At 39.8% G+C, this 288,358-nt stretch overlaps 1 protein-coding gene and 2 pseudogenes across 3 annotated transcripts; 1 reads left to right on the forward strand and 2 right to left on the reverse strand.

Moving 5' to 3' along the window:
- Window positions 1–19,047: 19,047 nt before the first annotated feature.
- Window positions 19,048–172,250, reverse strand: NPSR1 (neuropeptide S receptor 1). Of its 3 annotated transcripts, XM_057733068.1 has the most exons (10): window positions 172,107–172,250; window positions 141,287–141,419; window positions 68,018–68,121; window positions 59,704–59,797; window positions 47,481–47,682; window positions 38,132–38,208; window positions 25,642–25,728; window positions 20,208–20,384; window positions 19,418–19,422; window positions 19,315–19,371 (listed from the first exon to the last, which is right to left on the reverse strand). In XM_057733068.1, exons 1-10 carry the CDS (start codon window positions 172,248–172,250, stop codon window positions 19,315–19,317), a joined length of 1,080 nt encoding a protein of 359 aa, XP_057589051.1. The 3 variants fall into 3 exon arrangements, with proteins under 3 accessions (XP_057589050.1, XP_057589052.1, XP_057589051.1); XM_057733067.1 differs by lacking the exons at window positions 19,315–19,371; window positions 19,418–19,422 and adding an exon at window positions 19,048–19,138 and having other exon boundaries at window positions 20,204–20,384; XM_057733069.1 differs by lacking the exons at window positions 19,315–19,371; window positions 19,418–19,422; window positions 59,704–59,797; window positions 68,018–68,121 and adding an exon at window positions 19,048–19,138 and having other exon boundaries at window positions 20,204–20,384.
- On the reverse strand, window positions 40,692–40,775 carry LOC130852732 (U6 spliceosomal RNA; annotated as a pseudogene).
- A 75,656-nt stretch (window positions 172,251–247,906) lies between the features above and the next one.
- LOC130851864 (purine nucleoside phosphorylase-like) lies at window positions 247,907–248,752 on the forward strand (annotated as a pseudogene).
- Window positions 248,753–288,358: the final 39,606 nt, after the last annotated feature.

Raw genomic sequence — 288,358 nt, forward strand, 5'->3', positions numbered from 1 at the left:
CATCAATGAGCTTGCTCTCATGAGGTTGTAAGTAAACTTCATGATACTAAAAATAAAACTTATTCTTATACATCAGTTAAAATATACTTGTCTTTAAGAAACCCCATCTCAAGCTGGTTTAAACGAGGACTTTATTATCTCAGGTTACAGGAAGTTCTGAGGTGGGTGGACTTCAGGCACAGCTGATTTGGTGGCCCAGTGATGGCATTGAAGACCTAGGTCTGACTGTCTGCTCAGACCCCCTGGGCACTGACGGTGTCCTCAGTGCCAGCAGCCACGTTGAAGCGTCACTGCCAGACCTTTCAATACTCAGAGTATCTCTTCCTGTGGCTGCCCCTGAAGAGCAAGGGAACCTTCCCAGCAGCATACCCCTCTCAAAAAATTCTTCCCTTCACACCCCCCGAGTCCGAATTGAAAAAGGGAAGGGAAGAATCTTGGTAACTTTTTGCCAATAACAAACGTTGTCACTCCTCCTAAGGAAGGAAAGCTCTTTCGGGCAGGTGAACATGTGAGGCTCACATTCCAGGGATTTTCCTAACCGCCCTCAATAATTTATTTGTTGGGTCTTTTCTGCCATGTTTTCTGATATTATTGGAATCTGGTTTAAGTGGCCAGCACTCTCTGGACCTGCAGGAGGAGAAGGTGGGCAGCGAAGGATCAAGCATTAGCCATTATGAAGGAGGCTGTACCCCCTGTTGCCCTGGCAGTTATCAAGGACCAGGAAACAGCTTCAGCACCCTGACCAGGGCTGCATGGTTGGGAAAATGGACCCTAGCCCTGGGCTTCTGGTCCCAGGATTTTGGAGGTAGGCTCAGTGCCACAGAAGTGTTCCTTCAAAGTATTTAGCACAGTTCTAATTATGTATTTTTTGATGATTAATTGATAAATATCTTTCCCCCTACTATTCTGTAAGCTCTCCAAGACTAAGGAACGCGCCACCTATTTTGCTCAGTTTTGTACCTTCAGCACCCAGAACAGCATCTGGAACACACGGAGGTTCACCACTATTGCTTGAATCAGTGAATCTAGTGGAAAGGGTATCAGTTTTGAGATCAAACCAATGAGGGTTCAGTGCCTACCCAAGGAGGACATCTCAGCTTCCAGCTTTGCCCAGAGCCACTTAACTTCTCTGAGCCTCCAAATCTCCATCTGTAAAATGAAAAGAACACTACCTATCCTTTAGGAAAGCTTAACACACATTAGTGTATCTCTCATTTTTCACTCCCCTGACCCCAAACACCCCACCAGACTGTTTCTTTATGAGTCAAATGGGGACCAAATGCTTATCTCATAGAATGGCTATGGAAATAAAATAAAATAAAATGTGTGAAAGTGCTTTGTAAAAGTTGGTGCTAAAATTACAAGGATCATCATTTAAAGAGGCAGATAGAAGAGCCCTAAAGTCTCTGTCTACCTCACAAGATTGTCCAAAATACACAAAACTTCTTACCCTGCAATTGATTTTGATCTATGTCATTTAAAGACCTCAGTGGCATTTTTGAGGGTTGATTATGCAAAGCTGTATTGACTATATTTTAAAAAAATTTTGTATTCTTGATACTCTGGCATTTGGGGCCTTGATCTTGGAGAGACTGCCCCTCCCAGGGCCAGTTAATTCCTAAAAATAGCAAATGACTTCCCCAAAAGTGCACCTGTGACATACAAACCAACCAACCCCGAGCTCCCACCTACATCATCTCCTTTATCAAACTCACACACAGGCCAGTATTCCTCAGCCCTTAATCACCCCAGAGCCAGGTGCCAGACACCAGAGACCACCACACAGCCCAGAGTCTGCTGATATCCTTCCAACTTTTCCATTCTAAGCTTACTTATTGTACCTACCCTGCCTGGCCCATCCCTTCTGGGGCAAACCCCAATGAAGGCTCTGGGCCATACTCTCCTCTCTCACCTCTTCTGCCTCCTTACCTACCCTGGTGCTTCCCATGTGGCCCTGCATGGCATGGCATGGTGTCCCTCTTGTTTCTAGGGATCTGTGAGTATAAATTTCTTCTTCTGTAACAGTCTTGTCTCTATCATACCTGGGTGAAGCAAACCTGGGTACATTTTAGCACAGAAACAGATCCCAAGACTGAATGTTCCAGGTGGAGGTGGGTGGAAGGGTGTGCATGTATTGGAGGGAGGGTAAAAAAGGACCCCCTTCTCGTCCTCTGAGAGGACACCTAGTGGCAGAGGCTGTGTGGACAGTGGCCTCAGACCCTGAGAAGAGTTCATGAGTTTCATGTTGATGCAGAGAAGACTGTCTGTACTGCTCAGAAATAAGTGAAAAGAATATTATTTAATACCCTGAAGACATAACTGGAATCAAATTTGCAGGAATTTCCAGGAAAGGGGTCAGAAAAGAAAACATTTTGTTGAGCATCTACATTGTGCTCTGTGTCAGGGACACAACAACCTCCCAAAGAAGGTACTATCTAGCCTCTTGTTACAAACGGGGAAACTGGGACATGGAAGTCCGTTGCCCAGCTTGTAAGTGGTGAGGCTGGGACTGGGGCACAGGTGTGTTGCTGACCCCACCCGCCTGTTGTCTCTAGACCTGAGTGACTGTTGTCAGACACGCACACAGGGACAAGGGAGCTTGAGGTCACCCCTGTCCTTTGGGCAGTGGGGGTGGAGAGCAGGAGTAAAGAAGAGAAAGTAATAAAGAAGAGAAAACCCTATCATCCTACAACCCAGATATTTATGTATCTATATATCTAATGTGTGTATGTATTTACAAAATTGGAGGTATCCTGTCTATTATATACTACAAAGCACACACACACACACACACAATTAGAGTTACACTATAATATTGGCATTTAGCTACCTTTTGTTAGCAGCATTTTGAATACTTGGATGGTAGTATTATTTTGCTTAAATCTGTACCTTTCAAGTTTGGCTGTACTTCATAATAGCCTGAGGAGCTTAAACCTTTTTGTAAACTCCTGGGCTCTTTCCCACCTGTTATTGTTTCAGAATTTCTAGGTTTGATTGCTGCATTTTCACAAGCCTCACTGGTGGTTCTGACACAGACCAGCCCGCTGTGACCCATTTTCAGAACCACTGGTGTCCGTGTGCCGTCATGAGCAGTCAGACGAGGCAGAGGGCCCAGGACCACCTGCAGCACACAGTGAGAGCAGAGGAGCCAGGAAGGCCCCGCTGGCCGAATTTCTGGCTTTCTCCTTGAGGGCATCACACAGTCAGCCTCCTGGGGCTGACATGGAAGAGAGGACTCTGGGAAAGAGGAGCGGTTTATCAAAATGAAAAAGGGCCAGGGTCTTCCTATGTGTAACCTCATTTTGGTAACTCCTCACATGACATATAGGCTACTTGCCACCCTGTTTCTCACCTTCCAGCTAATACCACCACAGAAGTCCTTCCCCCATCCCCTTTTTTTATGTGAGCATCTCTGATCATTTCTTTCATCCTCTTTAACTCTTTCCTGAGGGCTGGCCCCTGCTGCTGTGTCTAGGTGTCTGCTGAGGGTACAGTGGCATCGTGGCCAACTCCAGCTGAGCAGCTTCCTCACAGCCTCACAGATGCCCCTCAGATGTCTGCTCTAATCCTGCCCCTGTGAGCTGAGCAAGTCTCTAAGCCCTTGTGAGTAAACACATGGTCCCAGACCTGCAACAGTAATCTCACCTGGAAGCTTGTTAGAAACAAAGAATCTCAGGCTGAATCCAAACCTGCATTTTCACAAGATCACAAGGGATTCCCACACACTGAAGGCCTGTTCTAAGGGGTTACATCTTCCAAAGAGCATAGCTGCTTCCGGTGCCCTACACTCAGGGGCCTGATTTGAGGGATGAGATCAGAGGCTGCAAGTCCAGGCAAGCCACTGAGAGGCCCAGGAAGAGTCCTGACCCTGCAGCTCCATCGCTGGATTGGCCCAGAGATCCCCAAGTTTTAGGTCAGGAATCAAGCCATTCTCCAAGAGGGTGTCAAGCCTCCGCACCTCCTGGAGGCCTTCAGCTGTGCCAGCTCGTGTTCTTGGTGACACCTGGCTGCTATTGTGAGTGGAGAATAAGGACCAGCAGGGACAGTGGCACTGCAAACACTGACTGAAGAGGCGAGGCTCCTATCTGTATTTGGAATGGCAGGCCAGATTCTGTGCGGGGGAAAAAACACAGTGGCTCTTTATTCACTGGCTGTTACAGGATTTCAATGGCAAGACCCAGCCAGATAGGCTCTGGGAATGATTAAGAGAAAAAATGCAAGGCATTGTGTGCACACCACACCTAGTCCAGCCCTGAAAGCACTATTGTAACAGCCTTTGTTCACACAGCCCCTTGCCTGGGCCCCACCACCCTCCCTGGAAATACTGTAGGCCTTGGAGATGCCAAGGTCTATTCAGCGCTTCTCAAGAAAATGCAGGCGAAGCTGCAGCAAGCTCTACTGGAGTCTTGGGAGAGTGAGTGGGGAGGGGGAGATGAAGGGGCAAAGGACAGGTGGACAGAAGGTGACAGTGAGGGTTGGTTAGGTCGTAGACCACAGTGGATCATGGAAGAGATGTTGGTAGCCGGATCAGTAAATGTTGTACTGGGACTTTGAGGAGAAGAGAGAAAGAAGAGGGGCAGATGTGGGCAGGGAAACGTCACCACTGGCTCACACCATGAGACAGGATGTCAGAAAGCCCAAGTGCAAGGCCACTTAGGGCTACGCGGCTTGGGCATTTTGGTGCCCTTTTTGACTCTCATTTTCCTCATGTGCAAAGCGCAGATACTGACATCTGCTTTATAGGGGGATGTGACAAAGAAATTAAATGAAATAGAGCATGAGAAAGTATCTAGCATGCTTGGCATAAGAATCGTGAGTTCTAGTTTGGAAAGATGTTGCTTCCTGTTGCCTGTCAACTAACACACACCACCACCCCCATCCCTGCCAGTTTCACCCTCTAAGAAAGGTTCAAGTTGTGATTCCCAAAAGCAGTGTGGGGGGAGGGGGCGAGGCAAGTGTGGTGGCAGTTAGAAGACTATGGCAATTATCCTCGCGGTAGTTAATTATGGTCTGAGCTAAGGCAGGGCGTCTGGGAATGGAGAAAAGGCAGCGATTTTAAACAGGATCTGATGTCATGAAATTTGCATTTTAGAATAATCACTTTCAAGCACTCTGGAAACACACGGGCCTATGTTTTCTTCCCTTGAATTGTTTTATTGTTTTACTTGAATTATTTTATTGTCCAACCCCTGTTTCACTGATTCTCCCCTTCACCTGGTAATGAAGGACAATTCCTTCCTCGCAGGTTCCAGAGAGGGTTGTTCAGGAATAGTTCTGTCTGCTGCCATACTGTGTCAGCCCTGTCTTGCAGGGTGGCGAGATGGGCAGTCTTCTTTCTGTGGTCATTATGGGACTCGCTTCCTCAGAACCCTGGCCCTAAATGCTATAGAGAGTGAGCTTTCCTGAGAGGTCTTTCCCATTCCTCACGACAGGGTGGTCTCAACTCCACCTGGAGCCACTGCATCCTCCAAGCAGGCTTGGTGTTGCAGCCGGGGCCCCTCCTCATGCTGGCCGCCCCTACCCAGGCCTTTGGCAATGAGACGACTGGCGGTACCTCTTTCCCCATCTGTATTCTATTTTGACAGAGGGGGACAAAGCAGCCCTGATAGGTTTAAACTGGAGTTGCTAAGGTGGCAAACACAGTGATGGAAACCACAGGACTCCCAAGTTGCCTCTCTCCTCTGAAGAACCAGGCCTGTCTTCCTGGGCTGTGCTGGGCACCCAGCTCTTCCCTTTAGTGGGGATTCACACTCTCTCATGCCAAGAGCAGGCTCACCCTCACCCACCTCCTAGACAAGTGCAGATGCTGCTGTGTCCCAGAGGTGGGCCTGCTAGGTTTTACACTGGGTGCCTGGTGCAGCTCTATGTTCAGATCTCTTTCCCTTCCTTTGATTTGGGGGATTACTCTCTACTGAGGGGCCTTCAGCTCTCAGGGTTGCTGGTCAGGGATGCTGAAATTCCCTGTCTCAATGTTCTGCCCAGCTGGGTCAGAGCTACTCAGAGACAACAGGCCAGGCAGGCATAAGGGAGTGCTCGTGTGCTGGCTGGGGGTTGCTGAAGGGAGGTGCTGAGGGGCACTCTGCCTTGTCTCTCTCCAGCTTTCTAGTGCAGGATGATAAGGGGTTCCCCAGACTGCCGCTCACTTTACTTTGGGCATACCCCCTGAAACCTGCCTTTCTCCCGCTCACTTCTTGCTCTTTAACAAAGCAAATTCACCAGAGTTTTCTTCTGTTCCTTTCTGTCTCCCCTGCACAGCTAACTCCCTGCTGTAGGAAAACCTGTCCTGGGTCAGTGCTTCCAGGAACTTGGTGGGTATGTCAGTCAGGGTGACCTAAGTGCTGCAAGAAACAACTTCCAGAAATTTTTTAGCTTCACCCTTTTCTAAGTCCTCAGAGTTCTTTCCATTCAGCTTGCTGATGGAGTTGGGGGGAGCGTGAGAAGTATTTATGGGAAGATTTTATGGGTCATGCTAAAAGGCAGTGCATAACTTGTCTCACAGTCCATTGGCTACAATTCATATGGCCAAAGATACCTATAAGAGAGGCTGAGAAATGTCTAGTGCAGCTGTGCCCAGGAGAGGGTGCATACAGACATCACTGAGCGGTGGCTGTATGTGCCACATGGGAAAGCCTCACTCTGGAGTTCACTGTAAGCAGGCTCTCTTGCCTGCAAGTACGAGCCATATTTGTTAGTAATAAGGGTGCTGTTTCAATCTTCCTTCTGCCATCCTTTGTTTCATTTTATATTCTGTTCAAAGCTCTCATGGGGAAGAGAGAGGCTATTTTTGGACCCCTCAACTCCAACATTTGGTGCAGGTCCTTGGAACACTGAGAGATAAAACATAGGAGTTGAATAACAAATTGGGAGGGAATGGGACTCTAATTTTCTTCAAACTTTAAATCGCAAGGGGAAGAGAATATGATTTTGGACCTTAAATCCTTTGGACTTTAATATCTTTGGACTTGAACTTAATCATTGACTTCAATCATTGAAATTTAATTTCTCCCCAGAAAATTCATGATGAGAAGGGGTTGATATTCAAACTTGGAACATCTTGCAATTGGTATTTTATTGGTGGAGTATCTGAATGTCATTTAATTTTTTTGTAGAACATATAATGATTTATATTTAGAGTGCCATTATAATTTATCACCCAGACTAGGATCGTTTTGAGAGAGAAAGGAGGTTCTATTAATAATTATGCTGGGACAACAGGCATAAACCTATACTGTTTGGGTTGAACCGGGCTGTACGGTCACTCTAGCTACATCAGACAGTGTGGAAGGACATCATTAAGAAAGAGAAATGGAATAGGGAATTAATTTCTAGCAATGTAGAGATTTAATTAATGGAGATATTCTGACTCATGTAAGAACCCTCTGGGAATCAGTTCTGACTTGTCTACCAGTGGTCCCAGGAGGATCCACAAAGGAGCTGTACCAGTCAGGGGACGTCCAAGGGAAAGAGGAACCACAGTAGATACTTTGGATAGAAGGGCTCAGTGCAGGGAATTGGGTATATAGGTGCTGGAGAGCTGAAATAGCAAAGAAGAAGGGTTACAAAGAGATTAATAACAGCAGAAAGCAGCCACCATCCCTAAGACCGGGGGAACAAAAGGAAAGAGGTGGAGTTACCCTAAGAGTTCAGAGGAGGGCACCCAGGGCGGATGCTGGGATCCCTGGGGCAAGCTCCATGCACTTGAGGAGAGCGATGGTCTGAATCCTGCTAGTAACTCTGAGGAGATGATGATGCTGACGATTGGAATACAGGAAAGAAGCCCACCGCACTCCCCAAATTGTGTTCTTTTTAACAATATCCTGCCCACCTCCCTTTGGCAGAGCTTATGTAACAAGAAACAACTGTCAAAGGAATTGGGAAATGTGGTTTGCAGAGTCCCAGCCCAGCTTCAGCGTCAAGAGGGGAGTGGAGGGTGGGCTTGGAGCTAAGAAACAGTAGTGACATAACAGGCCCAGATGCTGTGGATGGCATTGGGGGAGTGTCTGATGAAAGAGGAGAAGAAAGGTCTTGATAGAACTTCTGACCGCCTCATCTGAGGATTGCCACACCCCTGGTTGACCATAGGCTACATAGTTAAGCACAAATAGGTTGAAAACAAACAATTGGGGAAAGTCGATGGTGGATGATGCTCTTCACTTCTGATGTTTCCTTTCATGTGGAGATGTCACATTTTCAACTTTCATGTGCTCTTCAATCGCCCAAAGGTGAAGGAATGGCCTTATCTGTGTCATGAATTCGGAGAGAATAAAACTGGGCTTGCTCAGCTCAGCCTTCCTCCTCTCTCGAGTGCAGGCTGCTTGCAGGTTGCTGATGTTCTCCTCTGCCCCTTCATCTGTAAATCTTACTAGTTGACTAATATTTATCAACACCTACTGTATCCCAGGCACTATTCTGGTCCTGGGGATACAGTGGTGAATAAAACAGACAAAGATCCTTGTTTCACAGGAGAAGCAGGCAATAAGCAATAAGTAAGTACATTATATAGTGTATTGGGAGGTGATAAATGTTGGTGCAAAGGAAAACACAGAATGGTGAAGGAGATCAGGATTGCAGGGTTGACAGCTGCAGTATTAAAGAATGTGGTCTGGGCAGGCTCACTTAGCAAGTGCATTTGAGCAAATGAGGAGAGCCATTTGTCTGCCCACACTCAGAACCCTGTAAACACCGCAGCTTTTGAGGTGAATATTGACCATTCTGTTTCTCAGTCCAAGCACCACTTGTCCCCAGTCCTGGACATGCCCCGAGTATCTTGTTTGAGTAGGACTATGGGCTATGGGTCCCAGCAGAGACAGGTTTAATCACTAGGTTTACCAGTTGAGGTGCTGCCTTGGAGCAAAGCCTCAGTCATAATTGCCTATAATTAGTGCTTTACCCAGCTTTGCAAACAGATGCATATGGTCCGTTAGCCTACTCTCCTCACCCTGCCTCAGCTTTGCAGCCAAGACAGCAGTATTAAAGCAATAGCTATTGCTATTGGCAAACCAATGTGCACACTGTTTTTCTTTAAGACAGCAGTCCTCAAAGTGTGGTCCAGATCCTGGTGGGTGGAGAAAACCTTTCAGGGAGGGTCTGTGAGATCAAAACTATTTTCATAGTAGCACTAGAATGTTTTTTGCCTTTTTCATTTTCATTCTCTCATGTGTACAGTGGAATTTTCCAGAGGTTATATGGCATGGAATAGCACAACAGATTGCGTGCAAAAGCAGATTAAAATACTCCTTTTTTCCCTAACCACATATTTGTGTGAAGCCTGATTTTCTTTATATATTTCTATCAAAACAACATATTGCCACAGATTGAATGCAGAAGATCTGAAAATCCAGCTGTCTTCTATTAAGCCAAACTTGAAGAGATTTGCAAAAAGTTAAAACAAGTCGCTCTTTTGCTAAATTTTTTTTAAAGGGGGAAGTACAGTTACATTCCATATAGAAGATATTTATGCTAATATGTAATGAGTTTATTATCATTATTAATAAGTAAATATTAAACATTTTCTCACTTTTAATTTTTAATGCAGCAAATATCTGTGGGTATAATCCACATAAATAGGCATAAAGGGGTCCTGAGACCAAAAAGTTTAAGAAAGGCTGCTCTCAACGGCTTCAATGTGATACCACATTTGCATGTTGTTACAGCCCTGCAAAACATCCCTTCAGAGGCATCCTTCCTTGTTCCCAGACATCACGTAAACTCATGGCCACACTTCCCCGTTTGACTTTCTTTTGGGTATCTACCAGCATGCAGAACTACTTTATACTAAGGTCTATCTTCTTGGGGGATGGGGTGCAGTATTTAGTCCAGAGTGAAGAGAAGCAGTTAGAGTTGCCCTGGGTTACCTAACAGATATCTGGAGAATTGCAAGGTGATAAAGTTGGACTCTTAGAAGAACATTTGTCCTTAGATTGACGGGCAACTGGACAGAGGTAAGCAAAGGTGGCCCACACACTTTCTGGCCATGAGGAACTTGGGCTCTAATGACCCGACATGCTTTTGTATGCTGGCTCCTAAGTACTCGCCCATTGAAGAGCTGCACCAGAACCCCCTGCACCAGAATCATCGGAGTTGCTTGCTGTCCATACAGATTTACAGGCTCTGCCCAGAAACCAGTGACTCAGAATGGTGTTGGGGATCTCAAAATCTGTACTTTTTTCTAACCCCTTGGGTGATTCTGTGATGCAGCAGGTTTTGGGGCCATTTGATGAGCCTTCTTAAACCATGTCAAATCATTATGGAGATGAGTTGCATGCTTTTGGCCCCAAATATTTCTCCTTGCTGCCTCCCATAGGCCCAAAGCACCTCCTTTTTGGTGATTAGTTCTATGGGGATAGGGCAGCACCACCCCAAATGCCCCCTATTTACATGAACTCCATCTGGGAGTGACATAGCAGGTAATTATCTACCTGGTATACATGAGGAATGAGAAGGGGCAGAAAGGATGGGGACTAGGAGGAGACGACTCTTTGGAAGGACATGGAGGTGGGAGGCCAGGAGTGAAAAATTCAGGACTCCAGGACCCCTCAATAGGCAACAAGAGAACAGAAGCTAGATATTGATTTCTGCTGAACTGACGCCCAAGGCTCTGTGGAGGAGCCAAGATATTTCTGCAGATTTTGAAAAATGTTGGCATCAGTATTCCTATTACTGGATGCTAATGATACATGTTGGCTTGGAATGCAGAGAAGGAACCCAGAAGGATCTTTCAGCCATCAAATCTCTGCTGTTTCTTACATGTAACTGAGACCCAACTGACCACCTCCCTGTTTCCAATCTGGCTCCCCTCTCTGCACCACTTCCAGAATAATGGTCCTAAAAGCTTTTTTAAAATGCAGCTTTAGAAATTCTTTTTATTGTGAAATATAACACACATTCTTAGAAAGGCACAAATCATAAATATATAGCTTAATGAATACTTAGAAAGTGAACACCCAGAGCAAGCAATAGAACCCTGCCAACCCTTCTTCTGCAGGCCCCTTCCTAAGTACAGCTCTCTCCCTCCCCGCAAAGGTGCCCCAGTCTTGGCTTTTATAAAAAGTGATTTCCTTGTTTCACTTTAGAATTTTATCATCTATGGGTGCATCCCCAAATACAATAGTATAATTTGGCTGTTTTTGAATTTTACCTAGACGAAATCCTATAGTTCTTTTGGTGTCTATCTTCTGTACTTTTATATTATGTTTTCGAAGATTTTTTCATGTTGTGGCAAGCGGCTGTGGTGGGGATTTGTTTGGTAATTTTTTGCTGCTGTAAAGTATTCTATTGTGTGAAATATACCATTATCTATTTATCTGTTGTAATGGTGGGCATTTGTTTTGCCTCCAATTGGGGTTCTTATGATCAATGCTATTATGAATATTCTTTCACATATACCAAGACATACATAATTACATTCTTCTGTAGTATCTTTACTCAGGAATGGAATTTCAAGGTTACAGGGTATATGCATCCTTAATTTTTATTAGTTAAAGGCTAGAATGGTGGTCCTAATTATTTGCCCACAGGAACAGAATGAGAATTTCTGATGCTTCACATCCTCACCAACAGTTGATATTGTTAAAGTTTACAATTTTTGTCAATCTGGGGTACATTTAGTATCTCATTGTGGTTTAATTTGCTTTTCCCTGACTTTTAATGAGATTTAACACTTTTTTATGTGTTTATTGGCCATTTGGAAAATCTCTTTTCTGAAGTCGAGGCTTACCCATTTTTCTATTTGTCTTCTATTGTCTTTCCTTACTGATTTGTATATGTTTTTACATAGTCTAAATACTAGATCTTGGTCATTTGCAAATATCATTTCCCATTCTGTAGCTTGCCTTTTCACCCTTTTTATGATGTCTTTAGTGAACAGAGTTTCTAATTTTAGGTAATCAAATTTATCAATCTTTTCCTTTAAAAGCAGCAGTTTTTGTGTTTTGTTTAAAGAGCTCGTTCCCTATTCAGAGATCTTAAAGTTCTTCTCCCACATTATTTCTTCAAGGTATTTTGTCTCATGCAGTTAGATCCATAATCCACCTGGAACCACTTTTGCATATAATCCACCAAACTTTCATTTTCAGCTTTTCCCATGTAAACGCACAATTGTCCTCATATCATGTATTGAAAGGAACACCCTTTTCCCATTCCTCTGCAATGCTACCTCTGAAATAAATCAAGTTTTTCTATATGTGGGCATCTTTTTCTGGACTCTTTTTCTGTTGCATTTGTTAATTTGTCTACTCTGACACAGTACCACAACATTTATTATTAAGGCTTTGTGATAAGTTTTGGTATCTGGTCAATCAACAATTCCCATTTTTTTCTTCTTAGTCAGAGTGTCTTGGCTGATTTTGGCCCTCTGCATTTCTGTATAAATTTCAGCGGCACCTTGTAAAGTTCTATAAAATTCCTGCTGGAGCTCTCATTGTCATTGTATTAATTTTATGGGTTGATTGGAGAAGAATGGATGCTTTTATGATATTCAATCCTTCAAGCAATAATCATGATGTATTTATTTCTATATTTAATTAATTCTTCTTTAATACCTCTCAGTAGTATGATTTCTCCATAGGGATTTACACACCATTTATGAATTTATTCCTAGGAACTTCATCTTTTAAGGATATTGTAAATAATAATTGAAAAAATAATTTCTTATTTGTTGCTGTTGTGTGGAAATGATATAGATTTTTGTATATTTATTTTGTATTCTGCAACCTTACTAAACCTTCTGAGTACTTCTAGTAATTTATCTCATTTAGAGTTATAATAGAATTAACAATTCTAACAACTGTATATTATTTTGATAATCCACTATACATTTATATCAATAATACTGATTTTTATTATACATTACCGATTCTTACACCTTTTATCTTCTTACTTCTTTAGCTTGCTTCACTACATTGGCTAGGACCTCAATACAATATTGAATAAAAGTGATGCTGCTAGCTTTCTTCACTCATTCATTCTTTATTTCAAAGGGACCACCTCGAAGTTTCATCATCAGGTTTTTTGGTACATAGCCTTTAGAGTTAGGAATTTCTTTTTATTTCAAGTTTTTGAAAATCTTTTATCATGCCTGAATGCCCAATACTTTTATCAAACATTTTCCTGTATCTATTACACTGATATTTAAAAAAAAAAAATCTTGTAATCTATTAGTGTAATGAGTTATTTGAGTGATTTTCTAATATTAAGCCAACTTTGCATTCCTGAAATGAATACAACTTGGTCACATGTTTTAGTCTTTTATATTTTGCTGCATTTGGTTTGCTAACATTTTATTTGGAACTTTTGTTTTTATTTTCATGGCAAAAGTTCGCTTGTAATTTTCCTTTTGGTAATATCTTTGTAGAGGTTTGGCATTAAGGCTTTTTTAGTCTCATAAATAATTTTAAAAGTCACTCTTTTTATAGTCTCCTGAAGAGTGTATAAGATTGGAGTTACTTTGTACTTAAATGGTGGTAGAACTCACCAATGAAGGCATATTCTTTCTTTAGTAGTTATGATACTACTCGTATTTTCTGTTTCTTCTTATGTCAATTATAGTAAGTTGTCCCATTCATTTATATTTTCAGTTTGTTTTAGTATAAGCTTGATCACAGTATGTTTTTTATCTCTTTATTGACTTTAGGACCTACAGTGATATCCTTAAAATAAATGATACTGCTTATTTGTGCCTTCTCTCTTCTTTTTTCCTTTGCCAGTCTCACAGAGCTTTATTAATTTTATTATTTTTTCAAAAAACAGAATTTTATCTTTTGAGCTTTTAAAATTATGTTTTCTTTCTTTCTTCCCTCCCTCCCTCCCTCCCTTCTTCCTTCCATCCTTACCTCCCTCCCTCCCTCCTTTCTTTCTTTCTTTCTTTCTTTCTTTCTTTCTTTTTCTTTCTTTCTTTCTTTCTTTCTTTCTTTCTTTCTCTTTCTTTCTTTCTTTCTTTCTTTCTTTCTTTCTTTCTTTCTTTCTTTCTTTCTTTCTTTCTTCCTTCCTTCCTTCCTTCCTTCCTTCCTTCCTTCCTTCCTTCCTTCCTTTCTTTCTTTCTTTCTTTCTTTCTTTCTTTCTTTCTTTCTTTCTTTCTTTCTTTCTTTCTTTCTTTCTTTCTGCCATGCTGTGTGCAGCTTGCCGGATCTTAGTTCCCAGACAAGGGATTGAACCCACACCCTTGGCAATGAAAGCTCGGAGTCCTAACCACTGGACCACCAGAGAATTCCCATATGTTTCTTTTCTATTTCATTATTCCTATTTCATTTCATTTTACTCCTACTCTTATTATTTTCTTCCTTATATTTCCTTTGGGTTTATTTTGGTGAATTTTCCTAACCTCATGAAATAGATGATTTATTCATTGACTTAAAGGAAAAGAAGAAAAATTCTTCTTTTTAGTGTTAGTTTGTCTGTATCCCACACATCTGATATAATCTCATTATCATTCATACAATTGTTTTCTACTTTCCATGTATTTTCTTCATGGACCATAAGTTATTAAGAAATATATTTTCTAATTTCCAAACATATGGTAATTTTCTAGTTATACTCTTGCTCTTGTGTTCCAGCATAATTGGATTGTGAGCAGAGAAACCAGGCTATATGAGCTCAATATTTTGAAAGTTTTGAAGTTTGTTTTATGGCCTGGCACATGGTCAACTTTTATAACTGCTTCACATGTTCTTGAAGAGACTGTTTACTCTGGGGTGGTAAGATAAAGTGCCCTACCTGTGTTACTCATATTGTTCCAATTATGCAGGTCATTCCTTACTGCTTCAATTACTGGAAATAAGTGTGATAAAATTCCCTACTATGGGTGTGGATTTGTCTATTTGTTTTGTAGTTTTGGCAACTTTTTAAAATACGTAGTTGTAAATGCACATGAAATGCCATGTTGTAAATGCACAGAAATTTAGAATTGTTATATCATCTTACTGAACTAAAATATTTATCACTTGAAATGTCCCTGTTTAACCCTACTAATGCTTTTGGCCTTAAAGCTTATTTAGTCTTTTTTTTTTTTTTTAATTTAATTTTATTTTTTTGGGGGTACACCAGGTTCAATCAACTGTTTTTATACACATATCCCCATATTCCCTCCCTTCCTTGACGCCCCCCTCCTCGAGTCCCCCCCACCCTCCCTGCCCCAGTTCTCTAAGGCATCTTCCATCCTCGAGTTGGACTCCCTTTGTTATACAACAACTTCCCACTGACTATTTTACAGTTGGTAGTATATATATGTCTGTGCTACTCTCTGAGAAGAAGCGAGAGAGAAAAGCTTATTTAGTCTTTATTAAGATAGTCTCATCAGCTTTCTTTTAGTACTGTTTCCATGGAATGCCTTTGTCCATTCCTTTACTTTCAAACTTTCTGTGTCCTTGTGTTTTAGGCATGTCTTTTGCAAACAATGATAGTTCTTTTTTAAAAGTCTACTCTGACAATCTTTGCCTATTAACTAGAACATTTAATCTGCTTACATTGTTACAGTTACTGATATATTTGGTTTAAAAAATCCACCATTTTCCTATGTGCTTTCTATCTTTCCCAGTTGTTCATGTTCCTATTCTCTCTTTTCTTGCCTTATTTTGGACTACTTGACTGATTTTATCATTTGTTTCTCTTCTCTTTTAGTTTCAAAGGTATGTACTTCTTTATTTCTATTATTTTAGTGATTACAACATGCATACTTGAAGTTAAAACATTCATTCTTGGTGTATCAATGTCTAATGGTAATCTATATTCTACTCTTATTCCAGCTAATTCAAGGACTTTAAGCAATTTAACTACCTTTAGTTTCCTCTAGACTTACACTATTGTGTGTATGAATACGAATTATGAGTCACCTCTTTGGGACCTCTCAGGGGGTCCCTGAGCAGTCTGAAAACCATGAGACTACATGGCCCAAGCCTCCACCCACCTTTGCATTCTATACGTATGGGATTGCACTTTCAAAATATTAACTGAACAAGCCCTGTTGAGGATAATACATTCTTAAAATGCAACTGCAGAGAAATGAGGCATGTGTTTTTCAGTTTTCTAAAAGTGAGAAGGTTGGCCCCTAAACAGGACCTTCTCCTTTCAATCAGGTGCCAGTTGAAAAGCTTCAGGAAACACTGTAGATCTGCATATACAGTGAGGTATATTCAGATGATGATAAAAGAGCTGTAGTTGCCAGCAGGCCCATAGCTCACCTAAGAAGATTCTGGAAGAGCAGAACTACTTTATTTCCTGCTAAAAATATTTTTATTTTCCTGTTTACCCTGCAGACCCAGGCTTGTGGTCCCTTTCGACACTGTGACTGCAGAAGGAAGAGGCAAAGTTCTTTCTGTATATGGAAGTACAGAGCTGTCCAAATGAAATGAGGAAGCAAGTTTAAGCTGCATGTTTCTTTGGTTGAGAAGGGATACTTTTTTCCTCACCATTAATCACAAATTAAAGCCATTAAAAAGGTATTACCAGTTTCTGGGGAAAAAAGGTGGGAGACGTGGTTTGGCAAAATTAAACTTCCATTAAATTATGCTCAGCACAAGCCCTGAAAGCAGAGAAGTTTTTACCATTCATATTTAATTTAGTTCAGTAAAGCAGAGACACTTATTTTCTCTAGCATGATATTAAATTCACCTATGCTTATTATCCTGAAATTTCACCTGTGCCCCTGCTGATTTCTCTGCCTCCACATGGGCGTCCAAGTCTACAAGCAGTGACATCACAACACTAAGCTGCTCACTTTCTTCAAGAGCTCAAACTGTATTTCCCAGTTAGGAAATGATGTTTCTCTGACTTCATGGTGATGGAGGGGGAGGTTACACCTTCTAAAGAGCAAATAACTCAGCTTTGGGTCGTACAGTCATTGGTTCCCTGGGGAAAGGATTCTGGAAGCTCTGACTCTCTGAATGTAATTTGTCATTACAATCTCAGAACCTGTGTCTCTAAAGAACCCACAAGACTCTCTGTTCCAGCCTTATTTTGTTCCCATCTTACAGATGAGACAGTTGATGCTCAGAGACATTAAATAATTTGTCCAAGGTCATAAGACTATGGAACAATTACCAGTGTTCCATAATGTTTAAATCATGTTTCCTCAAGCTCAGAAAATATGTGACAATGAGGATCGCAGAATCCACACCAATATGAAGCAAGTTTTGTTTTAATGGCAGCTTACCCTGCAGCAGCCTGTACCGTTATCTTACTGATCACTAGTCTTCACTGGGAATGGGACACACATCACCACAACAACTACAAAATCACATTCACAGTTTTTAAAGAGCACAAAGCCCCTCACTCGACTCTCTCCTTAACTTTCAGGGTCTATTGATGGATGAGGTAGGCATGTAATGTCTTTTGCAGACCAGAGCTTGACAGAGATTGAAAGCATCATCAAAAGAACTCAGACCTCTCATTTTGCCATTTAGGACAGCCGCCAGATTTTGCTCTGTTAATTGGCTCCCATGCAGGCAGTTACTTTAGCAACGATTCTGTGGGTCTTCTGTAGCACATCTTGATTTAAAGTGAAATGTCAAAAAGCACTTCTCAACCACTCAAAGCTTCCAGGGTTGACCATATTTAGCTGATTGGACAGAAAGGAAGGCAGCCTTCAAAACTGTTCTGTAGACATACAACTAGATTATTCAGTCTCCTCAAATTCAGAAAATAATTCTAGGAGAGATGGTGACTGAGTAGTCTGATTTCTGCCTAAGAGGTACTTTCCCTAAGGTCAGTTGGAGTTGAAAAGAAAGTTTATGGGAAAAATGCCACAGTGACCTTAAATGTGAAGTCTTTGGGTTGACACCATAATGAGGAATGGAGTGCTATTAAAATATATTGCAGATTTTAATAACTCCACTAGCTGGAGACCAAGAAAAAAAAAGATTTAAGCTCAGAATAATTCTGGGAAAGAGGATTTTGCTAAGGAGATTTTAATATCAAGAATGTATGTGAGGCTAAAAATAAGGAGCTCACGCGCATCCCAGAGCCGTGGGTGGGGAAGTATATATAATCAAATTAAATTATTCCACTTCCACTTATGGAAAAATCTGATGGTAAAAATTGACTAGGAAACATGTAGTCATATTTCACTTGGATTATGCTTGCATATACCAAACTCCAGACTTGTCAAAATAAGCCCCACCAGTGCTTCCCAGCCAAAGTGTTCGATAGACAATGGCTGTGACATGCAAACATGATGAGGACCTTACAGAAACATCATGCCTGGAAAAGCCACAGGAATTCAGTTCCCAACTAAAGAGAGAGAAGTGTCTCGGGGGGTATGAGGAATGGAGTCCAGAGCGACCTAAATGTAGAATGCAAAGGGAAGAGCCCTCAGAGAGTTGAAAACACATGTGTGAGACCCAGGTCCCAACTCTCAGAGCTTGGATGTCAGGGACTCATGACTTTTTGCACTGTTTCTTTTCCTACCAGAGAAAGTACCCCTCAATTTCAACCTTGCTCTGGAGGGCCAACATTTGTGTTCTCTCTGCAAATCATTTGTTGATACAATGGGACTGTGAGTTTGGCTACTGCCAACACATCCATCTGCCAACCAAGGCCATCTGCAGAGGAGCCGCAAAGCATCAATGCCTGAAAATGAATTTGTTGGCATTTCAAGGACAAGCATCTCTTTGGCTATAACTACTGAAACTTCAATCCAAAAATGGGAGGAAAATGTAGGCCCAGGTAAGCCTTTTATTTACTCCTTAAATTGTAATTATAAGACACATGTACAACCGTGCTTCTTTAGTCCCCTCTGCTTGCTCAAGCCTGGGCCCTGGGCTGGTGATGTCTCTGTCCATTGATTCTGGTGCTGACCAGTGGGAAGTACAGCTAGGAGTGGTGGGGAAAGAAGGGGCATCTTTCCTGGCTGGTGTGAATAGTTTGTGACTTCATATTGGTCAATACTTGCTGATGCAGGTGACACACATGTTTAGGATATTTGCCTTGTGCATCCCTCAAATGATGGAAAGTGCAGGGTGGAAAAGTTGGCTCAGGCTTTGTACATATGCCCAATGTGCTGATGGGGACCCAGGAGAGCTGATGGGGCTCAGCCTACCAGTACCACTGCCCCAGGGTCTACATGAATTCCGGCTTGGACAGAACCTGCATCTCATGCCCCTCAGTTCTCTTCCGACATGTCATTCTGGAATCCCGTGATCTTTGCTCCCTAGAGAAAGAACAGAGCAGAGAGGGAAAATAAGCTGACCTGATTAAAAGGGAAGTAGGAATGTTAAGAGCTAACAGTTATGGAGAATGTATTAAGAAGCAGACATTGTGCTAAACACTTATATGTAATACCCTTCACCTTCCTTCTTCACCACTCACAGCCCTCCTTCCTACTGGTCAGCACCAGAACCCAAAGGACAGAGACATGGCCAAGAGGTAGGCATAGCTATTAGCCTCTTTTTACATGTGAGGAAATTGAGGTTTATGGAAGTTAAATAACTTTGCCTAGGTCATGTGTAGCTATGAATCAGCAATGACAGCATCAAATTCAAGCCTGAAACCATTCTACAGTTCTATCATGGAGACAAGAGGAAAGGGCAGGGGAAGGGGGAGATGGATGAGAGGCCAGAAGCAAGGGGAGCAGGGGAAGGTCGCCATCCAGTACTTATCAGTGATTTCTAGGATTGAGAAATGCTGCCATCCATAATTCTAGAAGGACTTCAAAGATCTTTTCAATTGATGGAAGAGAGAACCAATGGATGGCATCAAACCCAAGCCTGAAACCATTCTACGATTCTATATCCTATGGATTTTTCCACCCAGTCCCTGTAGCTTGTTCAGTAAAACAGCTGAAAAACAGCAGACTGAGTAGTTGTGGGAGGGATCTAATTTCAGCTCTGCAACTGATTATTCATATAATCTCAATAATGTCACTTAACCTTGTGAGCCTTAATTTGTTTATCTGTAAAATGATAATAATTCTTTGTGTCTTGCTATCACCAAGGCATTGTATTGAGGCAACTCATGTGGAGAAGCTGTGAACTAACGAAAGGGATCTTCCATATGTGACCCAATTAGGATGGTTGCTATAGGAGGTGATGTGGTACAGGAGAAAGCATGAGCCATGGCTGAGGCCTGGATTTGAATTTGTCATACTAGTGGAACCTTTTTGATCCTTCAGTGTCTCATCTATAATCTGCCAGGGAGCTCTGGCAGAAGGAAGACACAAATTGAAGGTGAATGCAGTGGCATCTGCATGCTTGACCCAGGCAGGAATGCCCCTTACCCACAGGGGAAGCAGATGGAGCTGCTGAAAACACAGTAGATGAGGGGGTTGACGGCACTATTCAAAGCTGGCAGGTTCTGAATGATCACAGAGGCATAGAAACGCTCCTTTGTGTTTGGCAGGAGGCTGAAATTGTCCAAAATGTCGAAGAGGAAGTACGGACTCCAACAGCAGATGAAGGCTAGGGAGAAGAGAGCCATTAGCACCACAGCGCCCCATAGCCCGAGGGGCCTTCTGCATTGGCCCTGACTAGAGCTTCAACTAGGAGGTTCCTTAGCACCTGGGACTTCTCAGAAGTATTTTGAACAGTTGTGTGCATGAACATTAATTCATGTTTACTTAAACACACACACATCCACACCTACTTACGTTGCATCCCACAGATGCATCTCTAAACTTGAGTAAATTTGCTGGAGCTTCTCAATCTGTAAAAGGAAGGTCTGATTTGACCACTATAGTGACTATTGAAAGGCTGAGAACTGTTCAAATGGCCTTAGCCTCTCATTCTACACAATGTGAAAGAAAACCCAGCAAATTCCTTTGGAGACACTATGGGAAAAGACAAAACAGGGAGCACTTTGCCCAGATAGGGACTCCTGGTCTGGGGTATGGTGAAGGGAAGGGGTGGCACCTAATGTTTCAAAACACAGACTGGCTAAGTCACAAGATTCTCAATTTTCTTTTCCAAGTCAGCTGCTCCAGAAAACACCCACCGTATACCCCTTTCCACATCAACTGGTATGTATAAGACTCTGATTCGATTCAAATCCTCAGAGGAAGGAGATGAGAAAAGGAGATTCTGGGTGTGATGGCCAGTTTTAAGTGTCACCTTGACTGGGACATGGGGTGATCAGATATGTGGTTAAACATTATTTATGGTTACTTCTGTGAGAGTGTTTCTGGATGAGATTAACGTTTAAATTTGTAGACTAAGAAAAGCAGGTTGTTCTCCCCAGAGTGAGCAGGTATCATTCTATCCACTGAAGGCTTAATACAATAAAAATGCTCAGTGAGAGAAAAATGCTGTCTGCTTGACTGTCTTCTAACTAAGATGTTGATCTTCTTTTGCCGTCACACTTTGACTCAGACTGAAACCATACCATCGACTCTCCTGGGTCTATAGGTCTGGGGACTTCTTAGCTCCACAAGCATGTGAGGCAATTGCTTATAATTAATCTCTTTACATATATATCTGTCTTTTATTTCTCTGGAGAACCCAGATTAATACTACAGAGATAAACCTTCTTGGGGTTGACTGGACACACACATGTGCTCTCCTACTTTCTTGCCACATCCTCTCCACCCTCCTTCTCCCCATTTCTCACCCACCGATTTTTCCTTAGAGAAGTCAGGCTTCCTTCACCATCTGCTGCAGGAACCAACTTTCCTCTATAACTCTATTTATTTAAAAATTTATTTTACTGAAGTTTAGTTGATTTACAATGTTGTGTTAATTTCTGCTATACAGCAAAGTGATTCATATATATATATGTATATATACACATATTCTCTTTCATATTCTTTTCCATTAGTGTTTATCACAAGATACTGAATAAAGTTTCCTGTGCTATACAGTAGGACCTTGTTGTTTACCCATCCTATATATAATAGTTTACATCTGCTAATCTCAAACTCCCAATCCATCCCTCCCTCAATGGCCCCCCCACCCCCATAACTCTTTGACTGACACATACTCTTTTCCCCAGACCTTGGCAATCTATTAAAAGGGAGCAATTCAAACACAAAGACCACTAAACATTCTGAGCTCAGGTGGTGAAGTCTGGCATTGGCTCAGAATAGTGGTCTGGGGCATGGAGGGGCAAAGCTTCTGTTTGAGGGAATTTTGAAAATTCACATTTACATATTTGTGCGTGTTGGGGGAGGGTTCTGGTTTTCCTAGGGATACCAGACCTCCTGCACGATGCAGGCAATCTCACCCATGTCCCTTACATCCTTCAAATGCCCATTTGGACATTTCTGTAGCAGAAACCCTGTTTATAATGACTCTGGTCTAGAAACCTAACTCTTTTATATATGAACACAATATTTTAAATAAATACTGTGTTTTCCAGAAGTGTATATCCCTTGAAAATAGAGGAAAAATTACTTTGTTTAATTTGGAACTTTAGCAGGATTTGTTCACCTGCTGGGAAAATAAAGTCACTGACAGCAATGCTGTTTTATTTTTTATGTCTTCATGAAAACACACCTGCACTGGTTTTCATTTGTAGCTATTATTACTTCATTATTCTTCTAGTGTGGCTGTGCCAAAATATTTATATATTGAAATCTGTACTATTTTATTATAAATTATTTTCTTTCTATTCCTCCTTTATATTATTGTATATTGATCTCATTAGAATTATGTTAGGTAGATAGTTTTATGTATACATTTCATTTCAGGATGGCAAAAGGACATGACCAAATATTTGTTATAGGAAGGGGCATTTTGGTCTGATTGGGCTGTTGACACTGGCTGACCTCTTTGTGGACATCCCTGCTCTCTGACTAAAGGGAGCCCGGTGCCTGGGCATACGGTTCCCGATTACAAAAGGCTGTATTGGCGCTGAAACACATGTGTAAGATATGTTTCCTGGCTCAACATCCAGGGAATGTGTATCTGTGCTTCTGATTGTCTGGGAAGGCAAGATAATCTTTGATTTACTTTAGAAGCTTCTGGGAAAGGGTTTTAAGCCCTGGTGGGTGGTATATGCTCTGTCCCCAGGTCTGCCTGCAGTGTTGTTTTGTGACTGTGTTCTGCTGGCTGAGTCACACTGCATGTGGTCTGTTGGCATTTTGCAGTTACGTTTTAGAGAGGTAAGATGAACTGTTCTGGTGATTTGATGTACTAGCAGAGCTAACATGAGCCTCATGCTCCCAGAGCTCCCAAGAGCCGCAAGAGGGATAGGGAACAGGGTAGTATTTGAGCTCAATAAAAAGGAAACGGCACAAATCACTTTCCTTCTTGCATATCCTCGTTCATTCATTCAACCGATATTAATTAAACACCTAGTGTGCATGGACCCTATAAGGCCTTGGTGATAATAATGCAAGGAACACAAAAGCAAAAGTCATTGCTCTCATGGCTTTCTTATACCAGCAGGGGAGACAGACAATAAGCAGATCAATATATATCCTATACTGTCAGGAAGAAGTAGAAACATGAAGAAAAATAAGGTAGGATAAAGACTACAGGAGAGCTGTTTAAGACTTGGAAAGGAGGCCTTTCTGAAGAGGTGATATTGTTGGAAAACAAGATGACATGTGAGACTCAGCCATGCCACCATCTGAAGGCAGAGCATTTCAAGTGGGGGAAATAGTGCAACGTATGAACAAGTTGACATTTTGAAGAAATAGCAAGAAAACCTGTGTCACTGTCACAGAATATACAAGGGGGAGAGCAAGGGAATGGGGCTGAACACTTGGCAGGAGACAGATCACACAAGCCATGTAAGACATGGGAAGTAGTAGGACCTTATTCCAATATAATGGGAAGCCATAGGTGGGTTTGCAGGGTAGTGATAGTGTCCGATTTACATTTTTAAAAAAGATCACATTGGCTGCTTTGCAAAGAAGGAATAAGAGAAGATCAGTTGCAGCGTTCCAGGGAGAAGTTGGTGGCAACCTAGACCAAGGAAATAATTGTATAGATGCTGAGAAATGGTTGGATTTGAGATCTCTTTCCTAGATAAAGCCTCTAGGCCTTAAAGATGGACTAGCTATGTGGGGTAGGAGAGAAATAGAATAATGACAGACAGATGACCCTTAGGTTTTTAGTATGGACACTGGGTGAAATGTGATGTCATTTACCGAATTGGGGACAACAGGAGGAAGAGTTACCTTGCAGGAGGTAGGAGAGCATGCCGAGACTTCTGGTTTTTCATATTGAGTATGATAAGCTTATTAGAAATACAAATAGAGATCTCAAGTAGAAATCATAGGTATAATTTCCAAGCAAAGGAAGTGTTCCAAAGAAGGACTAATCAAATTTTGCTTAGAAGTCAAGTAAGGTAAAGATTGAAAATTGACATTTGACATTTTGTTGGTTGTAGTGACCTTGATAAGAATACTTTTACTGGAGTAATAGGAAAGAAAGCTAATAGAAATAGGCTCCAAAGAATGAGAGGTGAAAAGTGGAGGAGTTCTGCTAGAAAAGAGAGTATTAAAGAGGGTTTGTTACTGGAGAGTTTATCGAGGGAGCTATTATAGTATACTTGTGTGCATATGATCCAGTCATGGGGGACTTCTGTGGGGGAGAGGAGATGACTGGAGAAGCAAAGTACTTGAGTTGGCGGAAAGGAATGGGACATAGGGCTTGAGTGAGCATTTTGGATTTAGAAAGAAGCAGAGGCAGTTTATCCATAAGAGAAAAGACAGAGCACATGATAAAGATGCAGGTAGGTCTATGGATGTGAAGGCATGAGAATGAGGAGGTTCTGTTCTGATAGAGGATTTTCTTAGTGAAATAAGGATCAAGACCATTAACTGAGAGAGTGGAAGGAGAGGAATTTTGAAGGTTTGAGAATAACAAAGAACATACACCAATCTGACATACATTAGGTGCTCTAGAAATACTTTTTTTTTATTCTGAGATGAGGTGACTTTATTGTTCTTAAGAGTAGAGAGGGGGCTTCCTAGGTGGCGCAGTGGTTGGGAATCAGCCTGCCAATGCAGGGGACATGGGTTCGATCCCTGCTCCGGGAAGATCCCACATGCTGCGGAGCAGCTAAGCCCGTGTGCCACAACTATTGAGCCCATGTGCTGCACCTACTGAAGCCCACGTGTCTAGAGCCCGTGCTCCACAGCAGGAGAGGCCGCGGCAGTGAGGAGCCCATGCACCACAATGAAGGGTAGCCCCCGCTCACCGCAACTGAAGAAAGCCCGTGCACAGCAAAAAAAGACCCAACACGGCGAATAAAATTAATTAATTAAAAAAAAAAAGAGTAGAGAGAAAGGAAAAGGAAAGGGAAGATAACAGGAGGGTGGAGAGAAGATAAGGCATCCATTAGGGAAGAATTTATGGTGACCTTGAGATTAAATATCCAGAAGAAATGGAATGCTACTTCTGTCTTCCTCTGGTTGATGAACTTCAGCCCTGGGGAGAGTATGCCTTCAGGAAAGCAACTGGGTACACTAGGTGATAGTGGGCATCAGCTCCAGCTAGTCGTGTCCTAATTATACTTCCTCCACATTATCCGCCCCGTGGCTGTGTGGGACAACACTATTCATAAAGAGAGGGATGAGAAACCAAATGTTGGCCCTTGAAGGAGCCACAGGTGGACCGATAAGCTCCACATATTCTTCTCTAATCGGACAAAGGTAGAAGTGCCCGTAGACAAATGTTTTACTTGTGCATGCTGTCTATCACCAGGGCCTAGGACATATTTGCTTTTGGAATGTCCACAAAGTTCTGCAACACGAGGTGGGACGCTGCTTACCGAGAATGATGACGATGCTATACTTGATGGCCTTGATTTTTGCCTTTGAGATGAGCCCTCGGTTGTAACTGGTGCACAGCTTTCCATCTACATATACAACAGGAGAATGGTAAAATGAAGTGCTGCTCCTGCCAATAGGAACATTGCAGGTTAAACCCACAGCTTCAATCAGACAGATATCCTTCGTACCTATGCCCAGGAGGAGCCCCCTTGGACATTTTCAGAATAAAGATGGCGCTGGGCTGGGAGCTGGAAACTGCTCATTTTGGAGCATAATATAAAATACAAATGCATTGAGACATCCAGACTCTCTCAAGTGGCTTGGCTGTATGCCCTGAATCAACTGAAGCTGGAATTAGCCATGGGACCACAGGGGGCGATGCTGAGACACCTGTCTGGTCCCTTCAGCAACCTAGGGCAAAGCCATCTTCCTAGAATCATTACCCCAGACTAATTGACTCATCTAACTCAGAAACTCCACCCTCAACGAAAGCTCAAGCCAGAGATATAATAAAAACCTGTTCTAAATAGGAGTCTGGTTATAACTTTAATCCTATGTGGTTGTTGTTTGGTAGTAAACATGTGAGGGTTAAATATAAGCATCCACTTGAATGTAAGCTTGATGGAGACAGAGACTTTGTTTTCTTTGTTTCTGTATCCTCTAAACTTAGTGAACGATTAATAAATATTTGTTGAACGAATTAATATGAACCTCTCTCTAGTCAAGAGGTAGTGGTAAAACAACTATTGATTAGGATGGGCAGAATTCAGTGCAATAGTTTTTAGTAGAAGGAGTAGTTAGATGGCAAATTTGGGGGTAAAGATGTTGGACACAGGGTGCCTTAATGCTGTGGGAGAGTTTTTACTGTCAGGGGTTCTACCAGCCCATATGGTGCCTTTGTGAAAACTGGGAAAAGGTGCCCTCCCTCTGGATATATGCAGACCTACCCCAGAGCATACCCTCAATGAGGGAGACATGGACAGAATGCTAGCCACACACCCTCAGCTGGGTGCCACTGATTAAGGCTCAAGGGACACAACCCTAGTGGCGGCCCGGGTTGGAGGCCCACCCAGGATGCCTAAGTCACACGAGGCAGGGCAGTTATACCCTAGAGGCCAGCTACTGTGCTTGCTGGTCCTCACTACATGGTTCAGATTTCCCATTTGAAATGTATTTAAATCCTCAGGGAAACTGGTATGAAATTTACCTTTGCCCTATTTATTCTACCCCTTCTGCAATCCAATCCAGCCCAACTCACCAAGCAGAGCACATCTGCTAAGAGATAAGGACTGAACAAAATAGGCTAAAATAGAGTGCCTCTTCTCTGGGAACTTTCAGTCCAGCTGGAAATATCACACACTCTGCACAAGGCTGGGTGAGATGAGAGAGACGAATACCAAAAACCAACTATGAACGAAGAAGGGGGCCATCCCCCTACCGTGATGCAGAGGAGGCCACGTGTCAGAGGCAGAGATTCCCAAAGCAGAGCTGGGAGTGGGGGAGTGGGATTGCGAAAGACGGGTGAAGCAGAGGAAACGTCCTCAGCCAAGACTCGGAAACAAGAACATGTAGGAAGCGTTTGGACCTTGGTGAGTCATCTCTCTTGGCTGGAGACTGAAAGGATGTTGGATTTGAAAGTGTGGAGAAGAACTGAGGCCAAAGTGGGAAGACCTTGACTGTCGTCCTGAGGAGTTTGGGCTGAATTTCTTTTCTTTTCCTTTTGTTTTTAATTAATTAATTTATTGGCTGCGTTGAGTCTTCATTGCTGTGCGCAGGCTTTCTCTAGTTGCGGCAAGTGGGGGCTACTCATTGCGGTGGCTTCTCTTGTTGCAGAGCGTGGGCACTAGGTGCGTGGGCTTCCGTAGTTGCAGTACATGGGCTCAATAGTTGTGACACACGGGCTCTAAAGCGCAGGCTCAGTAGTTGTGGCACACGGGCTTAGTTGGTCCGCAGTATGTGGGATCTTCCTGCAGCAAGGATCGAACCGGTGTCCCCTGCATTGGCAGGCGGATTCTTAACCACTGCACCGCCAGGGAAGTCCTGGGCTGAATTTCTGAGGCAGCCGCAGGCCATTGAAGCTTCTGAGTGTTTTCACAGTGGGAACGCTTATTCGTTGAAGAGGACAAACTGTTAGCAGGAATAAGGGGAATAAGGGGCTTTTTATGTGCAATGAACTGAAATGCTAATTATAATTGATTTTTATTTCTTAATGTCTACCCTGGAAGGCCACTCTTAGGCACTTACTAGGGCCTTCAAATTATTCTGTGTATTTCATAGAACCACAAAACTTCAGTGGTGTAAGCAAGCAAATGCTTCAGAAACGTTTGCAGCAGTGGTTCTCAAGTGGGGGCAATATTGCCCCTTGGGTTATATTTGGAAATATCTGGACACATTTTTGATTGTCACAATGGTTGGGGGTGGGTGCTACAGGTATCTGGTGGGCGGAGGCCAGGAATGCTGCTGAATATCCTTCAATGCACAGAATAGCACCCATGAAAGAGAACTATCTAGTTCAAAACACTAATCGTGCCAAGGTTGAAAAGTCCTGATTTCCAAGATGGCATCTTGGGAAGGATACAAACTTCAGGGTCAAACCTGAATACACTCTCTGGCTCCACAATTTACTAGCTGTGTCACCTTATGCAAATTGCCTACTGTTCCCAGCCTCAGTTTCCCACTTTCAAAAATGGAACATAAAACACCAAACTCAGAGTTATTTTGAGGATTAAAAGAAAATAATGTATTCAAGATGCCAAGCCTCACGTTGAGAATGTCAATTCCCTGTTGAGTTGGGATGAATGAGGTTTTAACAGTATTTCAGGAGGTATGAGCTGCCTTTATGGAAGTGAACAGAAAGTATTACTACATATATTTAGACAGACTATTATACAATGTTATTTGTATATAGGAATTATATACATCAAATAATTATCAGGGTGGGATTATAGCCATGGGAGGCAAATAAAAAAGACAGCAGATCAAATCGTATCTCCGTTTCAAAGTATCTCCGTTTGCTGGAGTAACAGCTGGCTCCTAAACAGTATGGCTCTGAAGTCTTAGTTGGTTTTTCAGAAAACTCAGGAATGACATTTGGGCTCTGAAATCTGCTTAAAATGGAAACTTGCAGTATTTTCCACAGGGCAACTGGGTGACAATATAATCAACTCCTGCCCTTCGATCTCCCAATGAGATCAGTGAAAATCATCTTTAATCTGACCACTCTGGGAAATGCAAAGCCTCCAGCTTCGAAAGATGGCTCTTCAAAGTGAGTGGAGCTACAAAATTCCAGTAATTCTCCTTTATTGGGAGATAAAAGGATTATTTCTACTCAGGCCTTGGGGCTGAGCTGGAGTGAAAAGCAGTTAAATTTAGCTGTCACTGTGCCTTAATAGGGAGGTGGCCTAGAGGCGGTGGGTCAATTAGATTCAGGACTGGAAGCAGCATGCTGCCTTAGCTCCAGGATGCATCCCTAGTGGGGGCCCACGCTGGAGATTTAGTCTCCAAGTGGCCAGTTCCTGCTCCTTACCTTCCCCATGCTTCATGCCCCTTGCAGAGTCACTGGGAACTGATTTTTCTTGTGGGCTGAGCCCCTGAAGGGGGAGCAATTGGTATCTAGGGATTTTTAAGTGAAGCAGAATTTATTCCTGGCGGGCAGGTGGGGCAGGGGGTGCAGGGGTGGGGAGCATTCGTGGACCTATAGTGAGTCCAGGTGATTTGTTTGTTATCAAGGAAGTCTATCTGGTAATAGTTTAAAAGAAATACTTTTTTCATATGTTGGGAAATTTATGTACTTCAGGTGAATCTTAAAAATTAAACATTTTAACAGTCATTCCTGGTTTATAAAATTTTTAAACTTAAAATTCATTTTCAATCTATGATCATTGATGTCTCCTTTATCTGCGAATATAACCTGAATGTTAACTATTTTTTAGTGTGTTGTGTCTCATCTGCTTAGCTCTAGGACTTTGGCTACTTCCTTTCTTTGTGGTTTTGTTTTCGTTTTTTAACAGGAGGTCATAGCTAGATGTGAGGAGGTATGACCTAACTCACCTAACTCAACCTTTTCTGTTCCTTAGCTCCGCAAGTCAGGCAGAACCAGAAACCCTGACAGACCTAAAATAATTGTGGCAGAGACAGGTTAGCTATCTACCAAATCCTTTTCTTTGTCCCTAGAGCACACAGAGAGACTACATTTCCCAGCATCCCTTTCAGCAGGGGGTAGTCATGTGATTAAGTTCTGCCTATAGGAACATGAGGAGAATCCATGTGTACCATTCCTATGCCTGGCTCAGATAACTGCCCCCTGGGTAATTCTTCACTCTCTCTTCCCCGCTCCCCAGCCTGCTGGGTGCTTATGCAAAGTGATACCTTAGCAGCCATCTGTTAAGAGTGGTAGAATCTCCATCTGCTTGAGTTTTTCTGTGTGTCCTTCCCTTCCCTGTATGTCCTTTACTGTCAATTGGACTTTAATTGAACAAGAAATAAACTTCTATTTTGTTCAGGCTACTGTATTTGGGGTTCTCTGGCATAGCTGCTAGTGTTTCTTTAAAACAGAGATTGGTGCTTCACATGCAGTGCTATCATAACAGAAACCTAAAACATGTGGCATTGGCCTAGTGGCAGGCAACAGGTAGCAAGGAAACCGGTTGGGAAAGCTGGGACACTAGAGATGCATTGGATAGAATTGTTACATATGATACCGGGGAAGGCAGATTGTGTGCCTGCAGAGATTGGACCCCCAGGGAGGGTAAAAGGGTGGTGTAGAGTTAGGACTCTCCAGAGAAACAGAAGAGAATCAATAGGAGATATATATATATATATATGTGTGTGTATAAATTTATTATAGAAATTGACTCATGCAATTATGCAGGCTGAGAAGTCCCATAATCTGCTGTCTATAAGCTGGAATACCAGGAAAGCTGGTGGTATAATTCAGCCCAAATCCAAAGGCATGAAAACCAGGGGAGATGACGGTATAAATCTAAGTCCAAATACTAGAGAATCAGGCAACCAACAGTGTAAATCTTGGTCCTAGTCTGAAGTCCCAAGACCCAGAAATGCTGATGTGTGAGAGCAGGGCAAGATGGATGTCCTAGCTCAAGCAAATTTGCCCTTCCTTTGCCTTTTTACTCTATTCAAGCCTGCAGTGGGTTGGATGATTCTCACTGGCATTGGTGAGGATGATCTTTTTTACTTAGTCTACAGATTCAAATGCTTCCAGGAATGCTCTCCAGACATACCTAGAAATAATGTTTTACCAGCTATCTGGCTAGCGCAATCAAGTTGACACAAAAAATTAACTATCACAGTTGGTAAACAGAATGTTAATAGTGTGTTGAATGCCACGAGCTGTGTTTAGCCAAGTATTAGAAAAAAGAGATGAACTCAGACAAGAGTTGGTTGGTTTATGAACAAAAATAAAAGGAAGTTAAAGAAAGTCCTGAAATTTGGGGTCTTGTAGAGTTGCCAGGGTCAACTGCTTCCAGCCCCTCTTAGCACCAGCTACATACTTTGCGTGGCCCGGTACAGAATGAAAATGCCAACAGAGTGTTAAAACAATGTGTGTACCTTCTGAGTGTGCAGGTGTTGTACCAGTGAAGCCTGTACTCAAATTCAGTTATAACAGTGAGGAGTTTAAACTAGCAATGACCCATTAAGAATCATTCTTGAGGAGAAGGTCAGACTAAGGACGTGGCCTCCCATCTGTTGTTTCAGATGGCCTCAAGCTAGGAGAAAGGGACTGGATGAGGAAGCAAGTCAGACCTGAAATTTACTTTCAGGAAAACTTTTTGGATATGATTGCCAGCATATGAAACTGACTGGAAGCAAATAAATCAGAAGCCTACTCAGTTTTTTAGGAGTGATGTTGCCAGATAAACCATGAGGTTTATAGCTTTGTTAATACTTAGAAATATCCGACTTTAAAATTTTTACCAGTCCTGTGACTGGCAAATCGTATCTAAATTGAAGTTTAAATGTTCACTTTCCTGATTTATCAGTGAGGTTGAGAATCTTATTTCTGGCCATTTCTCTTTTCCCTCCTGTGAAATGCCTGTTTGTGTCTTGCTCCTTTTTATTCTATTTATCTTTTTAAAAAAATATGTTTGTATTGATTTTTAGTAGTTCTTCATACATTCTGGATACTAATCTTTTCCCAGATTATATGTTGCAAATAGCTTCTCGCACTTTTTTGGCTTGACTTTTAAATATAAACAGAGTCAAATTTATTTCTCATTTTTTTGTTTAATGTATCTTGTATCTTGTTTAAGAATTCCTTTTTTATTCCAATGTCAAAAAGATAACACTACATTTTCTATAAAAATTTTTTAGTCTTACATTTCACACTTGTCTATAATTTCCCTAGAATTTAATTTTGCCTAAGAATTGAGGTAAAGTTCCAATTTCATTTTGTTTCCTGTGATCTTCTGACATGTATCAAGTTCTCATATATGTGTAGGTCTACTTGGGAGCTGTTTTATTTTCCATTTTTCTATTGAATTGTGTCAGTACCACACTCTATTAATCACTCTGACTTTGTGATAAATCAATATTTGGTACTCTACTACCTTGTTCTACTTTTCCAGAACTGTGTTCTTGGCTTTTCTTGGCTCTTCAGATTTCCATGAATGTTTTTAAATTGGCTTGTCAAGCTCAATAAAATGTCGCATTTCAATTTTGATTGGAACTGCATTAATCTGTAGATCATCTTTATGGTACTGAATCTTACTATCCACGAACATGCTATAATCTTCCTTTATTTATATATTTATATATTTTTTTTCATAAAGTTCTGTCTTCTGCTGAAGGTAGTTGTTTGCAGAGAAGCCATTTTACTCTCATGTATTGATGAAGAAAGTTACTTAATGGGCTTAAAGTTCATTTAGTTAGAAGGGAAGCGTACTCTAATCCAGTTCCTAATCCGAAGCTTTTTTCTTCACCTCGTTCTGCCCCATTTAATTGGAAACATGTTCTTTGAATACAGCATGGATCATGTCACATCTTCCAAGTCACAATGTCCAGACCCAGTTATATCCAGATATGTCACACTTTGTCTATTTCATGGGTGCACCTCCCCTATATCCTGCTCCCATGCAATAAATGTTCTGTTTCGTAGGAGTAAACACCTCTGGGTATCAAAAGCAAGCTCGTTTATGAAAGATAACCTGCAGGATTGAAAACCTTATATTCTCAACCTCTTGCCTTCCAAGCACTTGTTTTGAGGAAAGTCTGTAGATCGTTTATTAAATAGTTCTTTCTTTTCCTTTCTGTCAGCCTTTAAGGGGGAGAAAATAGACATACTTGCCAGAAAGAAGAGTGATTCTTAAACTTGAATTTTGCAGCCCGTGTTTACAAAGTGAGCTTCTGTTCACACTAATCATTGGTTATGTCCCCTTGTTGATGAGCAATAATCCTGGGGTACTAACACCACTGGAGATCTTATTTACCAGCCAACTCCAGAGCTACTTGGCTGTAATGACAGAGAAAACCAAGTGAGTTCTGCTTATGAATAAGATAGAGTATACAAGCTTTTGAGACTACCATCTGCTCCTCATTCCAGAAGGCCGTCAGTGATGCTGATATAAAGATATAGAAAACTAAAAATAGGTGTGATGGACATATAAACTTGTATCAAAGAATAAAAACTGACTGTAGCCATTTCTACCTTTGGGGAGGAGTAATGGCATACGGTATGTCAGCAGGAAAATGGATTTCTATGTGGCTTTGTAATATCTCAGGGACTGGAGATGGGGGAACCCAAGAGTGTAGGGACTGGAAAATCGAGTAGCAGGGAGATATGGGGGACTCTGGAGAGACACAGGGGCCCAACCACAGTGGTGAAAGGCCTGCTGAGTAAAACGGGGTGGGATATACCCTGGGTAGGGGAGCAGCTGACAGAGTGTGGAAACTTTTCATCACCTCAAACCTAAGGAAAATAAGGTGAAGTCCATGGTTCATTGGACCAGGAGCAGAGAGAACAGAAGAGCTGTTGGAGGTGAGACAGTGGGGTGAGAGCTCAGAGGGACAGGGAGAAAGGACACCAGTCTCCTGGAAGTGGCAGAAATCACAGGACAAGGGTTTAAACCAATCTGATTTAAATCTGAAGGAACAGGAAGACCTCAGCCTACGTAAACAAAATTAGGTCACCTTTTAGATTTTTAAATACATCAAAACAAAACAATCTGGGAGAAGACTCTGGAATAGCGCTCTGAAGGCGGAGCACGGCAGGGAGGCTGGTGAATGACAGCCATGCCAACAATCCTGAGTTTGGGTTTTTTAATTAAAAAAAGGTGGGTTTTTTGTTTTTTGTTTTGTTTTGTTTTGTTTTGAATTTTGAGCTCTTTTTTCAGTCATTCACCACCTTCCTTTCTGTAATGTCCTTCCTTCTGAGAGGTTGCCTGATGTAAAGGAGAAAACACAGGCTTTCTAGCCAATCATAGATGCATTTGAATCCTGTTGTGTCATGTGCTACCTATGAAAACAAACAAATTGCTTGACCTTCAAGCCTGTCTTCCATTTGTAAAAGATAGATGATAATACAACCTTGCAGGGTTCTGTAAGGGTTCAGGGAGGTAAAGTATGGAAAGCACCCAGCAGTGGCTGACAGTAGCTGCTCTGTCTGTCCCTCTGTCTTATCAGTCCGTGTTGACAGACTGAACAAGCAAATAGATGGTGACCAGATCATAGAACTCTGACCCACACTCTGCAGCAACCAGCCCAGGAAACCAACCCATTATCTACAGTAACCAGACTAGGAAGCCAACCTACTGTGTGCAAGTCAGACTTGTAGGAAGCCAGACCACTGTCTCTATCCCACAGTCCAGTAAACCACATAAGAATATCTGTAACAGTCTACTCCAAATAGCCAAGAATTGATTAAAGACTGACAGCTTCTTTAATTTTTGTCCATATTTTCTACTTAAAAGCAACCCAAGAAAGCCAAATATGCACCCCTAACCCATCACACAGGGTGCCATGCTTCTAGTCAGCGCATTTACAGCTTCCCCATGCTGACAGCCACCAATCAGGGCTTACCGGAGGCTTTCCCACTCTGCTGCCTGCTTTTGTATTTCTGCCAAAAGACATGTGATAGTGGCTGACTCCCTTGCTATAGTAAGCTTTGAAAAAATAGCCTTTGTCTATTCACACTTGGTGGGTCTTTGTTTATTTCTACTGAATCTCTTTTTCTTTTTCCCTGACTCTTCCCCTGTTATGGACTAAATGTTTGTGTCCCCACAAAATTCATAGATTGAAGCCCTAACCCCCAGTGAGATGGTATTTGGAGATGGGGCCTTTGAGAATAGAGTTAGATGAGATCATGAGAGCAGGAACCTTATGATGGGATTAGTGCCCTCAAAAGAAGAGACATTAGAAAGATTTCTCTGTCTCTCTCCTCCCTGCCACGTAAGGAGATAGCAAGAAGGCAGCAGCGTCCATCTGCAATCCAAGAAGAGAGCTGTTACCAGGGCCAGAAATGACTGGTACCTTAATCTCGGGTTTCAAATCTCTAGAAATGTGATAAATTAAATTTGTTGTTTAAGCCACTCACTGTGGTGTATTGTTATGGCAGCCTGAGCATACTAAACACATCCTCCTTTTCCCTGTGTTCTCCTCCAGCTCAAAGCTCTGGACCTTCCAAAACCCTTCGGCCCCACTACACTTGACATGTTCACCATCACACTAGGGTCATGCGCTCTGCTAAGTGACAACTCACTTGAAAATCTCCCCAGGCAGTGCAATGATATATCTATATATCTATACAGATATGTATAATTTAAAAATTAATATGATTTCCATTTGTAATTTGTAAGATGACAATTTTTACAAAATAAATATATACATACAGTCTCAGCATTAGACCTCTCAGGATCCAAGTGTGAAGTTTACACAGAGAAGTGCATTGAAAATGTACTGTTTTTTCTGGGTACTGAGTTAATGATTAAAAAAATGAATATCTAGAATATATACAGCTAGCATAATAATGGCTATTTATCCAGGTTAAATAGCTACTGGGTTAGTGTTTTATATTATACAATTTCTGTAATTTTAGAAATTTTAACAGCCAGATAAACAAAAAAGAGAAGAAAATAAAAATTAACTGAGATTCTGCCACTCAGCGATAATCACTATAACATGTATTTGTTCTCTCTGACATTTTTTATGTATCTGTCCAGCTGTCATCTATCTGTACATGCTCTTATATATTCTATTGTGTATTATATATTCACACATTTATAAACGTGATACCATACTACTTTTGCCTTCTTAATCTAATACACTGTAGACATCTTTCTATGGCAATAAGTATATTATACAATAATTTTTAGGGCTGTAGTATTTCACTGTATGGCTATCTAATTAATGTACTTAATCCCTCATTGTCAGGTGTTCAGATCTTTTTCAATTTTTCCTGATTATAAACAATAATCTTTATATTTTCTTTTCTTTCCCTTTCTCTCTCTTTTATTTAAACCTTTAATCAGTAGTTAATTTTTTTAGCATATGGGGTAGCAATCGTGTATTTGTTTATTTATTTTTCTACCTATCTATTTCCAAATAGTTGGTTAGTCTTCTCAACAATACTAATTAATCTCTATTTTCCTATCCGTTTGAATTATTTCATCATACTCTAAATTCCTTAGGTTTCCTTTAGAGTTTCTGTCCTGTTCTATTCTCCCATTAATGTAATTCTATGATTATTCCACAACTATCATATTTAGTATATTTATTTGATATCTGATATAGGAAGGATGCCTTCATCCATCTTTTTTTTCTGACAAATATTCTGACCTTTGACCAGCGCCAGCCACCCACAATGAATAAAATGAATGTATTTGTGTTTATCCCCTCTGATCACTCTTGTTCTTCTAGAAAAACTAGAGCTCAAATTCTAGACCAGTGTGAGGGAGGCACCAGGATCTGTGCTGAGCCACAAGCTGAATGATAGATTCTTCATGGGTGGAGAATTTCCCAGCAGCCCTTGTGCACCTCTGGGTGATACTCATCACTCAGTGTGGAAGTCAGCTGCCTGTGGCTGTGTCTCCTACTAGACCAGAGGCCGTCAAACACAGATCCACATTAAGATCACCCACAGAGCTTTTCCAAAGTAATGATGCCCAGATGCCACCCAAGATAAAGTAAATTAGAATCTCTCAGGCAGCAGGTTCTGGGTACTGGTACATTTGAAAAGCTCCCTGGGCAACACTCGTGTGCAGCCACGGCTGAGACCTAGTGCACGAGACTGTAGGCTTCCTATAGTCAAGTAGCATGCAATTTACTCCTTTGACATTCTTGGTCCTTTGTACCACTCCTGACACGTGTTGGAACGCAGCAGAATTGAACTGAATTCAGATGAAGACACCAAGACTTATACATCTCTACTAATTCTCCTGGGGAGAGGGATACAGATTATTAGTGCCCAACAGTGAATCCTCTTGACTTTCTCTCAGTTACACTAAAAGTAGCTTCAATGTGGAGGAAAATAAGCTCTGTCTTGGTCCAGTAAAGGTAATAGCTGAAAATCCGAAAAGAGGAAGACTTAGAGAGAATCTAGTCTGCCCCTTCATTTTAATCCCTTGCAGTCCAGAGAGGTCAAATGACTTTGCAAGGTGGCACAGCTCTTAGTGGCACATCTGGAACAGAACCAAGCTCTTCTTATTCCAGGGATTGCTATTATACCTTGCTGCCCTTGTGTGAGCGTATGTGGGTGAGTATATATATGTGTGTGCATATGGGCGTGTGTGTGAGAGAGAGACTGGGTGTGTCAATGTGTGCATTTGTGTGTGTGCATGAAATGGGAGGAAGTGTGGAAGCTCCATGGGAACAGAGCTGGTCCCCTCCTTCAGAACTAGTCGCATTATAGTAACTAGACACCCAGGAGCCCATTCTCCTTTCTTTCGGGCAGAGTGGTTTGCTGTGTTCTCTCCAGCTTGTGCTTAGAGGCCCAGCAATGTCTGCCTGGGAAGTAGGGTGGGCCTCCAGGTCTCAGCACCTATTGTGTACATGGTGCTTGGCATTAAGGTTTGCTGAAATGGGATTTGGGGAAGGGTTGTAGCTGGCAGTCTCAGGCTTGTTCTGGTGTGTGGTGGTGCGCTGGGACGGTGGGGAAGGCATGGACAGTGTTTGACTGTCCTGGGGTTCAGGACTGTTCTGTGGATAGATGGCAGTTTTCTTGTAAATTTAAGCCAAGCAGAAATGTCTGTCCTCATGTTTTGCTTAATGAGTGGCTTCCTCCCTGCACAGTCCTCTCTTTTCATCCCAGAGTCCTCCAGCGTGGCTCTCTGCCAGACCTGCCAGACTAGGGTGCCCCTCAGATCCTGGATCAAAGGCTCCTTCGAGGGACAGCCTTTGGGAGTCTGACTTGTCAGCTGGGCCCTGATATAACAGAGCAGGCTTGTTATAACCAGAAAACCCAAGCTCATATTTGCTAGAGGAAACCTTCTGCAGAAGCAAAATTAGCTAAGAATTGGGTAATGCAGATGAGAGACTTACCTGAGCAGTTGGAAATCACCGTCTCGTGGGCTTTGCTTTTGACCCAAATAGTTCTGATCACAATGGCATAGATGATGCTGCAGAAAGGACCAAAGATACTATTAAAATGACTGGTGGGTCCCTACTGTGAAGACCATTCCCAGTTCCCGGCGTGTGAGGCGTAGAGGCAGGGGTCTCTCAGCCACGGTCTGCCCCCTGTGGGCAGAATCATAGCAGATAGCAGCTACTTCTTTTTTTAAGCCAGGAGGCTTGGACCTGGTGACGTTAAGTGATTTCTCCAAGATAACTCAGGTGGTCAGAGGTACAGCTAAGACTGGAATCCAAACACAGGGGTTTGGGGTCAGAAAGATTTAGATTTGTAACCAGCTGGTTATATGACCTTGACTTTCGGCAGGCTCCATGATTCCTGCCTCGGATGTTCACATCACTGTGTCATCCTCTCCCCCTTGAGTGTGGCCAGACCTGTGACTTGCTTCGGATCAACACGTTGGGGTGAAAGTGATGGGGTGTCTGTGATTACCTAAGTGTGTAGCACCTGTGCTGCTAGTGTCTCTCTGCGTTGCTAGCTTTGAAGAAGCAAGCTGCTGTGAGCCCTACAGCCTCAGGAAATCAGTTCTGCCAGGAGCCCAGGGGAGCTTGGAGGAAGATCCTTGATGACACCCCAGCCCTGGCAGACTTCTTGATGGCTGCCTTGCCTAAGAAGAGGACCTAGTTAAACCATGTCTAGACTCCTGACCCACAGAAACTGTGAGATAATAAGTACATGTTTTAAGTCATCAGGTTCATGACAATATATTACCCAATACAAAACTAACACACTGCATGAAATAGGTATGTTTGTGTCCTCCTCCTCCCCCAATTTATATGTTGAAGTCCTAATGCCCAATGCCATGGTATAAGGAGGTGGGGCCTTTGGGAGGTGCTTAGATCATAAGGAGGATGGAGTCCTCATGAATGGGATTAGTGCCCTTATAAGAGGAGGTTCCACAGAACTTTCTTGACCCTTCTGCCATGTGAGGCTACAAGGAGAAGTCTGCAACCTGGAAGAGAGCCCTCACCCAACTATACTGGAATCTCAGACTTCCAGCCTCCAGAACTGTGAGAAGTACATTTCTGTTGTTTAGAAATCACCTACTATGTGGTTTTTTGTTATAGCAGCTTGAACCCACTAAGAGACTGGGCCTCAGTTGAGACTGTCAAATTGAGTTAACAATACAAACCTCTTAAGAGTTTTTTAGGGGTCAAATGTGACAACATTTGAAGTGTTATGCACAGGGCTTGAAAATTAGCAGAGGCTCAATAAATGTCATTTTCTTTCCCCTCTTTCTTCCCTATTTTTCACATAATATCACACCTACTTTTACATGATATAAGCTGCACATAAAAGGAAAAAAGGGGTTAATGACTCAAAAGCATTAGCAAATTTTGTATTCTTTGTTCCCTTTAATACATATAAACATTTATACCTTTAATTAGTTATTTGACATTTCTAATATGTTAAGAATCTTGACTAAAAACTTTGGGACAAAGCACTACTTCATTTTAAAACTGCACTAACTTCCCTCTTGAGAATCACTTGGTGAAAAAAAAAAATCAGAGTTCTAGTTCACAGTAGCTGACAAAGCACTAATTGCTTTAATGATCTTTAGAATATAACTTAATTAATGACTGTGATAAAAAACCCTCCTTATTGCTTCTCCCCTGCTCAGAGAACCCCTCTGTTTCCAGGAGAGCTTGGAGCTTTCTCACTCCTTCTCCTATACCAGCCCAGGGACTTTTCCGGAAATTGTTTGTCTACATTAAAAAAAAAATGGGAAAGAAAATTGCTAGTGAGTCTATTCTTTACCCTAAGCTGAATATTCATTAGAGCAGGGAAACTTTTTCCCAGGTAAATGAAATAGGGGGAAAAGTTACAGCCACCATCAAACATTAATTGTGTACTACAATTGCAACCCCAGTACTTAATTGATCAATAATTCAAATATTTATTGACCACCAACCATATACACAATGGAAAATTCAGAAGATTATATGTGTTAGGGGTTTGGGCCTTAGTCACCCCCACCTGGTCTCCTTAGGATCAACCAGGCAAGTGGAAAGCCAGGACCAGCTTTACTGTTTGCCAGGAAAACTAATAAGTAAGATGCCTCTTTAGTTTATTCCCCCAATCCAGCCACTTCTCAGGGTTTAACAGTCATGCATCACAGAGAAGTCTGAATACATTCATTTCCTTCTTCTTGCTGATTTCTTTCATCTAATTAATCAGCATGGTCTATGGATTGTCCCTTCAAAATATCTCCATCATCTGTACCTTCTTCTCCATTCCTGCTCTTCAGCATCACTTCAGACCCTTACAATCTCTTTTTGTTTAATATTGATATTTTGATGATTTTTTTATTGTGGTAAAATAAACATGACATAAAATTTACCATTTTATCCCATTTTTAAGTGTATAGTTTGGTGGCATTAAGTATATTCACATTGTTGTGCAACTATCACCATCATCCATCCCCAGAACATTCTCACCTTCCCCAACTAAAACTCTGTACCCATTAAACACAGAAGTATGCATGACTTCACAAATTAATGTGTCATCTTTACGCAGGGGCCATACTAATCTTCTCTGTATTGTTCTAGATCCTAAGTCTTCTATTTCTCCGTATGTTACTTTGTTGTGAAACCTTTCTGAGCTGTCTCTGTCCCTCAGTAAAAAGTATCTCCCCCTTCCTTGGGGCTTCCGTGAAACAGAGCTGAGGAATAGCATCTCCATTCTTTTGGGTCAGCTTCTTCCATGTCTTTTATTTATCTCCACTTTCTCAGCAGGTGTAGCTTTTCTTCAGGTTTCTTAGAAATTTGAAAACCTAAGGGTCACTAAGATTGAGTAAAGTATCCCTTCCCTGCAACTGGCTGGTTTATTTCTTGATTTTATGGAAGGCTATCCAAACACGGACCGGTTTTCCTTCATTGCCTTCATGAAGGCAGCTCCTGGCAGTGGGAGAGTGCAAGAGTCCAAGCCAGAGGAAGACCTTTCAAGTGGCGTTAAGTATTTAAGAGCATGCGATGCCTGAGGCCATTTCCTGAGTCTTGCTTCTGGACTGTGTATGAGGAGTGTCAGGAAATAGAAAGTTCTCTCTGTCCTCAAGACAGATGGAGAGCATTCCCCTCAGACCAAGTGACCCTTTCATGACCCCTGCAGGACTCAGCACAGGCCCGGGGACTTGGTGGATGCTCATCACAGTCTTGGAGCCACAGGCACCATCTCTGCCTCCACCTTTGCCTCATTTTGGGACCCAAGGATGATGTCCAATTGTGCTCTGCAGATCTCATTAGAGGCCAAGCAGGGGGAGCCGATGCTTCACTGGGCATGGTCCTTTTTACTCTTCTCCTAGCAGGGGCTTAAGGATGCTCCCTGACCAAAACTTCATTAATTAGTTTCACTAGTAGTAATGCTACGAAGATAAAATATAGGGGATACAAGAAATGTAATAGAAGGCTTGGTTTATTCTGGGGGTCGGGGAAGCCTTCCCAGAGGAGGTAAAGTTTCTTCTTAGTTCTGAAGGATAAAATGGTTTTTTAAATGCAAAAGAGGATGATGGGTCAGGCAGTAGGGACAACATGTGCAGTCTCTGAGACAGGAGGGAGCATGCGCATTTGAGGAACTTAGAGAAGGCCCGTTTGGCTGAAGCATGGTGAGTAAGGCAGCTTGTGTGGACTAAGATAAGGATGGAGACTGAGGCAAGGACCAGATCACACGTGGCCTTGAGTGCAGGGTTAGAGGTCTTGCACCTTATCCTGAAACAATGGAAATCCACTGACTGGCTCTAAACAGGAAAATGAAATGATTAATTAACATCTTTTTTCAAAGATCAAACATTGTTCAGTATGTATAATTTGTTTTTATACATATTTATATGCTGGTATATGAATTGAACAGTTCTGGAAGAGTATGTAAGAAATTCTTAACAGTTTTACCTCTGAGGAAGGGGACAGGGCAGAAGTGGAAGGAAGATTCTTATTTTTTGTTTCATATTCTGTTTGCTTAGAATGGGGAAATCTTTCCAAAAGCTCTTCAGAAGATGCTCCCTCACATTTCATTGGCTAGAATTGGATCACGAGGCCATTCCTGAACCATTTACATGCCAAGGGGAAGGGCTGCCTTGAGTGGCTTAGCATGGAAAGAATGTGAGAAATTCAAACACAAGCATCTACTGTAACCTGGCAGGCTACTGAAAATGGCTTTTTCAAAAGACCTAACTCTTGCCACCCCTCTGGTAACAATATATAGGATGTCACTTCCTTCACTGATGCAGTGGGTCATCCAACCTTGGCCTTGGACCTCATGCCATGGAGAGTGCTGGCTAGGACCTTGAACCCTTTTACCCACCATGACCTTGTCATCCACAGAACTGTGCTGACCTCAGCATGGGGCATTCCCACAGTCTGATCCCCTTTCCCCAAGCAAAATAAATGTATTTTTTTTCATATAACATAAATCAATGCTCCATGACAAACGTGCTTTTTTCCACGTATTCCTTTGCAATTGTCAGCTATGGATCTTTTATGCCTCTACCTTTTTACAAAGGACAGGAGAACGAGAAATCAATTAGGTAGCAAGAAAATAACCATAGCTAAAGTAAAGCAATTACACCAGGGCTAAAAAACCTTCCCCAGCAACAGTTAGACAGTTGTGTCAAGTAGATTTTGAAATAATAGGAGTTGTGTTGACCCAGAAAAACAATATATTGCCTTTATTGTCAGTCACTATGGTTTCAAGTCCTGGGAGCCTAATTTAATTAATGATCAAACAGCCAAATCTTTATTCGTACACGGCTCTTATGAGAGTTTGCCACTGACAATGCAACTCCTTCCTTCCTCTATTTTCCTCCTTCTATGCCTTTCTTCCTCTCTCTCTTCTTTACTTTCTCCCTTTCTTCCTTCCTTTGACATGTATTTATGGAGTATCTATCATATGCCAGAAACTGATCTAGGTACTAAATAACCAGAAATTTGCAAAGTAGGTGTGTGTGTCTGTGTGTGAGAGATGGAATGACATGACACGTCTGTCTGATTGACAGACAAAGTTCATCAGTAAGGTCTGCATTGTTTATTTAATCCAACATTTATGAAGTGTCCATTGTGTGCTGGGTTTGGAGTCAAGAGATTAAGAGACAACAGTCCATGTACTCAAGAGATGTACCCACATAGACAGGCGATGACACTCCTATGAAGACTTAATGGCAACATGGACAAGCTGAGGTGGGATGTGGCCTAGGATTGTCAGGGACAGCTCCGTGTAGGGTTGGTATTTGAAATGAGATAGAAAGAATGAGAATCATTTTGCTTGGACTCTGGAGGAGTGTTCAAGTGTAAGGAATGATGTGCACAAAGGCCCAGGGGTGGGAGGAGTGTGGGGAGTCCTGGAAATAAGAGATGGCTTGTTCTGGCTGGAGATGTGGCCGCAAGGAGAATGTGTGAGTAGCTTCCCTAGGAATAGCCACGGAATCTGAAAACGGCAAGCGATCTTGTCTTAGCAGATATTTAATGTATATAAAGCTATAGTAATTAAAACAATGTGGTATTAGTGGCAGAAAAACCACTAACTTAATTATTTGTGTGTTCTCTCCTTTTCTTAGTTACGTCAGTCGCTACTAACTGGAAACAAAATGAAAGCATATTCAAAGCGAAGAAACAAGTGACAAACTAGGGAAATTTTTGCAACGTATTAAAAAAGATGTTATTATATAAAGAATTCTCTAAAGATAGAGAATAGAGAAAATAAAAACAAAGTGGAAAGAATAGAAAGCTCAGAAACAATGAGCGTTTATAATATAAATATGCATATGATAAAATTACCATTTCATAGCTTAGAGGAAAGATAAATCATTCAGTAAGTGATGTTGGGACAAATAACCCAGCATTAAAAAGAAAATTTAACTTAGATCTCCAGTTCATATGACATAAAAATCAAATCAAACATCAAAATCGAACCAAAAGCATTTTTAAGGTATTTTTAACATGCTCCCAGCACTGAAGTTATTTTCAATTAATTAAAATAATAAATCATTAAAAAGTGAAATTAGATAAGTTTGTGAAAGGGACACTTTCCTAAGAAAGAAAAGAAATGGAAAAAATGTAAAGAAAATTGTGAGTAGATGTGAGTGCATTAAAATGTAAAATGTTTACATATTACAGAAAAGCCATATACATTGCATTCATATTTTCAAATGCATTTATATAAAGTTTTGCAAAGTGCTTTCCTATGATTCTTTTTTAAAATCTAGTTATTTGACTTTCTAATTTAGATATTCATGATTTCTCTCCTTTTCTTGATTATGTCAGTCATTAACTGAAAGCAAAATAAAGTCACATTCAAAATGAAAAGGCAAAGTAGGGACAAACTAGAGAAATTCCTAATCATATAAAAACAGGAAAAGTTTTTATATAAAGAATATCTCTAAAGAGAGAATAGAGAAAATAAAATAAAATGGAGAAAAATGGGTAAAAGAATACAAATAGGTAATTTACTCAAAAAACAAAAATAATAATGAACATATAAAATGTGTTCAACCTCATTTGTGATGAAAGAAATGCAAATTAAAACAACAATAATACATATGTATTTTTTGCCTATCAATTTGGTAAGAATATACATGTGTATTTGTACATATATCGGTATAGAAATGTATCATGCATGAGGGACAATAAAGCCTGAAGCATGGTTAATAAAGTGAGTGAATACCTTCTTTTGTCTACTCAATCTTGGAATTAAGAATTTAACCTTATCTGAAAGAGTGCTAGCAACAGACTCAAGCTCAGGGTGCCGCAGTGTGGTTAAGAAAAAAAGAAAACAAAAACAATGAAAAAGAGCTGAGCTTTTGCTCTGAGAGAAATGAAATTATAGCAACTTATCCCTCAAACTAGCTGGAAAACAAATTCCTCACAAATATCCATCCGGGCCTGGTCTTGGTTTAAGAAGTGGGGTTTTGCTGTGCCACTTCCCCCAGAGAGAAGCTCTCTCTCCCGCAGAAGCCTGACCGTGGGAGAAGAAGAGGGAAGATAATGACTGATAGGTAGAAAACGCCACAGGGAAACTCAAGGATGGACAGAGCAAGGTCACTCTGAATTTTCATGGGTTCTGCCCAGCTGGAAGCAAGGAGCAAGGAGCAGTATTTACTGACAAGGGCTGAGTGAAACGGGCGTTTGAAATCCCCTTTAACCATTAAATTAGACTTGGCGTTTTCCAAGGACACTACAAAAATGCACAAGTTGTGCTGCAAGCAAGTCGGAGGAAAAGGAGATGCAGCTTGAATTAATGGGGGAAATTTCAGACAGTGAAAGCCCCGCGAGAGGGATCTGGCCAGACAGCACGTTGTGAGCCTGTGGTTCACAGCTGCCTCTGCCCTGCTGAGCAGGGGTTTTGACTGACTTCAGGAATTGATAGGAAATCAATCAGGAGAGAAGCAGGGACATTCGCTGCCACTGAAATCGATGTGTCAGTTGCCTGTGATGGCATGAGTTGCTTCCTTCCAAATAACTTTCTTACTGCTGCAACTGGCCTCTTTCCTCTTCCGTGTGATTCTGTTAATGTGGCTGTTGCTTACCTTTCATTGATTGTCTAGATAACCTTCATCTTCCCTTCAGGTTTCCTCCCAGATTCAGCTTGGTAGAGAGGAGAGCAGTAAGTTGAAATACAGTATAGATGTTAACTTGTAGATTCAGCAGAGATGACTGGACAATATCCAATCTCAGCAAGGCTGCGGGGCTGACTGTGGGAATCACTCTGCTCCTGTCCAGCTCCACCTCTGATGGAGAGCAAGTCATTTTGCTTCTTTCAGCCCTAAGTCTACTCGTGAAAAGTTTAGGGGCTGGGCTACGTGATGGATAACATTTTTCCAGCTTTAGTATCTTATGAGACTAAAGATGAACAAAGAGCAAGAACAAGTGATTCCTATAATGTCAGAAAACACTTGAAAAATACCCAAGTACTTAATCCAAGAAATGCATATTGAAACAATGAGATACTTTTTTAAACCTCTGTGATCAGCAAAGATTTAATAAAGAAATGATACCACCTTCCTCTGGGTCAGGGGAAGAAAAAATCAGAGCTCTTGTTTGCTGTTGGCAGGAATACATATTTTTTTAATAGGGCAGTTTATGAATACACATCAAAAGTCTTAAAATGAGCATCATCTGTGACCTAGCAATTCCATTAGAATGAGTCCTGAGGAAATAATCAGAGACTCATGAATAATTTTAAGTACAAAGATTTTTTTTTTTAACACAGCACTGCTTATACTACTGAAACCCAAAGGCTGATCTTCCTTTGCACAGGACGAATTATGCAACACTGGATGGCAGGCTTGGGGACACTCAAAATGTGCAGGGTCAGCAAGGCCCATGTACATACTCAACACGCCAGGTATCTCCCTGCAATTCCCGATCCCATCCACCCATGCAGAGCCACCCTTTCAGAGATGATCCTGCCATGTGACCAAGTGAGACCCTGCATTGTCTGGGTGGTTGTGGTCTCCTCTGCTGAATGACTGTCTTTGGCCCACCATTGCCTGCAGCACAAAGGGAGCATCTTATGGCTTGCTTCCTAAGGCCCTTCACACTTCACAATTGAGCCTCACACCATCCACAAAGAGCTTGTTGCCAAATTCTTTTCCATCGGCACTGCCTGCCTGCCTGTCCTTTCCTGTCACCATAGGCACTCTGACCCCCGGTCACCAGGGAACCTGCTTTCTCTCCACCTTCCCCTTCTCCTATCGAAGCCTTCTCTCCTTCAAAGGATGCTTCCAAGAAGTGTTCGCTGCCATTATTTGAACTCATTGCATACAGGCCCTAACATATTTTTGTGTGTACTGTGCTTTTTGTTCAGTTTTGTTTCAAGTTTGTCTATCTTTTCGATTATAGTATAAGACCTCTGAAACTGGTACTAGGTCCTGTATTTGAAAGGTTGCGTGATATAGGAGAAAGAACAAGGTATGAAATCAGACAAATCTGTGTAATGTTGGGTAAGTTACTCAACCTCTCTGAGGTTGAGCTTTATCATTTACAAGATGGGGATAATAGTTATTTCATAGAGTCGTAGTGTGGTTGATGGGATCATTGTCAGCCACTTAGCACAATGCCTGCCCCATAGCACATACTCAGAAAATGTTAGCTCCCTCCTCCTTATTCCACTTTGGACGAGCTGAGCTTAGCACATAGTAGCTTTAGATAAAATCTTGTCACCTAGCCAGTTCCCCAAAGGACACTAGGAGTGATGAGTGACCTGTAAGGGAGGAGAGCATCAGTTGGTGAACTGGGAAAACCCCTGTGTGGGTCTGGCCTGCTGGCCTCTTACCTGATGATTGTCAGGGGGATGAAGTACACCAGGAAGGCCACGATGGTCATGTATGGGGTCCAGTAGGAGTCATCAGGCCACAGGGCCCAGCACTGCACTTCACCATTGGAGAGTTTCCTTTTCCCAAATATGATAAGGGTGGGAATGGAGAACAGGAAAGAGAGGCTCCAGGCAATCACGATGAGGACCTTGGCCTGCTTTTCTGTTCAAAGAAAAGAGAGGGATGCCTGGGCATCTGGAAACATCCTTTGGGAGCACACTTGGCATCTAGTGTGGAAAAATATCATGGTGGAAGAGGGATTCTGGAACTCTCAGAGCCTCAGTTTCCTCATGCATAAAATGGGGATAACAGGACCTGCATCTAGGGCTGATCCAAAGATTAAAAAGAGAATGCTTACACAGAAGCTAGCACACTGCCTGACATAAGGCATTTCTCCGTCTCTTCTTCTTCCCTGATTTACCTGCTTAACTTGAGATGCTGATGCATCCGTTCCTACAGGACTACGGAACTCAGTTCGTACCATGTACATTTGACAGGTTGCTGTGTGAATGCCTGTCTCCGATATCTTGCCCATCCTCAAAGGCAGGGATGGGACCTTTGGTCTGTCTGTCATCCTTCTCTCATACCTAGCACTGTGAAGCACTGTGACAGGGTTTGAAAGCTTTTTGCAAATGTTAAGTAGCTTTCTTTTATTTGAAGGAACAAGGGAGGAATTGTAAGGCAGAGAAAGAAGACTGGACTTGGTTCTAGAGGGCAGGGTTCATTCAAACCACGTCCCGAGGCCTGGTAGCTATAACCCTACACACTAGGTTTGGGTTCTTTCAGATGTGATGTTTTGACCTTGGGCAAACCACTCAGTCTCACCCTGAGTTCTTCTCTAAAGTAGGATAAAAAAAAATACACACTCTGCTCACCTAAACATTCCATGATGGGGCCAGAGAGAGACAATTAATATCCATGAGAGTGCATTTTGAAAACAGTTGTTATGATGTGATGCTTTCTGTTAAGCTGTTGTTGAAGCTTTTTATCTTCATCCCTATCGTAGCTGTGCTGTGTGTGCTGACTGGTCCTGGTGGCCCTCCTTCATCCCAGGACAGGAGACCTCCCCCCACCTCCCAACTTTCAAATTGGAAAGCAGGTACATATCTCTGGATAGGGAGGGAAATGTAGAGTCGGGTGGTATCATAAAGAGATGTGTAGGGTGTGGTCAAGTAACTATAAGAAGTGAGAACAATTCTAGAAGAAACTATGGACTCTATTAGAATCTTGAATCCCAAATATTTGGGAGAATAATATCTGGGGTTCTGTTCTTGCTGAATTGTTGCTCTGAAAAGAGGTATTAGAAAGGTTTAGAAAACAGATATTACTGGCACAATGAACAAGCAGGAATCTTGGGGCAGAATTATAATACAGTCTTTTCAGGTCTTTGCATCGTCCTGTACAAGTATCCAGTGAGCCAGTGGGGTGGGAGCTCTCCTGCTCCTGTTTGGAAACTCAGGAAAGCCCCTTGATGTCAGTGATAATCAGGTGGTTAAAAAGCCCCTGCAGTCATTTTAAGTGATAAACAGTGCTTCAATATGGTAATGAACTTGAAAATTAACAAGTGGCACAGCAAAGGAAACTATAAGCAAGATGAAAAGACAGCTCTCAGAATGAGAGAAAATATTTGCAAACGAATCAACAGACAAAGGATTAATCTCCAAAATATATCAACAGTTCATCCAGCTTAATAGCAAAAAAACAAACAACCCAATCAAAAAATGGGCAGAAGACCTAAATAGGCATTTCTCCAAAGGAGACGTACGGATGGCCAAGAGGCACATGAAAAGCTGCTCAACATCACTCATTATTAGAGAAATGCAAATCAAAACTACAATGAGGTATCACCTCACACCAGTTAGAATGGGCATCATCAGAAAATCGACAAACAGTAAATGCTGGAGAGGGTGTGGAGAAAACGGAATGCTCTTGCATTGCTGGTGGGAATGTAAATTGATACAGCCACTTTGGAGAACAGTATGGAGGATGCTTGCAAAACTAAAAATGGAGTTACCATATGACCCAGTAATCCCACTGCTGGGCATATACCCAGAGAACACCATCATTCAAAAAGACACATGCACTCCAATGTTCATTGCATCACTATTTACAATAGCCAGGACGTGGAAGCAACCTAAATGTCCATCAACAGATGAATGCTTAAAGAAGATGTGGTACATACATACAATGGAATATTACTCAGCTGTAAAAAGGAATGAAACTGGGACAGTTGTAGAGACATGGGTGGACCTAGAGACTGTCATACCGAGTGAAGTGAGTCAGAAAGAGAAAAACAAGTATCGTATATTAACACATATATGTGAACTATAGAAAAATGGTACAAATCAACTGGTTTGCAAGGCAGAAATAGGGATACAGATGTAGAGAACAAACATATGGATACCAAGTGGAGAAAGCAGGGAGTGTTGGGGGGGGAATGAATTGGGAGATTAGAATTGCCATATATACATTACTAATAAGAAAAAAAATACCAAATTGTACACTCTAAATATATGCAGTTTATTGTCTGCTAACTGTATCTCAATAAAAGTTCTTAAAAAAATAAAGAAAATTAATAAGTGGAATCCCAGGTAGCAATAAAGATTCAAAATTCCTAAGATGATTTCAAGTTAAGTCCTTTCTCCTCAGGTGGGCCTGCATCAGGTAAGAACCTGAAATCTGGGAAGGGGGCCCAGCCCTCTGCTTGCTTTTCTCTTCTGTTGTTCCTGCACCTCCTCCAGGTTGCCAACAAGTTGGGGCCTCTCTAAGCTGGGGTGCAGGGAGCAAGGAGTGGAGGGGGGCAGGAGAGTTCTTACTTGCCTGGCAGTGTCACGTGATGACTCATGCTTTTTTGCCTGGCTGCTGTTTAAAGCTGATGCTTCACCTCCTGAGGAACTTTACTGGGTTCTTTGGAAACTCCTTTTCAGTGCTCACTTGCCTGACTTGGTCGAGCTCTTTCCACTGGCTGGCTGCTCCCATTCCCCCTTGGTAACCTCCAGCCTCTTTCCTTTTCATGTTCTGGTAGAGGTACAGGAAGCCTAGGTACCTCAGGTTGAGGTCAGGTGACAGCCAGAAACTTCCAGACCTGTCCTGGAGCAGGCCGACAAAATAAACCCTCCAGGAGCTAGTGTGTGAAGTGCAATTTAAAAAACACTGATAAAATAACTTTTTTTCCCATGGTTGCACTAATTTCCAATTTATCAATAGCCTATTATTAAGTATTTAAATTACTTCCAATTATTTTTCATTATAAATAATTCATATGCATCTTTTTGCACTGCTCTGGCTATTTCCTGAGCATAAACTCTTGGAAACTGAAGATTTGGGCAAATATTGCTAGATTTCCCCCAAAATGTCTATAATTTATGGCTCCCACTGGACGGGTGCAGAAGTGCCCATTTCCTTATACTCTCCCAACGCTGAGGATTCTTCCTCTTAGTCTTGTTATCTGGTTGGTAAGATTTCCTATCTAAACCTTTAATCTGGCTGTTCTTCAATTGGTACTCAAAAAGAGCGTTTCTATATATTGTTCATTTATTTCTGTTTCTTTGTTTCTTAATAATCTTTTCATGTCCTTTACCCGCTTTTTCAATTGTTGTGATCTCATTTCTTTGCCAGAGTTCTTCATAAGAAGGATATTGGCCCTTTGCCCATCATATACAAACATTTCCTATTTGCCACTTTGCTTTTTAAATATGTTTACAATGTATACTATTTGTATAAATAATTTAAAATTTTTATACAGTAAAAACTATCTTTATTCCCTCATTGTTTCTGCTTTTGGTGTTATTCCTAGAAAGATATTTTCCTCACTAAAATGATGAAAGTTTCACCCGTACCCATACCCTCTCACGTTGAAAATTTTTACTTTTTTTTTTTAAAACTCTTTATTGGAATATATTTGCTTTACACTCTTGTACCCGTCTGTGAGGTACACCAAAGTGAATCAACTGCATCTACACACATATCCCCATATCCCCTCCCTCCCACGACTCCCCCCCACCCTCCCCGTCCTGGCCCTCCAAAGCATCTCCCATGAAGTTGATCTCCTTTTGTTATACAGCAACTTCCCACTAGCTATCTATTTTACAGCTGGTAGTGTAAATATGTCTATGCTACTCTCTCACCTCGTCCCAACATCCCCCTTGCCCCTCACCCCAGCCCCATGTCCTCCAGTCCATTCTCTACTTCTGTATCTCCACTCTTGCCTGTCACTGGTTTCATCAGTACCATTTCTTCAGATTCCATATATATGTGTTAGCATACAGTATTTGTTTTTCTCTTTCTGGCTTACTTCACTCTGTATGACAGATCCTAGGTCTATCCACCTCATGACATACAGATCAATTTCATTCCTTTTTATGGCTGAATAATATTCCATTGTATATATGTGCCACATCTTCTTTATCCATTCATCTGTTAATGGGCATCTAGGTTGCTTCCATATCCTGGCTATTGTAAATAGTGCTGCAGTGAACATTATGCTACTTGTTTCTTTTTGGATCATGGTTTTCTCTGGGTATATGCCCAGTAGTGGGATTATTGGATCATATGGTAGTTCTATTTGCAGTTTTTTAAGGACCCTCCAAACTGTCTTCCATAGTGGCTGCACCAACTTACAGTCCCACCAACAGTGCAGGAGACTTCCCTTTTTTCCACACCCACTCCAACATATATTGTCTCTAGATTTTTTGATGATGGCCATTCTGACCGGTGTGAGGTGATACCTCATTGTGGCTTTGACCTGCATTTCTCTAATAATTAGTGATGTTGAGCATCATGTGTTTGTTGGCCTTCTGTATGTCTTCTTTGGAGAAATGTCTATTTAGGTCTTCTGCCCATTTGTGGATTGGGTTATTTGCTTTTTTGGTATGAAGCTGTATGAGCTGCTTGTATATTTTGGAGATTAATCCTTTGTCTGTTGCTTCGTTGGCAAGTATTTTCTCCCATTCTGAGGGTTGTCTTCTTGTCTTGTTTATGGATTCTTTCGCTGTGCAAAAGCTTTTAAGTTTCATAAGGTCCCATTTGTTTATTCTTGATTTTATTTCCATGATTCTAGGAGGTGGGTCAAAAAGGAGCTTGCTTTCATGGATGTCATAGAGTGTTCTGCCTATATTTTCCTCTAGGAGTTTTATAGTGTCTGGCCTTACATGTAGGTCTTTAATCCATTTTGAGTTTAATTTTGTGTATGGTGTGAGAAAGTGTTCTAATTTCATTCTTTTACATGTTGCTGTCCAATTTTCCCAGCACCACTTATTGAAAAGGCTGTCTTTTTTCCATTGTATATTCTTGCCTTCTTTGTTAAAGATAAGCTGCCCATATGTGCTTGGGTTTATCTCTGTGTTCTCTATTCTGTTCCATTGATCTAATGGTGAGAGTGGACACCCCTGTCTTGTTCCTGACTTTAGAGGGAATGCTTTCAGTTTTTCACCATTTAGAATGATGTTGGCTCTTGGTTTGTCAAATATGGCTTTTATTATGTTGAGGTAATTTCCTTCTATGCCCATTTTCTGGAGAGTTTTTATCATAAATGGGTGTTGAATTTTGTCAAAAGCTTTTTCTGCGTCTATTGAGATTATTGTATGGTTTTTATCTTTCAATTTGTTAATATGGTGTATCACATTGATTGATTTGCATATATTGAAGAATCCTTGCATTCCAGGGATAAACCCCACTTGATCATGGTGTATGATCTTTTTAATGTGCTGTTGGATTCTGTTAGCTAGTATTTTGTTGAGGATTTTTGCATCTGTATTCATCAGGGTTATTGGCCTGTAATTTTCTTTTTTTGTGACATCTTTGCCTGGTTTTGGTATCAGGGTGATGGTGCCCTTGTAGAATGAGTTTGGGAGTGTTCCTCCTGCTATATTTTGGAAGAGTTTGAGAAGGATAGGTGTTAGCTCTTCTCTAAATGTTTGATAGAATTCTCCTGTGAAGCCATCTGGCCCTGGGCTTTTGTTTGTTGGGAGATTTTAAATCACAGTTTCAATTTCCGTACTTGTGATTGGCCTGTTCATATGTTCTATTTCTTCGTGGTTCAGTCTTGGAAGATTGTGCTTTTCTAAGAATTTATCCATTTCTTCCAAGTTATCCAATTTATTGGCATACAGTTGCTTGTAGTAGTCTCTCATGATCTTTTGTATTTCTGCACTGTCTGTTGTTACTTCTCCTTTTTCATTTCTAATTCTGTTGATTTGCATCTTCTCCCTTTTTTTCCTGATAAGTTTGGCTAATGGTTTATCAATTTTGTTTATCTTCTCAAAGAACCAGCTTTTAGTTTTATTGATCTTTGCTATTGTTTCCTTCCTTCTTTTTCATTTATTTCTGATCTGATCTTTATGATTTCTTTCCTTCTGCTCACTTTGGGGTTTTTTGGTTCTTCTTTCTCTAGTTGTTTTAGGTGTAAGGTTAGGTTGTTTACTTTATATTTTTCTTGTTTCTTGAGGTAGGACTGTATTGCTATAAACTTCCCTCTTAGGACTGCTTTTGCTGTATCCCATAAGTTTTGGGTCGTTGTGTTTTCATGGTCATTTGTTTCTAGGTATTTTTTGATTTCCTCTTTGATTTCTTTAGTGATTTCCTGGTTGTTTAATAGCATATTGTTTAGTCTCCATGTGGTTGTATTTTTTGCAGTTTTTTTCCTGTAATTGATATCTAGTCTCATGGCATTGTGGTCAGAGAAAATGCTTGATACAATTTCAATTTTTTTGAATTTACCAAGGCTTGATTTGTGACCCAAGATGTGATCTATCCTGGAGAATGTTCTGTGTGCACTTGAGAAGAAAGTGTATTCTGTCATTTTTGGATGGAATGTCCTATAAATATCAATTAAGTCGAGATGGTCTAATGTGTCATTTAAAGCTTGTGTGTCTTTGTTTATTTTCTGTTTGGATGATCTGTCCATTGTTGTAAATGGGGTGTTAAAGTCTCCTACTATTATTGTGTACTGTCAATGTCTCCTTTTATGGCTGTTAGCATTTGCCTTATATATTGAGGTGCTCCTATGTTGGGTGCGTAGATATTTACAATTGTTATATCTTCTTCTTGGATGGATCCCTTGATCATTAGGTAGTGTCCTTCATTGTCTCTTGTAATAGTCTTTACTTTAAAGTCTAGTTTGTCTGTTATGAGTATTGCTACTCCAGCTTTCTTTTGGCTTCTATTTGCATGGAAAATCTTTTTCCATCCCTTTACTTTCAGTCTATATGTGTCCCTTGGTCTGAAGTGGGTTTCTTGTAGACAGCATATAGAAGGGTCTTGTTTTTGTATCCATTCAACCAGTCTGTGTCTTTTGGTTGGAGCATTTAATCCATTTACATTTAAGGTGATTATTGACATGTACATTCCTATTACCATTTTCTTAATTGTTTTGGGTTTGTTTTTGTAGCTCTTTTCCTTCTCTTGTGTTTCCTGCTTAGAAAAGTTCCTTTAGTAATTGTTGTAAGGCTGGTTTGGTGGTGCTGAATTCTCTTAACTTTTGCTTGTCTGGAAAGCTTTTGATTTCTCCATCAAATCTGAATGAGATTCTTGCTGGGTAGAGTATTCTTGGCTGTAGGTTTTTCTCTCTCAGGACTTTCAGTATATCCTGCCACTCCCTTCTGGCCTGCAGAGTTTCTGTAGAAAGATCAGCTATTATCCTTATGGGTTTTCCCTTATATGTTATTTGCTGCTTTTCTCTTGGTGCTTTTAATATTTTTTCTTTGTGTTTAATTTTCATTAGTTTGATTAATATGTGCCTTGGTGTGTTTCTCCTTGGGCTTATTCTGTATGGGACTCTCTGTGCTTCTTGGACTTGATTAATTATTTCCTTTTCCATGTTGGGGAAGTTTTCCACTATAACCTCTTCAAATATTTTCTCAGACCCTTTCTTTTTTAGTTCTTCTGGGATGCCTATGATTCAAATGTTGGTGCACTTTATGTTATCACCAAGGTCTCTGAGACTGTCTTCCATTCTTTTTATTCTTTTTTCTTTTTCATGCTCTGTGGCAGTTATTTCCCCTATTCTATCTTCTAACTCACCTATTCGTTCTTCTGCCTCAGTTATTCTGCTGTTTATACCATCTAGAGTATTTTTAATTTTGGTTATTTTGTTATCTAGTACTGTTTGTTTGCTCTTTAGTTCTTCTGATTCCTTTTTAACTGTTTCTTGTAGATTTTGGATCATCTTTACTATCATAACTCTGAATTCTTTTTCAGGCAATTTTCCTATTTCCTCTTCATTTATTTGGTCTTGTGTATTTTTACCTTGTTCCTTCATCTGTGGCATATTTTTTTGTCATCTCATTTTCCCCCCACTTTGGATGGGCAGGATTGTGTTCCTGCTGGGTCTTGGTTTTAAGCTGAGAACCTCTGGGAGACCTCACGGTAAAGGATATTTCCTGGGAACTGGGTTTCCCTGTTAGTCCAATGTTTTGGCCTCAGAGCTCCCACCTCAGGAACGCAGGCCTGACACTGGGCTTGTGTATCAAGATCCCACAAGCAGTTGCTGCAGTGTGCCTGCGGTCTGCTTGGGCCTCAGGTCCCCCGCTGGCCTCTGGTAATTGGTCTATTTGTGGAGAGAGGCGATCTCTGCATCTTCCCACGCCGCCATCTTGACTCTGCCCTGAAAATTTTTACTTTTTCAATCCAATTGGAATTCACTTTGTAATTAGCTGTTACAGGTAGTGATCTAATTTTTCAAACTGGCTAGACAGCTATTCTAACATTGTACGCTGACAAATTCACTTGTAACTACCTAAATTTTGTATTATATTTTTTTTTACTGTTGAAAAGTAGTTTTAAAAAATTTTTATTGGAGTACAGTTGATTTACAATGTTGTGTTAGTTTCAGGTGTACAGCCAAGTGAATCAGTTATACATATAGTAGTGTGTATCTGGCACTCTATATCTCTCTTCATTATTGGTTGATGTTTTCCTAATTATCCTCACATTTATTTTTCCTAAAGAGCTTTAAAACTGCCAGCTTCTGTGGAGTTGCTGACAAGGAAACTACCACTTTATTAAAAAGCAGCAAAACATCAGTAAAATCCTCCCATTCCCCCATTTCTGTTCTCCTTCCTTTGGTTTTACTGCCATGCCACACACTTGTTCAGCCACAAGACAGTCCCTCCTGGCTTCCACTGGCTCCGTTCTCCCTGCTGCTCTGTGCAGAATCTTTTTCTTGCCTTCTCTCAGCTCAGTCACACCACCCCCCAACCCTGCCCTTCACAGCTGCCCTTACAGTCCAATGAGCTGGAGCACCAAGATGACTCTAGCGTAGGGTTCCCTGGACCCTCTCATACCCTTTTCCACTGATTATTTCACCCCATAACCATGAGGATCTTTTCAACTTCCTGCAAGACCATGCAGCTTTCCTAGGAGGCTTGGCATCCATGTTAATGTTTAATCTGCTCCCCGTGTGTACTGGGAATTCCTTGAAGTTTCTGGTCTTTGGATGGCATCTTTCCTTGGCTCCCATCCCAGCTACAGATCTCCTCCTATTTGTATGCTTCTTCAATGACTTCAGTTGGGATGGAGCAGAGGAAGGGAAAATGGCTAATTTCTGTTTCCAAGCTTGAATCTTTCCCGGAAGCTATTAGAGATGATTACTTTCCAAGTGTCCTACATGAAGCCTCTATTAATTTTATAGTGAGGAAATAAATTGCTTTACATCTTTTAAAGAACACTATAATTTTCGTTGCTGTCTTTCCTGTAATTTAGGACACGATTCATAGTATTGCGCAGTCTCCAAGAACCAGTCATATTTCCTGTAAGCTAAACAGTTGATTTATTTTTTATATAATGAATATGGTGAGACATGTAACTGACCATGTTTCCCTCTTGGCTGTGGATCCAAAACCTCTCCCTCCAACAAATGTCCTGGGACACCCCTCACACGTTTTATTATACTTATGTTCCCTTTACTCCTATTTCTTCACCTTGAAATACTCTGGCATAGGTGTCTTTTTGTACACCATATGTAATCCTTCCTAGAGCCTGCTGGACGTAAGCAAGTAGATGGATGAATAAGTGTATCACACTTTTGCATACATATATCATACATATCTCCCACTTACCCTCATCCCCTCCCCCGCCTTCTCCTCTGCTGTAATCACTAGAGCATGACAGTGTCCAGAAAGCTTGGTGCGGGTTGCACACCTCACACACACACACACACACACACAACCTACAAAAAGCCTAAGAAACAGGTATAAATTCTATCTTAAAATTACTTTCAAGTGCACACAAAACATTGATATGTTTCTGGTGTAAAAATTACCTAATGGCATGTAAGTCCCTGTGGTCTTTAAGGAGAGTCCAACTCCCATCCCCAGAGATGTGCGTGTTTGCAGGCAACTGTTTATTATTCTGAGACCCTCCCCCCATTTTTTTTTTGCATTCTCTCCAGCTCGTCTCTCTCTCTGTATCTGCATATCTCTGTATCTGTGTTGTTTTGAGTTTTTTCTTTACATTAATGTTATCATACTCCATGTATGATTGTATGTTGTTTTATCACTCAAAATATGATGTAGATACTTTCATGTTGATGCACATTACTCTCCATGGCTCTACCACCTCCTCACTGAGAGACAGGATATGTGGTAGTTGAGGGCACCTGAGCTGAATCCAGACCATCTGGGTTGAAATCCTGCCCCTGCACCTACAAACTGTGTGACCTTGGGCAAACTACTTTAACTGTGAATGGTAATTGCCCAGACTAAAGATACAGAGCTGTTGTGAGGATTAAAGTATTTAACATATGTAAAGAACTTAGAATTATGAACAGCACATAGTATGCAGTCAAAGAACCTAAGCCACTGAAGCTTCTACATATGATGCTAGCCATTCCTCCACTGAGGGACACCAAGGTTAGCATTGAATTGCTGCTATTCTAAGCAATGCTACAACACACGCCTAGGCACGCACACATGTGAGTGGTGTCCAGAGAAGATACCAAGGAGTAGAATTTCTATCTCAAAAGGCTGCACAGTTTATATTTTAATTAGATATTATTAAGTTGCCATTCAAAGCATCTGTGTCCATACTGCCTGATGTATTTAATAGTATCTGATGACATTAATTCTACTTATTCTAAAGTTCTGCTTGCTCTATTAATTTTGCATCCTTACCTGTAAATTCTGCAGAGTAGTATTTTAAACATGTTAGCTATTTTCCAGTTCGGCTTTTGTCACATTTTTTTGTGATATTTGATTGCACCTCATTTTTGTAAACAAGATTTCATATTCGGTTCTTTATTTTATGAGTTTCACAACCTACTTGGGAAAAAGTGTAGTATGTTGGCTTCTTATTTGCTTTTGGGGGCCAGAGAGGTAGGTGGGCTCTTCCTGCAGGTAGAGTAATGGACAGTTAGTCCCATGACTAGGTACCCACCGTCCTTCCAAGGTGTTGTTGCTTCCCAGGACCCTACTCTGTCTCTCCAAATCCAGTATCCCCACTACTTGGAACAGAGACCTCCATCCCTACTGTGCGTCTGGGAAGGGGGAGGGCAGTGGGAAGGGAGATGTGCTGTGATGAAACGTCCTCATTGCACTCCCAGAATCATCCTGCTAGTTTCCTTGAGTCCTTCTTGCTCTGGGCATTTGCAGGATCTATTCAGGAAGACCTGTGCCGCGTTGCTGCAGCAGCATCTGTGGGTATCGTGGCTTGTGTGGTTTCAGCCTTCCCTCTGACCCATCTGCTTCCTCTTTCAGGGATTCTTCACTGTATCTGGATCAAAGAGGGTTTTCCTTGTTTCCATTATAATTATCAATTAAAAACATCATTCCAATTATTTCTGTGGTTTTGTGGGGAGGAGGGCAAAGTGCTTGCTTCTGGAAGACAAGCAAGTTGAAGTGGGAGTGTTTATTTCTTTGGATAGGTATGTGTGTTGACACTGCTCTAAAACAAACAAACAAACAAATAAAAAAAACCCCAACAAACTGGAGGCATCTGCATCAAGGTAAATGGTCACAAAGTGGGCCCAGCAAAACACCTTTCCTAGTGGCTCTTGGACATCCGTAGGAACCATCAGCATTTTCCCAGGCACCTGAGCTTTCCTTTCTACATCCTTTTGGACAGTTAGACTCATGAAGTAGGGGAGGAAGTGGAAGAGGAGAAGATAGGGGGAGGAAAAGAACAATTACTAAGAGGATAATACTAGGGAAAACCCTCACCCAAGGATAGTACTTGGCTGAGCCAGCTCACCTCCTTGCAGGAACTTCATGGGGTAGACGATGGCATGGTATCTGTCTATACTGAGGGACACCAGGACATAGGTAGAGGCGTAGAGCAGCACAACCTGAAAACAGAAATGAGAGGGGGTGAGTGGGTTCATAGAGGCGAGGAAATGCACATGGTGGAAAGAAGAATGTTTTGTGCTACTTAGAAACCTGGGCCCTGAACCAAGGGGTGGATGGGGTTTGGGGTACAGACAAGCATGACTGACTCCCCACGTCAGGAGGAAGTTTGCTATCCTTGGTGCTGGGATTTGCGCTGCTGGCTGTGACAGGTGAGAGTGCTTCCAGCTCTTACTTGCTCACTCATTCGCTTGGCTTCTTGGAGACTCTGCATTTCTCCAAGGATCTGTCCCTCTTGACTTTTGCATGGTACATTTGTTTGTAATTGACTTTTAAAGCTAAACTAATTTTCTCTGCCACAGTTGACATTCCAGAATAATTAGAAACAAACATTCATTTGCCTTTTATCAGTGTGAGTTGTTGAGGGATGATAGAAGGGATCTGGCTTCACAGAGCCCATGTGCTGTTTTGAATCATTTATCACCATCTGTGCTGACACTCTCAGAGCTTCCCCTTCCTTGTCCACTTCTCCAACAGAGCTGTTCACTAGGGTCAGCCCTTGGGTCTCCTCTTCTGCCTTCCCACCCTCTCTTTTATTAAACTTACCCATGCCCTTTAATTATTCTGTGTACAGTGATATTTGCATACTTTGCGGAGAAGGAAATTGGGATGTAAGAGGTTAATATCTCTTCTGTGAAGAGCATACTCAGAATGTAATTTAATGAAATATCCCTGAAAGGATGATCAGAATGGAAAATTTTCAAATAACTTTGAGCAACATGTCTACCAAGAGTCTAGCCATGTCACTGCTTTGTAACCTTTGGGTCAAATTCAGAGTGGGTAGAAAAGTAACTCAAAGATTGAAGTCTAAGGGTGAGTGCCTGAATTTCTTCTAAGATGAAATAGAAATAACATGACTTTGGTAGTAACTTTTGTCTGAATTTGTACCATTTTGTTCATTCCCTTGCTCAGACAAATGACAATCAACTGCACCGTTGTTCTTTATGATTTTTATTTCTATAACACTACCACAAATGCATCCCAGCATCAGTGTTGTAGAAGGTGCTGTAGGGAGGGCGTTCTGAAGACTGATCAGAGATTGAAGGCCCCCCTGAGGAATATAAGAAGAAATTCTTGTCTTGCTAAAAAGGTGATGAATGGTCAGAGAGAAAAATGATGGCCAAATTTTACAGCAACAACAAAAATAAGATGACTGTCTCCTTAGAGAAAACTGGGATTTCTATGTGGGATCCATGAATTCAGAATTGTTAAGGCTGGCCACACTCAGTTGAGGGGGTGGCATCAGAGAAGGATGGGAAAGAGTGTTCCCAAGGGCAGAACCCCAGGGGGTAGATTGTTTTTGTGTTTGTTTGTTTGTTTGCTTTGCTGTTTTTTTTTTCTTTAAGAACTTTTATTGAGATACAATTGACATACAATAAACTGCATATATTTAAAGTGTACAATTTGAGCTTTTTTTTCTTATTAGTAATGTATATATGGCAATCCCAGTCTCTCAATTCATCCCATTCTCCCCCACCCCTGCTCCCCGGCTTTCCCATGGGGTAGAATGTTGATGAGACTGTCATGAGAATCGAGGCATCTGCGGCTGTGTTGAGTGAGATGGCTCACACAGGGTCAGAATCTGGAGCAGGGGGAAAGATCACAACACAGTGCCCGGAGGGGCAGGCAAAGTTAATAAAAAGAGATTTGCTTTGAGGCACAGTCAAAAAGAATATTTAACTTCAGGAGTCTTCAAACATATAGGCAGGGTTTTTTAAAAAACGTTAAAGATTATTTAAAAGAAATGCACCTCAAATTGTCATGCCTCCTCTCCACAAAAGTAAACACCAGAAAACAGAGTAAAAATGTTCAGAGTTTTCAAAGAAAAATTATGATTCAAAAATTTGGTAAATATTTTTGTGCCAAGGCACAGAATAATTTTCTTAGTTATACAAGAAGAAGAAAAATACATCACCTATTCTTTCTGAAAAACTTTTTTTGAGGAAATATTTGTGCTGATTGAGAATTGTTTCAAGATTAAGAACTCAAGAAAGGGGATAGAATAATAACAGCTATGTAAGCAATGAATCAGAAAAACACAAAATGTTTATAAAATAACTGTATATAGTTACAAAATATTTCAGGGAAAATTCTCAGGAGTTAAGTGAGGGGAAAGAGTAGAAGAAAAGCCATCATGTTAAATTTCCATTTAGATGTTTTAGACATCTTTTTTGGTTTTTACTTTGATAGAGATGTATCTCACTTAAAAGTTAAAGATAAGTTATGATAGAGTAAAATAAAAATGGAGAAAAAATAACTTATTAGTATCCTGTGGTTACGGTAGCAAATTGCCACAAAGTTTGTGGCTTAAACCAGCAAAAATGTATTCTCTCACATTTCTGGAGAGCAGAAGTCAAAATCAGTTACACTGGGTCAAAATCAAGGTGTTGGCAGGGCTACCCGTCCTGCAGAGGCTCTAGGGAAGGATTCCTCCCCTGCCTTTTCCAGCTACAGGTGGCTGCCAGAATTCCTTGATTCGTGGTTACACCAATCCCATCTTTGAGTCTGTGGTTACAACGCCTCTTCTGTCTGTGTGTCAAGTCTTCCTCTGCCTCGCTCTTACAAGGATGTGTATGATTGCATTTGGACTCACTAGGATAATTTAGAATAGTCTCCCCATTTCAAAATCATTAACTTAATCACATCTGCAAAGTCCCTTTTTTTTTTTCCCCCATGTAAGGTAACATACATAGGTTTCATGAATTAGGATTGGAAATGTTTGGGGGGCCATTTTTCAGGGTACCACAATTAATAACCAAATAGAAAGGAAAAAAAGAAGTAAATTAAAAAATTAAAACAGAAAGATTAAAATGATATGATTGAAATAATACCAAACACTATTTGTCAAAATAAATATGAATGGCTTAAGCTCCTTCACTAAAACAAAGACTATTTACACAACTCTTCCCCAAATCCAGCTGTATACTATTTAGAAGAGAAGCTTCTAAAACCAAAAGATTATCAAAGTTTAAAAATACAGTGATGGCCAAATGTATATTGAGCAACTGAAAACTAAAAGAAGGCATTCATTACAATACTACTACCAGACAAATTCAAAGCAAATAGCCCTGCATGGAAAAAGGGATTATTTATATTATAATACATATAATACACAATGGCAATAGAATATTAATAAACCTAAATGTAACAAGTAGCATAACACTAAATATATATAACTAAAGTGTTCAAAGTTCTATGGAAGAAACCACCACAATAATACAAAGGTAGAAACAGTTAAACTCTAAGAATAATACACATTATTGTAAAATATCTACGTAATATTTCAAAAATTAGTCATAAACTAAACTACCAAGGGAAGAAAAACCCTCAATAGATTCCAAAAAGTGCAAGTTATACAATTCACATATTTATTTATTTTTCAAATTAATTTTTATTGGAGTATAGTTGCTTTACAATGTTGTGTTAGTGTCTACTGTACAGGAAAATGAATCAGCCATACATATACATATGTCCCCTCTTTTTTGGATTTCCTTCCCATGTAAGTCACCACAGTGCATTAAGTAGATTTCCCTGTGCTATGCAGTATGTTCTCATTAGCTGTCTATTTTATACACTATTCATACAAATCACATATTTAAAACAACCAACAAAAGCTGAAATTAATATCATGCTTTTTTTTTTAAATACCACTTGGAAATTTAACCACACTTATAATTAACTTGAGTCAAGAAGGAAATTAAAGTACAATTATAGTCAATTCATAAATGTCAACAATGAAAATTCTACACGTCAACAACATATGGGATACCATTTGGAGAACAGATGGCAGCTTGAGGACATATGTCTAAATTCTCACTACCCCACCCTCAATTCTGACAAAAATGACCTAGGAAATATGAAATTTAAAAAAAATATTGCAGAAAAGTGAGACTTAAATGCAGAAAACTTAAAAATTTTTATTTAGAAAAATGCCAGATTGGATTCATTTAAAGTAGAATCTCTGGACTGACTCTAAAAAAAAATCAGTATACTTTATTTTCTAGAACAATTTTAGTTTTACAGAAAAAATTGAACAGATAAGACAGAGAGTTCCCATGTTAGCTCCCCCTGCCCTTCCCCAGAATTTCTCCTCTTAATAACATCTTAATATGGTCAATTTTTTTATACTGATGATCCAATATTGATATATTATTATTAACTAAAAAGTCCATGGTTTATATTGAGATTCATTCTTTGTACTGTACAGTTCCATGGGTTTTGACAAATGCATAATGTCATTTATCCATTATTACAGTATCATGCAGAACAATTTCACTATCCCAAAAAATCCCTTGTGCTTTACTTGTTCAATCCCTTCAAATCCTTGGAAACCACTGATCTTTTTACTGTCTCCATTGTTTTGCCTTTTCAAATGTCATGTAGTTATAATCATACAAATGTAGCCTTTTTAGACTGGCTTCTTTCACTTAGCAATGTGCATTTAAGCTTCCTCCATGACTTTTCATGGCTTGATAGTTCATTTCGGTTTATTTTATTTATCCATTCAGCTTTTGAGGAGTATCTTGCTCTCATTTTCCGGGAATTATGAATAAAACTGCTATAAACATTCTTGTGTGGGCTTTCATGTGGATATAAGTTGTCAACTCAATTGTGTAAATACCTAGTAGCACAATTGCTAGATCGTATGGTAAGAGTATGTTCAATTTTATAAGAAACTGCCAAACTGTCTTCTAAAGATTACCATTTTGCATTCCCACAAGAAACGAATGAAACTTCCAGTAGCTACACATTCTCTGTACCATTTCATATTGTCAATTAAAAAAATTTTTTTAAGCCATCTAAAAGATGTGTAGTGGAATCTCGTTTTAATTTGTAATTCTCTAATGACATGTAATATTGAACTTCTTTCCATATGCTTGTTTGTCATCTGCATATCTTTTTTAAAATTAATTAATTAATTTATTGGATGCATTGGGTCTTTGTTGCTGCACACGGGCTTTCTCTAGTTGCGGCGAGCAGGGGTTACTCTTCATTGCCGTGCATCGGCTCCTCATTTTGGTGGCTTCTCTTGTTGCGGAGCATGGGCTCTAGGCGCATGGGCTTCAGTAGTTGCAGCACACGGGCTCAATAGTTGTGGCCACAGGCTTAGTTGCTCCATGGCATTTGGGATCTTCCTGGAGCAGGGATTGAACCCATGTCCCTTGCACTGGCAGGCAGATTCTTAACCACTGCACCACCTAGGAATTTCTCTGCATATCTTCTTTGGTGAAGCGTCTGTTCAGGTCTTTTGATCATTTTGAAGAGGGTTGTTTGTTTTCTTATTGTTGAGTTTTAAGATTTCTTTGTATGGTTTGGATATAAATTCTTTATCAAATATGTATTTTGCATATTTTCCCCTATTCTGTGCCTTGTTTTTTCAGTCTCTTGACAGTGTCTTTTGCAGAGAATAAATTTTACACTTTTATAAAACCTCAACTTTCAATTTTTTTCTCTCAAGGATTGTGCTTTTGATGTTGTATCTAAAAAAATCATTGATGTTTATAAATACAGCTCATTGACTTTGGTGTACCTTAAAAACTGGTACAAGAGTGTAGAGCAATTATATTCCAATACAGAGCTTTAAAAAAAAAAAAATCATTGAAAGACCCAAAGTCCCCTAGATTTTCTCCTGTGTTATCATTTAGCAGTTTCATAGTCCTACATATTTCATTCCACTCTGTGATCCATATTGAGTTAGTTTTTGTGAAAGGTGTAAAGTTTGTGGTTGGATTCTTATTTATTTATGTTTGCAAGTGGATGTCCACTGACTCCAGCAGCATTTTTTTTCTTTTCTTTTCTTTTTTTTTAGCTCTCTATTGGAACATAATTGCTTTACACTCTTGTACCAGCTTATGAGGTACACCAAAGTCAATCAGCTGTATTTATACACATATCCCCATATGCCCTCCCTCCTGCGACTCCCCCCCACCCTCCCCGTCCCGGCCCTCTAAGGCATCACCCATCATCTAGTTGATCTTCCTTTGTTATACAGCAACTTCCCACTGGCTATCTATTTTACAGTTGGTAGTATATATATGTCTATGCTACTCTCTCACTTCATCCCAGCTTCCCCTTTGCCCCGCCACTGCCCCAACCCCGTGTCCTATAGTCCATTCTCTGCATCTGCATCCTTATTCTTGTCCTGTCACTGGGTTCATCAGTACCATTTTTTTTTTTGAGATTCTGTTTATGTGAGTTAGCATACAATATTTGTTTTTCTCTTTCTGGCTTACTTCACTCTGTATGACAGACTCAAGGTCTATCCACTTCATTATATATAGCTCCATTTCATTCCTTTTTATGGCTGAGTAATATTCCATTGTATATATATGCCACATCTTCTTTATCCATTCATTTGTTGATGGGCCTTTAGGTTGCTTCCATGTCCTGGCTACTGTAAATAGTGCTGCAATGAACATTACAGTATGTGTTTCTTTTTGGATTAATGGTTTTCTCTGGGTATATGCCCAGTAGTGAGATTACTGGATCATATGGTAGTTCTATTTGTAGTTTTTTAAGGAACCTCCAAACTGTTTTCCATAGTGGCTGTACGAACTTACATTCCCACCAACAGTGCAGGAGAGTTCCCTTTTTTCCACACCGTCTCCAACATCTCTTGTTTCTAGATTTTTTGATGATGGCCATTCTCCAGCAGCATTTCTTAAACAGGCTATCCTTTCTCCTTGAATTGTCTTTGCTCCTTTGTCAAAGATCAGTTAGACTTTTTGTGTGTATCTGTTTCTGGGCTCTCTATTCTGTTTCATTGATCTATTTGTTGATTCTTTTCCAATATCATGCTATGTTGATTTCTGTATCTTTATAGTAATCCTTGAAATCAGATAGCATCAACCTTCCAACCATATTCTTCTTTTTCAATATTGTGTGGGCTATTCTGTATCTTTTGCCTTAAACTTTAGAGTTTGTCCATATCTATAAAATAACCTGGTGGTATTTTGATTGGGATTGCATTGAATTTATAAATCATATTGGGCAGAATTAACATCTTAACAATAGTGAGTCTTCCTATCTAAGAACATGGAATATCTATACATTTTAAGATACTGTTTGATTTTTTATCACAGTTTTTCCAGTTTTCTTCATATTGATCTTGCACATATTTTGTTAGATTTATACCTAAGTATTTCATAATGTTGGTGCTAACATAAATGGTACTGTGTTTTGAATCTTAGCTTCAAATTTATTGCTGGTATATGAAAAAACAACTGGCTTTTGTGTATTAACCTTGTATTCTGCAACCTTGCTATTTTTCACTTAATTGTCTACATAGACAAACTTGTCATCTGTGAACAAAGATGTTTTTATTTCATCTTTCCCAATCTTTGTACCTTTTATTTCTTTTTCTTGTCCTTTTGAATTAGTTGGAACTTCAAGTATGATGCTGAATCGGAGTGTTGAGAGGAGACTTCCTTGCCTTGTTTCCAATCTTAAGAGGAAAGCTTCTATTCTATTAAGTATGAGGTTAATGTTTGTTATCAAGTTGAGGAAGTTTCTCTCTATGCATAATTTTTGGAGAGTTTTTATCATGAGTAGGTATTAAATTTTCTCAAATGCTTTTTCTGTATCTATTGATATGATCATATAATGTTTTATTACCTTTTGATGTTATGAATTACATCAATTGAGTTTTGAATATTGAACCAGCCTTGCATACCTGGAATAACTTCCCCTTGGTCATGGTGTGTGAGGAAATAATGAGACTTCTGCAGTCTGGAAGAAGGCCCTCACCTGACCGTGCTGGCACACTGATCTTGGACTTCCAGCCTCCAGGACTGTGAGAAATAAATGGTTGTTGTTTATAAGCCACCTACTCTGTGGTATTTTTGTTATAGCAGCCTGAATGGACTAAGACAGCCAAAGTATGTCAAAAGGAATAGTAACCCAGAAATTTTACCTAATGCTTGAAATATAAATGTTTATGTTCTTATTATTGCTTGGTTACATTTTTATACATGTATTATTTTTAACAACCAAAAAAAAAACCATTAAAAAAATCTTACAAATTTTGCTTGTCCTTTTAACTAGGAAGTTGCAAGCAGTTTTTTGCATTGGAATGCAGGGTTTTGTATTATTTTCCTTATGAAGTAGCCAAGAACTAATTATGGTGTCAGTTTGTCTCATCACATTTGGAAGGTGCTACATACCTGCAAATAGCGGACCACTCGGCAAACCAGATCAGGTGCCATGAAGTCTCCAGTGAATCTCCAGATGATATCTGTCAAGATGTTAACCAGTCCTGTGAAAGAGTCTAAGAAAAACACACAAGTGGTTGAATTCAGTCTCTTTCAGATTTGCAGCTATGCTGCAGTAGAAATGAATTCCTGGGGAGATTTTTTCTTTTTCTGATTTGTTAGGTGGCCATTGAGGAAATGTAAGGCAAGGCAGGAGTTACTTGACTTTATTATTAGAGGCTGCACCACTCAGGTGTAGCCACCTAGGGAAGATTTTTGTAATGACTGAAGAGGAATTGTTTTAATCACAGAGTTGACATTTTAAGTCACGAGTTTTAAAAGTGTTTAGACCTGCACTAAAACAGGACTGTGTGAGGATCAATAAAGGACAAAATTGATAAAAGGTAAATATTTATTCTTATGAAGTCCCTCAAAATTTCTCTTCCTGCATCCATCATTTTACAACTTGCACCTCTTGTTACCTCCCTACATCCAGTTATGACCCACTTCCCCAGATTCCTCCGCTTTCTCCTTCTTTCTCCTTTCAAATCCACCTTTGGAAAAAGTCAACTGCATGATCTATCAATTTAATTGACTTCATTGGTTAAACTACAGAGGAATTGAAGCCAAGATCTGAGAACAAGACTAGAGACTTTGTGCTCAGTTCTATAGTTACAGACATAAAGTTGTACGGATGTCTCCAGAAGCTATGATAAAATATGTTTATGTCTAGAAGTTCCTTCTCCCCCCACCCCACCCTCATGACAGATAGCTTTAGCTGATCATGTGATCCAGAATCCTTCTCAAAACAGTGCTTCAGGGATTCTCTGCTGATTGATGGATAGGACAGGAACTTAAGGCTGATTCATCAACTTAGGGCCACTCTCTTGGGTCATGGGATATAATACTCTGTCAAGGACCTCAGAGGTAGGAGGGTAAGTCTTCCCTTTGGAGATCTTCACCATTTATAACATAAAGTCTGATTCTCTAGTTTAGCATCAAAGCCTTCCACCATCTAGTCTTGCCTGCCTCTTGCCAAGTCCCCAACTGGCATTTTTGTATTGAACACCAGTGTTCTGCCTGTCTCTTCCTTGTTGTTTCTCTATAGGTAATGACAATTAGAAGCATTGGCAAGCACATGGGAACTGCCACAAAACTGTCCAGAAAATTGGAGGGGGAACCTCACTGCAGCTCTGGGTAGTCAGAGAAGTTCTCACTGAGAGGGTCAGATGAGAGCAGGGTCTTCAGAGTTGCGGGGTTGTGATTTGACCAAATAGGAATTTCATGGAGCTTTTCCCGTCAGGAATGGACTCAGTGAATGAGTGGAATGGACATTGGAGTTTCTTGGATATACTCTTTCAGTTTACTTATTCCTTAATTTAAAAATAATGAGAAAAAAACCCCCAAGTTTATGTTTCCCCTGATCTAAGTAGGTGTATGAACAAGTATAATGTACTCCAGGAAAAAAAAAAGAACTTTTCCCCCTGGAGCTCAATCTTAAATAAGCCCATCTCTGGGAGGAGACTATCAATGGACTGTGCCACTGCATTTGTTATTTGCTATTAAGCAAATGCTGCTCTATCTGATCAGTAAAAAGCTATTTTGTTGCCTAAGTAATTGAGGACATTGCAAATAAACCTTTCCTAAATGGTAATTTACAGGACCTTGGGAACAAAGTGTACATCTAAAGGCTTAATCACCTCCACGTATTCCTCTTGCTTTTTAAAATTTCTTCCATGAACGATTCTAGGAAACTGTTACACTCAGAAAAGCCAGAACCGGCTCACAGCAGGCTTTAGTGTTCCTTTGACAGGTTCTTGCAAACGTGAACGTGGGTTCCCAGTCAGAGCCTGAATATAGGTGGAGTGGGGAGAAGTCAAAATGAGGTGACACCTGAGCTGAACCCTGAAAGGTCAGTAAGGATAGGTCAGGGGAAAAGGGAGGGAAGGACCTTGATCTGGCACAGATAACAGCACAAATAAAGTTATGGAGGTGAGACAAAGTGAGATGAGAAACTAAATGGCTTGTGCATATGAAACAACATCAACTTGTTAAAGCCTAAAATAAGTGCTTGAAAGTGGCAAGAAATGGGCCTGGAGAGACAAGAATCCAGGGATTTTAGGGTCTTATTTGCCAGTTAAAGGAGCTTTCGTTTTTTCATATACTGAGGGAACAATTAACTATTTATGTATTCAGACATACGTTTTAAATAGATTTCTTTAGTTACTGTGTGGTCTCTGGGGGGGGGGGGGAGGGGAGGGGGAGATCAGTTTGGTAGGTCCAATACTGGAATTACCATTTAGATTTGTTAGTGAACTATGCAGAAGTTCAACCTGTCAAGAAAGTTCAAGATCACTGGTACCCAGTGTATGTTAAGTTGTAGTAAAAATATAGAGAAAGATGCAGATTTGACATGTATTTTATAAGGTAAAATAGGGAGGATTTGGTGACTATTAGGTGTTTTAAAGGTGAGGTAGAGGGAGAAGTCGGCAATGTATGGAGGTCCTGGCTTGTGCACCCCTAGTAGATGGTGGTGCCTCCTGCAAATACAGGAGGAGAAGCTCATTCTATTTGGGTTGCTTCCAGGTTTCAGCTATTCAAAATAAAGCTGCTATGAACATTCCTGTATAAGATTTTGTGTGAACATAAGTTTTCATTTCCTTAGGGTAAATGCCCAGGAGGAGACTTTGGGGCAATAGGGTAAGCATGGCCTTTCATAAGAAACTGCTCAACAGTTTTCCAGAGTTGCTGCACCACCGTGATCCTCACCATAAAAAGTATGAGAGATGCAGTGCTTCTGCGTCCTTGCCAGTGCTTGGGATTGTCAGCATGTTTTCTCTCAGTCATTTGACTGTGTGCGTAATGGCCTCTCATTATGGCTTCTGTGTGCATTTCCCTAATGGTTAATGATGTTGTTGCTATGGTCATCCTCAGCCGCTACAGCCTTCAAATTCCTCTTTGGATGCTCTTTTAGGGCAGGAGTTTTGGTGCTGAAGGGTTTTAATGCTGCACTCTTGGCTTTCATACGCGTCTGTATTCCTGTAGCGCTGTTACAGCTTACGGCTCAGTGCTTGCTAAGCTTGTCCTGGCTCAGCTTCGGTCCTGTGCACCTGGACCCTGGGGCTGGGACAGTCTCAGTGTTCCAATCCTCTCTCCCACTTAATCAAAATCCTACCTTGTATCTGTGGTGGGTCTTGTGTGGGAGAGATTTTTAGTCTCTTCCCCTAGTGGCAGGAGACGTCTAATGGTACTGATAGAGTATCCTGGGCCAGCTGCCTTACACCTCCATCCCCAAGAATTGAGGAGTTTTTATTGTTTCTGTGCCTTTCCCTGTGCTCTGGGGGCAACAGTATTTGGTCCCACAGTGGCCTATGGTTTTTGTTGAGAGAAGTGACTGGCAGGAGGGCAGTATTTCATGCCTTTCCTGCAGGCATAGCCTAAACCTTCCTGTATACCTGCACACTGTCTCTGTAACAACTCCTCAGCTCTGCCACTGTGGTGTGGAAGCAGCTATAGGCACTCCTCTAACTGAGTAGACATGGCTGTGTCCCAGTAAAACTTTATTTATAAAAATGGGCTTTGGGCTGAAATTGGCCTGTGGGCTGTAGTTTGCAACCCCTGGTCTACAGGATAAATTCCAAATGCCCTATTGTGACTTTTGGATCCTTCCTGCCTCTCTCTTCAGTCTGATCTTTTCTCATCCTATCCTAAATTCATACTTCAAGAGAAACCCTTTCTACCAGCACATTAATAGTGATATCTAGTTAGTTGGTCAAAACACTGGTTAAAGAAAGGAAGCACACCCACACTCCCATCTTAAAATATCTTAACATAAAACATTCATGGACATTTATTTGTCTTTCCTTTAACATAGGGCTGAGACTTTGATTTGATATTATGCATCATCCTTTTCTGTGTGCATAAAGTACCTCCATACTGCATTTTTTATGATTTCCAGTTCTGGTTTCTTTAGATGAGAGTGAGAACTTGAGATATCAGCAAAGCAATTGGAGCCAGAATCTCATTGTAAGAATTTTTTTTGCAATCCTCCCTCATTCTTTTATAGTTCCATTCCCCGGGCTTCATTTGATTGCAGCTTCTTTTAGTGACTCAGTAAAAATAAAAAAGTCAAGTCTTTTCAAAGTATCCAACAATTTTTACAGAAACAACAGCTCTTCAATGTGTTTATGTTAATCATATAATTTCAGTAATGAGTACACCTGGCACAAACTGATTGGGAACAAACCCCTGTGATTCATATACCCCCAGAGGTGGAAGCAGGAATGGACAGGCTTATCAGTGTCCATCCATCTTGCCATAGGTGCTAGTTTGCAGAAAGAGCGGAAGTGTTGGTTAATCCAGTGAGGCACTTAAGATGTAGTCGAGAGAGCATCTACCGGGAAGACTTTACTGTTCCTTGACCATCCCCAGCTGTTCCCTCTGCCAGCTCCTTTCTTTATGTTGGTCTCTTAACTTGGGAGGTTCTTTGTTCACGTCTACCTGAGGGATATCTCCTAACTTTTTTAGGTTTAGTTCAAGGTTACCTTCTTTGTGATGCCCTTTCTTTTCTCCTTCCTGAAGCCTACTGAGATCGGCTGATTCCCTCTTCTGTGCTTCTCCCTACCCTACTCTCGAAGTAGCTGTAACACATTCACACTTAAAAAATTTCTTTCTAATTCCACTATACTGTAGGAGGAAAGAGATTTTTTTTATTCACGTTCACGTCTCTGGACCCTAACATTGTCTTATTATGTGGTAAGAGCTTGGTAACTTTCCATTAAGTGAATGATTGCATTATTACTGCTGTTGCTTGATCGGCTGGCTGCAGCAGAGGTGGTGCCACATTAACTGTCTCCTCCAATGTCGATTAAGATAATGATTACAGAATCCAGATGGTGGAAGGAGGAGCATGGTTGGAAATTTTGGTCCCTCAGCAAATTTCTAAAAGAGCTCTCTCGATTCTAAGGTCTCTGTTAGATTGCAAGACCACAGTGACTATGCCTTACTCATGTTTATAGTCTCATCCCTTTTTTTATAGTGTCTTGCAAGATATTCAGTGCTTGCTACGTAAAGAAGGAAGTGTTGGCTTATAAAACAGATTTGCAAGCATCTTGAAAATGCGAGGTCGCCAGTGTAGGATTCACTCTGCATAGAGAGCAAGCTGAAGCTCCATTTCTTAGATTTCTACTTCCTTTGAGTTGATGTTTGAACGTTCCCAGGCAGAGCAGAACTATAGGAATAATGAACACCTAGCAAGATGAGTAACTCTTTATCTTGGCAAGTCAGAAGTACATGAACATTTGTTGCACTGGACGGGGGGCAATTGAATACAAACATAATTTTTATCACATTGACATTTCTGGTAATGTAAGATCCTTTTAGCTCCAACTGTGGGTTACGAGTGAGAGGTGCTCTGGTTTTACTGTAGGGACACTCTGGGTACAATTTCAACTGTGAATCTCCAGGGTTTACGATGCATCTAGCTCAGTTCAGTGTCTTTAGTGTTGTTTGTTTTGTTTATAAAGCAAGAGAGGTGATAACAGCTTGTTTGCTTGCAGTTGCACAAGAAACTATTTTTGGTATTACTAAGGATCCCACTCTCTCCCATTTTTCTTTTTTAACAACCATATGCTTGAGGACACTCTAAATGAAACAAGATTTCAAGACCTTATGTGAAAGTTTAATGCTAGAACTTGCATTGCCCAAACTGATGTCAGGTGCTTAACTGCCAAATAAAATTAATTCTCAAAAAAGTAAGTTCTTGTGTCTCTAAGTTTTGGGCTCATTTTACAATACTAATATGATTCTGGCACTGTGCCCTTTGCCAAGATTAAGTACTAGCTGAGCTTAATGGCCTAAACTGTCAACTCCCCAGCTCTTTATTATTCCTGGGAAAGTGGCCTGCACCTCAGTCATTACTGCTCAATTAGGTAAATAATCATCACATCCATTCTCATTAGAGCACTCTCTTCATGGAAAGCTTTGTTCCTGAGATTTTTCAATTAGTCTTAAGAAGTCATAAAATACCACAAATGTCTTCCTTTCTCCATTGGTCCACAAAACAAATAAAAATCATGTGTCTAATTAAAGAAACCCAAGTCCTCCTAAAACCTATTCCCTTTGCTTCTGTTGTGTTCAGAAGCCAAGAATTTCATTGAATGAGGCCAACTGGCCAGCCTGGGTCATTGATCATTGCTGAGGGGTAAAGAAGTCTTACACTTGTATGTGCAAACATCAGGTTCAGCAAGAGCAAATGTTTCCTTGAGATGAGGGAAAATAAGGCACTGAGTCACTGCTATTTCTCCTCTTCACTCCACTTTAAAGGGAAATTTCTTGAGGCAAGGTCATGTGCAATCATCATTGCACAACATGGGACTCAAATGGACTCGGTATAAATATAAGAAATGGGCAACTTGTTTCCTCTTTTAGTGAGATTGTGTTTTCCTAGTAAGAGGAATTGACACAAGTGACCTGGGATGTTTAGAAATCTAAGTGTAGGGGGTGGGTAGTTTCATTTGTAGTTATCCAAGTTCTTTGAATGTCTTTTTTTCCTTTGCGCTCTTGCCCAAGGACAGCTGAATTGTAGCAGGTTGGGATGGAAGCAGTCAATTGTAACAAGAAATACTTGGTTCTTATCTCATCCTGCTGCAACCAGGTATAAAGTTTGTACACAGGGACATGAGGCAGACATGGAGATACACTGCTCAGATCCCTCTTTCAGGAAAGAACTTGCTGTCCAGCTGCAAGGAGTGTGGGTCACTGGCATCCTCCAGCTGTTAGATTCTCAAGGTTTGCCTCGGCTTTCTAGTTGAGATCATCTTATTATTAATCCAAGCTCTGCCAATGCTTGAGATGCAGGTAGAAGGGTCTAGTCATTTCCATGCAACATGGGGAAATTTTAATGAGCTGGCAGAATTTGTTAGGTTGCCATCATGCTTTGATGGGTTCTTATGACCAATCCTGTTTCTTTCCTTTTCTTGTCATAGGTGTTACTTCCCCCCAAACCTTTGCATGCCTAATTCTATTCTAACATCTGTTTCCCAAAGAATCCATCTTGCAACAGGTGGTAAGGCAGGAAGGGACACAAGATCATTCATTGTCTTGGGGTGGTCTCTATGGCTGCCCTTTTACATAACCTAAGATTTTAGCAAATATCCTATTTTGCTGACCTTACCCAGGATTGTACTGTGCACTTCTCTGTCATCAAGGGCTTTGTAGTTAATATGCATTGTTTAAAAATCATAGAGGACCAGGAAGCCTCTATGCTCTGTTAATCCCCAAACAATGAAAACCTTTGCTGATATACACCTGACACCCATGAGACTAATTACCCATTCATAAATCTTAAGTTGGGAGTGTACATCCTGTTTCCAAGCACCTACCCCCATATGCTAGGTTAACTATAAAATTGTACCATTGACCCCTCATCCGTGTGGAGTGCAGTTGTGAATGCTTCCGGATCATTGTCTGCCCAAGCACGATCCCACCCTGTGAGGAAGTCACTCTATAATAAACTGACCCATTGAGTATATGGAGCTGCCTGCCTTGTTTTTCAGTCCCAAGATGCCTTCTTAGTTCAATGAGCGCTTCTTATTCCCTCTTTCCTGCAACAGTCTTCATGCTTTCGGCTCCTATCAAAGGTCTGTGAGAATCACTGATTCACTTACTGTAAAGATGTTGTTGAGAACATTTTACTGAAGTCTTATCAAAGTCCTGTATATAAGACTCCACAGAATCACTGTTTGTGACTAGGGAACATCTTGTGGTACATTTCCCTCGAGGCTGGAAGGAATCACATCTGAGGAGTTTTTGCCCTTAGTTTTGACTACTGGGATGCACAGAATGAAATATGCTCAGCCTCAGTAACCTTGTAGTACCTCAAAGCTTAAATCTGTTTTCGATTTTGTTGTCTCTGTAGTTATAGTATAATATTTTCCATGACGCTCGTATTTTATTTTGTATTTTTCATTTTATTGGCTATGTCTTACATGCTATAGGCAGTGGAGGAAGCACGGGTCCTGGAGCGTGACTGCAGGGATTTGAGTACTGGTTCTGTCACATAGTAGCTGTGCCATCTTGGGCATGTTACTGAGCATGCTGAATGTTAGGTTCTTGGTAAAAATATGATAATAAGAGTACCTGATTTATAGGGCTATTGTGAAGGTTAAATAGCAGGTAAAGTGCTTGGTAAAATGCTTGGCATAAACCCTGACTGGTGTTGATGCAATGAATTGGGCTGAGAGACTAGATGGAGCACTGCAGGGACTGGAAATGAAAGGGGCTTCACCATAAGTTCTGAGCTCCTAACCAGTTTGCTGGAAGATAAGTTTTCTGAAAAGTATTGATAAATAAGACGTTTAGGCTCTGTTTAAATGAGATGAACAGTAAAGACTGGCTGTTTTATCTGCTATAAGGCATGGTCGTTAATTTATTACATTTGGCATCCACTCAGAAAAGGGTAGTGATTACGTTAACTGAGTGCCTGACAAGGTGAATAGAACCAAGCCAATACTCGAGGGAACAGAACTCAAAAAAGACAAGCTGTGATGAGTGGTTCAGGGATTGGATAGCTGTTTGTTAGTAGGGATGCTTTTTGTGGGGCTGTGCTTTGCTAGACTAGACTGCTGTCTGCATTGCATGAAATTTTGCATCCCTGGACTCTGATCACTCCAAATCCCCCACCACTTCCAACTGCCTCAGGACTGCTTCCATCTGAGAACCACCGACATATGAAAGGATATTTGGGCTTAGACTGAAGATATAAGCTGGTATCCCGAGAAAATTCCTGTAGCCCTTTCACTCAAGTGTATCCTGGTCTACATGGCTCCTTGGAGATGGCTGATTCCAGGCCTGGGGCTGGGAAGAATACAAGATGAGCTTGGAAATAAAGACATGCCCAAAGAATGTTGAGAAACATTTCAGAAGGAACTGGAACTGTGTTGTAGAGCTCTCTTTAGCCAAACTGGTAATCTAAACATTAAAATAAATAATGTGAGTAACAAATTACAACTTATTGACTAAAATAGGAAACCGTGAGCCCATATGGATATAAGTAAATAAATAGGGGGAAAAGGGAAAGCTCTTTCTTACAGTAGAAAGCCAGCTAATAAATATGGAAACAATGATTGGATTAAAATACCATCATTTGGAAACCTTCACAGGCAAGGTTCAGGCAAGAATCTACCCTGGATGCTAAGAGTTTTAAGTAAAAGTTTGAGGAATAACAGGATAGTTATGAAATCTTAAAATACTTGATAATTGCAAAGGGTAAAGTGGTATCTTTACATTGGAGAAATCTGACAATAGCATCACCAATAACGAGGCAAACAGACATTCTGTGCCTCCTGTTATTATATACTGAGAGGAATACAGCACTGTTTCTGTGGGATATCTCTTGAGCATGTATAAATCGTTTCTAATAGGTGGAAACATCACATAAATCCAAACTGAGGGATATTCCACAAAATACCTAACCTGTACTATTTAACTAACCTGTGCTATTTATGTTGATGTCATAAAACACACACACACACACACACACACACACACATACACACACACACACAAAGGCTGAGGAAACATTGCAGAGTAAAGAAGACTAAAGATACATGACAACTGAATATAATACATGGTCTAAGATTTTCTTTTGCCTTTTTTTGGGACAATTGGTGAAATTTAAGGCAGTTTGTAGATTGCATAGTTGTACATATTTAAATGGATGGATGGGTGGATGGATAGATAGATGGATGGATGGATGGACCAATACAGAGGTAGGTAGGTAAGTAAGATAGATAGATAGATAGATAGATAGATAGATAGATAGATAGATAGATGATAGATAGATGGAATGATAAAGCAAATGTGGAACATGTTAACATTTGAGGATTATGAGGACAGGGTACATGGGGACATTTTGTACTATTCTTGAAGATTTTCTATAATCCTGAAATCATGTCAAAATAAGAAGCTAACAATGCAAAGTGTTCTGGTTGGGAGGACACGTGATATGTTGCTCAGCTTCTGGGGCAGAGCCTGCAGGATGCAGCAGCTGTGAACCCTGAACAATACAGCAGATATGGTAACATGCTGAGCCAAGAGTGCTGTCCTATTAGGAGGTGAGTTTGATAATTGTTTGCTAAATTTCTTCTCATTTAGACTAGTATGGTCCTTCCTGGCAGGCTCCTATGCAATGGAAGTGTTCATTACTTGCTCAGAGAAAGATTTGCAGGCAGGCTGATATCTGTTCTTAGGGCCCATGGGACACTGCAACTTCATCCTCTTTGGTGGGAGCGCAGTCTACGGCCCAGAAATATAGATGCTATTAGAAAGCAAATATGCAATCACAACAGCTAACGCATAGAATGCTTACCACGTGCTGGACGTTGCTCTAGGCCCTTTATATATGAGAATTAATTTAATCCTCCTTGCAATCCTATGAAGTAGATGCTGTGATTATAACTCTCATTTTACAGATGAAGAAACTGAGGCACAGAGAGGATAAGTAACTGGCTCAACTATTAGTATGTGGAGGAGCCAGAATTCAAAACCAGGCAGAAGGTCCAGAGTCCAGGGTCTCCGCTCCCCACTCTACTGTTCTGCCTGTTGAGGGACTCTGAGCAATGGAACTGCTCTGTCCAGATTGTTCTTACAAAGCAAGCTGAGCTGTCCACGATCAGAGTTACTCAAAGAGTCGGAGCTGCTGCATAATATATTGGGACAGAAGGGAGAGATCTGTGTTGAATGGGAAATGGAGCCAAAGCTCGAGGTGACATTAGAGGTAGGAGCAAGCAGGCGGAGGAGACCAACAGAACCATTGTGCGGGGCCAGAGGAAAGCTGGATGATTTTGGCCAAGGTGGAGTCACTTGAATAGCAGAGTGAGAGGAGGCTGTGCCCAGCCTCGTGGGTGATTGACTAAGGCAGAAACTGAGGAACAAGAGAGCTGGTGGGGCTGTGGAATTAGTAGTCATACCCAGGACATTTTGGACTTGTTTCTCTGGAAAGGGCTTGTTGGTTCCAGTGTGTCTTATGAGGCCTTGGCCTCATCTTTCTAGGTGACACCTTTCCCAAGAAATAGCTCTCTGAGTCTGATCCTTGTCTTTAAGCAGGATGGGGACGCGTATTGGCAGACTACCCTTGGGCCAGGCATTGTGCTGGGCAATTCACAGATGTCTTCTTATTTCACGCAGTGTTCTGTGTGAATGTATCTGAGCCAGACTCTCTACATTGCACATAAATAGAATTAGTGACCATTCAGAGTGTGCATTCAACTTTGATTCAGTGAAATTTGGAGTATAAATTGGACTTTTATGCACTTCTAATTGAATATGATAATTCTAATTAGATGAAACGATTCACTCTAAAGGGACAGATACTCAAAAAAAAAAAAAAATCACAGCATCTTAGAAGAAGCAGAAACAGTATCATTGAACCAACATAGAGACTTCTGCATATGATGAGGTTGAACCTCAATAAACAGTGAAGGCCAGGTCAGGCAAAATTATGTACATAATCTCTTTCCAACACCATAGCTGTCCAACAAAAGACAATAATATAATCTCTGCTTCTTGTGGTCATTATGAGGCACATGTCTCCATGCCAGCCACAGAGGAGGACCTGAATGCATGGTACCCGCTCTGCTTATTCCCCCAAAAGAGAAAGGAGGCTAGGATAATTTAAGTAATGTTTTGAAAGCCACAGAAATAATAAATGGTAGAGCCAGGATTCAGACCCAGATCTCTAGACTCTGCCACCTATTTTTGTAGTTGTCAGACTAAGAATTTTTTTTCAAGAATTTTGAAAACATTTTTTTTCTACTCAGTAATTTCAAATCAAGGATTCTCTAATAAAAGTGATAAAATGTAAAGACTTACATCTATCTTAGACTAAGAATCTTTAAAAATGTTTTAATTTTTGAAAACAAGAGAAGAAAAATATTTTTGTGTCACATGAAAATTACATGAAATTCAAATTTCAATATCCACAGGTAAAGTCCTGCTGGAACACAGCCGTGCCCATTCAGTCACATATTGTCCGTTCCTGCTTTCATGCTACAAGGGCAGAGTTGGGTGGTTGAGACAGGGACCACACGGCCCCCAAAGCGTAAAATGTTTACTATCTGGCTCTTAACAGAAAAAGCTGGCTGACTTCTGCTCTAGAAACTAAGACTCCTGATCTTTCCATTACGCCCAAGTGCTAATGGATCCAGATTGCTTGTGACTTTGCCAAATCTCCTGGCATTCTTGGGAAATTATTAAGTTGCTATGCAGGTTGCACTGAAGTCCTTACATTGGAGAGGTTTGAAGGTACCAGATGGGAACAGATTCCTTTCTTTCATCTTAGCAAAAATCCAATCTCACTCTCTTTGATGTTCAAAAGGATTTGATTAATTAGGACATGAAATGGGGAAAAGAACAATCCATGCTGTTGGGCTGAGCAGAGCGGGCATTTGGAGCCTCCATGTTTCAGCTCCTCCTCCTCACTTCTGACCGGCTCCCTGGATGCCCTGCCCTGTCTAATGGAAACTGCGCACCAGGGGTTGAAGCACAACCTTTAGAGTCAGAGACCCATGTTTGAAATGTGTTTGAGCTCCACTTGCTAACTATGACTCTGGGCAAGTAATTTAAACCCCCTCAGCCTCAGTTTCCATAGGTTGAAAATGAGAGTATCTATAGCTCAGGTAATTTGGAGGATCAAATGAGAAAATAAAAAGGTTTTTTGTTTGTTTTGCAAATAATTGGTTCAGTAGGCATTCAGTAAATATTAGCTATTGTTATTAATTTTTCTGCTTATTTGTCAGCAGGGAAGGAGCAAAGTCTCTGATCCGAGTTAAAATGCCCTAGAAGGTGTTTTTAAAACATGTTTTCTGTGTGTGTGTGTGTTTTAAGTAATGCAAGCACACTCTACAAAATTCAAGAAGTACAAATAATAAAAAATAAATGTCTAACGAAAAAATGTGTCTGAGATGTTCAAGGTAGAAATAGTCATAATAGCTCTTAACTGGAAATTACCCAAACGCCCATGATGAGTAGAATGGAGAAATCGATTGTGGTATATTTATACTATGGAAAGTCATTCGATAGAGTGAATGGTCTATAACTACAGGCAACAGCGATGACAAATCTCTTGAACAAATGCTGAGCAACAGAAGCCACACAGACAGCAAAGCACACATCTAGATTCCATCTAGATAAGGTTCAGAACCCAGTGAAATCTCACCTTTGCCTCAGCGATTACCCTGGGTGGAGGTGAAGGGTGATGATGGGAAGCGGAGGCGAGGAGGTTTGGAGGGCATCTAGTAATGCTCTGTTTCTTGATTTGGATGTTGTTCACACAGATGTGTTCAGTTTGTGAAAATTCATCAGCTGATTCTTGTAAATGCTTGCATGGGATTAGACTTTGTATTTTGATAAAATAATAAAATCTAAAATTGAAAAGCACCCTCCTCCTGCTCTTGATTCCTAGTCACTCAGTCCTCTCCTCAGAAGCAGCCACTGTTACCATCAAACAGAATATCCGGAGCCAGTCACCAAGGATATGAGAACCTGTCTGCCTGCATATAATGTGTGCATTATTATTGTTACTATTATTAATCATTCTTGAGAGCAAGTTTTTGTTTTATTTTATAAGGACTATTTTTTAGAGCGGTTTTAGGATTGCAGCAAAATCAAATGGAAGTACAGAAAGTTCTCATATACCTTTTGCCCCAAAGCCTCCCTCACTCCCCACCCCACACAAGAGTGGTGCATTTGTTGCAAGAGATGAACTACAATGACACATTATAATCATCCAAAGTCTGTAGTTTATGTTAGGGTTCACTCCTGGTTTTGTACATCCTAGAGGTTTGGACAAAAGTATAATAATATGTATCCATCATTATAGTATCCTTCACTGCCCTGAAAAATCCTCTTTCTGAGAGCAAGTTTTGATGTAGCTAGCCCTATGCCCAGTCAACAACCTGCTGCAAAGGGGACAGTAGATTTCAGGAGAAGGTCAGGTAGAGCAGAGATGAGAAGGGGTCCCAATGCTGGATGACCCTCTTGGGCCTGGCAAGATTTCGACAAATGTTCATTGAACTGTCAGAGGGAATTTAGGGGCTTCAAGATGGCTGGGCCTTCTTTCTAGTGTTGCGCTGGGCTCCAGATCCTATGCCTTCTTTGTGTTTACAACTCTAGGTATCCTGTTAGGGAGTCCTGCTCCCCAGGCCTCCTGTTCATGATGAACATTCAACCCGGTTTGTGAGTCAGAATAACACCCCTCTTCTCTGTGGAACAATGTTCCTCATTCTAAGCTGGCAATGTCTGACAATAGGGTGGGATATTTGAAACCAGGACTACCATGAATCATCTGGGAAGATATTCTTGCATTTCTGGTCTTTTATTCTGTCTTACCCTTCTAGCTGATAGCTTGTCTCCTATACTGTTGGCAGCATCAACAACTCCAAATGTTATTCATCCTCTAAGGCCCAATGCAAGCTCCGCCCACTCCACAAAGTTCCCACCATGTTTCCCTGGAGGTCCCTGATCTTCATCACTTCCTTTAGCACTTATTTACATAATCATCAGTCTATAATTATTGATTTCTGTCTACGAGGCTTCAGATGCCATGCCATATGCTGGGAATTCAGGAAAGAAATCTCTATTTCTGTCTTCTTTCCTCAACTTGCTCACATTCTAGTGTCTAAGGGAGGCATGTAAGTAAGATATCAAAGAGTATTGCATGATATCTGTAGAAAAGATGTGGTAATTGATTAAATCTGCTAGAGGAGGAACCAGGAGGACAATACAAGCCTCACAGAGGTGCCCCTTGAGTTTTGCACCTTGAGGAATGAGCCAGACTTTTCTAGACAGATCAGAGCCAGAGAAGAGCACTCAGGTAGTGAGAGCAGCACGTGTGAAGGTGTGGAAGTATGAAGAACACACTGTCACTCACCATTTAATATGTCTATGTCATTTAATTTACTAGTCTTTTCAACCAGATTGTGAGAGACTCATGGATAAGACTCATAATTTAGGCTTTTCTATCCCCAAGTCTCCCAAACACCTAGTAAAATTCTGGATACTAAAATTAGATAGACACAAGAGTAAGGGCAGACACAGGAAGAGTCTTCTCAAAAGATTTAACTGAAGACCTGAATTTTAAATATTCAACAGATCTCCATTTTTAGAATGTGAACTTCTCATCAGATTTGGAATATAAAGGAAAGCTTCTAAGGAGATAAAATTGAAGCTTAATTGGAGCAGTTATTTCAACCAGGGCCAAACTGTGGTGAGCAGTTGGTGTCCTCACTTTCTGCCCTATTCAACACCCTGCCCTGGGGTCCCTGGGGCTTGACTTTCAGGTAGTCAGGAGAATAGAAATTATTTTGAGTGTAATTGGGCCTTGCCTGTGACACAGTCACTATCTGAATCCATCATTTGCCACTGAATTTCTCTGTGACCTTGGGCAACTTACTTAGACATCTTGGGTCTCGGTTTCTACATTATAAAATTGAAGTAAGTATACTTACTTCGTCAAGATAAAATGTCCTGAGCATTTGAAACATAATAAGCTCTCAATAATGTAAGCTTTCCTTCCTTTCTTCTCCTCACTTCCTTTTCTACCCTCTTCCCTTTTTCGTTGGCATGTTTAGGAAGAAACTTTGAAGAAGAGAGAGCCTAGGAGACAGAGAATGAGGAGATTCTGAGCAGCTGATGGAGATCTGGGGAGAGGTAAATGGATGGATCCAGAGGAAATTTAAGACATTTTGCTGTGTTTCATGCAATTTACCACCACAGATAAATGCCACTGCCTCTGAGAGGTTTCCTTAAGACTGAAGTTGGAGGTTTCTTTGGTCACAATATCAGGCTGACTGGCCACTGGACGGCTCAGCTTTATTGGGGTTGTACACATGGCAGAGAAAGGATAGAGTATTATTTACAGTATCTGGAAAAAGAGAAGATTCAAGGTCACACTCTTGACTTCAGTGTGTGCCTGTCACACCTTCCCTTAAGGATTGTCACCTGGGAGGAGCAGTAGACTTTGGGCTAATTTAGGGCTGGATTCGGGGTCTTTCCTCAGTATTATCTTGGAACTTCCAAGTAGATTGCCTTAGGGGGAGGTTATTACCCCAGATCCTCAGTCCATTTGTCAGGAATTCAGGCACTGAGAGGAGATGGATGTGCCTGTGTCTATGATTCTGTAATGACTCACTAGAATCCTTCCCTGTGTCACCCACCCTACTCCCAGGCAGGAGATTCCCAACACTGCCCTTAGCCTTCTCCCTCCTGCTTCCGCCCCCACCTCAGCTCACCAAAACCAAAGAGCTCTCAGTTGTAAACAAATCAAACTGACAAACTAATTCTTGGGAGCTAATGGCTAAAGGCACTTAATTGTCTCAACAGCATTTTCATTTTAATGCGGGCATCAAACCTCAGCCTAGGAGGGACTCTCTAATGGAGGGATTCCAGGCGGTGTGGAATGCAGAGAGGAACAGAATGGGCTGGCAGCTTGCCCAAGGTCACACAGCAAGGTGGTGGCAGAACTATGAGTAAAACCTAGCTGCCTTGACTTCCAATCTCACACTGATAGAAGCTGCCTCTTGTTTGGTCACACTAGGGACTCCCTGCCCCATTCTCGAGCTGTGTCAGTGACTGTGGCCCAGCCTTAGTGTGCAGAGGCTGTGATGAGAGCCTAAACCATCCACCTGCACTGCCAGAACCCCACAGGAAGAATAGTAGCTTTGAGGAGGCTTGATCAATATATATTATGCAAATCCCTAGGGCAATAACATTCCCTTCCATTACCAAGCTAACCGTCCCCGTCAAGAGCCTGCCTGCATTCTGACAGTTTTATTTTTCCTGGTTTGTTAGCCTGAAATCAGGGTCTGACTGATGTCCCTTTGAAGCATAAAAGGTACATGACTGGCAGAGGCCCAGCTCTTTTTTCTCTGAATTAGAGGCCCTTGCTCCATGAGCTGGCAAGAGCCCCAGCTCTGTGCACATCAATTATGTTCTCTGACTGAGAGCCTTGCTGAGCAGAACCAGGCAGTAAACATTCCTGGATCCATGATGAGCCTCATTTGTGATGTGGTCCCCGTAGAAAAAAATCAGCGTGGCAGCGGTACCCAGATCCCTTCCCTCCATCTCTCTTCATCTCCTCCCACCTGACCCTCAGCTAAGGGATCCTGGAATCTGAGCATTCATTACACTTCAGTTTGTAGTTGTACAAGAAAAATAACATTCTTCATCTTCTAAAAATGAAATTAATTGCTACTATGAACTCTTACTCTGCTGGATGTCAAAACTTCATTGCAGTCAATTAAGTGTTTACCCTTCTCTTGTCTCTGTAGTCCTCTTAAACTTCTAGAAAGCTTATTCAGTATCAAGTTGTGTGTGTGTGTGTGTGTGTGTGTGGTGGGCTCTGGTCCATGGTGTCATTCCTTGTCTTCACTGACATTGACACAGATGATGTCCCCAACTCCATCTTGCATTTGGTTGTCAGTAGATCAAAGTAGTGCCTCCCTTTTGCCAACGGCAGGACCTCTTTAAGTCACCAGCTCTCTCTGCTTTTGGTTGCTCAGAATACATTGTTTGTCCCCACAACAGAACGCAGGGTGCAGACACCATATTTGGCTGTTTCAGGCTCTCTGCCTGGATCCCCACATATACATTTCTTCTCACTTACAATGCTACATGGAGGCGGAATCCAGTGCCTCACTCATTCCCTGGACAGTCTCTTGAGAAAGTAGGTAGAGTGAGTCACAGATCTTGCTCTTGAGTTTCTCAAACTTGTATCTCCCCTTTCGTATACTCCTCAACGTCTGTCCTATGGTGGCTCAGGACTCAAGATCTCCCTCCCAGGGATGCCCTGATGTTGAGGCTGCTGTTTCCTGCATGTGCTCTCTTCGCCCTTTCCCGTTCTTAGATCTGGGTAGCCTGGCTTTTCATTTTTTCTCTTCCAAATCACTTGAAACTCAAAAGTCAAGAAGTAGACTATTTTGTTTTCATGTTTCTTTAATAAACCTTCAGTGTAGCAGTAAAAACCTCATGATATAGCTGTCCAAATGGAGGATTATATAGTGATAGAAACTCTAAAGAGGAGAGGGGGAAAACACATTGGTTAAGAAGCAAAAACATTATATAGCTATATAATGTATTTTTTAATTGCTTGCAGTCTGTCTCAACCAGAGTTCCAGAGGAGATGATTGGGGCTTTCATTTTCTCAATGTTCCCAGCATTTGCACCTTCCTAAAAGTGCCAAGGGCAATTCCTAAAGGTAATTCTCGATGCATAGGAGAGAAAGAATTCATTTAAATCAATCGATGCTTTAGGGAGGTGATTCTCAGTGAGATCTGAGGACCTCTAAGGGTCCCTGAGACCCTCAATCTATCAGGTCAAAACTATTTTGATAATAATACTAAGACTTTGCCTTTTTTACACTCATCTCTCGTGAGTGTACTATGACCTTTGAAAAATTCCACTGTGCGAACGCGAACATCTGTGTACACACAGAAGTCAAGTGTTCAGATTTCATATATTGGAAATATCAGAAAAATAATATTATATAGCGTGTAAAAATATATTAAAAGAAATAAAGCAGCAGATTATAAATTTGATGATATTAAAAAGTGACTCTGACCAGGTATTTTAAAACAAGAACAAAATAAAACTTTTAGAAATGACAAAAAATTATGTAATAATTAAAATTAGTATCTCAATAAACATGATAAATAGAAGATTGAAACAGATGAAAAAAGAATCAGCAAGCTTGAAGAGAGGTCTGAAGAAATCACATTGAAGGCAATAGAGAAAGACAAAGAGGCAGATGAAAGAAAAGTTAAGAGACCTAGTGAATTGAATGTGAACAGCTAATAAAAATCTCATTGGAGTTCCAGGAGGAGATGATAAAGAGAATGGAAAAGAGGCATTATTCAAAAAGATAGTGCCTAGGAATTTTATACAATCAAAGAAGGATATCAGTCTCAGGTGCAGGAAACCTGAAAAAGTCCCACTTTTAAATATATCATACTATTTTCAATGTTACAGCTTTTGGAAGAGGAGATGGTTTCACAGAGATAATGGATGTTGTTTTGAATCACAAACCAAATGGAGTGTTTATCACGAACAGAACACTTGGGGATCAGTGCTTCTTCATGGGACACCTAGAGTTTCAAACACAAAGAGGTCATGGGGATATTTTATCGACTCCAAGGCAAAAACTAGCGAGAAGTCCTGGCTATTTAATTCACTTGATGCCAGATAAAGGATCAGGGCTTCTTCCCATCTCCTCTGCTTTCCCTGTTCCTCTTATCCTGAAATCTATCCCCCACCTCTTGGGAGCCAGGTGGTCAAATCGAACACAGGGCTAGACACATGAGTACTTGTGCTCGGGAAAACAGAAAAAGGAAACACCTAAAACATAAAAACCACAAAATGTTAAAATAAAAAATGACATATCAGGCAAATATTAACTAAAAGAAAGATGCTATAGCTACATCAATATAAAATAAAATCCTTAAAGTTAAGAGCATTACTAAAGACAAAGAGAGTTACTGAATAGTGATTGAAAGTTCAATTCACCAGGAAGATGTATCAATTCTAAACCTTTTAGCACAAGTAGAGTAAAAATTTAATAAAACTACAGGGAGAAATAAACAAATATACCACCATAACTGCAGATTTTAGCAGCCTCTTTTAGTTATTTATAGATCAAGTAGATAAAAAAATCACTAAGGATAGAGGAAATTTGAACCACACAGGAAACAACCTTGACCTGATGTGAATAATTAATAAGACTTAAATCTGGAGAACACACACTGTCAAAGGCACACGGCACATTACAAACATGTTATGCACTATACCATATGTCAAATTTCATCCAATGTCAAAAAAATCTAAAACATAGAAGAAATTAAGCTAGAAAATAATAACAAAGACAAGCCTGGTACTTTTGAACATTAAAGTTCTAAATAACAATTTGTTGAAATTGTCAAGAAAGAAATCATAATAGAAATGATAGATTAATTAATTGTAATGAGACAGGAATGAAAATAATATCTATCAGAGCTTGTGAGATAAGATTAAAGCATTTTTGACAAATACTTATGGTACCTAAATGCCTATAATAGAAAAGAAGAAAGTGTGAAGACACCTTATCTAATTATCTAATTTAGAAAAGGTGGGGGTGGTGTTACTGAAGATGACAGAGTAAGGAACTCCAGGGCTCCACCATTTCAGCAACTGATGCTCTGGTGAAAACTGTCAGGATCAGCTTCCACAGAACTCTAGAATATATTGGGTTGGCCAAAAAGTTAGTTCAGGTTTTTCCATAACATCTTACAGAAAAACTCCAACGGACTTTTTGGCCAACCCAATTGTAAACAACTTACAACAACCAGGAGAAAACCTAGTGAAGAAAGAAGTCGGTGCATTGTAGTAAGAGAGTGCTACAAAGTTGTAACTTGCTCACTTGCTGTCCTCCACTCCCCAGGTCAGCCGTGGGGACCAAGGCACTGCACACCTGGTGCAGGTTGCTAGTGTCACAGGGAACAATACAAACCTTATTCTCAAAGTGCTGTGGTGGTTTGTTTTGACCTGTCTGTCTGCTGCTAAGGGACTCCTCTGTATGGTGGAGAAGAATCTAGGAACCACATTTTCTAGATTCTCCTTTCCGATGTGGTTCCATGTTAGAGTTTTCAATGCGAGGTTTGAAAAGGGAAAGTGAAGAGAGGCCGTTATTGTCAGTAGCCATAGAAGGCAGATGTATGAGCAACTTAAGGCTTATAGCTTCTCAGGCTTCTGAAAGAGCCTGCTTTGCTTCTGCAGTTGAGACAGTTGATGGGAGCTTTGCCATAGACCTTGAGAAATGCAGCAGTTCTCCAAAGAACATTTAAGAACCACAAGCTTTGGGGGTATTTCTTTGATCTTCTGGCTTCAGTCTTCTTGATCTTCACTCTTCTCCCTCTGCTCACACTTAGGAAAGCACCGATTTACCTACTCAATCCCTTGATTCCTATAATAATTAGAGTAACTCTGATTTCCAAACCAAATCTTGACTGCTATAGATAAGAAAGAATCCAAATGAAATAGATTTGCGGAGAGAAGATCAGGAATTACTTTTGGGCATGAATTGTTTGAGACATCTTTTTGCAGCTATGTGTAGTAGGGTTGCGTGTTTAAGTCCAGAGTTCAGGAGCAAGGTCCAGTCTGGAGATATAAATGGGAGAGTTGTTGGCATATAGATGGTATGGAAAGTCATGCCGCTGTGTGAGGTCATTAAGGAAGTGGGTGTGTCTAGGGGAAAGATTTGTGGACCAAGTTCTGGGGCACCCAACACTGAGAGATCAGGTAGAAGACGAGGAACAAGGAAAGGAGACAGGGTAGGAGGGACCAATGGGTGAGTGAAGACCCAGCAGGGTATAGTGTTCTAGAAGGCAAGTTTGGAAAGTTTTTCAGGGAGGAGGGAGTGATCAACTGTGTCAAATTCTGCTGACAGGTCAATCAAGATGATTGAGAACTGAACATCTGTTATGCTTACCAAAAATATGGAACCTACAAAAAAGTAGAAAGCTGGAAGAGAAGAAGGATCATACACTGTATCATCACTGAAAACAACAATTACTTACGTTCATTTTTCTATGTAAGCCTTTACTTTTTTGTATAGCTGGAGTTTGTTGTACATATATAATTTTCTCTCTTACTTTTCACTTATTTAGATTTTTTCTATATTATTACAAATTTATTACTAAAATCATTTCTAATGGTACACTGTATTCTTTGAGTGTATGTACCATATATTATTTAACTGTTCTTTCAGTGTTGGACATTTAAGTTGTTTACGATTTTCTACTTTATAAATAGCTCTGCAAAATTTCTTTGTGAAAAGCTTTATCAGCAGTTTTATACGACTTCCTCAGGCAGATTATCAAAACCATAACCACTATTTCAAAGAAACTGAACATTTTTAAAGCTCTGTTTTAGGCTTTTGGAAATTAACTCATTAAGCATTACTTTTCACAAGCCCCATTTCTTTTTCTCTGGATCTGGAGTTGTGAGCTCTCACTTTTTCAGCTTTTATATTCCAATAATCACTCCGTTTATCTTTCAGAGAAAGAAGGAAGGCTAGCATGGGGTTTGTAGGGACCATATGTGTGGGACTCAAATATGTATTCATTTATTCATTCATTCACTTATCAAAGTCGGCAAAAAAGAGGAGAGGAACAGGGCTCTGGAATAAGAAACAAGAAGGATGGCTTGCCATTCATGGCACAACAGGTTGGCCTTCGTTTTAGCTTTGAAACTGCCAGGGTAGTCTTTTCTCTGTAACTTCCAGGGCCTCCCCATGAAGCACAACCATTTCTGTGTCCACATGTGGCTATGCATGGAGACTGGGGAGGAACACAGTAAGCCATGGATTGATTATTCCTGTGAATCACCCAACCATGGTGAGGTTCAGGGAAATGGAAAATCGGAGACTCACTGAGGTTTTACTGGTCATGTGTTGGTTTTGCTTACCCCATATATATTTCTTCTCCTGATGACTGTATCTCAATTATCTTTCCCCAAGAAGGTCTTAATCCACATGATTTAGGTGGTGTTGGCTCCTTGCCCTCCACCTAGTATGGACTCACGACACAATCAGAGTTCTCTACTCCATTGTCATAGTGATTGTTTACTAGCATTAAGGATAATGTAAGACAAATGCTGCTGGGGTTCCTTGTGGAGTGATCCTGCCTGAGAGAAACACCTTCTCAGAGAAAAATACAACAATTAAATGAGAGAACAAGCAAGAGACAAACAGGTAAGTCCGGTAGGAGATGACAGATTTGCAGGTGGACATGGGTTTTCAAGAAGACTGAAATCTAAGAATTGCTATGAAAATTTATATCCATATAGATCAATTTGCTGAGAAACACTGTCCTCTGATGAGCTACTCCATCTCAGTCTTAAAGAAAAGAAACGATAAATCTAATTTCAGATAGGAGCAAAATCTTCATAATGAGATGTTGCTATTTCAACATCCAGATTGCCCTTGAGAACAAGCATCGATAGTCAAGCCATATTTTTCTTGTAACTGTTGAAAGAATATAATTTTCCTGACATTAGCTAAGAATTATTTTTCAAATTATATAAGCTTTCCTTGCTCAGTGACACTCCAAAGTTGTAGATTTTTAGGGCAAGTTAGGTTTTGAAGAGACTACACGTTGCAGTGTATTCAAAGCTTGAAGTATATTCAAAAAGTTCTCCATATTTTCCATCTTAATAAGTTCCACCTGATTCTCCAAGCTGTCCAAGACCTATACTATGAAGTTGGAGAATTCCTGTTCCTCCATTTCCATCAGTCAGCCATCATGAAGGTCTATCTCCTAAATGTTTTTTGAGTATCTCACATCAGTTGCTCAGAGCACCATTCTCAGTTCTCATCATCTTGCATTGGAATCATCTGGGGAACTTAAAAATATAGTGATGCCCAGAGGTCACCCCCAGAGATTCTGATGTATTTGACCTGGAAGGATATTCAGGAATCTGTGGTTTCCAAAGTTCCACAGCTGACTCAAATATCCAACCAGGGTTGAGGACCAGAATTTGAGGTCATTAACATCTTTTTAGGACAATGAAAATAGTCTCCTAAGCTGTCACCTTGACTCCTCCAGTTTGATTTCTTACCAATCTGTCCTCCACCAATCTGTCTGTCCATTTCCAGGGGAATCTTTCAGTGAAATTGGTTTCCAGGGGAACCAATCTGATTCCATCACTTCTATGGTTATGAGCCTTCCGACTCTAACCCCTATGCATGGCTTGACACTCAACCTCATGGTCGGATTCCCACCTCCCATCTCTTCAATATCATCTCCTGTGACTTTCCCATCCCAGTTTGTTCTATAGCGGTAGCAAAGTAGTCTTTGATATTCCAAGAGAGAAATGTCTCAAGACAGATAATATCACATAATTTTATTGAATGTCACATAATTTCTTTCTATACAATGCAGTAAATTATAGCTGAAAAATTTGTGACTTCCATGACTCTACAAATGTAGGACTAAGCTAATTTGAATAGCAATTACAGTATATTCTGTCATGAAAATAATCTCCACACAATATTGCATTACATGTCTGTAGTAACACTAACCAAGGATGACTAATGATGTTACTTATTCCTGTAGAATCCACATTTGTACAGAGGTGTGATTAAGGAGCCCTCTCCTCACAAAGGCCTATTATCCACATTCTGCAAAGAAAACAATTTTTTTAAATTTCCAACCAATGTTTATTTTTCAGCATGTACTATTCAAAGCCTTAATGGTACTTTTGCTGTGTGTGTGTTCTGGTACAGTCAAACACCTACTTATACTCTAAGTTAACCACCATTTTATCATTCATTTATTTTATCTCTAACTAGATGAGCAGTTTTTGAACTGGGTGATCATTAAAACAGTCTTATGAATCACCTGTACCTTCTAAATGTTGCACTTGTTATCATTCAAACTTTAACAGATACATGAGTTAATATTTCTCTTCTTTGTCATTTATCCAGAACTTTTCTTTTCTGTCCAAGAACGGTTAATCTCTCCCTCTTTATGGCCACCTGACATTGGCAGTTAGCACAAAAGAAGTAGTTTTGAGGCTACTTTTCACAAAATAACATCCTTGTATTATAACTGTGCATGTGTATGTGCTGTTAAATACACAAAAAGACATCTAATAGGGATGTGACTGCTGCGCAGTTTAACCTCGGGCACAGGTTTAATGATGTTCTGCGCACTACCCTTAAAGCATGAAGAGTCAAATCCAGCCTCAGTGAATTTAAAATCAGTGAAATGTCATGGACCTCTGATATGGACACCAGAATAGTCCAAAAGTGACCCTAAGATTCTGTTATGGATAGACAGAATAGTCCAAAAGCAACCTGGGAATTCTCAGCAAGTTGCCTAGATGATGAGTCAGTGGGTCTTCTCCAGGTGAAGAGGTGGGGCTGCACCTGAACTCAACTCCCATTAGTCTCAAGCTGGCGGCTGCCTTTCCTCAACAATTGCAGTAAACAACTGACCTCTATACCAGACTGCCTAGTGCTCAAGTGGTCCTTTTTCTGCTGTCACCACGCCCTTCCCCACACTGATAAACTTGCTCTATCCCTTGATAAATAAGAAAGGTGACCAACTGGGGAAGCTGGGTCCCTCCCCTGGAAGGTACACTCTAGCCTGTCCCAGCACTCCCCAGGTAAGACATTAGAGAAATGTGCTCTTTGTACTAACCTCGCTTTGCAAGTTTTATCAAAAACTCTGTCTTTTACCCGTAACCAGTGAGGTGAACTCCGACATGAGCCCTATTACCTAATAGACATTCAGTGTCAGGTGTGAATTCTGGAAACTGAGAATTCAAAGTATTACTGTGCCCCATGCCATCCTGTTCCCTTCTCCTTCTTGCACATTCTATTCTGCCTACAATCCATTGCTCCACTGGGTACCTGGAAAACCTCTGCTGGGACTTCAAGATTCATCTGTGCAGAATTAACTCTCGTCCCCTAACCTTCATCTAAAGCAGAGAAAAACATCACCCTCTCCTCTGTGCTACCAAAGCTGCAACAGACCAAGGCAGTTCTCAGTATTGGGGAATTATTTTCCATGACTGGCCCACCCTGGGAGCTAGGGATTTACCCCAACTATTAATATTTATTTTTTTACATACAATTACTTTTTTATTGCATAAATAATATGTAATGATGAGAAATTAAAAGCATCAAAAAGCAAACTATGACCCATAGATAAACACTTTCTAGAATTCTGTTGATACGTTTTCAGATTTTATTTAATAGAAATGGCCTGATGCAGTACCAATTTCTTGAAACCTACTTTCTTTTCTTAATAGGCAGACATGGCAGGTCTTAGTAGTCTTCCTTAATAATTTCTACCCTGTGTCACTCAGAAAAATTCTTCCCCACCCTAATTATTGAATATTTTTCCTAAAAACAATTTCATGTTTATGTTGGAATTTTAAACCTATTTGATGCTTATCTTAGTATGGCTTCCTCCTTTCTGCCTTTCCTCTCTTCATTCCTCCAGCAAATGTTTTTTAACTACCCATTCTGTACAGACACTCAATTTTTTGGCACTGAGGAAACATCAATGTACAAAGATGACACAGTTCCTATCTTCATAGAGTTAACATTTTAATGAGAAAAAAACAGATAAACACAAAAACCAAATAATATGGATTATAATGGCACAGAGGGATAAGTTCTATAACAAAATATCAAGCGGGGTATTGATATTGAATAGGATGGGAGTATGTTATATAGGTAAGCCAAAGATGGTCTCTGTATATTAGCTCCTAGGTTGCTTGTTTTTTCATTTCAGGCTGAGATCCACTAGCTCAAAAGCCCACTGGCACCAAACTCAAGTTTTTACATGCAATTATTTTAAATATAGCCCAAATAAACAGATTTTCAGTCATGGACAGCCTGCCTGCTTTGCATACTCTGAAAAACTGTGCCCAACATCTGTTAGCTTTATAGCCATAGCTGCAGCCATAGGCTATAAAGACCTCAAGCAGATGCTGTCAACTTTGGAACTCCGTTGACCTAGACTCCCTGCTGTGCTGCTGAATGACATCACCTAGACACATAAACTCCTCTTCGATCTCATTCCTGCCTTACCTTCTTAACTTCTGAACAGTGACCCCTGCACCATAGCCACTCGACAGTCTGTGGCTGTGAGAGATTTCCTCACATGCAAATTTGTCAAAGCAGCACCTAAATATAGCTTGTGCGTGCTCATGGCACCTCATGGTCGCATCTTTTTCATTGATCAACTCCCAAACCCTTCAAACCCTCTGTGAAGTGCTACTTTAGTTAGGAAGACCAAGGAAGACCTCCGTGTGGAGAGAACATTGAGCAGAGACCAGGAATAGCTTTGGATGAAGACTTCAAGTCAGAGGGCAGAGCCGGCACAGAGGGCTGCAGGTAGCACAGAGTTAAGTACATGTAGGAAAGCAGGAGCGCCAGTCTGCTGGAGCACACATCTTGTTCTGTTTATTCAAAGATCTTCCTTTCCTCCTATTCATTTCAAAAGCATTTTTCTTTATTTCCTAAAGTCCTGTGTATATCTGATTTGTTTCTGGCCTTTCATTCTGTTCCTTGACTTCTGAATCTTAAGCCAACGTGGCTTTGTTTCAAGATGAGCTGTTACATTTTACTTCTTGTTTTCCTTGTTATAAATTTCTTGGAAAATATCAAGAATATGTGTTTCCAGATGTGCTTTAAAAGGGTATCTGCTAGTTTTTTTTCACATTTTAAAGCTCTTTATTGGAATATAATTGCTTTACACTGTTGTGCCAGGTTTTGCTGTACAACAAAGTGAATATCTGTATTTATACATATATCCCCATATCCCTTCCCTCCTGCGGTTCCCTCCCACCCTCCCTATCCCATCCCTCAGAGTCATCGCCCATCATCAAGTTTATCTTCCCATTTTATGCAGATGTTTCTCACTAGCTATCTCTTTTACATTTGGTAATGTATATACGTCAATACTACTCTCTCACTTCATCACAGCTTACCCTTCGCCCCCTGCCCCATGTCCTCAAGTCCATTCTCTACAACTGCATCTCTATTCTTGCCCTGTCACTGGGTTCATCAGGACCAGTTTTTTAGATTCCATATATATGAGTTAGCATACAGTATTTGTTTTTCTCTTACTGGCTCACTTTGCTCTGTATGACAGACTCTAAGTCCATCCATCTCATTACAAATAACTCAATTTCATTCCTTTTTATGGCTGAGTAATATTCCATTGTCTATACGTGCCACATCTTCTTTATCCATTCATCTGTTGATGGGCATTTAGGTTGCTTCCATGTCCTGGCTATTGTAAATAGTGCTGCAGTGAACATTATGGTAGATGTTTCTTTTTGGATTATGGTTTTCTCAGGGTAGGTGCTCAGTAGTGAGATTGCTGGATCATATGGTAGTTCTATTTTTAGTTTTTTAAGGAACCTCCATACTGTTTTCCATAGTGGCTGTACCAGCTTATATTCCCACCAACAGTGCATGAGGGTTCCCTTTTCTCTGCACCCTCTCCAGCATTTATTGTTTCTAGATTTTTTGATGATGGCCATTCTGACCAGAATGAGGTGTTACTTCATTGTGGCTTTGACTTGCATTTCTTGAATGATTAGTGATGTCAAGCATCTTTTCATGTGTTTGTTAGCCATCTGCATGTCTTCTTTGGAGAAATGTCTATTTAGGTCTTCTGCTCATTTTTGGATTTGGTTATTTGCTTTTTTGGTATTAAGCTGCATGTGCTCCTTGTATATTTTGGAGATTAATCCTTTGTCTGTTGCTTCATTGGCGAATATTTTCTCCCATTCTGAGGGCTGTCTTCTTGTCTCGTTTATGGTTTCTTTTGCTGTGCAAAAGCTTTTAAGTTTCATTAGGTCCCATTTGTTTATTTTTTATTTTATTTCCATTATTCTAGGAGGTAGGTCACAAAGGATCTTGCTTTGATGAATGTCATAGAGTGTTCTGCCTATGTTTTCCTCTAAGAGTTTTATAGTGTCTGGCCTTATATTTAGGTCTTTAATCCATTTTGAGTTTATTTTGTGTATGGTGTTAGGAACTATTCTAATTTCACTCTTTTACATGTAGATGTCCAGTTTTCCCGGCACCACTTATTGAAGAGGCTGTCTTTTCCATTGTATATTCTTGCCTCCTTTGTCAAAGATAAAGTGCCCATATGTGCGTGGGTTTATCTCTGGGCTCTCTATTCTCTTCCGTTGATCTATATTTATGTTTCTGTGCCAGTGCCATACTGTCTTGATTACTGTAGCATTGTAGTATAGTTTGAAGTCAGGGAGCCTGATTCTTCCAGCTCCATCTTTCCTTCTCAAGATTGCTTTGGCTATTTGGGGTCTTTTGCATTTCCATACAAAGTGTAAAATTTCTTGTTCTAGTTCTGTGAAAAATGCCATTGGTAATTTGATTGGGATTGCATTGAATCTGTAAATTGCTTTGGGTAGTATAGTCATTTTCACAATGTTGATTCTTCCAATCCAAGAACATGGTATGTCCCTCCATCTGTTTGTATCATCTTTGATTTCTTTCATCAGTGTCTTATAGTTTTCTGCATACAGATCTTTTGCCTCCTTAGGCAGGTTTATTTCTAGGTATTTTATTCTTTTTGTTGCAATGGTAAATGGGACTGTTTCCTTAATTTCTCTTTCTGATCTTTTGTTGTTAGTGTATAGGAATACAAGAGATTTCTATGCATTAATTTTACATCCTGCTACTTTACTGAATTATTGATTAGTGCTAGCAGTTTTCTGGAAGCTTCTTTAGGGTTTTCTATGTATAATATCATGTCATGTGCAAAGAGTTACAATTTTACTTCTTTTCCAATTTGGATTCTTTTATTTGTTTTTCTTCTCTGATTGCTGTGGCTAACACTTCTAAAACTATGTTGGATAATAGTGGTGAGAGTGGGCACCCTTGTCTTGTTCCTTTTCTTGGAGGGAATGCTTTCAGTTTTTCACCATTTAGAATGATGTTGGCTGTTGGTTTCTCATATATGGCTTTTATTATGTGGAGGTAACTTCCTTCTATGCCCATTTTCTAGAGAGTATTTATCATAAATGGATGTTGAACATTGTCAAAAACTTTTTCTGCATCTATTGAGATAATCATATGGTTTTTATCCTTCAGTTTACTAATATGATGTATCACATTGATTCATTTGTGTATATTGAAGAATCCTTGCATTCCAGAGATAAACCCCACTTGATCATGGTGTATGATCTTTTTAATGTGCTGTTGGATTCTGTTAGGTAGTATTTTGTTGAGGATTTTTTGCATCTATATTTATCAATGATATTGGCCTGTAATTTTCTTTTTTTTGACATCTTTGTCTAGTTTTGGTATCAGGGTGATGGTGGCCTCATAGAATGAGTTTGGGAGTGTTCCTCCTTCTGCTATATTTTGGAAGAGTTTGAGAAGGATAGGTGTTAGCTCTCTTTAAATGTTTGGTAGAATTCACCTGTGAAGCCATGTGGCCCTGGGCTTTTGTTGTTGGGAGACTTTTAATCACATATCAATTTCAGTGCTTGTGATTGGCCTGTTCATATTTTCTATTTCTTCCTGGTTCAGTCTTGGAAGATTGTACTTGTTAAAGAATTTATCCATTTCTTGCAGGTTATCCATTTATTGGCATATAGTTGCTTGTAGTAGTCTCTCATGATCTTTTGTATTTCTGAGGTGTCTGTTGTTACTTCTCCTTTTTAATTTCTAATTCTGTTGATTTGCGACTTCTCCCTTTTTTTCCTGATGAGTCTGGCTAATGGTTTATCGATTTTGCTTATCTTCTCAAAGAACCAGCTTTAAGTTTTATTGATCTTTGCTATTGTTTCCTTCCTTTCTTTTTCATTTATTTCTGCTCTGATCTTTATGATTTCTTTCCTTCTGCTTACTTTGTGGTTTTTTTGTTCTTCTTTCTCTAATTGTTTTAGGTGTAAGGTTAGGTTGTTTATTCGATAATTTTCTTGTTTCTTGAGGTAGGACTGTATTGCTATAAACTTCCCTCTTAGAACTGCTTTTGCTGCATCCCATAGGTTTTGGGTCATTGTGTTTTCATTGTCATTTGTTTCTATGTATTTGTTGATTTCCTCTTTGTTTACTGCAGGGACTTCTTGGTTGTTTAATAGTGTATTGTTTAGCCTCTGTGTGTTTATATTTTTTACAGTTTTTTTCCTGTAATTGATATCTAATATCATGGCATTGTTGTTGGAGAATATGCTTGATATGTTTCCAATTTTCTTGAATTTACTGAGGCTTGATTTGTGCCCCAAGATGTGATCTATCCTGGAGAATGTTCCATGTGCACTTGAGAAGAAAGTGTATTCTGTAGTTTTTGGATAGAATGGCCTATAAATATCAATTAAGTCAAGATGGTCTAATGTCTCATTTAGAGCTTGTGTGTCCTTATTTATTTTCTGTTTGGATGATCTGTCCATTGTTGTAAGCGGGGTGTTCAAGTCTCCTACTATTATTGTTAGTGTCAATTTCCCCTTTTATGGCTGTTAGCATTTGCCTTATGTATTGAGGTGCTCCTATGTTGGGTGCATAGATATCTTCTTCTTGGATTGATCCCTTGATCATTATGTAGTGTCCTTCCTTGTCTTTTGTAATAGTCTTTACTTTAAGGTCTAATTTGTCTGATATGAGTATTGCTACTCCAGCTTTCTTTTGGCTTCCATTTGTATGGAAAATCTTTTTCCATCTCCTTACTTTCAGTCTGTATGTGTCCCTAAGTCTGAAGTGGGTTTCTTGTAGACAGCATACAGAAGGGTCTTGTTTTCTTATCCATTCAGTCAGTCTGTTTCTTTTGGTTGGAGCATTTAATCCATTTACATTTAAGGTGATTATTGACATGTACATTCCTATTACCATTTTCTTAATTGTTTTGGCTGTGTTTTTGCAATTATTTTCTTTCTCTTGTGTTTATTGCATAGAGGAGTTCCTTTAGCAGTTGTTGTAAGGCTGGTTTGATGGTGCTGAATTCTCTTAACTTTTGCTTGTCTGTAAAGCTTTTGATCTCTCCCTCAAATCTGAATGAGATTCTTGCTGGGTAGAGTATTCTTGGCTGTAGGTTTCTCTCTTTCAGGACTTTCAGTATATCCTGCCACTCCCTTCTGGCCTGCAGAGTTTCTGCAGAGAGATGAGCTGTTATCCTTATGGGTTTTCCCTTATATGTTATTTGTTGCTTTTTTCTTGGTGCTTTTAATATTTTTTCTTTGTGTTTAATTTTCATTAGTTTGATTAATATGTGCCTCAGTGTGTTTCTCCTTGGGTTTATTTTGTATGGGACTCTCTGCACTTCTTAGACTTTGTTTACTATTTCCTTTCCCATGTGGGGGAAGTTTTCCACCATAATCTCCTCAAATATTTTATCAGGCGCTTTCTTTTTTTCTTCTTCTTCTGGGACCCCTATCATTTGAATGTTGGTATGCTTAATCCCCAAGGTGTCTGAGACTGTCTTCTATTCTTTTTATTCTTTTTTCTTTTTCCTACTCTGTGGCGGATATTTCCACCATTCTATCTTTCAACTCACTTGTTTGTTCTTCTGCCTCAGTTATTCTGCTGTTTTTACCATCTAGGGTATTTTAAATTTCACTTATTGTGTTGTTCATTACTGTTTGTTTGTGCTATAGTTCTTCTAGGTCCTTATTATATGTTTCTTATATTTTCTCTATTTTGTTTTCAAGATTTTGGATCATCTGTAATATTATTACTCTGAATTCTTTTTCAGTCAGTTTGCCAATTTCTTCCTCATTTATTTGGTCTTATGGGTTTTTATCTTGCTCCTTTGCCTGCAAGGTGTTTCTTTGTTTTCTCATTTTGTCTAATTTATAGTATTTCCTGTCACCTTTCCCTACGTTGCCTAGTAGTAATTCCTCTTGTCTCTGTTCTGTTTGTCTTGAGGTATCAAGCACTGGAGCTTGCTGGTCTTTGGTTAGATCTGGAGCTTGGTGTTGAGAATGAGAACTCTGCGGGAGCACTTGCTGATTAATATTCCTTGGGGTCAGGAGTTCTCTGATGGTCCAACATCCTGGACTCCACTCTGCTGTCTCAGGGGCCCAGGTTTGACCCCTGGCTGGGGCACCAAGACCCTGGAAGCGGCACAGCACAGAGAAACAGGAGGTAGAATGAGAGCAAAGAAAAACAAAGGAAGAAAAAAGGGAAGAAGGGGAAAGGACAGACAGATCCCCAAGACTGGTGGTAAAAGAAGCTCTAGTCAGTCAAAATCACACGAGGAGATGTGCACACTTGCACTTGCAAAAAGAGAAGAGGAAAAGAAACCAAAGAGAAGAGAAAAAGAGAGAGCAAAGAAAAGAAAGGAGGGAGGACTTATACCAATTACAAACAAATCCACATACAAATATATACAGTGTAAAGAATTATCTAACAAATACCTAAAACCAGAAACAAGACAAACATACCAAGAAGTCCTCCAATACTTCTAGGTGGGGGTCTCACCTGCTGTGGAGAACTCAGACTGTGATCTGGTATTAGTTCTGTGTGTTTTTATCCCCACAGTCCCCAGTTGCCCCCTAAGTCTACAGTCTCTATTGTAGAAACACTCGTCTATTCAGGTGATCCACAGATGCCGGGTCTCTCAAGCCTATTGTGGGTATTAAATCTGCTCCTCCTGCAGCTGTTTCCCTTTCTCTTCTTTGGTCCTGTAGTCCTTGGGGATCATTTTTGGTTTTGGCCCCTTCTTTGCGTGTGGGTTGCTCTCAGGAGTCAGTTCCCTGCCCAGGCAAGAGGGGGCGAAACAGGGTGATTGGGGCTCACTTGCAACTTTAGGTCGGGGGGGAGAGAGGGATATGGCAGTCTAATTGAAATCTGCGGGGGACTGCTTGTAACAGCAGAGGTCAGTGTGAGCCTGGGGTGTGCTGTGTGTTCTCCCAGGAAAGCTGGTTCTGAACGTGGTGACCTTCACCTGCAGCCAGGGGGGTGTGGCCAATGACTTGCCTTACACACAGGACCCTTGGCGGCAGTGGGTGGACAGGCAGCAGGGTAGGGACGTGGGGCGGCGGGAAGGCGGGCGGGTGTTCTCAGGGGCGCGGTGGCGAGTGTGGTGGGTGGGTGGTGGGCCCGGGCGGTGGGCAGGCTTTTTGATCCAGCAGTCACGGTCGCGCCGCTTGGCAGCCTGTGAGTTCGCAGAGAGGGGTGTTCCTCCCAAGCACTCTGAAACAAAGGTCCCCGCTCTCTCTTTCTGGCCCAGGATTTTCTCCAAGCTCCCTCCTAGCTTGCTGGCGCACCTGCGCCGCAGGCTGTTCTCATGCAGCCAGCCTCAGCTCTCTCCCTGGTGTCTGTTCTCCGAAGCCGAAGCCTTGGCGCCGGGCCCCCACCGCCACCGTGGGTGAGCAGGTTAGCTTCTCTGGCTGGGGAGCACTGCCTGACGCCTCCGTGCGGGGATCTCTCTGCTCTGCCCTCGGCACACCTGCCGTTGCTCTCTCTTCTGGGGGCTCCGAGGCTCCCCCGTCCTTCCCCACCAGTGAGGGGGCTCCCCAGTGTGTCGGAGCCTTCCCCCGCTCACAGGTCCCTCCCAAAGGGGCCGGTCTCCTCAGGATCCCCTTGTCTCGTTTTTTCCTTTCTTTCCTTTGTGCTACCCAATTACTTGGAAATTCTCTTGCCTTTTTGGTGGTGTGAGGTCTCCTGCCAGCATGTGGAAGGTATTCTGTAGGAGCTACTCCACAAGTAGATGTATTTTTGATGTATTTGTGGGCAGGGAGGTGATCTCCACGTCCTACTCCTCTGCCATCTTTTTCGAGCTCCTATCTGCTAGTTTTAAAATTAAAAATCCAATTGAAGTCTTCATCTGAATTGCATGGGAACTATAATTTTAATTGCAGTCTTTATAATGTAGGGTTTTCTGACCAGAAACAGTGAATGGATTTTCAATTAATAAAATAAAAAAATGTCTCTAAGTTAACTTCTATTGATATAATTTTCTTCATGTAAGTCACTACATTTATTTTAAAGTGTATTCATATGCATTTTGTGCTATGGCTGCTAATGAAAATTCGATCTTTGGTTTTTTATTATATTTTCTAATAGGTTATTACTAGTATATAGAAAAGCTAGTTGCTTTTTATATTTATTGGTTTTATAATCAACTACTTTAATTAAATCTCTTATTAGAAGCAATGGGTTTTCCAAACAATCTTGTGTTTCCTTTTAAAGTAGTCTCATCATTTGCAAACTGATAATTTCATTCATTTTTTTCACTGACACCATTTATTCTGTTGTCTTCTTATTGGATGGCATTAGCTACATTCTTTAGAGAGTTTCCTTTTGAACTACAGAAACTTTGTGTTCATTGATTCTTCTATCAGAGGTTGTTCTATTTTTTCAAGATGTTTAAATCTTGTTAAGTTCAGGGATATAGCTCTTTAACTGGGATTGAACATACTTTGACTCTTTTATTCACAAGGAGATGGAAATTTTAGGACACAAAGAGGCAAATAGAGATCAGTCAATGTGTTTTTCTCCTCCTCTTTTCCCTCTCAAGTGGAAGTCTCCAGAGATCACTGCACTGCCACAACTCCAGGGCAGGTAGAATGCTTGCTTAGCCTGGACCCTGGGGCTGACAAGGCCCTTTGGGAGAGGATGATATGCTCAGGAGGATTTTACTCAGATCTGAGCCTCCAAAGGAGGAAATAGGTGATGGTTCTTGCAAAGGATAGGTGGGAGGGGTTAAGACACCCTGATTAATAACCTTAGGTCAGAAACTGTGGGCACACTATGAAATCGAATCTAACTTTCATTTTTCTCTTGGAAGGCAGAGGAGCAAGTTTCTCTATCTCCTTAATAGAAATATAAAAAGCAAGCAAAAATGCTTTCTAAGCAAGGAGACTGTAATGAGAAATTTTACGTTCTCTCTCTGCTGCTATTTGCAGCTTATCTGAGAAGTGGCCCACAGAGATCGTGGTCAGTCACCACAGTCTTCAGGCCAATGGGCTTCCTGTGAGAAAAACAGTGGATGTAGTTGTCAGGGGTCTCAAGCCCAGCAGAGGGATTTTTCCTGAGGGTTTTCCATAACATTAAATTTGGAGGTGAGAGTATTTCTTCAGAGATGGTGTCACTCTTGTTCAGATACTTGGATGGTTTCTGAAAAAACCTTAGGTGAGCAGCCAAGAGTTGGGGGAGAATTTTCTCCAGTTCCATTTGGCCAGATGGAAGTCCAATTATTTTTAGAGACTAAGGCCAGAGCACTAGCTCCACCTAGAGCTTTTGAACTTTGTCAGGGGCTGAGGCACTGCCCCATCTCTCTATTTAGCATCACCACCCCGGATAAGAACGGGCTCTGCCAGAAGGCACCCACTCCCACCCTCCTCAGCTCAGCCCAGCCTGCCTTTGGCATGCCTCCCGCACCCAGTATAGATTGGGGGACACCATGATCCAAAGTTCTGTTACTGGGCCTGGCGCATTTCTCCTATAACTGATGCCTGGATACTTTTTATTTCCAGCTCTTGGTTTCTGAGTTCTGGGATCGAAAACAGATTCTTGATGGGTATGCCTTCCGCTTACTACAAAGGAGTTTTTTGTGTTTCTCCCCACAAGCTGCTCTGAATCTGGTAAGAAAGTCTCAATTTTTTTTTTCCACATGGGTAGCACTCTTTCCTATCATCAAGGATAGATATATATACACACACACACACTTCCCCCTATATTTTTGTTATATTATTTCAATAACAACGCTTTGGGGGAGGGCAACAAAATCCACATAGGCTCAATTAGCCAAGTTGCAATGGCTCTTAATAGTGTGGTGGGGTGCTCCCATGCATTTATAAACAACTCTCAGATCAAGACATTATAAAAATAACAATGATTTGTGAGATCCACTGACCCTGTATTCAAATAAGATCTGTGTTCTATTCCTTTATGTCATGCATTCAGTCATCCATTCAGTCCCTTGCTTATTTGTTTATTCACTGAGTCATCTAATAGTTTTACTGAGTGCTGTAGTCAGCACTTGAACAAGATATTGTGGTGGTGGTTATACAAATCTACACATGTGGCAAAACGGCACAGAACTATACACACACGTTTTGCCTATGTCAGCTTCTTGATTTTGATATTGTATCAGAGTTATGCAAAATATTACACAAACACCTTTGGGGAAACTAGATAAAAGTTATGAGGACTGTGTTCTACTATTTTTGTAACTTCCTTTGAGTTCATTATTATTTCAAAATAAATTTTTAAAAAGATAACAGGATGAACATGATTCTTGCCCCCTTGGAGATCATTCTTTATAAATGAATTATAAAACGCTGAGTGTGTTGAAGATTATCATCCACCTCTTTTTATAAAAAATAGATTTAATTTTTAGAGCAGTTTTAGGTCACAACAAAATGGAGAGAAAGGTACAGAGTTCCCACATACCCCCTGCCCCCTGACATGCACAACGTCCGCCACCATCAACATCCCCCACAGAGCGGTGCATTTGTCACAATCAATGAACCTACATTGACATACTATTCTCATCTAAAGTCCATGGTTTACATTATGGTTCCCTCTTGATCTGCATTCTATGGGTTTTGATAAACGTATATAATAACATGTATCTACCATCGTAGCACCATACGGAACAATTTCACTGCCCTAAAAATCCTCTGCACTCTGCCTATTCATCCCTCCTTCTCGCCTAACCCCTGGCAGCCACTGATCTTTTTACTCTTTCCAGTTCAGTTTTAGAATAGAGTAGTTTTAGAATAGTTTTATCTTTTCCAAAATGTCATATACTTGAATTCATACAATATGTAGCCTTTTCAAATTGGCTTCTTTCACTCAGTAATATGCATTTAAGTTTACTTCGTGTCTTTTTGTGGCTTGATAGCTCATTTCTTTTTAGCACTGAATAATATTCCATTGTATAGATGTTCCACAGTTTATTTATTCATTCACCTACTGAGGGACATCTTGGTTGCTTTCAAGTTTTGGCAATTGTGAATAAAACCTTTATAAAAATCCAAGTGCAGGTTTTTATGCGGACATAAATTTTCAGCTCCTTTGGGTGAATATCAAGGAGTGTGAATCTTGGATTGTGTAGTAAGACTATGTTTAGTTTTGTAAGAAACTACCACACTGTCATCAAAAGTAGCTGTACCATTTTGCAGTCCTACCAGCAATGAATGAGAGTTCCTGTTATTCCACATCCTCACTAGCATTTGATATTGTCTGTGTTCTGGATTTTGGCCATCCTAATAGGTGTGTAGCAGTATTTCACTGTTGTTTTAACTTGCAGTTCCATGATGACATATGTGGAGTATTTTTTCATATGATTATTTGCCATCTGTATATCTTCCTATGGTGTCTATTCAGCTCTTTTGCACATTTTTTAAGTCGGGTTGTTTGCTTTCTTACTGTTGAGTTTTAAGAGTTCTTTGTATATTTTGGTTAATAGTCTTTTATCAAATGTGCCTTTTGCAAATATTTTCTCCCAGTCTGTGGCTTGTCTTCACATTCTCTTGACCCACTTCCTTTTCATTGACAAGCTGGTGACAACAGTTAGCTGGCACAGTGCACTAAATAATCTCTCCACTGGGTTTTGCCCACATTCTGGGGATGCTGCTGTTCTCTTGACTTCATGAGTGGTTCTGTGTGCAGGTTCTGGTTAGGAGCACAGGCTTTGGGATGTTATCCTGGGCTGAACCTGGCTCTACTGTCCATGAGGTGTGCAGCCTCCATAAATTACTTAATCTCTCTGTCCTCAGTACCCTCAGTCGCAAATGGAAATCAAACCAACACTTATCCTAGGGTGGCTGTCAGGACACAATGAGCCAATTCCAGCAGTGGATTTGGCACAGTTGATGGGACATGGCAAATTCTCCAAAAGTGTTATTATGGGTGTTATGACGTGTATTGTGATGTCTTTTTTTTGGCGTAGTGTCTTAATTACTAAGTTTTACCCTTAGAAGTACGTTCTCTGTTTGGAATATGAGTGATTTCAGGAATGGTTATGAAAGTTGTGTCTCTAGTCACCTTGATGACAGTCAGCAGTCTACTGTTGTAAGCGCTCTGTTCTTTGTGCTGAGAAGGGTTTTAGAGGTCCCCTCCCTTTTTTGTTCCTTTTTAAAGTGGAACTTAAATGGATTATTAATTTGGGTAGCTTGATAACATGTGTTGTGTGTTACCATTAGGCATTCCTCTCACCTAACCCCATGGGCAACAGACATATGGGGATGTGTGCTTAATTAGTTCTGTCCAATAAAATGAGGGCTTCAGTGCATATTCTATTACTAAGTTTTCATATAATACACTGTAATAATAATTACTTCCATTTATTAATTACCTACAGTAATCCTGACACTGTGCTAAGCACTTTGCATATATACATTATCTCATTAATTTACATATATCATTATCACACCCACTTGATAAATGGGAAAATTGAGACTTAGTTAATTGACTTGCTACCTTCACCCAATTGATGATACAGAAAGCTGGGATTTGACTCTGGACCCTATGATGCCATGTTCCTAACCACTATGTACATATCACCACCAAATAACCTACCTGAGATTCTCAAAACATTGTTCCAAAACCACTTGGGTAAGGAAAACTTTGAGAGGGTGGTTTAAAGAAATCCGGCTTCTGGGGTCTCCCCTCTCCCAGACCCATTGAATCAGGTGTCTGCTTTCTCTCCCTTTCTAACATATCTGATCCCCACAAATGTTTTACACTTATCAGAAGAAAGAAAACTTCCAGATCCTGGGAGGAGAGAACAGATGTCAGGAAGTAAAATTGTGTGGGCTTATTGGTAGAACTAAATGAGTTTATATCCAGCTATGAACAAAGGCTGCCAAATTCTAAAGGAAAACTTACATAATATGTTTTCTTTCTCCAGAGTTCCCAGGTTTGTTTTTCTGAATCTGTTTCTGTGGCAATGTGGCTATACTGTTTTAGAGGTTTTCCTTTATGGTAGTGATGCCTTTTCCTCAGATCTAGTTATAGAAAGTGGTGAAAAGAAGTCAACATTAATTATCCTTTCCGAGAAACCAGCCAATAACTCAGGTTTGGATGACTTTGAGGGTACAGGTCAAGTGACTATTTAATAGGTCTTTATTGATAACAGCATATTCTTTAAAATAAAAGCCTAACGCTTCAGTGTGGGAGGTAGATGGGTTTGGTTCAATCAAATGGACAGATTTTCTCTCTGACATCTGTAGAAATTGTTACCTTCTTCATGTCGACTTTTATAAAGATAAAACGAGATAGGTTTGTAATAGGATCTGGCAAAATAAGAAATATTCATGTTATTTCATTATGACTATCATTATTATTGTTATAAATTATCAGTGGTGAGAAATGTTGAATAGATCAAGTAAAAAACAAATTTTTTTGATAAAGGACTTCAATGAAGATTTGGAATGGAAATCCCATTGACCTATTTCCACTTCAAATGTCTGCTAAAGATAGATAATTACAGGCCAGTTTATTTTGTGCCATTTAGAAATTTGTGCCTCCTTCACCCTGCATATAAAAGGATGCTTTGTTCAAATCCTCAGGCACTTGGAGTCTCCAGGGAGACCCTGTCAGTGTGATGGATCTTCATGTTCTGACAGGAGCTCGCATCTACAGAATGGTATTTGGATCAGGTCCTTGGGGGAAAGGACCCTTCATTACCAATGAAGGTCACAGTGATTATTACTGGGAAATGGGACATCGTTCTGTTATTGTAAGTCATTGGGGTCAAATGAAAATTTCCTGGAAATAGTAACTGTGCTGTGCTTGGCTGGCCCAGGATTCCCAGGAGTTCTCCATTCAGGTGTAAATGAGGCACTCAGCAGAGAATAACCCTTTTCTGCAAAGCAGTCTTGGGCAGCCTTTCTGGAGACTGCTACCGCCAAGATGGATGAATTCACTTTGACATAATGTGCTCAGAGTTTCCAGGGGGAATTGTGCTTTCCTCTCCTTTTGAAAATGTTAATTCAACTTCAGTGGGTGTGCTTGCAATTTGGCTGGGAAAGGCCACTGTAAGACAGGTCAGATAATGGGACACACACTTCTGGCTGAAATGGCCTTCCCTTCTTCTCCATCTGACTGACTCTTCCTTATTTGAAACCCCAAGGAAGCATGATTTCTTACTGCTCTGTAATTATCTGCAGCCTTACTCCCATATCTAACCAAGCTCCAGCCTCATCAGTTCTTGTCTTGGGAATCACTTGAGTCTGCTCACTCCTGCCCGTTCCCACTGCCACTGTCTGGCTTCTGGCTGCCATCAGCTTGCACCTGATTTGCTTCAGTCACCTTGTCTCTTATACTAGCCCTGCAATCCTGTCTGTAGAGACAGGTAGCCTTCAGGGTAGCCTTGAAAATCTAATTATGTCACAGCCTTATTAAAAACTCTTAATGCACCTTGCAGAAAAACTGGAAGAGCCAGATGAAACAAGCAAGCTAGGATAAAACAGACAGTAACAAGCATGCAAAATCTTGCCCTCTAGATACAACTAGTAACATTTAACTGCAGAAATTTCTAGAATTTATTTTCTATTTACATGCATATATTTTTTTCAAAAGTAGAATTATACTGTAAATATTGGGTTTTAACTTGCCTTTTTTTTTTTTTTTAAACATGACAACATAATATAAACAAATAGAACAGGGGATCTCCGGAGAAAGAGAACTAGGCTTGGCTTTCTTGACATAAGATAAGCCATTTTTGGCCTAAGTCATTCTGTGATCTAAGCCTGGCCACAATGCTTGCCCTTGAACAGGTCTCAGTAATTAATGATCTTAAGGGAACAAAAGAACAAACAACTATTATCAGGCAAAAGAAATAGCAATAACAAAGATAATATACCAGTTGTTAAAGATTCCCAGTTATGTTTCAATAGTGAAGATTAGCCTGAAGCACTCAACCACCAGCTCAACTGGAACCTAAGGGATGATGATGTCGACCTTTTCTAACCTCGTGACTTTAATCAACTAAAACTTGGACTCAGTGGACCACCCAAGCTCCTTCATGAATATGCATGTACCCTTAGCTTAAAACTTCTCCAGTTTTGCTGTTGAGGAGACACTGCTTTGGGAAAAAGTCTGGTGTTCTCCTTATTTTCTGCAAGTAATAATAAATCCTTCCTTCTCCCAGTCTTTGGGTTGGTTTTGTTTTTTGGCTTGACACCTACCAAAAGGGGAACCCATTTTTTTGGGTAACAATATCACAGCTTGTTATCCTATAAATGGGCTTTATCCACATTGTTCTATTTTATTTCATCATAGGTAAAATTGTTGTTTATATATCCAATGCCACCACTGTTTTATTCTTATTCTATTTTTTTTTCACTTTGTAACTAACATTGTAAATTATATCCTTGTTTAGAAACCATGATACCATCCTTAAATAATGCCTTGGGGGAATTTTTCTACTCATAGAATTGTTGTGCTAAGGGTGTGTACACTTATCTATATCCTTTTTCTAGTATAATATTTGATACATGTTTTCAGTTTACAACCACATGTACCAATTATTTATGATTATCTGTATTTTAATAATTCTAGGACTTGCATACATGACTTCTTCAATTTTAGGCCTTTAATTCTGCTCCAACTCTCTGCTAGTTGTATAATACCTCTACATAAATTTTTAAATATTCAATACTAATGCCATGGTTTTTACACCACTATAAAGCCAAGCAGGAACCTATGGGGCCATCTCAGGTACGAAAGCCCCTTGTGTCCCCCATTTCTTATTTGTAGAAAAAAAAACTTTAGTCTCCTAGACCTTCTCTGAGTTCCAAAGACAAGGCCCAACCAATTACTAATTAGGGAAGTGGGGGAACACAGAAACAAAGGAAAAGCAGTCAGTCAAGAAACAACAGTTATATGATACAAGAGTCCTAGTTCCTCCTCAGGGGGTATACATAACAATCTGACATGTGTCTTTAAGTTGTTCTGCAGGAATGAAGACCTGCCCCATCCAGGTGGAGGATGGTGGTATACGCCAGACCGGTTGGAACCAGAAGCTTGATGATTAAGATTCCTGAAACATCACCCTGTTACCTCACTACCATCCAATCAGAAGATGGTCCATGAGCTGATCATGCTCCTGTGATCCCCTCCACTAACACTGTCTTTAAAAACCCTTGCCTGAGAGCCATGGGGAGTTTGGGTCTTTTGAGCACGAGCTGCTCATTCTCCTTGCTGGGCACCTGTGGTAAATGCTGTACTTCTCTCCACCACAACCTGGTGTCAGTAGATTGGCTTGGCTGTGAGGCAGGCAAGTGGATCCGAGTTTGGTTTGGTAACGACTCTATACCTGCATTTGTCATTTTGTTACATTTGTACATGAAAGGTAGCTTGGCAGCCTGTGAAATCCCTGAGACCCCAAACTGCCCCTTAAGATGATGGAGGTCTTCTTCTAATGATCTTAGATTTGGTTTACCCCTGTGGGTATTGTAAGTAAACAATTTTGTTCTGCCTAAATCTTTGAGGACTTTTCCTTTGATCTTTATAATTGCAGTGCCTGGCACATAAAATAAGTATTTGTTGAGCGAATGGATAAAAATGCTTTGCTAAGATGTGACTAGATGATGGTGGACGTGGGGATACCCCAAGTATATTTTCAGTTATTGTGCCTAAAAATTATGAGCTCTTGGAATCTGCTTCATTAGCCTCTCTCTCCCTCCTTTTGCAAGCTCAGGAAAGATGTCTTATGTTACAGGTTTGATTCTGCTTTTCTCTCATTTTTCCTTGTTTCTCTTCCAGGAACACTCTTTGCTGACTTTCATTCCTATTTCCTCTTACTTTGTTTTGACTTCCGTATCCTTTCTGTTGGCACTCTGGAAAGGCTTCTCAAACCTGCCCTTGCAGTAACTGATGGGATTTTCTGCAGTGGGAATTGGCTGTTTTGGTTGTCCTTGCCTCAAGCGTTGTTTTGGTGGTTCCTTTCCCCACCATGGCGCCTTTCATACCATCCTCTTCCTGTCCTCTCCCTGCTGTTTTGCTTACAACGCTAGTCCTCTTTATGCCTTCTTACATCTTTGCATGGCACTAAAACGTTTCCTTGAAATATCTTTTTTTCTAATCATTGAGGTATATTTGTTTAGAGATGTTTTTTCCTCTGAGCCTCCCAGATGTTACTTCTTTCTCTTGATATAAATTATGCTGCTATCGTTCCGAATTATTTGATGAATTTCTTCTTTTTCTCAAAAAATAACCAGATTTCTCTTCAGATTTGCTGCTTAGAAGCAGATATGGTAAATGAATGACTCTTATTCCTGCTCTCTGTTCAGCATATGGTGAACCAGTAATAAACACACTTTATTGCATCAGGAGGCCAGGTCAAGGTGCACAAAACAGCTCCAGGCCAACTCCCAAGTTTCTAATGGGTCTTTATCCAAGGGAAGCTGTCCCTCTCTTTCAGTTGCCTGATTCTTTAGGAGTCTTAATTATGGTAGTTAGGTGTATACGCACACCTCACACATACACACCACACACATACCACATCTACATACATGCATACATCAAATGCATACCCCCCCCACACACATGCACACACTGCATATTCACATATGCATTCAGAACACTCAGTACATCACACACACACACACACACACACACCCACCCCACACCACACATTATACATACTACATGCGCACACATGCGTACACATATATATAACACACCCTACACCACACATGCCACACACACCACACCACACCACACGACACACAACCACACAACTCCCACCCACTCCCAACATGGCCCGTTATCAGGGGACTTCTCTCTGCTCATACATCCATTGTGTGATGTAGGACTATATATTGCGTTATATCCTGAGTCTGCTCCTAACATCCTGACCAGTTTTCCCCTGGGACTTGTATTCTTTCTAGAAAGTAGTTAATGGGGTAAAGAGTCCAATCCTCTGCTTGCCTCAGAGCTTGGCAGCATCTAAGGATGAGCTTCTCCTCGTCGGGTGGGTCAGATCAGGCTGCAGACAATGCCTCGTTCTCACATTTGTTGACAGTCTGTGTTTTGTGTGGCTCAGAGGGCTCTGTGGCTTGGTGTTTCTCAACGCGGCTCCATCTGCTTTACAAGTAGTGTCTATTCCTCTCTGATTCTGACATTAGATTGTCTGTTGGTAATAGTTTTCAATTGTAATGAGAGTTTTCATTTTTTCCTATATTTTTAAAGTGAGAAAATGGGACAGGTTGTATTGAGGGCTGTTAGCCAGGCACAGCCTTGAGCTGGAAGTCCATCTAGATTTTTTGCATAAGAGAAGGAAAACAATCTGTCTGGCAGAAGTATGAGAATGTATTTGAAATTCTCATTAAAGAATCAGATATGAAATATACATTTATTTCATAAGGTGCCAGCTGTATGAAAAAATCCCTTTTTTATTTCCCGTAATATTTCTGAGACTTCTTAACAGTGCATAGAGGCAAAATATCATCACTATGCAGGGACAGTGGCTTATCGCTTTATTCTTAGGACAGATCTTTTCTAGGTCACCTGCTGCTTCAACAAAGCTCTGAACAGTCTAGCATGCTAACCATCTGACTCCAATCTCCTAAGTCTTGAGAGAGAAAATGGCTTTGCAGCAAATTATGCCCTGAGAGGTGCAGGGATGGGAGGGTATTTGCATACCCGGCACATGGGCTCTGAGGGCCTTTCTCCTCACTTTAGCCCTCTGACAGCCAGCGATGTTGCCATCCCATTTTCCACTCATTGCAGATCCCTCCCCCATGCAGTTATGAGGTACTGAGTACTCATTCAGTCCTGGCATAGTCACCATATGCCATGAGCTTTGGATAAACTTACAGAACAAACCGCACCCTCCATCATTCTCTGCTCTGTGCTGACCTTGGGTGCACACTCCAGGACTCCTTGGAATCTTCTTCTTAAATCTTAATTATGAAAAAGCTATTTCTGACCTTTTTTGGACCTTTGAGACTTCCATGAGGTATTCAGGAGCTAAGGAGTGGATAGTTTCAGAACAGCTCAATCACAGAAAACAATCCTCTAACACAGGGGTCTTCAGGTAGGGTCTAGGGACTCCTGGGGGGCTTTGAGAGCTTTTCTGGGAGGGGGGAAGTCTGCAAAGTCAAAACTATTTTTACAACAAGGCTAAGATGTTATTTGCTTTTTCACTCTCATTCTTTCATGTGGTGTTTTCCAGAGGCTACATGATATGCCTCTGATTCTCTGACACCAACTGGGTATCCACCAACCCAACTCAGTCCTGACACTGACTGTCAGAGCTGGTATTGACATTACAGGCTGCGAGTTCAGTCCCACAAGACTGCCCACTTCAGACATCTGCCACAAATGGGGGGCCTGGGTGACCCACACTTCTGCCTGGCTGACTGCAGATTTAGAAGTTCCCACAACCTTCCCTGCCCCATTTGATCATTCCTTAAAACAACTCACAAAACTCAAGAGAACCCTTTACTTATGTTCACCATAAGTTTTACATACTTACAGAAGTATTACAGACATACTACTCAGAAAACAGAAGAGGAGCACGGGGCGGCGTGGCGGGGTGCACACGTGGCTTCCGCACCCTCTTCAGGAACACCACCCTTCACCACTTTGATGTGTTCACCAACCAGGAAGGTTTGCAAACCCTGTTTAGGGGAGTTTATGGAGGTTTCATTACATTCATTACATTATATTAGATCACTGGTCATTGGTGATTGAACTCAGTCTCCTGTCCCTCCAGAAAGCAGGGGTGGAGCTGAAAGTTCCAACCCTCTAATTACAGGATTGGTTCCTCTGGGGACCAGCACCCATCCTGAAGCTATCTGGGGGCCTCCAAGAGTTACCTCATTAGTATAAATGCAGGGACAGTTGAAAGGGGCTTCTTAGGAATAACAAGAAGTGCTTCTCTCACCCCCTTAACTCAGGAAATTCCAGGGATTTTAGGAACTCTGAGCCAAGGATGGGACTAAGATCAAATATGTGTATTTCCTACTATACCACAAATGTAATATCATCGCTAACTGATGAAGAAATCAAGCAATCATTTTTTTTTTTTTTGTTTTGGGAAAAAATAGTTACTTTTCCTAATGTACTTTATTTCTGTTAATATTTTATTATTATTTAAAATAAATTAGTAAAAATATTTTTTAATTTCTCAGTTTTAATTTCCAAAATGGTAAATAATTCTAGAAATAAGTTAACCCACATAAACAAAAGTTCTTTGAAAGCCTCAATATTATTTTAAAGCATGTAAATTAAAAAATTTAAAACTTCTGCTCTAAAATATGATGCCCGAATAATTCCCAGCTAGATTTGCTCATCCAGTGAGTTTATTCCTATGTTTATACTCCCCCAAAGGGCCACAGTGGCACGTTTAGGGGATCCCAAATCCTTTAACTGAGTGGGAGGGTGAGCATTTGACATGTTTGTTGGCACTCAAAGTCCCCCAGGCAGGACATTCCTAATAAAAATGCCTTTGGTTCCAAAGCCCATACTTGCTGGTTGTGCACTCTGATTACTTCCTGTTTGCTGATGAATAGCTCCTTAGATTACCATTATACACTCTGCAATCCCAGGATTTGAAAGTAGTCTCTTCCTAGGGTGGGACCCTGAGTGCCCTACGAGGCCTCTGGGGGTACGTCTCATTTGGGGACATGGCCCATTCAGAGCAGCTCTGCTCCAAGTGGTACCTCCACAGTGATCATCTCTGGGGCTCCCAGGGCTCTCATTTGGATCTTTTTCCTTCTCAGCTACTTCTCAAACCCTCAGGCTTTTCATTCTCTCGCATTTCCTCCTTGTCTAACCTGCTTTCAGAAAAGAAATCTGAGAAGTTCATTTATACTGAGGTAAATGTGACTGATAAGTCTTGCTATATATCTTCTCCCTGGAATTTTTATATTTTAGCTAAATGAATGTGCCCTGCCTTATAAAATTATAGACATTAGAATGTGAGTGGTGGTAAAATGTTATTAGTCGTGGGGACTTTCTGATACCCCGTAAAGCACACCAAGAAGGGAATTGTCTGTCCTCTCTCCTTCTAAGAGAAACCCTCATTCACAGAGCAGCAGCTGCAGGGCGCTGTGTAATCTGCTCCTGAAAACCCCAGTCTAGGCGTGAAGCAGACAAGCACAGTGGCAAGTTGGAGACAGAGAAGGGAATTAGGACCCTCAAGCTGTGATGCCCTCATCCCAGAGCGAGACCCCACAGTGCAGTTCTGTGTTCCCAGGAATTGTGTGGCAGGTGTGGAGAGAGGAGAAGTGACCTGTCTTAGGCATTCAGTTGGGAAAAGGGGAGAGAGGGGCAGGTAGGGTTACCTTTTCAGCACTTTAAAGGATCCTGGTTAAATCATGTTATCTCACATTTATTTAGGACTCATGTATTAGACATGGTACTTAGCACTTTTCTCCCTGATCCAATATAATTCTCGTACTGACCTCAGGAAAGAGGAGCTACTTTCATCTCCATTTGACAGATGAAGAAATTGGAGCAGAAAGAAGTCAAGTAACCACCTTGTGACATCTCCCAATAGAAATCGTGTTCCTGAAACCTGCTGCCAGTATGGTGCTCTCCTGCTCTTCTCGGGTCAGGGTTAATGTAGGAGACAGCATTTTTGTGACAATGCTCAACTTTCCCAAGGTACCAGGGAAAGTGCCTAGAGGGGTGTGATGTTTGCCATCATTTTTATGTTGGTAAATACTATACATTGACTTGTTTCCTCTATAGTAGATGGATGATGATGTCTTTCATCTCACAGTTCAAGTAACAAGACTCTCCACTGATAGAATTTAGAGTACAGCCTTCATCTCAAGTACGTTCTCTGCTGAATGGGCACTGAAGCATGTCTTACCCATTTGTAAACAGACCTGAACAGCTCAATCCCGAGCACAATTTTTACCGTGTCCTGGTACCTAAACTCTGGAGGCCACCCACGTCATAACTCCTTCTCCAGGTTTTCTGTGCTTCCTTCTTTGAGTTTAACCAATACTATCTTCCTCATTTGGCCTGTGGCTTCACTCAACTTTCTTCTCTTGGAGGCACATCCTAGGATCGCTTCCACCAACGCCACACCACGCTGAACAACAAGTTTTCCCACCCCGGTGCTGCCCCCACCAGTGGCCCTCCCCTGTGGTGGCTCCAGCATCAGGGCACCCCTGGGGCTACCCAGTGAGTGCACCAAGTCTCTAGAGTAACAGAGTAGATGAGGTTCATGCTGCCTGCAGTAGCAGACAACCTCCAGAAGCAGAGTGATGCAGGCTGTTTTGCTCTAAAGACGCTGATGTGTCAACACAGCCTCCACACTCACTCCTGCAAGTGAAGAGAGAGACAGGGGCATCTTAAAGGGACTCTTTCATGGCTGCAGCCTGGAGGTGACATAATCACTTCTGCTCACATTTCATTGGCTTGAATGAATTACATAACCCCATCCAGAAGGGAAGAATTATTTCTGCCATGCATTTAATATAAGGTCACACAGACTATTCTGTAAGGCTGACTGACAATTCCTTGATAGAAGCTCCAGTCATATGATGGTTTTCAGACTCTCTTAAATGCTTCATTGCATGAGCTACTTTATAATCCACTTGTGCCGGATTGGCTGTCAAAAAGGGGATTTCCTTGGGAGAAGGAATCTCTGGACTCACATTCCTATGTGCTTATTCCAAGAGCAATGCTACCTTGGGACAGCATTTCCTTTATATGCTTGAGCTTCTTGATTTTACTAAATTAGATATTCTTTCTTTGCTGCCTTTCAAGCAGTCCGAATTATGAGGCTGTCACTGATCTCCGCTCTATTTTGAAGCATCAGCCGGGCAGAGAGGAACCTGTCACCACCCTGACAGCCAGGCTCCTCTCACTTGCTTCCTCACATCAGCTGCCCTCAATTAATCTTCCTCCAGACAGAGGAAGCACAATAGGACTTGTCATTTGTGTTAATCTGAGCACACATCTCCACTGTGAATCGTGCCAGCCTGGGGCTTCTGTTCAGAGATCACTGCTACTGGGCTCAGAAGGAATGTTTGTGATCCCAGTACAATTTCTTATGAACAAGCGTGTGGTCTTATGTCCTTCAAACTAATGGCACATCTTCATTCATTTGGCCCCTGGTCTCTGTGGCACTCCCTGATGCACAGCTAAAGTCACCGAGTCGCCCAGCTACCCATCCAGCCCCATCCAGCCCTGGCCACAGCTTTGCTTTTCTCCTGAGGCTTGTCAGGAACTGGTCTGGGTCTTGGATGGGGAACAACCGTGCTGTCCCCCACTTAGTCAGCCTTGGAGCTCATGGCCCAGGTAGGTGGCACCTACCTTCTCTCTGAGTTCACCTTCCAGGGGACCTATCACCTTTGGCAATTCTGGGGCAGTCCGGTGGGTGCTCTAATGTGTAGAGGTCCTTCTACGGGAGGAGTTTTATGACCACTTCTGAAGGGAGCCATTGGATTGTCTTATCCTGAATTCTTCTTTCTTTCTTTCTTTTCTCTTTTAAATTTATTCATTTATTTGGGTGCATCAGGTCTTAGTTGCAGCACAAGGGATCTATGTTTACAGCATGTGGGATCTTTAGTTGTGGCATGGGGACTCTTAGTTGTAGCATATGGGATCTAGTTCCCTGACCAGGGATCGAACCTGGGCCCCCTGCATTGGGAGTGTGGAGTCTTAGCCGCTGGACCACCAAGGAAGTCTCCTAAAACCATGTTTCTATTTGGCCATTTCGCTGGCATTTCCACAACCACAGCCAAGGACCGACACATTGCCCCATCCTAGCAGTGTGGTCACTAGTCTCTAAAAATCCGCTCTCCCCAGGAACCATGTTTCACGTCATTCACACCCTTGTGTGGTCACATCTTGAATCCTGGCTGGTGCTGTGGTTCATGCCTGACCAATGAAATGTGGCACAAGTGACACATCAAAGCCTGGGCCATGGGAATACTTTCAGGTTCTACCTGGTGCTCTTGGAACCCAGCTGCCACCCTCCAAGGAAGCTCTGGAGACACCCATGTGCAGAGGAGCTGAGGAAGCTGCCTGACCGTCCTTGCTAAGCTCCCAGTGGTCAGTCAGTGTCACCATGCCAGCCACGCCATTCAAGCCATTTCTAGCTGAGTCCCAGACATCATAGAGTCCACGTCACGGACCTTGCTGGGTCCCGCGTGATTTCCTGACCCTCAGAAACATGAGGGGCAATAAACTGATGTTTTAAGCCACTATCTTTTGGGATTATTTGTCACATAGCAATCAATTTTTATGTGAATGATGTCCCCCAGAGGTGTCCAGTGGACTTGGTGCCTGGTATGTGGTGCACGGTGGGTTGGAGATCCTATTTCTTGAGACTCTCATGTCTGGAGGGACCTGGCACAAGGCCTGGGACAAATGGTTGGCCTCCCCGCCAGTGGGGACATTTTCCATCTCCCAGTCACAGATGATGCCACTTCCCCAATTCCAGGCTCCATTCGGGGAGCCCAGTTCCACGCTCTAATCCTGAAGCCTTGACCTCTTCAGAGATGTGAAAACACAGCACCTAATACATCACATCTGAATTCCCACTATATTCTTCAGCTCCCATAGCCTTCCGGCCTAAGGATTTGCTCTTTATTTCTGGCACCTGGAGATTTCACTGTCTCCTTTATTAAGGTTTTAAAAATATGTGTTTTTTTCCTTCTAGAAGTTTTAATTTGAGGTGGCGGTGAAGGTGGGCTACCAAGGAGGAGTTCCGGAGGCTGCTCCATCTGATATTTTAACCTCATTACCTTATCGTTTCTCTAGACTGTTTTTGGGCTTTTGCCCCCTACAGCACAAGATTGTGCTAGCAAAACCATGAGGGTGCTAATAACCCTTTTAAAAGATGCAAATTCTTTCAGAAAAATGGTTTCTAGATGATTGAATTCATAATTGTATTCTATCGTTCCACTAGGATGACTCTGACAATTGAAATTCTATTTGCTGTGTGAACCAGTGATGCTTGTTACGGATCAGGGAGGTATCCTCCCTGCCCAGCCTGGTCTTTTTTTTAACAGCCACCAAAGAGCTGTGTCCTAAGATCATGACCACTCAGAATCCATCTCCACAGCAGACAACAGCTAATGGAGCCAGGCTGCTCGCTTGAATCTCCTAGATAATGTAGAGGGTTTTTTTCCCCCCCATTTATATTTTAATAAAACTAGCAGATGGGAATTCAAGGTGTTAACATTCATCAAGAGAATTAATATACTGAAATGTGGCCCTTTGACAGATGCTCAAATGAGTATAAGGCTATCAGGGCAAGTGAATAGAGGAAAAAATAATTACAGAAGGAAGGAAACTGGAAACAGAACTGAGATGATTACATAAGTCCTTTGAGAAATGAATAAAGGACCCTCAGAAGTAATTGTCTCCTTCTTATATCCGCATGCTGCATTCTGTCTTATACACTTAAACACATCTCCAGTTCAGTTGCACCTCAGCTCAAAGTCTTCAGTGATGACCCAGTGCCCGCGTTTATTACACTCCAGCTCCTAGAGTTGGTCTTGGGTCTCGGATGCTTCTGCAGTCTGGCCTCAACCTACTCCTAGAATGTGATTCTTAACCTTGAGTGTATTTTTAATCACTGGAGACATTTGTAAATTATGGGTGCCTTCTCACATAGACCAAACATTATAACGAACATGCATACTAATTATATCATTGTCTATATGCTATTATACCCGCCAACCAACTTCAGTGATGGAGTTGAATTTTAAAAAGATCATTTTGGCTACAGTGTGAAAAAAGACATTACAAAACAACAGCAGAAGAAAATATGGCAAGGAATGTACGTCAAAAAGTAGCATAGAGAAGTTGGAGAGTTTCAGATGGGTATTTGTGGCCTCAGACAATGAATTAAATTAATATTGCTTAAATATATACAATATGTTAGAACTCTGGTGGGTTCTGAGTGAAAGAGAAAGAGAATGTATAAAAATAATATGAAACAAAACATCCACCTTGACCTCAGGTGGTTCACAATGCAGTGGGAGAGATAATATAAACAGCAGCTATAACTGGGGTGGCGTAAAGAACTCCTTGTATAATGGGGGGAAAGAGATCAGATCACGTGGCGGATGTTTGTGGAATAATTAATAATAATACTGATGTGTGGGTCCCACCCCATAGGTGCTGATTTTATTGGTCAGCATAGGACCAGGCATCAGTACTTTTGCAAAGTCTCCATTGCCTGGAATGTTCAGCCCTTGCCACGGAGTGTGCTCTATGGTCTCATCCGTGCTTCGGGGCTGCTGTGGGGCAATGGAAGGGACACTCTTCCAAGACGCCTGGGCTCAAGTCTCAGATTTCCCAACAGTGAGAGCAGAAGACAAAAGCTAACATTTCTTGAGCAGGATCTGTGCTGGGTATTTCATGGGCATCTTCTTAGTGTTTCTCAGTGCTGGCTTCATATTAAAGTCATCTGAGAACTTTGAAAAACTACTAATGTCTTGGTTTGACCCCACATCAATTAAATCAAATCTTTGATATGAGTCTGGACATAATTTTCTTTTTTGTAACTGCTCTAACAGTTGATTATCTGCAGGATGTTGAGAACCACTAGCTTTGGAGTCCATGAGGTGATTCTAGTGCATGCATTTATAAACCTGCTCACTCCTAATGGGGTCTCTGTTCCCTAGCCAAGCAAGCCTGTTTGCCATATCCTGAAAACACCACTAGGAAGACCCGCAGGCCAAGGAGAGTGTCTCAATTATCCAATATCAGGCCAGATAAAAAGGTATTTTTCTTATTGGCTAAAGGACTTCTTTTCAAGCTTCTGATTAGTCTTTGAGGCTCTGATGTAGGAAGTACAAAAGGCATATTAGTCACTAATAATGGAATCTAGAAATAGGTAATTCACAGTGGATTTCTTTCTTTCCTCCCTCTGTTTTCTCTCCTCTCCCTGAAGGGAAGCCATTGTATATTTAGTTTAAGGATCTTGAGGAGAGGTCCAAAATAAGTGGGAAATAGTCCTACGGAAAGGACTTACTGAACATCTCAGGTTTGGTTAGAAAGTAGCCTTTCTAGGTATTCCATGTAGGAAAGCTTTTAGATACAGGGAATGAGACTTAAGAGGGCTCAGGGAAGCTTTGGGGTGAGTTCATAAAGTCAAAGAGCACTTGCAGATGTCCTTAGTTTGCCTGCGGCATCAAAGCAGGCGTTTTGCAGGAGCTCACCAGGAGTCTGCAAATTTCAAGACTCTTTGGAAGCACCAGGAAATCAGGTAGTCTCCAAGAACTTGTTTAGAAGTTGCTGCTGATAATCCCATGTTTGCCATCTGCTCATGTTCTGGCAGAACTGCCACAGGAGAAAGTGGCTTCCCCTTCTCAGCTATCTCTCAGATTTCATGTCTGTACCCCTCAGTGGCGGAAAGTGACCTGGAAGCAAATGCGAAAAACAATTTTGGGAAATGCAGCCTTCTCGCCTGTGATGCAAAGCAAAATCTGGAGAGAGGCAGTGATGATACGGAATTAACAACAGACAATCGGGCAAAATGAACTCAAGGTAAGTCAAGACAAGCTTATTTTGGGGAAGACTTTGGGGACAGGGGAAGAAGAGGTGAGAAAAATGTAAATGAGAAAAAGAAAGAAAGCTCAAGAAAAAATTTCTCTTAAAAGCAAGGTGTGTAGCCAGCAGGAAGGTGCCTCTGTGTGCTTGTCCCCCCAAGGCTCACAAAGTGACTTTCCTGTGGTAAATTTGCCAGGTCTGTGGTTTAGTCCTCAGCACAGCAGGTCCAGAAATTATGTTTTCAATCTGTAGCCACCTCCCCCAAGCCTCACAATTTCCAGATAACAATCTGTCTGAGAGACTTAAGTAGTCATCAGAAGGTGGTTTCGTGATCATATAACCAGAGCAAGGATTGGTGACTGGTCTTGGAGACCCCTTCAAACCCTCCTCGACCAGTGTGTGTTTAATATCTACACCCACACTAGACTTCTGCTCCACAGGGCTTGGCATACTGTTTAGCTCACCACTCAATTCCTGGCACTTAGCATAAGCCTGGTACATGGTAGATGCTTCATGAGCTTTGATTAGTTGAATGGATACATAATCATGGTGAGGCCTGATGACGTTTCCTTGATTCAAAGGACAGAACACTACGTTAGTGACCTGATTTAGTTAGTATATCTCTCGCTTGGCTGGTAATAGATACCTAGCTCCATAGTTTCCTTTCATTGAAAAATTTCAGATCGTCAGTCTCTTCAAATCTATACATCCATATGGATATATATGATATGATATGTGATATATAGACCTGTGTACAGATAATATATACCTGTGTATATAACGTGATATAATATAATGTATCTGTATGTATTATAAACTGTATCTCTGTGTATTATATATTTCTATATATATTATACATACAATTACATAAAGTTATAGATATATATTATATAATGTATATATCTAATGTATAGACACATATTATTACATATATTATCATATTGTGTATTTAGAGGATTGCATATCACTGAATAAGCTATAGCAAAATAACTATTTCAGTGGATCTAGAAGATTCTGCCTTTTACCACCATGGATTGGTTTTATAAATTTAACTATTAAAAGGAAATCTTCTTTCCCTCTATTTCAGGTCCAGGGCTTGGGGCTTTGTGAATGTCCATCAGGATTTCCTACATGCAGATGCCAAGAAGCTCTACTAAAGGCATGACCCTCACCTGCGCTCTTCCAGCACTACCTGGCCAGGTGTCTTCCAGAAGGCTCCATGTTCCCTTCTATAGCTTGCCTTCTCTGCACTGACTCTCTAAGTGGATTAGACCAAGCTCCTCAATGTCCCATTGATTAAGTGATTGATTGATGATTGATGGAGGAAGATCAAAACTTCAACACTGGATTGTTGAGCTAGGTCTGACTAATAATTTGCTGAGCAGCAGGTGGGGTAAAGATTGTTCTTGCCTGCTTCCCTGGCTTTGCTGTGCCCTTCATATGGAATATGGTGAGTTCCTCCTGCCACCCACTGTGTAATTCAGTTTAATTCTCTCTGCTTTTCTGGGAGTAGTTCATGGTATTCGAAGGAGCCTTCCTAAACAACTCTGTCCTACTTTGTTCTCTTTTATTCTAATCCACTCTGTACATTTGGCTATCCTAGTCATTTTAGTGCTAATTATATTCCATTATGCTTTTTCCTGAATTCCTTCAACTTTGTGTGTGATAATAAACTCTTGAGATAAAGGAACATGTCACATATTGGGGAGTGAGTGTGTGTGTGTGTTTGTGTGTGTGTGTGTGTGTGTGTATTCCCTCAAAGTGCTTAGCAGAGTCTTAGGACCTATAAATATTTTATATTCATTTTTCCTTTATTCATTCATTCCCTCAACAAATATTTATTGAATGACTACTCTGTGTCCAGGTCCTTTTCTAAGGTCTTATAGAATGAAAGTCCCTGCCCTATATTTTAAGGAGTGTAGGCAAACAATAAATAATAAACAATGCATATGAAAATTATAGTATGGTAGAATATAACAATTGCTATGCAAAAAAAAAAAAAAGGAAAAATAGAAGTGTGAAGGAAGTCTCAGGAATTCTTGGATCTAGGACTGGTGGATTGTATTCATTAGAAACCCACAAGAAACTGATACCTGAGCAAAGGTCTGAAGAACACGAGAGAGTGAGCCATGCAGACATCTGGGGAAAAAGCTCTCTAAGCTGAAGGTATGGCATGTGCAAAGATTCTGAGGCAGGATTGTGCCTGGCATGTTGGAAGAACAGCAAGGGGTCCTTTGGGCTGGAGCAGAGTGAATGAGAGAGAGAGCAGTAGAAGAAGTCAGAGAGGTAATGGAAAAGCCAGATCATGTAACCTTAAAGGCCTTTGTAAAGCTCTTTGGATTTTACTCCTGGTAAAACAGGGAGTCATAGGAGGGATGCGAGCAGAGGCATCGCCTGATCTGATTTTTATTTCAAAAGGACCTTTCAGATCGCCAAGTCAGGAGTATTTCAGAGACCAGAAAACCTCCTCTTTAAAGGGTCAGATAGTAAATATTTTAGGCTTTGTGGACCATATGATCTCTGTCAGATCCACCCATTTCTGTGCCATTTTAGCACATAGGTAGCCATAGACAGTATGTGGGCAAATGGGCCTATCCGTGCTGCAATAAAACTTTACTTACAAAAACAGGCAGCTGACAGAGTTTGACTTATGGACTATAGTTTACCACCCTTGGCACAGACTATAAGGAGGCAACTATAGAAGCAGGAAGACCTGTTAGGAGGCTATTGAAGTAATTTACGTAGGAGATGATGAGAGCTCAGAACTCAGTGGAAGCAATAGAGATGGCAAGAAATGGTTGAAATTTTTAAAGACAGATTACTTTCTGATGAATTGGATGTGTGGTGTGAGAAAAAGAGAGGAGTCTAGGATGACTTCTTGTTTGTTCTAAGCAACTGCAAAGATGTGCTGGCATCAGTTGAGGTGTGGAAAGCTGTGCATGAAGAAGGGCATTTTTAGATGTGTCAAGTAAGCGGTTGGCAACCAAAGTCAGAGCATCGGGAATTTGATTAGTGTAAAAAAGTATGCTACAAGGACACATTTTAAACTCAAGTGTTGATTGCTCGAATTTTGAGACAATGACCCAATTGTACAAAAAGCTGGGGAATTCAGAAGCATGCAATGATATTACTATGGAGGAAGAAGTTGGTCATAGATCATGTCCGGCCTTTGTTTGTATAACAATGACCACACTGTTACTGCCCAAGGAACAGTAAGCCAAAGAAAACTGAGTTAAAAGTCACTGAGAGTTGTAAAACTTCCATTAATTATTAAAATTAGGGACAGGCAACAATTCTTCATGTTAAAATTTTTTGGCAGAGTTCATTTAGAATGGAGCCAATAATTGCTGCACCAAGAACAGGGTTGCACAGGACAGGGTTGCACAAGACAAGGTTGCACAGGACAGAGTTGCATTGCCTGTCTGTATACTAGGTCACTCTACTCTGGGGATCCTCAAAGTGTGATCCCTTGAACAGGTGTTTGGTGGCTCTCAGGCCCCTTTAGAGGAAAATGACTGCCTGCAACTCTAGGTTCCTCATTCTTGCGTCCTCACTGTGGAGGGGCTATGGGGGAGGGCAAAAGGCACTTGAAAAATTTGCCAGGCCACTTACCCTCTCTGAGACTCGTTATCCTCATCTGGAAAATGGGAATATTTGTCTCACAAGGCTGGTATATGGTTGAAAGGGATGATATTTGTAAACATCCTGAAGGTTTGTGCTCACCACTCACCCTTCTATCTGAATATCAGGGAGACAAACACAATTGCAGTTCATTTGATCTATGTAAGTTCCCCTGAGTTGAACACAATAGGCTAACTTTATAACTTCATAAATTTTACTTTTCTTAGGCAGTGTTTTAATGTTTTTAATCTTCAAAGATATTCAGAAGGCTCCCAGCTCTCGGGCAGAGATATATTCTGCCCTGCTCTGGATTCCAGGCTTTTAACTGCCCAGTCCCGAAGCCCTGAGAAAAATCTTCCCCCGCCATCCTTTGAATAGAAGCTCCTAAAGATTAGGGACTCTGTCTTTTCCCCTCTACCATTGGTAATGAGGTTATCTCTCCAACATCTCCATTCTTCTTTAGTAAGAACCCAGCTTTTAGTTCAAATATCACATCCCAGCCAGTGTGCTTTGGGGAAAGCCGAATCCCTAGGAGTGGGGCGTTTGGTTTCAATCTGAGCTCATCATTAATTGCATATCTTGTTCACACTGATTAGTTCACATATGAGCATATAGCTCATGTTAGGTTGGTGAGGTGCATGTAGGGGTTTGCTAAGCACTGCTGGGAAGAGTGCCTTCCTACATTTCTAAGAAAGCTTCTAAAAGTCACAGACTCTCTTCGTGCATGTGGACAAAATTTCCCCAGGCATCATTAGTAAGCATCTGTTGTGGGTTCACTTGTGTCCTCCCCGACCCCAACAAAATGTATTTGTTGAAGTCCTAATTATCAGTACTGCAGACTAAGTATTTGGAGATAGGGCCTTTAAAAAGGTAATTAAGATAAAATGAAGTCATATGGATTGGACCTAATCCACCTGACTAGTGTCCTTATAAGGAGAGGAGATTGACTAGGACACAGACATTCACATGCTCTGAAAAAAGACCGTGTGAATGAAGTGTAAAAATTGTTAAACAGAAATCTCAATTAAAATAGAGCCAGGAAGGACTTCCTAGGTGGTGCAGTGGCAAAGAATCCACCTGCCAATGCAGGGGACACGGGTTCAAGCCCTGCTCTGGGAAGATTCCACATGCCACGGAGCAACTAAGCCCGTGCGCCACAACTATTGAGCCTGTGCTCTAGAGCCTGTGAGCCACAACTACTGAGCCCATGTGCCACAACTATTGAAGCCCATGCACCTAGGGCCCATGCTCCACAACAAGAGAAGCCACTACAATGAGGAGCCCCGCGCATCACAATGAAGAGTAGCCCCCGCTCGCAGCAACTAGAGAAAGCCCGTGTGCAGCAATGAAGACCCAACGCAGCCAATTAATAAATAAAATAAATTAAAAAATTTATAAAAAAAAATAGAGCCAGAAAGTCAGAAGGGGGAGCGCTCATAGCCTATGAAGACAGCCAAGCCCAACAGGAAGAAGAAAGACCTCCTCTTCTTGCCTGGCAAGAGCTCAGCCAATGAGAGACTGCACAAATCAGCCAATGAAAAGCCACTATCCTTTGAAAGCTCAAGTCCTCCAACGGATCTTTTGTTTCCCGTATCCCTCCCAACTTCCCTTTCCCCTCTTTAAAAGAGTTCTCTCCTCCTTCCTGTGGGAGGGCTTGCATGTGGCTTGCCATACATGCACACCCCAAATGGCAATTCTTTGCTTATCCTGACCCCCCTCGCCCTTTTTTTTTTCTGGAGAAATAACTGGCAGTCTATTTATTTTAGGTCAACAGAAGACAAAAGAAGATGGTCACCAATTCAAGAAGAGAGGCCTCAGAAGAAACCAAACTTGCCAACATCTTCATCCTGAACCTCTAGCCTTCAGAACTGTGAGAAAAAAATCCACCCTGTCTGTGGTATTTGTTATGGCAGCCCTAGCAAATGAATACAGCATCCTATAACAAGGATGAGGAACAAGGCTGAGGGTGATGCCTTTTACCATGTCAGAGACAGCATGCTTGTTGGCATTCCTGAATTGCTAAGCAAATCAAGCTCAAGGCTTATTCTGTCACTGAACTTCACATGACAAAAGCAAAATTGTCCCCTTTTTTGCTTTATTGTTTCAACTGTAACTTATAACTAAATACATCACTGTGTTGTTATTACCTAGAACTAAGTCTCATCATAGTAAGTGCTTAATAATATTTGTAGAATGACTAGAGAAAGGAATGAATGAATAAGCCACAAAAGAAAGTATAGTGTGTTGATCTGGGAAGCCTAGTAGGTAGCAAGCAACGGAGGAGTGAGTCAATCTTATTATTATTACTGCATTCCACTGTACACTGTCCTTCTATGTAGACCAGAGACAGATATTACCATTATTAAGCCATAGAGCTAATTCATAAAGGTGACCTGTACTCATTCATAAATAACAAAAGTTGTTTAATTAGCAGACATCTGAAGAAGTAAAAATTCCCCTCAATTTCTACAACTGGGAATTTCTAATTAGAAGCACAGGACTGCTAGACCCAGATCACTTCTGGTCTCTTAAGATCATCCAAGAGAGACAGTTCAAGATGGTGGAGTAGGAGGACGTGCACTCACTCTCTCTTGCAAGAGCACTAGAATTACAACTAACTGCTGAACAATCATCAACAGAAAGACACTGGAACTCACCAAAAATGACACCCACATCCAGAGACAAAGGAGAAGCTGCATTGATATGGTAGGATGGGTGCAATAGTGATAAAATCAAATCCTATAACCATTGGGTGGGTGACTCACAAACTGGAGACAGTTATACCACAGAAGCCCACCCACTAGAGTGAGGATTCTGAGCCCCACGTCAGGCTTCCCAAACTGGGGGTCTGGCAATGGGAGGAAGAATCCCCAGAGAATCAGACTTTGAAGGCCAGCAGGATTTGATTGCAGGACCTCCACAGGACTGGGGGAGACAGGGACTCCATTCCTCAAGGGCACATAAAAAGTAGTGTGCACACCAGGACCCAGGGGTAAGGAGCAGTGACCCCATAGGATACTGAACCAGACCTACCTGCTGGTGTTGGAGGGTCACCTGCAGAGGTGGGAAGTAGCTGTGGCTCACCATGGGGACAAGGACACTGGTGGCAGGGGTTCTGGGAAGTGCTCATTGGTGTGAACCCTCCTGGAGTCTGCCATTAGCCCTGCCAAAGAGTCTGTAAGCTCCAGTCCTGGTCGCCTCAGGCCAAACAACCTGGAAACACAGCTCCACCCATTGGCAGACAAGCAGATTAAAGTTTTATTGAGCTCTGCCCACCAAAACAGCACTCAGCCCTACCCACCACCAGTCCCTCCCATCAAGAAGTGAGCACAAGCCTCTCAGATAGCTTCCTCCACAAGAGGGCAGACAGAAGTATCAAGCAGCATCAGCAACATTTCGTTCTGTGGAACTGAAGACCACAGCCACAGAAAGATAGAGAAACTGAAAAGGCAGAGGACTCTGTACCAGATGAAGGGACAAGATAAAACCCCAGAAAAAAAACTAAATGAAGTGGAGATAGGCACCCTTTCAGAAAAAGAATGCAGAATAATGATGGTGAAGATGATCCAGGACTTTGAAAAAAGACTGGATGCAAAGATCAAAAAGATGCAAGAAAAGTTTACCAAAGACCTAGAAGAATTAAAGAACAAACAAGCAGAGATATGCAACACAATAACTGAAATGAAAAATACACTAGAAGGAACCAATAGCAGATTAACTGAGGCAGAAGGGCAAATAAGTGACCTGGAAGACAGAATGGTGAAAATCACTGGTGTGGAAAAGAATAAAGAAAAAGGAATCAAGCCTTGGTAAATTTAAGAAAATTGAAATTGTATCAAGCATCTTTTCAGACCACAATGCTGTGAGATTAGAAATCAGTTACAGGAAAAAAATTGTAAAAACCACAAACACATGGAGGCTAAACAATATGCTACTAAATAACCAAGAGATCACTGAAGAAATCAAAGAGAAAATCAAAAAATACCTAGAGACAAATGACAATGAAAACACAACAATCCAAAATGTATGGGATGCAGCAAAAGCAGTTCTAAGAGGGAAGTTTATAACAATACTCTCCTACCTCAAGAAACAAGAAAAATCCCAAATAAACAATCTAACCTTACACCTCAAGAAACTAGAAAAAGAAGAGCAAACAAAACCCAAAGTTAGTAGAAGGAGAGAAATCATAAAAATCAGAACAGAAATAAGTGAAATAGAAACAAAGAAAACAATAGCAAAAATCAATAAAACTAAAAGCTGGTTCTTTGAGAAGATAAAAAAAATTGATAAACCTTTAGCAAGACTCATCAAGAAAAAGAGGGAGAGGGCTCAAATCAATAAAATTAGAAATGAAACAGGAAAAGTTACAACCGACACCACAGAAATGAAAAGCATCATAAATGACTACTACAAGCACCTATATGCTAATAAAATGGACCACCTGGAAGAAATGGACAAATTATTAGAAATGTATAACCTTCTAAGACTGAATCAGGAAGAAATAGAAAATATGAACAGACCAATCACAAGTAATGAAATTGAAACTGTGATTAAAAATTTTCCAGCAAACAAAAGTCCAGGACCAGATGGCTTCACAGGTGAATTTTATCAAACATTTAGAGAAGAGCTAGCCCCCATCCTTCTCAAACTCTAGGAAAAAATTGCAGAGGGAGGAACACTCCCAAACTCATTCTATGAGGCCACCATCACCCAGATACCAAAACCAGAAAAAGATACTACAAAAAAAGAAAACTACAGACCAATATCACTGATGAATTTAGATGCAAAAATCCTCAGCAAAATACTAGTCAAACAGAACCCAACAACACATTAAAAGGATCATACACCATGATCAAGTGGGGTTTATCCCTGGAATACAAGGGTTCTTCAGTATACAAAAATCAATCAATGTGATACACCATATTAACAAATTGAAGGATAAAAACCACATGATCATGTCAATAGATGCAGAAAAAGCTTTTGACAAAATTCAACACCCATTTATGATAAAAACTCTCTAGAAGGCGGGCATAGAGGGAACCTACCTCAACACAGTAAAGGCCACATATGACAAACCCACAGCAAACATCATTCTCAATGGTGAAAAATTGGAAGCATTCCCTCTAAGATCATGAATAAGACAAGGATGTCCACTCTCTCCACTACTATTCAACATAGTTTTGGAAGTCCTTGCCACAGTAACCAGAGAAGAAAAAGAAATAAAAGGAAACCAAATTGGAAAAGAAGTAAAACTGTAACCAGTTTGTAAGGCAGAAATAGAGACACAGATGTAGAGAATAAATATACGGACACCTAGTGGGATAAGTAGGGGAAGTTGGGGTGGGATGAATTGGGAAACTGGGATTGCCGTATATACGTTACTAATAAGAAAAAAAAAATACCAAATTGCACACTTTAAATATATGCAGTTTATTGTATGTTAATTGTATCTCAATAAAAGTTCTTAAAAAAAAAAAAAGATCATCCAGATAACTCTTTCATTTTAGAGGTGAGAAAAATGAAGCTTTAGTTAGGTTAAGTGCCCTTCCCAGGTCACACAGTGTGCTAATGGTGGAGCAAAGCCAGGAAACAAAAAAGAAACCCAATTTCTCTAAAGAAGGAAAAGCTTTCCTGGGATAAGAGTTCATTCCTTTTAGTTAAATTATTCCCATAGTGATAGGACAATACCTTCTTTTCCTGCTCAAGAGAAACTGATTTTCTTTACAAACACAGACCATTTCTTCTCAGAGTAGGAAACAATGACGGTATTGTGTAGCCACTGCACGAGTAATCTAAGTGAAAGACATGCACATTTATTCAGATGTTAGCCAATCAAGCAACTTTTAGTGGAATGACTGAGTCATATGGTAGGGAAATTTTGTAATAATAAGTAGAAAAGAACACACAAATGTCAGAAAAAGAAATCCTTAAAAAAAACCCTTTTAGTTCAGAAAACATACTTAAATCTCAAGCAGTGTGTTTTGTGTTCTTTTTACATTTTAGAAAAACTTTGACATTATGGCATAAAAGGTGAAACATGAGATAATAAGACATTACATAAGTTATAAAAAGAGAAATACTGAGAAGTTGACAGCGATTAAAAGGTAGTGGATAATATAAAGAATGAATGTTTTGAAACTACTTATAGGAAAGCAAATTTAAGACACTTTAGAAATATTAAAAGTAGAGTTAGCACTGCTAATCAAAATCAAATCAATAATTAGAAAAAATTTTGATAGACGAATACTACCAAGATATCTAGATGGTGAGAGAGGACCATAGTTACTAACATATGAATAGTTAGTGTTCCTGAACATAAGGTAAAAACAAATGGAAGATAATCAATATCCAGACATAAATAAAATGAGATAAATCACTTTAGTCTGCAGATCAAAGAGCTTACTTAGCAAAAAGCAGAACTGATATAACAGATCAATAAATAGATATAACCAGGTAAAAATAGGAATCCTTAAAAGAAAAAAAATCTAGGGGACTTTCCTGGTGGTCCAGTGGTTAAGACTCTGGGAAGCTGCTGCACAGCACAGGGAGATCAGCTTCATTCTTTGTGATGACTTAGGGGAGTGGGAGGGGGAGGGTGGGAGGGAGACTCAAGAGGGAGGGGGTATGGGGATATATGTATACATACAGCTTATTCACTTTCTTGTACAGCAGAAAGTAACACAACATTGTAAAGCAATTATATTCCAATAAAGATGTAAAAAAAAAAAAAAAAAAAAAGACTTCCATTGCAGCGGGTGCCGGTTTGATCATTTGTCGGGGAACTAAGATCCTGCATGAGGTGTGGCGTGCCAAAAAAAGAAAAGAAAAAATCTAGAAACAAAAGAAAAAATCTGGTAAGGTATAAAGGAAGAAATTTCAGGCTGACTTTAGACTTCTCTATAACGTGAAATGCCAGGAATCAATGGAGCAACATCTATGGCAACTTGAGTTGTGAATTCAAGATTTCCCCATCAATATTTTCATTGTTGTGGAGGCAAGAGAAAGTTTCTTTCATTAATGCCAGGTACTTGAGAATCCTATCCAGGCACCAATCCTGAAAGGGGAAAAAAATTAGCACTCAAAGTACTCCACTCAAAGTACTCCAGAAAATTGGAAGCCCTATCAAAATAAAGGAACCAAGAATGGGGAAGCCAACTATTGGCGATCATTGAAACATTCAAATATAGAAATACTTGTTAATAATTATTGCAAGCATAGTCACAAAGCAGAAGACAAATGTGATAAATATATTTTTTAAATGAGATTTTATTAAAATGCTTAGTCCAGTGCTTGGCAAACAAATGCAATGAAAATTAAATAGATGCATTTAATATTAATATCGCATAAATAAAATTTAGGCAAGCTAATAAATGAAACTAGGAGGATTGTGTGTGTGTGTGTGTGTGTTTATAACATTAAGCATTCGAACATATATTAAAGATATATTAGTCAGGAGCCTTTAGGAGCCAAATAACAAAATGTTAAAATTTATAAAATAAATATTGATAAAAAATATTGGGGGAAAATGAGAGAAAGTGTGAAACTTTTTAACAGCACTTTTATTCACTCATGACATATCAAATAGGCAAGAAGTACATATATGGAAATAGAGAAAAATTGAAGACAGTAATTAATAAGAGCAAATTCAGAAAGATGAGTACAAAGAATACGTTGATAGACTGAATATATGAGTATGAGTCAAAAATTATCTGCACTCTGGCTGTAGAATTTATAGAAGTTTTAATATAACCAGAGAGTGGATAATTTTTGACTCACCCTCATACATATAGACAATGACCAGACTGTACATAAAAATGGAACTCAGAGCCACAACCTGAAGTAATCTGCTCAGGAAGCCAACCTACTATTTGTAGCAGCCTGTCCAGAAAGCCAAACAATAACTGCTGTCTTGCTGTGCCCCAAATAGCCAGCACTTGATTAATAACTGACAGCTTCCCTAATTAATAACTGACTCCGCTTCCAATTTAGGACTAACCAGAGAAAGCCAAATATGCAATGCTAACTAATCACATAGGATGCCTTGCTTCTGGTTAGCCTGCCTACTGCTTTCCATGCCAACAGTCTCCAATCAGGGCACACCTGAAGTCTTTTTTTTTTTTTTTTTTTTTTTTCATTACAAAGCTTTCCTACTCCTCTGCCGACTTTTGAGCCCTACAAACACAAATGATAGTGACTGACTTCCTTCCTATATAGTAAGCTCTAAATAAATGATTGCTTTTTTCCATTTAGGTGATCTTTTGTTTTAACTTCTACAACTTTGATTATCATGTCCTAATATTTAGTATATGTTAAATATTTTTCAAAATAAATAATTACATGTTATATCTCAAAGATACTCAGAAAATTCCAAAGAGCAGGAATCCTTCTAAAAATATTCTCTGACTGCAAGGCAATAAAATTAAATATGAATTACAAAATGTTAAAGAAAAATAAAGTCACTTGGTAATTAAAGATAAAAATAACCCAAAACTACTAAATAGTTATTTAGCAGTGAAAGAGGAAATTAAAAATTCAACACTAAAATATTTGGAAAATAAAAAAAATAAGAATTATCTCATAATATTTATGAATTCAGAAAAAAAATCCATAGTCTTAAGCATTTTCATTATGATAAGGAAGAATTACAAGTAATGTCATCAAGATGGCAACATGTCTTTCCCGACTTCAGTCCCCTTCACAAGAAGACAAACTAGCAAGTGTCTATTGAAAAGACAAGATATGATTGTAAAAATGCTAGAACAGAGGTGAGGTGAAACAACCTCCTGGACCACAGAGACCAAGAAGGACCACGTTAGAAGGGTAATTGGAAGAACTACACTCTGAGAGCATCACCCCTCCCCCAGGCAGGCACAAGCCCACACTGAGAGGTCCCTACTGGGCCTACAATTTATCCAGTGCTGAAAAAATATCCCAAAGTGAGCAGCCAGTTCCCCCAGTGTTGCAGGATGCCTCCCAGGATGCCCACTATAGTCTCAACTCACAAGAATCAGTGGGGAAATCTGCAGGGTTTGCCCACAGTGGATCAGAAACAAGCAGAGAAGAAGGGTGGAGTTAACAGCAACCAGTGCTCAGATCTTGGCAGATGACATTTCTCTTCACACATGCACCAGAACAAGGATCACAGATGGTGACCCCATTTGGCTAGGGAGCTTAGTTGGTATTTTTGTCTGATTTGGGTTGCAAGATATAAAATCAACATACAAAAGTCAGTTGCATTTCTATGCACTAACAATTATCTGAAAAAGAAATAAAGGAAACAACCCCATTTTCAATAACATCCAAAACAATAAAATATTTATGAATAAATTTAATGAAGGAGCTGAAAGATCTGCACACAGAAAACTGTAAGATTTTGATTAAAGAAATTGAAGAAGACACAAATAAATGGAAAGATACCCCCTGTTCATGGATTGGAAGATATAATATTGTTAAAATGTCCATGTTACCCAAAACAATCTATAGATTCAATACACTCCCTATCAAGATTCCAATGGCATTTTTTTTCACAGAAATAGAAAAAAATCCTAAAATTCATATCAAACCACAAAAGACCTCAAAAACCCAAAGAAATTCCAAGAAAGAAGAACAAAGCTGGAGGCCTTACACGTTCTAATTTCAAACAATACTACAAAACTATAATAATCAAAACAGTATTGTACTGGCATGAATATAGACACACAGACCAATGAAACAGAACTGAGAGGCCAGAAATAAACCCATGCATATACAGTCAACTAATATTTCACAAGGGAGCCAAGAATACTCAATGGGTAAAAGATAATCTCTTCAATAAGTGGTGCTGGGAAAACTGGATATTCACATGCAAAAGAATGAAACTGGACCCCTATCTTACACTGCTTACAAAGATTAATTTGAAATGGATTAAAGAAAAATGTAAGTCCTTGAAGCCATCAAACTCCTAGAAGAATACATAGGGAAAAGTCTCCTTGATTTTGTTCTTGGCAATGATTTTATGGATATGACACCCAAAGCATAGATAACAAAAGCAAAAATAAACAAGCAGGAATATGTCAAACTAAAAAGCTTAAGCATAACAAAAGAAATGATCAACAAAATGAAAAGGCAACATATGGAATGGAAGAAAATATTTGCAAACAATATATCTAAGTGGTTAATATCCAAAATATATAAGAAACTCATACAACTCAATAGCCAAAATAGAAATAATCCGTTTAAATTATGGGCATAGGACATAAATGACATTTTTCCAAAGAAAATATTCAAATGGCCAACACATACAAGAAAAGACACTCAACATCACTAATTGTCAGGAAAATGCAAATCAAAACCACAGAGAGTTATCACCACATATGTTAGAATGGCTATTATCAAACAGACAGGAGGTAAGTGTTGGTGAGGATGTGGAGAAAAGGGAGAAAAGGGAAGTTTTGCACATTTTTGGTGGGAATGTAAATTGGTGCAGCCACTATGGAAAATAGTATGGAGTTTTCTCAAAAAATTAAAAACTCCCTTATGATCCAGCAATTTCACTCCTGTGTATATATATCTGAAGGAAATAAAATCTCTATCTTCAAAATATCTGCACCTCCATGTTTAAGGCAGCATTATATACAATAACCAAAACATGGAAACAACCTAAGTTTTCATCAACGGATGAACAGATAAATACATGGTATATATACACAATGGAATATTATTCATAAAAAGAAGGAGCTCCTCTCATTTGTGACAAGAGAATTGAAACTTGAGGGCATTATGCTAAGTGAAGTGTCAGAGAAAGACAAATGCTATATGTGGAATCTGATAAAAGAACTCACAGAAACAGAGGACAGATTGGTGGTTGCCAGAGGTAGGAATTGGGAGAAATGGGCTAAGATGATCAAAGGGAACAAATTTCTAGTTATAAGAAGAATAAGTTCTGGGCATATAATATACACATGGTGACCGTCGTTAACAATACTGCACCATATATTTGAAGGTTGCTTAGAGAGTAGATTTTAAAAGTCCTTAACATACTCCTCGCCCCCCAAAACACAGTGTGTGAAGTGATGGATGCTAACTGAACTTATTGCAATAGGTACATATAGCATATCATTACTTTGTACATGTTAAGCTTATACATAGTCTATGTCAACTTTATCTCAATAAAGATAAAAAAATATAAAAAAATCAATGAGCAGAATTAAAGTAAATAGATGAACTGAGTATGCAACTCAAAAACCCAGGGGAAAAGTAGTGAAATTAGCATTGGAGGTGGTAGTGAACTCCTTGTATGGCCTTGAATACCTCAGTCTTCCTGGTCTCACCTCCTTTGCTGAACCTCTCAGTTTTCTCTGCTGTCAGATAATTAACAGGCAGGCTTTGAGGGTGGTGCATTCCTTAGTTTATTAGTAAATTGCTCTCCAGAAAATGCTTTGATGCAAAGCTGATTTCCACCACTGTGAGAAGATTTGGTCCTATTGGAAGAAGAATGTTATTTGAATATGTGCCAAAAAATATGTTTTCTGTCTTTCCTTGGTTGAACACTCAGTGGGAGTTACTCTCATTAGCTCCCCTTCTTTATGGCATTTGAATAAAACAGACAAGTCAGTCCTGAAGATGATAAATGACTAATAAATTTTAATTGGCACTTTAGCTCATAAAATATAAACAGTCATTAAATTCATCCAGAAAATTGTTAAAATGGAAGTGCTAAAAATGGCAGAATATGCCAAAATAGCAGCTTAAAGATCTGCTGGTTTCCTTCCATTCTCAAGACTAATCCTATAGTCAAAATTCCTAATGGAAGATATAGAGAAGAATTAGGTAAGATTTTTTGGAAGGGCTCAGAAATCTGGAGAAGAGGGAAGTGAATTAAAATATAGATGCAGAATTAAAACAATTCTTCCATTCAAATGTCTGGTAAATGATGCGTTCTTTGTTTTCACAAATACATGAGTGCTGCTATAGTTACCGTGGGGGAAAAAAGACAAATTCGGTATGGCTTCTTCTCTGATACACTAGTTAGGGTGGAAGAAAATACTCCTTTTTAAAATAAGCAAATTAGACTTGAGTAGGTACAGACTGAACATTTACAGGTGAACAAAGAGAATCCATGCCCTCAAGGAACTGGTCGTGATTCTATAACTATTGCAAGCCAATAGGGCTTTTGTTTTCAGGGTCCTTTTCAAACAAGACTCAGTGTGGATCTATGTTGGTGGCTTCTAGAGCATTTGTCCCATGACATTTTTCATCATTTTTTAATCCTGGGTGACCTAAAAGGACATTAGCCAGTTTGAAAGTCACAAAAGTGTCTTCCTTTTTTGCAGTAAGTTCATGTCTATAAATTTTCTTAAATAAATAATAAAGAATGCTCACAAGATTTAATTGTGAGAATATTCATTGCAGAATTGCTGATAATAGCCAAAAATTGGGGGTGGGTGGGTATGTAAACAGTCAACAATAGGGGTTTACTTAATGGGACAGTCATCTAATGGGTCACTGCAGTGTTTGAAAAGTGTGCAAAGTGCTGGCCTGCCAAGACATGAGGTCTGAAGAAGAAAGCATGGCACTCTGGAGGACACATCTTCAAAGCAGGGAAATGGGTAGTCAAACAGAGATTCATTGTCTAAACTTCTCAGTTCTTGATGGAAACTGAAGTTCGGAAGGCAAGCTATGCCAGAGACTGCTACTTACCTCTGTTCTCTCATTCTTCCTTAGGAAAAGAAAGTTGATTTTATTCTGGCCAACGGGTTAAAAACAAACAAACAAAAATATTCACCAGCTTTTCTTCAGTTAGAGATGTCAAATGAAATGCTAGCAAAAATTAATGGGTAGGAGTTCTAGGAACGTTAGTTAAGAGGACACATAGCTGGCATGAGCCTCTCTTATCCTTCCTCCTCTCTTCCTTTCTGTTGACTAGATCTGGGGATGATGGCAGGAGTTCTAGCAGCCATCTTGAACCAAGAGCCATCCATACCATGAGCTGACCTTGAGGATGAAAGTCCTTTAATAGAGTAGAAACATACAGGAGCCTGAGTCCCCAGTGATAAGGAAATACAATAAGAGCCCTGGACAGTGTACTTCCAGAATTCTTTACATAAGATGAAAATAAATCCTTGTAAACTTAAGCCACCATTATCTGGATTTTATAGATGTGCAGCCGAATCTAATTCCAACTGATTCACCCACTAAATGGAAATCAAATATTCCTCTAAGAATCTCTCAAGGATACTGGCCTGTAAGTAGGAGGCTGTTCTTAGGAGGTGAGTCATGATGGAAAATATTATTTAATGAAGGCCATTAATATTGCCTTACCCAATAATAACTGTTAGTGCTTATTTTTCTCTATCAGAAGAGCCAGGCATAATGTCTCTGAATTTAATTTTCCAAACATGTATGTTGCCATTGATGTCAGTTGAATCTGATGATCCAAGAATATGTTTACATGAAAAAATTTGGTCATCCTATAAAACAACATTGGAGAGTCAAAGACACAACTGGTTGTAGCTGAAAGTTTTAAAGATGTATTATATTCAATTTTAATATATTTGCTTTGCTATAATGCAATCTCCCTCTGTTGCCAGAAACATTTGGCAAAGTCTTTTAAACAAAGAGAGTTATATTTCTGTGGATGATTTTAAAGAAAATAAAAGAAAAGGGAGCTGAGTGGCTTGTTAGGGTCAGTATAGCTTTAAAAAAAAAAAAAGACTAACTAGGGAAGGTGAGATGCCTATAAAAGAGAGCAGGAGGTCAGCAGAGTCGGCAAGTAAGAACCAGAAGCGATAAGTTAAAATGTAAAGTCCAGAAAATTTGAAGAAATCTTGGGGAGGCCATTAGCATAGGATGGGAGACTCAAATCCAATTTATGTAAATCTGAAAGAATAGGACCCTTCAGCTGGTACTGGAGAACCTTTTTATACACACTGAAGACTCAGATATGTATTCTCAAATCTCTTACTACAGGATCTGAGATCATAGTGAAATGTGTATGGAGGAAATTTTTAACATCTTAAATAAGAAGTGAGCCTAATCTCAGTCCCTAGGCAAAGCTTCTCTCTCCAGGAATTCTTCACTTGAAATGCTCTTGATCTGACCCCTTGAGTTTTGCCAGAGGGGATTAACAAATAAAAAACAGGCTGTCTAGAACATTCATGGGAAATTAAGCCCAGGTGAACGCAGCAGACTATGGGTTTGACTAGAACACACAACTCTTCTTTTTGACAATAGATGGTGAAATTTCAATTGTTCATTTATTATTATTTTTGACAACACTTTAAATTCCAAGCTGATATCCTTACCACCTCTAAATTCTTATACTCTAAAAGAACACATAGTTTTGTAGGATGTGGGTTACAACACTGTAATTGAAAAAATATGGTGAAAGTGAGTTATTATACCCTCATCTAAGAATTTCACATTCACTAGATAATCCTAATTACCCTTTACTCCTACAATCATAGGAGTGAAAAATGGGGCTTCTCTTTATAGGAAAGATTGAAGGCGCTTTCCTCCATTACAAGTCCCACTTTTGTTACTCAGGCTCCTCTTCCATCTCTATATTTCTCAATAGTGCCCTTGTTTTTCACCTTGGGCACTGTGCCCCACACCAAGCAGATGGGCCTCCTACATTTTGTTAGAGAAGTAGAGGGGAATTTCAAGCTGTCAGCAAGGTATGGCTAAGGTTCTCTTGTAAGTTACAGTGTCATATGTTTCATATATTGGGGCTTAAGACTAAATTCCCAAGAACTCTCCACTGCCATTACTGCAACTGAGAGCACAGCACAGGTTGAAATGTACCTAACAGACCTAACAGTCATCTACCATTGCTCCTTGTTAGCACTTAACACTTACACATTTTTTTTTACGTTTGCTCTACAGTCAGATTCAAATTAAACACATATGACAACCATCTTGTTCCTAGAGCTCAGGACTCCAAGGCTGTCTTAGACTGAACTTTCCGGGAATCCCATCTGCCCACTCTCTTCTCTGGCCTATGGAATAAAACTCTCTCCTTGGTTATGTTTTCCTTCTGAACATGAGCCCTACCAATTTGGGCTCTACCCATCCATGTGGGGATCTTTCTTTCATAGATCATTTTTAAACTTGAGAATATTTCATCATCCCCTTTCTAGGTGTGATGTGTTCACTCTTCCATTGTAGAGCCAATTCTCAAATCCATATTTAAACATCTCGATCTAGGATGTGATCCTTATATTATGCCCGGCAGTGGTGTTACATGTCACTTACATTTCAAAAGCAATGCCTATATACTTAAATCTGCAAAGTCCTTGAGACTTCACATTTATTACTGAATAGAGATAATTCTGGTCCATTTTCTGAGATATATTCTTTAAGCTCATAAGATGGTATGATATGGTAATATCACCTTAGTGAATCATGGAGGCTGCCGTGTATAAGGAAAGTAGAACCCTATAGAACCCTTTGGTAGCACTGATAATGATATTTTCAAGTTTGTTTTATAGAGAGTTATTTTTATAATTGAACCTTATAAATATTTAAATATGTTAAATTTGCTGGAAGAAAAATTCAAATTTGAGTTTTATATCCCTATAAAAATTACTCCCAAATTTGCGGTTGCATTTTGGACTGATAATACACCAATTCTGTTGGTAAAATAATTGAAAGTGAGGACCCATCAGCATTCTGCACACAATGCAGTTATGTACCTGTGATGGCCAGCTGAGTCACGAAAAAGGTCATTCTTGACTTCCTCTTCCTCCTCCATGTAGAGAACAGCACGATGGCATTTCCAACAATGGTGAAAACAAAGAGGACCCACAAAGTTATCAACTGCTCAGTCTGTGAGAAACAAAGCAACACAAAACAGGTGTAGAGTGAGGACCAGTGTACTTTACAGAATGCAAGGCTCAGGCTTTGGTGTTGAAATGTCTCCCTCCTGATCTCTTATCCCCACCCGTCAAAGGTTTACTCTCAAAAGAGCAAAGACACAATGGTCCTTATTTACACTGGCAGTAGTGTAAGTTGATGCAGCTTAAAAATAGATCTTAAAAAGATCCATTTGGAAATGTATGTCAAGAGACAAAAACATATACACAGCATTCTTTGGCCAAGTAATTTTAAGCCTATGCGAAAGAATTCCAGGTGTGAAAAAGAACACTACAATCACAGAGATGTGCATGTTTATTGTAAGAAGAAATTGGAAATTGTTTAAAGAAAACAGGATAGTTAAGTAAATGAAGCACTTCAAATCAGTGAACTATTATGTAGCTATTAATAATGACAGGCATGAAGATTATGTGGCAACATTAAGAATGCTTATAATAAAGTGGTAAATGGAAAAACATAATAAAATTGTATGTTGGGTATGATTACAACTCTGCAAAATTATACATAGGGAAAAAGACTGAAGTATACTAAAATGTTAAGAGTGGTTATTTTAGGGTACTGTGATTATGGGTTATCTTACTATTTTTCTTTTGACAGAGTTGTATAATATAGTAATATTAAATTTCCACTGAATAATGTATGATTAGTAAAGATGAAAAGAAGCAGGAATGCTATGCTATGCCTTTAAAATGTCAAGTTCTTCATAAAAAAAAAAAGAGGGAGCTTTCCATCTACCTGAAGTCCAAAGCCCAGAAAAGCAGAGGCCCCGGGCCATGGGATGGGCTGGACCCAGGGATGGGGTGGGCTGGGCTGTGGGTGAGCAACAGGGAACCAAGGGGACCCAGAGGCAAGTCTGAGATCAGAAGCCAAGAGTCTTTAGCCCAAAAGGTCCGGGTGGAATCCTGGTAAGAATGCACACATCTAAAACTGGGACGCGAAGTGCTTCTTCTGTTTGGAGAAGACGATAAGAAAAGCCTGAAGAAATCCCTTGTGATGGTAAAATTGTATGTGTCAACCTGGCCAAGCTAGAGGACCCAGCTGTTTGGTCAAACCCTAGTGTAAGGTGGTTGTGGTGAAGGTATTTTTATAGTTGTGATTAACATCTGCAATTACTCAACTTTAAATAAAGCAGATTACCCTCCATATGGGGGGACTTCCTCCAATGAGTTGAAAGCCTTAAGAGCAAAAGCCAAGGTTTCCCAGAGAAGAAGGAATGCTTCTTCAAGAATTCTTGTGGAACAGAACTACCGTATGATCCAGTAATCCCACTACTGGGCATACACCCAAAGAAAACCATAATCCCAAAAGAAACATGTACCATGTTTATTGCAGCACTATTTACAATAGCCAGGACATGGAAGCAACCAAAATGCCCATCAACAAATGAATGGATAGAGAAGATGTGGCATATATATACAATGGAATATTACTCAGTTATAAAAAGGAATGAGATGGAGCTATATGTAATGAGGTGGAAAAACCTAGAGTCTGTCATACAGAGTGAAGTAAGTCAGAAAGAGAAAGACAAATATTGTATGCTAACTCACATATACGAATCTAAAAATGATACTGATGAACTCAGTGACAGGACAAGAATAAGGTTGCAGATGCAGAGAATGGACTGGAGAACTCGAGGTATGGGAGGGGGCGGGGGGGTGAAGGGGAAACTGAGACGAAGCGAGAGAGTAGCACAGACATATATATACTACCAACTGTAAAATAGATAGCCAGTGGGAAGTTGTTGTATAACAAAGGGAGTCCAACTCGAGGATGGAAGATGCCTTAGAGGACTGGGACGGGGAGGGTGGGGGGGACTCGAGGGAGGGTGGGGGGGGACTCGAGGGAGGGAGGGAATATGGGGATATGTGTATAAAAACAGATGATTGAACTTGGTGTACCCCCCAAAAAATAATAAATAAATAAAAAATATTAAAAAAAAAAAATTCTTGTGGAACATAGAAATCAAGCCTGAGTTTCCAGCCTGTGACCTCCTTTAAGGATTTCAGATTTGCCAGTCCCCACAATCACATGAACAAATTCCTTAAAATGTCTCTCTCTCTCTCCAATCTAATCTAATCTAATCTAATCTAATCTAATCTAATCTAATCTAATCTAAAAACATTATATCTATCTTCATACTGGTTCTGTTCTCTGTGGAGAACCCTGACTGACACACTGCCTGAGGATCTGAGGCATCACGACAGCACTTTTTCTTATACTAAATTAATTTTAAATTATACAATAACAGACAAATAAATTCTTCTTTAAAAACTATGATAATTCAGATAAAGCTCAAATCCGCTTTGTCCACTACTTCCCATCTTGATCAATTCCCCTCTCCCAGAAGGTAAATATCCTTTCGATTATATTGTATATCCTTCTTATCCTTTGAAAATGGCTTCAGAAGTGCACGCACGCGCGCGCGCACACACACACACACACACACACACACACACGCATCCATAGTACATAAATATCAAGCTAATACTAAAGTTCTCCATCTCACATTTGCAGATGGGTCCTGAGGCTGTGGTGGAGGTCAGGGCCTTGGAGCTGCAGAATGATGGAATTTAGGGAGGACGGGTCTTGTGGTGGTGCCAGGGGAAAGGGTGGGTACACAACTGCAGTAGGAGGACCACGGGGGGATGACCTCTGCTGCTTTGAAGAGCATGGGTGGCAGGTACCTCACCTCCAGCATGCTTTTGTTGTCTCCCATCTGGAGGGCAGAATTTTCACTCAGTGCCAGGCTTCCTGCTTTTTCTCTGGTCCTTTTCGGACCAGAGGGTCACATTTTCCTGGATGATTCATTTCTCTAGCAGCCTAGATATGGGTAGCACTGAGAAAGCATTGATGGAAACTAATTATTTTGAAAAGGGTTATTCTGAGTGGAGTGAGGGAATGAGTTTTTGTAAGAGAATTCTGTCCTTTGAGATCGATGGGCAATTGTGCTGTCAGGAGCAGATTCAAAAGGGGAAGGCTTGATGTACCAGACTGATGTTCCCCACTCAGCAGCTGGTGTGTAGTTGGGTGGGACATAAATAAGTGGTTTGAACTTGGAGGACTTAATTATTTTTGAAACTGTAGAGCAACTTGGGGACCAGTATAAGAAACTAGGTGTCTTGGAAGTCTCTCTTAGCAGAAGGTCTCATGGACACTATGATGCTGATAGATGATACAGGGGATACATGAGGCATCTATGTCCCCAACATGGTCCTAATGGAGTCTGCTGTCGGGGAAGATGATGGCATCCTGGGGGTGTTCATGGTTCAGAAAAGATCAAAGAGCCTCTGGAACAGGTGGTGTAGCAGGTAGGGGTCTGCAAAGTCCTTTCCAGCCCTGCTGAGAATGCAGATGAGAGATTTTTCTAAGAATTTCTCTTATTTCTCTTAGGAAATCTTTTTCATCTGGAGAAGCATTTCTATGCCTTAAAGTAATTTCTTGTTTTGAATTACAAAACACTGTATCGCATCCAGCAAATTTTCTCCACTTGCGTGGTGGTGGAGGGTAGTTTATTTCCACACTTGTCCAGCACTAAGTCAATCTCTGTTGAACTCCTGCAGCCTCAGATGAAGGAGAAAGAGAAAAGTTAGAATGCTTGTGATGTCTCTTTGTCAGATCAGAAATCCAGCTCTCCATGGTGACTGGGGATAGAGAAGTGTCTGGAGGCAGACAAAGGAGGAGGCCTAGCACTCCGCAGGGGACGGCAGAGTGTCAGGAAGGCAGTGGATACAGGCTGTTCTCCTCACGGAGTCCCTTGTCTTCACTGGTACCATCCCTAGGCCTGCCCAGCTCCCACGTGCCTTTAGCTGGGAGTAAGCAGCTGGCCATCAGTCTCCTCCTGGGAGTCTGCTGCAGACTGTGGACTGAGCCTTCTCCTGGTGGGATTCCCTGGGGCCCGGCCCTCTTTGTTATTCTCCAGGGTGACTCTTACTGAGAGAGAGTGGGGGAGAGAGAGAGAGCGAGAGGGAGAGGGAGAGAGGAAGAGGAAGAGGGAGAGGGAGAGGGAATGAGTCTGGTGCCCTGTGCTCAGGCATCTTATCTCCTCTACACTTTACAGAGATAACTTCCAATTTTCCAGCTGGTGGGTGTCAACCTTCCCTATTTTCTACTTCTGACAGAATTTTTTCCAACTAAAATTACACTCTGAAGGCCTTTTGGATGAGAATTAGGAAGAAGAGAGTTAATCAAGTGAATCCAGGGTAATTTTGAACTAGAAGTCAATGTTTTTTTCCAGAACATATGGCTCTTCATACTGCCCTTTCCGACATAACGAAGCGCCTGTGGTAAGTATGGTTAGGCCCCATTTCCAGAAAAGCAGCGCTAAAGTGGGTAAATGGCTTGCTTTTCACAAAGTGTGTTGGTGATTATGCTGCTGGCACCAAGATTCCGATTTCCAGAGACCAAGTTTCTCTAATGGAGGAGCCCCTGGCCTCCCAGCGCGTGTGGAACGGCTGCTTTCTTCATCTTTGTACTGCAAGATCCCGACCCAGGCATCCACCCTCTTCAAAGCAGGCTTGGGGCGCAGAACCACTCTACTGGGAGCCCAGAGTGACAAACACTGCAAATCAAATTATCCCGGCTCGAGGTATCAGTGAATTGGAGGTCAGGTCTCAGGAGGGCTGGCGCAGGCAGTGCTGGCTTGGCTGAGCTTTTCTTAGGAGCCTGCGGTAACTGTGCTTTGGGCTGGCCGGCCAGGGTGCTCTGCGAACAGGTCAGGGTCTGTTCTCCTTGGGATTAGATGATGTCTATGGGGTAGGTTGAACAAATCCTGTGAAAACAGGTCCACTCTTTCTGCTCTGGAGTTTTCTATTGAAAGGCAATCTCAACCTTAACTCACTGGCTTCAGGAAATTTCTGGATGAAAGAAGTTCCCTACTGTTGCTTTCTAAGAGCCATGCTTATTTATTTGTTCATTCATTCAGTATCCATGAGTTGTCTATAGTATAAAGTGTCGGAACTACAAAGGAGACTAAAACATGTAGATTGTATAAATTACACCCGGCCAAAATTAAATCCTGTTTCATCAAGTTTCATACTTACTGAAAACATTTACATAGTTGTGGGATCATTTTATTCACAGCATTCCTAACCCTGCGTGCACATACGCCTAAACACACACACATCCCAGGGTAATATGAGAATGGGAATCGGGGAGACAAGTCTGGAGGCATTTGAGAATCACAGCCGAGCGAATGACTTCGTTGAAAAGTGAGTAGGCTTTCAAACCTGCCTAGTTTGGAATCGGATTCTTGATTACTTGCTAGGCATGTGACACATTCATAAGTGATAACCTGTCTGAGTCCGTTTTCTCGGTTATAAAATGAAGATAAAAATAAAATCTGCCTCGGGATCCTTGTGGTGGGTGGATAAGATGATGAAAACGGAGACCTCTAACCCAGTGTCTGATGCACAGTATACACAAAATAAAAACTGGTTTTTCTCAGTTTCACGGACTGCATTTAGGCTCGAGGAGTGATTTATAAATAACTCACTACATTTTAAGAATGATGCTTAAACGTATCCTCTTCATCATATTTTCAGCTCCAGTCTGTGGAAATTTCACGTGAGCCTAACAGGCGCTCCTCCGCCGCCCCTTCCCCCACAGGTGCAGGTGGTATACCAACTCCATGCTCAGAATATCTCAGGATATAGCTTGGGATTAAATGCCCCCTAGTGGCCATGTGAGGCAAAAATCCAAGCCAGATGCTCAATACTGAGTAGAGGCAAGAGGTGACTTTGGAATTTTTCAATGACTATAGGGTGTTTTCAACTTAGTTACATAGTTGTGGGATTATGACTAATTGGCTTTTAGCCTCGAGTTAATGAGGTCCTGCAGTGACGCCAGCTTTCTGCAGATCAGAAAATTACAACCTTGGTTTGAGAGGGATGAATTGCAGCGTTCTCTTGACGATGCTGGTGCTGATACCTGGGATTTGACTGCATGGGATATGCTTCCAGGGCCAAAAAGGTTTCCACGAGGCCATGCATTAACTCTGGGTCACCGTTCTAGACTGGCATTTTATCTTCCCCATAGAAAGTGCTTAATACATATCTGATGGATGGATATATGGTTGATGACAAGGGCAAGGGTACTTATGAGTATCACAAGAATGAAAATTATCTCAGGAAATATCTCAGGACATTTAGCTGGATGACTCTAGTTAAAACTAGATATGTCAGACTTGTCTGGAGCAGAAGACATGATTTAATCCAAATCCAAGGAATGATATTCCTCTCTTCCAGTGGAGTTCTGGAAACTGAAAACAAACAAAACAAAGCAAAAAAAACACTAAGGTATCTCTAATAATCACAGGGCCAATGGGAACTAACATTATTTGAGCGAGTCACATTATTAATCTAGCACCTGACTGGCTTAGTTTGTAATATGTAATAGGTACTTAGTAAGTGCTTGTGGGTGATTGGCATGTGCCAATCATCACAGCCTGACAGATGAGATGACACTGTCCTCAACATTATACGTAAGGAAGTAGTGTTTAGAGAAGTTGCTACCTAGGATACCTGGCTCATAAGCAATACAGTTGGAATTTGAACATGGCTTTGGTTGACTGAAAAGTCCATGCCCCGCTTACTATAATGGTTTTCTGCTTGAGTTTTGGGCCAGAGATGATGAACCAGCCTCATTTATTTTCAGTTTTCAAGTGGGAAACAGGTCTTCATTTTCCTTCTGACCCAAACTTGTCTGAAGCTGGGTTTCTGGAGCTGAGTCAGTTTCATGAGTGTGTCTCCCAGAAATGACAGTAAGGTCAGTGCCTAATATGTGTTTGGGTGGATGGACCCTGGAGTAACGTATGGCTTCCAGACAACAGAAGCCGTAAATATCACACAAGACACAGCTGCGTCATCTGCCCCAGGGATCACAGAGCTTTCTGTGCCCTTTACATTTTCATGGTTCATTTTATGGTTCTTGTTATTTCTGTGATGTTGAAGACGAACATCTCAAACACAGGAAGGAGCAAATACATCATACTTCCCAAGAGAGGAAATGAAGTCTCAGAAAGGTTATGATTCAGCCTCAGTTCCCAGCCAGCAGGCCAAGAAGCTCTGCCATCCTGTCACTGGGACCCATGTGCCACCTGTCATTCACAGCACCCAGGCTCTGAGGGCTGCTCCAAGCCTCAGTAATTTGCTTAGGTCAGTTGGAAATATCAAAAGCAGAGCTCTGAAAACGTCTAATTCCACTGAGGCTGAATCACTGTAACACAGGAAGCACACAATTTAAAGTGAGACAGGCCGGAACAGACTGCAAAACTTTGGATTCCCAAAGCTGCTTCATTAGACTTGGGGAATGAGGTGCATTAAGAGGATCTGTAGACCCTTGGGTAGTGACCGCTTCTGAACAATTGGAAACCTGCCATTCAGGAGCTTGTCCCAGTTCCCTGTGTCTTGCCCCACCTGCTGCTTCAGAAGCACTGCCCGGTAGTTAACAACCAGTAAGGCGGTCAGCGGGAGGGACGGGGGTAGGACCAGGCTTGCTCACGAGTGCCTTCCTTGGCTTCTTCCCCACAACTACCTCCTCCTGCTGGTGCCCCTTTTGAAAACCTGCATTTTTACCTCCTTGCCAGTAACCCAGCTTCGAGACATCCTTGCAAATGCCATGGAATTATTGTCATCACAACCACCTATCTGCACTCACCTTTTCTAGCTGTTTTATCTAGACCTCTAGGAATTCTATCTTGGATCACTTCCAGGATAGCTTCCATTGCTAATTCTCATTTATGAAAAAATATATGACAAAGTTTTTAAATTAGTTACTATTAAAAAAATTAGAAAATTACATAAAGCTACACGTAAATGTGGTTGTTAATTCTAGTCTTATATTTTTGTGAGGCTTTTAATATCATTTTCACAGGAGTCTAGAGCAGGAATGTAGGTTGTATCCTCTGACTAGGGGCTGGTGGGACCAGCTGGCCAGGGGCCTCCTGCATGAAGAACAGAGAACATGAATGAAGCAGGAGGAATTGTCTCAGCCCAGTCTGTCGGGGTTGACAGCAGGGCTGTGGACCAAGCTGGTCCCAAACAGTTGGGCACTGAGAGTCATCCTGTGATGTCTCATGTAGTATGCCAGAGGGGGAAGGCATTGCTCTGCGGGGAGAGCCTTGGCATATACATCTATGTTGGTGTAGAAATGAACTCAGGCCAGAAGTGGGAAACTGTTCTTAAAATCATGTTGTTGTGACCATGATTATACTGGCTTGCATTCTGCATAATCAAGCTTAACAAACATTCATTGAGAATCTAGCAGCAAATTTCAACATACTTTGGGAACTTTACCATAGTCCCGCAGAAGTTCCAAAGTACCATGGAAGGACGACTAGGACAGGGAGCTCCAATAGGTAAACAAAAATGTTCAATGTGAACTACTGTAATGGAGAGGCTGTAGAATCCCCAATGAGGGGCATGTAGTACAACTTGAGGAGGGACTGGTCATGGTTGGTCAAAAGGTATATCTTGGAGAAATTAGTGAGTTGAACTGAAAAATGAGTAGAAGCAGCAAGCAGACAAGTAGGTTGCCTGGCGACAGTATGCATGAAGGCAGACTGAAAACTTTCAGGTTAGTGAGGACAGATAGGGGCCACCCATGAACATTAGGTGTGGTCACAGAGCAGAGAGAGGCTTATGATGAGGAACTGAACTTGTGTCCCAAAAACTATTTCAAAAGTGGAAAAAGGTCCACCCTGAGTCTTTGTTCTTAGTCAAAAGAACCTGCTACCAAGAGAAAAGATTCCTCTTTTTCCGGAATCTTCTCCAGTTGTCTTCACTGCCTGTACTACCATTGCCGTACCTCTCAACACCATCATCATGGGTGACAGAATACAACTTTAGCTCCCTCAAACGGGATGAACAGGAAAGCAATTCACTGCCTAACATTTACTTCTTAGGTTAGCCTCCAGGACACATTGAAAAGCTGTATCAGCTCTTTCTACTCTGACCAGAAAGGGTTAGCTATTAGTCTGGAGTATTTGATGATTACTGCCATGGGTCATATTTCTTTTTCAATTAGCAATATTAACTTCCCGCTGCCTAACTGTTCTCATTTCTATCATGCTTTGGTGCAGGTCAGGGACTGCCTTTGCATGACTGGCTGATTCAGCTTTCTAGTTACTGGTGAATGCTCGGATTTCACCAGAAACAGAAATGCACGTGTCCCACATTCATTTTAATGTGAGTCCCTTCTTGTGATTCATTCTTGAATCACAAAAGGACCTCCAGATTAATCACAAATAGGGTGTATCGGAAGTTTTGAGGCAATTAAATTCTGGGATTCTGTATGAATTCTCACAGTATATAAGACCACAGATGTTAGAAATCACCTTAAAACCCACTGAGCACCAAGTCCAGGTAGAAATTAATATTTGTTGAACAAATGAATGAAGTGTTTGCTATGTACCAAGAGCTGAGATGAACATATAAATTGCTATTTGAGCTCTAGACCCTTGAAATATAGAAAACTAACATTTGGATAAATTAGATCCAAATCTTTACAATATAGTAGAAACCAAAGTAATTGCTATGTAATGACAATACCAAGAAATTATTCTTCTTCATGATCCACATAATTAAAAAAATAAGCCTGTTGGAATTCTTTTTTATGTTTTGGAGGTGCTACTAAACAGGGAAAAGTGTCCAAAGAAACTTCCCCCTGAGGGTTTATCTCAGCTCAAACTGTGATACCTTCAGTGTGTAGTTTCCAGTCCACCCAGGACGCTCAAAATCAAGTCACTAGAAGAAACCCCGGGGAGCAAGCAAATGGAAGAGCAGAAGCAGATGTGAGACCAGGGCATGGAGCTGAACATCCAGTAGATGATGACAGGTAGGGGAAAGAGGCGTGAGATGGGCTTAGTATGAGGATTCCAGGGAGATTGTCCTAAATTGCTACTCTTGGCAGCTTCATTTTCTGTGCATCTAAGTTGGTGGCTGGCCAGCAGGTTTAAAAGGCTAACGAGTTAGTGTACATCCAGTGACAGCTGGTCATCTGCCTTGGTTTCCACTGTCCTCTCATTCCCTTGCCTACATTTCTGGCCCCCTACATGCTATCTGAGTCTTGCAAGCCTCCTTAGCCCAGAGTTGAACACTAGTTCCTCCACCTCTCATCAGTCACTCCATAGGCTCCCTGGGAGCCTATCCAAGGTCAACAGATGCAGGCACCTGCCTAACTCCTAGCATCACCCCTACTCCACCTGAGCCTCTTGGATTTTGATGGAGTTGGCCGCTCAGCTTGGGCCTATGCTCAGGAGCCCTGGTTCCTAGCAGGGGCTAGTGCCCCAGGCCAGGCTGGTCCTCTAAGCCTGATGCCTGCCTCTGTCTAATCCACTTTCTGACTATTCTCGACTTAACAAGGAAGCCCAAGCACATTTTATGGCCATCCTAATGATAATAGAGAAATGACACAATTGGAAAATGGAGTTTTAACGGAATAGATTAATTCACAGGTTGCACACTTAATCCAGAAATCACTATTAAGATATTAATTGGGGGTCAGAGTGGGCAAAAAATTCTAAGAGGAGTGATATGAGAGAGGGAAGAAAGAAATGAATTGCCCCCACTAAATTCCTGAATTCTACTTTAGCTCTGAATGTGTGTAACCTCCATTATTTAAAGATCACATCCCTCTCGCACCCACACAGTTCATTTCTAGGGAGACACTGGCAGGTCCTCAGACCCTTTGACGTGTGATCCTTGGGGACCAGTGCATTATCTGGAACCTCCTCTTCCCCTATTTGGCCTACTTTGCTATCACAAAGGTGTCTGCTTTCAGATGCCTCTTAGAGCCTCCCTTGTGATTTGTCTGCAGAGGAAATAGATCCTTTTATCTGCTCTCATGGAAATACAATGTGCAAAACATATTTGAGACATAGCATGGTGTACTTTACATGATTATTTTGTTGTTTGATAATAAAAGTAATATGTGTTCACAGTCAAAAATTTAGTACAATCTTTTAAAAGTACAAAGACAAAACCCCACCTTCCAGAGAGAATTTCTTACTTTCACATTTTTGGTACACTCTTTTCCATATTTTCTGGCTATATATCTATATATCTGGATCTATGTAAATATTTATATACATGTAAAACTTGAAATATATTTTATATGCAGTTTGTTGTGCATAAAATACCTTTAGCATTGAATGAGGAACGGTGTTTATTATAAGCGCATAATATTTCTTAGCGTTCCGTCCTATGGCTGGGTCACAATTTTACTCTTCTATTGTCAGATATGTACTGAATGAAATTATCTAACACATATTACGGGGTCTAAAGTTTTCTTGAGTATGTCTTTACTATTCTTAAGGTTTAATCCTGCAAGCAGACCTACAAAGTCCAAGTGTGAATATATTGTTTAGGCTTGCTATATATTACCAAAGGCTCTCTAGAAAACTTGGGTTAGTTGTCCCGATTTACTCTCCCACCAACAGTCTTCAAGGCTGCCATGTGCTTTGGTAACATATGTCTTTAACCTTTACTAATTTGATATGTCTCATATTATGTTTGTTTGTTAAGTTTGTATTGTTCAGACCACTAGCAAATAACATTTTTATACATTTTTAAACTCTGCATTTAATCTAAAATTCTTTCTATTTCCTTTGCCTGTTTTTTCTATTAAAATATCTTTTTTACTTCTAAGAGCTTTTTATATATTACGGACTTTAAGCTTGTTATATTGGTAGTATAATTATTATATATTATAGGTAATATTATAAGTATTTATGTACATATAAATATTATATATTTATTTTTATTGAAAATACTTTTCTCAGTTTTTTGTTTCCCCTTGAATTTTTATTGTTAGGCTTAGAAAGTTCTTGCTCATCCCAAAATCAGTCCGATAATTATGCTTTTTTCTACCTATTTTGTTAAAACTTAGTTACAAAATCCATCTGAAATTGATCTTACAACTTTATAGGAGGTAAGAATCATCACCCATCCACCCACTACTCTTATTGCTGAAATAGTCATGCCTTCTTACTAATTTTTGTGGTTTCTTTGTAGTAGTAAGTTCATATAAGTACTAGGATTTTATTTTCAGGGCAAACTCTTTGTTACTATTAATCTGTCAATTACTGTGCTAATTCTAAAATGTTTTGTTTAATGCAGGTTTATATTTATTAATAACTGACAGAGAAAAGTCCCTCTTCCTCATTAGCATTTGTATTCAAATCTCTTAGCTTTTCTTACTTTTTTTTTTTTTTTTTAACAATGAACAGCATATATTTAGAGTGTACAATTTAGTATCCCAATCTCCCAATTTATTCCCCCCCAACCCTCCCCACTTTCCCCACCTGGTGTCCATATGTTTGTTTGCTACATCTGAGTCTCTATTTCTGCCTTGCATTTCCTCATTCATAGTTGTTAGCATTTCCCTTATGTATTGTGGTGCTCCTATATTGGGTGCATATATATTTATAATTGTTATCTCCTCTTCTTGGATGGATCCCTTGATCTTTATGTAATGTCCTTTCTTATCTCTTGTAACATTTTTTATTTTAAAGTCTATTTTATCTGATATGAGTATTGCTACTCCAGCTTTCTTTTGATTTTCATTTGAATGGAATATCTTTTTTCATCCCCTCACTTTCCGTCTGTATGTGTCCCTAGGTCTGAAGTGGGTCTCTTGGAGACAGCATATATATGAGTCTTGTTTTTGTCCATTCAGCCAGTCTGTGTCTTTTGGTTGGTGCACTTAGTCCATTTACATTCAAGGTAATTATTGATATGTATGTTCCTATTACCATTTTCTTAATTGTTTTGGGTTTGTTTTTGTAGGTCCTTTTCTTCTCTTATGTTTCCTGCTTAGAGAAGTTCCTTTAGCATGTGTTGTAGGGCTGGTTTGGTGGTGCTCAATTCTCTTAGCTCTTGCTTGTCTGTAAAGCTTTTGATTTCTCCATCGAATCTGAATGAGATCCTTGCTGGGTAGAGTATTCTTGGTTATAGGTTCTTCCCTTTTATCACTTGAAATATATCATGCTATTCCCTTCTGGATTGCAGAGTTTCTGCTGAGAAATCAGCTGTTAACCTTATGGGGGTTCCCTTGTATGTTATTTGTCGTTTTTCTCTTGTTGCTTGTAATAGCTTTTCTCTGTCTTTAATTTTTGTCAGTTTGACTACTATATGTCTTGGCATGCTTCTCCTTGGGTTTATCCTGCCTGGGACTCTCCGCACTTCCTGCACTTGGGTATCTATTTCCTTTCCCATGGTAGGGAAATTTTCAACTATACTCTCTTCCAGTATTTTGTCAGGTCCTCGCTCTCTCCTCCTTCTAGGACCGCTATAATGCGAATGTTGGTGCGTTTAACATTGTCCCAGAGGTCTCTTAGGCTGTCTTCAGTTCTTTGCATTCTTTTTTCTTTATTCTTTTCCACCTCAGTGATTATCACCATTCTGTCTTCCAGCTCACTTATTCACCCTTCTGCCTCAGTTAATCTGCTATTGGTTCCTTCTAGTGTATTTTTCATTTCAGTTACTGTGTTGCATATCTCTGTTTGTTTGCTCTTTAATTCTTCTAGGTCTTTGGTAAACTTTTTGATCTTTGCATCCAGGCTTTTCTCAAAGTCCTGGATCATCTTCACGATCATTATTCTGAATTCTTTTTCTGGAAGGGGGCCTATCTCCTCTTCATTTAGTTCTTTTTCTGGGGTTTTATCCTGTCCCTTCATCTGGTACTAAGTCCTCTGCTTTTTCATTTTCTCTCTTTCTGTGGCTGTGGTTTTCAGCTCCACAAGACAAAATACTGCTGATACTGCTTGATACTACTGTCTGACCTCTTGTGGAAGAAGCTATCTAGGAGGCTCGTGTGTGCTTCCTGATGGGAGGGACTGATGGTGGGTAGGGCTGGATGGGCGGAGCTCAGTAGGACTTTAATCTGCTTGTCTGCCAATGGGTGGGGCTGTGTTCCCACCTTGTTGGATGTTTGGCCTGAGACTACCTAGCACTGGAGCCCACAGGCTCTTTGGTGGGACTAATGGCAGACTATGGGAGGGCTCAAGCCAATGAGCACCTCCCAGAACCCCCGCCGCCAGTGTCCCCATCTCCTTGGTGAGCCACAGCTGCCCCCCACCTCTGCAGGCAACCCTCCAACACCAGCAGGCAGGTCTGGTTCAGTCTCCTATGGGGTCACTGCTCCTTCCCCCGGGACCTGGTGAGTACACATTTTTGTATGTCCTCCAAGAGTGGAGTCGCTGTTTCCCCCAGTCCTGTGGAGGTCCTGCAATCAAATCCCACTGGCTTTCAGAGTCTGATTCTCTGGGGATTCCTCCTCCCGTTGCTGGACTCCCAGGTTGGGAAGCCGGACGTGGGGCTCAGAACCCTCACTTTAGTGGGTGGACTTCTGCAGTATAACTGTTCTCCAGTTTGTGAGTCACCCACCCAGCATTTATGGGATTTGATTTTAACACGATTGTGCCCCTCCTACCGTCTCATTGAGGCTTCTCCTTTGTCTCTGGATGTGGGGTGTCTTTTTTGGGGAGTTCCAGTGTCTTTCTGTCAATGATTGTTCAGCAGTTAGTTGTAATTCTGGTGCTCTTGCAAGAGGGAGTGAGCGCACGTCCTCCTACTCCGCCATCTTGATCCTATCTCCCAGACATTTGGTTTTTATATAAATATTCTTGGTCCCTCCTATAGCTACATGTGTCCATGCGATGCAGTTCCAGTCAGCTGGATAGAAGACGAAGCCTGCTGAGAACTTCTGGGAAGTTTCTTTTTTCCTTATAAAGGGACAAATGTGCAAAGAGTACTCTCTGGTACAGCTCCTTCACTCTTCTTCCTGACTTGAATGTGGACGTGGGATGCTCTGATGTGTAGAACTGCAGCAGACATCTTGTGACCTGCTTCAAGACGCAGCAAGTCCGGGGCCTTCCAGGCTGGTCCCTGTGGCTGGGGAGCGAGCTGAGTGATGCGCGACCTAAACCCGACACAACCGCCTGACCTTATCTCTTACTTTTTTTTTAAAGGAGCTTTCAAATTATCTTGTCAAATTAAAACAACCACATTGAAGATTTGATTAAATTTTTTAACATTATTAAGAAATTTGGGGAGAATTAACATTTTGACAAAATTTAGTCTTCCTATCCTGGAGCATCACATACCTTTTCATTTATTCAAATATTTGATATATTTCAGTAATGCTTAGCATTGTGAGTTATTGCTATCTTAAATTTGACTAGTGCTTTCTAGTTTATAAAGTACCCTCCTATTTTTATGATCCTTTCAACAAGCTGATCAGGAGTTCTGACTTTGATCTAGAGACTATAGTTCTTGTCCTGACCACAATTTAATCGCTGTGTGACCTTGGTAAAATCACTTTACCTCTCTGGGCCTCATCTGCGCAAAGAGGTGGTTCTGTTAGGTTATTCCACAGGTTCCTTGGGGAGAGAGAACACGATGTGGCAGAGACTTTTCTGAGGTGTGTTCCAGGGGCCATTGTCTTCATGGTGCATATAATTAGAGGTAACACTGTAATGTTTTGTGGTCAAATAAATTTAGGAAATTAAGCAAAATTAAACAGATTTCTTTACTGTAAGGCTTCTCAGAAACTTAAATAGGTTAATACATCCTCTAAGCATATGATGATACATCATATGTGCTGTTTTGGGCGATGTTCCTTTTTATCTGTTTAGCAACTCACATAATTAGGCTTCTGTAGAACATCCTTTGAAGAATTCGGATATGGTAGGATATGCACATGCTTGGGAACCAGATCTGGGTTCCAAGTTTTGGACTGTGAACTATTGTGTGGACTTATCTTCTCTGAGCTTCATTTTTCTTCTCTGTAAATCAAGGATAATAAAGCCCATCTCACAGTTGTAGGAGTTGCAGTAGACTGCTCTGATCACCATAGGGGAGCAAAATTTGCCACCCCACAATGTATCTCTTTGGCATGAGGATTAATACAGGCTGATTATTTTTAAGAAACAGAAGATCAGGAAGTCTTTCTTTTTACCTCTCCCTTAGCTGCCTAGAGATCAAAGTTCACTCTGTATCCCATTGTCTGTGTGGCCCAGTAAACATGTATTTACCAAACATTTGTTTTTTCACCTCCTTGTGAATTGCCTTCCCCCACTTTGAGGTCCCAAACCACTACCCCAACATTCTCTTTCATTTTTAGCTGAAGATAGTATTTAATGTAAGGGTTTTGACCATTTTGGTGAATTACTCAGTTTTCCTGGGTCTCTCCCACATATACATATTATTACACCTTTGTTATGATTTTCTCCTGTTATTCTGTCTCACATCAATCTAATTATTAGAACAGCCAGAAGAACCCAGAATGGTAGATGAAAATTTCTTCCTCTCCGTCGTCACCAATATCCCCTGCCTTTCCCAGAGGGAGGATTATGTTTCTCTACTCCACTGATGTCAGATCTGACCATGAGCAGAGGTGCTATGTGCCATTTCTGGGCAGAAGCTGCAAGAGCCAGGGCAGGGTTTCCTATTCTCTCTGTCTCTCTCTTCATCTGTCTGTCTTTTGACTCCGGTATTATGGAAGCCTGTGATATGTTCAACAATAATCAGTGTTGAAGCTGCAAAGAACAAAAGAACTTTATTTGGGGGTCTTAAGAATTGCAATTTGGGAGACACAGATTTGGGTAAAATCAAAAGAGTCTTCCAGGGAAGAGAAAGAGTCAGGGGCTTTTAAAGACAAAAAGCCACAAGGTTGTTAAAGTTGCCTAGTGACAATTGTGTTCCATTCTGATGCAAGTCAGGAAATGTTTGTCCTTAAAGAATTACAAGTTGTTTTAGGATAGGGATAGGGGTCTGATAAGTAGATTGGCTGCCATGAGTTATTTTAGGGTAAGGGTTACATAAGTATCTTGAGTTTCTGGCAGAAGTTCTGATGCCTTTGTTAGGACAATAAATGGTCAAAAGATCAGATTCCATCCAGGCTGACACAGGCATAAGTCACACTTCCTCCATGGCCTCCTGGCTCCAGTTTAGAGAGCTCTCTAGCTATATCTGCTCCATTTTGATTTTCCTTCCATGGTTGAGATGGAGTTTCCATCAGCCTGGGTCCCTAAGGGACTACAAGAAGCAGAGGCCCCTTGTTAACCTGTAATAAACATGTGCACGAGCAGAAATTGAACGTTATGGTTCTAACTTTCTGATAATACCTAGTTATTTGTTACCATAGCAAACCTGGTTTAACCTGAGTTAATGAAAGAGTAAATAAGCTAATCAATGGAAAAGACTAAGCACTTGGCAGAGTTAGCATTCAATCAATTATTTTAAGTTTTATTTTGGGTTAATAGTTTCGGTATTCTTGAATACCTTTTGCATTTTTATCCCAACCTAGGCAAACAAAATTCTCAAAAGGAACTAAATACATTGGAAAGGTAATCAAATTTATTCTCAATCTAAAGAATATCTTCCATTGGTGTGGATTGCTATGTGTTGCCAAGGGCAATGGTTCACAATACTAGATGAAAGAAAGGAAACTTACACTTGGGCACTCATGATATTTCCTTTCATTTTCATTAAGTTAGGAGTTGTGAATAATGGTTCTTGAGCAAACACTTGAGTTCAATACCTGTCTGTGAATGGAATTCTGAGTGCTGTGGGAAAATCGTTTGTCCAGTGCAGAGCCTGGAACACTGCAGGCCAGGGTGAATCACAGCTCCAGCCCATCAGAGGAGCAAGGCAAGGAGACTTCAAGAGATGGAAGAAGAGGATTTAAGGGGAATCTTCTTCCCTGTTGCTGCTGAGTTTTCAAGAAACTCCAGCAATCCTCTAGATCCTATATAACCTTCACTATCTCATGCCCAGGGAGCTCAGGAGACTAGCGGTTTATCTACATGAAGCAAAGTTCTTTTAAAAATGCAAATAACCTTGGAAGATTAAGAAGGCTGTGGGAGAGACACCTGAGGGAAAGAATTTATTTACTCTGAATGGCCTTTATACAAATACTTGGAATCAGTTTATTGAGGAAAAAAGTTTGGGGATGACAGGAGGACTAGGCAAAAGAAGGAGAAAAAGAATTTTTTTTTTAAAGCAGAGGATGCAAGGTCCAAGCTGAAGGCCCTGGTAGAGATGAGGGCAGGCGGAGGAGGCTGGGGAGGGAGACGGGGTGGGGAAGTTTAATCTGGGTTCTTGTGAATCATGTCAAGGTTATGCTTGCTTCTTATTTCTCTCCAACCACCTACTTCTATCTGTAGGAGAACTATCAATGGAACTAAAAAGAGGTGGAGTCCTGGGGAGTTTCTGCTCTATGTACCTTTAGCAATGGGGGAATGCTCTGGAGGGGAGGAGAGTATGGGAGGATGGAGAATCTGGGTCGGTGTGGAGTCTGGGAGGATAAATCTGGGATGAGCAGTCTGTGAGGCTGGTCTTGGAGGAGAAGGGCACTAGCCGTCCCTCACCCTTGACTCCCTCTGGGTTGGCGGGGCCCTTCCAGGAGATTAGTGAGTAGGACTCCTCCATGATTACCTCTCTCTTTCTCTCCCCCTAAACTTCACCTCTCACATGAGATTTGGCTCCTTCCCTTCACCATCCTGCAGGGACATCGTTATTGTTTTGCTCCCACAGCTGAGCTGCCTGGGTCCAGAGAAACCGTGTGATGTGGTCAGGGTAGCATGACGTAGAATTGGTCCAAAGCCCATTTCTCACACTTTCTTGGTTGTCTTAAGCTGTCTAGAAAGGATGTGATTCCTTTTGCTTCAGGGAGGAGAATAAAAATCCTTTTATTGAGCCATCATGAAAAACTTTTCTAATGCTTTGGGTAGTTTTTTGAACTAATGTTTTTAAAAGTGCTTTTGGTATTTTTTTCATAAAATTGTCCAATGAATAGTACTGTCATTATCTGAAATGTGAAGAATCATTCTGAAAAATTTAGGGCTCTTTTCTTTGGGAAGGGGTAGAAACTTTCTCTTTCTTGGTTACTTGAAACATACAATCCAGTCTGAATCAATGTTTATGAAACTCTATTCAATCCCTTTGTAATCTACATAATAACAGGATGAGAAACATGAGGAGAGCCAGCCCCTTCACTGCTCAAATGTAGAATAAATGAAATGTCTATTTGACTCTTTGTGTTCTACTTCAAAGGCTTGGCTTCAGTACTCCAAATATGTAGTTTTGCACTTTGTATCACTTGGGAAAGTGTTCAGCTCAAAAATAAAAGTCCGCTTAACAGTGTCTTAAACAAATAAAGATTATTTTTTTCATATAATAAGAAATCTGAAGATAGGTAGCTGCTGTCCTTAACTCATTGAAATTGCCTTAGCTGTTCTTTTGTGGTTGCAAAATGGCTGCTGCAGCTCCATGCATTGTGTCTGAATTCAAGGGAGGAAGTAAAATTCCAGCCATGTCTTTCTCCTTCCACCAAGAAAAAAAAAAAGGAGGGGGAGGGGAAACGTTTATCAGAAATATCATAGACTTCCCATTAAGTTTCTCAACCTGTGCTACCTTTTACCTCAAAGAAGACTAGGATAGTGAGTATGCAGCTGGGAAAGTGAGAAGGGGGTTGAGATTAACTATGGGGTCAACCAAATGGCATTGCTATCTAAGGAGCCTATTCAGAACCTGTTCCTGAACACACTTTCCCCTTTTCCAGGTTCATGTAGTTCCTCCTTTCACCAATGCTGTTGATGTTTTCCAAAATTTGGTAGCATCATCAATATTCCTCACTACTACTAAATATTACATAGTAAAGATTCATGCTTAATGGCTAATGGTCCAAGTCTACTTCTAAAGTAGAATAAAGAGGATGCTTGGAAAACATTCATAGAGCTATATCCTGAATTTTCTGTCAATATTTATGGTTAGCAGAGTGCTAAGTCTATGATAATGTTCATTCAGTCTTCAAGACTCTCTGAGGGTCTTATCAAGGCTGGGCGTGGCTGTGAGCATTGGAGACACAGTAATGAAACAAGATATAGCTCCTGTCCTTTTGGAGCATAGTTTGTAGACACCATGAGATAGATAACAAGTGCATAGACATAATGCCATGAAGTCAAAGACTTCTGAAGAAGTGACATTTAAGCAAAACCTGTGTGCAGTGATACCTTCATCATTCTGTCCCATTTTGATCCATACTTGTTTTTGGAGGTTTATCCATCTTGAATTCTATACCAATCTTCTAAATTTGTATCCCATTGCAGGTCCTTCGGGGCTTTTAGCATTGCTTCCACTTTTCTGTCACTTGGGCATTTATGACTTTTAAAAACATGTTTGAGAAAAGGTAAATCTCTATAGAATAATTTTTATTAAGTAATACTTTATGCAGAAGAAAATCCACCCTTTGAATGTTCAGTTTTGTGAGTTTTGACAAATTTACATATCATTGCAATCAAGATATAGAATAGTTCTATCATCCAAAGAGAGTTGCCTGTGCCCTTTTGTAGTCAGCCTCTTCATGGCAACCACTGATTTGTTTTCTGTCCTTAGAGTTTTGTTTTCTCAACAACATCATGCAAATTAAATCATTACAGCATTTTGAGTCTGGTTCCTTTCACTTAGCATGATGCATTTGAAATTCATTCACGTTGTTTTGTGTATCTGTATTTGCTGTTGTTTTAAGTTGGGATTTTCTTTTCTTTGTCTTGAGCTTTAAGAATTATTTATATTTCCTGGATAAAAATTATTTATTAGATTTGTGATTTATAGATATTTTCTTCTAGCATGTGGTTAGCCCTTTTATTCTCTTGATAGCATCTTTTAAATTATAGAAGTCTTAATTTTAATGAAGTCCAATTTATCAAAAATTTCCTTTACCGATTGTGCCATTAGTGTTTTATGTAAGAAATCTTTGCCTAATCCAAGGTCATAAAGTTTATCCCCTATATTTTCTTTTTACTTTATTTTAGGTTTGTTTTATTTTAGGTTTTACATGTAGTATATGATCCATTTGAGACTGCTGTTTATGGGTATGAGGCTTGGGCAGGGGTTCCCTTTTAACATATGGCTATCCATTTGTTCCAGCAACAATTTTGCTTTTCTCCATTGAATTGCCTTTTTCACTTTGTCAAAAATTAAGTGACCACATAAGACTGGGTCTATTTCTGGACTCTCTATTTGTTCCATTTCTGGATGTTTATCCCTTCCTCAATACCCACTGTACTAACAAGCTAGTGAAAGTTCCCCAACTTTATTCTTCTTGAGAATTATTGTGGCTATTCAATTTCCTTTGCCTTTCCACCTACATTTTATTTATTTATTTTTAAAATTTATTTATTTATTGGCTGCATTGGGTCTTCATTGCAGCGGGCGGGCTTTCTGTAGTTGCGGAGAGTGGGGGCTACTCTTTGGTGCAGTGCGCAGGCTTCTTATTGCAGAGCATGGGCTCTTAGGTGCACGGGCTTCTGTAGTTGCCACGCATGGGCTCAGTAGTTGTGGCACAAGGGCTTAGTTGCTCTGCAGCACGTGGGATCTTCTCAGACCAGGACTCGAACTCATGTCCCCTGCATTGGCAGGTGGATTCTTAACTACTGCACCACCAGGGAAGCCCATCCACATACATTTTAGAATCAGCTTATCAATTTGAGCCCCCATGTCGTCGTCCTTCCCTGACTCTGCCAGTCTTCTCTGATTCCCCAAGCCTGCACATGATCTGACAGAAAGTCCTGCTGCTTCTTCCTGTCCACTCTCAGGCAATCCTAGTCTGGTTGAGCTCTGATACCTCTCATTGGGTCATCATAACTGATTCTCTTTCCTCAATGTCCCCTCCCTACATCCTATTCAGCACTATGCAGCATGATTAATCTCTCTCAGTCACAGTTTTCACTGTTAGCATTTTTGCTGATAAAACTTCAAAGATTTCTTTTTGCCTATAAGGAAAAAAAAATCCATACTGTTTAGTCTAATGGTGCACTTGAGTCTTTTTATCTCTCTAACTCTTTTATCTAAACTCAAGGCTTCCATTTACCTGTCTTCAATGAAGATCAACTTGATTTTCTGTGCAGAAATCCTTCTTTTTAATTTGTTTATACCACCTCCTGTCACTCCCCACCCCACCTCTGCCTTTTCTTCTAAGTGACTGCATTTTCTTCCCTTATATGGTAATTATTGACTATCTCTTTCCCCTTTACACAGATTTGTCTGAGAATAAAGAACTTGCTTTGTTCATCTTTAAAACCCCAGTGCCCAAAGTAATATTCAGTCGAGCCCATCTGTGATTCTCAACTTGGTGGGGTAAAGGGGTACATGACAGATGTGGAGGAAAAGAATATAGTTTAAAAGATTGTATTCTGCATTATTATACTTTGACTTATTTTTAGATATGATAATTTATTTTAAAATTTAAATTAAATTGAGGAAGAAATATTTATATTTATCTATAGGTGTTAAGAATTTAAAATGCTGAAATCATTGCAGTAATATTTGTTGAATGAAAGCATTAGTTTCCAGGCCCTTTGGACAGTGATAAATCCTCTTTGGCTCCTTGGTACCTAGTAAAGCATCCTACCCAGTGAAAGCAGCAGTTATACTCTCACTGTTCACAAGATGGACCCGTTTTCTGCTTGAAGTGTCCAGAGGCAGCAGACAGGGACCATGGACTACCTGACAGAGATTCTAGTAGACAAGGCTTATGCATTTACCCCATTGGAGCAGACCCTGTTGTCCACAGGTGGTACCCCCTGCCCTCTGCACTTTGCAGGAGAGCTCTGTGGCTGAGCTTCTATACTCAGGCATCAGAACACATAAATGGAGAGCAGTGATGTGAATGTTAACACCCTTTCCCAACACCTGTCTGGTGTCTTAGGGCTCAGAAGTGGATGGCTTCCAGGCCTCGGATGTGGAACCAGAGCTGGCAACAAGGAAAGGAGAACAGACAGAACCTGGACGTTGTTTGCTTCAGGTCTAATGATCTGCCTGCACACCCTCTCCACCAGTAGGGCTTACTGTGGTGTCAGGAATTCCCCCAAATCACGGTACCTTGAAGTTCAAACCCAACGGCTTGTAGAATAAGAATTAAAACTCCATCCACTCTAATGTGTTCATATGAATTTACTGAGACCTTAGGAATAAACTTGTTATATAGATTGTTTCTTTCTTTTGTTTTTTGTTTTGTTCTGTTCTAATTTATGCTTTATTTTTTAAAGTGTACAATTTGATTTTTTATTAGTCATCTATTTTATACATATTAATGTAAATATCCCAGTCTCCCAATTCATCCCATCCCAACCCCGCACCCCTATACAGATTGTTTCTTGATATGCTCTTCATTCAACAAAACATTTATTGACCATTTGTCTATCATGTGCCAGGCACTACACTAGGAATAGTGGGATCTAGAGCTGTCTTAAAATGACTGACATCTTGTGTGTGTGTGTGTGTGTGTTTATCTGTGTATGTGAGTGTCAGTCTGTGTTTATGTGCACACGTGTGTCTGTGTATGTTCATGTCTGTGTGTGTGTGTATAGGCAGACGTGCATGTCAAGAGATGAATTTTGTTGCACAGAGATTTGAGGTGCTTTGGAGGCATACAAATAGCGATGATACTGAACTACTAAACAAATCTGAATTCTTCACAGATGGGGGGCAATTGAGCTTAGATGTGATCTCAGAAGAAAAAGCTATGAGAAAGGCATTTCTGCCAAAGGTAATATTTCCCTGGAATACGGTGAGGTCTTTAGTGCAGCATGGTACAGGAGGTGAGCAGAGATGGGAGGGGCTCTGGTCAGACTGTGAAAAGCCAGAGGGCCAGGCTGAAGAGTCTGGGTTTTGTCGTGCAGAGGTGAAGGTCAAATCAAGCTTGAAAGCAGTGTCCTCTGTTCCCCTCACTGGGGGCGCTCAGTTAAGCTACACTTCCCGTGCCCATCAGTTAATTAATTCTTGCCAACGAAATCAGAGTCAGTCCTGTGTCATTTCAGGCCAAAGCAGATAAGAGAAGGTTTGCCATCTCCCTTGGAAACTGCTTGCACTAGAAGGCAGAGCTACAAGTTGACCTGCTTGCAACTGGGACGTGAGAGGAAAATAAACTATTGACGTGTTAAACCACTGAGATTCAGGGTTTAGTATTTTACTCTTGCAGAAACTAACCTATCCTGACTAAAACTGGCAGTAGAACTATGCTTATTTTTCCTTTTTCCTGCTTTCTTTCATTTTATTTTTCAGAACCTTTAACTTCTATCAGACTTCATGTTCACATCTGGTTAAAAAAAGGAATGCTGTTTTTAACCCTCCTGGAGCTGACTGGAAGTCATCGTGTGATGTCAAGTTGTTAACTGTAAAGTGTTGCCAAGTGTAAGAGACCCATCATTTTAAGGCAGCTGTCAATATTGCCTAAGTGAAAAAAAACAGAACCCTGATTATTCCTTGATGGTGATGTTGGGTGGTTTTGCCATCCTGTCGTCCAGAAAATCCTTCTACCATGGTAGAAGCTCATCCCTTCTGGATGGGATAGAATTTCCCCTCTCTGTAAATAGCCCTTCTTGTAGTGGGCCATTAAACTTGCATAGATAAAAATTAGACATTGTATTAGGATGATAAAGTAAGAAGTAGAATCTTCTCTAAATATCTTACTCAACATTTTCATGGTCTATTTGAAAGAAAAGAAACAGCTCAATTCAGCACCACTGTTTGAGGACCTAATGCATATGAAAGGGGCCCCAAAGATCTTCGACTACAGGGGTGGGTCTCTCTTACAATCTTCAGAAGCTTCTTCATGTAGATAGTGATGGCTCCCCATCTCTCAGTCAGTAGCTTTAGAAAGGAGTGAAACAACTAATCCCTGGGGCTATAACAGCTAACATTGATCAAACTCTTTACTCTAGGGCATCACTGTTCTTAGCGGCCTCACAAGCATTTAATCATTTAACTTGTCACAACAACGCTCTGAAGGACATTTAATTATTAGCATCATTTGTCAAATGAGTAAACCAAGGCACAGGAAGAAGCAAACTGCCCCAAGTTCACAGCCAGATGGTGGAGGCACTGGGACCTGACCCCAGCAGTCCGACTTTACAGCCTGTGCCTCAGTACAGTGATGGGGAAGATTTGAGAGCTTGAGTTTACCTGGGGATGACTACGCTAATTCTTCAGCCATCAGCTGGCCTGAGAGGTCCAGAGAGAAGCTAAGTCCAGTTACAGAAAATAAACTTACATTTCTTTTTGCTTGAGTACATAGCTTGAAATATTCTTACCCACTATATCCACGGGAAATTATTTCAAAGATGACAGAGTGACATTTTTTTTGAACCATTAATGGATATGCTCCTTTCCGCTTCCTTGAGAAAAGCTCCTGGAGCCCAGGCAGCCAGAGAGCTGTACCCCATTTGCCCTCAGGATACAATCTTTACTCCAGCAACGCAGACAAAGAGAAACAAGTCAGCTCCGGGCTTTCAAAATACCTCATGGAGGATATCCTAAGTAGCTTGAAGAGAAATGTCTTTTTCCTGTGTGAGAGGATGTGTCTTTTGAGCATTCAGAGCAGAGAGGCTCGAATAATAAATTTGGCAGAAAACAGTCTAGTCAGGTTCGCCACCACAGAGAAAGCAGGCAGCGGGACACAGGAGTGTCAGATGGTACACCAGTGGTACAGAATGTGAGGAGACTTAGACACTGATGAGAGGATATTGCTCCCTCGTAAGGCTACCATGAAAAGAGAAAGGAAAAGACTTAAGTTTGGAGCACAGGATTAAAAGGGTGCTGAGCTCCACTTACTGTATAGGAGCTAGGGGAAGGCAGCCCCCCGGGGGTTTACCCAAATTTCATGAGGTGGGAGTTGAATACTTACGATGGCCAAGTGCGGAGAGAGAGGGCCGGCCCAAAGCTGGGAGGGAGGCAGTCAAACATTTTATTCCCAGGAAGGACCCAGAAATTCAGCCAGGGTTGAGAGAGGGAAAGAGGGAGATGAGGGCACCCGTGTACCTGAAGGAAATGGGACAAAAGGATGCTGCAACAGAAAGCAGTGCTGCCTGACCCAAGCCAGATGGGGATCCAGACAAGGGTCTGAAACAAGCATGACCACTTCTGAAGACCAGACAAGACTCTTCATCTCAGCTGATGCCAACTTGCCCAGATTCCTCCCCAGTTCAGATTTGCTCCCTCACTCCCCCCACACACATGTGAACACACATGCTGTAGAAGCATCGTTCCTAGAGCTTAGATGTCTTTCCTGAGTCAGAAAATAGGAAAACCCTTCGTAGGCTGGGAAACTCTGCAATTCTGAGTTTACTCTGAATTAACTAAGGTTGTTCCCTGCCATCAGATGTATCAGTGACACAAAGAGAAAGTTAGTTGAGGAATTTTTCCTTTTTCACACACTAGAGTCCATAGCTTGGGAACTGCATGACATCCTTGTGGAGCCAACCAATGACACATGTTCTTTTCTCAAGGACATGGAGTGAAATTGGACATGGTAGAACTGGACCAGGGCAGGGGATTGGAAAGTGTTGTGTCGGGTGTGCATAGCAAAAACAGGCAGTGATAGCAGATCTTTAATAATTATTTAACTGGGCAAAACTAATAGTAATTTCCCTATGAACAGCCACAGTATTCAACTCTAGAAACTCAAAATGAACATACTGAATGAAACTAATTAGAAGAGGACCAAAAAAAAAAAATGCATGATGTAAATGCAAGACCCCTTGTTATAACTTGTAGGAGATACCTTGGAAGGGCAGGGACCCAGGGCTCCTGGATTCCAGGGAGGGCATCCCTAACATTGTCCTGGGGTCCAAGTCAGGAAGGGAGACAGGAAGTCATACAGAGCTGTGATGGGACAAGAGGTGGGTTCAGGGAAGAAGGCAACTGGGCAAAGAGGAGCTAAAGTGACAGTTACAGAAGGTGAAAATACCTACACAGTAGGTAGAGCAAGCTCTTAGAAATGAGTTGTCAACCTAAATATAATAAAAACAAGCACAATATACTTAAGCTTCTTAAATTAAGCTTTTCCTGAAGCCTAGTGTGAAATAATTGGGACATGGGTTGAACTGGAATTTGTTTTTGTTATATTAGTGGAGGAAGGGTGTGTTAAGAAAATTAACAGTAAGATGGCAGGCGGAAGGTGCAAAACAAAGGGAACAAACTGTGTCCAATCACCCTCAAGCACTTAGAAGCAATCATTTATATATAAACAATAGTGAGACTAATTGCATATCTTTTATAAGACCCACTGAAGGAGATTCAATAAAAGATCGTAGTCAGGTAATATTTTTGCAGTCTTGGTTCATGTTACTCCCCTCACTTGAGAGTAATAAAACTGAGTTCATTTGCATTATTTTATAATTTTGGCAATTTACTAATTCAGGCAGGTTTCCCTCCCAGTTACTTTGAATTAGTTTTCTCATCATTAAGAATCAGGGATTTGGGAAACATTGCTAATGAATTCACAGGCAAAATTAAAGGCTATTAAGAAGAGAGTTTTATCTTTGTCTTCCACTTGGACAGGCTTATATTTAGGTCCCGCATTCACTTTCTGATGAGCCAGATCCCGTCCTCCTTGAAAATGTCTGGTAGATTCTTGAAGTTGATAAAATTGCTTAATGCTGGGGGCTAGCAAAGGAGTGGGTGAACTGGAAGGAATCTTGAACATACGAGAAACTGGAAACTGTGAAGGAAACCAGGGCCTGAGCTGAGAACCTTGCATCCAGGACCACAGAGCATTAGTGGTATGAAGCCCGTGATAGAGGAAGGGCGTGGTAAGCTCACCTCTGCCTTCCCTGCTGATACCCAAGGACACACTTAGGATGCCAGAGGCGTTTAGAGCAGTGAGGAGCAGGGGCAAGAATCTGGAGATGGAGTGGGAAGAAGGAAAAGGCTCCAAGCTTGTGAAGAAAGGGCTAGTAATACTACACAAAGATGTCTTTCCTCTTGCCAAGAGAGTTTTGGATTCAGAGGGGAGCTAGAGGGCTACACTGGAAACTAAGTTAGAAGCCCAGGCATGTAGACTGAGTAAGGCAGCTGAGACCAGGTAAGGAGGCAACGGGGTGGGTATGGATTTCCCAGGGCTAAACCAGGTATGAGGTGCCAGGGTATGATGACATGGCTACTTCCATACCCTACCCACTGGAAACTATAACTTACCTTCACCACGTTGAGTTAGAAATGGAATAAGGATGAGCTGAATGTGCCTGCAGAGAAGGACCTCATTGAGTGCAGCTGATAGAGACCCGACAGGGAAGGAGGCTGATGTGCAGAGTAGCAGTTAACAAGACCCCTGTCTCTGTCATTGAGAAAGCAAACCTTCTGTTGCCTGATCTGACAACATGCAGACAGTGGACAGAAATAGAACATCACAGTTCATTTATGCAGTAAATGTTTATTGAGTAGGTCTAGCATGGTGCTGGTTTCTGCAGAAAACATGAAACAAACATCAGGCATTCTTTCACTCAAGAAGCTTAATAACTGTTACACATTTTCGTGATGCATATTGAAAAAGCAGTTGAGGACAGAGTTGGATTAAGTGGCAAGTAGAGGTACGCTCCAGGATACTACCGGAACTCAGAGGAGGGACGGGTGATGGGGGCTTCAGGGAGGAAGCAACTCAAGAGGAGCCTTAAAGAGTGGATAGAGTTTAGATAAACTCAGATGAAGATGGAAGGCAATTCCAAATGGAAAGATACACAATGGGTTGAGAATTAAATGAGATGCTTCGCAAAAATCATTTAGAAAAATTCCTGTCACCAAGAAAGCCCACAGCCAATGAAATGTATGGCTATTGCTGTGGCTATCAGTTCTGCTACTTTTATTGCTGTTATCATTTTACTTTTGATGACATTTTTACTGCTTTTGGAAAAGGCAATGGAGATTAAAAGGACATGTTTGGGAGACAATAAAGATGCACAGTTCTGACTTTCTTCTTGAGAAGGAAGTGGGATAAAAGGATCCCAGTGAACAAGAGTTTGCATCAGGATTGTTTTTGTATCAACAAAACTGCTTGTGCTCAGAGGGGACCATGGAAAAATTTACACTAAGAGACTTAAGCTAGTTGCCACCAACACTGCTACTGACTGCCATGTAACTGAAAATCACTGTTTTAATGAATGATTATCTCTCTCAAAAAATGAAACAGAACATTCTAAGCTCCCGGCCAGACATAATTTCTCTCTTCCTGCTTCTTTCCTTGTCTAGTGGTCCAATTGCTTGAGGGCAAACTTATTAATAGAAATGAGATGAAAACCATGTGATTTTCCTTAGTGCCTAGAGATGATGTTGCCAGGACAGAGTGCAAACACTAGAAGAGAGTGAGCAGGGATTTGTTTGTCCAAAGACTCAAAACATCCCCTTAGGAGCTGTATTCAAAAAATGGCAAATGGGATTTCAGCTGAGAGTGATTGTCGCCTGAATCTCAGAAAAACTGCCTTATTGCCGATTATATCCCTCTTGCAGTGGTCAGTCTCTCTTCATTCTGTTCGCTGTCATGTTCTATAAATATCAAAGAGGCTGCAGAGGCAGCATTGCTGAGAGGAGCGCTGTGTTTCCAGCATGCAGAAAGCCTGCTTCTCTAATAGAGAATCTCTGCATCTGCGGGCTGGTTTCACAGAGGAGATTATGCAGTCAACGGTAAATGGCCCCAAACTCCAATTTCAGTTTCTGTTTTCTGTTGTGGAGTGGGGTGCTGGGCTGTGTGTGAGCATGCATGCATGCATTAGCAGGTGGTGCCTAGGGATGGGTCCCACTCAGTCAGCCTGAGTGTCTTGTTCGGCTCTGCCTTGCTACATTGTCTCTTGGTCTCCAGCACCAGTGAGGTTGGCTCCCAGGACAGCTCCCTGCTGAAAGTTTTATTCTGAGTGTTGGCAAAGAAGCAAAACTTCAAGGTGGATATTACAGCAATCCTACTTTGTCAGTAAAAACCAAATCATTTCAAGAACACACAGAGGATTAAAAACACACACACACACAACTGCTAGAAATTTTCTTGAAGTATTTTCCTTTTGGGTATAAAAGACAAGTTTGAGTCCCGGGAATTAGTGTAACAACTAAATGCACCATCAGGCAGCCTGTGAAATAACCTGACGTCCCAGCATTCTCATGCAAGAAGCAGGAAACTTTTCCAGATGCCCGGTTTGTTCCCGAACACAATCTTGTTGCAGAAGAGGAAACAGTATTAGCTTAATGAGGACATTTTCCTCAATGTGGCCCTTGGATACTTTGAAGGTGAAACTGGCAGAGCGCTGAGTTCCTCATTTGTTCTAGGAGGCAACTTGTTGCAAACTGTAACATCACCAACTACAGTCAAAGACCCTATTTCTCACAGATGTTCAATGCAAAGGATCAACAAAGAAAGTGTGGTCCTTCCTTCCTTACTCAGCCCTGTCTCTCACTGCATCAGGTACTGTTCTGGGCGATGTGGGCTTTCCACTTCTCTGATGTTGCTAGCAAAAGACTCACAACAATCACCCTTACAAGAAACAGACATTTCAAGCACTATTATAGGATTAATTACAAGTGCTTTCACCTAAGGAAAAGGGGAAAATTAAAAAGACACCACTTATAAATGTTACTCATGATAACATTCACACATTTGCAGCAGCAGCAAACAAAAAAGTGTTCTTAAAAAATTACAATATAGGTCCTTGCACAGTATGAAAAACTCACTGTTTTAGCTCTTCAGGTTTTTTTTTAATTCTTTTTAGTAAAGAAAGTAAACTACACTCATTCACAACGTTGGCTATAATCTTGTAGTCTAAAATTCTAGTTTGTCTTATTGTTCAAAATCAGTGTTCAGAGTGGAAGGCAGGGAACTTACCTTAAAGGAGTAGTAGAAGGAGCCCCATTCCTCTCCTTCCACCACTGCAGTGAAAGTCACCATTTCAGTGCAAGGGACAGGAGAATCCAGTGCCTGCCCGGTCCCGTTGGACTTCGGGCTGCCCTCTGTGAGGTTGGCTGCCATGGCTCAGGTGGAGACGAGCCGTGCGGTCCCTGTGCCTGCAGTCGAGGGAGAGAGTCCAGCCCTCTCCTGAGAGCTGGGCAGCAGCTGCAGCTCTGCACCTCCTCTGCCTCTCTAAGCTTCTGCTGGAGCTCGGCTGAGCAGAGGCACAGAGCCCTCCTGGAGCCCACCTCATTGAAGAGCTCTGCCTGCTTGCTGAAGCCACATGCCACTCTCTCCTCGGCAGTTACAATCCAGTGGCCAGCACAGCCTCGACACCCTACATCCCTGCCCAGGGCAAGGGAGCCTTGTCCCCAGAGCAGGCAGGAGCCCCTCACAGTGATCCACGTGGCTTCCTGGACAGGCCTCCCTGCTCAGTTGTACTTTTCCTCACTTCTAGAACAGAGCCCCTACATCTGCTCCAGCTTCAACAATACAGGAATTTGGACTCAACAGCCAGTCGATTAATTCAGGTCATGTTTGAATTTCTGAAATCAAATCAGAATGATGCATTTGTTTCAGCTGAGGCTGCCTTCTGTCTTACAATCCTCACCCAGCCATTTACTTAGCAGGCTGCACATTTTTTCAGTAAACGTGGGCAAATAGCACATTTGTACTTCACACCCATGGTTCTACTCTAGGTTTTTAGAGGGCGGTGCTCAGAAAAGCCTGGGGTCTGTGTTTGTCAGTCAGCCACAACCCCTCGTGAAGTGACTGGAATTGGTGCCTGATAGATACTCTTATCACCTTGATGTTCTTTTATTTGATATCCAAAACAACTCTGAGAGGTAGGCAGGGAATGTATGTTCTCATTTTACACTAGAAAAGACTCCTTCTCAATGGTGAAATGACTTGCCCAAGATCCCACAGCTGGTGATAGAAATGAGACGATAACTCATTTCTTCAGAAATTCCTAGACAGCAGTGTTTTTACTGTAATATACTCTGATTTGCATCAAATGTCAAGGGCCTATTGATGCATGAAGTTAACATGAGTAAGTAGAGCAGCCCAGGTGTGAAACAAAAGGACTAAGCTGCTTGTATTGCAATCAAGCATAATACCTGATAACTTACACGGAAAACACTCTGTGAGTCAAATGTGCACAGCCACTGGTTAATGACACCTAGTATAAGAGGTAGTGGTGGTCATAAAATTCTATAGCCCCTGTAATATTTCCTGAATATCACGTAACCCATCTAGCCTAGGAAGAGTGCAGTGTGCTGCAGATGAGAAGATATTAAGTCTATACTGAAAGGGCAGCAAATAGGAGGAAGCGTCCAGAAAACAGGATGAGCTGTGGACTCTCAGGGAAAGGGTCAAAACAGGACAACAACCCAATAGCAAAATGGGAAAAGAATATGCTGACTGGCAAACAAACATGAAAATGTGCTCAACCATTAATTAAAGAAAAGCAGCTTAAAACACGAAAATTTACTTCCTAACACCTAACACCATACACAGAAATAAACTCCAAATGGATTAAAGACCTACATGTAAGGCCAGACACTATAAAACTCCTAGAGGAAAACATAGGCAGAACACTCTTTGACATACATCAAAGCAACATCCTTTTTGACCCACCTCCTAGAATCAGGGAAATCAAATCAAGAATAAATGAATGGGACCTCATGAAACTTAAAAGCTTTTGCACAGCAAAAGAAACCATAAACAAGACTAAAAGGCAACCCTCAGAACGGGAAAAAATAATTGCCTATGAAACAACGGACAAAGGATTAACCTCCAAAATATACAAGCAGCTCATGAAGCTTAGCACCAAAAAAGCAAATAACCCAATCCACAAATGGGCAGAAGACCTAAATAGACATTTCTCCAAAGAAGACATACAGATGGCCAACAAACACATGAAAAGATGCTCAACATCACTCATCATCAGAGAAATGCAAGTCAAAGCCACAATGAGGTATCACCTCACACCAATCAGAATGGCCATCATCACAAAGTCTGGAAACAACAAATGTTGGAGAGGGTGTGGAGAAAAGGGAACTCTCCTGCACTGTTGGTGGGACTGTAAGTTGGTACAGCCACTATGGAAAACGGTTTGGAGGTTCCTTAAAAAACTACAAATAGAACTACCATATGATCCAGTAATCCCACTCCTGGGCATATACCCAAAGAAAACCATAATCCCAAAAGAAACTTGTACCATAATGTTTATTGCAGCACTCTTTACAATAGCCAGGACGTGGAAGCAACCTAAATGCCCATCAACAAATGAATGGATACAGAAGATGTGGCATATGTATACAATGGAATATTACTCAGCTATAAAAAGGGATGAGATGGAGCTATATGTAATGAGGTGGATAGAACTACAATCTGTCATACATAGTGAAGTAAGTCAGAAAGAGAAGGACAAATATTGTATGCTAACTCACATATAAGGAATCAAAAAATGGTACTGATGAACTCAGTGACAAGAATAAGGATGCAGATACAGAGAATGGACTGGAGAACTCGAGGTATGGGAGGGGGCGGGGGGTGAAGGGGAAACTGAGAGGAAGTGAGAGAGTAGCACAGACATATATATACTACCAACTGTAAAATAGTCAGTGGGAAGTTGTTGTATAACAAAGGGAGTCCAACTCGAGGATGAAAGATGCCTTAGAGGACTGGGGCAGGGAGGGTGGCGGGGACTCGAGGCGGGGGGAGTCAAGGAAGGGAGGGAATACGGGGATATGTGTATAAAAACAGATGATTGAACCTGGTGTACCACCCCCCCAAAAAAAAAAACATTATATGACAATACTTCTTAAAAAAAAAATGCTTAAGCAATTTCTGATAAATTGTAATGAGATTAAAAAAAAAAACACGAAAATTTTTATTTATGGCATAGTGAAAAACTAGGGTCTGACTACCCCAAGTGTTGGCAAAGATGAGAAGAAATGCATGCACTTTTTCACTTCTGGTGTGAGAGTTAGCTGCCATGGTCACTCTGAAGAGCGATTTGGCAGTATCCAGTAAAGCTGAAATTATACAGCCCATAATTTTCCAACTCTTTATCTGGGCTACTACGTGTATTTAATTTAGGAAAATTCACTACACTATACACATAAAACACATGCACTTTTTTGTAGGTCTGCTTTACTTCAATAAAAATTTATAAAATGAAACCCGTGAGAAACTTCTGGGAAAGGACAGAAGCTGGTTAAGTCATAGTATGGTGAGGATGAAGAGAGAGAAAATGATAGATGCCATGGACAGGGAATAGGTGGAGAGAGAATCTTCATGTTGTGTTCTCTTTTCCTCCACTCATGGTCCAGCTGGATCATTTTTTGACCTGTGGCTATCCAATAGAAACGTTTATGTACATGTACAGGAAAACATGCAAAAGATGCCTTTGCAATATTTCCTAGAAACAAATCAGAAGTAACCTAAATATTTATGGTGACAAAATCAATGAGAAGTTCCAAACCAGAAACTATCCACATGCCCATCAACAGAAGACTGGATAAATAAATTTCTATGTAATCATATAATGAAATACTGTACATCAGTGAGCATGAATAATCTGTAGCAAATCTAAACTTACAGATGAAATATACAAAAATTAAACAATAATGTGGTTTTAAATTTATGTAACATATGACCGCATATGTGTGTATATATATAACATATGTATACATACATATGTATATATTTTACAATGGAATACTATGCAGCATTTGAAAGGAATGGTTGCAGAAAAGATGGCAAACTAACATGGTGTGATGGTTAATTTTAGGTGTCAACTGAGGAGGGAGATGTCCAGATATTTGATCAAACATTATTCTCAGTGTGTCTTTGAGGATGTTTTGGGATAAGATTAACTTTTGAATCATTAAACAGAGTAAAGCAGATTGCCCTCCCGGATGTGGGTGGCCTTCATTCAATCTATTAAAAACCTGAATAGAACAAAAATAGGACCTGAGCCTTCTGCAAATAAGAGGGAACTCCTCCCACCACACTGCTTTGAGCTGGGGCATTGGTCTTTTCAGGCCTTTAGACCTGAACAGAAACATCAGCCCTTCTCAGGTCTCAAGCCTGCCAGCTTTCAGAGTGAAACTGCATGTTCGCTCCCCTGGTTCTCCAGCTACATGACTACAGCTCTAAGGACTGCTCAGCCTCTATGATCAGGAGTCAATTCCTGATAGTAAATCAATCTCTCTCTCTCAATATATCTCTCATTGGTTCTGTTTCTTTGGAGAAACACAAACATTAGACATGCCCTCTGGCTCTTCACCTGAATTCATCCCTAGAGATTCCACAAAAATAAGAGGGGCATTAATGAATCATAGGACTTAGAGTAAACTCATGAAATACCTGCTAGAAAGGCTTAAATGATAAAGACGGGGAAAACCACGTGTTTGTAAGGAGGTGCAGGATGAAGAACTATCATGCACCACTGTAGCGATGTGAGCTGACAACAAACACTTTCAAAAACTTCTTCACGGTCTTACCTTAAGTTGAACACATGCGTATTCTATGACCCAGTGCATATTCTATGACTTGTTTTCCTTGTTTAGGAAAATGCCTGACACAAATGAATACTTATGTTACCCCCCAAATTTTAAGATGATGGAGCAGCTCTGTTTATAATTGCCTCTCATTGGAAACTACCACATAATAATAGCCAAAAAACTGGGAAGATTCCAGGTGTCCATCAATAAAAGAATGGGTAAACAAAGCAGGGTATATTCATATAATGGAATACTTCTTAGCAATAAGAAAGAACAAACTGAAAAAACATGCAGCAACTTGGACTAATTTCAAAATCATTATGATGAATAAAAAAATCTTTTTGCCAGAAATGCAAATTCTGAGGCCCCACCCCAGACCCACTGAATCAAAATCTCTAGCGGTGAGGCTAGGGAATTTGTGTTTTAACAAACCCTCCTGGTGATTCCGAAGCCTGCTAGATTTTGAGAAGTGCTCTCCCAGAGAAACATGCCATAACCCATGGGGTCATCAGAAGGATGAACTGAGTGATGTTGGGTGGAGGAGCATGAGTGGAGTTGGTGAGGGACTGAAATGCATCTGTTGGCATTTAGGCCTAAAATGAATGTGATTACCTTTTGACATATTTCCAGCATCAGATCTGTTGTCCTTTAACATGATACGTATGAAAAATGGTATTCACATGCTTGGAGCATTCTCTCCCATGTTTACTGAGATTCTGATGAATCCCCCCAAATCTGTAGGGAAGAAAAATGTACCACAATATTATGATAGCTAATAATTGTCACAACTATCCATTTCCTTCAGGGATGGTGACTTTCTGTAGCTTTGGGAATAGGCTTCAATTTGGGGGCAATTCCTCATCGTTACTTGTAACATCATCCTTTGCTCTTTCACTCAACACTTACTAACCAGTCAGTTCTCATGGCAGGAAAGAGCTTCCCTGAAACTCTACCAAGAGCCTGTTGCTTTGTAACCTCCTGGTAGCCTTTACTTTGCTAACCATATTGCTCATCTCAATTGAATACTTTGTTTAAATGTTTCTGCTCTCTGATAGATGCTACGCTCCAGGAGGGCAGGGACCACAGCTGTTAGGTTGGCTGCTGTATCTTTAGGGTCTAGCACAGGGCTTGGCAACATACAGTAGACATTAAATGGACATTTTTTAGATGAATGAACCCATCAGAGTACAAGTGTGTGTGTGGTGTTGTTACAAGGATAACCTTGAAACCTTTCTAATTTAACAACAACAAAAAACGTAAATCGTTGGAAAATGTCATTACTTTGACTTTATTAATTAGTTTTACCCAATAAAATAGCCACAAACTCAGGGTGCTGTGATGGTGTGGTAGAGGATCTTTGCCTTGAATATCCAAAAGGGCTGGGGGCTGGCTCATGGCAGAGTGACTCCACTCTGTTTCGAGAGTGCTGGTCTCTGCTAAGTATGTCACTAGAGGCAGCCCACCATTTCCCGCCATGCCACCTCCCTAACACAAGCCTTAGTAAATTGTTTGCTGACAGATTGCAATAAAGTAAGCCTCAAACCTCTACATTCCCTGTAGAAATGCAGAACCCCCTCAAAGCCCTGTATTTTATGTGCTCACTGCTCACTAGAGCAGTTGTTCTCAGTCCAGGCTGCACATTGGAATAAACTGGGGTGCTTTCAAAATATTAATGTTTGGGTGCCACTTGCAAAGTTTCTGATTAGATTGTTCTGGGGTACAGCCTGGGCATTAGGAGTTTTCAAGTCTCCCCAGGTGATTCTAATGTGCTTCCAGGGAAGGGAAACCTTGTCCTCGGAGGACAGCAAGCTGCCTGGCTCCCACCCTGTGATTTTTGCTGTCTGCCTGCAGCATTTATTCTGGAGCCGCCATCTTAACTGTCTGGCCCTGCCTGGTCTTCAGCCCCGGGGGCTGTTTCTGGTGCTCCTGGGACCCATAGTGAGCCTGACCTCATTTCTGAGCTTTACTTTCTCAAGACCCAGTTTGAGCCACTAGACACCTGTAGTCTCAGAGCAGCAGAGAGAGGGAGGGAACTTTATTTTTGGGCCACCAGATTTTATTCTTTCTTTATCAGCATCAAAAGTCATGGTTAACCTCCATTTTAGAGACCCTCGGACACACAATTTGCATCACATTTCTCGGACTAAGTATTTCCTTCCTTAAAAAATATCCAACTAGAGCCTGAAAGAAGAATTTCCAGGTAAGGAAGGGAGTATAGGTTATAAAACTCCAAGTCATCTGTCCCTTAGATTTTCTCCGTCCTTGGGATGATTCAGTATTTCATTCTGCCTTTCGGACCTTAAGGTAGTGGATCTCTCAGTTTAGTTCTTGTACCTGAGACTGTAACAGATCCTGCACTGGGGCATCTCTATAAGATGTCACGAAGGCTTAGAGATAGCCAACCAGAAATTCATTCACACAAACTGCTATGGAACTGCTTCATCAGGTGTCACTTACTCTTCCTGCTTCTGGGGCACATTCAGGCTATGGGACTATGGAAAAAAGGTGGTGTCTGGGGAGTTTCAATTTATTTTTTGTCCACCTTTGTCCCTGGTACATACCCTGTTCTCCTCTCCTCAGACTCCCCCACCCTCTCCCGATGAATCAGTAAAGCGTTTAGTCTGGAGGCAGGCACCTCACGTGGCCCCAGGCAGGCAGTGAGACAATCCCTTGTCCCTCACTGCTTTGGTTACGCTTCAATCTCTGGTGGCTCTTGAGACATGCGCAGCGTTCCCGCCCTGTTGGAGAACCTAAAAGCGTCAGCTGAAACAAATGCCCTTGGCGGCCAATGTCAGGGACCACATGGAATCAGGCTGACTCTGCTCCCAGCTGGCTTCCCATTGCCAGAGTGGCTTGAATATGGGGAAAATCCCAGGGCACCGATAAGTATGACACTGAAGGGACAATCTGAGGGGATATGTCTGCCATTGTTCACTATGGGCTATTACTAGATGTCAACAAAAGGACAAAAGGACAGCTGGGAACTGACTTGGCTTCCACAAGGCCCTCTGCCGTTGGCTCACAAATGACCCTCCCTGTGTGACCCTTGCCCTTCAAAGCAGTGGCTGATGTCCAGCTCTTTAGGCCTGACTGGCAGATGCCCCATGAGCTACAAGTAATGAGATTTTACAAGAACTGAGGAAAGGAATACGTGAATTTATTTTGAAATAGTATCTTGACATATTTTGATCATCATGAAGAAGGAAGGTTTCCTTGGTTTTGTTCTGAGGTCTTTCTGTGTTCGTTGCTCTCGACTCTCAGCCTCTTCCCCGTCTAGATGAAGGTCACCTTTCCCACGTTACTGGCTCCCTTCTTCATGTCTGCTATAATCCCCTCTGCTCAAAATCAGTTTCATATCAGTCTCATACCCCTTGGAGTTATCCAGTAGCAGCATTTCTTTTAAGCCTTAACCTTCCCAGGATGAAAAGCTTTGCCTCAGGACAGGAATTTCAACTTCAACAAACAAAATAACGGAGAGGTTTGAAAGAGTGATGCTCCACGTTTCACGAATCCCTACCAGCTTCCTGCTTCAAGCATTTATCATGGGAGCCCTGGCTACAGTATTTATGTCTTTTAATACACATTTTATTTTCCTGGAATGCTAAAAGGAAAGAGTTCATAAGCCTTGGAATAAAAATTATAGGCAAAATATTTAAACTTGTTTCTTATATATGTATATTTAATGGTTATTAACTCAGTTGGAATTGCCATTCTGCCTCATTGCAATCTGAAAGTCCAAAGGTTTCTCATTAGTCCTATGTAAATGAAAGAGGGTTCTGGAGCTCCCAGGTATCTCCTGACATTCTCAGCACTCATTCGTTGTTTGAAATTTTGGCATTTTCATGTATTAACTATGACCTGGGCTGTCAGCTTAATCTGGATCCAAAGTTGGTTCTGCTACTGCCTTTCTGTGGATCAGTGGACACCCCCAAGGCTCTCTTTCCTTGTCTGTTAACTGGGATGACAATAGTACCATCATCTTGAGGGTGTAGGAGAATTAAATGAGATATTGCTTATCCCTTAATGCTAATTGTCTTCCTTCTTTCCTCCTTCTTAATTATGACTATTATTTTTTACATGTGTATTTTTTGGGGGGATCTTCATTCAGTCTCCAAGTTCCTGAAGGGCCAACGCTGCCCCTTTTCTTTTTGTGTCCTCTGACAACATTGAACTTTACCTGAGCCCTGTGATCTTGGAAAACAGAGAAGTTAACCATTTCCCTGTGGTCAGTATATGGCTTGTTGCAAGTAACCATCATTCCCCACATGATTGAGATCAGACTCACAGATACCTCTTTGTAGGTCATTGACACCTACAATAAGGCTAGACACAGACCCTCCAATTCCCTTTCTTTATCTCATAAATGGTTAGCTAAGCTATCTAGTCCCCACTGATCAATCAGAACAAAAAGCTGATTAAACATACTTTGTTAAGATTCTGTCCTTTCCGCAGGCTGAACTTGGGCCTCCTTAGCCTGAGATAGCTTATACCCCTCCCCGACAGCCCTTCACTGCAATAGCTGATGGCTCTGCTACAAGGCCGTGCCCATCTGTCCACCCCTCTTCTCCACACCTGCTTCTTTCCAGACTCATAACACATTTTTGCCTAACCCTGGACACACTTGCAGATCTTCTGGTAGGAACATTCTCCTCATTGCAGAGGTCCTCCTTTGCCTATTTGCAAGTGGTCCCTTTCCCCCTCTTACCACAATCCTTTCAAATAAAATGTCTTCTTGCTAAAGTCCCAAGTTGTTCCTTGACAGCTCCAAACTCTTCAAAAATGCATGTTGTACTGAATTGAATTTGTATTGGTCATAAAATATCTGTTTAAGCAATTGCCCTATGAGGGATGCATTATGCAGGTGATGTGAGGAAGTTCATGTTTCCTCTGGAAGGAGCATATATGACACTCCAGGTTAAATCACAGAAGGAGAGAGAAATACCATAAAATCAAGGGGTGACACAGGCAGCGTGCGACTCATCTGCAAGTGAATAGTAAAGAGAATGAATATTTTGACTTTGAAGGAAGCTAAGATCATAGTTTAAATTTGGGTGTTGGTGCTTTAAATCACTTTGGATGAAGCATACAACTTTTCTTTTCTACCAGTATGGAGAATGGTTGAATAAGTGTGGGTTTAAGATAAAGGAAATTCATTTCCTCTGGCGGGATTTTGATTCTCTGATACCAGAATGTGCCACTGCCTTCAGAGACTACATTTCTCACGGTTAAGGTGCTAGTAGACACTCCATCCTCCATGAGTTTTCTCTCGAAGGGATGAGCCGACAGCCTTAGCTTACAGTAGCCATGATGTGGCAAACATCATCTAAATTAGATGCATTACAGCTGCTGCACTTGAACCTTTACTCTCTCAGTGCCTGTTTTAGAATCTATGTAAATATGGATTGGTTAGAGGAGTTTTAATTATAGCGCTGAGCGTAGGAAAGGATCTGGGGGAAGGAAATAGCGAATTCCACCTAATCACTGTGCTACCACTTGACCCATGTCATGATGATTTGTTTTTGTTTTTGTTTCTTTGGGTCTTTGTTGCTGCACATGAGCTTTCTCTTATTGTGGCAAGAGGTGGCTACTCTTCATTGCACTGCACGGGCTTCTCAGTGTAGTGGCCTCTCTTGTTGTGGAGCACGGGCTCTAGTTGCATGGGCTTCTGTAGATGTGGCACTTGGGCTCAGTAGTTGTGGCTTGCAGACTTAGTTACTCTGTGGCATGTGGCATCTTCTTGGACCAGGGATGGAACCATGTCCCCTGTGTTGTAAGGAGGATTCTTAACCACTGTGCAACCAGGGAAGTCCCTGTCACAACATTAATTCCCAGAATGCTACTTTAAAGTGGGCACAATTTCCCCATTTTAAATATGCAGAGAACTCTTGGTAAAGGAGACTTTTTCAAGCAGAGAAAAAGAATTAGAAACAACCATTGACTCCATGTTGGTTAACTTTTCCTAGTCCCTTTATTCTTGCATTGCATTCTGATGTGGTAGTGAGAGCTCTGAATCATTAGTATGAATTAATAGTAGCTTCTGAGAGAAAATTGCTTTGGAGGCAGAGATAAATCCTTGGGATCCTGGAGAAAAGATAAATGCAGTATTATATCTGGTAATTGCTCTCTCTAATAAGTACAGAGGTTACTCATGTTACGGCATTTAAGAGATATATTCTCTTAAAGAAATGGGATGCAACATTCTACTTTAAAGAGGACACTGGAAGAAATATGATACAGCAGTCCATGCTTTTAGAGTTGTATTTTTCTAATTATAGCAGTAAAACTTGCCTGCTTCCTCTGCTTTGCATTCTACTTTTAAAATTTCACATATTGTAGGCTTTTAAATCAATTAATATAGTAGTTATTTTTAGTGTCTCTCTGTAATGCTAATATGTGATATTGCCATGATTTATTCAATCATTTTCATAATAACAGATTTAAGTTGTCTGAATTTTCATAAATTGTGCACCGAACACAATGAATCTTCGAGCACTTTGATAAAATTCTCAAAATATTTTCTTGCTGATTTTTCTTTATTCCTTCTTCTGTCTCCATTTTGCTGTTTTTTATCTGAACCCTTGGATTAAATAATTAACATTTATTTTAGTTCCTTCATGTTTAAGGCAGTGAATTTTCCTCTGAATATGCTTTTAGCTATGTCATGTATATTCTAATATGTATAATTCTTTTTATTATTTACTACAATATATGTAATGTTTTAATTTCTTCTTGGAGCAAAGAATTACTTGTGAGTGACTTCCAAATGTTGCTATTTTTGTTCAATCCAATGTAATTTTGTATTTTTACTTATTTATTGAATTATGTTTTGAAGGCAAAAATCTACATTTTTGAAATGTTTTAAAATTTTTTTATAATCAATTTTTGGAAAAAATCCATGGAATTCTACTTACAGGACAATTAATGTACACACACACAAATACTTTTATATTTGTATCTGTCAGGGCATCACTGTTAATTCTGTTGTATTCTTTAGAATCTCCTTTCCTTACCTATTGTTTTTTTTTTTTTTACCCCAAACTCTTTATTTTAAATTGCATGCATTTTTTTCTTTCAGAATTACATACTTATCTGATACATATGCAGAGATATTGTGGAAGGTCACAAAAAAGAATCCTTGAGAAACTTAGTTTCTTATCTATGGTATGGCCTTTCTCACAGTCTGGTCATGAAGGGATCATCAGTTTTCATGTCAGGAATGATGTTAATTTATGTAAAGAAGTATGGCTTTGAATTATTCAAAGATTAAATCAAATTATTGCCTTTCGACAAATAAAGCAACAATTTTCTAAGTGATGTAATAACCCAAAGTGGTTATGTATGTTACAAAAATTACTATCTCACTTCCAGAAGGAGATTTAGCACTAGGGTAATAGGCTTAGCTTATGACTACTGTTATTGTAGTAGGCTCTTTTTTTTTTTTTAATTGGGGTATAGTTGTTTTACAATGTTGTGTTAGTTTCTACTGTACAGTGAAGTGAATCAGCCATATGTATACATATATCCCCTCTTTTTGGGATTTCCTTCCCATTTAGGTCACCACAGAGCACTAGGTAGAGTTCCCTGTGCTATACAGCAGGTCCTCATTAGTTATCTATTTTATACATAGCAGTGTATATATATCAATTCCAGTCTCTCAATTCAACCCAAATCCCCCTTTCCCCCCCTTGGTGTTCATACATTTGGTTCTATACATCTGTGTCTCTATTTCTGAGTTGCAAACAAGTTCATCTGTACCATTTTTCTAGATTCCACATATATGCGTTAATATACAATGTTTGTTTTTCTCTTTCTGACTTACTTCACTCTGTATGACAGTCTCTAGGTCCATCCATGTCTCCACAAATGACCCAATTTAGTTCCTTTTTATGTCTGAGTAGTATTCCATTGTATATACGAACCACATCTTCTTTATCCATTCATCTGTTGATAGGCATTTAGGTTGCTGCCACGACCTGGCTATTGTAAATAGTGCAGCAATGAACATTGCGGTGTAAGTGCCTTTTTGGACTATGGTTTTCTCTGGGTATATGCCCAGTAGTGGGATTGCTGGGTCATATGGTAATTCTGTTTTTAGTTTTTTAAGGAACCTTCATACTGTTCTCCATAGTGGCTGTATCAATTTACTTTCCCACCAACAGTGCAAGAGCGTTCCCTTTACTCCATGCCCTCTCCAGCATTTATTGTTTGTGGATTTTTTGATGATGGCCATTCTGACTGGCCTGAGATGATACCTCATTGTAGTTTTGATTTGCATTTGTCGAATAATTAGTGATATTGAGCATCTTTTCATGTGCCTCTTGGCCATCCGTATGTCTTCTTTGGAGAAATGTCTGTTTAGGTCTTCCACCCAATTTTGGTTTGGTTTTTTGTTTTTGTTTTTTTTTTGATATTGAGATGGATGAACTGTTGATATATTTTGGAAATTAATCCTTTGTCCATTGTTTCATTGGCAAATATTTTCTCCCATTCTGAGGGTTGTCTTTTTGTCTTGTTTATGGTTTCCTTTGCTGTGCAAGAGCTTTTGTTTCTTTAGGTCCCACTTGTTTATTTTTGTTTTTATTTTCATTACTCTAGGAGGTGGGTCAAAAAACATCTTTCTGTGATTTGTGTCAAAGAGTGTTCTCTCTATGTTTTCTTCTAAGAGTTTTATAGTGTCCAGTCTTACACTTAGGTCTTTAATCCATTTTGGGTTTATTTTTGTGTATGGTGTTAGGGAGTGTTCTAATTTCATTCTTTTACATGTAGCCTTTTGGGTTTTGTCTATTCTATTTTTCAAAGACTCAGAGAAGTTTGGTTATGTTTTCTTTTATAATTGAAATCCTGTAGATGTCATCTTGCATGTACAAGTTTTCATCTGTACGTTTCAGTGTTGTATTCTTTTCATAAAAATAGTGCGACATTCTCATGTTGGACTATACCATTTTATTCTAAGGATCATCTGTAAAATGGGCATAATTATAATCTGTGCTTCCTAGGGTTGTTGCGATGGTCAAACAAGTTGCTGTATGCGAAGGGCTCAGTGCATTTTCTGGTACATTGTTATCTGGTATTTATTATTGTTAATGATAGTTTAATTTATATTTAGAACTCTCTTCAACTAAGAGAAAATTTTAAGCAATATCTTTAATTTTTCAATGTTGATTGTTTGCTGCACTCCCCAGAACACTATTATCCTTTCTTTGGTTCTCATTTTATGTCATCCATATCTATCATCTATCTATCTATCATCTATCTATCATCTATCTATCTATCTATCTATCTATCTATCTATCTATCTATCTATCATCTATCTATCTATCATCAATCATCATCTATTTCCTGATCACTTTAATCTCTTTCCCCTTTTCCTCTGCATTGTCTGTTATGCCTTCAGTCCCATTCTGATCATGACTAAACTAGTTTTGGATATTTATTCTTTTTTATTTTTTTGAATACCATTTATAATTGTGTGATGGCATTGTTAATTCTTTGAATTGTTTCTTTAGCACTACTATCTTTCTTTTAATATAATTTTGTCCTTTTATACCATCACTTCATCTTTTATTTCCAGTTAGGCTCAGTTTCCATATCTGAAAAAGGGGATATAATCTAAACCTAATAGGATCATTTATATGGTAAAATGATATATAACACACACAGAACAGTACCTGGCATACTGTAAATGTTTAACATATAGCTCAAGGGTTTAAAAAAATTCCTACAGATTACATTTTTCTCCTATTTCTTAAAGTAATTTTTCAAGTAATCATCTTTATTTTTGCATGTTATGCTTATTTTTCCTTCATTTTTCAGAACTTTAAAGCTAATTCCATATTATGTCTTTGTAAATAGTTTTATTGTGATGTAATTTACATACCATACAATTTGCCAACTTGAAGTATATAATTCAATTGATTGAGTAAATTTATGGAGTTGTAGAACCATCATCACCAAAATGCAGTTTGAGAACATTTCCATTATCCAAAAAGAACCTTTTAAATCGATTTGCAGTTGTTCCTCATATTTGCCTCAGCCCCGGAAACCACTAATTAACTTTCTATCTCTCTTTATTTGCCTTTTCTGAACATTTTATGTAAAGGGATCATAAAATATGTTGACTTTTAGGTCTGGCTTCTTTCACGTTACATAATGCTTTTGAGGCTCATTCATATTGTAGCATGCATCAATATTTTTCTTTTTAATGCTGAAAGTGTTTCATTGTACAGATATTTCCCAGTTTACTTATCCATTCACCAGCTGATTGACTTTTGGGTCATTTCCACTTTTGGTGAGTATGAATAATGCTGCTAAAAACATTCACAAATAAGTCTTGTCTTTGTCTTTGTGAACAAATGTTTTCATCTCCCTTGGGTAGATTATTAGTCATGGAATTTTTAAGTTGTATGGTAAATATATATTTGGTTTTTTTTTGCTTTTTATATAGTTAAATTTTTGAACTGGGTAAGAGTATTACATATTTAAAAATTAAAACATAAAAAAATCATTAAAATGTCCAGTTTTTCCCTTTATTCTATATTTTAAGACTTTACTTTTTTGGAGTTGTTTTAGGTTCACAGCAAAATTAAAGGAAGGCACAGATATTTTCCATATACCCACTGCCCCCACATATGCACAGACTCTCCCATTATCAACATCACTCACTAGAGTGGTACATTTGCTGCCATTGACAAAGCTACATTGATTCATTGTAATCTCCCATACTCCATACTTTACACTATGGTTCACTCTTGGTGATGCACATTCTATGGGTTTGGACATACATATAATGACACATATGCACCATTATAATATCGTGCAGAGTATTTTCACTACCTTAAAAATCTTCTGTGTTCTGCTTATTCATCCTTTCTCCCCCTAACCCTGGCAACCACTGATCTTTTTACTGTCTCCAGTTTTAGGTTTAGAATAGAATAGTTCTGTCTTTTCCAGAATATCACGTAATTGGAATCATACAGTCTGTAACATTTTCACATTGGCTTCTTTCATTTAATAATATGCGTTTAAGTTTCCTTAATGTCTTTCCATAGCTTGATAGCTCATGTTTTTAGTGCTGAAAAATATTTCATTGTCTGAATATACCACAGTTTATTTATTCATTCACCTGCTGAAGGCCTTCTTGATTGCTTCCAAGTTTTGGCAATTATGAATAGAGCTGCTATAAACATATGTGTATAGGTTTCTGTGTGGACATAAGTTTTCAGCTTCTTTGGGTAAATGCGAGCATGTGATCCCCAGACCATATGGCAAGAGCATGTTTAGTTTCTTAAGACACCACCAAATTTTCTTCCAAAGTGGCTGTATCACTTTGCATTCCCATTAACAATGAATGAGAGTCCCTACTGCTTCACATCCTGACCAAAGTTTGGTGTTGTCAGTGTTCCAGAGTTTGGCCACTCTAATAGGTGTGTAGTGGTACCTCATTGTTTTAATTTGCATTTCCTTGGTGACATATGATGTGAAGCATCTTTTCATATGTTTACTTGCCATCTATATACCATTTTTGGTAAAATGTCTAATAAGATCTCAGGCCCATTTTTTTAAGTGAATTGTTTGTTTTCTTATTGTTAAATTAAAAGCGTTCTTTGTGTATTTTGGATAACAGTCCTTTATCTGATATGACTTTTGTAAATATTTTCTCCCAGTCTATGACTAGTCTTTTCATTCTCTTGAGAGTGTATTTTTCAAAGTAGAAGGTTTTAACTTTAAGGAAGTCCAGATTAGTCATAACATTTTCGTAGATTATGCCTTTGGTGTTTTATCTAAAAAGTCATCACCATACGCAAGGTCATCTAGATTTTCTTGTAATTTTCTAGGAGTTTCATAATTTTGCATTTTACTTTAGGACGATGATCCATTTAGAATTAAGTTTTGTGATGGGGTAATGTCTGTGCCTAGATTGATTATCTATCTATCTATCTATCTATCTATCTATCTATCTATCTATCTATCTATTTATTTATTCAGCATGTGGGTGTCCAATTATTCCAGCAGCATTTTTTTTGTTTTTGTTTTTGTTTTGGTTCCTTAACCATTTTTTTAAAAATTGGGGTATAGTTGTTTTGACTATCATTGCTTCATTGCTATGCCTTTGTTTCTTTGTCAAAGATCCTTTGCCTACCTTTATGGGGGTCTGGGTTCTCTATTCGATTCCATTCATCTATTTGTCTTTTTTTTTTTTTTTTGCCAACCATACTCTCTTGATTATTACAGCTTTATAATAAGTATTAAAGTCAGGTAAAGTCAATCATTCAGCTTTGTCCTTCTCCTTCAGTACTGTATTGGCTGTACTGGGTTATTTGCCTCTCCATATAAACTTTAAAACCAGTTTGTTTATATTCACAAAACAATTTCCTGGATTTTGATTTTGATTGCATTATATCTATAGGTTATGCTGGGAAGAACTGACATCTTGACAATATTGTTTTTATCCATGAACATGAAATGTATCTCCATTTATTCAGTTCTTCTCTGATTTAATTCAGAAGAGTTTTGTACTTTTTTCATATATACCTTGTATATATATTTTGTTAGATTTGTACCTAAGTATTTAATTGGGTAGGGGGCTAATGTAAATGGTATTATGTTTTAAATTTCAAATTCGCCTTGTCATTGCTGGTATATAGGAAAGTAATTGACTTTTGTATAGAAACCTATTAACTAACCTTTTATCATAAAACTTTTCTATAATCACTTGTTTGTTCCAGGAGGGTCTTTCTTTCTTTTTTTGGGGGGGGTGGGGGAGTGGGGTCTATTCTTTCAGATTTTCTATATACATAGGCAATATATCATCCGTGAACAGAGACAATTTTATTTCTTCCTTCCCAATTTATATAAATTTTCTTCTCATGTCTTGTCATATCATATTAGCTAGGACTTCCAGAAATATGTTGCAAAGAATCGTAAGAGAAGACATCCTTGCCTTGTTCCTGATCTTAGAAATCTTTCAGTTTCTCACCATTTAGTACGAAGTCAGCTACAGATTTTTTTGTAGATATTCTTTATCAAGTCGAGGAACTTCCCCTCCATCTTAGTTTGCTGAAAATTTTTAATCATGAATGGGTGTTGGATTTTATCAAATGTCTTTTCTGCATCTATTGATATGATGATGTGATTTTTTTAGCATATTAATGGAATGGATCATATTAATTGATTTTAACATGTTGAACAAGCCTGGCATATCTGGGATAAATCCCACTTGGTTGTGGTGTGTTTAATTTTTAAGAAACTACCAAACTGTTTTCCAAGATGGGTGTACCATTTTGTATTCCCACCAGCAATTTACGAGGATCCTAGTTTCTCCACACTGTCACCTCTGCTTATTATTATATGTCTTTCTGACTAGTGCCATCTAGTTGGTATAAACTGGTATCTTATGTGGTTTTAATTGGTATTTCCCTAATAACTAATGGTATTAGTCATCTTTTCATGTTCTTATCAGTCATTTGTATACTTTCTATGGTGCAATGTCTATTCAAAGCTTTTGCCCATATGAAAAAATGGGTTATTTGTCTTACTGAGTTGAAAGACTTCTTTATATATTCTGGTTTCTATATGTGTTGTTGTTTATTGCTTTATCATTTTAGAAGGGATGTAATCTATACAGACTTTCCATTTCCACATACTGATGTGATAGATGCTTTCTTCCTGAAAAAAGCAGATTCATATTAACATTGTGTCATTTAGATTGAGGACTGCAAGGAGAAGGCAGGAATCTGGACAATCAGATCTCTGGGACTTTTCTGTCTGCACATTTGCTCATATTTTAAACTACTTAATCTGATACCAAATTATAAGAGTATCTTAATAGAAAAAGCAACCTTAGAGTTACAGATTTTTCTCTTAATTCAGGATGAATCAGCCTCATTTGTGAGAATTTGTGTTAGAGACAGTGGTTTTCAACCTTGGATAGACTTTGAATCACCTGGGGAGACTTATATAACCGTTGCCTGTGATCCACTTCCAGAGTTTGTTGTAAATGGCCTGGGGTACAGCTCGGACAATGGGGATTTTAAAAAATTCTCCAGGTGATTCTAATGTGCAAAGTTGAGAAGTACTGAGTTAAACAGAGTGGTTGTGCCTGAAGGTTTTCTGTCCGTTGACAATAGCTGACTTACCCTTACACATTTAGTTGGCAAGTGAATTGGTTCTTGTTTCGCCCGTGATGTGAGTGCACGGCCACGTAACCCTCAGATTGGTAATGTGTACGTGGGCATGGGCTTTTTACTCACATCAGAGGGAGAAGACACTCCAATTAAGAAACTGTTCAGAAACTATCTGAGAAATGCTGAAAAAGGATGCTCACTTTGCCTTCAGCTAAACCTCTCCTCAAAATTTTCCTACATGCAGTGGGTAGAGAGGCAGGAAATGTTGTCATCCTACTACATTCTGCACTTTACTTACTTTCCATAACACTGTATCAGTGGTTCTCAAACATTAATCTGTTTCAGAATCACCTGGAGAGTTAGTGAAGAACAGAGAGACTCAGACACTTTAAGTAGATAAAGGTCTGGGCCTCTGTATTTTAACCATTTATCAGATGATTCTGATGCATATCAAAGTTTGAGAATCACTGCACTAAAATATTTTCTTGAGAACTTTGATTAGTAAGAGACTTGAAAAGGAGACTTGTGGGCTGTTTTGATGCATATCCTGCTATGGTTCAAACTTCGATTATACTTAGTAGAAATTTCTTGAGCTGTTATCGTCCTACTTTACTTGACTTTTATCTTTGGAATGCATTATACGTATCAAACACAAAGTGCAATCAAAAGCATAACAATATGGAACAACACTTTGTAAATACCTAAGACTTTAATCACATAATTTATTCTTGCCTAAAAGTCTAGAGATGTTCTGACAGCATGCTGTTGAGTAACAAACCACTGCATAACTTAGTGGTACGGATCAAGAGCCGTTTTATTGGCCTTACAGATTCTGTGAATCAGGACTTCGGACAGGGCATAGCAGGAATGGTTTGCCATTACTCCATGATGTCTGGGGCCTCCCTAAGAGAACTTGAAAGCTTTGGGTAATTTAAATGACAGCATGTTGGAGTATTTTTGAGAACCTTGCACTCATATGTTTGAACCGGGATATCTCTATGCTGAGCTCAGTTGGCACTGTTGACCAGAGTGCCTACACATAGTCTTCTCATATGGTTTGGGCTTCCTCACAGCATGGCAACCCCAGGGTAATTGAACATCTTGCATGGTGGCTCAGGGATCGCAAAGTGAGCATCCTTACAAATAAGGTACAACTAAATGAGCTTTTATGACCGAACCTTTGAAATTACATAGCATCACCTCTGTCATATCATGCTGTATTGCTTAAAGCAGTAACAAATCCAATTCGTTTCAGAGGTGAACACAGACCTCCTCTCTCTGTGAAATGCTTTACACTTTAAGACTTCCACAGGAGGGGAAGCAGTTTGTCAGGGATAGCCTGGATTGATTAAACTTCAGTGTAGGTGTCTCTTGTTTAACAAGTAACCCATAACACTAAAGTTTCAGGTATGTTATTTGATTCCAATTTATATCGTATTATTAGCATTCTTCACCTGATTATGTTTGGTGGTTTCTTTCTTAAATTCTTTCTTAAAATTTTCCCCAATTTTATTGAGATGTAATTGACATACAAACATATGTGGGTTTAATGTGTGCAGCATAATGATTTTTTTTTTTTTTTTGGCTGTGTAGCGTGGCATGTGGGATCTTAGTTCCTAGACCAGGGATCAAACCCACGCCTCCTGCAGTGGAAGCACAGTCTTAACCACTGGACCACCAGGGAAGTCCCTATAGCCTAATGGTTTGACTTACATACATCACAAGATGATTGCCATAGTAATTAGTGAACATCCATCAAGTCATATAAATATAAAATAAAAGAAAAAGAAAAAAATCTTTTCCTTGTGATGAGAACTCAGAATTTATTCTCTTCACAACTTTTGTATATAATATACAACAATGTAAATTATATGAATCATGTCGTACATTATCTTCCTAGTACTTGTTTAACTTATAACCAGAAGTTTGTACTGTTAACCACCTTCATCCAGTTTCCCCTCAGCATTCCGCAGTTAATTTTTATTTTTAAGTATTAGCATGGACTCAAGACTTACTTATAAATTAATCTTATTCTAATGGATCATAATTATGATTCTTCTGGTTATTTGAATGCTCTGTCGTGTAAGCATCCACTCAGCTCCTTCCATTTACCTGTCTCTATACTATTTCCAGAGTGTCTAAATAGATCATTGCTTTCCAACCACAAATTGACCCAAGCCCATCTTACTTTCCCATCTGACACCCCTACTTTACAGGGAAACTTTAATTACCTTTAGGGAGAAAATATAAAGATTGAATGCAGACTTTAAGGGCTGTAGGTTTATATCACAATTCCTGACTTTGGTGGAATGATGCCAGGCATATCTGGGTAATTTCAGTTTCAGAGTAAAGGTTTTTCAAAGTCCACAGTTCACGTCAATGATTTCAATTTCTACTGTTATATCTTTCTCATATATAATGAGCTTGAGAAATAAATTATTTTTTCTTATCTGAGTTGCCAGCTTTTCTTCTTCTCCCTTCACTCTTACATGACAAATTTGTACCAGAATCAAAACATCATGCTCTATGTGGTCACACTAAACTCTTTTTAAATTAGAGTGCTGTAAAGAATCTTAGAAATAGCAATGCTGAGGTGCATTTGTTGAAAATGAAATCAATAAGCCCAATCTCCTGTCACTCAAATAAGAGAAAAATCATTGCTCTAAACCTAATGTGTACTGATATCAGGTATCCTGCATATGTCAGTTGAAAAGGAGGTTCTGTTTGATTCAGGAGACCTTCTAGGCCTCCCCAAGAATGTCCTCTTTATTTACTGTTGCAGAGAATGCATCTGCCATTTGAGCTATGGAATGTATCCAAGAGAGAGAAAAGAGAGATTAACACTCTTAAGGTAGGGTGACAAGGAGATGTACAGTCCCTGGTCTCAGTAAGTCCAACCAGTTACAGAGTTTCTGCACAGCTAGTAAACAGCACCAAAATATCTGTTGGCAACACATCCACTGGATCATAGAAGAAGGGGGTCAAAATTGCTGCCCCAATTCCTGGCAAGTAAGGTGGTGAAGTCAGCTGTTGGCTGGATGAGGGGTATTTGGGGAAGCCTTGGTTGGCTGTTAGGACCGTGGTTATATAAAATCAGAGAGGGAAGGTAATACTGAGTTAGAATTATATCTTGCCCAAGGAATAAGGATTCTAGGATAACAAGATTCCTCTTCTTTATGTGCTGGCATGCTTCTGTTTGTCTGGAAACCAGAGCTTTTGTCCTAGTTTCAAAGACCTACTCCCCAAGGCAAATGATATGGCCAACACACCATCCCAGTGATTCAGAAGGCAAGATAGCAGTGCCCATGTGTGTTTAATTGGGGTGGGAGTGATGGAAATGGTGCTTAAGAATTCCTCCCTACCTCCTAGCTTACTTGATGTGCTTCTTCAGTGGCCTTTTCTAACTTGGTCTCAAACCTACATCCTCAGAACTCAGACTTATATCCTATACTCTCATGCTTATTCCCTCTTGGCCTGTCTTCTCCAACTTCCCATTCATTTCCTGATTTTGTTCTAACACAGTCTTGGCTTTGGATCTATGAATCAGATTTTGGGAATTAACCTACACTCTCTTTTTTGGGATACTCTCTGGAGCAGCTAGGCTGGGTGAGACCGTGACTGATGGTGAAGTCGCAGGGGAACAGAAGCTTGGGTAACCGGAGTGGGGCAATTCAGAGTGTCCTTTCCTTTAATGCAAGCGTAACGCAAGTATGTTCTACAGTGGATCTGGCCTCAGCCTGAAACTAGTGGCCTTTAGCCATCTGGACAGACTCAGGGCCTCAGAGATGGTGTGAGAAAAGCACACCTGGGGATGAGGAGGAGTAAGACAAGAGATTGCCCAAAACTTAATACCGGACCCACTCAAATACTACCAGGAGAGTGTGGATTGTGCATGGGGGTTTGGGGAAGCATCTTCACACTTTCATTTTACCTAGAGCAGAAATTTAGGGCCTATACTGAAATTTAACAGCAAATTTCTTTTACTTTATTTGGGGCATTGATAGGATAGTTTCTCATGTATACTCCCACATGCATATAAATATCAAAAGAATATGTAATTTAAGTAACATGGGCTTTAAATGAAAATGTTTGACTCCATGTGATTCTGAAAGAGTAATTTTCAAAAAAAAAAAAAAATGCTTTCAGATACTACAAGTTCCTCTTTAGAGAAATGAAACTAGAGACACCTAGGCTTTAGGGCACCTGGCTCGAAAGTAAATGACACAACCTGTTCTTCTCATCCCCTCTCTCTATCAGACTAAAATGATTATGTGGTGGTTTCAAGGGGATTTCCTTGAGGCCTCCCTAGACTTCTTCCCAGATGCTGCACCCTTTTTCATTTTCACTACCTTTTTTTCTTTACCGATAACTGAATAGGGCCCATTAAAAAATAAAATAACAAATTAGGGGAGAAGGGAAAAGGGTGTTATGTCTTATTTCCTTAAATATATTATAAATTTTCTAGAAGTCAGGAATGTGGCTTCTTCTCTTTGTGTCTCCCGAGTCACCTAGATAAGTGTCTCCCCCGCCGAGGCCCTCAATTAGAACTAATAGACCCTGTCATGCTGTCATGTTTACCTCCTCTATTCCACCTGCTGTTTACATCTGTTCAATAATCTGCCATTACTCTCTTTCAATGCTTTTTAGAAACTATTTCTCTCCATCTCCACCATTCTAATCTCACTTCAGGCCACCATCATTTCCCACCTGAATTACTGAAACAGTCTGATACAGTCTCCTTGCTTCTAAATCTTGGTTTTCAGTTTGATGTCTTTCATCTTAGTCCCACATCACCCTGTTTTATCTCTGCCATGTGTTACAGAGCCTAGATTATCCCCCTCTCTATCCTCTGGCCTTGTGGATGAGATTGGCACATGTTTGATACAGAGTGAACATCTGTTGAATGAGTATCAGTGGAGCCATCTCTAGCTGTTTAAGTGGATTACAGGTCGGTACCTGAGAGTTTAATATTTAGTGGGTTTGTTGTTATCTACAGTGTCTACCGGTACAGACAATGCTGAAATTAATTAGATTGACTAAAGGATGAAGTCACCATGGTTGTTAAACCTTAGCATAAACACATTGTGCTTAAACTCAGAATAAGGTAAACTTTAGAGCATGAAATAACCAAAGAAAGGAGAAAAAGAAACTGATATTCGTTGCATTTCTATTATGAGGCAGTGGAATTAAGTACTTTATACATGTTACTTCTTTTAATCTTCAGAAAAATTTGCTGAGATAGATTTTAGCCTTCACATCTCACAAATGAGGAAACTGAGGAAAGAGTAATAGACAAGCAGGTTTTGGAACTGGTTTTTGACCTAGGTAGTCTGATCTCACATCCACGATCATTTTAATATTCTGTAGTGATCTAGGTGACTGCTATAAACTCTCTTATTGTAGCTGACTTGGTCTGTAATTTGAATGTTCTCTTCCTGGGTTTTTTAGAATGTTGAATGGCATAAAAAATCATTCACGGTGGACTGAGAAGCCTATCTGTCAACAATGAAATGTCACTCACAATGGGCAGGTCCCCCGAAACCTGGTATCAGAGGCAAATCCAGTTGAGTGATGCTTCCTGTTACCAAGGTCCATTTTAAGCAAGGAAGTGCTCTGTGGTGAGAAGCGGAAAGGCTGAGCAACTCTTCTTCTGGCGGGCTTGTGCCTCTTCTTTGTGGTTGTGAAATAAAACCCATGCTTAAAAATTCTTAGCCTGTGGGACTTCTGCACCTGGGGATCCTAAACTTGGGTCTTTTCCCCTGGGTCAAATGAAAATACAAGTCAATAGTCCTCTGGCTCAGACAAATTAGAGTCAGACCTGGTGGCAGTGGGGCAGCTTGCTGCTGGGGACTCTTTGGGGAAATTGCTGTTAGCTCAGATAGTGAGTCCTAACATATTGTATTCCAGGGATGTCAAATTGCCTGCTACAACTTTAAATTTTATAATACCAACTCGGATGGGAAAAATGAAACTTTATTATAGAAATCAACTTAGTTCATGAAACACCATTTCCGTTCTATAGTGGAGGAGGGTGTTCTTCTTACCTGTCTCTCTTTTCTGAGAGGAAACTACATTCATGGTGCCCATGGGAGTGCTGGCAGTTATGCTTTCTATCTTGGTGGCAAGAAGGAGAGTGTATAGCAACCCCTACTGTAAGTGAGTCTGGAAAATGTGTACCTGGTGTTTTAAGACTCAATAGTAGGAGAGAGCAAAGAAGAAGAGTGTTAGAGATGACTAAAGAGTAGCTGAGTTGGGTAATGAGGACAAGGAAGCCCGGGAGGGAGAAGCAGCCTGACGCTATGTGAACACGTTCTCCTCTATGTCAGACCTGGGTGCACCACAACCCACCTCCCCCGCATGCCTGCTGACTTTCCCACACCCACTGAGGGCGCCACTAATGGATCACGGCACTTAGTCCTACTGCACCCTAGTGTATCCTTGCAGTTATTCTCAAAATAGCACCATGAGAAATTGATCAGCTTGGCTTAAAAGGTAAAATCTAGATTTTGTTTCAGAAATTTTTGAGAAAAATATTATCTCTGTGAGTAGGAGGAGATAAAACAAAAATTAAATGCTAGTAGATTTTGGAGTGTCTTCAGTGACAGGCTAAAAAATCTGAGCTTGATTCTGTAAGAAAAAGGAAAGCATTGGAGATTTTTGAGCAAGGAAGTGGTATGATCCCATCCTGATTAACTTGAGGGAAACTTTCCTCTCCTTTATCATAATATTTATTTATTTATTTATTTTAATAAATAAATTTATTTATTTATTTTAATAAATTTATTTATTTTAATAAATTTATTTATTTATTTATTTTAATAAATTTATTTATTTATTTATTTTAATAAATTTATTTATTTTAATAAATTTATTTATTTATTTTAATAAATTTATTTATTTATTTATTTATTTTAATAAATTTATTTATTTATTTATTTATTTATTTATTTATTTATTTATTTATTTTATTGGCTGTGCCGGGTCTTTTTTTTGCTGTGCACGGGCTTTCTTTAGGTGCAGTGAGTGGGGGTTACTCTTCATTGCGGTGTGCGAGCTCCTCATTACCGCGGCTTCTCTTGCTGTGGAGCATGGGCTCTAGGCGTGTGGGCTTCAGTAGTTGCAGCAGATGGGCTCAATAGTTGTGGCTCACAGGCTCTAGAGCACAGGCTCAATAGTTGTGGCGCACGGGCTTAGTTGCTCTGCAGCATGTGGGATCTTCCTGGAACAGGGATCAAACCCGTGTCCCCTACATTGGCAGACAGATTCTTAACCACTGCGCCATCTAGGAAGCCCTATCATAATATTTAAAGATAACATTTTAATTGATAGTTGATGGTTAAAAAAATAGATGTCGATCAGCTGGTTCTCAGGAGCAACTTTATTGCCTTATGTCAGGAGATTGGTAATGGTTTTTTAAGTTTAGATAGTTGAGTGATACAAAGACAGAAACATTATTACAGAAGTATAAAACAAAGCAGGGCATCTCCTATGTAGGCTTGGATTTTTTTTTGCATATATTTTTGTATATAATTCGGATATAGTATTGATATTGAAACTGACTTATACTTGGAATACTCTGGGACCAGATTAACTGGTTCAAATCCCAGTTCCTTCACTCTTTGCTATGTGATCTTGGGAGTTATTTAACCCACTGTGACTCAGTTTCTTAATATGTAAAATGGAGATAATAACAGTAACACATTTTACATGTCATGCATCTTAGAATGGACGGTGTGTGGCACATAGTAGGTGCTCAGTAAATGTTATTAGTAGTAATTGCTCAACTTAATTTGTAAGTCTGTTTTACTCCGTCAATGCCCATTTAGTGACAGTCTCACTTGCAATGAACCTCTATGTGATCTGGCTACAAAGGAGAAACCTTCTTTTATGGAGCGTCTGTTTCACACTAAGTAGCATCCTCACTAAAATTACTTACTAAAAAGAGGCTGTGCTGGGAACTATGCCAGGTGGTTTAGCTATGTTTTTTATTATCTCCATTCTGCTGATGGGGAAACTTAAGCTCAAGGAGAGGTTTAAAGTTTACATAAATCACATTCACCTAGCTAGTTACGAGAAAAAATTCCAACTGAGGTATGTGCAATATCAAAACTCAGATTATTTCCCCAAGGACATCACGGAAAACATTGTGTGTCAGGATTAGGAAATCTGGGTACTATTCTGAGCACCAGTCCTTAATAACTCCACAATTCAGTGAAATTACTTAATCTCTCTTATACTTTTTATAAAAATGGATATAAGATTATTGCTTTGTTAGTTCCAGAGTTGATATGAGGATTAAATGAGGTAATAAATGTGAAAGTGGTATAGGCGCACTCTAGTGCAAGGCAATAGAATGACATTCGAGTGAATTAAATAGAAGATATCATCATCATCATTGATAAAATAAGGAGTAAATTGGAAAATTTCAAGAGTAAGAGGAACTCAAGCATGAGCGTTGTACTGGACATGTCCCATCTCAGCTCCATAATACCCTTTGGGGAGTTAAAAGATGGAGGAATTAATGTATAAACATAGATTGAGACATAATGGGAATTCAGTGGAAAATAAGGCATGACTTTTGAAAGAAATAAACATCATTGACTTAGAAAATAATTTACCCACAACTTGGATGAAAGTCGTTTCTCTGCACAATTGACATCTGATTATCCACATCAGTTAAACCTTCAAGTGAAAAAAATTAATTTTATTTTGTGAATCAAAATATGGAATGTGTTTTAAGAAGTAACACATGCTGACAATTCATTTGAGCTGCTTGGAACATTTTGAAAAATTAAAAATTTATAAACATAGAACACACTCATGTGTCTGTTGTAGTTAAAGACCATATGCTGCCTGGATAAGAATTCATTCTTCTCCTCACTGATTTTCATTTATCTGCTTGTAATGGGATTCTAATCATTAACCACTTGTGACTATTATCTAGATCCATATTGCCTCAAGTTGCTCATTACAATGAAAATATCTTTTGGAAGAGAATAAATCAAATAGCACATATATATTTATCATCTATTTAAAAACATTTAGGAATTGAAAGGGCACCTTGTGCTCTCATAATTGTATTGGAACCATGGTATCCTCTTTATTTTGAGATTGCACTATCTGATCGCTAGAATTCTTTCTGCTTTGGAACAGAAAGAGTTGACAGGGATCAGAGTACCTCTTTCACACACATGAAAATAATGCTGATCATACACGTACTATGCTAACATATTAATAGAGGATACATAAAGAAAGATATATATTTTTTCCAATTCATAACTTCAGCTTTTTGGGATTCTCCCAACTGAGCCAGATGGCGAGTGAGGTCTCTAATCAGGTCTAGAATTTAAAAGAGAAAGAGAACGTAACTACATTTTGGAGATAGATTATCCACTTTGCTTCTAAGAAGCTCCTGCCAAGAAAAACTTGAACCAAGAAACAATTTATAAGATTTAAAGGAAAGAAACAGTTGTAGTTGTGTTTTCTTTGTCTACATAAGGCTTTTTTGAAGCGGTAACAAACAGCCCCTGATTAGAGTTTTAAATATTTGGCCAGGGAGATGACCAGGCCACAGATACTTTAAGTTCTGTTAGAACAATGATTACAGTACAGCATCCTAAAGTGTGTTACTATGACTGTCATCAGCCTCCTGGCTGTAGGTTAAGGGGTCTTTCACAGGGAACTCCATGGATCTACAGAGAAGTGACTCACACAAGAGCCGAGTAAACAGTGGTGGCTCCTGGAGGCAGCCAGCCCAGTATTTCCTTTCACTTCCTTCAACCTGTTTAGATGCAATAATGTGGAACCTTCCTTTAGGGTCTTTGAGCCTGTGCTCCAATCACTTTCCTTTCACTCCTTCAATTTTTACCTCTGCCAAACAAAGGGAGTGGCAAATAACAATTTTCTTTATACAACTGGAGGCAACATGTGGTTTTTTCCTCCCCTGAGATTTTAGGAGTTTAGGGAAGGAGAAACAAGATAACTCAATGTATAATTGTGAGAAGACAGAATAGTCAGGTTTTTGCAGTTCTGTGTTTGTAGCATATTTAGAAGACCCCTGACAGTTTGCAGAAAGAAGCAATAAGCACAGGCTCAAGAAGAATCTGGGGTATCATGGGCATGTGAATTAATTTGAGAACCACACAAGATATATTTAAATGCAAAAATATATATGCTCATTTAGTAACCATGAATTCCATAATTAGAGTCAATACCCTGCCAAGGGAATACCACATATTTTATTTTACCTCAATAATAACTCTGTGAGGTCGATATTAGAAGGAAACTGATGACCAGGGAGATTAAACAATTGTTTCAAGGGTACATTTTTAATAGTAAGTGGAGATACAGGTTTCAAACTCAGCTTTGCCTGACATTAAAGTTCCTGTTGTGAACAATGCCTTATGACAACAGAGCATTTGCAGAAATGTTGCTTTCTCCTCTCTATTTGCCGTCCTTCCCTTTCCTGGCTTTCTGTGAACTGTAAGCTTGATGAGGCTACGAATTGCATTTATCATATTTTCAAATACCTCCCAACACCGAGAACAGTGCTTAACAACAGAGCAGGTGCTTGGTTGTGTTTGTTGAATGAACGAATGAAAGAACCAGTGAATAGCTGAGCTTCCTTGATGACTTTGAGTTGAAAGTATTTCAGGAAGGTTGAACTCTGAATGTGAAGAAGACAGACATTTTAATCAATTAATTTCATGTATATTTTGCTGTATGCACAAGTGATATACGATAAAAATCTGTTTAAAAAAACTTAAAACAGCTTTTTTTAACAATTGTAAATATTTTCTGATTCATTAGAAAGTTTCATGTGTGGTTTAATTAGCAGTTTTGGGTTTTTTTTTAACTGCTTAGTAGTACATACAACAATGGTGTCTCTTCCAATTGGTTGGTTCTTAGAGTCTATGACTTATTGCCCACACAGTAACTAGGAGAATTTTTTTTACCTTAAATCAACTATTTACTGTCTCCTGTTCATCCCCTCTAAGTAGCCTGTCATTTCACTTGGAGTGCATTGTAGAGTCCTTTCAGTGGCTGATACAGCCGTGTGTGACCTGGTCCCTCTCTGGCCTCATCCCCCCACCTGACTCCAAGCCAGCCCCTTCCCAGCGTCGCTGACGTTTTGCTTTTCTCTGCCAACATGCCAGACACGCCTTTGCTTCAGAATCTTTACCCTTTTTCTTCCCTTGACCTGATATTGCTTTGTTCACAGGTGTCCCTAAGACGTATATCATTCTGATCTCTGTCCAACTGTTATCTTTTCAGAGTCCTTCTTGATCACTCTCTAGATCCCTGCTACTCTCTATCTTTTCATCCTGCTCTGTTATTCTCTATAGGACTTACTATTCCCTGACTTTCTGTCATGTATTTGTGCATTTTCTGCCTGGTTCCTGCCACTAGAGTGCAATTCTAGCAGAGACTTGATTTGCTCTGCTCATTGTTGTATCTTTAGTGTATTGAACAATGTCCAACACAGAAAGTTCTAAGCAAACACTTGTTGAATTAGTGAATGGATGAATACATGGATGAATAGGGCTCTCTAAGACCAACACAGGTCTGTGGGAGTGCATGATACAAGGCTATGATACAATGCATCCCCCACTGTATGGTTGGAGATGAGGGCATATCATTTGGAAGGACTGAGAGTGAATATACTTTGTACCTTCACTCTTAGGGTCTAACTTCAGAAATTCAAGCTTGTTATCTGGTTCAATGGCCACTAAGAGCAGGAAATGAGATTAAAAAAAAAAATAGCGGGAGCTGCAGAGAGCCAAATAAATATAACAATAATGTATGAGGGCCACTCAGCATCAGGAAGCTTAAAACTTGCTCCTCTTGAGCACTGGCTGAGTTGGGGGAAAATGGTTCTGTCTTGCCATTTTACTAATTAAGGTAAACAACTCCCCCACTTTTTATGCCAAGCCTGTTTTACTGGGTTTTGATTCCTACTGCTCCTTTTCACTCTCAGAAATAGGCATAGAGTCCTATTATCGGCAGACTCTCTGGGCAGGAGCTGTGTGATAAGGGACTTTTGCTCATATCTCTCAGCTTCAAAATGCTCTTCTGTACCCAACTACTGAACAGGTTTCTGCAAACCCCATTTGTTTTGTCAGCCTGCACATTGTTACCTCTGCCAATAGGGGGAGCTGGAGGGAGGGTGGCAGCCTGGGGCATCTTCTTATCTCTGTCTCCTGTCCATCTCAGCAACACCATAGCAGTGAATGTTCACCTTGGCAGTAGCAGTGCTTACGTAGTTTGTTGTTAGAACCAGCCTCATGGTACCCCTCAGGAATAGCAGCGCTGGCCAGCCAGGGACCTTTGCTCAGAGGTTTGCGTCCCAGCTCCTCAGGAAGCCTTCTACAAGCCTGTACCAATCAGGCGGTGCCCTCTCCCTAGAGGGCTGCATCCTAGTCCCTTGGCACCCCTCCTCTAAGCATCTACATTTTAATAATCCCAGTTCCTTCTCTTTGTCCTCCCAGCCCTAGGAACAGTTGCTAATTCTTGCAGTTGCAACCTGTGTAATAGCTCAGAGTCCTCTATTTGCATTTTCAGTTCTCCAAAACCTAATTAACTAAATTCTTTTTGTCAAAATAATTGGTGTGATTGCTACCTTCAGGCTGGATGCTGACTGAGGAAAACCTAGAGGAAGGATAACTGTTTTTTTATGGAAAAGTAAGGGGTTCTCATTTTACCATTTCAGGTTGGCATCAGAATTATCCTCCTGAACAAGATCTACATGCTAATACTATTCAAATAATATAGATGGTGTTTCAAGAGAGAAAAGAAACAAAATTAAAATCTAAGGGAAGAGAGAATACATGTTATAAAATAAATGTTACTAACTCTGAGAACCATAAAATGGAACTATCTGAATTATAGAGGTTAACATGATAATAAAAGAAACAAATGTGAAAGGAATTCTTAAAGGAGATGATTCATGATGTGTTGTTGAAAGAGATAAAAAGGAATCAGGTGTAATATACCTTATTATTTCAATTATATGTGGGAGTAGAAAAGGGCAAGCAGAAGTAAAAATTCATTGAACATTTTGTTTGATGGTCAATGTCAAGAGATGCAGTTGTGTTATTTCATATTGGTAGATGAATTTAAGCTTTTTTTTCCCCTCTAACATAAAGACTTTAAACATGATAAAGATATCTCATCTTTATATCCAATATTCAAGGAACCAACAATCTAATTGCTCTTAAACACAGAAACACAATTATCCTTTTATTAAGTCATTTGCATTATACATCCATTTGAGAATAACTAGACAACACAGATAAGCCAAAAATAGTATCATCCAGATGATGCTAACATTAATATCTTGGTGTGTTGTTCTCTAGACTTTATTCTGGTGCTTAAGTATTTATGCATGTATTTATATGCCTATTTGGAAATATATAAATGTTTATAACTCATTTCTTTCTTTAAAATATATCATGAATATCGTTTCCTCACCCGTAAGTATCACAGAATAGTTGGCTTATTGCCTGTTTCCTCTCAGGTTCATTCCCCATCTTTTCCTACTCTTCTCTGAATTGCAGGCTATTACATATCCCAGAAGCCATCGCCTCACTAATTTGCAGATGGATTCACCAAAGGGAGGAACTGGCAAGAATGAAAAGGAAAAAACCAGGGTGTTTCTCTGCCTTTCTCTTTGCATGGAGTGTTATTTTTGACAGCCATGAGTCTCTTCCCTGGTTCCAACAAGAGTGGGACAGCCCTTTCCTCTACCGTCCCAGACTCCCCTGGAACCTTGCTCTGGGTCCCACTGGGACCATACCTCCTACAGGAAGGTCTCAGCTTCTGGTTCCAGTGACACCACTTCCTCCCCATCATCAGTCCTGGTGTGCGGACATGAGTGGCCTCCTGCTGTTGCTAAACTCTGCGTTGTCTCATCATGCTCTGTTTGCCTTCTCAGTTCTTCTGTCACCTGTGTAACCAATTCCCTGATGGCACTGTGACTGACAACGACTCTACTGCTGAAATCTTTTCCATTTTATATATATGCCATGATATGTTTAGTATTGCTTCATTATTTAACACAGGATGCTTCGATTTCATACCATTATAAACCAAGCTATAGTAAACATCTTTGCCCTATAGTCTAACTACATCTTTATGGCTTTTTTAAAACCAAATTGTGCCCAGTTTCCCTCAGTGCAGGTTAAAACACTTAAAATACCTACCAAAAGTGAGTAATAATAAGGGGGATGAGGACAGTAGTAATTAACATTTTGTGAGTACTTATTACGCGCCAGTCTTTCTTGTAAGACAGCCCTGTGGTTTTTGTGTTAGTGGATGCTAGTGTAGCATGTATTTTTTTTCTTCCCATTTATTTGAGAAAAAAATTTGTTTCTCAAATTAAATTTTAAGGGGCTTGTAGGGGGCACCAAAGTTAACTTTTCAAAAACAATTCATTGACGTTTTGATTGAAATGATTTTAATATGTAGGTTAATTGAGAAGAACTGACACTTTTATGACATGATGTATCTGTCTTTGTAGGTTGCCATAACAAAATTCCACAGGCTGGCTGACCTAAACAACAGACAGTTATTTTCTCACAGTTCTGGAGGCTGGAAGTCCATTATTAAGGTGCAGACAAATTTGATTTTTGTTGAGGGCTCTCTTCCTGGCTTGTAGATAGGTGTCTTCTTGCTGTTTCCTCATATAGCCTTTTGTCAGTTCATGTGGAGAGAGAGAGAAGAGAGAGAGAGAGAGAGACAGAGAGAGAGAGAGAGAGAGCGCGATCTTTGATATCTCTTTTGTAAGAAGAGTAATGCTACAGGGTTGCAGCTCTACCCTTATGATTTCATTTAACTTCAGTTGCTTTCTTACTCCACATACAGCCACACTGGGGATTAGAAATAATCTATGAGAAGGGAGAATATATGCAAATACATACATTGTAGTACTACTCGTTTTAGGGGGGGAGAAAAAAGAGGGAGAGACCTAAATATTTATCGTTTAATGAACCATGGTACATAAAGCATAATGAAACATGAAGCTACTTTGAATACATTTTTACAAATATGGAAAATACTTGACATAATATGTAGTTAAACTTGACTGTAAAATAGCAAGCATGGCAATATTAATAAACATGCATGCAGAATGATGGATGGTTTATTATCATTAACTCTTTCAAAGGCCCTTAATATTACTGTGATATTGTCTTTTCTACTAAAATCAATGATCCAGTACTTGATGTAGCTACTCAGCTCATTTCCTTCTTTCTTCTCCTGAGTGAGTGAGCTTCTTAGGCCACACTACTCCTTTCCAAACCCTCTCTATTCTGACTTCTATCTCCACCCTGTAAGCGGTAACACGTTTTCAAATGTCTCCAGTCACCATCAGCACCTTCGTGCTAAACTTTTTCTCAGTTCTTGGTTACCTTGAATTTTATATCAACTTTAATGGCATCCACTTCAATACGATACCCTAAACTCTTATTTTCCCCTAATGTGTTATCGTAAAACATTTCAACCAGAGAGGAAATTTGAAATGATGGCACAACTACAACTAGGTTAAAAATTATTTGTATTTTGTCACATTTGCTCTCCTTTCTTTTTCATATATATGTATATTTCTCACATATATACACACATATGTTGTTTTTGCTGAATTAATTGAAAGTAAGTTACAGTTATGATATCTCCTAAATACTTCTTCATGCAGCTCTCCAAAGTCAGACACTCTTCCATTTAGCTACATCATCACACTTAAGAAAACTAATCGTTCCCTAATATTATCTAATATTCAGTATATTTAAAGTTATTTAGTTGTCCCCAAATCTTTTGTTACTATTTACTTTTAACCAGGCTCCAGTCAAAGTTGACATGTTGAACTTGACTACAGAGTCTCTTACTTTCTTTAAAACCAAGTCTCCATACTTCATTTTCCCATGATATTTTCATGTTTCGAAAACTGCACAAGTATATATGTAAGTTCATTTGTTTCCCTTCATGTTCAGTTTTATAATTTGCTCTTTTTTAGTTTTACATTTGTACTGCATGTAAGATAGTCACATGGTTTGAAGGTCAAAAGTATAAGAAAAGTTATTATCATGTTACTCCCAGAGATAACCATTTTCATAAGTTTCTGGTTCATCAGTTCTGTGTTTCATTTTGCAAACATAAACATATACTTAGCTCTTGTTTCCTAAAAAACTGATATATTAATTCCCTTTCCTTCTTACACAAAAAGTAGCATGCTGTAAATACCGTTTTGTGGAAACCATCTATATGAGTTCATAGAGATCACATTTCTCTGTAAGAGCTGTGTCACAGTCCATGGTATGGATGATCTGTAGTCCTTCATTGAGAGACTTCTGTTATTTAGATAATGTCACAATTAATGACCAAATACATGTACTTTTTCATATTTTTGGAGGTTTATTTTCAGGGCAGATCCTGAAGTGGGAATCTTGTGTCAAAAGGTGAATGTCTACTTAGATCTGTTGTTTCTAAATTCTCTTCCATAGTCAACATTGACTTCCTGACACACTCCATGTGGCTACCAGAACACTATATTTTTTTCCCCTTGACTCCTGACTTTTTTATTGTTTACCAGAAATAATTTTCCCTTCCTGCTATATCCTTCTCCACTTATTCAATAAATATCTGCTGATTCTAATGCAAGGTAACAATATTTGAGAGATGAACAAGTCATAGTCCCCGGTTTCAAGGAGCTCACAGTCCAAGGCAGAGAGTAAACTGCAAACTGATATGGAACCATAAGGAGTGATGTATTGATCGAAGCATAAACAAAGTATTATTGGATTCTGTGGGGAATCCAGCTTGGACTTGTTGAGGAAGTCTTTGGAGAGGAGGGATCTTTGAGATGCTTCACATAGGAAGTGAGAAAGGGCAAAAAGATGAACAGAACCTTGTGTCAGGACTTTGTGATGGGACCTCATGTGTTGAGGGGTAGGAGAAGGTCAATGAGGCTGAAGCACCAGGTGAGGCAAGAAATTGAGGCTGGACAGGTTGCTGGAGGCCAGCTCATGAAGGATGTTGTATGCCACGTGAGATTTAGATTTTTACCTCACAAAGCAAGAAGAAAATGGGAAATAATTAGTTTAAACAGATGTGTGTCGAATATATGCAAGGTATCATACTAGGTAGTTACTGAAGATATAAAGTCAAAAATAAAAAGATATGAAGTCAAGAAGCCCATAGGTGTGTTTTAAAGAAATAAATAGTTGAGTAGAGCATGCACAGGGTACCCTGGAAGCACAAATACAGGACACCAAGTCTTCATCTTCTCTATACCTGTTCCTCCTCTTGGATTCTCAATTTTCATGAAGCAGTAAAGTGGTTTAAGCCACAAATCTGTGAGTTATTGTGGCCACCTTCTCTTTCCCAACACCTATATCCAAAATATCACCAAGTCCTGCTGATTTCACTTTCAAAATGGATCTCAAAATTTTCCTGTCTTAGTCAATTCAGGCTGCTATAACAAATTACCATAGACTGAGTAGCTTAAACAATACGTTTATTACTCACAGTTCTCAAGGCTAGAAGTCCAAGATCTAGGTGCTGGCAAGTACAGTGCCTGCTGAGAGCCCAATTCCTGGTTTGCAGATGGCTGTCTTCTCATTGTGACTTTACTTGCTGGAGAGTAAAGAGAGTGAAGCAAGCTCTCTTGTGTCTCTTTTCATAGGTAACTAATCCCATTTGTGAGGGCTCCACTCTCATGACCTAATTAGCACCCAAAGGCACTACCTCCTAACACCATCACATTGGGGTTAGGATTTCAACAAATGAGTTGGGAGAACACAAATATTCCACCCATAGCATTTCCTTCTCCATTGTCCTTGATCTGATTTTGCCTAGGCTGTCAGTCTCCCTGCTTTCACTCTTTTGTCAGTTATTCATAGTAGCTAGAGTGAATATCTTCCACATAAATATGATCCGCCAAATGCTTACATCTTCCCAACGCACATTGCATAAAGTTCAAACCCTTAACATATGCTAGATGCATATATGATCTGGTTCCTCTCCAAACACTCCAGTTCACCTTTAACCATTTTCCCTCTTACTTACCTTCACAGTGTTGCTCATAGCTTCTGGAGCATTCAAACCTCTTTCCACCTCCAGGAATTTGTATATGTTGTTTTCTCCATCTGGAGCACATTTCCTCTTACACCTCTTCTCATGGCTGCCTTGTCCCTCAGGTCTCCAGGTACAGGTCACTTGCTGAAGGAGATCTACCCTTACACCTAATCTGCATTAAATTCCATTCTGACTTTCTCAAAGTAACATGAGCTTTTCCTATATGTCTACCAGGGATGAACTGCTCTCCCACACCCAGAGTGTAAACAACATCACATCTCTCCAATTTTCTAAAGAATATATTCTACAGCTCAAGAGTCCCATTCAGCAAGAATAGGAGCTCATTTAGACGGAAAGACTCTGTTTCCTTCATCTGTGTTATAAGCTTGGCTCCTTCTGCTAAGTGACGCTGCCATTGAGGGTTGTCCACCATCAACTACTGGTCCAGGAATGTATTACAGATATGCTTCCTCATCACCCAAAAGTTTGGTCACCAAGGTCTTTGCCAGGATACCAGGGACTGGGAGCTTAGTGTGTGTACCCAAAGTTACTACCCACCCATCTCAACTGAAGGTCTTCCTTCTTCAGGAATACTAAGATTGAAGAAGAATCATAGTCTCTGTCACCTGCAAACGCATGAAGTTCCTCCTTCCCAATACCACTCTTCATGAATTCAACTCCAACTTCCATTTTGGGACATTCCCCTCTATCTTGCATGTGCCAAGTTTGCCTATCCCATCTGCACTTTGTACAGTCCATCTTAACACCTTTGCTGTGTCTATACCCACTGTGTTCTAATATGGTAGACACTCATTACATGTGTCTATCAGCACTTGAAATGTGGCTAGTCCAACTGAGATGTGATATGAGTGTAAAATACATTGGATTTTGAAAACTTGATGTGAAAAAATAAATCTAAAATATCTTATTAGTGATTTTACATTAATTACATTAATTATATTTTATATATTGCATTAAATAAAATATACTGTCAAAATTCTTTGACAGCATTTGTTTCTTTGTGTTTTAATGTGGGTTATTAGAGAATTTAAAACTACATAAGTAACTTTTAATATATTTCTGTTCAACAATTGTTCTAGACCTTCCAAGACAGAAGTTTGGACCTCAACTGCATTTGACAGCTCCATGTCCAGGGCATGGCTACCCTAAACTACAGTACACAAAGCCTGAATAGCTCTCTGTAGGAGGAGAGGGAGAAATTACCTTCATTTCTTTTCTTAACTTAGCTACAGCCAAAAAAAAAAAAACATACAGGGTAATTTCTTTATTAAATTATTGATACATCATCATTCAGCCATAGCAATCTAACTGCAACCTGTAATTATATGTGAATTATTTGGATAATGTTTGATTCATGCACTAGAGTATAAGCTCCATGAAGGTGAAGATTGTTTCATTTTTGCTCACTTCTAAACCCATAGCATCTGGGGAATCTTGGGAAATTTCAAGATATGTGTAGAATGAATGAATGGGAGTATGGTGAGGAAAGGGTGTCAAGAGGAAATGCCTGGAGTTAAATTCTGAAGAATGAGTAGAAATTAGTTAGATGAGGGAGACAGAATTACGTTTCAGACAGAAAGCAATATGCAGGTGGATGAAGCCATGAGTCAGCATGCTTCCCCTCCAGCCCCCCGCCCCCCCCCCCACCCCAGCCTCTTGCAGAATCATGATAAGCAGGAGTCAGATCATGGAGGTCTTTTTTTTTTCTTTCCAATAAGTACTGGTGATGTTGTTTTTTATAAAAGAAAATAAGAATATTAAGTTTAGGATGCTCTTGGACTGTAGGCCAGAGGAAGGAGTGGGTACAGACAGATTTGGAGAAAGCTTTGTCATAACTTACATATCAGGGTGAAGGCAGACAGTAAACTTTAAGGAGACATGTGAGCTCTGATATAGAAACCATGCCTGAATGTGTCTGAAATCCCAGATCTCCTTGAGGTTAATTTCTCTGAGCATCAGGACACTTGTGTTTCATCCCTTAAAGTAGATATCAAGGAGTGGAGCAAAGTGCTAAATAAGGTGTTCACCAAATATGTGCAAGAGCAAGAAATACAAAAAAACCAACCTAATTTGTTTGTTAGTGACACTGGGAGCATCATACCAATCCTTGCTAATTAACCTTATTATTCTTATCAGTAACAGGTGCTTCCCTGGCCACTACTGCACGAAATACTGACCTTTGGCTGGGTCCTACCAGCTGACATGCGACCTCCCTGTTTCTCTGTGCTTCATCCCTGGTGTCGGAGGTGTCACACTTCTGGCTGTAGCCATCAGCACCTGTAAGAGTAGCATCATTGTCTGAGTCCCCGTGTCCTTTGAGCTTTGTCTCATGATGACTGATGTTTTCCTGTGGCTGCTGCCATTGTGTGCTGCCCCACCCACCACAGCCTCTGAGGGGCAACCCTTGGTGGCCACTTCAATTCTGTATTTCCTTAGAAGTCACTTTCCGGCCTTGACCTGATCCAGGATATAGGTTCTGTATGAATTTTCTATTGCTGCCATAACAAATGACTACAAGTTAAGTGGCTTAAAGCAACACCAGTGTATTGTCTTCTAGTTGTGTAGGTTGGTATTTTGGGCACAGAGTGGCTCAGTTGACCTCTCAACTTAGAGTTTCTCAAGGCTAGAATTAGGGTGTTAGAAAAACTGTGTTCTTGTCTTGAGGCTCTGGGGGTAAATCTGCATCCCAGTTCACTCAGGCTGATGGAGGAATCTGCTCCATTGATTGTGGGACTGAGGTCCCCATTTCTTTGTTGGCCATTAGCTGGGGACAAGTCTTTGCTCCCAGAAGCTACCTGAGTTCCTTCTCATATTTTCCTTGTGACCCCTCCAGTAATGGCATGTTAAGGCCCTCTCGTGCTTCACATCTCTCCCACTTCCCTTCTGTCACATCTTTCTGCTTCCAGCTGAAAAATTCTCTCGCTTTTAAGGCATCCCACTATTGGATTGGCCCACCCAGGTAATGCAGAGTAATTTCCTTATTTTATGCTCCATAACCTTAACTACACTTGCAAAATCCCTTTTGCCATGTAATGTAACATCGTCACAGGTCCAGGGATAAGAGTGCATACATTTGTGGGGGGGCTTTGTGGAATCCCTTACCCATTGCTTGAAGCAGCTGATATGCAAGTTGCCGCCGATATGAGTTGAAGCATTCCCTTGGGATGACCCCAAGATGCTCTGAAAACATTAAAGGTAAAGCATTTTCCTAAGTATTTAAGGGGAAATGTAAAAAATAATATAAACAAACAAAAACAACCCCCTCAAGGCAGCTTCTTAAAACTATCGGTGAAAAGGCTCTGACTCTAGAAGCATAGTTGTCTGAATCAAGTGGAATATTTTCTTCATATTTTCCCTTGCTTCTTAGGAATAACAGAGCAGCATCCTTTGACTAAAATGGCCAAGCTACTGCCCCTTTGCTGGCACCCCAGGCCAGGTCTTGGGAGAAGCCAGCCACAGTTCCTAAAAAGCAGCAGAAGGCTCCCATTTCCACGGCGTACGAATCTCCCAGATGTAAAAGTAGCAGATGGGAATTTGAATCCTAGAAATTCTGAGTCGGGAGCTTACTTTGAGCCTCCCCAATTAGTCAGAGAGGAAAATGAATTCTCGCCATGCATCTTCCTAATCAGTTGAATGACTCTCATTAGAATTGTTAAATAACAGAATTTCAAATGAACTGGTAATTAAATGAAGGAAGAGACTCAACTCCCCCCATCCCTAGGGGGTGTGATGGGAGGCAAAAAGAAGAATTTTATCTGTTGCAACACATTTTTCTTGTTTTGTGTCATTTTTTTCTGAAGAAGCAGCCTGGTTCAGAGAAACAAGGGCTCTGTGGAAGTGCCAGCACTATGTGGGTGAACTTAGTGATCTGGGACAAGTCACATGCCAGTCTTAGCCTCATGTCTTTAGCTATAAAAGCTGGCTCCTTTCTCCCAACCTGGTTAGGCAGTTTGCAGATGCACACATCAGCTCTATTACTCATATGGAATTGGCAGAACTTAATATGAGACTCAGTACAGCGTGGGGGTTGATGAGAACAGCTGACATACACAGCATGACTAGTCATGAGAAATTGTTCCAAGCCAGTTCCAAACGTTCCCTTTTCGTGGCATTCAAAGTGACAATAATTTTTTTTCATGGCACATCTGGGCCAAAAGAAATATCTATCATATCCATTTACTAAGTAGTTAGGTCTCAACAACTTAATATTATTTATAATATTATCATACTATTTATGTCCTGACAACTTAAGTAGCCATTTGAAAAAAAATGACATACATATGTTAAAAGAAAAGATAATACTTTCATTTCATTTTAAAATAATACGGTTACCTATAATGGGATGTGTGTGCCTGTTGGGTGCTACATAACTTCTCAAATGTAGGGATCAGATTGGACACTGCCACCCTTAACCCCCCTCTGAAGTAATTTTGGGGTGGTACTTGCCTTTTTCCATGGTGTTAATTGAAAACCCAGTTTCCTGAAGATCTATGCTCACCAAAATGAGTGCAATGTGATCTAATGTTGTAACTGTGAACTATTTGAGCTAGGAGTTCACTCAACGTCTGACAGGTGTCAAGTATCACCACATGTCCCTTGAAAATTTTAAACGTCCCAACAACCCTTTAGGAGTTCATCCTGGTGCCCTAAGGCACCTTGGCCTGCCAAATAGGAATCACAGATCTAAGAACTTTCAATGTATTAACTTGTTTAAACTTCACGATAGCCCTGTGATTTACCGTCTATCACTACTCCACATTTTGGAAATGAAGACGTCCAGCACAGAGAGATTAGGAACCATGCCCAAGGTCACACAGCTAGTGGAGCCAGAATCTGAACCCAAGTATTTTGGCTCTAAAGTCCTTACACTGCACAAGAGCACAGGTCAGGGGTCTGGGAAAGCTGGCTTGACTTCTCAGGATCTGCTTGGCCTTGGACAGTGTGCTTTTCTGATAAAAGAGGATCATAGCGGTTGTTTTAAGGATTAAATGAGACAATAGAGACCTGAGCTTAATGCCATCATTTAAAACTGGTAAAATTTTGCAAAGGGGTCCATTTGTCCATTGTTTTTTCTTTTTCCCAAAAGAACTTTGCGAGATAGAGGTCAGTTTTAGGAAAACAAAGTCTAGAGATAATTCAGAGGACATTGTAGTAAGCTTGTGGTCAATTGCTTCCAATGTAGCCATCTGGGTAAGGGTCTCCCTGAGTGTCAACGTTTTATGACCCTCCTTCTCACTCAGGTCTTTGTAAGAGAGAGGAGTTGAGCTTTAAGGGGGAGGTATTTCCTATCAACACAGGGTAAGGATTTTGAGGAATTGATAGAAAAACACCAAATATTTTGATGAAAAAGTTTTGTTTTTCTGTTGATATAAATAAAGGGATGGTGAAAAAACGTGGAGTCCTACTTATCTGACAAAATGGAAAACAGAACAAAACAAAGGAACAACCCCCGCCCAAACTCCAAATCAAAACATGAAGAACTGAGGGAGAAAAAATTTGTCCCCTACCACCCGACCAATTTCTTTCTGCTCCAAAGTCTAAAATTGTTTTATTCGTGTCCCGCAAATGTGTAAAAACCATTCTGACGTGTTCATCTCATATAGCCCAGGGCTGCCTCCCACGTGGCACACGCATCCCTCAGAGCCTTGGCCCATTTCCGGAGCTTTTCTTACGCCCGAATAACAGTATTCTGTTTTAGTTAGCAGTCGTCTTTGGTAGCTGTGGGCTGCTTCTCTGTACTACACAAAATACTTTAATAGAAAGAGGATGAACCGTGAAACGGAGCAAGCCATGCATTGAGTCTCACCCCACTCTGCCACTCACAGTGGTACGGACCCGTGAAGTCTCACCTTTAGGTGTCTGCATTTCCTCATCTGTAATGTGGGGATAACAGCATGTCCCTTTCGCTGTCATTGGGAAGATTACCTTTGGTAATAAATGTGAAGATGAGGTATATAGTAGGCATTGTTTTGACCTTGTCTCTGACTGTAGATGTTCTATGCCATGTTTTCTCAACTCCAGAACTTTGTTTCTGTTTTTCTGTCACCTCTACCCTGTTAGCAGAATATAGAAATTCCTGGGCTGTTTTCTTCAAGGATGCTTTTTTTCTACGTAGGGCATTTATTTTCCTTATTCATATTTACCTTGTTTTCCAGAATGTTAATAAATTGGTTTCTGAATTTATGAAGAGTTTGCATGTGCTATGATTTGTGTAGTATGTACTCATTTGGCTCTTTTTCAATAGAAATGAACATCAGAGACCTGCTAGAGTTATAAGGACATTAGAGAGATAACAGAAAGAAAATGAATGAATAAATCCAAAGTATCTTTCAAAACAATTTCCCACAGAGCAGATTTTCTCAAGCCATCTTCTCACTCTTTTGGGAATAGATAATATTTAAGAAGTTTTGTCCTAGAGCATTTTCTCTGTTGCCATTTCCAGTACAAGCAACCTCAAGCCTGAGTGAGACTTGCATTATTTCTTTCTCAGAAATAACTGAAGAGTTTTGGGCCTTCATTGCAGAGATTGATAGAAGAGAGGACGGTTGGAATACTCATAAGCTAGCGTCCCTCTTACTTGATGAGTTAGGACTAGCAAGTTGGTTCAGTTTCAATCATTTAAATAGAAAGGACAGGAATCTGTGTTAGGATATTTGGCCAAGTGTGGCAGTGGTGGCTCATGGGGGGTGGTGTGACACACGCTCCAATATTAAAAATTATATTGCTAATAAAATAATAAAAAATGTTTGTTACATGCATTTAGCATTTTAGATAGTGTTTAATACTTCTTACAGGGCTTTTTCATTTAAACGTTACTCAACCTAAAAAGGGAGGCATGATAATTATATTTTTTGGGTGAAGGTGTTGGGGCTTTGAGAAATTAAAAATTTGCTTGAGATCATGGGGCTGGCAGGCTAGAGGGCCAGCATGATGCTCAACCCTGGTTTCACGTTAATCTTGGAGATATTTGGAAAACAAAACAAAACGAAACATCTATCTATTCTCTTTTTAGATACTTTGATTCAATAAATTGGAGTGGAACCTAAGAATGGGAATTTTAAAAACCCAGTGAGTGAGCCACTGCCATAACTAGCCTAAGGAGCAAGGATTAGAATTTCTGGACAACAGCTGATTTATTACATCAACTAAACATTCTACTTAAACAAGATTAAATTATACTACTTCCTTTTAATTTTGATTAAATTATATTATTTATCTGATCTAAGAATTATTGACTTATTCTATATGGTAATAAAAAGCTTATGTTCAATAGAGATCAGTATTCAACTTCATCTTTTTGTTTATTCCATAAATAATTACTAAGCACCTACTATGTACTTGGCTATCCTGGGGCTACAGAGATTTCTTAAAAACCACTATCCCTGCACTAATGGACCTTTTAGGTTTGTGGGGGAGCTTCAAACAATCTGAGAATATGATACACTGATACATTGCATGGATTACTTTCTTTGGCTTAAATGATTTATTGAATGCATACTTTATGGCAGCCTCAGGAAAGCTTTGGGGAAACAGAGATGAACGGAACAGTCAGTACCCTGGAGCTCACATTCTAGCTGGAAAGATGACACATGATAAACAAAGAGTCAAAATGCCATGTAATAAATCCCATAATGGTTTTGAACAAAAGCCATGCAACCCAGAGGAAGGAATGTCTACCTCTAACTGAGGGAGTCATTGAGGAGGTAACTTTCAAAACTGGGTCTTGAGTAAGACTGGGCCAGGTGGATGAGCAGAGGACAGGAAAGTCACGCCTTTGAGGAGTCTTGTATGCAGGGCTCCAGAGGCATGAGTCGTTCATGATTGTCCAGAATTTTTAAAAAAGTGGTGAGGAATTCACAGCTATTGGGGCTTAGGGGGTTGGCATTGCCAGCAGGAGAGCCCAGTGAGATACCCATTGGCAGGAGGGGCCCAAACAGCCGCCTAGAATCAGCCCAAGTAAGCTGCTATCTTTGCTTTCCAACCCAACCATAGATCAGCGGGAAGTGCCAGTGCTGATCCCTTATCCACCCAGGGGAAGGAGGGGAGGAATGAGTCTCTCCTTAACTGGATAGTAACAACTTTATAGCGAATATTATGGGAGGTCTGATTTATAAGAATTTTGTGATTATATTATTTATTATTCATAGCAACCCTGTAAAGTAGGTATTGTTTTTATCTCCACTTACAGACGTGGAAACAGGTATAGAAAATCAAGTAACCTTCTCAATGTCACATAAAGAGCTAAAGCCAGGATTTAAACCCAGACAGTTTGACTTCAGAATCCAGACGTTTTGCCACCATTATTATCAATTTTGTTAATAGTCATATATCAACTGGCCTACAGGGATTGCTTGCTGCATGTCAGGAGCTGTATTTTACATACAGTCTCACTTTTTAAAAATCCAATGACACAATATTTTTACTCCTGTTTAACAGATGAGAAAACTGAGGCCCAAGATTACACAGCTGGTAAACAGTATGGCCATGACACAAACCAGGTCAGTCCTATGCCAAAGTCTTTGCCTGTGTACCACTGCACAGTTCTGCCTCTACTTGAAAAACAACCAAGAGACCCAAATAGATAGATTACGAAACAGATCTCGGGTCCACTCACCCAATGCACATCTACTGACTTCCTTGTGGTGAAAGAAAGTACAGTGTTTATTGCAGGGCATGAAGCAAGGGAGTGAGAGACAAGCCTCAGACCCTCCCCAACCTGGTCTTTGAGTTAGAGGTATTTTTGTTTATTTTAGTTTTCATTTTTTTGTTCATAATTGCTTTTATTTTTCAGTACTTTTTAAAAAAATTTTATTGGAATATAGCTGATTACAATGTTAGGTTAGTTTCAGGTGTACAGGGAGGGAATCTGTGAGTTAGAGGTATTTTTAATGAAGAAGAACAGAGAGGTTGGGATTCAGCATCATCTTGTGACATATGTCTTATTTGTGGTTTCAGGAGTCAGGATGTCTTTGTTTTACAATTCTCAGGCCTGGTGGTCCATGGCTTGGAGGTCTATTAGCTCATCTTGCCCTGGAGAAACAACCTGAGTTTGTACATTAATGATGATATCTACAACAGCAATTTTAGTACATTAAAGATGTTATCAACAACAGCGATTTTAGTCTCTGATTCTAGTTGATTGGTGTTCTGTTAGCACAGGATTGAGGTCAAAGGGGACAAGAAAGGGAATAAAGTTTTGGGTAGAGAGGTTAGTCATGAACTCAGTAAGGGAACTCAGTTTTAAGGGGGACTCAGTTTCACAATTACCCAATTTTCTGGGTTATATTTTGGGCTAGAATAACTAGGTCCTTCAGTTTCCAGAAAAGCTTGCGGGAAAGAAAAGAAGATTGTGCTATTATCACACATTAACTGGATTTATCTGTGATAATCTCGTGTAGTTATTAAGGCATTTCTCTCCTCCCCGAAATGACAGAATGTCAAGGAAGAAAGAGAGAGAGGAAGAGAGCTCCCCAGCTTTCCTTCTCTGTGCCTGTGTCTCTCCCACTGGGTCCCTGTCCACCCACCCTTACTTACTCCTGGATTAAAGTCTTGCTCTTGGATGTTCCCAGCCAGTGGGAAGTTGGTGAGGAGAAGGAGCCCTGGATATGAGGGTGTTGCCACAACTAGAGAAAACTTTCTTTTAGGGAGTTCTCAGAAGAATGTATCAGGTCCCAGAACCTATTTTCCCCACTGTAGACACAGTGGAGTGCTATAATGAATTGAGGGGGATTACTGGTACCCTGAAGTGTGCAAATACTTTAATTTCATCAGCAATTAGGGATCATAATATAGACGACAGATCGGTCTATTGTTAGTATTGGACTCTGAGCGGGAGAGAGAGGAGTTCTGACAGCTAATTCACTTGAAATTGCCGTAACCCTCCATTTGTCCATTCTCAGCTGAGCCCCACTGGAGCAAACACTACTCATTTTTTTAATCCAAATTTTTTAAAAATGAGCTTAGGGGACTTCCCTGGCAGGCTAGTGGTTAAGACTCTGCTCTTCCAATGCAAGGGGAGTGGGTTCGATCCCTGGTCAGGGAACTACAATTCCACATTCTGCGTGATGCGGCCAAAAAAATTTTTGAAGATGAGCTTAGTTACATTTATTATTCTTTTCTTTCAAATAACAACTTTTTTTTTGAGATAAGTCCCTGATTTCTTTGTTTTTGTGATTATGAAATGTTTTAAAAATGCCATGCCAAATAATTTGGGTGGGGGGGATTTTGTTTGTCTTAATTGGGTTACACTCCTGGGCTTGTGTCGTTCAAGTGAAAATCATCCAACGCATGCAGCCCAGTGGAGAAATGTTGAGAACCTGCTGCTTTAGAAGAATCTACATAATGACGTCTTTGATGCTCCCTGTTGGCTTCCCCAGGTCCTGCCCTAATGGTGGCCAGCTCTTGTCACCCTCCTTCCAAGAAGAGTTTCTGTTCAGGTGTCCCCTGACCCTGGATGAGCTCTTGCCATGAACAGTCAGAATAGCCAGAAACATGGCACAATTTGGCCATGCTGGATCGTGCTGCATCCAGGAGACTGAATTCTCTTGCTCTGACACCCTGGTTTGTGGTTTGGCATCTGGGCTCTGGCTCTTGTCTGCACCCCGCAGCCCAGACACTATTGCAGAAGCGTGCCTGCGGCTCCTCCCTGCACGGGCACTTCAAAAGAGGAGAACTCACTATTCCAATTCTTTTGGCTTCTCTTCTGTCTGTTATTTCCTGACATTAACCTGTGTTAAACTCGAGACTTACACCCAAAAGAGGCTATAATTGCCCTGAAGCCAGGAATTCCTTTTTCTGCCTGTTTTAAACCCTTCCTCTGTGTAATATGATGTTGGTGAGTGGTAAATACATGAACAGACATTGACACAAATTACTTAAAAATTAAAGTGAATTCCAAACAATGACATGAAATCACGTTGTAATTCTGTCATTACAAGAAACTTCTCTAATAACTTTACTCCTGACAACCTTAAATATATTGGTCTCAAATATATCTTTTCTTACTTAACGTGTGCACTTCTGCTTTGCTCCCAGCCATTGCAGTCGTGGGGGCAAGGCTGGCAGCTCCCCCGGGGTGTATCCATAGTGCAGCTCGCCCAGGGCTTGAAGAGTCTGAAGGAACTGTCCCATCACTTCTCCCCACAGAGTGAAGAAGACACACCTGCACGTCCACTCTGGGCCTCAGGTACACTTAAGTAGAGCCCCGTGAAGAGGTTGCACATTCAGAAGAAGGCTGGAAAAAAATTTTCCATTTAATGATTCTGCAAAACTGACAAATATTGTTTTGGGCTTGGTTGTCCAGCATGTGAGACTCAGCATAATGAGAATGCTGGGCTTCCCACAATGCTCTAATGAGCCCCTGCTCTGTGTTTCTGAATTCCTGATTTCTATTCTTTTCATACCTGAGCAGCGGTATGGTTGACCTCAGAAAACACTAGTTTCCTCAACATGTAAAAGATATTTTCCAGTTCAGAAGAAATTGTTTTTTACGTAAGTACAATGTTATCTGGTTACATAATGCAGCATTTGTGCTTGGCTTGTTCTCTTAAATTTTGCATTCCTCATAAAAACTATCTGAGGTCTCTCACTAGCCAACCCTCCCACCCCATCCACCTTTCTCAAAGCAGATTCTCCTATTTCTCAGAGTTGTTTATATAAGTATTTAAAAAGATGCACATAGTCGCTTCTGACAAGAAGCTTTCAGGCAAAGGGCATGTGCTTGACCGGGATTGAGAGCCTTCTCCTAATACATCAGAACTCACGGTTGGATGGGGAAGAAAGGCAGGTAAATGAGTAGTGGGGTACAGAGCAGAATGTGGCAAGTACTGTTAGGGGGTCTTAAAAAACAAGAGGAAAAAGTGCTCTATGTCTGGGGTCAATGAGGAAGGCAGCACACAGAAGAGGGGCCTTCCAGGCAACAGAGAAGGGAGGGAGACATCAGAGGAAACCCGATTCACACTTATAACCTTGTAGAATTTTGCAGAGGTTTCCTAGGCCAGTCTTCCAAGCCTCAGCCACCTCCAGCCACCACTATTTCTAACCCAAGAATCCCCCCCAAACGTCCCTAACAAATGCAGGTGCGTTTGGACTCCTCCACGTTGGGGCATTCACTTCCTGCCCTTGCAACCTATGTATTTTTTCTTGCTCTGCCTCCCACAGATGTGCAGCCAGCCTCTCTGCAGTAGCAGTCAGTCTCGTCCTTTCACTGGACGACAGCTCCTCAAGTATCTGAGGACACATGTCATGTCTTCTGTAAATCTCTTCTCTCTGTTTCTTCAACAGCTCCCCATGAAACAATACTTCCACGTCTTCGTTGTCTCAGCTCTCCTTTGAACTGGCTCCAGTTTGTCTGAGTAACTGTTCATAAGTAGAATCTAGAACTAAACCCTGTCCCGTAGCTAAACTCTCTGATGGACTCAGCAAACATTGGGGCTGTGACCTTCCTTTTTCCAGATGCCATGCAAACCCAAGACTTAACATCAGCTGTATTGGAAGCCGCCCAGAATTGTTGATTTCTACTGAACTTGCAACCAAACAAACACGTCTGGGGGATAGAGAATGGCTTCAGCCAATACGATGGTCCGTATTGGACCCTTGTTCCATCTTCTGATGTATCAGTGATATCTGCTTCTCACTCTGGCGTAGTCAGGCTGATCTCCCCACTCTTTGGCCAGGGTTATTAGATCAGCATACCTTTGCTATCCACGTCCTGGTTCTTAATAAAAATACTGACCAGAACAAAAATGAGCACAGAGCAATCATTAAAGACCTGTTTTCTTTAAAACTCTGCTTTCAAAGATATGGACAAAAGACAAATTGTCAGGCTAAGAATGGAAAACTTATTTTGAACATGTCCTGTTTATGCATTATGACCCTCATGATGGGTAGTGTTCATGCAATCTTTCAAAACAATTTATTTTGATCTACACCTTCATTCAGCTACTGTTTCAATTTTTATTGTCAGAAAATAAAGGCAATAAGGATCTGGTAATTGGGATATTTTGCTAAATGAATATTTATTAGGATAATCTCTGGTTCCCTTTCATTTGGAGCTTTCTTATTATGGTATTTTCTACAGTAAACTTTCATATAAAAGAAACATAAATTCTTCATGAATTTTTGCATTTTGTTTCATAATGAGACAAGAGAGTGATCTTTTAAAGTTTCATTGAAAATGTGACTCTTTCCTCTCATAAGGAGGTATGTGAATAGGACTCTTTTCCCAAGCTAAATTTTTCCATAAACTCAGGTACTGAAATATTTGTTTTTCATTGAAGATGAAGAGCTGACTTCCTAGACTATTCTAGTGCCCAAGGAAAGGGACAAGGTGGTCTGCCACACACTCTCCAAGGGATCTTAGGCTTTCACCTGCTCAAGAAGCATTCCACATAGAAAGTGATGGCAATTTGCTGAGAACTACCCTGCATCCCTCTCTGTAGTGCACCATAGTCTCCTTATAGCACTGTAGCCAGAAGTTGAGAGATGAAGGGTAAACATGAAGAAGCAGGAAGAACAGCTACCAGTTCTGTGGCTCATGTTCCCCTGCTCTGTTCTCCAGGTTGGATCCATCCTTTCCATCCCGGGACTTCTTGAGTATCCTCAAGGCTCATGTTCCAGAGAAAGCTTCTCTAACTGAAGGGCTCCTTCCTCTCCTTCCTCCGCTTCAGGGAATGCTGGAGGACTCCTTTTACCTTTCTCTAGAACTCTCCTAGGAAAGAGTCTGCCCAAGTGTTCCTTCCTGGTGAAATGGTTTCCGGAAGGTGGAAGCCAGTTATTATACATACTTAACCTTCCAGATCATGAAATCCTGCCCCTTTCTCTATCACTAATTTTTGACAATGTCCTTAGTCCTCCAAGTAAGCCTCCCAAAGGGTATAAACCTGGGGAAAAGGGCCAAAGGGCTGATGGAAATCCCAGCACAGAAAGTACATTCATCCACTGGGTTCCAGTAGGAGGATAGCCCAGGGGCCGTTTCTACCTCTGAGGATGGTTCTCACCTACCTGCACTGGAGTCCTGCATGGTGGCATCACTCTCAGAGAAAGAAGGCTCAGGAATGACCTGGGCCTAGTACCTAGCAGGTGGTCCTCTCACAGATGAAGTGCTAGGCTCTCTATGGCGTGTGCTGTACTGTCCTGCCTAGGATTACTAGAGAGCTGAGATCTGTAAACAAAGAGAGGCAAGAAGTCCGCCATCCTGGTAAGTTCGTCCCTCTGTACTCCCTGAGACCACTGCATAATTTGCCCCCAGAGTGGCAGCCACTTTCCTAATCCCTCTCTAAGTTTGCACAAAATATCATTTTTTAAAAATCATTCTCAATATTTTTAATAGATGCATAGTACTCCATTGTGTGGATATACCATAGATTATTCAGACACTTTCTTGTTTATAGCGATTTAGATTGTTTACAATATTTTAGCAGTTACAAACAAAGCTGCAAAGAATAAATTTGTGCATATGCATTTTCATACAGCTTGAGATGTAACTTCATGGTAAATTCCTAGAAGCGAGAAACCTGGGTCACAATATAAATGCATGTGTAATTTTGCTAGAAATTGCCAAATTCCCTTCCTTGAGAGTTGTAAGAGTTTACATTCCTACTGCCAGTAGGAGACTGCTTGTTTCCCCACAGCCTAGCCAAGAGAATTTGTTGCCAAGCTTTTTAATGTTTGCCACACTGGTTGGTGAGAAATGGTATGTCAGTGTGCATGTCTCTTATTATGCATGAGAAAATAAGTTGACCTACTTTTCATATGTTTACAAACCATTTTTAGATCTTTTATTTGTGAATTTTCTGTTCCTGTCATTTCCCTATTTTTCTACCAAAATTTTAGTCTTATCTTTCATTTTTAAAGAGTTCTTTGTATATTAGGGATATTAAATCTTTACTTACAATGTATATTGCAAGTATTTTCTATGAGTTTGCAATTTGTCTTTTGGCTTTGCTTTATATACATATATATACCATGCAGAAGCTTTTAAAAATTTATTAAAACTTTAAAAGAACTTACGACTTTTTTTTCCTTTTATTTTGAGTCTCAGACTGCCTATACCTACATCTAGGTTATAGACGATTTTACCCATGAACATTGCTATGGACTGAATGTTTGCCCCCACCCCCAACAAATTCATATGTTGAAGCCTGACCTCTGGTGTGACCTCGAAGGAAGTAATTAAGGTTAGATGATGTCATAAGGGTAGCCCTGATCCCATAGGATTACTATCCTTATAAAAAAAAGACACCAGAGAAACTTGCTCTGTCTCTGCCATGTGAGGACACAGAAGGCAGTTATCTTTAAGCTAGGAATAGAGCTTTCTTCAGAAATTGAATTAGCTGGAACTTTGATCTTGGACTTTCTAGACTCCAGACTGTGAGAAAATAAATTTCTGTTGTTAAGGCTACCCTGTCTATAGTATTTTGTTATGGTCGCCATAGCAGGTGAATACAAACATGGTATATGTTTCCATTTACTTTAATCTTTCTTAGTTTCACTCAATAACGTTTTGTAGCTTTGAATCTAGAGGTCATACATATCTTTGTTAGATTTATTATTGACTGCTTAGTGTTTCATGATGTTATTCTACATGGATTCTTTTTTAAAAAAGTATTTCTATTTGTTTGTTGCTGGCATATAGCAATACAATCATTGTTTGCATATTGACTTTGATTTCAGCAACCTTAACAAATTAATGTATCAAATCTAAAACTAATATTGCTTATTCTTTTGGACTTTTTGTTGTTGACTTAAAAAATATATGCACAAAGTGAGAGTTGTGAGCTGAGTTTTATTTGGGGCAAAATTAGGACTGCAGCCCAGGAGGCAGCATCTCAGATAGCTCTGAGAAACTGCTCCAAGGAGGTGAGGGGAGCAGCCAGGAAATATAGGGGTTTTGCAACAAAGGACAGGTAGTCAGGAACCTCAAGACATTATTGTTAATTAAAGGAAACCAGATATCTCAAGTTAAGGAATTTAGCGCTTTTCTATGTATGGGAAGATGCAAGCTTTGGGCTGACTGAAATCATTACTTTGATATGTACCTTAGATATCTGGGGCCTGCACTTTCACATCCTGAGTTTCCTCAGGGCTCACCACAGGGAGTTACTCGCAGTCTGATGGCAGGTATTCATATCAGCAGGACTGCAATCCTTGATGACGGTGACATCCTTTGTTTATTGATATAGTAGGAAATATTCTATGTGTAAACATTGCATTCATCACTGTGCACACAATCTTGTCACCTGTAAATAGTGACAGTTTTACAGATTTCATTGCAATCCTTATATATATATATTTCTTTTTTCTTGTGTTATTGTCCTGAGTAGGACTCCTGTAAAACACTTAATATAAGAATGATACACATCTTCACAAAAATTAACTCAAAATGGGTCATAGACCTAAATGTAAAATGAAAAACTATAAAAATCGTAGAAGATAACATAGGAGAGAACCTAGATGACTTTGAGTGCAGTGTGTCTCAGATAAAACACCAAAAATGTAATGCATAAAAGAAATAATTGATGAGCTAAACTTCGTTAGAATTAAGTACTTCCATTCTGCAAAAGACAATGTCAAAAGAATTAGAAGACAAGCCACAGGCCAGGAGAAAATATTTGCAAAGGACATATCTGATCAGAGACTGTTATACAAAGGACTCTTAAAACTCAACAATAAGGAAACAAACAACCCACTTAAAAAATGGGTCAAGACCTTACCTGACACCTCACCAAAGAAGATGGCAAATGAGCATATGAGAAGGTGCTCCACATCGTATGCCACTAGGGAACTGCAAAGTAAAACAATGAGATACCACTGTACACATAGTAGAAGAGCCAAAACTGGAATACTGACAACACTTAATGCTGGTAAAGATGTGGAGCAACAGAAACTTTCACAGAAAAAAATATAGAAGATTATCTTTCTGACTGCAGGTCAGATGAATATTCCTAAAGGAATATTATATAATCCACAGTGTAAAACACTAAGATTGGATTACACCAAAAGATTGGATTATGATCGAATCCATTAAGATTGGATTTCTGTTCAATTAAAACCATCATAGACAAAATTAATAGACACACAATGGACTAGACAAAGATATTTGCCAAATCTAAGACTGACAGGAGACTAAAATCTAGAATATTTACAGGATTTCTTCTAAAACATTAAGAAAAAGTCAGGACACCAAAAAGAAAAAGTGGACGAAGAACATGCATACTCAGATCTCAGAAGTGAAAAATCAAATGGCTGTTAAGTATATGAAGTGATAGTCAAACTTTTAGTTAATCAACTACATGTGACATGAAACAATTGTGAACTGCTATTTTATTCCCATTGTATCAACGAAAGTTAATAACAAGTATTGGTGAGAACGAGAGGGGTAACCTCATGGACCACTGGTGAGAATAAAATAGATACAAGCAATATGAAAAGCAATTCAAAAGTACTTTGTGAAGGTAAGTCCCTCTCTCTCTCTCTTTCTCTTTCCTTCCCTCTTATGTCCCAGCTAAATTTGTACATATATCCATAAGGAAAATTGCATGGGGATGTTCATTGCTGCATTGTGATAAAAAGGTTCTGAGGGCAATTTAGGTGCCATTCTTAAAATACTGGGTTATTGTAATGCGATGTGTAATTACTGGGGAAGGAGGAAATGGAGGGGGGAATGAGGATTGACGATCAAAAGGAAACAAACTAATATGAAAAACAAAAACCAAACCTAGAGGTCTTTGTTCCTTCCCTGTGTAGATGACATCAGCTAATGTTCTATGAATTGGGAACTGTGATGAATTCAACGCTCTGTACCTGCAGGTCCAAAACAAAACAAACAATCCACTCCAAAATACATACTAGTGTTATACTTAAAGAAAGTTTTCTAAAATTAGATTGTTAGGTCAAAGAGTATATACATTTTAAATTTTGATATATATTATCAGACTCCTTTTTTGCTGTTTCAAAAGATTTTCTTATATAGTCTCATTCATTTATTCTTTAGATTGAATTTACAATGAATCAGTTCTAGAAGAAACCCATGGGGATTTTAATTACAATCACATTCTAATTAAGAATTGCAATTTAGAATTGCATTAAATGAATAGCTTAATTTATGGATAATTGACCTATTTTCAATCTGAGGAAATACCTTATAAGCATAAAATCTAAGAAGAAATAAAAAATGAAAACACTGAAACACTATCAATGGTTTTTTCTTGGGTAATGGGGCCAAGTGTTGTTTTTCCTCTGTCTACTTTTCTGGGTTTTCCAGATGTTCTTTAATATGCATGTTCTACTTTTATATTGGAAGCATTTATTTAAAAAGTGATCCATTCAGTAATAGGGCCAGGAGGGATGGCTATTTCTAAAATTTCTTTCTTTTTTCCCCTTTTAATGAGAAGGGAGATTCAAGAGCTGCATTTTAAATGTCAGAAGTTATTTACCAAAGTTGGTTGCAATGATTAGAGAAGTAGAAAAATTGATACTATAGTTTTAGGTAAATAAAACTACTTTCCTTATTTATGAAGCAGTGTTCCAAAACCAAGTGCATCTCATTATGTGGCATGGTCCTTGAGGACACTTAAGTTTCTCTTAATGAAGCAGGCACAAAAATGGACACTTTTTTGTCCTAACATATTTAATGCTCAGAAATTCCCAGGAGGCAGGAGAAGTAGTTTCTTGCTAGGCGACATCAGCACATCTTGGCAGATTGATGGGCCATAGAGATCTGTGCTTTTCCAAAAGTGAAGAATATAAACCTTTGGAGTTTATCCTTACTTACTAAAAGAAAAAGGAGTGTATCAAACAACCAGTTTGCTAGTTCTTTTTGAACTAGTGAGAATATCTACTGAGGTCTGACCATGCAGAGGCAGGAGGTGAGAAATATCTTCGCATCTGCATTTCAACTCCATCCTAATTCTTTTGTTTGGGATAATAAAGAAGGAGATAATAGGGAGTCAAGAAGTGAAAGGAGAGACACCAAAAATGAGAAAACATAAGGACATACTCTATGAGGCGTGAAGGAACCCTGGGCCTTAGTACTTCTACATGAGGTCTGTGAAGCTGGAGGGAGGTGAGTCAGCTGTGTGACTGGCTTCTGGAGAATTCTGCAAGAAGCCATTACAGATGGAGTTAAAGGCTCTAAAATAATTCCTTTAGCTGAGAGGAAATTAGAGATAATAAGTTTGGGACTTTAACAGCGAGGTATTGTTAAACTTTGAACTTTAATTTCTCTGGGGAGTTTGATTAAGGGAGAGGTTTTACTAATCACATTCAGGGTGTATCTCTCTAGTTGGCATTGTATTCATTTGTTTTTATTGTAGAAACTCTGATATGAAGGCTGGACATAATTTGGCATGGGAAATAAAACAGGGAGCACATTTTCAGCCTTGGGAACTGCCTAGCCTTGTGGTTGTCCTAATTAATCAACTGTTCTGACCAATTTCGCAGCCTTATAGAGGCAAGTTATACATTGCCCATCAGCAGTCTCGTGAGGATGCACAAAGAAGCAGAAGTTGGTGCTTGGGCAGGGACCTAATGAAAGTGGAAACAGATCTTCCCTAAGCCCTGTGGTGATCTTCTCCCCACAGGGAAGAGTCACAGCCCTAGTTGACCAAAAGCTTAAGCTCAATGGACAAAGATAAAAATAAACTAGGCAATGTAAGTGTTTGGGGCTGGTACCTTTTTCTCCCTTCATGTGGGGGACATCCATTGCATGATACTCCTGGCTTCTGGAGCAGCTTACCTGATGGTGAGTTACGTTGGGGAAACAGAACCAGTCTCTCCCGCTCCCCTCCCTAATAAGTTTAGTGAGGGAACTCAGTTTTAGGGGGACTCAGTTTCACAATTACCCAATTTCCTGAGTTATATCTTGGGCTAGAATAACCTGGTCCTTCAGTTTCCAGAAAAGCTTGTGGGAAAGAAGATTGTGCTTTTATCACACATTAACTGGATTTATCTGTAATAATCTCATGCAGTTATTAAGGCATTTCTCTCCTCCCTGAAATGACAGAATGATAAGGAAGAAAGAGAGGAAGAAAGCTCCCCAGCTTTCCTTCTCTGTGCCTGTATCTCTCCCACTTGGTCCCTATCCACCCTCCTCTTACTTATTCCTGGATTAAGGTCTTGCCCTTGGATATTCAAGGCCAGTGGGAAATCAGCGAGGAGAAAGAGCCCTGGATGTGAGGGAGTTTCCGCAACTAGAGAAAAATTTCTTTTAGGGAGTTTTCAGAAGAGTATATCAGGTCCCAGAACCCATTTTCCCTTCTGCTCTGTACATTGTAAATCTCAACCATTAGCAGGACTGAGAATCCATAGGAAGTTTCAGGAACCCTGCCCTGGTCCAGTATTGCTTGTGTCAGGATAGGTACCTGTTCAGTTTGAGTCATAGTCTCCCATTATTTCCTCCCTCTAAACTCTCTTGGGAGACAATCTTCCTGCAGAGAGCATGAATTACTTTCCTACATGCTTCTTGTTTTAAAGGTATATACTCCTCCAGACCTCTTACTTCCAGGAAATTTCCTATTTGGAAGCCCAATTGACCACAGATATAAGCTCTGTTATACACCCCTGCCTCTACTAATCATTTCCAGTAATATATTCTGCTTACTCTTTGACTTATTTTCAGGTTGGGTGGATCTCAGTGCTGGGATGTTGTTGAGACTACTAACTTGCTTTGTGTAAGGTCATGGATCATGGCACTATTACACTGAACAGACTTATAATCACCATAAATTTTCATGGCCATTACCTTAGTTATTCTCATCCCTTTCATACTTTCTGGGGGAAGGGAGAGGCAAGGGAAATATGTCTAATAGTATCTCAACTGTGTATGATCATTGGCTGCTTTACAAGTTTTTGGCATAAAAGGAAATTACCTCAACATAATAAAAGCCATATATGACAAACCAACAGCCAACATCATTCTAAATGGTGAAAAACTGAAAGCATTCCCTCTAAGGACAGGAACAAGACAAGAGTGCCCACTCTCACCACTATTATTCAACATACTTTGGAAGTTTTAACCACAGCAATCAGAGAAGAAAAAGAAATAAAAGGAATCCAAATTGGAAAAGAAGTAAAATTGTCACTCTTTGCAGATGACATGATATTATACATAGAAAACCCTAAAGATTCTACCAGAAAACTACGGGCACTAATTGATGAAGTTAGTAAAGTAGCAGGATATAAAATTAATGCACAGAAATTTCTTGCATTCCTATACACTAACAATGGAAGAGCAGAAAGAGAAATTAAGGAAACTCTCCCATTCACCATTGCAACAAAAAGAATAAAATACCTATGAATAAACCTGCCTAAGGAGGCAAAAGACCTGTATGCAGAAAACTATAAGACACTGATGTTTTGATGTACCTCAAAAACTGGCACAAGAGTGTAAAGCAAGTATATTCCAATAAAGAGCTTTAAAAAAAAAAAGACACTGATGAAAGAAATCAAAGATGATACAAACAGATGGAGGGACATACCATGTTCTTGGATTGGAAGAACCAACATTGTGAAAATGACTACTACCCAAAGAAATTTACAGATGCAATGCAATCTCTATCAAATTACCAATGGCATTTTTCACAGAACTAGAACAAGAAATTTTACAATTTGTATGGAAACGCAAAAGAGCTGGAATAGCCAAAGCAATCTTGAGAAGGAAAGACAGAACTGAAGGAATCAGGCTCCCTGACTTCAAACTATACTACAAGGCTACAGTGATCCAGACAGTATGGTACTGACAAGAGAGCAGACAGTAGTATCAAGCAGTATCAGCAGTATTTTGTCTTGTGGAACTGAAAACCACAGCCACAGAAAGATAGAGAAAATGAAAAAGCAGAGGACTTTGTACCAGATGAAAGAACAGGATAAAACCCCAGAAAAACAACTAAACGAAGAGGAGATAGGCACCCTTCCAGAAAAAGAATTCAGAATAATGATCGTGAAGATGATCCAGGACTTTGAAAAAAGACTGGATGCAAAGATCGAAAAGTTTACCAAAGACCTAGAAGGAGTAAAGAGCAAACAAACAGAGGTATGCAACACAATAACTGAAATGAACAATACACTAGAAGGAACCAAAAGCAGATTAACTGAGGCAGAAGGGCGAATAAGTGAGCTGGAAGACAGAATGGTGAAAATCACTGATGCATAAAAGAATAAAGAAAAAGGAATGAAAAGAACTGAAGACAGCCTAAGAGACCTCTGGGACAGTGTTAAACACACCAACATTCACATTATAGGGGTCCCAGAAGGAGTGGAGAGAGAGAAAGGACCCGAGAAAATATTGGAAGAGATTATAGTTGAAAACTTGCCTCACATGGGAAAGGAAAAAGCTACTCAAGTCCAGGAAGTGCAGAGAGTCCCAGGCAGGACAAATCCAAGGAGAAACATGCCAAGACATATAGTAGTCAAATGGACAAAAATTAAAGACAGAGAAAAGTTATTAAAAACAACAAGGGAAAAATGACAAATACCATACAAGGGAACTCCCATAAGGGTAACAGCTGATTTCTCAGCAAAAACTCTGCAAGCCAGAAGGGAGTGGCATGATATATTTCAAGTGATGACAGGGAAGAACCTACAACCAAGAATACTCTACCCAGCAAAGATCTCATTCAGACTCGACGGAGAAATCCAAAGCTTTACAGACAAGCAACAGCTAAGAGAATTCAGCACCACCAAACCAGCCCTACAACAAATGCTAAAGGAACTTCTCTAAGCGGGAACCATAAGAGAAGAAAAGGACCTACAAAAACAACAACAAAACAATTAAGAAAATGGTAATAGGAACATACATATCAATAATTACCTTGCATGTAAATGGACTAAATGCACCAACCAAAAGACACAGATTGGCTGAATAGATACAAAAACAAGACCCATATATATGCTGTCTCCAAGAGACCCACTTCAGACCTAGGGACACATACAGACCGAAAGTGAGGGGATGGAAAAAGATATTCCTTGCAAATGGAAATCAAAAGAAAGCTGGAGTAGCAATAGTCACATCAGATTAAATAGACTTTAAAATAAAAAATGTTACAAGACACCCGAAAGGACATTACATAAAGATCAAGGGATCCATCCAAGAAGAGGAGATAACAATTATAAATATATATGCACCCAATATAGGAACCCTTCAATACATAAGGCAAATGCTAACAACTATGAAAGAGGAAATGCAAGGCAGAAATAGAGACACAGTTGTAGAGAACAAACACATGGACACCAAGTGGGGAAAGCAGGGAGGGCTGGAGGGGGATGAATTGGGAGATTGGGATACCAAATTGTATGCTCTAAATATATGCTGTTTATTGTCTGTTAATTGTATCTCAATAAAAGTTTTTAAAATAAGACAGTATGGTATTGGCACAAAAATAGAGATATAGATCAATGGAACACAATAGAGAGCCCAGAGATAAACCCACGTACATATGGGGATTTTATCTTTGACAAAGTAGGCAAGAATATACAATAGAAAAAAGACAGCCTCTTCAGTAAGTGGTACTGGGAAAATTGGACAGCTGCATGTAAAAGAATAAATTAGAACACTTCCTAACACCATACACAAAAATAAACTCAAAATGGATTAAAGACCTAAATGTAAGGCCAGACACTATCAAAATCTTAGAGGAAAATATAGGCAGAACACTCTATGACATAAACCAAAGCAAGATCCTTTTTGACTCACCTCCTAGAATAATGGAAATAACATCAAGAATAAACAAATGGGACCTAAGGAAACTTAAAAGCTTTTGCACAGCAAAAGAAACCATAAACAAGACAAGAAGACAACCCTCAGAATGGGAGAAAATATTTGCCAACAAAGCAATGGACAAAGGATTAATCTCCAAAATATGCAGGCAGCTCATGCAGCTTAATACCTAAAAAGCAAATAACCCAATCCACAAATGGGCAGAAGACCTAAATAGACATTTTTCCAAAGAAGACATGCAGATAGCTAACAAACACATGAAAAGATGCTCAACATCACTAATCATTAGAGAAATGCAAGTCAAAGCCACAATGAGGTATCACCTCACACCCATCAGAATGGCCATCATCAAAACATCTAGAAACAATAAATGCTGGAGAGGGTGCAGAGAAAAGGGAACCCTCCTGCACCATTGTTGGGAACGTAAGCTGATACAGCCACTATGGAAAACAGTATGGAGGTTCCTTAAAAAACTAAAAATAGAACTACCATATGAGCCAGCAATCCCACTCCTGGGTATATGCCCTGAGAAAACCATAATCCAAAAAGAAACATGTACCACAATATTCATTGCAGCACTATTTACAATAGCCAGGACATGGAAGCAACGTAAATGCCCAACAGATGAATGGATAAAGAAGATGTGGCACATATAGACAATGGAATATTACTCAGCCATAAAAAGGAGTGAAAGTGAGATATTTGTGGTGAGGTGGATAGACCTAGAGTCTGTCATACAGAGTGAAGAAAGCCAGAAAGAGAAAACCAAATATCGTATGCTAACTCACATACATGGAACCTAAAAAAATGGTACTGATGAACCCAGTGACAGGGCAAGAATAAAGATGGAGATGTAGAGAATGGACTTGAGGACATGGGTTGGGGGGTGTGGTGGGGAAGGGGAAGCTGGGACAAAGTGAGAGAGAAGCATTAACATTTATACACTATCAACTGTAAAACAGATAGCTAGTGGGAAGTTGCTGCATAACACAGGGAGATCAGCTCAATGATTGGTGATGAGTTAGAGGGCTGGGATAGGGAAGTTGGGAAGGAGTTGTGGGGGGGCGGTTATGGGGATATATGTATACATACAGCTGATTTACTTTGTTGTACAGCAAAAACTGGCACAACAGCGTAAAGCAGTTGTATTCTAATAAAGAGCTTAAAAAAAGAAGCTTTTGAATGAGATACGCAGAAGACATAGGCTGAAAATCTGAAAGGAATGTGACCCCCATCCAGTGGAGTAGTGAGCTGGAGCCAGACGGTACTCACTCAGGAGAAAGGGACTGTGGGCATTGCATTGCTTACAAATTCTGCACTCAGTGACATCACCTTGGTAGCTTGAAATCAACATCGATGGGCATATTTATATCAAGGAAAGGGGCCTATGCTACAAATCAGGAAATTATATATATATAATTCCTGAGAGAGAGAGAGAGATCTGTCTTACCAGCACCCCTTTCTCCATCTCAAATATCTCCGTATCTCCACACTACTTTTCTAATTAAAGGGTTCAAGTAATTATCCTAAATCAGTACAGAATTTGAGGGCTGGGAATTGTGACTTTATCTGTTTAATCTTTTCCCTTGAACCCCTTAGGAGAGTGGGGAGCTGCAGAAGTCGCAGACAAGACCTGCTCCTTAGGTCTTTGTAGAGATATTCCCCTTTTCAACCAACCGTCTCCATCTCTGCAGTCCTCTGTACTTAATCTCTCTATTCTCTCTCCTTTCTCAGCACATTCCTTTTCTTCAGTAGCGCCATTAACTCTCCCCACGTCTAACAGACTCTGGCCCTGGCCTACAGCTCTATGTTAATGAAATTTTTCTTTAACTAGGCTTCCCTTTGTTCTGAAGAGAGTGGAATGAGTTTTTTTGTGAGGGGGAGGGGATAACTGGCTTAGATTACATGTCTGCTTTCTCTCTCAGTAGGCTTATAGATTATTTTCTCGTGAATCACCTAAAGAAAAACAAATTAACTACTATGATTAGGTTTCTTCTTCCAAAGAGAAACTAGAGTTGGCTCACTTGAGGAACTCAAATTCACATATTAGCAATGACATTGGCCCTACCTTGGTCTTCTGCTGAAGATGTAGTAGCATCCTTCCTGGACCCATCCTTGTTACAAAGGCCCATGTTAGCTGAGTCATCATAGATGGAGGCCCAATCATCAAGGATGCTTATGTGTTTCAGTTCAGTCATTTGTTGTCCTGATGTCTTACTGTGTTTTACTGTTATGATTTGGGGCTCTCAGACAAACATGGTAGGAAGAGGCAGTTCTCTTTAATGTTTGCAAAGAAAATAAACAGACATTGTAGGTTTCAGGGCTCTGACTCAGTTACTTAAGGTTTAAGTCCCTGCAAAAGGGATCACCCCTGGATAATAGCCATTGCAACCTTTTGTTTACAGCAATGAGTGTAGCTTCTGGTCAAACAGCTTCTATAAAGCTGGAGGAAGCCTATTGGAAACAGACTCTCCTACAGCCCCAAACTTACTCATCCACCATTCTGCTAATGCAGAGAGTGCAATTAAAATGCAGCTTTTTCTGTAAGACTTACTTTAGTTTATCCCTCCAAATTTTTAGGAGGCACTCACTTGCTGAAGATTAATACTCTGCATGAAGAAGATTAAATACACAATTCCAGCTGTCAAGAGGCGATTAGGGAAATCATTCTACCTTTTGAATTTTAGCTCCCAGCTACCCCTAGTACATTGCTTGAGGCTATTGATTGACTTCAATTTCTACAATGTCAGGAAATGTTTCAAAAATAATATTTTACTTTCAATGCTGCAGCACAATGTAATAAGCAAGAACAAGAACTTCGGAGTCAGTTACCTGGGTTTGACTTTCAACACTGTGTGTTACTTACTAGCTGTGTGATCTTGGGAAAATTACTTAACCTATTTGTGTCTCTGCATTCTTCTCTGTGAAATGGGGAAATTTTTGCCTCAGAGGGTTGAGCATTAAATAAGTTAATATTTATAGAATCTGTAAAAGTAGTCCCTACACATGATAAGGGCTGCATAAGTGTTCATTAAATAAAATACATTTAAACATGAAGTATTAATAATAGTAATAAACTTATAATCCGCTATTACATGTAGCAACAAAGTGAATACAAATCCTTCATGACATTTAACAGATGAGGAAACTGAGGATTTGAAAAAATAATGATTTCCTAGAGCCAGGAGAGTAGTGTAATCCAACAGGGTCTGGATTCTAAATGTGGTCTCATGAGTTGTCCTCTGCATCATAAGCTGAGCTGGAAAAGTCAGACCTGCTAAATGACACTGCCTTTGAGGTACATGGGATGGACACGCCAGGACAGGAGCCAGGAAATGCACAAGTGGAAAACTTTAGAATTTCAAACCTATTTACTTGTCTTTTTCCAGATAGTCTAAACTTTCTTTCCTGTATTTACCCTTCCACCTAGGAGAACGTATGGTTTTGATTGTCACTGAAAAAAAACATTGATTCAGCCTCTTGGTTCTTTCCATCTGCCAAGTGATGGAGAGGTGTCTTGGGATTTTGCATGTGTGTTTAAATACTTTTTAAAAAAGTGTGACTCTTATAACAAGTATTTTTCAGTTGCCACATTACATTTCAGAACCACCTACACACACACACACACACACACACACACACACATATTTATTTCAAACATAAATATATATATTATATATAAAACTTTAATTTTTTTCAAGTGCCTGCCATTTTCCATGGATTGCTGACAGTTCCTACTTTCCCACTGTGTAAAATTTTGGCAAAGTTATTATTCTCCACACTGAGTTTATTCTGCTTAGCTGAAGTACTCTGCACTAACTTTAACTATTTTTCTATAGTTTCTTTCAAGGGAAATTGACACTGTGATTCATCAGTGACTAGACATGAGTGCTCTATCAGGCAATGTTGCAAAGTCCAATTTCTAGAAATTTCTGGTTGGTGATATATTGAATGGGTAACGTTTTCCCACCTGCTAACATGGTAAAGTACAGTGGTTTATAAACTGCGCTGGTGGACCCCTGGAGGGAGCAATGGTGAACAGCCAGTGTGCATTTGGTGGCCAACGATGGTGATGGATGCATCCTTTTTGATTGTTTTGTGACTCTGCCTTACAATGTGGTTAAATATTCTTATTATCACCTTCCCCACAGGTCTTATGGGCAGGATATGGGAAGCATCCAGTAGGTGGGTCTTCAGGACACACCCTTGCTTTGAATTTATCATCTTTTTGTATTGCCTTCCCCATCTTATTTTATTTGGAGAAAGAGTCCAGTGGCTAAGAATATTTTGAACCAGTGGTGTGTGAGTCTAGTATAGTGTTGAATCAGAAGATTAGGATAGAGCTTCTGTCAAAACAAGTAGCAACACCTTGAAAAAATTACCTAACTTTCTGACTGTGGTTTCTTGATTTAAAAAAGGAAGAGGTTTGACTAGGTGATCTTCAATTTTTTTCTCCCACTCTAATTTAGTGTGATTCGCCGGGACAAATTACAAAACACTTACGCCAGCAACACAAGCTGTTATTAAAAGAAAGATGTAGACAGCAATGTGAGAAGAGAAGGTTAGTGGTTGCAGCAGTCAGGAAGGGAGAGAAAGGTAAAGGAAGCACAATATATGAAGCACAATACATTAACACCAAGGGTTCATCTTACAGCCGAGGAAATGGCACTGTGCCCACGCAAACCCCAAGTGGCCAAATCACCCCATGAAGTGTTACTAGATTTTTTTTATCAATTTTTCATGTTCACTAGGATTTCAAGCAGATTAAGAGCTTGAGGCTGTAGATTTGAAATAGAAGGCTGGAACTCAATAAAGTGGGAAGTTTGGTAGGTGCTTATGTTTGGTCTCTGAGGAAAATCATGATAATTGCTTACCTTGATTTTCTGCAGACTTTCCCGTGGGTGAGACTGCGGAATTCCTCGAATTTTTGTCCTTGGATGATTGAGCAGGTCTGGGAGTCTCAGGGCTTCCTTAATTAAGATCAGAGGAAATAAATAGTGAGATCTAAATGTGTTAGGGTAGGATTTTAAAAAGATCTGCTGACTCCTGAGTTTTCATATTTGTTTCATTTGGGGAAAAGGTTAATTTTTCAGAATTTCCACCTTTCTCTCTGCCTCTATATTTTCTCTGTTCACTGGGAGGATTGATTGCTGAGTGCCTGAGGCTCTGGTGTGAGCTTTTAATCTTTCAAAAGCCAATTAATATCCAAATCAAGTTGGCCCACCACTGTTGAGGTAATGCATCCATAAGTAGTTAAAGGAAAATGATTTAAAATTTATCTGGCCAAATATGACAACATTCTTGGTCCTTTGAGAAAAACCCCATAGAACATGTCATAAGAGGTAAACACTGGCCTAATGACAGATTCCTGTGAGTGTAAATCAGGAACTCAGTTTAACCGATTTGTGTAAGAGAAGAGACAGCTTTTCTGAAATTCCATGATTTAGTCCTTTCCTTTGATATGAAAGCTTTGTGGGAGGGAAAAAAAAATCATTTCCTAATCGTTGTAAAGAACTCATTTACTTCCCTTCCATGCAGTGATTTTTCATTTTTATGACTGTAAATTATTGAAGTACTTTTGTGGCCTGAAGCCTGAGGAGGTGGTCCTCAGAGAGCCAGAACCAGACTGGGGTAAACAAGTGCCCAGCTGATTAATGGGCCCTGTCCTATTACTTTGTCTAAAGTTTCTCAGGTGAGCAGTTGCCTTATAATTTTATTTTATAAGAATGAGAGTTAAGGGACCTTGGTGCACACGCACGGCTCCCTTCAATCATTTCATCAGAATAGCTTTCAATTTTCAGGGACTTGTGTGAGAAAAAGGAGGAAGATCGAACTTAAATTCCTTGAGGACCATGCACATTTTGTGGACACCATATCGTGGCAGGTGGAAAGCTGTCAGGTGAGTAATTTTTAATAAAGCTGCTTTGCCCGCTATCTTGTTCAGCCTTTTGTCTTGACCAGTTTCCTCTTTGCTTTTGAGGAGAGGTAACTAAGGGTGGTGGCATGGAAGAAGCAGTTAGGTGTCAAAAAATGTAGGTTTGAACACCTGTCTGAGCCTCTGCATCCAGCTCTCCAACATGGTAGAGAGTGATCATATTTTCCCTTACTTCACACAAAGGTAGTTGAAACACAAGTGAAATAATGTCAGGATGCGGCCATTGAAAGTTCACTGTTGTCACTTGTTTTTCTCAGGGAGAAACTCAAAGCTTTTTTCTACTTGACTCTACCCTTGAGAAAGAGTTGCTGAGGGGAAGAGGTCAAGGTTAGGTTGTTTTATGGCTCAGTGAGAGTGTGGAGTCTCACCCTCCGATGGCCAGGGGAGCTCTTTCTGGAGTTCCACCTGGTAGGAAGTGAACTCTAGGGGAGCCAGCTCAGCTATTTCCATCTCTTCATAGATTTTGGGGTACAACTTAGACCACAAGCACTGAGGCAGTTTCATACAGAAAAATTCATACAGAATTTTTCCCTAACTGCTATATTTTTTACAGTCAGTGTAGGGTTTTTTTGTTGTTATAAATATTTGTGCTTTCTTGGACGATCGTTATATTCTCAAATAGCAAGGTTATATGGGGGTTTAGACTATGTGTGTAAGGCTAAAAGACCAATCTCAACCATTTTCAAGAACAAAAATAAAGTTTCTTTGCAGTACCATGAATACTGACTGACCAGAAATGACTGCTTCACACTGACAATATTGAAACCAGAAAACCTTTCCCCTGCAACTGCCTTAAGATAGCCAGAGAGCTACACACACACACACACACACACACACACACACTCACAGGCCTCAGAGAAAGGTTTCCAGGGACTGTGATGAGTAGAGCATTGACCATGGGCCATTTAACCAGAGATGATTTCTTTCTGCAGCTGTCAGTGACCTGCCCACAGACCCTCACCCACCCCGGTGTCGCTGGAAGCAAGGTCCTGCACTGCCTGGGGGTATCTGCTGTCTGTGGGAGAGTGCACGGCACCCATCCCTCCCCACTGCCCAGCAGGTCGGAAGTCCCGGGAACACGCTCCACCAAAGAGTAATGAGAACTGATGTCATCAATGGTAGAGTCTAGGTGGTGGTGTGTGGGCACACAAGGCACAATCTCCACTTTTCTGAATGTTTGAAAATGTTCATAGTATGTTGGATGGGATGGTATTGTAAAAAGCAGATGTGGGAAAATATTTACCACACATTGTTCAGTAAAAGTGAAGTGAAGTTTACAAAGCAGTGTACACTATGATCATACTTTTGTAAATATAAAATGCATATGTATATTTATCATGCTAAGTGTATACACACATATAAAGATAGATGATAGATAGATAGATATGTGTATGTCATTTTCAATATCCTTACCTGTATTAAAATATTTCCAGAAGTTAAAACAGCAGAAAGATAGCAAGTATTAGCTGTGCGTAGTAGGCATACAGAGAATTTTAAAATTAATTAATTATTTATTAAAAATTTTTTTTTATTCTCTTAAACTTCCAGATATTATACAATGTATCTGTTTATACAGTCAGATTAAAAACCATATCAATTTCAAATTGTGTTTTGAAGAGTGTTTAATGACTGGGGGAAATAAATATATACTTGGTTGTTGTTTTATGATATGATTACAATTGAAAAACTACATATGTGATTATGAAGGATGTAAGAGCTTTTTATTGCTGTTAGCTAAGGAGAAACAAATAAGAGTATATTGGAAGTTAAATCACAAGTGTAATTATGCTTATCTCTGAGATGTGCTTTTATGGGGAATTTGTTTTCTTAAATTCTTAAAGCGTTTTGTATATCCAGACTTTCTACAAAAACATTAATTAAAAACATTAATTAAAACAAAAGCCCACTTTATTTTAAAGGGAGAAGGCTTAAGTCCTTATTGCAGGTCCAACTCTTTTTGAACCTGTGCTTATCTCATAAGACTGTCATGAGTTTCAAATGTATGAGAAAACATTTTCTTAAAGGTAAAAATGAAGAAATTATAACATATATCCAGGTAATTTTCTTATAGCTATTCAACTCAAGAGGTAATTGTAAGCATTAAGAATGTGAGACTCTTAGTACAAATAAAATCTTCAGGCTTTACTGATTCACCTTTCAGGAGGTTCATTTTTTACTGAATAGCCAGAGCATAACAAGCTTCATAAGTCATTCTCTAAGTTGCAGAGCGGTAAGACTCCATAGTAGGGGAGAATTTTATTAATCCTTTGCGTGCCAGGGCTCTCTTTATTCTACACGCAGAGCCCACAGAGACATCGCTCTTTGGAAACATGTAGACCCTCTAGATGGGCTTGACGTTGGTACACAGAGGCAGCTGTGAGGCAGCCTAGGTCCCTTAGAATGTGGGATAGCTTGACTGCCGTCAGTTACTTCCCTTTCTGTACGCTCTTTGCCAGTTCTTCATCTAGCAAACTTTATCCCTCCACTCACTGGATTCTGGGCTGTCCTGAATGCTTTCACCAATAAAATATGGTAGAAGTGACATTGTGCCCACTTTGGGGCTAGGTTTTGGGAGGCCTGGCAGTTTCTGCTTCCTAAGTGTTGAGCCCTGAGCTGCATGTAAGAAGCCCAGACTAGTCTTCTGGAAGAGATGTCATGTACAGGAGCCCTGAGGTGTCCAATGTGTGACCTTCTTCCACTAAACACTTAGTCTCTCTTCCTCTGCCATGTATAAAGCATCTACCTCTGTTAGGGAAACAAGAGTTCATCCAGCTTTATCATGACCAGGTTGGCAGGTTTAATGTCTGTTTTGAGAGTGGCATTGAGAGGAATAGATGGTTCAGGGTGCTCCTTGGGCACCAGCTCTAAGCTGCATTCCCCAATCAGCTTCATCAGTGATAAGGCCCTTGTGTTCTCCATCTGTCTGACTACATTGTCTGATTTCTCAACCTTGAGGTGGGGATTGGGGAAGAGGTTTGATATATTATCATCTGCTCAAAGCTTGACACTTGAGAACTTTATCTATGTAATTCTAGCGTGGATCCCTTGTCATTGATTTTGTTTGCATTACAGGGAGCCATTTCAGTTATGTACAGATGTCTCCAGGTCATCAGAGTATTCTGAAACAATTAACCCCTGCCATACAAGCATAATCAGCTCCAAAGTTTCAGCTGATGGGCAAAACACACATACATTTTAAATATTAATGTGAAAACTACTGTGCTTCTATTAATGGAAAAGAAAGTTCAAGCTGTAAGCTGTTAATATCAATAATGAGTGTTAGTAATTACATACTGTAGATAATTACAATTGCTATCATTATGCAATTAAAGTGAAAAAAAAAACTTCTGAAGTAACAGGGATTTTGGTAATAGTGGCAACATTAGTGTCTGCCATTTTGCCAGTTTGTTTTGCTTGTTTGTTTTTTTGTTGTTGTGCAAATGACAAGCCATGGTTGAAATGTATCTGGGACACAATTTTGTTACAAATTAAAATATTATTAAAGATAAAACTCTAGCTCTAAAAAATTGAAAAGTACATGAGCAAAAACATGTCATATGCCTCTGAGCTGACTACAACTGGCTTCAACATTGTAGAAGTGAAAAAATCCTCTTTTGTGTAGCAAAAGTGGGTGATTTATCAATGTATGGGTGGACAGTGTGAAAACTCATAAAGGTACCAAATGAACGGATGTATGTCTTCGATTATAGTTCTGTTATCTTTGCTCTTTCATTTTGGAACATCAATTACTCGTATCAGTCTTCTGTATTCATCAACTCTCTTATTGTTTAAATCTCTGCTCATTTTTCAAATATTTTGGGAAGTTATCCCATTTTGCCTCTCCATCATTACCTGTAATCCCTGCATTTCTGTGCTTTTCATGAAGATCATAGTTTCTTAAACGCTTTTGACAGATAGTAATGATGATGCCAAAAACATTTTGAAGACTAATAATGTGCTACCCCAAATAGTCATTGTTTTGTGTACATAATCCCATTGCAGGTATCAGGAATGGGAGTCTTACAAAGGCCAGGCAAACTGTACAAGATTGTAAAGTTATTAAATAATGAAACTGGAATCAAAACCTGTTTCTCTGATTTCAAAGCCCACATCTTCAACAACTTGATTATATGGTCACATGGTTTCTGAAATTTTACTCTGGGTCCTGCATAGATCATTTTCATTTGTGTCTCTCCTCTGAATCACCCTTACGTAGGGCCATTTTGCATTCCCTTCAGCAAACAGAAACTCTAATAGGCTTAATAGATGTTTTCTCTTTCCTTTTCTGCCTATAACGTAAATTTCCTTGTTTCCATTATCCATTTTACATTTAATCTACCAAACAAAAATTACTTCCATTTGTACTTCTTTTTTACTGTTCCTGTTTATAATAAAAGAGGTTCTTCATCCTGCCAACAGTTAATTTCTCTATCTACCCTGCATCCCATACCCCCTACAGCTCTCTCATCAGAGACTTGCCCCATTGATCATTCTCTCTCCTCTCTGCATGTTCCTTCCCAATGGCATTTGAAAAATCCTCTCACAGGTAAAGATGATGAAGTATTTTAACTACATCCAGAGGTCTACAATTAGGTGTTTAAGACATTATCTCTGAGTTGGGAAGAAAATATTAAAATTCTCGTTTGTGTATGTTTTCTCATTCTTATTTCTGTTTTCCTTTCCTTTTTTATTTTTTATTCTTTATTAAAGTGTAGTTTCTGTACAATATCGTATAAGTTACAGGTGTACAATACAGTGATCCACAATGTTTATATCCTTGTAACTTATTTTATACCTGATAGTTTGTACCTCCTACTCTCCTACCCTATATTTTCTCTCCCCTCTTCCTTTGCTCTTATATTATATCATACATATTATATAGGCATAATAGGACATGCATGTAATTTATAAACAAGTAAACAAATACATAGTAAGAAAAAAAAGGAAAGAAAAATCCCCTCACGTTTAAAACAAATTAAAAAGGAAACAATGCAAAAAACTCCTTCAACCCATGTTTTCCTCTGACTACTTCCTGACTTGCCCTGCTACAACCAACCCTCCTGAAAAAATTTCCTAAATTTCCTGTCTCCATATCCTCATGCTTTATCCATTTCTCAAGCTAAAATAATGTGGGTTAGTGACCTCCACCCTGGCCCCACTGCCCATGGTGTGGTTCTCATTTGTTGAATCAGATGGGCACATTTTCATGCTTGGCTCAGTTGCCCTTCAGCATTATCTGTCTCTGTGTGCAACCCACTCCTAGAAACTCTCTCTCCCAGGCTCCCTTCCTTGTGCAAAACATTCTTGTCTTTTCTTCCTTCTTCTTGAGATGCTTCCTCTGCGTCTCCTTAGCAGGCTCTTGTGTCTCTACCCATCTCTTAAACGTTCACACTACTCATTCTTTAGTGATCTTTCCCTTTCGCCTTTCTAGATGTGTTTTGAATACATCTGCTACTTTCTGTCGGCACTGAGGGGAACCTACCTTCCAGCAACAAGGTTCAACCTAGTTTTCCTGCTTTTGGTCTTGCTGTATTGGTCATTCTAAAATATGAATCTGAGCTTGCTGCTTCCCTACTTAAAATAATTTAATGGCTTCTTTGTGAACTGCGGTGGGACTCAAACTACTTCCTATGCCTTAAACATTTAAACTGGGCCAAATTAATGTTGATTTATAAATTTATGGGTTAGAATTCCAGCAGTGTGGCGGGATCCCCCACTATTAGAGGAGGTGGCTTTCTCCCCATCTGACCACCTTCACTGTGTTCCACAGAAGGCAGTTCTGTCTCTGAGTCACACAAGACCTCCCTGGGGAGCCAAGAAGATGTCTCTGAGGCCCCTTTCTTGTGGCTGCAGAGGGAAGCACTTTTTGATGGGTTCCCAGAGAAGCACAGAGCTCTGCTAAACCCAGCCGGCAGGAACAGGAAGATTTCACGTAGAATGGTCTGTAGCTGCATTGAAAGTGATTATTTGTTCCACTGGGAAGGTAGATGCTACTTCAGAGAACTGGAGTTGAAAACTCTGTTCCAAGATCTTGAAGCCAAAATCTTTCTTCCTGGGGTGAGTCTGGTCTGGATAGGTCTAAAGTCAAAGATGGGCAGCATCCTGAAGAGGACAGGAGGATGTATAAGACGAAACAGTGGAAACAAACCCATTTTCCTAAGAGATTTAACAGAAATTGTTTAAATGATGGCAAAAAAGGGAATACCAGGATCTCAGAGCATTTAAAAAAAAGGAGAGTCTTTCAATATCCAAGCATCTACAAAAGCTAGAGACCATGTTATCTGAAATACACCAGGCAAGAGGGTTTGATAAACCAGGGCTAGGCAGCCTTGGACTGTGCCTTTGGGACAACGTTGGTGACCCCAGGAAGAGTGGGTGGGCTAAACCAAACCTTTGGTTTTCGGAAGCTTTGTTGTCTTTTCTTTCCCATCTTATCACCTGCTGCTTCCAGGTCATTCTGAGAGAGAAAGGATCTGAGAAAAGAAAACAGGTGGACCTGTATCGGCAACTGTATCAATTTCCTAGGGCTTGTAACAAAGGACCACAAACTAGGCGGCTTAAAACAACAGACATTTATTTCCTTATAGTTTTGAGTGCCGGAAGTTCAAATTAAGGTATGGGCAGGGTCATGCTCCCTCCAAAGGCTGTTCTATAGGAGAATTTGTGCTTTTCTCTTCCAGCTGCTGGTGGATCCAGGCCCTCCTTGGCTTGCAGCAGCCTGACTCTGACGTTTGCTTCCGTCTTCCCATGGCCTTCTATGTGTGGTCTCCCCTTCTCTTCTGAGGGCACTTGTCATTGAATTTAGGGCCCACCCTAATTCAGGATGAGCTTATCCTGAGATTTTCAACTTGGTTACATCTGCAAGGACCCTTTTCTCCAAACAAGGTGACGGTCACAGGTTCTGAAGGACATTCAACCCACTATGGCAAACTTTGAGGACACATCCTCTACGATAGCATTGATGATAGAAACCGAGACCTGCCTCTTAAGACGGCTCAGGTCACAAGTTGACTCTGAGTTACACTGCTCATCTGGGTTGTCTTCAACCATTCGTTTAGGGGTCACTGGTCCTCTTCTTCACAGCCATCCAGCCACACTGGCTCTGCATCAGGTCCTTGAATTCACCAAACCCCTTCCCATCTCAGAGTCTTTGCACTTTCTGCAAGGAAAGCCCTCAACTGCACAATTTTTTGCGTGTCTCAGTCCCTCTTGCTCTATAATTCTCATCTTTAATGATTATCTCTTCCCCGACAGACCTTCTTTGACAACTCTGCTATTTTTTTTTTTATCACAATGCTGTCTGTTTCCTTTAAAGCACTGATCACCATTTTCAACCACTTACTTGATTATTTTCCCTTTTCCCCACTAAGCTGAAGTGACAAGTAGGCAAGAGACAGGTCTACCCTGTTTACCCTACATACCCAGCACCAGGCACAGGGTCAGAAATGCTAATTATTGATAAAAAAGGATGGAACACATTGAATGAATAGGCATGTATTTGTGACATACGCATTTCTTTTCTTCTTTTTTCATCTTAACTTTCTTACATGATTATCCCAAATTTAGTCTTATTGTTATTTAAACCCTGTTGACATAATAACTGATGGATGGCATTTTGCTTCTCCTCCTCTAAATAGTTTACCGTATCTTTCTGAATTCTATGGGAATTGAGAGCAAAACAACTAAGCAGTTGTTTCTGTTGCACCAAGCACATTGGCTGCAGTGTTTTGTGGTCATGACAGTTTCCTCCAAGGAAAGGCATTAAGTACAAGGGAGGAGAGGAGGCCATAGCTCCGAGGACAATCGCCAAGCTTTTGAGGTAGTGTAGCAGTAAAGATGGATGAGCAGCCTGCCAGCTCCCGTGCTTGTGCAGATCGGCTTTTGAATTTTCCCTGCTAAAATGACAGCAGCCTATGCAGCCGTAAGCTATAATACAGTTCTCATATTTTGGTGAAGATTCCTTTATTAAAACTGTCTTCTTCATTGCCTTTATAAAAATGATACATTCTTATTGTAAAAATTCAATCATTATAAAAATGTATAAGAATGAGAGTTAAAAAAAAATCCCCCAAACTCCACCACTGAGAAATATAGTGAACATTAAACAGGCATGATTCCAGGCAGCTCTTAGTGCATATATACACATGGAAGCATGTATGGTTAGGTAAATAGTCTGAGAAATAATTTCCATAATGACAGGATGATACTTTACTTAATATAATATTTTTGGTAAGAAGGTGCGAAGTTTATTTTTATATGAATTAAACAGAAGGAAAAGAAGTTGATTTGATACTGAAGTATTTACTGAATTTATTTTTTTAAACAGAATAACTATTAGATTCTAGAAGATCATTCTAAAATTAAGGGAACGGGACTTCCTAGGTGGTGCAGTGGTTAAGAATCCTCCTGCCAATGCAGGGGACATGGGTTCTATCCCTGCCCCAGGAAGATACCACATTCCATGAGCCACAACTATTGAGCCCGTGTGCTGCAACTATTGAAGCTCATGTGCCTAGAGCCCATGCTCCGCAACAAGAGAAGCCACCACAATGAGGATCCCACACACCACAAAGAAGAGTAGCCCCTGCTCGCCACAACTAGAGAAAGCCTGTGCACAGCCACGAAGACCAAATGCAGCCAATAAAATAAATAAATATATTAAAAATTAAATTAAATTAAAGGAGAAATTACTTTAAATACTGCAAGAATTGTCACAGTTGTTTACCCTTCAATCTACTTTTAAAGGAATCCATGCTTCCTACCAGAATGTCTCCATTCTAAGCTTCTTTATTTGAATATATAGAGGCAGTATTCCTTAAAGTCTAAGCCTGGTTGCCTTTTTTTTTTCATACACAATGAACATTTATCACCTCCTTAAGTTGTTCTTAATTGTATGTCTCAAGAATACAACTCTTTCCAGACACCTCCCTCTTGGATTCTCTCTCCTCATCCTCCAATCTATACAAATGACTCTCTACTCATACGTAAAACCGTTAATTTGGGAGCTTTCTTCTACTACTCTCCTACTTTGGATTCACTGTTTTTTAAGATATCATGTCTTTCTCTTTCTTAATTATGTTCTTATTTTGCTAGAGCATATTTTAATCAAATTCCCCAATAATGTATGTGGGGAAGAAAAACACTTCTAAGTCACTTCATATCTCAAACAGCCTTTATTTGTTAGAATGATAGTTTGGCTGGGCTTAGAATTGATTGTTATGGGTTCTCAGCGGCCATTTCATCTAAGACACAACCTAAAAATGCATTTCCTCTGGGGATATCCCTTTGTCTTATTGCTATTTGGAGATTAACTCACTGGTTTCCAGTACTCCACGTACAGAAAAGAGGGCTTCTCAACCCACATGCTTGTCACAGATTCCCTTCTAGAGTCTAGATTCACATATGAAGATTATCAGAACATTGCAAAATGCTTTTGTCTCATACCAAACACTGACCTTAAGTGGCAGTGATCTGTGGTTCTGGGTTAGGCGGTCTCAATGACAGATTAACTCACGCCCAGATCTTTGACTACAAGGAAATATCAAACTTTCCTAAAGGTACAGTGCCAGGTCATGCTGGTCGACAGGTGTTTAGGGCAGAGCCTGTGTGATGTTTCAGGGCAGGTTCCATATGTATGAAGGCTATCTGTTCTGGAAGGTGACATTCCCAGTGAAGGTTTTCCAGCTTCTGGGTGTGGACATCCTAGTGGTCACCAACGCAGCTGGAGGGCTCAACTTCAAGTTTGACATTGGAGATATCACTCTAATCCGTGATCACATCGATCTACCTGGTTTCTCTGGTGAGAATCCTCTCAGAAAGCCCGACGATGAGAGGTCTGGAGTTCGTTTCCCTGCCATGTCTGATGCTTATGACCGGGATATGAGGCAGAAGGCTCATAGTATGGGGGAGCAGAGAGAGTTACAGGAAGGCACCTACGTGATAGTGTGGCAGAGTGTCGTCTGCTGCAGAAGCTGGGGGCGGATGCTGTTGGCATGAGCATATTACCAGAAGTTATAGCTGCAAGGCACTGTGGACTTCAAGTCTTTGGCTTCTCCCTCATCACTAACAAAGTCATCTTGGATTATGAAAGCCAGGAGAAGGCCAAGCACGAGGACGTACTAGAAGCCGGGAAGCAAGTCATGCAGAAATTGGAACAGTTTGTCTCCATTCTTATGGCTAGCATTCTGCTGCCTGATGATGCCAGGTAACCAGCCCTGGAGTGGTCTGGCCTCTCTCTTCTGGGATCCAAGGAGCTGCTCCCTACTTTGGCCTCTTGCTGGAGTCATGTGCCTCTGCCCTTAGGTAGTGGCAGAAAGGAGAGTCACCTTCCCTACTTCTCCCACCAGACCTTTCTGCTGCTGGGTCCTCTTCTACTTAGTTGTCATCCCAAAATTATTTCTATCCCTATTCCTCTTCAAGAACTGGAGCCAAAGCCCTACCACACATCTGAGGATATGCACAGGATTTAACTTGGGGCCATCGAACTCAGCACAGTACTGCTAGCTTTTTGAGATGATCCTCTCACATTCCTGGGGACTCAGTTCTGCTTCCTCAAGGCACTGGAGACCACACAAGGAAGAGCCTATTCCTTTTGGACTTTTATACTATCATATTTTGAAAATAAAGAGAAAGATGGAAAAAAAAAAGACGTAAAGTTAACTTTATTAGAAATTTCCAAACACTTCTGTAAAATTATTCACATTTTACACTTCCACCAGCAAAGTGTGAGATTTCTAGTATCTCCGTATTTTTGCTAACATTGGACCGTTAGTGTTTTCATTGTAGTCATTGTACTGGGTATGTAGTCATATGTATTGTGGGTTTAATTTGCATTTCTGAGATGAAAATTTTTGCATCTTTTCATACACTTAACATTGGCCATTTATATATCTTCTTTTGTGAAATATCTGTTTAAAATTTTGCCCATTTAGAGGATGTTTTTAATTTTTTTTTAGATATAGGAGATTTTTATTTTTATTTTATTTTATTTTTAGCTCTTTATTGGAATATAATTGCTTTATACTCTTGTACCAGCTTTTGAGGTACACCAAAGTGAATCACCTGTATTTATACATATATCCCCATATCCCCTCCCTCCCACGACTCCCTCCCACCCTACCTGTCCTGGCCCTCTAAGGCATCATCCATCATCAAGTCGATCTCCCTTTGTTATACAGCAACTTCCCACTAGCTATCTATTTAACAGTTGGTAGTGTATATATGTCTATGCTACTCCCTCACTTCATCCCAGGTTCCCCTCTGCTCCACCCTCCCCCAACCCCGTGTCCTCCAGTCCGTTATCTGCATCTGCATCCTTATTCTTGCCCTGGAGATTTTTTAATTAAGTATATTCTGGTTACAAATCCTTTGCCAGACGTACACATTGGAAATATTTTCTACCTGTGTTTCATTGCCTATTCAGTACTTAGTGTTTTTAGCAAATTTATTGCAGTATAATTGTCACACAATAAATTACACGTTTAAAGTGTACACTTTGATAAGTTTTAACATATACGAGGGGTGAGTCAAAAATTATCCACACTCTGGCTGATTCTGATTCTATAGCCAGAGTGTGGATAAGTTTTGACTCACCCTTGTTTATGGACCCATAAAACCATCACTACGCTATAGATAATATACTTATTATTCTCAAAGTTTCTTTGTCTTCTCTTGGAACCCATCCATCCTGGCCATACTGAGGCAACCCCATTCCTCAGGAAAACAATGACCAAGTTTCTGTCATTGTAGGTTAGTTTGACTTCCTTAGAATATTATATAAGTAGGATCATAAAATCTGAAATTTTTTTCTCTGTTTTATTTCACTTAGGTTAATTATTTTAAGATTCATCTATGTTATTGTATATATCAGTAGTTCATTCTATTTTATTTCTAAGTAGTATTCCATTAAATGGATATACCACATTTTGTGTACTATTCACTTGTAATGAACATTTGGGTTGTCTTCAGTTTAAGCTATTACAAATAAAACTATTGTGTACATTTAGAAAATTCTTTGTATGAATATATACTTTCATTTCTCTAAGTAAATCACCTAGGAGTTGAATATGAGTTCCAGTTCCTTCACGTTCTTGCCAATGCTTGACATAGTCAGTCTTTTTAATTTCAGGCTTTGTAGTAAATATGTAGTGGCACAGCATTATGATTTCAATTTACATTTCCTTAATTAGCAATGAATGTTGAGCATCTTTTCTTTGCTTCTTGCATGCTTCCCTGCCTTCCTCTTCCTCTTTTTCTCCCCCTTTTTCTTCTTTCTTACTCTCTTCCTTCCTTCCTTCTTTCTCCCTGTCTCTCTCCCTCCCTCCCTTCCTTCCTTCTCTCTCCCTCTCTTCCTCTCCTGCATTCTCTCTCTCTCTCTTTTTCTATATGGTTCTTCAATTGTTCCAGTTCTATTTGTTGAAAAAGCAAATTGTTTTTTCAATTTTGTCAAAAAATTTTGAAACTCTTCTCTTCCCTTGATTGATTTATCTATCATGACTCTATACCAGACTGTATTCATTGCTCCAGCATAATAAAAAGTCTTAAGATCAGATAATGTGTGTTCTCTCACTTTTGTTCTTTTTAAAAGTGTAGCTATATTCTAGGTGCTTCACATTTCCAAATGAATTTTATATTCAGCTTGTGAATTTCTACAAAGTTCCTTTTGGAATTTTGAGTGGAATTGCAGTAAATATATAGATCAACTTGAAGAAATGACATCTTAAAAATATTGGGTGTTCTGATCTGTGAACATGGTATATTTCTCCATGTGTTAAGATTTTTAATTCTCTCAGTGATATTTTGTAATTTGTTTGTAAGCATATCTTTCACAATTTTTGATATGTATAGCTGTAAGAATTTCACATGTTAATGTTATTGCTAAATGACATTAATTCAACTTTCTGATGGTTCATTGCTAGTATATAAAAATACAACTGGTTTTTGACATGGATCTTATATTCTGCAACCTTGCTGAGATTGTTTATTAATTTTAGTAGTTTTATTGTACATTCCATAGGATTTTCTTTGTAGACAATCATGTCTTTTATAAATAAAGCAGTTTTATTGCTTTTCAATATGGATACCTTTTACTTCATTTTCTTACCCTTTTGAATGGCTAGAAATGTGCAATGTTGAATAGAAATACTGACTGTTGAATCCTTTCTTTGCTCATAATCTCCAGAGGAAAATATTTAGTTTTGCATCATTAAGTGTGATATTCATTTAGGTTTTCATAGGTGCTCTTAATAAGGTTGAGAAAATTCTCCTCTATTTCTACTTTGCTAAGAGTTTTGATCAGGAGTGGTTGTTGAATTCTGTCCAATGATTTTTCTGTATCTATCGAGATGATCATATGTTTTTTCCCTCTTTTTATTCTTTTAGCCAAGTGAATTACATTAATAAATTTTCAAATGTTAGATCAACCTTGGATTCCTTAGACAAACTGATTAGGTTGTGATGTGTTGTCATATTCATATATTCTTAGATCCAATTCATTAATTTTTAAATGACTTTTTTTATGATAGATGTTGGACTGTAATTTTTTATGGGTTTGGTTTTAGTATTAAAGAAAAGCTGGTCTTATAGAATGAGATGCTTTTTCAATTTTGGGGGAGAGTTTGTATAGAGTTGTTTTTTTTAATTAAATGTTTGTAGAAGTTTGTCAGTAAAGACTCTGGTGCCTAGAGATTTTATTGTGGAAAAGTTTACTGTAATTGAGAAAGTTTATTCTATTATTAGTTTGTTGAAGTCTGTCATGAAGAATGTTAAATTTTGGAAAAAGGGAGGAGAGTGAAGTGAGATATTTATTGCCTCAGCTCCCTCAATGTACTACTATTAAGCTGGCCATGTCCTTCAACTGAGTTCGCAATTCTTCTCAAGCTGGTGCTCTCTGTATAAGTATCCCTTTCCATGCAAGTAACTTTTTCTTCCCCTTATTTCTTCAGGCTTGGGAGTAGTAAGAATATCTCACTATTACTCAACCCAGGGCACTGCATTATCCTTCATCATTTCTCTACATATTTCCAATGCTTTTGTAATCCGTGCCTTTTAAAAACTCTGCTGGAATTATCCTATTTTAGACATGCCTTCTGTTCCTTACAATGAACTTAACTGATACATTTTCGATGGCCTGTAGTATTCCTACTATATCTAATGTTTTATAATTTTGTGAACGAGTCTTTACCAGGCTTAGCTCTTTATCATTGCAGAAACCATTTCAATAAGGGTTGCAATACTCCTGACAAGATATAAAGAATACATTTTCTGCAAGCCAAAGCCTACACAACCTGCAAGGACATCAATAGCCATACATTTTCTCCATTCACATGACTTTTTAAAAGAACCTAGAATTGGCTTTTTCTGTGTTGTTCCAACTGGAGTTTATTTTCTGGACAAAGAGAACATTCACGTAAGAGGCAAAGGCAAAATTGATTGTATTTGTGCCCCAAATTGTCAAAGATAATGCCCTCTAAGTAGTAGTGTGATTGAGAAAAGTGGTGTGAACTTTTTCTTTCTTTCTGTTGTTTCTCTGACATCTGTATACAAAAGGAAACTTTGGTTGCTTTGACATTGCAAGTGCTATTTAGAGTGTGTTTCAATTCATGATTCTGCCTTCTGAATATGCATTCTTCTCACAGTCTTTGTTCAGAAAGATTGGTCATTTACACAAATATGCTAAAATCAAGTGGAAATTCTTGGAAAGTTTACTGTTCTCATTGTGTTGAAATTTTATTTTATTGATAATTATTTGAAACGCCAGTACTGTGTTAGAGCACAGAAATATTTTTTTGTAGTTATATGGTTGGATAGCAATAAAATTTGGCCAAAAAAATAAGAAACTCATAGGAAAGAATAATAACAAAGCAGTGTTCCCTATTTTGGAGTCATTTGGCAGTCCACCTCCATGTTAAGGTACTGCTTGTTCTCACTGAGATCAAATTCCTAAAAGAGCGGGTGTTTTCATGTCATGGTTCATATAGCATGGAAACTTCTATTTGTCTCAAAAAAATAAATTAATAAAATAATAATTGGAGTTAAAATTTTTAAAAGGTGTGTTCCAGGCTGTGAAAGATTGAAGATTGAATACTAGGCAAGATTGTAAAGGAAATCTATAATTGTAAGGTTTCATTTAGTATATATTTATATCAAAAATCTTATGTTATAAGCAGAGAATGAATTCTGTTAATTATGTTGTAGGCCAAAAAAGAAAACTAATAATTTTTTCAAAGTACAAAATATCAGTTTCCTTTGACCACAATGCAATTAAATCGGCACTGGTAAGGTAGCCTGAGACTGTAAAATGGCTCCTGCCAGTGTCTTTGTCCTCAGGGGGCATCCCAATTGGTTCCTGCTTCTCTAGCAGATGCTTAAAGATCAGTCAGTGGGTCTCCTTCGCCTAAGGTCCATGCATGTTTCAATCTGGCAGTTTCATACTGGTTTAGGGGTTGAGTCTGTGTATGAGCCCTTTAAGAGTGTTTTCCATACCCTGCTGTTCTATATTTTTTCCCCGGACATAATCCTTGTTGGTTTTCAAAGCCAGATGTTTTGGGGGCTTGTCTCCTCTGTGCAGGATCTAGGTGTTGTGGTGCCTGATGTGGTGCTAGAATCCCTGCTGCCCAGGAAAAAGATCCCTACCTTTGTGAATCCTCTTGATTGTTTATGCCTGCAGCTGGGGTGTGGGTTTTTTCTTTGCTGAGGCCATATTTCTGACTCTCCTATTTGTCTTGATGCTGTCCTTTTCCCTTTGTTGTGGAGGCTCTGTTCATTTAGTTTTCAGGTTCTTTTTCAAGGGAATTTTTCCACATGCAGTTATAGATTTGTTGGGTCTGTGGGAGGAAGTAAGTTCAGGATTTTCCTACATCACCATCTTGAACCCTGTTAGATGTATTTTTTGTGCATATATTAGTCCTTTAAGATACTGATTTTAGTGTATTTGTTAAATTTTTTGAATAGGTATAACTTTCAATATAAAAGTAATAAAAAAACTATTTCATCTACACATTTCTCTCCACTTTTACACGTATTCCCAATGGTTCTAATTATTTTATCATTTCAGAATTTCATTATGCTTATACAGGTTATTACAAAAGGAGATTCTTTTTCTTTCCCTTCTTTTTTTACACATATTATGTACATTGTACTTCACCTGCCTTTCTTCATCAAATTTATCTTGGAGATCTTTCTATATAGTACATAAGAAGTGTCATTCTTTTATAAAGCCAAAGAGTATGCTAATATATGAAGACTCAGTAATTTAAAGAGTAATATCCAATATAGGAACATTTGGGTTGTTTCCATTCATTTGTTAGTTTAAATAATACTGCAAAGCATAACCTTACACACATATATACACATACATCATTTTACATATGTACAAGTATATCTGAGACACTTCCAGTGGTGAAATTGTGGGGTCAAAGGATATTTGCATTTTTAAGTTTAATGAATATTGTAAAATTGCACTTCAAAGGAATTTTTATCAACTTATACTTCTAACGACAATATATAAGAATGTCTATTTTCCCACAGTGAAGAGTGTGGCCCAGAGAGTCGCAAGCTAGCTGGGCAGAGGAAACAGATATTGGAGTGAAAGATTTTAAGTTGACTGAGTTTTCGGTACAGTGTATAGGAAAGAAAGTGACAGCAAAGAAAGGACCTTCAGAAATCTGCAGCAATCCTTTTAAGTCTTTGGCCAACTTTGAAGGAAGTTCTTGAGGCTGAGAGGAAATGACAATGTGGAAACTGTGATCCACATTTTAAAAAAGTCAAGAGCACTAGAAATGCTAAATAAAAAAATGACTTAAAAAATGACTTTTTCCTCATTAAGTATTTCTTCAAAGACAACTGTTTCTTTGAATTAAAAATAATAGCAATTAATTTGGGGGTTTATTGATACATAGATATAAGATGTATGAAAACTATAAACCAATGGAAGAGAGAAGGCAAAAGAAAATGTTATTTTAAGGCTTTATATTATATATGAAGTGATATTTGAGATATACTGTGGTAGGTTGAAGTGCTTATTGTAACTTCCAGTTCAGTCACTAAAAAAGAAAAAGAAACAAAAAGTCAAAAAAAAAAAAACCCCAAAACCCATAGAGGAGATCAAATGGAATACTAAGAAATACCCAGTTAATTTTTTAAATAGCAGAGGATAAGGAAAAATAGAGAAAAAATAAGAGTTAAATAGAAAAAAATAGTGCAATTGTAGACTTCAATCCAATCATTAATAATTACATTAGATGTAAATGCAGTAAATAATCAATTAAAATGCAAAGATTGCCAGATTGAATTAAAAAAGAGATCCATAAATGCAATCTATGATAGACACAAGTTAAAAATAAAGATACTGAGAGGTTAAAAGTAAAAGAGTGGAACAAGATAATACACATGCAAATACTCATCAGAAGTAAACTGAAGACATTATATACTAATATCAGACAGAATAGACTTTAAGAAAAGGAATGTGTTACTGGCAGTAAAGAGGAATGTTTCATATGGATAAAAAAGTCCATTCATCAAGAAGACATAACAACCCTGAATGTTATGTACCTAATTACAGAGCTTCAAAATACATAACTAAAGGAGAAGGAGACAAATCCACAATCACATTTGGAGATTTTAACCCTCTTCTCAAAGTTTTAGGAGAAAGATAGATAATAGAAGGGTAGACAACACAAGTGTTCAAACTAGTATTTCCATTCAGGTGTCAGAAAAATTTCCCTCCCAAACCAGAAGATGTACACAACCCCATATATCTCTGTGGCTGACTATCAGGTACCAGGATAACCACATGGCATCTGATCAAGTAAATCTGGACTTGGCATGCATACTTTTAGATCTAGGTAAACATGCCTACTATGTGCACTCTATTTTTCTTCCCCCATGGAAGAATCAAATTGGTATCCTTAGAGACCTGACAACTCCATCCTTACCTCAGACCCTCTTCGTTAGAGAATAGGAATATACCCAGAAGCACGGCTAGGAGAATTGGGAGGTATACTTTTTTTTTTTTTTTTTTATTATTTTATTTTATTTTTTTGGGGGGTACACCAGGTTCAATCAACTGTTTTTATACACATATCCCCATATTCCCTCCCTTCCTTGATGCCCCCACCTCGATTCCCCCCCACCCTCCCTGCCCCAGTCCTCTAAGGCATCTTCCATCCTCGAGTTGGACTCCCTTTGTTATACAACAACTTCCCACTGACTATTTTACAGTTGGTAGTATATATATGTCTGTACTACTCTCCCGCTTCTTCTCAGTTTCCCCTTCACCCCCCGCCCCCTCCCATACCTCGAGTTCTCCAGTCCATTCCCTGTATCTGCTTCCCTGTTCTTGTCACTGAGTTCATCAGTACCATTTTTAGATTCCGTATATGTGAGTTAGCATGCAATATTTGTCTTTCTCTTTCTGACTTACTTCACTATGTATGACAGATTGTAGTTCTATCCACCTCATTACATATAGCTCCATCTCATCCCTTTTTATAGCTGAGTAATATTCCATTGTATATATATGCCACATCTTCTGTATCCATTCATTTGTTGATGGGCATTTAGGTTGCTTCCATGTCCTGGCTATTGTAAAGAGTGCTGCAATAAACATGATGGTACAAGTTTCTTTTGGGATTATGGTTTTCTTTGGGTATATGCCCAGGAGTGGGATTACTGGATCATATGGTAGTTCTATTTGTAGTTTTTTAAGGAACCTCCAAATTGTTTTCCATAGTGGCTGTACCAACTTACAGTCCCACCAACAGTGCAGGAGAGTTCCCTTTTCTCCACACCCTCTCCAACATTTGTTGTTTCCAGACTTTGTGATGATGGCCAATCTGATTGGTGTGAGGTGATACCTCATTGTGGCTTTGACTTGCATTTCTCTGATGATGAGTGATGTTGAGCATCTTTTCATGTGTTTGTTGGCCATCTGTATGTCTTCTTTGGAGAAATGTCTATTTAGGTCTTCTGCCCATTTGTGGATTGGGTTATTTGCTTTTTTGGTATGAAGCTGCATGAGCTGCTTGTATATTTTGGAGGTTAATCCTTTGTCCGTTGTTTCATAGGCAATTATTTTTTCCCATTCTGAAGGTTGCCTTTTAGTCTTGTTTATGGTTTCCTTTGCTGTGCAAAAGCTTTTAAGTTTCATGAGGTCCCATTCGTTTATTCTTGATTTGATTTCCATGATTCTAGGAGGTGGGTCAAAAAGGATGTTGCTTTGATGTATGTCAAAGAGTGTTCTGCCTATGTTTTCCTCTAGGAGTTTGATAGTGTCTGGCCTTATATGTAGGTCTTTAATCCATTTGGAGTTTCTTTTTGTGTATGGTGTTAGGAAGTGTTCTAATTTCATTCTTTTACATGTTGCTGTCCAATTTTCCCAGCACCACTTATTGAAGAGGCTGTCTTTTTTCCATTGTATACTCGTGCCTCCTTTGTCAAAGATAAGGTGCCCATATGTGTTTGGGCTTACTTCTGAGTTCTCTATTCTGTTCCATTGATCTTCCTTTCTATTTTTGTGCCAGTACCATACTGTCTTGATCACTATGGCCTTGTAGTATAGTTTGAAGTCAGGAAGCCTGATTCCACCAACTCCATTTTTCCTTCTCAAGATTGCTTTGGCTATTCGGGGTCTTTTGCGTTTCCATACAAATCGTAAGATTTCTTGCTCTAGTTCTGTGAAAAATGCCATTGGCAATCTGATCGGGATTGCATTAAATCTGTAAATTGCTTTGGGTAGTACAGTCATTTTCACGATGTTGATTCTTCCAATCCAGGAACATGGTATATCCCTCCATCTGTTTATGTCATCTTTGATTTCTTTCATCAATGTCTTAAAGTTTTCTGCATACAGATCTTTTGCCTCCTTAGGCAGGTTTATTCCTAGGTATTTTATTCTTTTGGTTGCAATGGTGAATGGGAGAGTTTCCTTAATTTCTCTTTCTGCTCTTCCGTTGTTAGTGTATAGGAATGCAAGAGATTTCTGTGCATTAATTTTGTATCCTGCTACTTTACTAAACTCATCAATGAGTGCTAGCAGTTTTCTGGTAGAGTCTTTAGGGTTTTCTATATATAGTATCATGTCATCTGCAAAGAGTGATAATTTTACTTCTTCTTTTCCAATTTGGATTCCTTTAATTTCTTTTTCTTCTCTGATTGCTGTGGCTAACACTTCCAAAACTATGTTGAATAACAGTGGTGAGAGTGGACACCCTTGTCTTGTTCCTGTTCTTAGAGGGAATTCTTCCAGTTTTTCTCCATTGAGAACAATGTTGGCTTTTGGTTTGTCATATATGGCTTTTATGATGTTGAGGTAATTTCCTTCTATGCCCATTTTCTGGAGAGCTTTGATCATAAATGGATGTTGAACTTTGTCAAAAGCTTTTTCTGCATCTATTGAAATGATCATATGGGTTTTATCCTTCAATTTGTTGATATGATGTATCACGTTGATTGATTTGCGTATATTGAAGAATCCTTGCATCCCAGGGATAAACCCCACTTGATCGTGGTGTATGATTTTTTTAATGTGCTGTTGCAGTCTGTTAGCTAGTATTTTGTTGAGGATTTTTGCATCTATATTCATCAGTGATATTGGTCTGTAGTTTTCTTTTTTTGTGACATCTTTGCCTGGTTTTGGTATCAGGGTGATGGTAGCCTCATAGAATGAGTTTGGGAGTGCTCCACCTTCTGCAATATTTTGGAAGAGTTTGAGAAGGATAGGTGTTAACTCTTCTCGAAATGTTTGATAGAATTCGCCTGTGAATCCATCTGGTCCTGGGCTTTTGTGTGTTGGGAGATTTTTAATCACTGCCTCAATTTCTGTACTTGTGATTGGTCTGTTCATGGTTTCTATTTCTTCCTGGTTCAGTCTTGGAAGATTGTATTTTTCTAAGAATGTATCCATTTCTTCCAGGTTATCCAATTGATTGGCATATAGTTGCTTGTAGTAGTCTCTCATGATGTTTTGTATTTCTGAGGTGTCCGTTGTGACTTCTCCTTTTTCATTTCTAATTCTGTTGATTTGCATCTTCTCCCTTTTTTTCTTGATGAGTCTGGCTAATGGTTTATCAATTTTGTTAATCTTCTCAAAGAACCAGCTTTTAGTTTTATTTATTTTTCTTATGGTTTCTTTCCTTTCTTTTTCATTTATTTCTGCTCTGATCTTTACGATTTCTTTCCTTCTGCTCACTTTGGGGTTTCCTTGTTCTTCTTTCTCTAGTTGTTTGAGGTGTAAGGTTAGGTTGTTTATTCAATCATTTTCTTGTTTCTTAAGGTAGGACTGTATTGCTATAAACTTCCCTCTTAGAACTGCTTTTGCTGCGTCCCATAGGTTTTGGGTTGTTGTGTTTTCGTTGTCATTTGTTTCTAGATACTTTTTGATTTCCTCTTTGATTTCTGTAGTGATTCCTTGGTTGTTTAAGAGTGAATTGTTTAGCCTCCATGTGTTTGTATTTGTTGCAGTTTTTTTCCTGTAATTGATATCTAGTCTCATGGCGTTGTGGTCTGAGAAGATGCTTGATATGATTTCAATTTTCTTGAATTTGCTGAGGTTTGATTTGTGACCCAAGATGTGATCTATCCTGGAAAATGTTCCGTGTGCACTTGAGAAGAAAGTGTAGTCTGTCGTTTTTGGATGGAATGTCCTATAAATATCAATTAAGTCGAGATGGTCTAATGTGTCATTTAAAGCTTGTGTGTCTTTATTTATTTTCTGTTTGGATGATCTGTCCATTGATGTAAGTGGGGTGTTCAAGTCTCCCACTATAATTGTGTTACTGTCGATGTCCCCTTTTATAGCTGTTAGCATTTGCCTTATGTATTGAGGTGCTCCTATATTGGGGGCATAGATATTTACCATTGTGATATGTACTTCTTGGATGGATCCCTTGATCATTATGTAGTGCCCTTCCTTGTCTCTTTTAATAGTCTTTACTTTCAAGTCTAATTTGTCTGATATGAGTATTGCTACTCCAGCTTTCTTTTGACTTCCATTTGCATGGAATATCTTTTTCCATCCCTTCACTTTCAGTCTATATGTATCCCTTGGTCTGAAGTGGGTTTCTTGTAGGCAGCATATAGAAGGGTCTTGTTTTTGTATCCATTCAGCCAGTCTGTGTCTTTTGGTTGGAGCATTTAATCCATTGACATTTAAAGTGATTATTGACATGTGTATTCCAATGACCATTTTCTTAATTGTTTTGGGTTTGTATTTGTAGGTGTTTTCCTTTTCTTGTGTTTCCTACTTAGAGAAGTTCCTTTAGCACTTGTTGTAAGGCTGGTTTGGTGGTGCTGAATTCTCTTAACTTTTGCTTGTCTGGAAAGCTTTTGATTTCTCCCTCAAATCTGAATGAGATTCTTGCTGGGTAAAGTATTCTTGGCTGTAGGTTTCTCTCTTTCAGGACTTTCAGTATATCCTGCCATTCCCTTCTGGCCTGCAGAGTTTCTGTAGAAAGGTCAGCTGTTATCCTGATGGGTTTTCCCTTATATGTTGTTTGTTGCTTTTCTCTTGCTGCTTTTAATATTTTTTCTTTGTGTTGAATTGTCGTTAGTTTGATTAATATGTGTCTTGGTGTATTTCTCCTTGGGTTTATTCTGTATGGGACTCTCTGTGCTTCTTGGACTTGGTTCATTATTTCCTTTCCCATGTTGGGGAAGTTTTCCACTAGAACCTCTTCAAATATTTTCTCAGACCCTTTCTTGTTTTCTTCTTCTTCTGGCATGCCTATAATTCGAATGTTGGTACGTTTAAGGTTATCACTGAGGTCTCTGAGGCTGTCTTCTAGTCTTTTTATTTTTTTATCTTTTTCCTGCTCTGTGGCGTTTATTTCTTCCATTCTATCTTCCAACTCACTTATTCGTTCTTCTGCCTCAGTCATTCTGCTGGTTAGAGCATCTAGAGTATTTTTAATTTCAGTTATTTTGTTATCCATTGCTGTTTGTTTTTCTGAGTTCTTATGAACTGTTTCTTGTACTTTCTCTAATTTGTTATCGAGATTTAGTATCATTTTTACTATCATTACTCTAAATTCTTTTTCAGGCATTTTTCCTATTTCCTCCTCATTTATTTGGTCTTGTGGGTTTTTTTCCTGCTCCTTTGCCTGCATGGTGTTTCTTTGTTTCCTCATGGTTGTCCAGGCTTTTGGGGTTGCTTGTCCTGGTGATAGAGGTGTTTATAGAAGACTGTCCAAGCCTCAGACTAATGTCCAAGTATTGGGTTAGACGAATATTCAGTCTAGGAAACACATACATGTATAAGACACACAATTATTGAATCCGTTAGGACATAAGGCTCTAGAAAGACCTGACAGAACCCCAGTGTGCTATCAGATATTCAGAGAGAAACCCAGCAGAAATTGACAACTGAAACAGAACAAATCAGAGACAAAAGCAAAAGCAAACAAACAACAAATAACACCCTACACATACAAACATCAATCCAGGGAGATTTTGTAAGCTAGGATCAAATATAGAAATGAGCTGGAGTACCACCAGAGAGAATGGAGATTCTCAGAATGTAATTAGACAACTGTACTAAGAACTAAGATAAAGACAAAAGCCTAATATTAATACCAAGGCAGTGCATCATCTGGAGAATAGAGCAAGGAGTCTGAGCAGACCGATAGTGTTGCTTATAAGTATGTTAAGATAAAATACACTTAAAATGGCTGGAAGAAAGGGGAACAGAAGAGCGTAATGTGGTTGGAAATATGCAAAGAAAAAGAAAGGAATAGAAGTGTATAAAAGAAAGGGATGAAAGGAAAGTATGAAAGATATTTTGTCCGTACTACCAAAAACTTAGCTAGATATAGAAGTATTTTAAAAGGCAAAAAAAAAAAAAAAAAAAAAAAGAGTAAACAATATCCTTATAAAATTATGTTGTAAAACTTGTAGATCCCTTAGGGCTAAGATCGTATTTAATAAATCAAAAAAAAAAAAAAAAAAAAAGAGAAAGGAAAAAAAAAAAAAAAAATCCAGAACTGATCCCCGAATGGACCAGTTCAATAGGTATTGATACTACTATTTCTGTTTCCTTAGCGTCTCAGCTGTAAGTGTCCTTTTCCTTGCCTTGGGTTTTTTTTTTTGCGTTATTCTGTGACCAGCAGAGGTTCCTTTATTGTTCGTCTGTAAGCCTCGGTGTGTGGGGAGGGAGAGGGTGCAATAGTGGCTCCTTATCCTGGGAGGGAGTGAGCAGTGGCGCACTGTTGCTTCAGTCAGGCTTGGAGGTGCCTGTTGCAGAGGGCGCTGGTGGCTCAGGCGTACACAGAAAGTCTTAGAGTTGGGCCTCTCTCGGGGTTTTTTCTTTTTGATGCTGGTTTTTTTTTTTTTTTTTTTCTCTCGGCAGCCTCCCTGCTGCTGGCGTTGCAAGGAGTTTTAATCTAGCCCCGCCCGAGCGCCTGAGGGTGCTTGTTATCCCTGAGCGCCTTATGTGGCCCCGCAGGGCGTCTCTCCGCTGCCTGTTGCAGAGGCGCAGAAAGAGAGAGAGAGGCTATGCGCGCGGCTCCTCCCCCCCGCCCGGGAGCCTGCAGCCTCCAGCCGCCATCATGGCCGGGCAGCTCTCAGGGATCGGCACTCCTCTCCGCGGACCTCCTCCCTCCTGTCCTCTCGGTCCGTCACCCTACCGGCAACAATGTTTCTCCCCCGAACCAGCTCTCCGGTTCCCACGCTCCCGCTCCTGGACCCTCCGTTCAGCCGCGGATCGATGTCTCGGTCCGGGAACGCTGAGCTGCGCTGCGGACCCTCCGTATGTTTCTCACTCCCTCCCGTCTGCCACAGCTCCGCCGCTTCACCCTCTTTGAGCCGGGAGGTATACTTTTAAGGGTACAACGTCTACAGATTTTCCATAGAAGAAGTAAAAAATATGTGGCACATTTATATATAAGGAAGAAAAGACTGTTTTAAACCACACTACACGTGACAGCCAAAGAAATAGTCATAAGTGTGTCCAATGAGGTAGAAATAAACACCAATAGAAATCTTTGGAGAAATGCTATACTCAGTCTGCTTCCTGTGAAACTCCATCATCATGAGCTTAGGGAATGGGCAGAGGGACTTCTACTCATCTGGGAATACAAGCAGCCCAAGAACAACTTTGTGATTGAAGACGCAGCTGGCATGTGTTCACCACTAAAAGCCTTCTCTGGAGAATTCCCAATGATTCATTCAAATCTCCATCAAAAAGGAAAACAGTCAGTCCTGGAACAGTGGACATTAAGAACTGGAAAGCCGAGCTTTCAAAGAATATTCTGGTCAGATTCCTACCACCTATTTTATTGTTGGGGAGTGAACTTTTGAGAAGGAAATGGAAAGAAGTGGAAAGAATTATTAAGTGAGTATACATTTGGTAATAAAATGGATGCTTTTGCAAATGTCTCAAAATAGACATTTTCTTTCAATTTTCATTACGATAATGATACACACAAATTGTAATATGCCAAATAGAGAATTATAAAATGAAAAGTTCAGACAACTCTGCTTGTAAACATATTACCAATAAAGCTACTCAATTTCTCTAAGCTTCATTTTTCTCATGTGTAAGAATGCTAATCAGACCTTGCTTGTAAGACTGACTTGCATGTTAAAAAAGACAATCCATGGAGAGTGCTCAGTAAGTCTTGGTTATTATGTTGTATTGATATTATATATATTATTATATATGTAGGATTAGTTATGTATTCCATTTTGTTCTGTTTTCTCTCAACAATATTCAGATAAATTTCTAAACTAGGAATCACAATGTGTTCACTGGAGACATGAGGAAAGGAAGATGCAAGTGGAAATTTTCCATTTAGTTTGTCTTTATTTCTTAACACTCTTTTATCACAAAGTCTTCTTATTCTTGCTAATTACAGAAAAGACATTAATTCAAAAATCATTAAAAGCTGGTTTATTACCCAGAAAGGATCGAGCTCAATTGAATTTTCAGCCCAGGGTTACTTTGGAAAGGATGTAACTGAAACAAGGGATGGAAAATTTGGACTTGAAAATTCTATCTAGCTTGTGTGTTTCCAAAGCAGTGTGTTGAGGAAAGTCACTTCTCTGTTCCTTATTTTAAGACTTGGATTTGTACTTTCCTTTGATAACACTGAACTTTAGGTTTATTTGACTGAAAAATAGACCTTGAAACTTCTCCTCAGGTGAAATTTTTAACTGAGATATTTCCAACTTATTCATTTTATTTTAGGAATGGGAATAGAATCAAATATATACTAATTCTGCCATTGCTTGTTTGGTAGACAATTAATAGATACTATTGATAGAAATAGAAAATTAAGTAGTAATATAACATCTAAGTAAAGTTGGTACAAACTTCTCAAATAATCAGAAAGAAACACACATAACAAAACTGAAAGACATCATTTACTGAAAGATAAAAGAGAAAATAAAAGCCAAAAAAGTGAAATAGGACACATTAAAATAAGAAGACTCAGAATGAATCACAAAGTGACACGTGAAGCAACACATGAAGTGACACGTACTGTACATAAGACACAGTGAATGAGATGACTGTGAAAAGATAAAAATTAAAAGAATAAGCAAAAAGGCAAATGCAGATTTTTTTTAAAAAGAGAAAAGGTCCAAATCTTAGTATCCCATATGTTAAATTCAAACCGAAGGCATTAAGTGAGAAAAATAAAAGCACTTTATAATAGTAAAAGTTATAACCATTAGTAACAATCTAACATTTCTGAATATCCATGTACCAAAGAACAAAGTATCCACCTTTATAAGGCAAAATGTATAAGAAAAACAAGCAGCAATGGGCAGAAACACATCATTAGATCGAAACTTTAATTCACCTCTATCAATCCACAGCAGTTCAAGTAGGTTAAACAGATGTAAGGATATAAAAACCTACATTACTTAAACAATATACGTTGATCTCTGAGCCAGAAAACAAAGTCTATGAAACAGTCATAAAAACTGACCATGTATTAGACACAGATAAAACATCAAGTTCCTAAAGTAGAAAGGTACAGATAATGTTTTCTGATCACAATTCAACAAAACTAGAAATTAAGAACTGAAATAAAAAAGTCAAATCAAGAGTCCTTGGGAAATTAAAGTAACACCTGGAAATTAAAGTAATATACCTGAAAATTAAAAATAATTTTATCAACGAACTTTTTGCTGAAGAAACTTGTTTAAAAAAATCAAAACATTTGAAGAAGTGTTAGTAAAAACACACTACATGAGAAGTTACGGATACAGGTAAAACAATGTTCAGAGGAAAATCGAAGGTAGTAAATACTTGTACCAATAACTAAGAAAGAATGAAAATATGTGAATTTAGCCAGAAAAAGAAGTTAAAGAAAATAGAAAAATGTAAGGAAAGCTAAATACTGGATTTAATAAAGTATAAAAAAGAAATAACACATTAAAAACAGAAAAAGATAGAACAAATGCGTAAATCTTAGAACTAGTTATGAAAAAAATTTTAAATAAGAATAAAATAGAAAAGTAAAAATATAAAAAATAAGAGGATAATAAGTATCATATTTAAAAATATAGAGGAAATTAAAATAATGATAAACAACTTTGCCTACGTATATGCAATAAATTTGAGAATCTAGCTAAAATGATACATTTCTAGGAAAATATAAATTAGTAAAATTGACTGCAAGCTATAAAAACAGTTCTAAACAGACTAATTGCACAGAAGAGATTTAAAAAGCTGTCACTGAGCTACACCTAAACAAAAAGCATCAGGTTCAAATAGTTTCACAAAGGAATTCTTGTGAAACCAGAATTCCTTTCTGAATTCCTCAAACCATTGAGGAACTGATTATTTAAAGCCATATAAAATATTTTAATCCAGACATAAAAAATAAAAGTTTCTAAATTCTTAAACATACATGAACACTGCTTCAAAAATCCTACAAAGATAAAAATTACAATTGTAATTATATGTATCATTGTAAACATCAATGAGTAAATTATTAGCAAAGAAAATGCAGTAGTGCTCTAAAGGAATTAATAGAGCCAGATCAAGTGACTACAATTCCAGAAATGCAAGGATTTATTAAAATTAAATACCTTTTAATAATCAAAAGGGAAAAATCATAGTATTATCCCCATTAATTCTGAAGATATATTTCATAAAATTCAACGTCTTCTCTTGAATAATAACAATGACAATAATATAAATTATCCATCAGTTCCTCGCATGGTGCCTACGCCATAACATTCTGAAATGTATCCCTTAACTAACTACTTTTCACCATTTCCAATGTTAACATACTACCTCTGTATCCTCAGTTCCTTGGTCCACTCTAAACCACTTTCCTGGTCTTTCACATATTTCTTGCCCTTGGAATTCGTTATTATGTATCAGAGTAATTTTGTGACTATAAATAAGAAAATTTTACTTCCCAGTGTAAAATTCTCTAAATACTTTATATTCCGCATAAAATTCATGCCCCTTAGCATGGCCTGCAAGCTCTAAATGATCTCATTCCTGCCTGATTCCCAGACCTCATCTTGAACCACTTCCCCGTCGTCACTCCCTGTGCTCCCAGCCATCATAATTGTCTTAATTTTCCTGAAACAGTTCAGGCTCATTTCTGCTTTAGGTTTTTATATTTACAGGGAGTTCTCCCTGAAAATTTCTCCCTGAAATATTTTTTCTCACTCAAGTTTCTACTCAAATATTGCTTTCTCACAAAATTGCCTGACTACCCTCTCCAAAAGCTTCCTTCTCTTGCCTAGAGTCCCCTTTTTTATCCCATTATACTCTTCTATTTTATTCATAGAACTTCAATCTTTCTAAAATTATCCAGGTTATTTGTCATTGTCTTTTTCCTCCAAGTGCAAAGAAAACTCCATGTAATCAGTCATTCTTTTGCTGCACTCAAGACAGAACAACGGCATGCTACTAATATGGCCAGAATATGGGATCTTACAGTATTTGAGCAGGTTTGAGGCATGCTTAGGACCCTTTCAGGAAGTGAGTGCTTTTGCAGAAGATGCAGCTTGGTTGGCGCAAGTCTCGAAGAAACGTGAATAACAAAATTGTCAAACAATAGCCCTAATTTCAAAAAACACAGTATTTAAAACCCGGGTTTTTATATTATATTAAAAATAAATGCAAATTCTGGAGTAAGATAATTAGTAAATATCTCTTTTTTTTCTTTAAGCTCTTTATTGGAATACAATTGCTTTACACTCTTGTACCAGTTTATGCGGTACACCAAAGTGAATCAGCTGTGTTTATACACATATCCCCATATCCCCTCCCTCCAGCGACTCCCCCCACCCTCCCTGTACCGGCTCTCCAAGGCATTACTCATCATCGAGTTGATCTCCTTTTGTTCTACGACAACTTCCCACTAGTTATCTATTTTACAGTTGGTGATATATATATATCTATGCTACTCTTTCACTTCGTCCCAGCTTCCCCTTCACCCCCCCGCCACCCCAACCGTGTGTCCTCTAGTCCATTCTCTGCATCTGCATCCTTATTCTTGTCCTGTCACTGGGTTCATCAGTACCATTTTTTTTTTTTTTAAGATTCCGTATATATGAGTTAGCATACAATATTTGTTTTTCTCTTTCTGGCTTACTTCACTCTGTATGACAGATTCTAGGTCTATCCACCTCATTACATATAGCTTCATTTCATTCCTTTTCATGGCTGAGTAATATTCCATTGTATATATGTGCTACATCTTCTTTATCCATTCATTTGTTGATGGGCATTTAGGTTGCTTCCATGTCCTGGTTATAGCAAATAGTGTTGCAATAAACATTACGGTGTATGTTTCTTTTTGGATTATGGTTTTCTCTGGGTATATGCCCAGGAGTGGGATTACTGGATCATATCGTTGTTCTATTTTTAGTTTTTTAAGGAATCTCCAAACTGTTTTCCATAGTGGCTGTATCAGCTTACATTCCCACCAACAGTGCAGGAGACTTCCCTTTTCTCCACACCCTCTCCAACATTTGTTGTTTCTAGATTTGTTGATGATGGCCATTCTGACTGGAGTGAGGTGATACCTCATTGTGGCTTTGACTTGCATTTCTCTGATGATTAGTGATGTTGAGCATCTTTTCATGTGTTTGTTGGCCATCTGTATGTCTTCTTTGGAGAAATGTCTATTTAGGTCTTCTGCCCATTTGTGGATTGGGTAATTTGCTTTTTTGGTATTAAGCTTCATGAGCTGCTTGTATATTTTGGAGATTAATCCTTTGTCCGTTGCTTTGTTGGCAAGTATTTTCTCCCATTTTGAGGGTTGTCTTCTAGTCTTGTTTATGGTTTCTTTCGCTGTGCAAAAGCTTTTAAGTTTCCTTAGCTCCCATTTGTTTATTCTTGATGTTATTTCCATTATTCTAGGAGGTGAGTCAAAAAGGATCTTGCTTTGATGTATGTCACAGAGTGTTCTGCCTATGTTTTCCTCTAATAGTTTGATAGTGTCTGGCCTTACATTTAGGTCTTTTATCCATTTTGAGTTTATCTTTGTGTATGGTGTTAGGAAGTGTTCTAATTTCATTCTTTTACATGTTGCTGTCCAATTTTCCCAGCACCACTTGTTGAAGAGGAGGCTGTCTTTTCTCCATTGTATATTCTTGCCTCCTCTGTCAAAGATAAGGTGCCCATATGTGCTTGGGTTTATCTCTGGGTTCTCTATTCTGTTCCATTGATCTTCCTTTCTATTTTTGTGCCAGTACCATACTGTCTTGAACACTGTGGCCTTGTAGCATAGTTTGAAGTCAGGAAGCCTAATTCCACCAACTCCATCTTTCCTTCTCAAGATTGCTTTGGCTATTCGGGGTCTTTTGCATTTCCATACAAATTGTAAGATTTCTTGTTCTAGTTCTGTGAAAAATGCCATTGGTAATTTGATAGGGATTGCATTGAATCTGTAAATTGCTTTGGGTAGTACAGTCATTTTCACTATGTTGATTCTTCCAATCCAGGAACATGGTATGCCTCTCCATCTGTTTGTATCATCATTGATTTCTTTCATTAGTGTCTTATAGTTTCCGGCATACAGGTCTTTTTGCCTCCTTAGGCAGGTTTATTCCTAGGTATTTTATTCTTTTTGTTGCAATGGTGAATGGGAGGGTTTCCTTAATTTCTCTTTCTGCTTTTTTGTTGTTAGTGTATAGGAATGCAAGAGATTTCTGTGCATTAATTTTGTATCCTGCTACTTTACTAAATTCATCAATTAGTGCTAGCAGATTTCTGGTAGAGTCTTTAGGGTTTACTGTGTATAATATCACATCATCTGCAAAGAGTGACAATTTTACTTCTTTTCCAATGTGGATTCCTTTTATTTCATTTTCTTCTCTGATTGCTGTGGCTAAAACTTCCAAAACTATGTTGAATAATAATGGTGAGAATGGGCACCATTGTCGTGTTCCTGTTCTTGGAGGGAATGCTTTCAGTTTTTCACCATTTAGAACGACGTTGGCTTTTGGTTTCTCATATATGGCTTTTATTACTTTGAGGTAATTTCCTTCTATGCCCATTTTCTGGAGAGTTTTTATCATAAATGCATGTTGAATTTTGTCAAAAGCTTTTTTTGCATCTGTTGAAATCATCATATGGTTTTTATCCTTCAATTTATTAATTTGATGTATCACATTGATTGATTTGCATGTATTGGAGAATCCTTGCATTCCAGGGATATACCCCACTTGATCATGGTGTATGATCTTTTTAATGTGCTGTTGGATTCTGTTAGCTAGTATTTTGTTGAGGATTTTTGCGTCTATATTCATCAGCGATATTGGCCTGACATTTTCTTTTTTTGTGACATCATTGCCTGGTTTTGGTATCAGGGTGATGGTGGCCTCGTAGAATGAGTTTGGGAGTGTTTCTCCTTCTGCTATGTTTCAGAAGAGTTTGAGAAGGATAGGTGTTAGCTCTTCTCTAAATGTTTGATAGAATTCGCCTGTGAAGCCATCTGGCCCTGGGCTTTTGTTTGTTGGGAAACTTTTAATCAGAGTTTCAATTTCCGTACTTGTGATTGGTTTGTTCATATTTTCTATTTCTTCCTGGTTCAGTCTTAGGAGATTGTACTTTTTAAAGAATTTATCCATTTTTTTGCAGGCTATCCAATTTATTGGCATATAATTGCTTGTAGTAGTCTCTCATGATCTTTTGTATTTCTGTGGTGTCAGTTGTTACTTCTCCTTTTTCATTTCCAATCCTGTTGATTTGCATCTTCTCCCTTTTTTCCCTGATGAGTCTGGCTAATGATTTATCAATTTTGTTTATCTTCTCAAAGAACCAGCTTTTAGTTTCATTGATCTTTGCTATTGTTTCCTTCCTTTCTTTTTCATTTATTTCTGATCTCGTCTTTATGATTTCTTTCCTTCTGCTCACTTTGGGGTTGTTTTGTTCTTTCTCTAATTGTTTTAGGTGTAAGGTTAGGTTGTTTATTCGATATTTTTCTTGTTTCGTGAGGTAGGACTGTGTTGCTATAAATTTCCCTCTTAGAACTGCTTTTGCTGCATCCCATAGGTTTTGTGTTTTGTGTTTTCATTGTCATTTGTTTCTAGATATTTTTTGATTTCCTCTTTGATTTCTTTAGTGATTTCTTGGTTGTTTAATAGTGAATTGTTTAGCATCCATATGTTTGTATTTTTTACAGCTTCTTTCTTGTAATTAACATCTAGTCTCATGATGTTGTGGTCAGAGAAAATGCTTGATATGATTTCAATTTTCTTGAATTTACTGAGGCTTGATTTGTGACCCAAGATGTGATCTATCCTGGAAAATGTTCCGTGCGCACTTGAGAAGAAAGTGTATTCTGTAGTTTTTGGATGGAAGGTCCTATAAATATCAATTAAGTCAAGATGGTCTAATGTGTCATTTAGAGCTTGTGTGTCCTTATTTATTTTCTGTTTGGATGATCTGTCCATTGATGTAAGTGGGGTGTTCAAGTCTCCCACTATTATTGTGTTCCTGTCGATTTCCCCTTTTATGGCTGTTAGCATTTGCCTTATGTATTGAGGTGCTCCTATGTTGGGTGCATAGATATTTACAATTGTTATATGTTTTTCTTGGATAGGTCCCTTGATCATTATGTAGTGTCCTTCCTTGTCTCTTGTAATAGTCTTTACTTTCAAGTCTAGTTTGTCTGATATAAGTATTGCTACTCCAGCTTTCTTTTGACTTCCATTTGCATGGAATATCTTTTTCCATCCCTTCACTTTCAGTCTATATGTATCCCTTGGTCTGAAGTGGGTTTCTTATAGGCAGCATATAGAAGAGTCTTGTTTTTGTATCCATTCAGCCAGTCTGTGTCTTTTGGTTGGAGCATTTAATCCATTTACATTTAAGGTGATTATTGACATGTGTGTTTCTATTACCATTTTCTGACTTGTTTTGGGTTTGTATTTGTAGGTGTTTTCCTTTTCTTGTGTTTCCTACTTAGAGAAGTTTCTTTAGCACTTGTTGTAAGGCTGGTTTGGTGGTGCTGAATTCTCTTAACTTTTGCTTGTCTGGAAAGCTTTTGATTTCTCCCTCAAATCTGAATGAGATTCTTGCTGGGTAGAGTATTCTTGGCTGTAGGCTTTTCTCTTTCAGGACTTTCAGTATATCCTCCCATTCCCTTCTGGTCTGCAGTGTTTCTGCAGAAAGATCAGTTGTTATCCTTATGGGTTTTCCCTTACATGTTACTTGTTGCTTTTCTCTTGCTGCTTTTAATATTTTTTCTTTGTGTTTAATTGTTGTTAGTTTGATTAATATGTGCCTTGGTGTATTTCTCCTTGGGTTTATTTTGTATGTGACTCTCTGCACTTCTTGGACTTGGTTAATTATTTCCTTTCCCATGTTGGGGAAGTTTTCCACTATAACCTCTTCAAATATTTTCTCCGACCCTTTCTCTTTCCCTTCTTCTGGGATGCCTATGATTCGAATGTTGGTGCACTTAGTGTTGTCACCAAGGCTCTAAGACTGTCTCCCATCCTTTTTATTCTTTTTTCTCTTTCCTGCTCTGTGGCAGTTATTTCCCCCATTCTATCTTCCAGCTCACTTATTTGTTCTTCTGCCTCAGTTATTCTGCTGTTTATACCATCTAGAGTATTTTTAATTTTAGTTGTTTTGTTGTCCATTACTGTTTGTTTGCTCTTTAGTTCTTCTGAGTCCTTATTATCTGTTTCTTTTATTATCTCTATTTTATTGCTGAGATTTTGTATCATCTTTGCTATCACTACTCTGAATTCTTTTTCAGGCAATTTTCCTATTTACTCTTCATTTCTTTGGTCTTGTGTTTTGTTTTTTGTTTTTCCTGCTCCTTTGCCTGCACGGTGTTTCCTTGTTTTCTCATAGTAGTCCAACTTCTGAGGTTGTTTGTCCGGCAATAAAGGGGTTTAAAGAAGACTGTCCAAGCCCCAGACTAATGGCAGAGTGTTGAGTCAAACAAATACTAAGTCAAGGAAACACTTACATGTATAAGACACACAAATACTGAATCCAATAGAACATAAGGCGCTAGAAAGACCTGACAGAAGAACCCCAGTATGCTATCAGACAATCAAAGAGAAAACCAACAGAAATTCAAAACCCAAACAGAACAAAACAAAAACAAAAACAAAACAAACAAAAAAAAACTACCACCCACACACAAACACAAATCCAGGGAGATTTTGAAAGCTAGGATGAAATATAATAAAGAGCAAGAGTACCACCAGACAGACTGAAGATTCTCAGAATGAAATCATTCATTACACTTAGAGTTAAGATGAAGACAAAACCTTATAGTAAACATGAAAGCAGTGTGTCATCTGCAGAATAAAGCAAGGAAACAGAGCAGACAGATAATATTGCTTATAAGTATATTAAGATAAAATAAACTGAAAAAGGATAGAAGACAGGGCAACAGAAGAGCATAGTGTGACTGGAAATATGAAAAGAAAAAGAAAAAAATACAAATGTATAGAGATAGAGATGAAAAGAATGTAGGGTAGATACAGTCAGCACTGCAAAAAACTTAGCTAGAAATAGAAATATATTAAAAGGCTAAAAATAAAAATAGAATTAAAAAAATAGAATAAAAAAGTTATAAAACATGTAGATCCCTTAGAACTAAGATTGTAATTAATTAAAAACAAACAAACAAAAAACAAACAAACAAAAAAAACTAGAAGTGACCCCAGAATGGACCAGATCAATAGAATTAATAATAATATTTCTGTTTCCTTAGGGTGTCAACTGTAAATGTCCTTCTACCTGCCTTGGGCTTTTTGTATTTCTGTGACCAGAAGAGCTTCCTTTATTTTTCATTTGTAAGTGCTGCTGTGTGGGGAGAGAGAGGGTACAATAGTGGCTCCTTCCCCTGGGAGTGAGTGAGCAGTGGCACCCTGCCTGGTCACGGCAGCATGGGCGGCTCAGGCTGAGAGAGTGACTCCAACCATGGCTCCTCCCCCCTGCTACGACTCTTCTGGGGTGCCCTGCCTGGGTCACGGTGGCTCAGTTGCCCATTGTGGTGCCTGTTGCAGAGGGACGCCAGCAGCTCAGATGTAAACAGAATGTCTCCAGAGCTGGGCCACTCTGCAGGCTTTTGGCTCTTGGCTGCAGGCACTCTAGGCCAGCACTGCTCAGGGCCCTTTGTTATCCCTGACTGTGTTAGCCAGGCCCACAGAGGTCCTTCCTTTATCTGTCGCAGGTGCCGAGAGAGAGGCCACACCTGCGGCTCCTCCCCCTGCTTGTGAGTCAGCAGTATCAAGCCAGCACTCTGGCCAAGTAGCTTTCCATGGTAGGCACACTCTGCTGTGGATTTCTTCCCTCCTGTCCTCTCAATCCATCTCCCTACTGCTAACAATGTTTCTCACCCTGAACCAATTCTCTGATTCCCACGTTCCAGCTCCCAGACCCCCTGTTCAGCTGTGAATCGACATCTCAGTCTGGACATGCTGAGCCGTGGTGTGGACCCTCCATGTGTTTCTTGCTCTTTCCTGTCTGCCACAGCTCAGCCACTTCACCCTCTTTGAACAGTCCCAAATGCCTCCCTTCTGACCCAGGGAAGTTCCCTGCTGGAGAAGGGGTTTCCCCTTCAGATAAGGGACGTTTCCCCTAATTCAGCAATCTCGCCTCTATTTCAGATCCCCCCGCCCTAGTGTGTGAGACCCATCCCTTTCCTTTCTTCTCCTCCTCTTTCTCCTTTTTTTTTTCCCCTCTGTCCTACCCAGTTATGTCAGGATCTTTGCAATCCTTTCTGGTGTCCAAGGTTGTTTGCTGGTGTTCAGCTGGTTCTCTGGGAATTATTGCATCTTTTGGTGTATTCCTGATGCATCTGTGGAGAGGGATGCATTCCATGTCCTTCTACTTTGCCGCCATCTTTCTGAAAATAATTAAATATCTTTAAAGTTTAAAACAAATCCAAAACCTCAATGCAAAAGGTTTCCATAGCAACAAAGTGTTTAATGTAGAGAAAAACAATCGCTTTTGTAGGTTACAATGTTTTATACGTGCACCCTTCTCACACAAACCACACTTTTATTATTTATGCACAAACTTCATAACATATTTTTTTGCTTCCTTACTTTTTTTCTATTTTCTCATTTATTTCTTTTCTTTCTTTATATAAACTGATGAATAGGTTAACATCTCAGGAAAATAGAACTAAAGTGCTAGGGCTCTCACTCTGAATCGTTATCTATTCCATCAGATCTGATATATGATGATTTTTTTTGTGGGGAGGCATTGCCATAAATGCACTGGATATTTAATGAGCCAGCCACAGGACAGGGATGTGTGCATGTACTTATGCGTGTGGTAGGTACAAAAAATCATCGACTCGTCCCTTGTCTTTCAGATTTCCCTACAACTACCCATAAAATTTTTCTGGGATGTATTACGTAATGACAAAAATCACTTAATGATTTTACTCATAAATAATGGTGGTGAGTATAGAATTCTTTCCCCTCAAAAGCTATGTAAACTTTTCCTTGAGAATCTCATTGAAGTGTTCCACTTTCATTTAGTACTCAATGCTGTAAAGAAGAAATTTGGTTTTATCCTGAGATTTTTTTTTCCTCTATAAATGACTTCTTTTCTGTTGTAAAGCTTTCTTTTCTTTTTATTATTAATGTCATCTGATATTTGACAATCTATTTCCTGGTAAAGATTCAAATTTTTCTTCAACTTAGGACACTTTTATTCAATTATTTCTTTGAATTTGCTTCTCTTTTTTCTCAATTTCATCCTCCAGTACTATGTATACCATGTGTTAGATCTCCTGGATCATTTTTCCTAGTCTCTTGCCATTTTGCTTATTATTATAGTCTTACCTTTATTTTTCCTCTGAGTTTTGAGACAATGTTTTGTGCTCAGTTTTTATCAGCTTCTCAGTTTCCCTCATTATCCAACTTGCCAGTGACTGCCTCCATAGTGTTTTTTTTTTTAATGTTGGAATTGGGTTTATTATATGAAACAATGCTTTCCTGATATTGAATATTTCTTTTCTAACATCTTTTTCCTACAGTGTCATCTGGAATCTCACTGAAAATATTAATTACAAAGTTCATTTTTATCCCAATTCCTTACCTCTGTTCCCCTTCTGTTGAACAGCTAAATGTTTTCATGTGGTGGTTTTTATTTGTTTATTCTTACGTATCAATATAAGAGCAGAAAAAGAAATAGCATAGCCATGCTAAAGAATCTTCCCTGTGTTATGTTCAAACTAAAAGTAGCTGATTCAGCCCCCTTTTCCCACACCTCTCCTCTATCCTCAGAAAAGCATCCATGTATAACTTTGGAGTGAGAATCATAGTCTCAATCCTGGTACACTTCTTGAATCAAGGTCAATTTCTTTCTCTCTTTTAGACCATTCTTTCCTCCCACCCATATTCCTTCTAGCTTAGAATTCTTCTAAGTATTTACGACCTCTTATTTCCCAGGTGTATTTTCCTTTTGTACATTGTAATATGTAAGGGCTTGCCAATCCCTTAACCCCATTTACCGACTCTCCAGAATTTCCATAATTCTGAAATTATGAATTATGAAGAGTACCCTTCCCAGGATCCAGGGATCTCTATTATATTTTCTTGGTCACTTGAATGCACATGACTTAGAGAGAAGTGCACAATAAGGGTGATCAAATTATCCTCCTAAAGGAAAATCCCCAGGGACTCTTGTCTTAGAGTGGCCCTATAATAAATTAGATATCTCACAATTAAGCTTTCGGTAACCAAATAGCAGCATGTATGGGCCATCTTTCTGGGATTCTGTGTAAGGATTATCTGCACTAAACTGGATAATTTATCTGAGGTGGTGCCTGAGGTTCTGGTGTTGGTATTGCTGCTCGTGGCCCACACTCTGAGTAAAAAGGATGTGGTCATTAACAGAACAACCGGAAGTTAGCAGAACAGAACAATGTGAACATAACTGTCTGATTTTCTCAGATTTCCTGGGCTAGGAACAGAAAAATATCTCCTCTGGTCTCCTTGCAGGTGAAATAGGTGTCAATTAGCTGACTTCTGCCTCATTCAGAGAACTATGGTTAGCAGGAAAGAAGGCCTGGATTGGTATATATGACCCTACCACTTATCAGCTATATGATCTTGAGAAAACTAGTAACAGGTCCAGGCTTCCTCTTTGATTAAAGGTGGACACTATCTCCTAGGTGTACACTTGTGGTTCTCAACCCTGGCTGCATATCAAGATACCCTGGAGAGCTTTGAAAATATTCCAGTGCCCACCATCAGAAAGTCTGACTTCATTGGTCTAGAGCAGTGATTCTCAAACTTGGCTTGACATGGAGGGTTTTTAAAAATCCTAATGCCCAGGAAAATCCCAAACTAAATATGTCAGAATCTCTAAATGGAAGAATCAGGCACTACAGCATCTTAAAAATGTTTCCAGGTGATTCCAATGCACAAATAAGTTTGAGAATCACAGGTCCAGGGTTAAGGCTGGACATTCTAGCTTCTTGTTGTTGATGGTTCCCAAGATGATTCTAATGTGAGAACAAGGATTGAGTGTCACTGATCCAGGCTCTCGCATAGTATTTATAAGGATCAGGAGAAATTATGTAATGATCAAAGTTAGCATCCCAATAATGAGACAAACTGAGATCCTGTGCTTCCTGTCATGATGCACTGAGAAAGACATGATATCACTTCTGTGATATTCTTGCCAAAAAAGGCATAACCTGAATTTAATCATGAGGAAACACAATAAACTGAAACTGAGACATATTTTTAAAAATGCACAATATACTGTACTCTCTGAAAATGTCAATGTTATTCATGAAAGACAAAGAAAGTTCAAGGAATACTTCCAGGTTAAAAGAGACTAAAGAGGTATGGCAGCTAAAAGCAACATATGATTTTTTTTTTAATTGGAGTATAGCTGCCTTACAATGTTGTTAGTAGCAACATACGATTCTTGGAAAAAAATGCTATAGAGGATGTGATTAGGGAAACTGGCAAAATTTGAATATGGACTATGCATTAGACAATAGTATTGTGTCTATGCTAAATTTCTTGATATTGAAAACTATACTGTAATTATATAAGAGAATGTTCTGTTGTTAGAAATATATACTGTACAGGTTAGAAATAAAGGGACATGATGTTTGCCACTTACTTTCCAAAGGTTCAGGGAAAAATTTTTATATATGTATGTATGTGTATATATATATATATACACATACATATATATATAAGATTACATAAGAGATAGGGAATAGTGTAGCATATGTGGCAAATTGTTAACAAGTGGTGAACTGGGGTGACATATCTGAGACTTCTTTATGTATTCATGTTTCTTGAAACTAAATCTGGATGAAGTGTATATGAGAGTATGTTGAATTATTTTTGTATTTTTTTGTAAGTTTGGAATTATTTCAAAAATAAAAGTTAAAAGAATACAAAATAAACAAAATTAAAAAATAAAAAACAAACTTGTATTTGGACTTGGCCTAAGTGCATGGTTACTCGCTGTGCAAGTGTAAAGCCCGGCCCTAGGGAAGAGAGCGATCCATGACTGTGCACAGATGCCGCTGAAGCCCCTTTGGGGCTTACCCGTCTGGTTTGCTACTGTGGGGTCTATGTGGAGGACTTCGGACATCCTTGCCCACATTCCCTAGGCCTGGGAATATAGCTGCCTAGGACAAAGTGATAAGGACGTGGAAGGAAACTAAGTGATGCCCTCTCCTCCAGCACAGACAAAGGAAGCAGGGGCAGGAGGAAGAGTGCCACCTCCCATGGGAGGAAGGATGCTCTTGCACCTTCCAATTCTGCCACTTTCAGAAGAATGCCACTCACAAAGCCTCCCTTTTTCTTCCTGGGTTCAGGCACAAGGGTGCCGTGTGCAGAGCGGTGTGAGTGTCATAGTTGAGACGTTACGCGTTATTAAAGCAAAAGGAAGAACAAACAGAAGAATTGGAGGGCTTTGCGTGATTTCTTCCACCTCTGCAGCCCCACGGAATGCACCAGTAAATAGTATTATTAATAAAGCAATTCACACCTGAGCTAATTCCTACAGTCCTTTTATCATTCTATGTTTGGAAGCATTTGTTGTTGCTTCTCACTTTGAAGATTTCTTGCCTCCTCTTCTTCTCCTTTCTCTTGGTGATCTGGTCATAATGTGGACAGTCACAGTACCAGGCTTGCCAACACTTCTGCAGCTGACTGGTAATTGGGCAATCGGCTCCCGCCAGTCCTTCCACATGTGGAGACAGGTTCTGGATACCCAAGCTCCAAACACCATCATATTCTGGCCTTGAAACTTCATCTTGTTTTGCATCTTATTCCCTAACTTTCCCCAGCATTCTCATTTTTAACTCCTCCCATCTTCAGAGGAGGAAAAGATGTCTAGAGTGATTGGGTCACACAATTAGTAAATGAAGGAATCAGAACTGAACTTACCCCTGGCTGACTCCAGGTCCTTGACCTTTGTACTACATTATTCCTCTCAAAGCAGAAATTCCCTCTTCCACTTGTATTCAGAGGGATAATATTCATGAAATGTATCTAATGGCTTCTCTTCTAAGTCATGAGTTAGGGAGAGCTGGAGCTGGGCTTGTGTTGATAGAATTACAAAGCCTGGATGAAAAGGGGCCATAGGTAAGGTGAAGGTTGGGTATATTTTCTTTTCTTTACTGCAGCTGACTAATCCTTTAGACTATACAGAAATAGAAGGAAGTGATGTGATTCCAATGGACACATTCTATCAATACTATCGATGCATTAAGAGATAATTTGTAAAGAAAAAACTCCAAAATATAGTATTAATAAATTTGAGCAATCTACTTTTGCAGTAGATTCTACTCTTCTCATGTATGGACACTAGGTTTAGTTAAAAGTAACTCACCTGCAGAGAAATACAGAGACCGCTGAATGCAGCCTGCTGCTTTCAACCTAACCCTTGCCTCAGCTACCAGAAAGCTCTTTTCTAGTTTATTTCAGTGTCTGGTTTTTGTCTCCAGTTGTGAATGCTGAATGAACTGCTTTCAAAACCTGTGCTACGCAAGCTCATCCTTGCTTTCAAAAAGCTGAACCTCCTTTTCTACATGTGGTCACCTCAGTGCCTTCCTTCAGTAAATACTCATGGCCACGGTGAGTTGGAAACTCTCACCCTCCTACTCCTCCTCGGGATGCCTTTCTGATCCTTCTTCATCTGAGGATGCCCATTGTCTCAAGAAGTGGTCACTCCCTATGACCCAGTCACTGGGAGATAAAGATGAAAGCCCAAGGACAGTGCTGACTTGCTTGAGGTCAGACAGCTATAGGTGACTGTGCTGAAACTTAAGCTCAGGTCTCGACTCCCTGATCAAGCCTCTTTGCACTACATTATGCCTTTGAATCAGATGGTTTCAGAGGAGAGGTAGCCTGGTGAGGTCCTGTCTCTGGAGTCCAGCAGATGTGGATTAAAGCCCCAGCTTCACCACTTGCTGGTGGTGGGACAGTGAGGAAGTGGATTAGACATTTTCCTTCCTCAGCTCTAAAGTGAGAATTATAATCCCTAACACACAAGGTTGTAAAGCTGAAAGGAGATAATATGTAAAAGCACCATAAAGGCAAAGTTGGGAAGTAAATGTAGATATCCGCCTCCACCTGTTCTCAGAAATGCCTTGGGGTGATCAGCCTGCCTTCCCTTGGCTTGACTGAAACTCTGCAAAGACAAGTGGGGAGTCCGAGTCTCACACATGCAGGTAGCCCATGAGCCTGAACACCTGATTCATTTCCCAGAACTTAAAAAAACAAAAACAAAAAACCACAACTGTGCAACAAAGACATTTTAAAAAGCTGTAAAGAAGTTTTAGAAGTTAGTGCTTACCTCACTTATTCAAGGTGAGTATTAGAATCTCACAACCTTTCACTGCATAGAAAAGGAAATAGTCCCTGTGAGGTTGCAAGTGCGCAACCTCAGTGCTCATTAGCATCAGCACTGGGACTGGAACTCAAATCTCTCGCTCTCCAGGCCAAAACCTTGTAGGCATCACACACGCTGCGATGTAGGATTAGAGGAAAGTATTTGTATTTTAAGAGAATTATTTTACTTATGAGATAACCAAATATGAGGTTTTGTCTAAAGGAGTTTTGTTATTAAACTCTGAGAGTCAGATTGTACATCTCTGCAAATGCTTCCATCATCCCTCTATTCATTCATTTTCTGTGCGTCTTCATGTATCTATTGCTTTACTTATTCAATATAGCACTTTTTTTCTGCAGACTTTGCAAGCAACAATCATATTTCACAGTTGATAGAAGCTAAAACTCCCACCAACTCTGCCAGCTTAGTTGCTATGGTGATAAATGGTTTAAGAAAGTCTCATTTATTTGAAAATATATTTAGAAATAATTGAGCCCCTGGAGAGCAAAATGTCCTAAATTCTCTCTGCCGTAGTACTTGATACTTTTCCTTCAGGGCACCAGTAGATCTTGAAAGAAAATTCTCTTAATTGTGGTGGTTCTGTTGCTTGTATGTGAGTTTCCTTGTCCCCTTGATTACATCTTGGGCTAGTAGGAATTGTCCCAGGCTCAGCAAATTCCCTCCTTGATTACACAACACCAGGGCTTAAAAGAAATGTTGCCTGGGGGATGCTTTTCCCTGTAGTGATTATGGATTAGAGTCTGATGTTAATTAGACAAAATGTGATTAGAATAGAAATGAATGCTGGAAGACTGACAAAGCAGATGTTGGAGAAAAATGCAGGACATGAACTTGCTACTTGAGCAAAGGAGCAGGGCCCTGGGCAGTCTGTGGGAACATAACCCTCTCAACATCCTCCCGTTCCATGCATTATCCTCCTCACTCTTTCAAGTTTCCTGAACTAGTACCTGCTACGGTCCCACTAACTCCTACGTAAAAAGGAATATTAGGCCCATTTGACACGATGGATAATAATTTATTGGGAATATTCTGTCTCAGGATTCCATTTACATGCATTAACACTTCTAATCTTATGATAAACCTATGTGTGGGAAATGCCATTCTTATGCTCATTTTACAGATGAAGAACCTAAGATTCACACCAGTTTTGGGCTGGGATCCAAGTGTATGCCCTCTGGGTGCCAAGGCCTTGCATGCCTTAACATGGCCTTGGGGGATCTGAGCCAATTTTTCTCAAGCAGACCCTTGAACTCACTGCCTTAGGAACTAGCATTCCCATCCCTGTAACGAACAGAGGTTGTGGAAACCTTGAAGCCTTGAGGCTCTTAGTGCTATTCCACACAAGACAATTTGCCACTTAGCTCTGCATGTGGCTCTCCCATCCGACCAAACAATTATACAGATCCTACTGTCTTAACTCCCTTTTTCATATGTTGGGAAGAGAAAAGCGTGGCTGTCTTCATCAGGCATCAGCAGTGGCAGCATAGTGTGGTGTGTGAAACCTGCACTCGAGTCAGACTGCCAAGGATCAAATCCCAGTTCTACCACCAACTGGCTGTGTAAGACTTCTATACCTCCATCTCCCCATTGATAAAATGAGGATGATAATCCTGCCTACCTGTGAGGATGCTCCTGGGGATTAAAAAAAAATGCATAAAGCTATTAGAATGTAAATCCACAAACCCAGACCCTTTAATATATTCTTACTGTATCTCCAGATCCAACACACTATGGTCACCCAATAAATATATATTGAATAAATACACTACTTAGTTGATCAGGGAAATATATTTTAAGATGCAATCAGCTGCAATCCTTGAGTTAAGCCAACACTGCCTACCTATTCGGCCATAAAACATGAAAAAGAAATCGAACTTTTGTTCTTGTAAAGCCAGTGAGATCTGAAGGTTGTCACTGCAGTACACACTAGCCTATCTAGACAAATAGCATCTGGGAATGCTGCCCACTTCAGCCCTGGGCCATTTCAACGGGCTTCACTACCGTACCCAGTACAGGAGTAAGAGGAACATTCTTTCTTTTTCCTCTCACGGAGACTGATTCTGAATCCATGCCAGAGAGTTCTTCCTCCTCTCATGTCTAGACTGACTCTTCCCCCCAAAGGATTTAATAACTAGTTGCATGGAAGCCTTATGTTTCCAGGGAAAATTTTCACTGATCCATCCTAGATGGTCTCTGAATTTACATATGGTTAAGAATAACAACTTTATTTTTCTTTTTCTGAACATAATTTAGGTCATGGAAGGACAAAAACTGAAAGGTTCGCTGGGAATTATAATCCCAATGTTCTTTGAACATTTCCAATTTGTATTGAAAATTGGAAATGGCTTGAGAGAAGTGATGAGTCTATTATTTGGCTGTTAAAATTTGGCTTGAGAGAAGTGATAACTCTATGTGATATCTGAAAGAAATCGAGGTCCCTAATTGCCAGTACTAAAAGTTATCCGTGTTTTTAAGAAGATGCCAACTATTTTTCTTGGCCAGAACTCTGTAGAAGAATTTTTCAAACATGGATCAGTTTATGGTAACATCTGGTCTTCCATTTAGTTGAACACGGAACTTTCTGTAAATACTTCCCTATGGCTTTTTATTGCCTGCTTCTCCTGGATCACATCTCCTAAACATTTCTCATGCAAACCATGTTCCTTGGGTCTCGAACAAAGTACAGACATACCTCAGAGATATTGCAAGTTTGGGTCCAGACCACTGCAGTAAAGTGAATAACACAATCAAGTGTCACACAAATCTTTAAATTTGTCAATGCATATAAAAGTTATTTTTACACTACACTGTAATTTAATAGTCTTTGCAATAGTATTATGTCTAAAAAATGTACACATCTTAATTTTAAAATACTTTATTGCTAAAAAATACTACCCACTATCTGAGCCTTCAGTGAGCCTTCTTTTTGCTGGCAGAGGGTCTTGCCTCAATGTTGATGGTTGCTGACTGATCAAAGCAGTGGTGGCTGAAGGCTGGGGTGGCTGTGGCAATTTCTTAAAATAAGACAACAAGGAAGTTTGCCACATTGACTGACTCCTCCTTTCACCAGTGATTTTTCTGTAGCGTGCGATGCTGTGTGAGAATATTTTACCCACAATTGGACTTCTTTCAAAATTGAAGTTAATCCTCTCAAGCCCTGCCACTGCTTTAGCAAGTAGGTTTATGTAATAGTCTAGGTTCTTTGTGGTCATTTTAACAATCTTCACAGCATCTTCCCCAGGAGGAGATTCCATCTCAAGAAACCACTTGCTTTGCTCACCCATGAGAAGCAGCTCCTCATCCGTTAGTGTTATCCTGAGATCACAGCAATTCAGTCCCATCTTCAGGCTCCACTTCTAATTCTAGCTGTCTTGCTATTTCCACCACATCTTCCATTACTTCCTCAAAGTCATCCATGAGGGTTGGAATCATATTCTTCCAAACTCCTGTTAATTTTGAGATTTGGACCTCTGCCCATGAATTACAAATGTTCTTAATGACATCCAAAGTGGTGAGTCCTTTCCAAAGGTTTTCAATTGACTTTGCCCAAATCCATGAGAAATCACTAGCGATAGCAGCTATGGCCTTATGAAATGTATTTTTTAAATGATAAGACTTAGAAGTTGAAATTTCTCCTTGATAAAATTACTCACTCCACATGGTTTTAATGGACAAGCTGATTCTGGTCCACGGACAGTGAATTGTTGGAAATAGCACAAGACTTGGAAGAAAACTGGTTTCAAATTCTGGTTTTATCACATAGGGGCTAAGTGTCTTTGGGAAAGTTATTCACATACTCTGAATAGCTTCTCATGAACTAACACAGTTTATTTCATTAAGCCGTGAGAATAAAAATTTTAAAATAAAGCATATGTTATGACAAATAGCATGATGCCTGGCACATTATAGTTGCACAATAATATGAATCTGAATCTTTATTCACTCATTCAACAACTTTATTGAATGCTACCAATTACTAATATTATTATCATCAGTAGTAGGAATAGTACTTGGAGTAATAGTGGTAATTACTCTGTACTAAATATTGTTCTAAATGCTAAAGGTATATTATCTTACTTAATTTTCATTCTCCTCCAATAAGTTTACATATGATTATTCTAATTTTCTAGGTGTGGAAACTAAGGCATGGAGATGTTAGAAATCTTGCTGAATTTCCACGGGTAGTAAGTACTGCAGCTAAGATTTATCTCTAATGTGTGAGAACCCTACAGACTCGGCACTCAACATATGGCACAGTGATGTGTATCGGCCTAGAAGATGAAAAATAAAGAATAAACAAATAAGTAATTGCAAAGAAGAAAAAGCTAAGAAGAAAATGAGCAGGAAATTAAAATAGAGAATAATGAGGTGGGAATGACACTTATTTAGAGATATAGGTGGAATCATCCCCAAAATAGTGATGTTTATTCTGGAGCCTTGAAGATTGAGAGGAAGGGGCCACCCCGCAAGTGTTGGAAGGAGCATATCAAGCTAAGGGTATAACAGTGTACACTGGGGCCCTCAGATTAGACAAACTCAGTGTGTTTGGGGATCAGTACAGCTTCATCTTAGTGCCCAAGGGGTAGAAGGGCACAAACTGACATTGGAAAGGTAGGCAGAGGCCAGAATGTGTAGAGGCCTTGCAGGCCGAGGTAGGGAGCACAAATGGAATAAAAGGAATTGAGTGGTTTTTAAGCAATTTATGTTTTTAAAAGATTACTCTCAGTGCTGTTTGAAAAACAGATTGGGTTAAAATGGGGCAACAGAGGAAGCAGAGAAAGCAATATTACAGCTGTGGTCAGAGGAAAAGTGATGGTGATTTACTCTAGGTGAGACAAAATTAAGTCTAGTTTTTAACATGTTAAATATATGATGATTATAATAAATGAAAGAAGGGACATCAAATGGACAAGTGAATATGTAAGAGTAAAGCTCCAAGAAGAGAATAAATGTAGAAGTCAAGAACTTTATTTAGGGTATTTAAGTCAGAACTTCTTAATATACTTCTAGTCTTTAAAGCGGCAGAGAAAATGAGCGCAATCTCCTAGGGGGTGGGTTGAGAGAGAGACTGAAAAAAGATGAAAAGGTATGCTGGAACTGATACCTGAAGAAATTTGAGTTTCTCCAACATTTGAAGGTTAGGCATATTTAAAGGATGCAGTAAAAAAGACAATTGAATCAGTCATAGAGATCTGAGGAAAATAGGTAGCATGCCCCGGAAATCAGGATAGAAAGTTTTGAAGCCATAGGGAGTTGTCATTGGTGTGGAATCTTGCTGGGAAGTGAAGGATGATGGGGACAGGAAAATGTGCTTTTAATTTGGAGAGTCCTGTTGACCTTTAAAATAGCAATTTTAATATAGCCTTGAGCAAAACTCAGAATAGAGCTCTTGCAAAATTGAATGGAAGGAGATAGAAAGATGAGGTTCTAAGAATTTTGACTAGAAAGGGGATTAGAGAAATGGGGCAATAGCTGAAGGGTGTTGTGGAACTGCAAGATTGTTTCTGTTTTCTTTTCTTTCTTTCTTTTTCTTTCCCTTTCTTTCTTTCTTTCTTTCTTTCTTTCTTTCTTTCTTTCTTTCTTTCTCTTTTTCTCTTTCTTTCTTCCTTTCTTTCTTCCCTTCTTCTTTCTTTCTTTCTTTTTTTTGTTTCTAAGATGGTAAATACTAAAGCCTATTTGGATTCTCTAGAGCATGGTCCAGTAGGGAGATTGGTGGTATGAGGAAAAAGAGGGAGCGCTAAATAAGCAAGGGATATACTCAGATAACAGGGCAGGGGTTCCAGAACTCAAGTGTAAGAGGAAGAAGAGCTCTTCCTCACTAGAAACTGTGAAGAAGGAGAAACTATGGACGGATAGGATGGATCTCTAGACCTGCTCATTTTACAGTGAAGAAATTTTCTTTTAAAGAGTTCAAGTGTTTTCAGTAAAAGAAGTAAATTTTGTAAACTGAAAATGCAACAGGGAAAGGAAAGCTGGGAGCCTTGAAGATAAAGAGATGTAAAATCAGACGTCACTTGAGAGCAAGAGGCGGATCACCAAGTACTGAGTAGGACGCTTAGGGCACAATGTCCACCTAGTAATCATCAGTATGGAGAGATGCCACCTGCCCAGGTATGGGATTTTCCTCTGGTAACACTGGCTTCCTGGGTACAAACCCAGCAGTGGCAGGTTTTAATGTTCATTCAGATTTTTAGATTTGTAAGGACAAGTATGATGGGGGATAGTGAGCAGGGAGCTCTGAGTAGTGTAATCTAAACTAGGTATGGGGGAAAATGAAGACAGAAAAAAATGTATGGTTGAAGGCAATGATGTTAAGAAAGGATAAGAGGAATTGCCTTCATACTTTGTAAATCTTTCCTCTTTAGAAATTAAAACACTTGGGCACATAGCCTTCATACATGCATGGGTGTTTGCCTCACATTTACAGGTACTTACCATGTTCCAGTACTGAGCTAGGTGCCTTACAAATATTAACTTGCTCGAGCTTCACAACCTTCATAATAACTCCATAAAGTAGAAATTATTACTATACAATTTTACTAATGAGAAAACTAGGTGTAGAGTAGTTGGGTAACTTTTTCAAAGCCACACATTAAGTATATGGTGCAGAATTTGAATTCATGGAGTTTTGCTGCAGAGTTCATGCTCTTATTTATGTGTATACAACTATTCTAATTAGTTATTCTACTAGTACATCATGTATATACATGATAAAGTATATGCAAAAAGATGGATTAAACATAATTGAGGTTCTAATATTTTCTTTCCGCGGTCTAATAAATTTTTTTATGCAGCTCCTGAGCTACATGCACTTTGGAGCCTAATGTTAAGGTTGTGGTGAAGACTGTAAATTGTGCAATCTAAACAACTGAACCATAAAACTACAAGGTTGTGGTTAAAAGGTTAGATTACGCATTTGTGATTTCAGGGGTGGCTTAGTTTATATTGATGACAGGTCCAGGATGAGCCCTTGAAATTGTGAGGCTAAAGTGAAGTGATGGAAAGTTCTTTGTGATAAGGAGATAAAGGAATTAAGAGGATAAAGGATTACCTGGGTCATCCACACAGACCCTGATGTCTCTGAGAATGAAAGCAGGAGTTAAGATGGAACTATCTATCTTTCAACATCTTTGTGAAAGAAGGAGGGATAATTAGGAAGTCAACTTATGACAGTGGTGAGGATGAGAGGTAGTGGAAGACTTGTCCAAAATGGATGCAGACCCAATTGTTGAAATGCAAATGATGATTCATACTGCAGGGAATTTTAGGATGTTAGATGGCTGAGGGTTGCGATGTTGTCTATAAAGGAAAGGTGACCTTAGTGAGCAGAAACTTGGGAATATTCAAGGTGTAAAAAAGATGCGTAAGCACGAGGAGATCCCACACCTGTGGGCAGCATCAAAGAAGGATTCACAGAGAAGCCAATACTTGATTTTGACTTTTGGAAGAAAGAGAATATGTCAGCCAGATAGACATGGGGAAAGAAAGCATTAAAAATGGAAGACTCAGCATGGGCAGACATTGAGGC

The sequence above is a fragment of the Hippopotamus amphibius genome, chromosome 4 (genome assembly GCF_030028045.1).
Source record: "Hippopotamus amphibius kiboko isolate mHipAmp2 chromosome 4, mHipAmp2.hap2, whole genome shotgun sequence".
Taxonomy (NCBI): domain Eukaryota; kingdom Metazoa; phylum Chordata; class Mammalia; order Artiodactyla; family Hippopotamidae; genus Hippopotamus; species Hippopotamus amphibius.

Excerpts from the sequence above, each read along its gene's own strand:
- NPSR1 (XM_057733067.1), bottom strand. The coding sequence starts at position 172,250 with ATGGCAGCCAACCTCACAGAGGGCAGCCCGAAGTCCAACGGGACCGGG. Across the intron at positions 141,420-172,106 it reads CCTTCTACTACTCCTTTAAG|ACTGAGCAGTTGATAACTTT; the intron begins GTAAGTTCCCTG and ends TGTTTCTCACAG. Across the intron at positions 25,729-38,131 it reads GGTGATTTCCAACTGCTCAG|ATGGAAAGCTGTGCACCAGT; the intron begins GTAAGTCTCTCA and ends TTGTATATGTAG.